Here is a 272,561-nt window from a genome sequence, read left to right as displayed (position 1 = left end):
CTTCTCAACACCTTGATGATGAGATGTCCAGAAGACACAACAGCCTGAAAGGCAGAACAGTGGTATGTGGTAATCACTGTTCACATCATCTGTGTGATGCTCCAGATGGTTTGGAGGCTAAGGGATGTAAAAGCTTGGAGTGGGATAAGGCAGCAAGAGAAAATAGCACATGAAGAAAACCAGGGAAACCTGAGTCAGGCCTGAGATGGCTCACAGGGGTGCATCACACTCAGGGTCACAACACAGAATCTGTCCCCATGTTGATACAGAGGACCCTTGCATATGTTTGTTCCTTTTATCACTTTTTCCTTAATAAACTGAAAACCAAAGCCTGTCACAAACCAAACCAAGAAGCACTGCAAAATTTCTGTTCCTCAATGTAAATACTGTCTCTTGTATTGTGAGGGCTGCCTCTCCATCCTTTCATTTCAACCTTGAGCCCTGTCAGAGCAGAGCCTGTTACAAGTTATACAGAGTAGGTAGAATCTCTTCGGTTTTCACCAGTGCAAATCACTGTTTCTGCTGGCTAGAACAGCTCCAGCTAATTTGAAAGCAAGAGCTAATTTTCAGCAAAAATGTGTGAAATCTACAGGCATCTGATAAAACTAGAACAGATTTCCACAAAACACTGAAAATAACCTTACTATGAATATTGTAAGAAGCCTGGGAGTGGAGTCTGGACAGGCCCTGGGTTCAGTCCAGGGCTTGCTGGGGAGCAGCTGGGGCTGAACCTGTAGGCAGTTCACCCCTGCACTGCACTGTGCCTAGGGATATATTCCTCCTGGCCAGTGTGCACCCACAGGAGGTGGCCAACCCCACATCTGCCTTTTCCAGCCCATGAATGCAGTGCAGGACACATCAGACAAATAGCACAGAAAGACACTGCCAATTACAATTGTAATTCTTGTTCTCATTTAATATATATTGGTGTCTCATCTGAATAACATCCAAGACAAAATAATTTTCTTTTAAAGGACTACACTGCCCTGCTCCCATTATATCCATCTGTCTTCAGACTACTCCTGTGCTTATTACCATGAAGCTGGGCTGTGGTTTCCCTTTGTTGTCAGCCCCAAGCTGGCACAATGGTCTGTAACCTGAGTCATTAATATCAATTACTATAAGGGCAGCTGCCTTGTTCTCCTTGTCAGAACTTCAGTATGGAGGGTAATAGATGATTTCAGACTGGCTTCCTGCCAAGAAGGCTCCATTGTTTTCATCTGTGATATGCAAGAAAGAAAATAATGGGGTTAAATGAATTTGATTAGAGGAAGCTCAGCCTAGCATAATATTTAGGCTCTAATTTTGCTCTTCCATAGTATGATTTTACGTCCCTGAAATTGCTTTAACCATGGATTTAAGGCTTATTTAGAAAGTCAGTGACTCCTTTTGAGCTTTCTGACCTCCACCTAGACTCTCTCCATGCTGGACACGTTGAGTTTGTTTATATTATATATATTTTATAAATTTTTAAAGAAAAAATGGAGATCTATTGTTTCCAGACACTAACATTTTCGCAGCTTGGCAAAGTAGTGAGTATTTAATACAGAAATTCTTCCTTCTAAAAATGTCACGTGCTTCTTTTTTCCTTCTCATCTGCATCTGTAGCCTCTTCTGCCAGTTCTGCATTTGTACCAGTCACGTAAGGCAAACACACCATCATAGCAAAATGCTATAAAAGAATCAAACAAAGAGGAGTGGAAAATGTCTTACACAGCTCTTCATCATGTACAAGAGATCCACAGTGTGCACCAAGGAAGAAAAAAAATTGCTGAGAGGAAAGGAAAAAGAATTTGACAGTATAATATATATACTAGTGAAGTCAGTGGAAAAAATCCAAATTACTTTAATCAGTACCAAGAGATGGGTTGCTGTCTTTTATTACAGAGATTTTGGGTTCTAAGACTGACTTAGAAGTGTGGTTGACAGAGTCCCCTGGGAGGCAGTCCTGAAGGGCAAAGGAGTCCAGGAAGGTTGCAAATTCTCCAAGAAGGAAATCTTCAAGGTACAGGAGCACCCATGTGCTGAAAGGTGGGTGGGGAAGAAGACCAGCCTGGCTGAACAGAGAGCTTTGGCTGGAACCTGGGCAGCAGAAGAGCTTATCACCTTTGGAGGGAAACTCAGAAGGACTTCAAGGATGACATGAAGGTATGCAGGGAGAAAATTGGAAGGACCAAAGCCCAAACAGAACTTAGTCTGGCCACAGCAGTAAAAGACAATAAAAAATGTTTCTATAAACACATCAGCCACAAAAGGCAGTCTAAGAACAATCTCCATCCTTTATTGGATGTGGGAGGTAACAGAGTGACAAAGGATGAGGAAAGGCTGAAGTATTTAATGCCTTTTTTTCCTTAGTCTTTAATAGTAAGACTAGTTGTTATTCCAGCCCCCTGAGCTTGAAGACAGGGATGGGGAGCAGAATGAAGCCCTCACAATCCAAGAGGGAACAGTCTGCAATCTGCTGTGCCACTGAGAACCACACAAGTCTTTGGAACCCAATGGGATCCAGCCACAGGATGCACCCGAGCGTACTGAGAGAGCTGGCCAAAGTGTCCACCGAGCCACTTTCCATCATTTATCAGCAGCCCTAATGGGGGGATGTCCCTGTTGATGGCAGGCTAGGAAATATAATGCAAGAAAGGCTGAAAGAAGGATTAAGGGAATTACGGGCCTGACAATCTGTCCTTGGTACTGGGCAAAGTCATGAAGCAGATCACCTTCTGTGTCAGTATGTGGAATGTACAGGACAGCTGGGGAACAAGGCCCAGCCACCACTGGTGTATGAAGGGCAGGTCCTGCTCAACCAGCGTGGTCTCCTATGAAAGGGGGATCAACTTAAAGGACGAGGGAAAGGCTGTAGAATGTCTTCCTGGGCTTTCATAAAGCTTTTGACACCATTTCCCACAGCATTCTTCTGGGGAAACTGCCTGCTCATGGCTTGGACAGGTGCACTCTTCACTGGGTAAAAACCTGTCTGGATGGCCAGGCCCAGAGAATTGTGGTGAATGGAGTTACTTCCAGCTGGCAGCTGGTCACTAGGGGTGATCCCAGGGAACTGAACTGAGGCCAGTTCTGTTTTAGTGTTTTTACCAGCAATCTGGACAAGGGGGTTGAGTGCATCCTCAGTCAGTTTGCAGTTGGGCAGGAATGTTGATCAGCAGAACAGTCTTTGTCTGTTATCTCTCCTGATCTGCTGTTGTCTATAGAACCCTCCACAGGGAAAGTTCTACAGAGGGATCTGGACAGGCTGGATCAATAAGCCAGGGCCAATTTTATGAGGTTCAACAAGGCAAATGACAGGAACTGCACTTGGATCACAGCAACTCTGTGCAACACTACAGCCAGTAAGTGCCTGGAAAGCTGCTCAGAAGAAAAGGGTGCTGGCTGACACAGCTGAACATGAGTCAGACTGTGCCCAGGTGGCCAGGAAGGGCAATGGCATCTTGGCCTGGATCAGCCACAGTGTGGCCAGCAGGACCAGGGCAGGGATTGTGCCCCTGTAGTCAGCACTAGACTCAAATCCTGCATCCAGTTCTGGGCCCTTCCCTGCAAGAAGGACATTGAGGGGCTGGAGCATGTCCAGAGAAGGGAAACAGAGCAGGAGAAGGGTCTGGAGCACAAGTCTGATGAGGAGTAGCTGAGAGAGTTGGGGGTGTTTTGCATGGGAAAAAAGGCTCAGTAAAGATCTTACTGCTCTCTACAATCATCTGGAAGGAGTTTGTAGTGACATGTGGGGTCGATTTATTCTCCCAGGTAATTTGTGAGAGGACAAGAAAAAATGGCGCAAGTTGCACCAGGGGAGGTTCAGATTAGATATTAAGAATATTTTCTTCACCTAAAGAGTTATCAGGCATTGGAACATGCTGCCCAGGGAACCAGCAGATTTGCCCTCCCTGAAGGAATTTAAAAGACATGAGTATGTGGCACTTGGAAACATGGTTTCATGGTGGATTTCATGGTGTTAGGACAATGGTCGGACTGGATAATCCTAGAGTTCTTTTCCAACCTAACTGATCCTTTGATTCTATCCTTGCCTGGTGTCACTTGGCAAAATTCCATCTGTCTACACTTCTGAATGTGTAGCCCATGTGAAATGCTAGTTTTATTTCAACGTCACATTAACTTAGTAAAGAAGAAATTTACTATATGAAATGCTCAAAGGGAATATGAGGTTGAATCTGGCTCTGTTGCAAATGCAGAAACTCCACAGCAGTATTGTAAAAGAGCTATTCATGTCTAAATGTGCTGGCAGAAAAAGAGAGGTTGTGGCATACAAAATAAAAACTATTTTAAGCATTTACAGAACTCCAATGAGGCCAGCTTGGGGAAGTTTACATTTTCAGTTATAAATATTCCTATTTTCTTATTCACATAATTAGTATAGCAAAATGTATATAATTCTGCAATGACTGACATCACTGCTTTGACTTAATGAAATTGCTATTGTATACTATTGCTAGAAATCTATCAGGGTAAAATTTTGGGTAACAAGGATTTCTTGTGCCACCGGATTTGAAGAAGGCTGTATGGACTTTCTTACTGGAAAGGCCAATATCAAAGATGTTGAGGTACAAAAGTGATTCGATCTAAATCAGTATACTGTTAGATTAAGTAATTAATTAGGAAAACCACTGGGAAGATCTGCTTCATGGAGAATTACCCCATAGGACTTTGTTCTTGTGGTCAAGCATATGGAGCCAGGATGGTCTGCTCAATGACAGCTCTCCAGGTTTGCTGGTTTTTTGTTGTTATTTCCTATTGTTGTTTGGTTGTTTGTTCTTTTAGAAGCAAATGTGTGCAAGAGAGATTCTTTTTTGATTCAGTACTTAGAGACATGCTCATCCTATTATCTTAAGCAAGCTACTACTCATGACAGTAAAAGAAACTCCATATACAGATTTCTGTAGGTTTCACCTCCTAGCTGTGCATTTCTTGTATCAAGAACTATTTTTTGTTATGTGTGTGGAGTCAATCTGCCACAATGAGCTTCAGCAAAACCTTATCAAAAGTTTTAGGGCAAGCAGAAATAAGTGAGTGTGCTTTTCTACCCATTAGGACCTCTAGGACTGTCTATTCACAGCAACACTGAACTGGTTCAACTGGCCACATTTCAGACTGTACAAAGAGGAAAAAAAAAAGAGGAGAGTTTTTCCTACCACTGAGAAAATTGAGAGGTCTGACATGAATCCAAAGTTTCCTGACATCTTCCTTCCTGCTATCCAGACTGTCGAAATAACAAATACTTTTCTACATTAAATTAGAAGAGTAGGTTTTTTATATCTTCCAGTGGGTGCTGTGGATGGATTTGTAACCACCTCAAGTAGCTGAAGGACATTTAAGAACAGATGTTTAGGTATAAATTTCTCAGTAATGCAAGACCTCACCCAGCTGTAAAACCTCTTCGTGCTGTAAAAAACCACTGTGAGATATCTGAGGATCTTCTGGAATTATGGTTACTATAAATTCAGAGTAGGAAAGATCCTTGGCTGGGTTTGAATAAGGGGAATGGCTCTTGGTCTTCTTAGACGTAATGGAATTTGTAATCAGAGACATTCTGCCATCACCATTTCATCCTGTAAATGTAGAGGCACTTTTACACAAACAAGTGTAAAAATAGTGGAGCTGAAGGACATAAGGCAGCAAGATGATTTGTGGCTGTCCCTATAGCTTCCTGTTCATGTAGCATGAAAGAAGATAAAATGTCAGAACAGAACCAAGAAAAGAAAAAGTCATGAGAAGGGCCATCCTTTCTGTCTCGAGAGCAGATTTACCCTCCCCAGAGCAGAGATCAGCCCTGTGCTCTCTGTGTGTTTTGTGGAGAAGCTTGAGGCAAAAAAAAACCCTCATGAAACTGCAAATGTGGCAAAGCCTTGTGGAAAGTAAACACCGCACAGATAAAAACAGGTCCATTGAGTATTTCAAGAGGAAGAAAAATATCAGTTATCTGAAGGAAAGCAATTTATTTCTGTTTCTGAAAACAAAATGAGGGTTTCTCACTAAGCAGCTCAGCAAGCTGCAAAACATCAGCTGCTTCAAAGAATCAGAGGCTGCCTTTGTTTTGCTGTGTTCAGTAGGAGTGCTTGGTCTGCTCCAAGGAACTGTTCCTGTGACAAGAGCCCACCCACCCCATCAAACCTGCATCATTTCTAACTCCCCTCTCATATCTCCAGGGTTCTTTGAAGCCACAGCAGCAGAAAGAGAGGGCTGCTGGGAAGCACCTGCATCTCCTGGGTAACTCATCCTGTTTGAGCAAGTGACTTCATAGTCCCTGCAGAGACATGCTGACCTCTGCCAGCTGCCTGTGGCACCAAGCTGCTCTTTGCCATCTCTTGTGTTCTTTGCTGTGTGATGGAAGGTCCCTGCTGGGGAGTTCCCCATGTCCCTGGTGCAATGCAGACATCGAATTGCAGGTGTCACCAGTTCCCCCCACAGATGCCAGGGAGGGAAGTGGAAGCACACAGGTCTCTGTAACCAATCCCATGAGGATTTCCACGTGACAAGAAGTTACAGCAATGTACCCCTGGTGGCAGCTGTGGTAAAGGCCTGGAGAAGCTGGGAAATGCAGCTCCAGCAGAGGGTGAGGTTGCTGGGCAGTTGTCTTTCTCACTGAGGTGAGAGGTAGCAGAGGAGGAGAACAGCTGGTGCTGCAGGGCTGACTGCTCACCCTACCTGAGAAGATGCTCCAAGCAGTGTTTCCACACAGACTAATAGAATGGTTTGGGTTGAAAGGGACCTCTGAAGGCCATCTAATCCAACTCCCCTGCAGTGAGCAGAGACATCTTCAACTGGATAAGGTTAATGTTTCCACCAACATGGATCTGAGCAACCTGGGCTAGTGGATGGTGTCCCTGCCCACGGCAGTGGGTTGAATCCAGATGATCTTTAAGGTCCCTTCCAACCCAAACCCTCCTGTGATTCTATGTCCTTCAGTCATGCACTGAAAGCACATGCTGAGTGCTCAGGCTGTTACACATCCTGAAATACATTTGTTTAAAGGTTCAACCTGTTTGCTGTGGTTTGACACAAAAATTATTTCAATCTTCCATCCCAGCATGAAATTTCTTTCTACTGCAGCCTGCCCTTGCAGGGGCAGTGCAGCAGCAATGAGTGCATTGTGTTCACAGTGAATAACCTGGGATGGAAAATGTGGGCCCTGAGGGGGTCACATCAGAGGACACAGGCATGGGACTGCTTGGCATGTAGCTTTAGGCCTCACTTTGCAACCTCATGCTACATGATCCACCGCCCTGGGACTAGAGAGCTGCAAGGAGGCTCTGGAACACACCAGCACTTCACCTGTGTGCTGCTGGTGCCACCCTGGAAAAGCTTTTTAGGAGAAACCACTTGCAGTCCTGACTTGGGTTTTTGGAAGCTATTCAACATTATGTCCACATTGCCAGGAAAACACATGGCCCAAACTTACAAGCTTAATAATCACTTTAGCCCTCAACAGCAACTGAGAGTGGCTTATCTTCTCAGCCTCATCTACACTGCCTACTAAATGATAATCCTAATAACAGCCCTAATTACATTTCTGCCCAGAATATTTACAGATAACCTTAACTCTTGATCTGTTTGATCTAGTTTTCCAGGTGGCAACAGATTTAAAAACAGGTTTTTTTAAAAAGATATGACTATTACATTTCTAATAATAGGAGAGTGTGATCTCAACATTGCCTGTTATTTAGTGACACATGGTACAATCAGTTGACAGTGGTGGTTGTGAACACAAACTCATAAATACAAATTCATTTTTAAGTTATTATCCATCTGTGTTGCCTGATTTAACTCTTTGCATTTAATATTGAATTTAATATTTAATATTGAATTTAATATCTCTTTTTTTTTTCTTTGCTGAAATATCAGTATTTAAGATATTTTTGCTATTTCAAATTCCTTACTTTGAAGCTCTTCCCCCAAGGAACCACTCAGCATTCCTGGGGAATATGTATCTTCTCATCCCAGATCTTTAATCTCTTACAAGAGTATCTGAAGCAGAGCCACAATCTCATGGGTTCAGCCCTCACTCTCCAGAGGTTCCCTGAAGCACAGTATTTGTATCCAAGGTCATAACATGAGTCATGAAAATGTTTTGAGGTCTGCGGAAAATGCTGTATAAGGAGATCTAGGTCTTTTTATCCAAACCAAGGCTTACCTGCAATCTGGTTTTTGAAGAATGACCGTAATAGGTACTGTTGTCCCTTGGAAAGGCAAAACTTCTTATGGAAAGGGCTTTCAGTTTGGTTGAGAACTCAGGCCAATGTATAGATGTCGAAGTCAGAGACCTTCAGTTCAGAAAGGCCAAGTTATCAGGAGACAAATAGAGTTAACCAGTGGAACTAATATGGAAAGAAGTGACGGTTTTGCCATCTCTACATATCGTTCTGAAAAATAAGCACTTAACCAGACCCAAGCTTTGAGCCATCTAAGGGTGAGAAGGTGTATTACCATAGGCTATTTCAAAAAAAGTGTCAGGTTTTTCTCATTTTTAGAATCTCAGGATGTCTTAACTAGATGCATCATTCTGATATGGTACTAAAACTGAATAAACTCCATTTCCATGAGTGTTTCCATCCTTTGAGCTGTACACTTCTTTGTATGATTTAGAGTAACATGGTAATGAATATAAATGGTATTTTTCTTTCTCTAAAAGGCACAGTACACATTACTGTACCACTCTTTCTCCCTGCCCTGTCCCCAAATTCCTTCCATAAAACACTCCAATGTTGTACAAAACTGACCAGCCCAGGTTAGCTGCTGGAAAGGGCAAAAACAAGTTTCATTTCTACAACTTTTCTGTCCCTAAGAACTACTCTGAACTTTCCTGTTATCCTGTGTTAACAAACTTTTTTGAGGTCTCTTCTAAACACATCAGTCTTGTGGGATCTGGGTTAATTTCCTTTAGGAGTGGCATGTGCAGATCTGTGCTACGGGCTACCTCTGCTCAGTCCTTCAGGCTGAGGAAGGTTTTGAATGAATTATTGGAAATGAAATTCCCTTCATGCATCTCTCTCGAACATGGAAAAATAAATGCTGCTGTATTTGCTGTACTTCAGTGTCAATATGTACATCTTGTTACATTACATGCCTAAAAAGGAAATTTCATTTCATGTGAAGTTTGTTACCTGTCCTCAGCCTGATGTTCAATTCATTAAACAGCCCTCCCAGAAAAAAAATCTCAGGAATCCTGTTCTAAGGCCTTTTAGTGTGAAACACTTCAGCATCAGTACAGATGCTGAAGGAAGTGCTTTCATCTACTTCTGCTACCTGTGCCTTAGGGAGCCTGTAGTTTTTCCAACTTGTCCCAACACTAGTGACTCAGGCAGGCTAAGGCAGAGCTCTTAATTGTTTATGCCTCTCTCAACCTACTGACTTACTATGTGTTATTTGGGGTTATGAAGCAGGATTTGTCAAGGCACTTGAAATTTTCCTGACAGATTTTGAGGGGCAACTTAATCATAACGTGTCATCATCTGGAGGCTATTACTACAACACACTGGTCCTTAAAGCCACAGAAGTCTTGGTGGCTTCAGTAGAAGGTTTCGGTGCTCAGAAGCTGATTAGCAGATCAAATGAAAGGTTTGAGCATCTGAGCAATAGGGGTGTCACAAGGTCTCAGACCTCTTAGGGACTCTGCTGGTTACTGAGTGAGAGCTGGCCTTCGCACCACAGACCACAGCATCTCAAAACTGAGCAGCTCCTTCAGAAGTGAAAGTTTTTATGTCTGGAGCAGTTGTGGGCAGAGCTGAGACAACCTCCTCTCAAGTCTCATGCTGTGCACCTAGGCCATATATATTTTCCTACAAAGCTGGAAGTCACAAGTTCTTGGCTATTATCAATCAGAATAGGTGGCTGGGGTGATGATAAAGAGGTACAGATGACTCTGGACCTCCCAGTCCTCCCAGCAGAAGGTTTATCCCAGTAAATTCCATTACCTTAGATTGGCCTGGACATTAAAAGCCCCTCTGAGTTAATTAGAAAAAAAATCTCTACTCTCTCTTTTAGGGAAGAAAAGAAGTAACAGTGTTTCAAATATGCCTTTCATTGCAGAGCTGCACGCTCTGTTTCTGTGCCTTTTGTTTTGTTTCCAATGCTTGGTATCGCCATTAACACACTAAGTGCAGGTCTGATAGACAGCTGCTATTCTTGGTCTCGTTGACACATTTCACTGTCGTAAAATGACAGTCACAGCTGTGACTTCTTACAAGAAAATGGCCTAAATATAAAATAAGGGCTAGGCCGGTAAAACCACAACAGTTAAAAAGTGGCTGTGACTGATAGCTTGACTGGAAACAAGTCTAGGCTTGGTGTAGCAAATGAGAAAGGCTGCTGCTGCTTTCCCTGTCTTCCAAATAAGCATAGAGTCAGATTTTCCAAGAAAGGGTGTCCCCTCAAGGAGTGAGTCTGTCAGCCCTCCCCAGGTGCCTTCAGGCAGCTGTGGACTCGGTTCCTGAGTGTGCCTGTGCACAGAGCAGAAACGGACTGAGTTATGGCAGGAAGATAACAAAGTGACTATGTGCACCCACAGTTTTGCTCTCTTTTTATAGGAAGTTAGTCACAGTTTACAGTAGAGTGCATTCATTAATAGATTAAGAAATGATTCTTACACCTTTTAATAAATGACTAATTTTGTAGAGTCCAACAGGTTCTGAGTCACTTACCAGAAGAACTTGCAACCAGCTTTAACACTCTGTCTGCAAAACTGTCTTGAAGTCTTACATTCTATACTCGTGTCTGCAGCACTGTTTATGAACCATTCTATACTCATGTCTAAAAGAGAGGCCAAAAAATTTGATAACCTAGTGGCAACAAGTGATTTTTATGCAGGCTTCAACATCATGGATCCTTGAATTCTGTGTCCACCCCTGCTAATGACTCACTGAATAGTGCTGTCTGAGGAGTCATTTAATTTTCTTTACCCATGGGCCCCCAACATCAGTGATCTGGGGATTCATTACAAGGTGTCTAAAATTCTTTCATTATAAATAAAGGCTCAGATTTGGGGCTGTGGTGAAAATTCCGGGGTTTTTTGAGGACATTGCAGAGCTACTTTACAAAGTGAATCTACTAGTCTAACACTCTTCAGCTCTAACTCAAACCTAAACAGTAAAGCTGTTCTCCCATTCACCACATGCCACAGAAATTTTGGATACTGTGAGCAGTTTGCTGTGATTATGGCACAGTAAAAAAAAACTGGATGCAGGATTCTCCTTCTACTCTGATCCTTCTGCCTAAATATTAGACATTTGGAAAGACTGTAGGTTCTCCACATGTCTTTTGCCAGTATCAGAGATGAATATGCTGTGGAGGAGGAGAAAAAAGGGCAAGGGATTTCAAGGTAAAGCTGAAGAGAAGCGCCACAGGGAACAGAGCCTGGAGAAGCCATGAAGTTGCTCCCACACCACCACCACACCAGAATGGAAATCTCTGTCTTTCCTCGCAAATGCTTGCCTAAGCCATCCCCCAAAACCTTTCAGCCAAGTGTGAGACAGTACACGTGTGGGAACAGGCTGCCCCATGCAACCTCTTTATTTAAAAAAGGGGAGCCAGGTAAAATTTCAGCAGGTGCAAGGCACTGGCTAGATCAGGTCCTTGAGGGGTAGTGTGTAACACCACAGGGCTTGCTGGGTCTCCATCTTCAAAGTCGAACTGGAGGAAGGGTGCACCAAATGAGCAGCCAAACCTGTTGTGAGCAGGGTGAAAGCTGGAGCTTTACTTGTCACAGTAGCTTGCTCCTGAGCTGTATTAGCAGCAGGCCCTCAAAATGGCCAAGGTCAAACCTTTCTCCAACAGTTCAGCTCTTACAGTACCAAACTTACAATAATGAGGGATGCCTTCATCAGTGTGGGAACTGCTCTGCCTTATCCTATCTCTGCTGTATATCTTCTTTTTGCAGCAGAGGAGTATTAATTAGCAGAATAGCTAAGACTTCTTCCATTTTTCTAAAAAAGTAAAAATTGCTTGAGAGGAGTTTTTACCCCATTAGCTAGGGTAACAACCTATATCTTAGTGCCTGTGTGACATATCATGTTCTGCTCAACCTTCCTGCAGCCACTCAGGCCGGTGCTAGTAAAGTGACATTGCAAACACGTTGCAAGAAAAATGCAGGGATTGTCCTGTGGAAAGTGTGGACTCACATGGAGCCTGCTTTGCATATTAAGCTGCTCTCATCTGCCTTACTTTGAGCACAGGGATTAGCCTAGAGGATCTCCAGGGGACCCTTACATATTCAAAGATTCTGTGATGATTCTGTGATCAGGAAAAGTCTGCCAAACACTAGGAAAATCAGTAAAATGGACAATTTATCCCATGGTGGTTTTGTGACTTTAGATGCTGGTGTTCTGCTGGTGTGTGTTTTAGGGTTTTGGGGGGTTGGTTTTGTTTTGTTTCATTTCTTTTACTAAAAATAAAACAAAGTGAAACATTTGGTTTCTGATTGAGCTCAATGCTCTTTTCAAAAAGAAAATGAAATATTTCAGTTTTTTATTTTGGCAAGAAAGAAATATTTGGTTTGGCTTTAGCTGTGTTCTGCCATTGGACTCCAAAATCAATTATTTGCATAGCCCTAAGTGTAAGGTAAACCTCATCAATCTCCATAAAGTGAAGGAACTTAACAACCAAATCTTTTCAATGAAAGAACACATTTAATGTCAGAGGCACAATACATTAAGACTGTTTTCCAGCATTTAAGAATCCTCACATTCTGCAAAGCATGTGAAAACCAATAGTGGAAGGCAAAGGAGCTCCTGTGCTGTAATCTCATAACATAAACTACAAATATAACCTCTGGAACTAAATATCACGCTTTGGATGTTTTCTTCTTTGATGTCTTTATTAATAGCATGTATGATGGAACAGAGTGAACCCACAGCAAGTACACCCATGACACCGAAGTGGGGAGAGGAAACAGAAAGCAGGGCTCCTGTTCAATGATGTGTCAGCAAAGCTGATGAAAGAAGCTGGCAGAAGCCTCATGAAGTTTAACAAAGATGAGTGCAAATCTGTAGTAATCCCAACTAGCACTATGGGTTATGGACAAACTGCCTGGAAAGCAGCTCTACAGACAGCAACCTGGGGGTCCAGGAGGATGAGTTCGGGTGAAGGAGGTCAGGAGGGTACTGAGCTGCATCAGCAGATGCCAGCTGGTTCAGGGAAGTGATTTTCCTCTACATTTTGTGCTTGTGAAACCGCTTCTGTAGAATTGGATCAGAATTGTAGAGTTGTCCAAAGAGGCTGGGGAAGTCTACCTCCTTGGATATAATCAGATCTTGGCTTTCAGGACCCCCCACCCTCAAATCTAGCCTAGAAGCTGGCTTTCCTTTCAGTTCAGGGCTGGATGAGGTGACTGCAGTGGTCTCTATCACCTATTTTTTTTCTGCTAATTTCTACTTAGCTTTTCAGCCAGGTGTTGCTATTTGAGGTCCCAGCTACAGTATTGTTTCAAATGGCTGGTGCTTTTTGAGGATTAAGTGCTCACAGATGCAAAGGGTAAGCAATGGATACAGCCCTCTCTTCATTGTGTACGTTTACTCTTGCCTAGAAGAGCACTGAATGCCTAAGTACATCCTTGAGCTGCCTTAAAGACTAAGAAAAGTGCACCAAAGGTGGTGAAAGGCATTCCTGACCAGCTTGGGGAGGTTCAGATCATCACTTCCCACTGCCTGGGAAAGAGCTCTATTCAGCAGGTTATCTGCTCCTCTTGGTTGAGGCACTGGGAGCAAAACCAAGAGGTCTCTAGGAAACTGAGGCATTTCCAGCCCACATGATTGTTGGATCAGGACTTTAGTGCCATCTGAATGACACATATCTAAAGTGCTTAAATGAGTAGCAAATGAAGCATATTTTAGCACAGTACTGCAAAAATGTCACTGACACTTGATAAGCTCATCTGTCAAGCAAAAAGAAAAATCAGCAATAGCTCTTGAGAAAAAAATGCTCTTTTACATCTAAAAGAGCATTTTTTTTACAAAAAACCCAAATGCCTGTGCTTTATATCACCAAAACCAATTTTCCTTGGTTTTAAAGTGTTAAAAAGAATTCTAAGACTTTAGCTCACAAAGAAATTAATAATTTTCCTTTTAATAAGCAGTTATGGCATTAGTCATCTCTTCTGATTCACAATGAAAGCTACAGGGCACAGTGGGATGTATTTACCCAGAGAGGTGTTGAATTTTGTTAGACATGTAGACTTTTTGAAGTATTATTACTTTAAGTTTTATATGTGAAGGAAGAAAGGCACAAAGGCTTCAAAACTGGAAATGGCTGAGTACAGCTAAACAAACGGTGTGTCAGAAAGAAAATTCTTCAGAAAGTCCTGGCCCTTCTTACATCGAAGGTCTTTCGTGGGTTTTTCTGCACACTTGTACCTCCCTTAAAACTTCCATGAATGACAGCTCTGGCCCTCCTTCTCTTGGCAGGAGCCTCTTAGAGGATGTCTGACAAGCATGGCTCATCAGGATGATTGTCCTTGTTTTCCTGTGCTTTCTCTGCTAGCTGCTGCAGGTTGCTCTGCCTTCACTTTCCTGGCTGTGCAGGAGTTCAGTGCTGGCAGTGGATGAGGCTATCTTATTTAAACAACTCCCAGTGGGGTATATAACTTCTGGGAACCAGGTTTAAAGACTCTATGAAAGCACACCTTCCCACCTTCTTTCAGGAGTGCTGTAACCCCCAGCTTCAGTACCTCCATCGGGATATTTGAAAAGGGCCAGGGTGCTGGTCCACTTGCAGGAGGTCTGGATCATGTTGTGATGAGGATCTGTAGCAGTCTCTGTCTCTATGAGCTTTCTGTTTTCTTCCTGATGCATTATGAGGAGTTTCTAAAATTTAGCCCAAACAACACTAACTTTTACACATTATGTGTAAGTTGGTGTGTATCACTATCATCCTTTAACTTGACATGTACCTCTGAAGCTAAACTGGCTTTTTCTATGTATGTGTGGTTTTGAAGAGGAATAAAAAATTGCTTCTAGCTGCAAATAGTATGGAAAACCAGCTAAATAAAAACTACTCATAAGACTTAATTGTCTGAACGAAAAGAAACCTCTGGAAATGAAGTAAATTCTAAAGCATAGTTTGTATTGCAATGAGTTGGAAAAAAAAATACTGAAACATGAAAACAGACACTGGCTTTTGTGCTTCTCCTCAGCTTCTTCACAGTCAAAGGAGTCAGAATAATTACTTTCACCATAGTGAGAAGGTGATTTGAACACTAGGCTTTGGTCTCACCCTCAAGCTGTCACTCGTCTCCTCAGAGCTGTGGGGTTAAATGATGTGTCCCACCTCTCTGCTTGTTCCCGTGCTTCAGTCAATGTCTTAAGGGGCATTTGTTTGGGAACTTTTGATTGTTTGCTTTAAAGGAAAGAGTGGTACCCTCTGAATTAATATACTTTAAACTCTACAGATCAAAGCTCAAAGTAAGAAAGAGACTGGACTGGATTTCAGCTAAGAAGTAAATCTGATTAAGTCAAATTAGCAAATCACCTTTAAAGAGTGTACATCTGTATAATGCCTCAAACATTCAAGGTTTAGCCCTTCAATTTTACTCTTGTACTGTTACTCATAAATGTACCTCTTTTTCTTTTTCTTTTTCTTTTTCTTTTTCTTTTTCTTTTTCTTTTTCTTTTTCTTTTTCTTTTTCTTTTTCTTTTTCTTTTTCTTTTTCTTTTTCTTTTTCTTTTTCTTTTTCTTTTTCTTTTTCTTTTTCTTTTTCTTTTTCTTTTTCTTTTTCTTTTTCTTTTTCTTTTTCTTTTCCTTTTCCTTTTCCTTTTCCTTTTTCTTTTTCTTTTCCTTTTCCTTTTTCTTTTCCTTTTTCTTTTCCTTATTTTTCCTTCTCTCTTACCTGTGTTAAATTTTTTAAAATCTTATCTCTATTACCATTCAGACATTTTAGCTGATTAGTCAGTTGAAAAACTATACCTGAAATTTTGGAGTAGTTCAAAAGCTTGCAACGAAGTTTAATGCTTATAAAAGTGAAAGAGCAACAGCGCTGACCTGACTCATACCCTGTAGGAGTAGGTGCTAGCATAAACCTCCCTACATATATCTATCTGCTGGTTCATCTCTGGCCTTTTAACAAGCTGAGCCTGTATTAACTCATTGCGGTGCAGTAATTGCAAGCTTTGGTAAGAGAGTCTTTCTTTTCCTGGTTGAAATCAGCTTTCTCAGCAACTACTGAACTGAATTTTTACCGTCAGCAGTTTTTATTATTGTGTACCATTAGAGTACTTGAGCCAAAATATGACAGTTTTTCTGTTAAAGATTACAGCATGTGTTAGTAAATGTATAGCTCACTAATCCCTTGCTAGATTTGGGGTGGATGTGGTATTTGCATGCTGCATGTTCCCTTGCATGCAGTCTGTTCCCTATCCCTCTAGTCTCTGATGTGCCCTAGAGATGCAGCCTGACTTGTGACAGGCACTCTGTCTCTAGAATCTGATCAAAAGGAGCATTTCTGCCCAAACACGTCGGAGGTGAGGACACACACTCGTACAGGAACTCTGCTGTGCCCCTGCTCTGCGTGGTGCTGCAGCAGTGCACAGGTAGACGACTCTTGGCTGAGCCTCTCCCCATGCAGAGGGCTCTGGGTGTCAGGGCACGCCAGGTCACTCATGATGTTTGGCTTGAACCTATATTCTTCCTCTTGCTGGCACTGACCAGCGAGGAATATTTACTGTGGACACCGCTGTGCTGCTCTGGTCTGTGTCCAAGAGACAAAAGCAGGAGGAGGACCAGAAATCCTGTGCTTTGCTTTGAGAGTTCCTCCATGGTTGCGTTTCCTCTCCAACAGGGCCCTAGAGGAGATGAGATGAGCACATGTTTATGTTTCCCAGTTATTTTCTGAAATGGTTTGCACTGGAATGTTCATTCCAGCTTCATTAATGAATTTTTATTTTGCTACTCAATGTGTTCAAAGTTGGTTTCCCTCCTCCCCCTTCCTGTTTTCTTTTTTTTTTTTTTTTTTAATTTCTTTTGTGGTGCAAACACAAGTTTTTGTAATTACTGCGACAATTCAAAAGTTTTTGTCTTTCCACTTCCTAAGTCCCTGTAGGACTGGTCCAGAGTGGGGAAATCCACAGTTTTGGGAAACAGGTGTATCAAAGGATGCTTGTTTAGGGCAATTTGGGGTTCAGGAAGATCAAGGGCCCGGATCACTAACAGGAGTGAAATAACTAAATGGTTTTAACAACCTTGTCTAGGCAGAGTATGGCATCTGAAGCTGTGCAGTACCACAGTATATAATGGGAGACAAAGTGGCAGAATCTTCTCCAAAGTCACCTGAGATACTGCTGAGTTTGTGAACCATTCATGCACTTAAAAAAACCCAAACAAACAAACATGCAAAGGCCTGGAATGGTTCTTAGCAGATCTGTGAACAGTTTGCTCCAGCATTACCTTGTTTTTCTCATACTGATAACATCTACAAGAACAGGCTGTTGGAAATGAGAGCAGATCATTTGTCAAAAAGAAAAAAAAATACATTCATTAATTTGCAAGTGATATAACTTTTGCTTGTACTTTCCCTTCAAATTAAAAACACTTGTCAGGCATATTTCCAGCATGGCATGAGGTGAATTAGTAGCAAGATTATGATGAACATAAAGAAAACACTGTCAGGTTCAATTCCGCTCTATATTTGGGGTTTGGAAAAAAAAGCCGACGAAACAAGGCACCAAAACCGATGGAAAGATTTATGGCTGGTTTGTTTTTCAGCTTTAACAAAAATGGTTAAGGAAAAGGAGAATGCAAACATTCCTGGAGGGGTGACCAGAACTCCTACTGCAGCTCTGTGTTGGTGGAGAGGCTCCCCAGCCATGGGATGAGATCCTCCTGGAATGCAGACCACTGCTAAGTCTACGTGACCCAGCACAGGTTCAGCAGCTTCCTCCGGCGTTACCTCTCCTTCCCTCCCCAAAACATAGGTCTACAGGCACCTGTCTGAAAAACATGTCTTAAAAAAGCTGCTTGGCTAGCAGCCACCTTCTCCTCTGGGAGAAACGAGGGAAAAGGAGGGGGGAGCTTCTACAGTGAAATTTAAGCATAAGATTTGAGTGCTTGTTAATAACAGCCAAACCATTTGTAGCCCGGCCGGTGTGAGTGCACGGTGCAGGCAGCTCTGCCCGCACAGTGTGACCTCTGAGCGAGCCCCCAGAAAGCAGCAGGGTCTGCTGGGACAGCCACAGGTGACAACAGCCCAGGCTTTGCAGCAGCAGATACCAGTATGTTAAACCTGACACTCCCGGTGTTTATGAGAGGCAGAGGAGAAACTGCTGAGGAGAATAACCCTCCAGTGCTTTGGAGAGACCACACTCAGCCTCCTGAAACCTTTTCCTCTGTAAAAATAGTGACTGATCACTTGGGTTGTGTAAGTGGGTCAAGCTATATTATTCAAGTCCAATTTTAATGAGCTGAGCCCTCGAAGTCAGTCGAGGCCATGGCCATCCTGTAATCAGGCATGGTTATTTTAAAAGCTGACAGCTCTGGTGGGGCAGAGGCAGACAAATTCAGCCACTGTACCTTTCCCAGTCCCTGCCAAGCTTCCCACGGTGGGCCAGGGATGCACTAATTAAAAAAAATATACAGCAACCTCCAAACCCAGGATGCTACAAAAAAGACGTTAAAGAATCCACTGCATAACCATAAGTGAGCAATTTGAAAGACAAATTCAGAGTCCTAGGGTGGAGAGAGCCAAATGTTCCTTTTCCTGTCATCAAATGTTATTTACTCTAATGTGCAAACAATGAACAGAAGCTTTTTTCCCCCTCCCGAACTGTGTAAATTACTGTTTGGAGGAGTTTTCCAGGGCTGCAGATCAAGTCCATGCACAGAGTTAAAATACAGCCCACCACACTGCGGCATTTATGCCTCTTAATACCTGAAGCCCTTCTTCGGTGAAATCCACAAACTAGACTTGTTATTTGGCAAAGAGAGCCTTTTGTCTTCTCAGCACGCACCATCAATCTGATCCTTCAAAGATTGCATGCACTAGTCAATTCACCACCCTGAAAGTGTATTCAGAAGAGCTCAGCAATAGCAGTAAATAAGATGTTTTGCTCAAGCTGTTAATTATATCCAGGACAGGCTAGGAAATTCTTCATGATAATCGTCAATATTGAGTGCTTGAAAAATAGCTGCTCAGGATACTCTCCTGCAATTATCACCAATGTATGTGAATGAGAATCATGTATGCCAACAGACACCCCATTACTTGACAAATCAAGACATTAAAAATCAGCTCAGTGAGATGCAATTTTGCTTGTCTGGCTCATACTTCACATATTATGGTGAACAGCCTCAAAATAATAATAATGAAGAATATGATCTGTTGTGTTACCACTCTGAAGGTCACTTGAAAGCGGTTATTTCGTGTAATGTTGCCAATAGAATGTGTTTATACTCTGTTGCAGACTCAACAATATCAAGGCTATCATATTTTGGACAGTGTTTTAATGGCAGCAAAGAGAGTTTTATTTTATGGCAGAAGCATTTTAAAAACGTGTCAAAAACTCAGTGACCTCTGATTTTCTTCTTGAACATTCTGCATTTTTTAAGGTTACATGCTGATTTCTTTTAAGCCAACAGGAAAGCTCTCTGACTTTCATAGGTGACCTCTTTCCACTTTTTTAGGATACCCTGGAGCACCCTAGGTATTTGTACTACATCATGCTTCTCTGAAATATTAATTATATCCTTATATATCCAGTCTTGCATCTGATTCCGTGCATTAACATGTGAATAAACTAGTGCCTATCTCAGGATGGAGTTATTGGGAAGATCATGAAATAATGTGAAACTAGCATGATAATTCTGATTTTTCTATATACTGCAGTTCAGGACAACTTATTTGGCTGCTGTTCAGAGCATTCAGAAACTGGTTTTGTGATTGTTCTGATCACAACAATTCACACCCCACCACTTAATCATCCACCGGCTCCTACACAAATTTGGAAGGAGCTTGCTGAAACTTTTCTGTAAGTTTGCTCAACTCATGTAGTGCTCAAAACTGACACCGCAGCAGAGCTGAACTGCCATGGCAGCTTTCTTGGCCTGGCTGCAGACATGCTGCTTTAGAGGCACAAAGGATGAGGGGTGGAAAGGTGGAAGAGGGGCCCAGCAGGAGCAGGTGATGGCTGTGACAAGGCTGTGGGAAATGCTGAGGGTGACCAAGGTAACTGAAAGTGCGCAACCCCTCCGGAGACAAATGTGCTGAATGTTCCCAGCAAGGAAAGCCACTTACTAAAGAGAAGAAAATAGTCTGCTGTGGTTGGGTTGAGGGCCTCCTGTGGAAAAACCCAAGGGGGGATTCAGTCTGCCTGTCAAGGGTAAAGAATTTTGACACTACTCACCATGGTTTAGGCTGCCACGAGCAAGTCTAGGTTGCAGTGGACAGAAGCCACTATGATATCTGTGATAACCACTGGAAGGTCTAGTAAGTAGCCTATTTAAATCTTGTACCCGCTAATTTTGTGTCCATTCAAAAATAATTCATTTTGTAACAGACCTAATGGGTCATTATTAAGAACTTGCAAGCAAGAGCAATCTGGGGCACAGGCCACCCCAAACAGAGGTACTGCCAGAAATCTGAGTCAAAGGCAGGACCTGTCTAAGCTCTCGTCTCCTTTTGTAACAAATGACCACAGGAACTTTCTACAGAACTGGAGGCAGTTCAGGGATTGTTCTCTTGTAACCCAGCTGCTTTCCTGGTGCACCCTAAAATGAATCTTATGGATCCTAAGTCCTTTACTTGAGCCACTAACCAGTAATCCCATTATAATGATGAAAAAGGCTTAGGAAGAGGAGAAAACTCAAACTATGAAAAAAAGATTTCCCCACAGGCTTAATTTCAGCTTGATCTCCTTCATTACAAAAATTTTTCTTGGTAATATATCTTAGTTGGAGAATTATCTTCTATATAGCTCTTAAGTTAATTCATTGTCTCTGAGATTTGCTGAATAGTCTACTCCATTTAATATTTTTTAAGATTTACAAACAGAATACCCTACTGAATTTTATTTGGCGGCAGAGTTCATGCACATGGTATGAATTTCCCTTTCTTTAAACTATATCTGAAGCAAGACAGTAGTTGAGGAAGTGTAGGAAAATAAGATTTAGGTGTAATCTACATGGGTAATTGCGTGATTCCATGATAGCTCCCTAGGTACATATTATGTTCTGAAATAGAAGGGAATTTATGCTGGAATCATTACTCCACTCTGATTCTAAAATTTATTAGAAGAGGTCAAATATTCAGGGCTAGATACTCTTTATTGTTCTTGTATTTCTTATGCCCTCTAAGGATTTAGATAGGGGGAATTTCTTCCTATTACAATTATAAGGAATTATCTTGTATAAATAGCAGCTAATTCATTAGGGCTCTGCAAGCCAAAGAAAGGTTAAGCTCTCTTCCATAAAAACATCAGCAAGATACAGAAGGAATGAATGTGCATTCCCTGGTGACTGCCTGCTGCTGTCTGCTTGCTTCCTAAATGTAGTCATATGGTTACCTGGAAGATCCTCCCAGAATGTTCAGAAATATTTTGCTCAGGGGAATAGGAGGACAGAAGATTTTTTAGTGACTCCCACAGGAAAGAGTGGGGTGGGCTGTGTGTGGCTACAGCTTTCTGCTCCAGAATAAATTGGCCCAATGTACACAACACATTCTTATCTGATGAAGAATTGCTAGCAAGATTGCATGTTATGATGTTGGAAGGACTGATGGATTTTGGCTTTGCTCTTCACAGGATACTCAAAGGGCTTTTAGCTCTAGTTGTATTGGCTTCTCCAAATTAGAAGACCCTCTTTTCCTATTTTAGCAACTCTTTTAAAGATGGAAGGTGCATGGAGGGGCTGTTCCCTATGGTGTGACATGGTGTGTTCCGATGGAAGAGCAGGCTTTGTGTGAAGTAGCCTGGCCTTATCCTGGCACCCAGAGTGGGACCACCTCGACAGACAGAGGCTGCAAGCAGATATGTCTGTGTTTGGGGCCCTGAATCTTATTCCAGGGCCTACAACATGGTATTGGCACAAAAATGGTGTTCTGCACTCCTCCTGTTTTCTCATGGTCTGCTTGATGATGTCTGTCCCTGAGAATAATAATTGTACAGTAGAGCTGCAATAAAAGGCAAGGTAGAGTCTGCAGGTAGAGATACTTTCTCTTATTGGACAAACAAGATAGTTTGAAAATGCAGACAGGCTTTCAGGTTGGCAAGAGGTTTTTCAGGCTTGATAGAGAAGCAGCAAATTTCAAAGCTGAATAGGGATTGTGGACAAATGCCCTGAGTGTAATCAGATATTTTTCAGGGGATTGGAAAGGAGGTTTTTGGGACACGTGAAGTAGACTTAATTTCAGTGGGAAAAGAGAGACACTCTCCATATTTATGCCTATGGGACAGGGAGGCTTTATTAAGGAGGGAAAGCTTATGAAATGTTGTAAAAGCAGTATCTCCACCAAATCCATGGTATTCGATACCCAGAGAAGTTATGAATCTCTATTCCCAGACTTAGTAGGAAGTGGGATTTGACGTCAGAATGAGTCTGCTATGAATGAAGAACAGAGATCTAGAAACAATAGTGAGCACCAGCAGCAGCTTATGCAGAAAAGGAAATTTAAATTAAATTACTTTTAAACCAGTTTTGTCTGGAAGCTCTTTATGGTAGGAACATTCACTGAAATATATTCCCTCTGTGAGAACCAACTTTTTACTTTTTTTGAATTGAAGATGAAAAAATCACAAAAAATTAAACCATTTAGAAGACAATGTTGAAAAGAGAAAAATAATGCTTCTGGTCAGAATAAGTTTTGGGAAAAAAATTAAAATAGCATGTTTTTCTGGGACTTACAACATCTGAGAAGTTCTTAATACAAAATAGAAAAGTTGCTTTGAAACAGAAAATAAAATTTCATCTCAAAAAGGCTGAATAAGAATGTTTTTGACTGATGGCATCTGACCAATTTTTTTTAAAATAACTTGCGTGGAAAAAACCAAACTTTTCCGAAAAAAAAAAAAGCTTGTCTTAATGCAAGCAGCGTTTTCGAACTGAGAGCCATTTCACTGTAGAAGCAGATTAGTTCATGAAGTTTAAATCTCAGCACCCTGATTGACAGTGGCTGGTCGGAGAGCAGGCACGAGGGTCCTGGGCTGGATGCGGCTGACGGCTGCTGCCAGCTGCCTCAGGTGGCGGGGCACAGCGCAGTGATAAATGCACACAGAGAGGCCTGCAGCCCACCCCACCACCAGGCAGTACAGCTGCCAGCGCCCAGAAGCGCAGACAAGTGTGACCAGAGCTCCGTGGACAAATCACATTATCTCCACAGCTGGAAAAGCCGTGTGTAGTGCCCGGGTGGGTTACATCCTGCCATGGCCCTGGGCTGCTCCCAGCACACTGCGTGGCTCCGAGGAACACACAGCCCTGGGACAAACAGCTCTTGTGCCCAGAGCAGCCAGAGGCAAAACTGCAGCAGAGGCTCCAGATGAGCGAGTTGGGGTGACGGCGATAACCACCCAGAGACCTCTGCTCCAGCTGTCCCGGTGAAACACGGCGCCCGGCTTGCCGCCGTCATATTTTGTAAAGGGCCTTTTTATATTTAGCCTTTCTAAATGTACCTGTTAATTAATGGCCAATAAAAACAAGCAACAACTACCGCTGGGCCAAGCAATTCAGCAGCTAAGTGGTTTTCAAGTTTCACTCCATGTATTTTTGCTGATTAGAGTAAGTGAATCATCTGTTCTGGCTTAATTATTCAATCAGTATAGCCTTCCAATCATTCCCTAATTTCTGGGAATTTGTTGATGGTTTTAAGGATTACAGAAATGTTCTTTCCTGTAGGTTGCTCCTGCCCTGGATTTTTAGATATATAATTGTTGCTCTTAATGAAGTGTCATCAGTTGCTCAAGTCACGCAGTATTTGTCCTATCTCTTCTTTAGTCTCAGCTATGAAATACATAGATATATGTTTAATGGAAATATGTTTCTCTGAAACAACAATATTTGAAAATATAATCTTTGAAACTCTTAAAATTTGCAAGGAGCTGAATCTGATATAGCCATGCCTTAAAAATATCATGATATTACAGAGCCAACTACTTTGATTTCCTTACTTTTTCACCCTTCTCCCAGAATTCCTGCTTCTGTGTGAGGCCACAGCCATGAGCACCTCATTGTGTCTGGAAATTTGTGGTTTGAACTTCAGTTTGAGCTATGAGAGGAAATGGAGGGGAGCATCAGTAAGCAATTTTCACCACTCCATACAAGAAGAGCTCATGGACGACCTGAATAGGGACAGCTTCTGTTCCCTGAGCCATAGACAGCTGGAATTTTGAAGACTTCATCTGAGAAAGAGCCTTCATCTTTTCCATTTGCTGAGGAACTGTGGGTTACACTAGCAGGGATGGGGTGCTGAGGAACAGAGAGCTTTGGTCAGGGCATGTATAGCTCAAACCTGCCTTACATGTTACAATTACTGGATGATTTACTGAATGAAAACATCACCAAACCATTTGCTATTAGTTTGGCACACTTCTCACCATCATCACAACTGAGTAAAACCTTCTGGAATATCGCAGCTGGCTGGTCCCCTTTTCCCCTGATAAATCAAGACAAACAAGTGCCAAAATGAAATGATAACTAGACCTTGAAATTTTGGAAAATGCCCCTGATAAGGCTACTTCACTGCTGTTTCTCAGTAAATGTAGTGTATTGCCTACTCCTACTTTTTCCATAATGTACATTGTGGGGGAGGCAGGGAGGAGATGTAAACCAAAATTGCAGAAAATGCAGCTTTTCCCTGGTGACAGCTGGAGCAGTAGTGGACCTACACTAGAGGAGGCCAGCATTGGGAGAATCTCTCTGAGCTACCAATAATCCATTTCTCAGTTTTAGCATTGCCTGGCCTCTGCTGCTACTTATTTAGAACTGGGGAGGTGCTTAAGTAAACAGAAGAATAACTATCAGGCTTTAGGGGGCATGACTGCTGTGAGTGTCCTTCTGCATTCAGAGGTCAGAGAAGTTATTGTCTTGAAAAATCCTAGAAACCCTTTTATTGCTGCCTGTCCCAAGGAGAAAATTCCCAGTCTATATCCATCACAGCCTTCTCAGTCCCAGATGCCTTTGTGCTCAGTCAGACATGCTGCAGCCTAGTCGGCGTTCTCACACACACTCGTTGCACTGGTATTTTACACAGCTGATAAAAAAAAAATTACACTCTGAAGACTTTGGGGAAGGCCATATCCAATCTCCTTGCTGGTCACAGTGAATCTTTCACAACTCACTGCCTGGCAGCAACTTGTAAAATGATACTTTCATTGCCAAGCTCCTTGACATCAGAGTAGTGCATTTAACATTTTTAGACCTTTTTATAGGATCATTATGGTGATCATTAAGTGGCAGGGTAAAATTCTGATTGAAAAAAGATGAAACACATAGGGGATACTGCAACTGATCAGCAGAATTTTGCAAAATATCTCACAAAAGTGTTCAAATTGTGCTTATAAAACACAAAACCCAGCATCGTGGTATCAAAGAATATTTGAAAGCATCATGGCACTCAGCTAATGCAGTATGTGCTTTCCCACTGCATAGTTCTCATTGTTAGCCTTGGCTTTGTTATCCATCTAATGTAGCATCTGATTCTGTGTGGTCCTGAACTCTCTTAACCCCAGTCTCTCAGGCCCGCAGAGACTGGAGTGATAAGACGCGGCTGAGCTCGCATGCCTTTGGAGAGTGAGGCAGGAGGAAATGTGAGCTCCCTTCCAAACTGGCCTGCTTGTCCTCCTGTGCTGGGGGGAAAAGTGAGAGGCAGTATTCAGTCACTCACTTGGACAGAGTTCAAGTATCTCTGCTGGGAAATAAACCCACAGTATTGTTGAAAGGTGCAAAACTGCCTGTTACCTCAACAGCTGGGCCAGGCCAGCTGAACTGGAGCTCTTGCAGTACAGTGTAGCTGGTGATCTCTCTAGCTAAACAAAATTTCACTGCTCGTCCTTGATTTCAGATGTCTTGCCTTTCTTAATCCCAGTTTAAAATACGCCTTTCTACCCAGCCCTGGAAGAAAGCACAATACAAACCAAGACACAAGGGAAGCTTCCTAAGGTGTGGTTGCCAAAGAAGAGGACAAGTTAAGTTCATTTCTTACAGGAACCTTGTCAGTACAATTTAGGAGAGTGTGCTTGTTTCTAAATCTTTGAGATGGATCTCTATAGCCATTATACTGTCTTTGGCTGCTGAAGAGTGGAATGGACTGTTTTTCTTTCTCAGAAATTTTGGCCATGACCTACCTGCACTGTAGGGATCAAATATGTAGAAGGGTCCTCCTACTTTCTGGGTGTGGCACAAGTGAAGTCCCTGAGGATCTGAGTCTTTGCTACAGAAGTCTCCAAGGTTGTTTTAGCATCCTGCAGGAATTTTTGTGGCTTCTGGTATGAGGAAGCGGGAACAGATATCCTTGTCATTGATTCAGGTCCAAGTGGCTTACCACAGCTGCTGGCAGCAGCATGAAGTGGCCAGAGCATCCCTCTAAGCTCTACATTTGTCACTGATTTCTAGAAATGACAAGAATGAATGGTCAAGTCATTTTTAGACAACAGATATTTGCAATAAAATCTGCCTAGCACTTGATGGGTGATGGAAGAGGGAGAGAAAGGACTTCTGGGGAGGCTGAATGGTTTTGCCATGTTCACACCTGGGTTTGGTGTAGCAGTCCTTCAGGGTAAACCCCAATGTGAGAGCAATACAGTGCCAAACTGGGAGCTGGGTTATCTCCAGGAGAGGTAAGGGGTGAGAAATGAGGGTCTCACTTGCCTTCAGCCTACTGCCATCCAGCTGACTTTCACAACACCTGCTTCACCCTTCTCTGCACCGGAGAATCGTCTGGCACAGGTTGTGTAATCCCTGCTCACACAGCCCCAGCACACACAGGCCAGGAACACCCCTGGGGCTGTCCCAGACACAGATTGCTCAAGTGGCAGTGGCTCTATGTGCAGATGCTTCAACCAGCTTGAGAAAGACACAAGATGCATAAATATAGCAAAACAGCTGGATGCTTTTCTCTTCTTGACTTCTTTCACAAGTCACAGCAGGAGTTTAGACCAGAGGTAGAAAGTGACATGTCCATCCCTCCCACCCAGACCCCCTTCATCACACGGCTGAGATGGAAAAATCTAGTTTGAGAGGGTGCCATCATTTTGCTTATTTGTTTGTACATGACATTTGTGAAGGCAATTTTCACTTCTATAGGTGATGCAAGAATTTTCTCTTCTTATGGCTCCAGGAGTTCATATGTAAGATCAAAGAGAATGAAAAGAGAACACGCACATCCCCACAAACACAGAAGCAAAAAACCCATGAGTGTTAAAGTCTTACAAAGATACATACAGACAAACTTGATCTTCAGAACTAAGCTCAGAAGATGGACACAGGCAGATTTCGCAAGCTGTCAGAGTACTAAAGGATCAGATTATTAGGTGTCAACACACGTGGTACAGAGGGTGGTGCCAATTCTTCTGAAGATGGACAAGGTTGCATGACAGGCCCATCTTTGGGTTTGGGATGCAGGTCTCCTCTGCATGCACAGGGCTGTGCACTATCCCTTCACGGACTTCTCACTTTCTCTAGGACAACTTGTACAGAATGTGTTTGTTCATCTTTGAATGCTGGGATTTCTCGGGCAACTGATTAACAAGGGAAAGTAAGGTGAAATCTGTAGTTCATATGCTGAATTGCCTATGAAGGCTGGAAGTCTTCATCATATGGAGCCCAGCTCCTCTGGGTGCAAGTCACATCAGAAGTATTTCAAAGGTGGAGGGTCTTCCACTGTTGGAAAAAAAAAGAAAGCAGGGGTGGAAATGAAGACACAACAAGCACATGAACATAACAAAAAAACCCCAAAAATACCCCAACCAACCAAACAAAAAACACCACCAAACCCAAACAAAAACCCTAACAATGACAACAACAGCAAAATAAAGTTTAACCAACCAAACAAAAAAACCTCCCCATATCTGTTTGGGCTGTACATGTCATCAGAAAGGCTATGTAAATGTTAAGTAATTCAGGGAAATTTAAATTTAAATTTCCCCAGATTTGCTACTAATAATTGGTCATGGTCATTGGTGGAACACATCAAACCTGGATGTGCAGTGCTGTGGACCTTATAGCTCCCATGGTTTTTTGCTGTTGAAAAACAATCTCATGACTCTGACCCTCAGTGCCTATGGAGGCACCCTCTGGCCCTGAGAGGCATTGCAGGTCCTTTTGCATTTTTTGCCCTTCCATCAGTCATAGAGTATCAAGGAGCTGGATGAGTCCATGGGCTTCTCTGAGAAGAGACAAATTCCCAACAGGATGGAGGGGAGAGTAGGGGTGAGACTTAACATAACACTGCATCTTTACCATGAGGAGGAGTGTGATGCAAGGCTGAGGAGGCAGGGATGCAGTTTGCCCCATGTACAGCCCAAATAGCTTTGGGGATCTGAACTGCATGAAGTCGGCATTTCAAGACACTGGAGAGGCTTCTCAGATGGGGCTGTGTTTTATGAGGTTCATGTGTGATCTGAGGTGTGTTGGTGTTAAAAATTCCAGTTAGCTGATAGAAATTTAGGTCCAGATGCATCTGGCAGGTGCCTAGTTTGGACTGGCACATGCACGTTGTCACTGCTGTTCATGGCAGCTAGCGTTAGCCCACAGATGTCTTCAGCTTCTGTGAGGTCTGGCTTGACAGCATCAGAGGGTTTTGCGGGCTGGTACAAGTCCTGTGGTGAATCAGGCAGTCTGAACTTGCAGACTGAAGAGGCTGTGCTGTCATGAGAGTGGGCCGGGATGGGGAGGTAGCACCTAACCCAAAAACGTGCTCCCTCCTGATGCGTGTCTGTCATCAGCAGTGGGAGGGCTGTGTGGGTGCCATCGCCCCGTCATCCCAGCAGCCCCGTCACTCTCAGTTACTTCGGGCCACAGCTGCATGGAGCCTGGGGTGGGGAGGTGGTGGGGAGAGGAGGGAGGGAGCCCAGCCTGCAGCCCCAGTGCAGTCAGAGCCCAGCATCACCTGTGTGCCCTGTCCCTGCTCAGCCACAGTCGGAGCTCGTCCCCAGGGCGCCGTCTGCAGTGTGTGCTGGAAAATGGTCACTGCTGCCGATCTCCGAGATGTGTCTTACTCTTCCTGTTAGCGTTTGCTGCTGGCACAGTCATATTTGAACCAGAAAAGCCCCACAAGCAGATCATAAAGCTCTTTTTTTTCCAGCCCAGAAGCTGATTTGCCTTTGCTGAATGAACTGCTGTAACCTCAGTATTACCCTGGAGAGAATTCCTCTGTATTTTGCCTTGCAAATAATTCACATGAGTTGACACAAAGTTCTAATCTGAGTACAGTATGCAGCAGTATGTATGGTACAGTATGTGGTTCCTTGCAAAGCACTATTGCATGTACGTGTCTGGGATCAATTATTTTCATTGAAACAAGAGAAGCTGCATGATGAGTAAACCCCTAAGGATGACATTTTATTCCCCCACTTAGCAGATACACACAACAAAATATACTGCAAAAGAATACTTTAAAAGCATCCTTTAATGTCAAACCTACTAACCTCTTATTTTGTCTTTGGAAAAAGAACTATGGTTGATAATGATGCCTTCCCTCAACTCACAATACCTAAACTTTAGAGGTAAAAAGAGATCTCTCTCCAAAACAAACTCCAGTTCCAAAGAGCGACTTTGTTGCTGTCATTTCTCTTTCTCCATATTCCAGTAAAGCTACAGGCTCTAGCCAGCATGGGGTCTCTGTCATGCCTTGCAGGGTGAGCACACAGACTGGAAAATGAACCCTATCCTCCCGCAATCACTATTCTAACACGCTGGTGACACGGATCTCTGGCACTGTGCCTGTTCCAAGATAAGGGGTGTCAGCACCAGGGGGACACTCACCTTCTCAGACAGCCCACTGCCATGCACAGGCTTTCATTTACAGCACCATGAACCCACTTCCATCTCCTTTCTCCCAGAAAGGCACGTGTTCCCGTGCCAGTGATGCCCAGTACCATCCCACTCCCCAGAGACAGGGGTCAGGGAGCCTCATCCTGCCCCTGGTCCCAGGGTAATCCTGCCTGGCCACTGAGGATTTTCTGAGGACTCTGAGCTAGGTGTGCAAGGCACAAGCCCCAGGTGCCATTGAAAGTACCAGCTTTTCCTCTCCTTGCAGTTTGTCAGGCTGAGTGATCCAGGGTGTATTTTTGAAGCCTTAAAGCCATAAGAGGCTTAAAGTGATAAAGGATTTGGATAGGATTTAAGTATGTTTAAGCCTTTGAATAGGATCAAGCTGTGTGCAAGGTACCAGCAGCTTGTGCAGGCACATGATCTTATCTCTGCTGCCCTCATTATTATAACCCTCTTCATGCTGATAGTGTTATAATAAGTGTAATGTGAATAAACAGAAAGCAATATCACTCCACCAGGAAACAAGTCCTCTGCTTTATTGTGTCCATGGCACCTATTAACACCTCTATCCCAGGAACTCACTGAGATGTGTGTTCATACACTAAAGCACAGTTTTCAGTTTTGACTTCACGCTCCTTACAAGAAATTCATTCTTTCCTAAACAGTTCCAAAAGCTGGGAACTCTCCTGTTTTTTACAGTTGAGACTCTGAGATACTATGGACCAGCACTTGAAAAAATATGACTAATCTGCTAATCTGCTCCCATGAATAAATTTAAGATGTAAAATCCCACTTAGCAGCTGGGTCTCTGTCTCTGGGTAGCACTAGAGCTGGCCATATTTTGTGTGTTGAACAACAAGTCAGATAAAACTGAGCTGGGAGCAAGAAACTCCATTTCTACCACATCTTGGTGGTGAGAAGTTGGCAAGGGGCTTTGGACTGATTTTACAGGCCAAAGAATGGGCAGATATCTTCTATTCCCTGCCTGCTGTGAGATGAAAACATCTTCTCCTGCAGTGCTACAACCACCTTGACCATGTTTTTGGCAGGGTTGTGCTCTTCTCAGCTGAAGCTGTCCCACTTTCCAGACACTGAAGGGGCAGAGGGCAGGTGAGGGTGGCTCCAAGCACATGGCTGAGGCACAGCTCAAAGGAAAACTATACCTGGATACTTGTGCTCAGGTACGAAAAACATATCCCTTAGAGAGTCAATTTAACTGCAATCTTGCTGGTCCTGACCAGATCTTCTCATGAGAACCATTTTTCTTCTGTCTCCCCCTTAGAGGAGAGACACGTCTTCCCTCCACGTGATTTACTAACCCATATATGAGATGTCTTGCTCTTTCCTCTTCTTGTTTTGTTCCACAGAACCTTGAGATGCTCAGCTGTCTCCAGAGATATGATCCTGTGCACCTTTCAGCAGGGTTACAAATACAGATGCAATAACATGCAATAACATAGTCAGGGCTGCTGTGTTTTGAAGCAGACACAAATAAATACAAATCCCAGCATAGTGAAAAAGCTAATGTTTATGGTGGCAAGGAAAGGTCAAGAAAGCTTCATAATCAGCTAGAGGAAAGATGAAATGGAGCTGCTCCTGATTTTATGCCTAGGAAGAGGACAGAAAAGCCACTGGTGTTGCCATAGCATCATAGATTCATTTAGGGTAGAAAAGATCTTCAAGATCGTTCAGTCCATTAACTCAGCATTGCCAAGCCCACCACTAAAACCTGTCCCCCAGTGTCACATCTGTACATCTTTAAAAATTGTCCAGGGACGGTGACCCCACCACTTCCCTGAGCAGCACGTGCCAATGCTTGACAACTCTAATATCCAATCTAAAATTCCTCTGGAACAACTTGAGGCTGTTTCCTCTTGTCAGGGAACAATTACAATAAGGCATGGCAAGATGCTCTCTCTCATTTACTGATAGGGCCTCTGTCCTTCAAGGAATTTGTATCTGATGCCTTGGGTGGATCCCAGAGATATTGCCTGAGAAATGAACACACAAATACCCTCACAGGCGTTGGCTGCCTAGAATGCTATAGTCCCATACCTTAATTCTAGAGTTCTGTGGCTGTTCATCCAAGGGGTAAGAGGCTCATGTCATATCCTCACTGTGATTTACATTTGGCTTCAAATCAACTTCTCTCTCTTTAATTCTCCTCCACCATGTCTCTTGTAAGAGCCCTCAGAAGCATGCTTCTCTCACTTAAATATTTATCAATGAAGAATAAGTATTCAATATTAAACATTAGCTGAGAGATGAGGACAGAAAATCCATAGGATCTGTAAACTGGCAGCTGGGGACCAGGGTCTGCTTCAGTGATTACTCCAGAAATAGACACCAGGATCAGTAACTGAAAGTATTCCCCGGCTGGTTGTTGCCACAGGAAACAGCCAAGGCATGTTCAAAATTTTCCAGGCAGACCAATGTAGTAAACCTGGAGAAGCCCAAAGCATCCTGGAGTATGAATAGAAAATAAAGTTTCTTGCAACTATTAGAAAAAATCCTAATTTCTTCATTTTGCTAAATGGTACCAAAACCAGCACTGCCTAAAGACTCTCTTGAACTGACAGAGTCAAATGGTTTGATCTGACCTTAGTTTGATTTACTGGGTCAGACCCAGTGGCCTGCAGCTGTGAAGAGCATTGGCTTTTTCAGTGACTACCAGTTCACAAAAATCCGTTTGTGCTGCTGTAATCACCTTGCAGATGTATCTACAAGGAGCTAACAAGAGTGTTTCTGGCTGCCTGCCTATGGACTGGTGTGTGAGGAGCTCTGTGAATGAGAGCTTCAGAGGCAGCAGGCAGCACCACCACACTGCAGCTGTAATTCCCACATGTGCAGGGCTTGCTCTAAAACCTCTTAAAATTAATGGAAAAGATTGCATCCTTATTAACTTGGCACAGAAATGAAGTTTGAGGCTGAGCAGTGAAGTGACTGCATACCAAGATGAGCTGAGGTGAAAATTGCAGGAAAGTAGCCAATTGCTTGCTGTCCTGTAGATACAAGGCATCATTATACTTTACATTTAGTTCTCTAGTTGCACTAAGCCTTACTTCATTTAAAGTAATTAGTTTCTTATTATAAAGCAGCATTCAGATATTACAGAGAAAATCCCCCTCACCGAGCTTGCAGCAAGGGAATGAATTCCTAATTCTCCCAGCATACCTCAAGCCTGACCTCAGCCATGCATGGAGCCTTCACAAAGGAGAGTCTGGGGCCTTCAAGAACATTTTCCTGACAGAGCATTAGACTTTCCCAGACCCAAGGATGGCTCCAGTAGTGCCCAGCTGAAGGAGGAGGAGTGGCCCAGGATATTTTGGTCCATCTGCATCCCTGTCTCTGCACAGCACACTGTAGCCATCCCCTGGGAATGGTGAATTTCAGATCCTTGCAAAACCACAGCCAAAGTTCCTGATGAAAGGAGCTTTTCCAGACTCTGAGCAACTTATGGCCCAGTGGATTTCTTGTTCCAGCCATATTGCTGGGGAAATGTCCCTGGTGCTTGCTGAGACAAATTTTCATTGGGCTAGTGGCACAAAAACAGGGGTCTGGTGAAAAGAGTGGAATTTTTAAAGGACGTTGCTGCCTGTCCAGCTCTTCAGTGCAGTGTCAGCACTGCAGGGCAGTGATGCCTTGCAATGATGGTGACCATGTCATGGACAAACACACGGGGCTCTCCAGGAGGTGGCTATTGTGTGTCCATGCTGCATGAAATGCATGGAGGGTTTAGACAGGGAGGTGTGTGTGGATTTAACCTACATTTGTTCACCGTGTTGATGACCTCCTTCTCTTACATTGTGTGGCTGGACAGGAGCTCACTATGCACCCAACTGCTCCACTCAAGCATGGGGGATTTTGTCTTTGGTCTCAGCAACACCATGAAGTGGGGAGCTGTGCATGTGTTTGTGCTCATCAGGGAGAGGAGCAGGCAAATCCTCTGCAGTTTATATGGGTGAAGATACACAGCAAAGATTCCTCTCACTCAGTGGAATACATGCTGCTAGGTTTTTCAGTAAGCACTGCTGATTTTAGGGATAGCTGCTGTACCATCTTCTACTCTAGCAGATAAATAGCTCTTGTTTCCTAAGGTTAATACATAATCTTAGAAAATTTACAGGCATGTGTGTGTCTCTCCTGTCTCCATAATGTGTGAATCCAGTGATTTAATTCTTCCCTTTTGATGAGAATTATCATGAAGGGAGGTGATGGCAGATAATTCTTGTCTGAACATTAGAGAATCCACACAGGCAAGCAGTGCTGGCAGGAAGGTTCCATACACCCCTGCTCATAGAGGTCTGGTTTAGTTTCTGCCCTGCCTGGTTGGTGTTGTAGATGTGTGAGATAGTTCAGGCTATCTTCTCCCTCTCTCTGGGCAGTCATTTTGAATTTGTGAAGATCATTTCAAATTCATAAATCTCTAAGTGATCCTAAGCCCTGACCGATGCTGGGGTGAGTCTTTTGCTCTGTGTTATGCTACATTACTGATGAAAACGCTACTGAAGACAACTTAGACATCCCATTTGGAAACAGAGATGTGTGCACTCAGACAAGCCCAATGCTCTTCTCTTCTTTTCTTTGTGTTAAAGCTGGGATGAACACACAGTAGTTACACTTCCATGTTTGGACTCAGTGTTTATTAATTCTTATCTATATTACAATCTCACAAGTCGTGAGCTCTAATGACCAAGTTAGAGAATGGATCTGTCTCTAACTCTTTCCAAGGTTATTTAAGTGCTAATGACCCAATAACGAGGTGACACCTATATTTATATTTTTCACCCAATAATTGACCACCCAAGGCCTGCAATATGGACCATTTTCACCAAATAAGGAAAACCACCCAAAACCAAGAAGAAGGTGAAGAAGGACCCAGACAATACCCCAAATCCTCCATCTTGCCCCATCTATATTACTGTATACTAAAATCTTAAATCGAAGTTTTTCAGCCTGTGAGATCACACAATACTGTTCAAACTACACACTCACGGGCCCAGTGTTATCACTCAGTTTCGGAAGCCTGTTCCATGGCTTCAGGTGAAAAGCAGTGCTTGCCTGAGGTCAGTACCTTTTAGAACAGAAACCTGAAATTTTCAGCCTCCAGAGTTCCAACAGCCCAACTCCCAAATATTCTCACTTTCCCCCTTACGGTTGTGAAACAAGAGCCTCAATGTCTTCTAAAGGTTGGCAAACAGCCCTTGTCCAAAGAGCACCACATCCCATATTTACCTGCCTCTCCTGGTGCACGTGGCAGGGAGCAGACCCAAGGGTCAGCCTGCCGAGGGACCCCATGACGTGGCAGTGCCCATGGGAGAGCCAGGCTGGGCTGCTCGCTCACCTCAGGTCACAGAACAGGGAGAGCTCACACGTTGGACATTCCCCCTTCATGGTGATTCATCTGGGCACTCTGTGAGCCATGAAAGAGACAGACAAACTGCTGACTTTGTGCCTGAGAAATGACACAACAGGTCTACTTCAGAGGCTCTGTAGGACAAATTATGTGTGTTAGGTCCTGGTACTGGCTTAGAAAGAAAGGACAAGATGGAGCTGAGGACCAGGCTCACCAGTGGTGTGAGAGCCAGTTCAATCAGCTTTTGCTGCTTGGCCAACAATGTGCTTTCTACATGGTAGCTCTGAAAAATAGACAAGGGCACATGAAGGTCTGACAAATTGGCTGGGCTCCAACAAGTTGAGGATATTGTCTGTTTACATCACTTGGGAGGGGGGACTGGCCATGAAAATATTGCTAATAACAGAAATCCAGAATACAGAAACCTCTACCCATCTGCCTTCTGTGGTCTAAAGGACAAGAAGAAATAAGGTTGTTTTCTTTCCCCGATCTCTGAACTAGTGTGTTTGCTCCATGTTATTCTTCTGGTCTCCTAAATTATCAGAATAAGCACTCTTAAAACCATAAAAAGCAAGTCCCCACTTTACCATGCTGTTGTCATCTCTAGCATTTGTTGCTATCTATTCATTAATGTACATCCTCTTAATAAAGACATCCAAGAAACCAGCCTTTGTTTGCTGATTACACATTCAGGGATTCCAGATTTATAGCGTTCATTTACCTTAATTGAAGCTTATGACGAGTACAAATTTTCTGCTGAAAGAAAAAGAGCAGAATGGTATAGGACAGTGTCCATGTAGAGATAAACCGATGATTGTGTCATTTGTTTTGGAGGGTATGCTTGCTATTAAGCTGAAGTCTAAAGTAAGGTACATTGATTTACAGGAAATGGCTCACTTACACACATATTAGACATTTACAAACTCTACTTCAGAAGCCCCTGAGTACCGATAAGCCTTTGTGATTTCAGCCAAGTATGTCATCAATAACATCAGTGTCTGTTTATAAACATTTTTTTTCCCTGATTCAGGTAGCCAAAGTTCAGGAAAATATTTGTCTTTGGTCTCTGCAAATGAATGGTTTGAAATTCAGTGACATTGTCCTCTTCAAAGGGAACCAAAGGAACCCAGTCCTGTTCCCTAGAAGAGCCTCAGAGGAGCAGGAGAGCCAATGTGATTTCCAGAGAAGTAGCACCCTTCTTTCTGTTTTTGCCATTTAATGGAAAAAATAATTATTTCCTCTTATTGTCTCTTTGCATCTTGGAAACTTTGCGAAATGTTTTTTTCTGACCTCCTGGATTACTTGTGGAAGTATATATATGTATGACTCAAAAGAATGCACTAGTAGATAAAATACCTTCCTATAATTAACACAAAATATTTGGACCTGGCTAGTCCCCATCTACTTGCTGGCACTGGGACTTTTTCCTGAAATGGCTTTTCCATTTAAAGGTCCTGATTTAGCAAACAATTTAAGCACATGCTGCTGTAAAGCAGATGCAGAAGAAAAAGAAAAGTAAGACTGCAGAAAAAAAAATCTGGCCTTTTTTCCATCTTGTGCACTGGGAGAATAAACTTCATCAAGCAGGTGGTGTCCCTGTTACATTTCAACACAGAGAATACAGGGTAATAGTACTTGGCACCAAGGCAAAACACAAGTAAATGTCATGTGGTGCATCTATTTGTTACTCTAAAGCAAACATTAGGAAATGAATAGTTTAAGTAATTATGCCCAAGAGGGCAGAGCAAGGGCCACCACGATAGGGACTTCCCCTGCTCAGAGGCAGCCGCTGGCACTGCAGGGTTTCCTTCTGAGCTGGCTCCCCTCCATCCCTCCCTGCACGGCGTGGTGGCCCAGAAATATCCATTTTCTCTGTTGGCCTTGTAAGCAGCATGAGAACACGTGTCCCACTGGGGACAGGATGCTAATTGATTGCTCTGCTGAGTTTCCACACCTGATTGCCACACTGCTGCTCTGTGCTCTTCTTCCAGCCTCTGGTGAAGCAAAGTCACTCTCCTCTACACCCATCCCTCTTGTGCCATCCTGAAGAGATCTGGCTGACACCAGCACGAAAACCAGCAGAACCAGTGGTAACCAGTAGCTCTTCTGCTTTGCCTTGGGACAGCTGTTATGACAGCTAATGCTCTAGAAAGGTGACTCCTCCTCATTGCTGTGGTTATGTTGGAGTTTCTCCTGACAGTGGGATCTCAACCTGACACAGAGAAAAATGTCAGACTAGGGTCAACACAGGCCCTCAGGAGCACCTGAACCATTTACTGAAAAATCCCACTGTTGCTCTGTGCACCCAGCATTGTTGGGTGGTATTTCTCTGAAGAAGTTATCCTGCTGTTTTTGTCACTACAAACTCTGAGATGGACATGGGCATAGATGCTGGATAGTTTCTCCAGACAGCCCTCCTGGTCATGGCCATGAAAGGGGCAGAGAGGTGCCAGGGGGTCTGGCAGCAATGCAGGGGGCACAGACCCCTGTGGGTCACGGCACAGCACCAGTCTGTGTCCTGCACAGCAACCCTTGCTTCATCTGCAAGTGAATGAAACCAGGCAGCATCAACTGCAGCCACTGAGGATCTCTTCTGAATGCCCATGAGCTATGAGCAAGGCTTTCCCCCTAAGCCTGAGCGCTTCTGTGCCTGAGCTTTTCATCTTATATCATAAAATTGTGTATATTTTCATCACCCGTTTTGGTGCCTTATCCCTGTTGACTGGCACAAGCTATTTCCCTCTTACTGCCCAAAAGAAGGGACAGGGGAAGGAGGGAAGAGAAAGGAGGGGAGAATTTGTTGTCTCTTAGTCTGCCCTCCTGTCAATAGATCAGCAGCAATTCCTTTTAGGTAATAACACACTGCTTGTCTGTGCAGCTCAGCTACTGCTCTGCCTCTGTGAGACTCTGCTGGGACCAAGCTTGAAATCAGTGAGTTAATGAGCTGTGAGAGCAAAGGAGAAGGGGGAGAGGAGAGGAGAGGAGAGGAGAGGAGAGGAGAGGAGAGGAGAGGAGAGGAGAGGAGAGGAGAGGAGAGGAGAGGAGAGGAGAGGAGAGGAGAGGAGAGGAGAGGAGAGGAGAGGAGAGGAGAGGAGAGGAGAGGAGAGGAGAGGAGAGGAGAGGAGAGGAGAGGAGAGGAGAGGAGAGGAGAGGAGAGGAGAGGAGAGGAGAGGAGAGGAGAGGAGAGGAGAGGAGAGGAGAGGAGAGGAGAGGAGAGGAGAGGAGAGGAGAGGAGAGGAGAGGAGAGGAGAGGAGAGGAGAGGAGAGAGGGAGGGGGCAGAGGCAGCGAGGGAGATAAGCCTGAAGATCCCGTTCGCTCCATCTCCGCTGGGTTAGGTGCTCACCCAAGCTGTATTTGCAGCGTCCCAGCTCTAGAGCTGTACACGGGAGGATCCGCGGTGGCAGCACGGCAGCTTGGTAAGAGCGAGCAGGGCTGAGAGAAGAGGCAAAGCACTCGCAGTACCTGCTGTAGCCACAGCCTGCCGAGGTCTGCCTTTGGTCTGCCTCTCCCCATAGCCTTTCCCTACCTCTTCAGACCATCACTCTGCGCTTAAGTGCCTCACTGAAGCTCCATTCCTAAGGCAGATGTGACTGTGCATATGTACATATAAATATATACATACACCCTTCATGACGAATGGGAATGGGAACGGAGAGTTGTGATGCAGCCTTTGATGTGCAGTTTTGTGCCCAGTCACACCTCTGTCATGAGCAGACCATTTTTGTGACATTAAAGGCTTGCAAGATGTTAGCACGGGGTCCCAGCAGTGATGGGCCCCGTAAAATGACGGCAGGAGATTTATCCCCAGGAGGAATCACCTGGGTGCCAGATCTGTTGTCTGTGGCTCACTTTTGTGTAAGGGACACCTGCTTTTGGAGATCATCTCCCCCATTTTGCAGGCAGCACAAAAGAAACACAGAGTTTGTTGCTTTCTCAGCTTCATAACAAAGCTATCCAGTTCTAAAATTATCAGAGTGAAATGGAGGCTTGCTTAATGTGTGTGTGGGTGTTAATGGAGACAGAACCGCTCTTTTAACTGCCTTAAAAGCTATTTCATAAAATAGTTTCATTGTCAGGGACTTTAAACATACAGGATTAATATCTTAACTGACTGTGCCTCATTTTGTATTAGCTCAAGGACAAATTTATAAGATGATACACACTATCTAGTCTTTATAATGCTTGCATCTGTAACTGCCATGCTTTGGGAAAATTTTGCCATCATTGCTACTTACAGAAACATATTAACTTGCCATAAACAACTAAAATTAAATTAATCACGTTCACAAATGTGTTAAGGAGTTAGCTACTATATATAAACTGCCAAAAGCAACCTGAAATCTATATGAAATGAGGCAAATATTGCTTAGAGATATTAAATAACACATGTATAAATCAGCTTAATTTAAAGCATCACTGAAACTACTAATGCTATTTTGACTTGTAACATAAGGTTGTGTGCTTTATTAAAATTCTTTTACTGAAAATGCTTAGATATAAAAAAAGTTACAATTATTTTATGGATTTTCTATTTCTTGAAATTTCATTTTAAGAATTTGAATTTTATTTTTAGGACATCTATCCATTTTAATAGGTAATCTCAATGTGTTAAGAAGGAAAAGTAACAAATGCTGATTATAGGGTGCCTTAAACCACAGTATTTTTCAGAATCATTTCATGCCTGGTAATTTACTATGCACATCATAGGAATTCCTTGGCTTCTCCAAGCAGAGTTCTCACAGTGTGGGATGCTTGAGAGAAAGGAGACCTTTTCTATGAATGGACAGAGAAAGCTGCCAGCTTGTTTAGTTTTGCAAATCAAAGACAGCGAGTAGATATGTTTGTTGCCTGTGAATATATTAGAGTAAAATTCCAAAAGCTCTTTCATCGAGTGGAAAATATTGGCATAGAAATAATTACAAGCATGTTAAGAAGATGAGAATCGACAGACCTGTGCAGCCCAAAGATCCTGTTTCTGACGTAGTGACACTTGCCTAAGGAAGAGTACAAAAATGTATCCATTCCAAGCTATCCCCAACACCCCGCAAACATTTTGAAATATTATGGAAATCAAGAAGGGTATCACATGGAGATTAAAGAAGGAATGTGATGTCCCAGTTTTTTCAGAAAGGAGAGGTGAGCTCTCCTTGTCTTCATAGCTCACCCCAGCACCAGACACATCTCTACCTTTTCTTGGCAACAGTTCTCCAGAGCCTCGAGGGGCAGAGCAGTCACTTTTCTGGTCTGAAAGGGGAGATGGTTATACAGGAAATGCATCAGCATTCCTGACAGCAGGAGGTGAACAAAGAGGGAGGAAGATGCAGCAGGAGTGATGCATACCCTGAGTTTTATTAGCTGTACAATATTTGGGGCCACTGGATCACCCTCTGAAGATACTCTCTGATCCACAGTGCCGGACCTAGGCACTGGCTTCACCTCCTAAGGAGAACAGGCACCAATTTATCTATCCTGCAATGTATATGCTGGGCAATTGAAATAAATAGCCTTTGGGGTTATGGATGAAACTGAAAGAACCTGTTGTGCAGATGGCATTCCTGTCACCAGTGTCCTCTGGAAGACACTTGGATACATTGCTGGGGAGGACTACATAAATTTTGAAAAAAACACGGGGGAGGAGATCTGTTGGTAAACATGGTGTAGAAGGCATGCCCTTGCTACAGACACAGCTCCTCATTTCTATGCCCTTTGGGACCCTTTTTTGCACAGATTCATCCCTGTGTGACACAGACCCTGCTCCATCACTGCTGCCTTCTGACTTTTTGCAGAATGGCTTCCAAACCAATTTTCTCAAGTTTGGACACCAAAAAGAGGTAGCTGACTCATGATTGTAGGTGCACACTCCATGAGAAGGAGACACACCTCCAGGAAGCTGGGGTTAATCTGGGAGTTTCATTCTTCTCTTTCTTGACTGTTGAGATTTAAGGCAATTACACCCCTAATTTACAAGCTGCTCTTGGTATGCTAATTGTAATGAGGATGACTCAGGCAGTGGAAGATGAAAGGTGTTATCAGCTATCAATCATATGTCAGTTTGGTGGCAACTTTCATAGCTGAAATGGCTTCAGCAACACAATGATTTGAGTTCCAGGCTGCTCTAAAGACTGGCTTGACAAGGGCCTGCTTAGACCTCATGCTGCCACACTGCCCCCTCTCCTCTCTCCACTTTGGACTTAGCTCCACTGAGCAAACTGTTTTGTCAGCTAGTTCTGTTTTGGTATCTAGTCCCATCCCTGTAAATGAACATCATTTCATTGCTGGAAATTATTGCCAAGTGCAAAATTGCTGCATTGCAGTTATCTCAGGTTTGAATTCCTTTTTCTTTTTCATAACATGATGGTTTTGTTGCACCAAGAGTGCTTTGCAAAGTAATTTTTTGGTGACCACAACCATTTGTGCCTCAAGCTCTCAACAATTTGAAGATAGTGACAGACTTAACTTGGCAAAGTTATAGATAAAACATCTCCTTGAAAAGGTCCACATTGTCTGAATTATACAAAAAGGGCAGAGAAGGAGAAGGAGAAGGAGAAAGAGAAGGAGGAGGAGGAGAAGGAGGAGAAGGAGAAGAAGGAGAAGAAGGAGAAGGAGAAGAAGGAGAATAAGGAGAAGGAGAAGAAGAAGAAGAAGAAGAAGAAGAAGAAGAAGAAGAAGAAGAAGAAGAAGAAGAAGAAGAAGAAGAAGAAGAAGAAGAAGAAGAAGAAGGAGGAGGAGGAGGAGGAGGAGGAGGAGGAGGGAGTTGTTCACCTTTTCAGAGCTATACCTTCTAAATGGTCTTCCAACTTTTTGTCCTTTACCTCTGGATTTGTACATGTTGGTGTTGTCTAAGCTTTGCTTTGCAGTCACAGACTTTCTTTACAGACTGCACCAACTAGTTGGGGGAAATCTGCTCATACACAGAAGTCTCAGAAATCTGAGCTACCGTAGAAGGCAAAGGCAAGACATCTGATAGGTAAGCAAGGAGCTGGCACACTAAGAGATAGTTGAGGTTAGACACTGATAGCAGCAATAGCCACCCTCATCTAAAAATACCTTGTAAGATTACACTGAGCCTGAGGCCCCTGTGTGAGAGCTACTGTCATGTGAAAACAATGCCTGTGGCTTTCAAGGCAAGTGTATTTGTTGTTTTGCAAAAACCTTTGTCTAAAGAACTTTTCTATCTTCTCCTGCTGCTTCATGCTCTCAACTCCCGTCATGTTTTTGTTCTTGCCACTGTTTAATGTTTATCCTCCTTTGCAAAAACAGAAGTCAGATGGGAAATCATCTTTTCTGGGTATTCCCACAGTACATATTTGCATTTTTGAGCAGTAGTATCTCAATAGCATGGTGTTCTTCAGATAACCTGAAATCACAGGGGTTATGCAGGTAGCAATCACAATACTATGCACAACTGTGGCTGGCTATTCTGAGCAAAAATCAACAGTGCAGATACAAAAGAGGCTGACTGAAAGTGCAAAGGTTAGGTAGCAACTTTACCCCAATAAATGTATGCAGTCCTGGCTCCTACAATCTGCAGGTTAAAGGATAGTCATAGAGTCACAGAATCATAGAATGAGCTGGGTTGAAAGTGACCTTGAAGATCATTTCATTCCAATCCGCCTGCCATGGGTTCCACCCAACCAGATCTTGAACATCTTCAGGGATGCAGGACCCAGAATTTCACTGAGCAAACTGTAGCAGTGCCTCACTGCCCTCACTGTAAAGAATTTTTTCCTAATATCTAAGCCTACCCTCTTTCAGTTTGAAACCATTCCCCCTTGTCTGTCACTAAATGCTCTTATGAAAAGTCCCCTTCCTTTCCTGTAAGGTCCCTCAAGGTACTGAAAGGTCACTAGTAGGTCACCCCAAAGTCTTCTTTTTTCCTGCAAATTTGCTGAGGGTGCATTCAAGAATCACATCCTGGGGTGGGGATCTCTTTCTGTGTTGTCCAACCACAGTGAATTTCAGCCTATATTTTACAGTCCTTGGGCAAAAGCAGAGTGACAGAAAGTCTTTAATCTGAAAATGTTTCAAAAGTTTCAGAAAACCTTCATGTAATCTGACAAATTGCAGCACCTCCAGAGGATTCACTCAACTTGAAACATTTCTTTTCATTTTCTACTTTTTTTTAAATTTATCCCCAGTCATGATGTGGAAAGGTGATAAAAGTGCCTCCCCTCCCCTTGCTGAAATGAAAGGAATACAGTTTGTCCTGTGCTGATGTTCTGACAGGTCGAATAGTAGGGAAAAAGGAATTGAGTTTTTGTTTGTTGGTTTGTTTGTTTGTTGAGTTTTCTTTTCCTGCCTGCGTGAGGGCTGGGGCTGCCTTTAAAAAGACACAATCAACTTTAGATGATAGAAATGCTCCAGAAGGAGTCAGTGGTGAAGGGACTTGTTCCTGGGGGCAGCCTGGCTCTTGGTGGGTCTTAACTAACACAGGCAGATGGAAGATTTCTGTAGGAGAGAAAGATGCTAACACAAGCATCTGCCACAAAACAGGAGTAAAGTGTCCTGTTTTTACAACCTCAGGCTTCTGTCCAGCCTTCAGCCTCCCAAATTCCTGCAGATTTGGTGTGTGGAGATCAGCAATGCCTGGCTCTGGCTGAGACTTGGGCAGCTTTTTTGGCCAACTTTGCTCAGCACCACTGATGCCTGCAGAAATCCCTGCCTCGAGGTTTTCAACTGGAACCACTCTTTCCTGGTGTCTCGTTTTTGATAAATTGGAGCTGAGCAAACAGCCACCAAAACAGATTTAAAGGAGCCCCAATATAAACAGGCACATTTTGCTGCTGTTTTCACTTGGCTGGACCAAACACAGCTGCCTATTGAACTGGATAAATAGGGAGCAGGGTAGTATTACACTTCAACTCTTTATCAGGGTTCAAGGAAAACCTTCCCCTCCTTTTTTTCTTTTCCTATGTTGTGCATATTTTGGAGTTCTTTTTATAAGTCAGTTTTATTTTAAGTTTCAGTTTGGGTTTCTGGAAAATGAATTTGATTGTGAAATTACTCCCTAGCAAAGGTAAACAAGAATCATGCAGAAATGCTGACAATGGGAAGAGGTTTGCACAAAAAAATCTGTTTTTTAAAAGATTATCCTTTGGTTACTGATTATGTGCTTGCATGTTTTAACATTCTTTGTGTTACAAATAAACTGGAGTTGCAAACCTGCCATCCTGGACCACATCTAAAATTGAGCTGACTCTACTCCTGCTTACAATTGTCTGGGAGAAGGGCCAAGCAGGGTGGTCAGGATTTCATGAAGGGGAGTGGTAAGAGATCATCCTTCACACAAGGTCCTCAGCTCCATTAGAGGCTGGAGATTTTCTAAACATGAAGTATGTTATGTCTTGCACAATGTTTATTCACCATGACAAACTTCTGATATTCACCTTGCACATGCCCAGTGGTGCTTTAAAACCTCTGTGTTTCTGATTCCCAGAGCTTGATTATACACAACAGGAAAACACTTCTCTTGCTCACTTATGATTTTCCCACCTTATAACATCAGTGGATGTATTTACTGGATTTCCATACTCTGACATTCCAGCACATCCATTCAAAGGAAAAAGTGCTTATAGAATAGCATTACATGCTGAATTAAATCATGTTTCTCGGGTGCTAGTCACAAAAAGATGGTCCCTAGCTGTAATTGCTCACAGTTTGGGTAGACAAGGCTAAAGACCAGGGAGCATAGATATTATTTTTAAAAATTACAGATTGAGTAGCTCTAATCAGCCTATACAGGAAGGCTGGATAAAACCAGAAACTGGCTTTAATCACAAAGTATCCTTTTGTGTGCAACAAATTTTCTCCTTAACACACATCAGGTCTATTTCTTAACAATTTGCAGGAACATCATCTATTTCCTTTCTGGATTATTTTCATTATCACTACACCCACAATGAGTTGCAGCAGGGCAAAACTACAAATCAGTTTTCCTCTCATGCAATTTTCATCCAGCAAGATAGTTTGGTGTAGAAGGAGATGGATTTGGTGTAGATGCAAATGGATTTGCATCACATCTTCCCTCTGCCTTCTGCTGCTGAGCATCCCTGTGTCTCAGTCCCCCCTGAGCCCTCTGAAATTCTGCTGACTCCTATCAACTCTGCCATCCTCTGCACATTCATCCACCCCAAAAGACCACACTCCTGCTCCTCTTCCTTCTCTCTGCATGGTGTTACTCCTGCTGTTCAATGATCTCTAGCAATAAATAGGAAAGGCAGGGGAGTGCAGGAAATGCCTTTCCAGACTGGATCAGATCAGATCAGAGCAGAGTCTGTGTGTCCTGGCTCTCTGGGCACAGCACACAAGCCTTAGTGCCACTCAAGGCCCACTGTCTATGTAATGCCCTACACAGCAATTACAGGATTAGGGAGGTTAGAGGGGATGTCCTGGCTTCTTTTCTTTAGGATCTGTTTATTGATCTGTTGCTCATGACTTTTTCCCTCCAGTCCCTTTGCATCCATCTCCACAACCTCCAGTGGCAACAAGTTCCCCAAATTTCTCTATTTGATGTATAAATTTTTTTGCTACTTTGTGTAACAAATTCATTCATATTTCATTTCTGCTATTGATGGATGAAGTGAACAATAGCTTTTTATTCCCCTTACTGTCTCCTTCATGTTTTGTAAGCTTCTGTCATATCCTTCCTCAGCCTTCTCTTCTCCACATAGAGGTGATCCAGCCTTTTCAGTTTCTCTTCATGTGCAGTTTGCTCCATTCCCCTCATCATTTTAATTGCCATTTCCTATAGCTTTTTTGATTCTACTGCATCCTCCTTCAGGTGTGGAAAACACACACTCATCTGCATGAGATCCAAGCGTGCACCAAGGTTTTACAGGATGGCTGTTTCCACCACTATGAGACATTGGGTCTATCTATTAAAAACAAAACAACCAACCCAAACAAAAAAAATCCCCACCAAAACAAGTCCAGGCAGCCTGAGGAGGTCCTCAGTACATTTAAAGTGGCTGTATGTAAAAGCAGTACTGAACAAGAAATAGAAAAGCCACTGAAAAGTGAATATGAAGCCTAATGAGCACAGGAAGAATGTGGTGCTTAGAGCAATTAGGGATTGATATTGAGGCTTGAAGGAAGGCACTACTTGGTGCACTGCCATGTGGTAAAGAAATCCCAGGCAGCTCCTGGGGGCAAGGTGCCAAGAGATAGAAAACAGGAGAAAGGGCTTGAGCAACTGCTGGATGCAGGAAGAGGGGGAAATTAAATCAAAACCTTCTCTTCTAGGTTTTGTGGCTGTTAAAAGAAGCAAACAAAAAATCAAACAAACAAATGAAAACAGAAAACAAAAACAAAACAAAGGAAAGGGCTAAAAAAGAAATCCCCTTTTCTAGAGATTACATCTTAATGGTCTTCAAAAAAAAAAAAAAAAAAAAAAAAAAAAAAAAAAAAAAGGAAATTTAGAGGAAAACCCACCCTGAACCTGATTTTTCACAGTGAAAAGTAACTGACTGAAACTACTAACAACTAAGAGTGGAGCTATTTAAATTCAGATTACCATAGGGTAAATTCCCAGTGCAAAAGCCTATTTTTATGAGAGCAATTCAATTAGTCACAAGTGAGTAGGACTAAGGATTAAAATCAACCACTATGGAAGAAGGCTGAAAGATACAATCTGCAGTTTGTGATAGATAATGATGCTCCTGGAAAAGGGCACAAAGGCAAGGACACTTCACAAGGGAAGTGAGGCAAAAGAGGGAAACTGCACTAGCAACAAAAGAAGGGAGTCAAAGTGACAAGACAAAGAGAGCCAGGTAATTCTGATATAGACAAGATAAGGGCAGAAGAAGAGAAGAACATAGGAAAAGTATGTAAAATGTAAAACAAACCTTCAATTATTAGATAAAAGAGCCTAAATATATTTAAGGACAACCTTGGCGAGGGTAAATATCTGTGCTAACTCTACTCCTGTGCCTCATCTCTACTCCCCATATACTTTAACAATGTCTTTGTGGGATGAGCCAGCAGTGCAAGGGGTTGGAGAAAGTCAGTTCTGCCTCTAATGTTCAAGAAACAATTATTTAGACAGTTTTGCAGTGAAAAATTTAATCTGGCTAGGTGGAAAATAAAAAAATAATCTCTTTCAATAAACATAAACAGCAGGAAAAAGAAAAGACAAAAAAAGAGAAGAAACCTTAAAGCTGCAATTACTTTGGGTGAATTCTTAGGCAGGGCCAGGACTTCGTCTGTAGGTGTTGTAACTCTGAAATTCTCCTCTGCAGGCATGTATCTATGCTTTAGACCAGAGCTATCTTATGAATATTTTGATGCTAGGCTGCTTGTTCCAGCTTTAGTATTAGTAAAATAACTCATTTAGTATTTAAGTATAGAACTTTACTACTTCATGATCTTTGCTAGATGGTGTTTCAGATGAGGGCAGAGACCTGGCATCCTCCTACAACACTGCTGCAGAGGCAGAGTAGGAAGTAAGTGAATTTAAGGTCCAGGTGCCAGCAGAGGCAAGGGCCCAGCAGAGCCTCCTCCTTGCCATTCTGCTGCACCTTATGGCCAGATAACAGGGCACAGAGAGAGAGAAAAGGTTCAGATTAGTCTGCCAGCATCAGGGTAATAACATATCTGCTCATTCAGAGCTGTGGTTTTGGATGAGAAAAGGCAGCAGAGAAGCTCTTTCCTCACCTGTGTGTGTCCAGGGTCCTCCCCCCCGCCAGGGCCGGTGCCTGTTCCTGACTCCAGCCCAGTGTTTACAGCATTCAGAGTCGGGGAACTGAAGCACAGAGATTAGGTGACTTCCCCAGCAGTGGTGACAACCACGAAAGAAACGCAGATTTCCTGCTTTGCTGTTCCAGGTTTCCTCTACAGGCTCTGCAAACCTGTCCCCTGTTTGTCCCCCTGCCCCAAGAGCAGCCCCACACCATTAGCACACAATGGCATCGGGGTTGCTGCGGCTCGGGCAGGGCAATTTCCATCTGTTCTGCCCACTTCCCTTTCTCTTCCCACAGAGCTCACCGCCTTCCAGTGCTGGTCAAAAGCAGAAAGGGTCCCACTGGCAGAGTGCATCCCTCCTGCCTCTCCAGAGTCCCTCCATCCTCTGCACAAGGATAGGGGACAGGCACAGCCCCATCACCTGCAGGCTGCTTCATACAGCCTGTGGCACTCAAACGGGAGCAAGGATAGTGCCAGCTGTGGCTTGGAGGCTTGTGGAAAGGTGGACGTGCCTCTGGTGTTTTCTAAATGAGGAGGGTGTTCTTTCTTTGTGCCTGGCATGTGAACATCTGCAACACACTGTATTGATGTTTCTGACATAGATGGGCCTGTATGAACTGTCATTACCTGAAACCTGAAAAGCCTTTATTCTTGCCTGCCGTTTCCAGCACTTGGCAGGATCCTTCACTCTGGAATGATCACTAGCTCCCCAGTAATTTCTCCTCTGTTTCATTGCTCAGCGAGTACCCTCTGATCTTGCCGCTCACTCCCCCTCCCCACCTCTCTGAAAGTGTGGAAGAAAGAGTGCCCTGCTACCCACAGTAACACCTTTCCCTCCTTCCCTCCATCCTGGCAGCCTGCTCCCCACCGTCCCTGTCCCTATCACCCAGGCTGCAACCTCCTCCTTTATCTGAGCTTGCCAGCCTTTTCCCTGTCTTGTCACTCTGCCATCAAGGCCTAGAGCAGCTTCCTGTCACATTTTCTGGGCCACTTGTATCTTAATTTCTGCCTGAAGTAATCTCTGCCTCTGGTGAGCATTTTCCATGTCATGTCTTTCTGCAAATCATATCTTTCCGTGCTCCTGCTCCTCACACTTCCCCTGATCCTACTGAATCTCTTCTTTACTGACTTGTGATTTGAGGGTTTCCTGTTCTCAGGAGCTGGGATCTATGGCAACATGCCAAACCAAATTGCTTTTCACCTTCTGATTAAAGTATTTAATCTAATTCTTTCTCTGTTGTATTCAAAGTGTACGTTGTGCACATTGCTTTCTCCTGCTTTCTTTCTCCATCCGGCTTTTTGGACCTAAACTTGCTTTTGATCATTGCTGCAGTTAAGACCTTCCACAAGGAATCAGTCACAGGCAACATATTTAACAGCTTGACTCTAAAATAACAATGTGTATATAGGAGAGTTGTAAAGAAGCTGTAAATGTTCTGCATTATGTCTTGAAACTAGAAGGAATAGGCATCACATAAAAACGTGGATCTAAATTCACAGGACTCCATGTATTTCCACTTGAAGAGCAGAAATCAAGACACACTGTAAAGATTAGCTTTAAATGGCTTTTTAAAATTTTTTTAAAATTTTTTTTTTAAATTAGCTTTTTTAATGGGCTATTGAAAAGTATGGTTTAAAAAACAGATAAATGGAAAGTAAGTGTACTGGGGGATTTCCATGTTCTGTGCTCCTTTAACACCAAGCAGCATCAATATCCAAGTTACACAGTTTATTATTAAATTTGTCTCTGTCCTTTTAGGAGGGGATAAAAAATGCAGTGAATAGATTAGTTTTAATCTATTACATCTGAGGTCAATGAGAGATTCTCTGTAAATGTAAACACTGCCCAATATACATGTATAAATTTTTGCTCATATTTTTAACACATGAAATTCAGAAAGGAACTTTTTTTTTCCCACTGGTTTGTTAAAATCTGTCAGTGGTCTTCTCCATGGAGAGAGCTGGATTGGGAGTTTTCCTCTAAGCACATTTGTTGGATTCAGCCCTTGACCAGAAGAATGTTATTTCTCTGTCTTCAGTTGCAGCCAGAAAAAAAACTCAGGTGTGATGGTAAAGGTTATTTCAAGATTGTACCTCTGCTGAGAGACCAAACTTCAAATGAGCTGCAGCCTCTCACGTGCCTGTGGGATGGAGGTCACGAGAACATACATGTGCACATGTCCCCTTCCTTTGAATTCACCTGCTGAATTCGAAACATATACATGCAGTAGGATTACTTGTGTGCTGAACTGTTTGTAGAAACTTCCACAGCTTTGGGAACTCAGTGGAAAAACAAACTATGAAAAAATCAGGCAGTCCCATGCTTCACTTTCTGCCACTGCACCCACTCCAGCCACCTGCAGCAGAGCTCTGAGCTGATTCTGCTTTGCACTTAGGCAACACCTGCAGCAACTTTTCTAGACGAAGAACATCATGGCTACAGACCAAAATGCATCCAGGGTAAGTGTATGCGTGAAGTGAAAAACCTTCTGCTTCTGTAAATGTCAGTACCCAAACTGCACTTTCTAAATCCACTGCATTTCTGCATCCAGAAAATCAGTAAAATCAATCTCAGAAATGCTGGTGCTGCTCAGAAGCACGTAATTGCTTATCTGGTGAGAAAATATGACATCAGGGGATGGGAGAAATTATGCCTGCTAAATAATGTAAAGTCATCTCTGCTCAGGAGCTTGGGGTTTGCATTGGCTGGTGAGATTTTCAGATGGAGGAGACAGGCAATTAGGGGGTCTCAGCCTCAATTTTGCTGCACAAACTCACGTTGCTGTGGCTGCAGAGTAAGCACCTGTTGAATGAGGAGTGTGGAGCAGCAGGCTCCTCATGAGCTGGACTGCAGACTGGCAGTTGTAGAGCTTAGGTCTCATGACATCGTGGACATGCTGAGAAGGATATTGCACAAAAATATCTGGGAGAAGTTGCAGCCTACACATTCTGTCCAGAAAAACACAGACAGGAGTGTGTGTATGTACCTGGCTGGGTAAGCGCCCATCAAATTATTTTGTTTCTGCTGGGATTGTGGCATTTAAGTGTATTCTAGGCCATGCTGGGATCTCTAGTTATTTAAAGCTATGCCAACCCAAACAAACTCAGTTGCCAGTTTCCAGCAGATAGCTGTCTCCAAACAAGTCACTACTGTGGTGTCTGTGGGGGGAGATAAGCAATTGCACAGCACAGTTAATCTCTTCTGAAGCAATTTTAGTGACCTGATCAGAAAAGCATCACTCTTAGCATCAGGTCCTGTGCTCCTCACATCAGTGTGAGCCATGCCCTCAACAAGAGGTGTCTTTGGGCCTCAAGCACCTGTTGGACTCAAAGTTAAGTACACGTTTACATTCCCATGAAGTCACTTGGTCTTAATCGTATCCTGAAGAGTTTTTCAGAGTTGATCCAAAGTTCAATCATGTAGCGGGTGTTTGGAGGTAACTGCAAAGACTTACAATAGAAAGTTAGAAAAAAATCTGTTGCTCTGCACATAACACCCTAATATTATTTATCCCCCTAATTAATTTACAAATCTACCTGACAGATGCAATTTTTATTTCCAGCTGTTTCACTTGTGATCTCTTTAGCTGTTTCCTTTCTTTTCCTATAGTTAGCCTGAGTAAATATTTGACTTTGTCCCCTAAGTCACTGCATACCATTGTGTAACCTAATAAAACCTTTTATTTCATTAGCACCAGTTTATCTAATGTTCCAAACTAATTGAGAGTGGATTTCCAAGAAGAAAAAAGAAGAACATGTTCACAATCACAGACACCTGCTCACCTGTTTATGAAAGAAAACACAGGCTATGCAGGACAGAAAAAATACCGGTAAAAAATACCACATCTCACCTTTCTGCAGTTTTCTCAGTCCATATCAATTCCCTGAAGTAAAAGCCACATCATTTAGTGTTTACATAAAAATGTAAGCTTCAAAGCAAGGTCTCTATTTTCCTCTTTCCAGTAGGGATTACTGGAACAGACTCTGCACTTCCCTGTGTGGAAATTGCCTCTCTCCTTGGGCTCTGCCTTAGCAATCAGAGGGGTGGGAAGTACGTGTTCCTTCCAAAAGTCTGTGTTCTTATGCTGGGGGCCCCAGAGCTGGACACAGTAATGCAGGTGGGATTTCACAAGAACAGAATCAACTCCCTCACCCTCCGGGCCACACTGCTTTTGATGCAGCTCTGGATATGGTTGGAAGTTTTCAGTCCTTTTATTATTCTGGATATAGAAACATAAAACTCAAAGAACTTTCTAAAATGATACTATTTAATTAGAAAGCTGACATATTTTTATCACAACTGTGATACTCCTGGCTGCTGCCAAGAAGGCCTGGGGAAGGGGACCGACAGAAATTCGTGTACTTTATAAAATAATCAAATGGTGCATGAGTGTGTTCAAGTAGAAATTATTACTGAAACCAAAGGGTGCACAGCAAGGATAGAGCATCCTCAGATTCATTGCCCTTTCCAGATCAAAGTGCTGACAAGCTGATCTTGTCATTTGCTTGGGTCACTGTCCTGGAAGCCCATGGGGTACCTCAGCTCTACCTTGCAGTGCTAGCAGGGCTGCTGTGAGAGGACTCCCAGTCTGTTCTGCTGGTGTGGACTGGAGCACCAGACCAGAGACACAGGTTGCTCTCTGAGGAGGGGATGGATCTTCACATGGATAAAGTTTTGTTGCTCCCACAGTATTTAGATATGAGGCAGCAGGGCCAGCAGATCCAAAGGTGGAAGGGCTGGACTTGCCACTCAGATTTCCCTCTGAATGGCTGCTGAAGGTTTTATTTCACCTACACAAACCAAGGAGCTTATCTGGTAATTTTCCTGTTCTGTCTTTTCAGCTGAGAAGGAGATGGACAGCCCTATCCCAAGCTGTGAGTTGCACTCAGGACAGAGGTAATGGAGGCAGCAAAGAACTGTCCTATGTGTACAGGGACAAGTCTCCTGCTGAAGTAGGCAGGTGTCCTTAGAGCAAGGTGGGAAAGGGCTGGAGAAGGCAGATCTGCTCAACTATCCCTCCAGTGGGGCCCTGGGAGCTGGAGATGTGACCAAGGCTTCTCGCCTCTGTGTCCAGGAAATCTGAGGTCCTTTGAAACCACTGGATGCAGTAATTCACAATTAGAAATGTTGCACTTGGACAGTTTCTACATCAGGGGTACAAGGAGAAGTGTGAAACTGGGTTGATCATGCAAAACTGCTACAGACAATCAGGAAAAGACCATTAGGGATTTCCCCATAACTTGGTCCTTCTGAGGAGCATTTTCTGAGACATTTCTAAGGGAGAAGACCTTAAAGATCTTAGCCAGGCTTTTTAAGAGTCATCCTCTGAGAACCATTCATAAATTCCTAATAAAAGTTCATGATGCTGCCAGGCTACAAACAAGGACACCAAAACACTAAGAAAAAAAAATGTATGTCCTCTTCTGACTCTTACCCACTTCTGACTTTCTGATCTTTCAAGGTCAACTGCAGATCCAAAGAATGATCTCATGTCCTGCCTCTACAGCCTGGCACTGCTGCTAGGACCCCTCTCAGAGCCAAGACTCAACAGAGTTTCAGCCCCATGCTCTGCCCCTGCAAAACTTGCCCTCACCCAGCAAAGGGTGTGTGGCTGGCCAGGGACTGGCACAGGATGCACCCAGACAGCTCAGTTTTCCTCCCTTTCCACTTTCTCTGTGACTCCTGGAATGTGTTTGCACATGGTGGAAAAAATGCAGAGAGTAGAGAGAAGCAGCCAGGAACATCACCCTCCCTGCTGGCGCTCAGCTCTGGGGTTGGTAGCTTGTGCCAGCATTGGTAGCCAAAAAAGTTGGAGGAGACCCTGATGCCTGGAGCAGGTGAAATACAGAGAGATCAGACGGATTTTTTGGGTTAATTCTTTATTTAATTAAACAATGTATAATCTGCACAAACTTGGTTAACACAGGCTTACCGTGAGAGGTGAAATCTGTTTTGATCAGAAAACTGGCTTGCAATGAGTACAAAATATTTCACAAACTTTCAAACCCATCTTTTCCTCCCTTTTTTCATTAATGGGCATCTTTTATCCTGTCCTAAGCAACAGCAGTAAGACTAATTAGTTTAACAAGTACAACAAATGGTTTTATTGACAAAAAAGAACCCTTTGAAATATACATTACACTCACAGAGGATTAAATTACACCCTATTATCCATTTTCCATACAAAATAAAGATTACTTTGATAAATCACAACTAATGTTATCTTTGGCTGATAAGAACTCGGTACTTATTTGTGTGGCTTCTATAAATAGTGTGTTCTGATTTTTTCCTCCCTAAAATAGTCAGTGATACAGTCTGCCAGGCATTTTCCTGCAATTTGACAATGCCACATCTGTAAACCAGGCAGCAAGGGAAAGCTTCGTTGTCTGAATATGAAACATGCGACAGTCTCTTTCTTTTCTATCAGCTCCTCTGCAGTAATCTATCAAACACCTTTCAGCCATACCTTGCTCCATCAAGGTTTCCTTACTGCTAAAGCAAGGCAGTCAAAACAAACTCCTTTTGTTAAGAGCAAAGCCTTTGTGGTTCACCTTGCCATTGAACGCAAAGTCAGTGTGACAGTTGCAGCATGAGGGGGTTGTACCCTCATTTAGGCCTTAATGCACATAAGGTATGTACAGTAAGGTACAAAAGTGTACATTTTTAGAAGGGCTCCTTTGTGCTTTGCCTTTCCTCAGCTTTGCACCAGAGCATTCTGCAGATTGCTGGAGATCTATCGCACCATCTCCAGGTGGATAAACAGTTGGTCGAGGACCAAGCCAGAAGCAATGTCTTGTGTTTACTTCAGACCTGCATTGGCTCTGCACAAAGTGGCTCTTTACTGAAGCATGGAGATAGTCAGGATACTGGAAAAAGATCTTTGTGGGCCAAGAGGCTCACCCACCTTTTGAGCATTTAGAAACAACATACACCAGGCACAAACATCTCCACTGGACCACAGCTCAGCTGCCTTGCAGGGCAGCCAACAGCTTAGCACAGCACAGCAGCACACAAGCACCTTTGAAAAACTTCCAGGAGTTTGATTCTGAAAAACTGAAGCTGATTTCCTACTGTGTAGCGAACCACCAGAGAGATCTGCCTTGCCACATGAATGGCATTGCCTCTCCTACCCCTCAGGACAAATATCCAAGTTCAAATTATATTCATTTCCCATTTTTTGAAATTCTTTCAAGAAACACATTTGTTCTGAGTTCAACTACTGCTTTGTATGCACTGGCTGACTCAAAGCATCTCATTTTACTCTAAATATTCACGGGTTCGAATTTGTGTAGCAGTTGCTAGATTGGCTTGAAATAAGGTTTGCAAAGTTCTTAAGACTGGTGGGGAAAAGATGTAGAGGTTCTGGAAATCTTTAACAAGTAAATTCAGTATGTCAACTGAGTTATATGATTTTTGAAACTTCTCTGAACTTCTCAAACATAAATCAACTTAACATCCATTTGCAGCATATAACCCTAGCTGGGCCATTTTGGACAGGTGCCCTCACCATAAGCAAGGGTTTCTTTTCCCACATTTTCCCTCAGAAGCAGGTGGCAGCAGATTTCAAATAAACCCACACCCATGTCTGTGTTCCTTTCTGGAGGGTGTGTTTTGCTCATGGAAATATGTCTAACCTCTTTGTTTAATTTTCAAAATTTTATAAGCGTCCCACCCCCTGGGTTGCCCACAAAGTGACTCAGCAAGCCAAGCAAAGGGATCAAAGAACAGATAGAGTTTTTTAAACGAATGGAAAAGTTTAGCAGTTCTGAAAGTATTTTCCCTCAACACATATTTCAAAACATTAATAAAAATAATTACAGCTGAGTCTAACAGACAAAATGCAGGGCTAGAGCAATAAATCTTAGAGAACAGGGAGGAGCACTCTGAAATGCTGCAAAACAAATAGATTATCACCTTTCCAAACCTCTGCAAGCTTCTCTCTTCCTGTAATAGAAAACAAAAAAATCACCATGGCTGGGCTGCTGCTTTCTTGCTGTAATTAAAACAATTTATATATTGCATTTCCTCAGTGGTGTGCACATTTATAAAGCAGGAAGGAGGAAACTGTACACAGGAGCGAACACATAGGAATTGCCAGCAGTGCAGATGAACCACCTTGGATCCAACTCAAGCTCAACTCCATTTCTTGCTGCTCCTTGAATACTCTGTGGGTGACAAAGTCCTGGGAACCCGATTCTGTTTCACGGACTCATGTATTGGAATCAAAAATAAGGTCCTGATGTAATAAATGGAGGAAGATCCAGACCTTAGAGGTCTCAGAGACCCCTTATGTATGTGCCACAGAGCCAAACTCCTCCTTGCTTATTCCATCTCCTGCCTCCCATATTTTGCACTGATTTATGCACAGCTGCTGAATTCAAAAGAGAAGAAACAGACCTGCCCCATCTCATACCATGCAACAGTCCGAGGGGGCTGGGTGCTTGCCAGGAAGATGGGGTATGTTGATTCCAAACTCCTCTGGCCCAGAACCCAGCTCTCCCACTTCCCAGGAAAGTGCTCTTTGTACCAGACAACACATCTGTTCTCAGAACAGGGCTGTCAGGGTGTCACACGCAGGGAGTGCTGCCTGCTATGGGCAGTGCTGCTATGGGCAGTGTACAAACCCCTCTCTTGTCCCACCTTGCCCAGTCGCAGCCCAGCACAGAGCAGGGAGTTGCCCTCTCCAGGAAAAGGGATAAGGACCAACAGCATGGCCTGACTGACTCAGCCCAGCCATGGGAGCATCTTTTCAGGCACGGTCAGAGCTGCAGTAACTGGTCTGAAAATGGGCCAGGTACCGACACCCAGAGTGACTTCATTTACTGCAATGCTGATGGATCCTCCAGCTCATCAGAGGACTGCAGCTTCAAGGTTCCCAGCCTGGAAATCCAGGGAACTTGTAGAATAAAAGGGTCAGAAATGCCAAGATGGAAAAGGCAGGTCATAATCTAATCCCATTTTCCCTCCTACTCATAGGAAGACAAGCAAGAGAAAGTAAAAACATGGAAGACAGAGTCAGTAAGTCAAATATTTTTATTGATGTCCTTTCTTATTTGTGACCATTATTATTTAGTCATTAATTGCACAGACCAAAATTAGCGATTGACTTTAATTTCTCTAAATTACAACTTCTATAGCTTTTGCATTTTTTACCAAGAGAAGACAAAATCATGAGTAAGTGTCTACATGGAATCAAAGATAGGAAGCAACTTCTTACTAATCCTCATGCAAGCTACTTATTATTGGAGACTGAGGTTGAGCGTTATTTCAGGAAAAAAGTTCACCCTTATGAGTCTGCTCATTTCAAGCTAATTTATAGTCCTTTCACATCTGATGTGATTTTCATCTATTAGATAATAATTACAGGCATATTAAGCAATATTAACATTATTAAACAACAATGAACAGCTGCCTGAATGTATACTACGGCAATGCAAAATCTGAGTAATACAAAGAGCCTTACCTGGTAATTTCCCATTAGAGCTTTTCTAAGCTTCTAGAATTTTTTTGTCTTACAAGTCTAGAGATTTTAAACAGAATAAATCTAACATTCATATTTACAGGAAGATTTATGCCTGGCCCAAGAACTCCAGGGACACTTACACTTTCTATACTGACAAATTACTCCCATTTGGAAAAGGAGCTATTGCTTTATTGTGGCATTACCACAGAAGCTGCTTTCTGAGCACACTGAATGCATTTTGTGCAATGAGTCTTCAAAGAGGCTAAAATGTATTGCTGCTGCTCTTTATGTCTTGCTCTTTTGCAAGCATACACTAAGCTGCAGACTTGGCTGCCACCAAGTATGTATTTTATATGTGAACTATTACTACTAATAAAAGTAAAATAAGTTATTCAATATGAATGACTGCTCCTCTCCCCCTTGATGTACATAAAATAAGCCACATATAATGGGAGAGTAAACTCAAGCGAATGTTTTAACTCTGTGGCACTCCTACAGCAACAAAAGAGAAGAAAAAAAATGCTTCCAACAAAACAGTTAGCTTAAATTATCCTTTAAAAACAAATGAACAAAAAATCTAGTCACAAATCCATTTTACTAACTTTTGTCTCCTGAAGGTTTCTCTTTATCAATACTTTCCTAAAAAATAACTACGTTTAAAGAATTTGCAGATAATTATCACAGACCCAACAGAGAAAAAGTACCCTACTTATTTATTTTCCTCGTTTCCTGGATGCAAAAGTCCCCTAAATCATAACCCTGTAATATCAGGGCTTCTACACAGGGAAGCTTCAGCTTGCACCAAAGGAGGAAAGAAACGAAAGCTTCACTTATATCTTTCTACACGTCAGACTGGGACATCTACACACCTCAGCTCTCCCACATAAATCCCAAGTCACACAAACCATGAAAAACCTCTTGGTCGATTATGAACCGAGCAGACTTGGACTAGAGCAGTGGACATTTTCTGTACATAAAAACAAACAAAAATCATGTACATGTGAGGGAGGAATGGCCATACTGCTGTGCAAACCACTTTCCTAACCTACATTGTTACTGGTCCCAGCCTTAGGAGATCAGCAAGTTTCAACTGATACAAGGATTCCTACTGAAAACAACTGCACTAAACCAAAATCCTTCCAGTAAAATAGAATTATAAAAATAATTTAAAGCATTAAGTTCCAGGTTATGTACATGCGTGTAGCTCAAACATTTCTTTTTCTGACAGAAAACACCAGATAATAGATTGCAAAAAAACCCACACAAATTTTGCCTCAAAGATTTAATCAACAGAATTGGCAAAAGAGCATCAAGTATTCTGAAATGATTTATTAGCTGCAAAAGTGATGCATGAGTCATTCAAAGTGTATCAGTTGTATTAAAATTTCAGTTATTGGTGTTTACTGATGGCAGGCTGAGAAAAAGAGTGAGAGAACAGACAATAGAGCAAATAAAAATATCGGTGAGGTCATAAGAGACATTGCTTAAACCTGTAGTTGAACGGATTATGTACAGCAAGGAAAAAAGCTTTTCTCCTTTTTCAAAGAGATTGCACATCGTCAAGGTCCACTTCCATCAGAGAAATACATTAAAATAATTTTCAATCTATATTCTGTTTTCTGGCCTATTGAAAGTATTCAAAGACACAGGAAAGACTAGACTTCTGCCAAGCAGATTAAAGAAAACTGCATTCCTACATATTTTAACTATACAGTTACACATCCAAATTCAAAGCAGAAAAATAATTCAATGCAAATACTCAATACAGAATTATGGATTCTGATAAATCTGGAGGATTCAAGACTATGAAAGGAGTGCCTGAACTTGATGAGGAGATCTGTGTAGGATGGTTTCTGGATCCTTGTATGCATTTGAAGGATCCATCACAGCTGCATATAACTCACTGTAAGCTCTGCAGACCAGTTCTGTTGACTGTTTTATTATCTGCTCTCTAAAAACCAAAACAAAACAACATAATTAGCAAATTATAGGGAATATAACTGTACTACGCATAAGGAATTAAAGATATACATTAAAAATAAACATTAACTTTTTTAAAAAAGGGCTTCTTTCTCTCATTGTATCTTGACAACCAAGACAGGAGCTTCATTATTTCTACAATCAAGCAGAAACTAATAGAAAGAGCTAATTTGCAGTTTCCCACCTGCGCTCACCTGTATCTTTTAAAGGACTGGTAAACTTAGTGATTTACCTTCTACCTCCAGTGGCTTCTCACTGTCCTTTGTAAACACACAATATTTTTCATCTACTAGCAAATATATTCTATTTGCTTTATCTTGATGGCAAGATTCCATTATGATTCCATAATCAGACAAAATTAGCGATAGTGGTCAGAGACTTAAAACACAACCTTTTACCAACAATGCTATGAAGTCTGTGTCTTGTTATTTTTCTGGAGTTAAATGAGTAACAATGCACACAGACCGAATGCTAAATTTAACTGAAAAATTTAATATTTTTTACAGACAACCTAATAATTTTATTTTACATTGCCCATTGTCTCAATTTACTTTAATCATCACGGTGATGGTGCTTACAGTAGCAGATGAATTTTTATCTATTAGGAACAGCAGTTACAACTATTTTATAGCCAAACCCATGCGACGGGAACTCCAGCAGAAGCTGAGGAAACCAAGGTAACCACAAACCCAGATTCAGCCCTTCTGTAATATGCAGCAGAGAAACAAAGGCAACAAAACTGCATCCACTAAAATCAGGGCTGAATTCACAGACTGCTGGGAATTGACAAGTTAAGGAAATTTCAAAGATGAAGTACAAAAATCTGTGTCTTTACAGGAAACATTAAGGAACAGAAGCTATGAGAAAGCAGATTAGAAGACCAAACCTGCATTTTATTCGGACAAACAGTATCTAGTTTTTTTATATACAGCATCAACTGTCAGTTTTACTAGGTTATTAGAATACCTAAAAAAAAAGACAGTCCTTTATAATAGCAAATCCAAACCCACTATTATAAGGGAAATATATTCAGCGTGTTCAGGTAAGACAACTGTCTCCGACCTCAGCCTGGGATCACTAAAGTACTGTAACATGACAATCTTTTATGAAAGCATTGCACACTGAATTTGTATAGAACTAGTACACCAAATTAATAAATAAATGAAGTTTGTTAAAATATTCAGAGGACTGAACAGAATCACATGTGTTGTTCAATCAAATAATGTCAGTGTCATTAATCAGTACATTAGGATTTCAGTTGCCATAACAACGTGATACATTTATTACTAACACAAATGGCAGCACTTGCTAAAAATAGTAATTCCAGCATTCAGTTTCTGTGATCCAACACGAATGAAAAGAGCTTTTCAATACCAACAACCATATGAATATATAGCTTAAGGCTTTTTAAATGAGTAAAGGAATTTGAAAGACAAGAGCATACACTGGTAGTGTTGGAAGGAAATGTTCTTCACAGTTGCAAAGCTTAAATGATATTGCCAATGAGTACATAATACACTGGTCCCTTATCAAAGCATGTGATCTGATTCTGAGAACCAAAGACCTCATAGGTTACAGCTCTCAATTATCTGATTTCAGGAAAAATGTCTTCAAAATTGGAAATTCCAACTACTATAGTCATGGATTCAAGTTACAGCACTGGTTAAATGTTTTGCCTGAATTTTGAGAAAATTCTGAATTTTCAAGGCTTATTTACTATCAAAAATATTGACTATCAAGACAGTGATTTTACAAGCATCTCTCTAAATGGGTATTTTAATTTCAGAAAGATTGCTTGTGTATAAAGCTAGTTGTTTGAAGGCTAATGGGCTAACTGATTTATTTTGTTCTCTTTCTGAGCAGAACCTGACCTATAGCACTGATTATAGCAGGTTAATAAACTTCTGCATGTTAGCTGAGTTGAAGCAGCAACAGCAATCAACCTCACACAAGGCTTCCTTCCTACTTCTCAACTGTCCACTGCTGCAAGATAATATGAACTCAGCTTAAAATGTGCTGAGAGGTTTAAAAAGCTTATCAATGGGATAAGGCTAAGAGTGCCTACATAACCAATTAATCTTAGTTCATCTGACAGAAGGATTCATTAAGTTCATGTAATTTCACTATGCCAGTCTCTTTATGGAAGCATAGAATCTACCTCTTAAAATTACCTCTGTGTTAGCAATGAAAAGTTGAGGCTTTCGAGATACATTTACTGTCATTATGATTTTTAAATAGACTTACATATAAGAAAATATATCAAGAGCTAAAATACAGTTTAATGTCCTAACCCTGAGAAGTAGAAGTTGTGATGTTTCAATGACATTATTGGTCAAGCTATCCTGCTTGATCTGTACAGAGAACAGAGCTCTCCCACAAACAGGGTCAGCTGTGGGAATGGTAAATCTGGCAGAGACACCCAATGCCAGCTGAAAACCACCAGCATTCCCTGTGCCCAGCCATGCTCCACCTGTGTGGTGTGACACTGGAAGTCTTTGGATGAGGAGAACCTGAGCACTGCAGCATGAGAACCTGGCAGCTGGACTAGCTGATCACTGTAGCTCCCTTCCAACCAAACTGTTCTGTTCAATTCCAAACAATAATTATTTTTCCCTTGACACTTCATTTTTTAATTGCAAGATGCTGTAATACAGCCCCACTGAGGACAAGCACTAGTCACGAAACTCCAAATACTGTTGCATTATGTAAAATGTGATGTACTTGTCTCAGTTTCTGGTATATTCAGTTACCTGCATTCTTCACAAGAGTGGTAAAAATAATGTCAAGGAAAAGTTTTTGATCAGTGCAACATATATTTCTCTGAGTTTAAGTACTGCAGAAAGTCTTCATGTGGTTCACATTTAATTGGAAAGAAATTTGTGGCACTTTCTCTAGCCTTAGGGTTCAGCTATATTCAAAAAACAAGGCAAAAGATAAATAATGAAGTTCTTACTTCCATACTTCAAAGAAGAAATCTCTAAAAAAATACATTAGGTGAAAAGTAAAATAATCTCAGCAAAATATTCAATGAGACAGAATGCCAATATTCTACAGCAGAAGACAACAAAGGTGAAAATTCTAGAACTGACAAAGCAGTGGGGATAAAAGAAATCCTGGAGAATTATATATTTCACCTGTCTTTAGAGAGCTTACAAAATAGTTCTAAAACAATTTACAACTAAGTTGACAAAAAACCCCTGCTGACACAGCAGAACATGTTCAAAATAGATTAATGTAATTCATTTTGATGGTGTCTCTTAAATCAAGAGTACCTACTTCAGAAAGTTACAGAATTAGATGCTCCTCACTACCTGTTCAAAAAGAGAGGAGAGTCAGAACAAAACTGAATTGTGACCTGAAGGACAATGCAAATATCATCACAGCTGATCACTTGAATTCTCATCATGATTCACTAAAACCTAATCAAATTCATCTTTGTGATCATTATTCAGGCACAACAGAAATTCAGAGGCAAGGTACTCACTTCACAGTGGCACTCAGAAGGAAATTCAGCTGGGACATTACCAGACTATCTGGGGCAGACAGATAACGATCAAACTGAGCCTGCGAGAAGAGAGTAGGAGATCAACATATTAACACCTTGCTAATACACAGAAACAGGTAAAACCACAATTTCTGAAAACATCTCTGATAACATTAAAAGACAGAACTAATTACCCAAAACAACTGATTGACTTCAGTACCTCGGCCACCAAAATTGTGTTTCTGACTCTGAGGAATATGAGTGGAGGGCAAATAATGAGAATTCAGCTTCTATAATTATCCATCTAAGCTTGCTATGCAGCTGGTGCAGGTACTTAAACATCACTGAAGATCACACCGAGTCTGTTCAATGCAGAGGGAATACGAGACAGCTTCAGAGCCATCTACTATCTACTCTGTCCAAATTAGACAAGTTGCTTGATTCTTTTTGCATGTTTCTTTTTACTTTTTGGCAGGGAGTCACTGCTTATGTTGGGAAAAACAAAGAGCAAATCACCCACTTCAGGCTTCTTCAACTGCTTCTAAGCCTACTTCTCTTTCTCACAGAATATAGCGATAAGAAGAGCAGTGCTTTGATTCTAAAAAAAACATTACTCCTGTCTTCAACAGTCAATCAGAAAAATTGTGGCTGCCCCATTCCTGGTGGTGTTCATGGCCAGGCTGGATGGGGTTTTGAGCAACCTGATCTAGTGGAAAGTACCCCTGGCCCATGGCAGGAAGGTTGGAAAAAGACGGTCCTTAAGGTCTGTTCCAACCCAAACCATTCTGTGACTGTGTGGTCAAAGGGGTGACTACTGAGAAGATGGAACCAGGTCTTCTCACAGGTAAAAACACAAGGAGTATTGAGCACATATTACACTAAGAAGCATTTTAATTAGATAGTGAGAGGAAAAATTCTTACCAGGAATGTCATCAAACAATGAACAGATTATCCAAAAAACCTGTATAATCTCCATCCTTGGAATTACTCACTAAGACAAGGCCCTAAGTAAGTTTATCTAATGATGGCAACCTTCCTGTTCATTCATTCACTGAATGAACATTTTTAAGTTGGTAAACCGTAAAATCCCCATTCATCCATCATTTAAAACATAGGCAAAAATGAGTAATGAAGTCACAGTTCTTACAAATTAATTTTTAGGGCTTTTCTGTCCTTGTTTGGAAAGCAAGAGAGTTTTTGCTGAGAGGGGTATGGACTTAACAAGTATCGCATTTGCAAGCATGTATGGAAAACTTAAAAGGCTGGCACCTGGAAAACTTTCCAGCATAAATGGGAGCCAGTTAATCTGCCTGCATGTACTTCCCCCTGGTTTAAATCCTGAGAAGCCAATAGATTAGGCTCATAGATGGGATTTGTGTGGGTTTGATTTCAGCATACGTGGTTCCATTCAAAATAACACAGCTGGATTCTTCTCTTAACTATTCAAGGGAAATTAGGATGTACCACTATAGATAACAGTGTCACATATGCATAACTTTAAGAGAAGGTCCCCAAGCTTCAGCCTTCAAATTCGTTCTTAGCCTACAAGACCACGATAAACAGAAGATATTTTAAATGCAAAATTCATAAGTTTTAATAAGAATACATGCTGATCTGAGTATACCACTGAGTGCTCTGTGCCAGAGCTCTGTTCATCCACCCAGTTTGGGAATTTCTGGTTTAAATCCCAACCAGAAAAAATGGGTTACACTATCATAACTGGGATGCATTCAACATAAAAGTTTTTTTAAAAATCTTTCTAAATCCCCCTTTTTTTTCCATGGGTGTGTATACAAACTGCTGTATGAGCAGGCCTTTACAGTTAAACTTTTAGAATAAAGCTAAACTTAGCTAAGTAAGAAGACTGAGAGATTATACAGTATTGCCTACTGAACTGTGATATTGCTATCTCTATGCAAAATAGCCTTCACACACTCTAAGAAAAAATATCAGCTGATAATTTGCTTTAAAATATATTGTAGCTTTCAACTTAAAAAACCCGTAACTGTGACATACACCCAGAATCTAACTTCTGAGTAAAGCTGAACTATTTGCATAAAATCAAAGCCTTAGGACTAAGATTATAAATGATAGCAGAGCCTGTATTTCAAAGCACAGAGGCAAAAAAAGAGAAACTTTGGTGATTAAAACTAATTAGAGCTAAGTATTTGCTTTTAGCAATTTAAGATGACTCGTGGGACAGCATCCTTGTAAGTAAAGATCTGCTTCTCAGGACTTAGAAAATAATATTCTATTACTACCCCTTCAGAAATAATTTATGTATTTATTACTTCAAGTAGTCAAATTACCACAAATGAAGAAAGTATTCCCAGACATGTAATTCAGCTATTCTTGAAAAGTAGGACTGATTAGATGAATATCTTCTACTACAGATGAATATCTTCTAATCACATAATTAACAGTATTCTTTACCACGTCACAGCATCACCACCACAATATGAAAGTTATAAATGCTTACCATTGCAACCTTCAGGGACACGGAATCCATACTTGACAAATTTGAAAGAGGACCCTAAGAATCAGTAATCAAACAGGGGGGTAAAAAAAGGTCATACTAGCATAAATAAAGTCTGCAATCGGTTCAGTAGTTAATTTTTTTTGGTCCTGCTACAGGATCTTAAATGTTTGGAAACTATCACCATTTCAGTACTGAAATCGTGTTAACAGCTCATTTGTATAATACCACTCCCTTAAATTAAAAGTTGAGAATATGGAATTCTTAATATGTCCTTTCAAATCATTTTCTTCCTTCTTCACCATTAAATAAAGCCAAAAATAGCCTTCCACAAGGTCTAGAATAAAAACTGAACTACAAATTGGCTACATCTCCTTGGTAGTCCAGACTTATAAGACAACAACTTTGCTCTATCTATCTGTTCCTGGACCGTGAAGAATTCAGACCTGCTTCCCAGTAAACCTGTGCTGGTATGGCAGTACAATGCACAAATGCTGCTTAGCCCCCTAGTAAATTCTGCGAGCACATCACCTCTGCAGCCAGGCAGCTGTACAGATGGAAATGAAAATTGCTACATCCCATTAACAACTTGCCCTAGTCAACTTGAAATTGGTTTTAAAACAGGAGATAGGCTCATGAATAGAAAATGAAATTGAGTTATTAATCAGATTATTTATACATTTATTTATTCATCTTTATACATAAAAATCTGTTGAGTTTGGGCACTTTATGCAAAATTATTAGCTGAAGAAACAACAAAAAGCTCTCCAACAGAGTTCTGCTTTCTCCAGAAAACACTTTTTCACTTCTACAAAAGATCACAAAAGGACATAGGCACAGCTGAAGGGAAGAAGGGCTGTATTAACACCTACCACACTGCAACTGTGCTTCACAAGAAAGGGAGAGCGTGAGCTCTGAATTCCAGTTTTCAGCTCCTCTAAGAAATCTCAAGTTTTCACTTTGAGAATCTCACTGTCTTGGGTACTAGAATAGCTACAGCAACAAATAAGGACGAAAGAAGAAACTGTTTCAAACTACTACTGAACTCATCTGCCAGTTTTCCACAGAAGAAAAAAAGCAGCAATTACCAAATGCATGGAGCTATCTACGGGCTCCATGCGTGGTGCTGTGGGAAGCAATGAAGAAGCCGAATGCTGCTTGCATACACAGCAGGTCTAGAATGTCCTAGGTGCTGTGGGAGTGCTGGTATTCAGACCCAGTGTGCACCAGACACGCAGTACAGGACTGCTGCACACCAACCCTGCTAGGCCTGCTGAACACACAGCACATGGAGGGGAAAGCTGTAGCTGCAAGGTGCCTGCATCTAATAATCCAGGTCCCATGTGAAAAACCAGCATTACTGAACCTTTGCTTTCAGAGGAAGCTTCATTTGTAAAAACATTAGTGCCAAAATTCTACTAGTTAGCAAGTGTATTGTACCCCCTTGACATGTAAATTCTGTAAGCTCACCTGTTCTGGTTTGTGTTGCTGCAGAGCGTTGTAAATGTAACTCAGACCAGCCCTCGTTAGCACATAGGACGCTTGCTCATTTATGAGTGTATCTAAATGAGCTTCAATCTAAAATGTTAAGCATAAGGTATTCATAAATGAGTGTGTGAGAATATTAAATGTAACAAATTCTGAGGTTAAAAGGTCTAGAAACACAAATAAGAGGGAAAAAAACACAAATAAGGAGACTGATCAACAAACAAGGAAATACTACAAATGCATACAACATAATTATTTTATCCATTTACCTCTTTCATACAGGAACCAATAATAAAAATGCAGAGAATTCTTTCATGTCTGACTAATAAAAGAATCTAATTTTTTGTGTATTTGGAAATACAACACCATCAAAAATGAAGATTATGGCCTTTATCTTAAAAATTCTTATATAATTCTATTTTCTTAAAATTCTTTGAAAATATGTGATAAAAATCATTCAACTCTTATTGAAAATACTGACAATAACATGCCAGTTTTACAATAAACAAGGGACAGTCTTTCATAAGGAAAATAAAACTGAAACTAAATAATACTCAGAATTTATTTTAAATTCAATACTGTATTTAAATTAACATGTATAAAATAAACATGTTAATGTTTACATGTATTAACATGTATTTGAAAAAAGTCAGCTGAAAAAACAACAATGAAATTACAGTTATCCATTTTAATTATCTTCATATGAAAAAAAACCTGAGAGAGTACTTTGCATTCTTAATATAATCTTTACTTTGCAGGAAAATCTAATCCTGAAATCCAGTCACAGCAGTAGCAATCATTTTTCAGTTTGAGCAGTCTCAGAAAGACATTTGGGTATATATGCATTATTACTTCATTTTTACAGATAACTACCCCACAATTTTTTTCTTCCAATCCTAAAGAAAAAAAAATATAATAAAGTCTAGTAAAATGTACGACTCTTTTGTCTGATACTTAAAGAGTTCACCTTTTTAGTTCCTAAAGTTGTTTAGAATAACACACTTTCCTTTATAAATCAGAAGGAAAATCTTAATATTTCAATTTGGAGTTTTAACTGTCTTAGTGAGCTCTTTTTCTGTGAAAAATGTTTCTTCTATTAAATATGCCATTCTAACTCCACTTGAATAACCTACTTATGTATAATCTTAAAGATTTTTTTCAGTCAGTTCCTGTATTTGTAAAATGTTTGAAAAAAGTAAATGGTATTAAATGTGTAAGCTTCAGCTCTACGGCTTTTCTGAAGAATAAATCAATTGCAACATTTACTGTGAAAGGAGCTCAGATAAAAGAAATTAAAAATACCCCAGATAGTTTGGTGAGGTTGTCTGTTTGTTTGTTTCAGTGCTAAAAGGTGCTAGAAATTCTGATTAGGAGTAGAAAGTGAAAAATGGCTCACAGCCAATCCTTGCTGATCCCTTCAGGTAAGAATTTGTGACTTTTTTCAAGTCCCCTGGCTCCAAGGGCTCTCTTGAGATATATTGCAGACATATTCATGTAGCAAAGTATAAATGGGCAGTGGCCAAGTTTTTTTAAGTCAACAGTTTCTAAATTTTCACATCCATTTCAAAATTGTATCACGTATGAACTACTAGAGAGGCAGAAAGCAGGACTGGAGCAGTAAGTTCAGCTACAACATATTCTAGTACAAAATAGATGATGCTCTAGTACTAACTGTATGATAGAATACAGTCAGCCATTTGAGATTTCAATTTCCATTTGCTTCGTCTCATACAGTTTGCAGATAAATGTTAGAATGACTAGGATAATGAAAATGTTCACTGGTCTGAGTTTATCTGCAACTAAACCAAACCAAACAAAATCTTTTAATCATTTTTTGTCTGTTTAAAATAAAGATGCCATTTACTCATGGTGTCTGATAAGAAGCCCTCTTACCCCATTTCCCTGATATTGATAATGTTGGCTTTGGGTTGATTTTAAGCTAAATATGTTCACATCACAACTTACAGTGTCAAAAAATCAGTAATAAGTTCATTTTCTTTTGGGGCTGCTAAAGCTTACCTGAAACTGCAACATTTCTAGACGTTTATCAGTGAATTCAAAGAGAGCCAGAGTAGTCCTCATCATGTAAAGTGAATTTACCATGTAGGTTGCCATATCAGCTGTGCCCAAATTACTAGCAGACATGGTACACATCTGTAACAATGGATCTAGCACACAAGACAGAACCTAAAATAGCAAACACACAGAAAAGAGGGAGGGGAGGGAGGAAATCATGTCACACAAGGCTTCTAACCTCATTCTGTCTCTATCAGATATTTATTCCCCAAAGCAGAATAAAGAGGAATGAGAGTTTCCAACTGTGAAAGCAGTTTTCTACTGGATTTGTCAGCAGGTGATCACCTACCACAGTGATGGGGAAAGTATAAAAACCTGAGAAGAACAGATTCCAGCCTAGCAGGAGGAAGAATAATGCAGATTAGATAATTGGTAATTGTGCAATCTTGAGGGTGTATTTACTTAATGGAGCAGTAATTGGATAACAGAATTTAGATACTGTGTAAAGTGTAGCACTCCATACTCAACTGTAATTATCCATTTTGTTAGTCACCCTGTTATGCACATTACAAACTCTGGCTTGACAGAGAGCTCCAAAATGGGACCAGACAAAAAGATTAATGTTCCATCTACCTTTTGTGCACTGAAGCTAACTTGCACATTCTGTTTTTGCCCCTCTCCCTCCTCTTCAGACACATAAAGCAGTCAAACATTCTTGTACCTGCACAAAGTCAGCCTGACGGGCATCCAGTGGAATAACAGATGAGTCATGAGATGCCAGAACCTCCCGCAGCAAGTTAAGTGTCTGATTTAGAGCAGAGCTTGGGCCAAGATCAGGAGGTGGGAGCTCAACCTGAAGAATAAGATTATCTGTTTGTGTGGGCTTTTATTAATCTCATTCACAGCAAATACCATCCAGTCTGTTAGCACAAATGCAATCAGCTAATAACAAAATTACATATAGGCACACAGAGAAGAACTTCAATTTGACACTGGACAAATCCAGCACATTTCAGACAATAACTGCCTGCAACTTTCAGCATAACCATCTCATTCAGTGCCAAACAAGCAACACTGAATTTCTCCTTTCATTCAGACTAGGTCTATTTTACCATTTGGAGAAACCCATACACTGGTTTTGGCAGTGAAAAAAAAAAACATTTACTAGATTAGGTGCCAAAGAGCAGCCACCTTGTTGGCACCACTGAGTCCTCTTTGAGCAGGACCTCCTGCAAACACTTCAGAATCTAGTGCAGGCAGAGCTCTGGAAGATGAGAGCCATGCTGCAGCTGTTCTTGGCAACACTGCACAGCTCCTGTGATGCTGAGTATGAGAGCTGAAGTCACATATGCAGCAGTTGCAATCCCCAGCAAGTTTGCAGCTTAAATTGCCAATACACAAATGAATTGCACACAAGCTAATTCAAGTACACCTACATGAACTACAACGAGACTGCACAAACTGAAATGCAGGCTTATGCCAAAGATAAGCAGGTAATGCAGATGTTTAAAAAACAAAGAAGGAAAGTTTGTGTATATTAGAGAAAAAAATATACTTATGAAAATTGGACTCCTGAAATGGACTGAAATTCTATGCTATTTTTAACCCAGGCTCACATACTTTAGCCCTTTCTTTGCAACAGGCAAATACTCATTAAACACTTAATAAAACATTCATAGAAAATCTAGCACCTCTTTTTCCCAACACACATTTCTTAGGTTCTACTCCAAAAACATCTGCATCTTTTTGTCTCCAGTGCTGCCTCAAACTGGCTTCCTGCTGCCTCCAAACACCTACAACCACATTTTCTTCTTCAACAATCCACTTCCCACCTTCCTGTGTTCTGCCCATGCATGGGCATAGGTTTGGCTGGATCATCTGTAAGTAAGAAGACCCTCAGCAATACACAGTAAGGCATGAACTCTCCAGAAGGAGGTAGGGAGAAGTAATTTTGGATGAGACTGGCCCATATGTCTCAGTCAGGGTTATCTGGCCACAGCAGAGCAATGCAGTGTGCACTTCTGCACTACTCTTAAGACTCCAGCTCTAAAGAAAAGGCAGCAGCTTTGGATGGCTCCAAGTTATAGGTAACATGTTCCATACCTTCCCAAATGAGAAATACTGATGATGGACACAGTAATATGGATGTCAGAATCTTCAAGTTAAAAAAAAAAAAAAATCCAGAGGCTGATGGCCAAAGAAACCAAGAAGGAAAGCATGGCAAACATCTTCAAAGCAGAACATTACAGAGCCTTCTGGAAATGAATCTATACCTATGCCAGCAAAGAAGGAAAAAACAAACTCTCTCTTTGAAACCAGGCCAAACTTTCACACTTGGTGCTTTGAAACATTTGAGATACCATACATGTCCCCACACTGTTACCAAGACAGATTTAACGAAAATTTTTTTCATCCTTCCGAATACAAAATGTTCCTCTATTCTCACTTTCCAAAAGAGAGTATACTGAACTCAAGGAATTAATGGAAAACTAAATCTAATAGATTCAGAGAACAGTTGTTCAGCTCAAGTGGTTTCGAAAGCATGAAACAAATATTTTAGCAATAAAGTAACAGTAATTCAAAAAGAAGCACTTAGTGCTGATCAGTGGTAAAGTTTACTGAAATTTACAGCACTGAATGACTTTCTTCTTGTTTCTTCTTATTATTATTAGGAATATTGATTGTGACTTGAACACACCATTCTCAAACTTGAACTGGACCATGTTCAGTGATATTTTGGCATTTGGCATTGAGACTAGAGTTTGATGGAGTTTTCACTTCCAACACACACATGGATCATGGCAATTATAATTTCAGGCTGCTTTGCACAGAATTTTTGTCTCCTGACGTAGCTAGTGCTCAGAAGCTCTTAAATTAGCTTCATCTTTCACTTGCCTGTTTCTCTGGAGTCCACTATCCTCTAAGTAAGAGCAAGGAACAACATAATGGAAGAAGAAAATGTGGCAAGGAAAAATTATTTAGGTCACTGGATTTTATTCGGGTTACCCTGAATTTCCTGACTACTGCAATAGAGACAAAATTACCAGCAAGTGGAAGGGGAACCAAAGCAGTGCTATATTAATTTTTGACACATGAATACAAAGTCAGGGATTTTTTTTTTCAAAATTTAAAAAGAAAATTTAAAACCAGACACTTCAAATTTATAGAGGAACCTATGGACTCCAACTCCTGAGTACTAATCACTATTCTAATAAAAAATAATGATGCCCTGAATGTTTTACATGCACTAAGAGATCATTACAATTGATCCTATTTCCAGAAAAAACAGGATTCAAATACATGCTGAGTTCTACTTTTGAAGTACCTCTTTCAGATGCAAGCTAGACAGCAGCTAAGTAAAACATGATTAGGGAAGTTCTGCTGCAGCGAGTTCAACTGCATTAAAACATACTCTAACACAGTATTAAGTCTCTAATCGGTTTTAACTACCAGTTCAGTCATACAGAAATGATGCCAAACAGCTCTTCAGCCTTTCAAAAAAACCAAGAAAATACCCATTTTTAAAATCCAATATACAAAACTGAAAGGAATTCTGAAATGGGTACTAAAAGCTGTACATGAGCTTTAGGACAAAAATTTGTATCTTCTTTTCTGCATTTGAATCAGTGGGAAACAGATACCAAGCCAGTAATCTTCCTCCAAACTTCCTCCAAATTCAGAGCAGGTTTCTCTGTCTATGAGAGCAAGTAGCTGAAAGGATGTCACAGAATTTTTCAAACAGCAAAGGAAAATACAGAAAAAAGGCAGCATCAACAGTCAAGAAGTGTACATGTATGTTAATTGTTTCCCTTTCTCATTTACTGAAAAGATTACATTTTATAAAAGGGCAAATTTTCCTCTGAAAATACTGCACAGTCAATCAGAACTTTATATACTATGGTACTTGAAGGTTAGAAAGTTAACAGTTACAATGTTCACGAAGAGAATGGAATACCTCCTACACAAGGAGAGGCTGTCTTCTACCTGCAGAAGAGGAAGCTCAGGGGAAATGTTATAAATGTGTATAAATACATGAAGTGAGGGATGAAAATGGAGACACTGGTGTTCAGTAACAGGCCAAGAGGCAATGGGCACAGATTAAGAGACAGGAATACAATTTTTTCCTGTGAGGTTAGTCAAGCACTGGAGACAGCTGCACAGTGAGGTTTTGGAGTCTATCCTTGTGATACTAGAACTTCAGCTAGAGCAAGTCCTGGGCAACCCGCTATGGCTGACACTGTGCCATGAGCAGGATCATTGGCCTAGACAGTTTCTCGTTTCCTGCTGTACTCATCCATTCTTTAATTCTGTGATATGACTACCAAATAAAGCACAATGCTGATTTAAAACAAGGAACTCCAAAGAAAGCCCTTACGAGTAACAAATGGAAGGTTAGTGGCTTTTATAAGAGCCTAATCAGCTTCAAATACAGCTTCTTAAAAACCCTCACTGGCAGGGGCTGGATCCAAAGTACTACAGAGTGGAACCTTGTAAAAATGTTATGAATTTTTCAAGATATCAGTTAACATTGAGCAGCATCAACTGCAGAGTCCATTCTCCTCAGCTGAGACAATATTTACCAGCACTCCAAGAAATATGATTGCATGTCTTATCAGAGAAGCTGTCTTAAGATTTTCTGGCCCTATTAGGATCCCACAGAGGTCAACAAAGTAGAATGCCTAATGGCATGCTTGTCTTTTCAGCAATCAAATTGGTCTTGGAAGAAAAGATAACTAATTTTGCTTTGTTCTCATGGATCCATTTAAAAGCACAATAGCATTCAGATCACAACATCAATAATGAGTCTTATTCAATCTGCCCCACATCTGATTTCCCAGAAACCTAATAGGTTTCATTCTGGCAGGAATCAAATTATGAAGGACAAGTTTACAATTATTCCCATGCAACATTTTAATCTCTCTCTCACTGACAAACTTAAAAGAGAATGCAATCACAGCATTTAATTAGCATACATCTACTCTAGAAAGAACAGCATTAAGGAATAATAATCTCAAAACCTAATTTCGGATACTCTACTAATAGTCTTCTAACAGCTCAGACAGCAGATGACTGGAGTTTGGCACAATCCTTCTCTAGTGCCCTTATGATAACTCTCATTCCATTTTATTAAATGTTTGATTCTTTCCTTTAATAATTGTTCTGGAACATTAGTGAAACCAGAGAAAGGATATGTGGTCATGGAAATTCCCACTCTCCTAATTGAACAGGTGGTGCAATAAAACACGCTGACATTGGTTGGTCTAACACACTTGCTAAAATGCCTCACCAGTGGATTCATTATAAGAAATAAGTCTGATATGGAGAGGACTGAAAGAATAGTCCATCCACTCCAGTCCATTAGATACTCTGAACTTTACTCCCAGTTTCATTGGAACAGTTTCTGCTGTTCTGACAATTATTTTCATTCACTATTTTCTCCTGGATTTACAATCATCTGTAAAATGGTCATCTAATAGGCTGTTCTTAGATCCAGACAATGAGTAACACAAGCAGAATCCTGAATTCCTACACATTTGATTCACAAGCACAGCATGAAAAGAAACGTGGAAAAGGATATGTAAGGATTTTAATCATAATTTTGATCCACTTCACTAGCACGGTTGGTAGACCCATGGCTGGGTCCAAAAAACCTAAAAAGCAACACATACAAACACTTTCTTCAACATAAGGACACCAATATCAGCCAAAAACCATTCTGGTTCAGCCAAGAACCAGAAAAAATCAACTGCTACCAGAGCTAGAAAGTCCTGTGAAGAATACCCAGACCTGGCTCTGAAGAGTAAGAGCGACTAAGGCAAAGGAGAGACGGTGTCTGCAGTAAGAGCTGATGCACCAAAGCTTCAGTGACACAGGAGGTGGCTGGTGATGCACAGCTTTGTACGATATCAACGCTGAGCTCTACAGCAGCCTGAGAATCTCAAAGTTGTGAATGGCATTTTAAACTCTAACAACAAAATGGCTTTGCAACAGCACTGTTACCAAGCTTCGTGACAGGTTTCAAGAAGTGCTGGAACCAAAGAGACTCTCTTGTGTACTGCATTTCTTTGATAACAATGGACTCGCTTTCCTGCAGTCTGCTGAATATTTCTGTCACATGGATTTCAGCTCAAACAGAGCTACCTGAGAAGCCTGAATGAGAACACCATAAAAAAAAGCTTTCTCAAAACAAAGAGTTTGAAGTTGAGAGCTGCTGAGTATTTTATTTTCAGATTCCGACCAGGATGCTTGAGATCATCTTATGTAATGAAAAAAGTTCATAGCAAAGTGCTTCTGGGCAAACCAGTAAGTATTCTGAAGTAACCAGGGATTTCCCTCTATCATTTACACTGATGGCTTGACAACCAAGAGGGAGAATCCTGATCTAAGACTGCCTAAAAGCTTCCATACACCTCCACACTAGTGACACTCCTTATGTAACGAGGGACTCTTCTCAAAAATAGATATGAAGAGGAAGCTATTTTCTTGTCCTAGAAAGAACAGCCTGAAGTCTCACTTTCCCACTGTGCTTTAGAAATTAAATCCCAGGCAGATTGAAGGCAATGCTCAATTCAGGATAATCAATAATCTAGGGAACTGTCTGTGGTGATAAGGACATCAAATTACCATCCTGTCAATTGTCTGCATCCTAAGGACTGGATCTTGAGGAGTTAGCACATTACATGAAACCTGCTTTGTCAAAAACACGTTCCAAATTAGCTATACTTAAGTGAAAGATTTGCTTAAATCATATTCTGGTCTATCAACTACTAGATATAATGTTAATATTAAAAAAGGCAAATTAACAGCAACAACAGATCATACTGAGGAAATACTATTGTTGAAACTGTCTACCTGACAGGCCATTCAAAACCTTCCAATAATCTAAACAGAAGAGGCACTTAAACCTACAGAAATAGAAGTATTTTTACTTCAGAACATCCCATTTGCATTTTAAGGTATTTCCAAAATTATTTAAATTGTCTAAAGAATCATATTTTAATCAAAGTATTGGACAATTGTTATTCTTTGAAGCAGGCTTATCAATGCCTTTAGATGCATAATCGAAATTGAAGTAAGAGAGCACAATTTCCAGATTGTTCAAGTGAAAAGTAATTTACTAATTTTCCCAGTGAATATTCTCTAGCAGCACAACAGGAATAGCAATGAAGCCTTTGCAATTGCCTGTGTAAGCACAAAAGGTCTATCTTCCAGGAGTTTAATCTTCTCTGAAAATAAAAAAAAAAAATCTGGAAACAATTGCAATGCACACATAGCTGGCAAAAAGCTGGAAAAAGGCTAGGATGTGAATTAAATCCTACTAATACATATACACAATTTTGGTCTGAACACGCATTTTAAAAAAGCATAGTAAAAAGCGACCTTCAGTTTCCTCAAAATGTAAAGACATTGTGACATTCACTACTAAATTTACAAAGACAAATGAAAAGGCATAAAACCTGCTTATCTGTACACTAACACAAAAAACTAAGTAACAAGAGAATTAAATTTATGATAAAAGAAAGGTCTTTATCACATAGAACTTAACATTTCTCTGAGTGTAGCCAGCCTATAAATTTTGTATTTTTTTATGAAGCAAAACTAATTTCAGTCATGAAGAGATAAGACATCATTCTATCAATTCAGTAATCCACTCACAAAGGGTAATAATATAAGGTGCTACAGAGGACTATCTAAAATTCAGTTAGCTCTAACACATTAGAACAGTAAGATTTCTTCTCAGACACAGAGTTGCCTCATTGTTAACTCCTGAAGCAGATTAATAAATAATTGTGGAAGCCTTTGTTACCCATATATCTAACAATCCTCTAAATCTCTTTAAGCTTTTGACCTCAATTATATTCAGAGGAAAGATCTTCATAGGGCACAGAGACAATGTAATATCATCAACATTTCAGACTTAATTTATAAATGTGTTGCTGAGAAAGAGCAATATTATGATCTTTTCCCATTACACGGTAAGCTCGGTATGCCATTCATTACTTGTAATAAAACACCATTGAAGGTGGCAGTGCAATCACTGCCCTCATTTAAGGCCAGTAAGAGCAAATTTGACTACTTTATAAAACAATGACAGCATCTAGAACCAGTTACATCCACACTGGGAGCTGAGGGAAGGGGAACTAAGAGGGTGAAGAAGGCTACACAACCTTCCCACAGTGACAATAGAAAGAACACACACTATGGACCAGGGGAATCATAATTCCTTTATCATTCTTCTTCTGAATTCTACACATTTCCAAACTGAAAACAATGTATCACCCAAAACAAAACCTCAAAGACTGTGAATTACATGAGTAGGAAAATCATGCTGGGTCCTAATTGAGTATAGATGTAATGCTCAACAGGATAAAGAAATAAAAAAGAGATGAATACAGAGATGTTTTCAAGCCAAGAAAATTTCTTTCCTTAAGCACTGTGTAAGTAAAGAGCAGTCATACATTTTTGCTAAGGTCCATCACTGACTTCTTTTCATATAAGGAAAATTTACACAGATATTTTAATTTAGCTTACATACTATGAAATAAAATGCTTTTGGTAAATTCATGTTGTCCTCGTCCATTGCATGTTTTAGGAACTCAGCTTTAGCAGATCCTTGAAGAAGCATTAACAGCAAAGGAACTATTATTGATATGATACCACATTCAAATGGAAATACCCACTAACAATACGTTAGGTGGACTTCAGCAGTGTGGACTGTGGGTGGTAGCAGCTAAGGAGTAACTCAATGAATGAATGAAACCACTGAAAGGAGTCACTGGCATATCTGAGAGAGGAGGAACAACTGCTGCTTTGAGAGAGTCATTCCCCAGCCCCTGCAGAAAGACAGGAAATTAGGAGCAGACAGACCGTGCTGAATGAGAAAACTCCTTTGGAACCACAGAATAATACTGACAAAACTCAAAAAACCTGACTGAGCTGTCAGCAAATTACAAGTCTGCACAAAGAATAGTTTCTGGAAAAAATGAAGTGTTTTTTCCATTTTTTTGTAGGTAAATAATTTAGAAATGTATTTACAAATGTTACAACAATGTTCATGTAGAAAAGCTATTTTTATAATAGACAGAAAAGCCCAAATTTTCTTAGCTTACCATTTTGGGATATACCTTGCAACTTCAAAAAAGGAATGATGCACAATTAACTACTGATCTGATGATGCATTAATACAAATTATACAGCTCAACTGCCTGACCTTGCTCTATTGCACTTAAAACAATTTCCTACTTTTGTTGTTTCTCATAGATTTTAAAAATATGTAAACTGTTTTGCAAAAGAATATTGCTAACCACAGGATTTTAGCCACATATCTACAGAACTTCCACTATTATTAGAATTAAAATATAAACAGCAAGTTTGTAATCTAGTTCTATAACTAAAACGTTGAAAATACAAAACCTCAACTTTAGGAAAAGCTGACATATAAAACAGTTATTTACCTAGTGATCTTACTGGACAAAAGGGAAATGCAAGCATGTTTTGAAACATAAAAGCTGTACAATTTTGAAACAAACCTTGTCCATTAGTTTACTTGCATGAAGACTCAGGCTATTAAAGAATATTTTCTTGCTCAACAAATGCATTTCTTCAATTGTTGTTAACAGTGTGGCTGCACTGTTTCCTACAATACCACTGAAAAAAAAATTAAGATTATTAACGTATTTAAAGGGAGGACAACATGACAGTCGGATACTTAAATTTTAGAAAAGATTGTTTTCAAAGTTGAAAATCTAGAACGAACAATTGCAGGGAACAGTTCTCCACAATGGCTGAGAGATAAGCTGACTGTAAGAACAAGCATCATCAAGTATGTCATTAAGCAAATATTAAATAAACGCTATCAAATTTGCACAAACTCTTCTGTGGAGTACTAAAATTTACTGGATTTTTGCTTTCTTATGCAATAAATCTACTTCTGTTATCAAAAACAAATTAGTTAACAAAAAGGGTCAACAATATTCTCTCATACTGCCTGTCAGAGATAGCACTACCTCTCTCCTTTCTTCACTGAGATGCTGGGCATCTCCAAAGATGTACGAATTGATGCCTTGCTATTCCCAGTCTTAAACTCTCAAACTTAACACAGGCACCACATAACCCTTAAACAGCAGTACAGGACTATGCTCCTCTCACAGATATTCCCTCCCTCTGGATACAGGAACTGCACTTTAAAGCTACAAACTGGCAGTGAAAATTCATCAGGTCATAATAGGACTAAACCTCTATCTTGATTTTCAGATTGTAATCTTGTGTTTAATTGATCATTTCCCAAACTCCTTTTTCCTTTCATTAGTGAGGTACCTTCCCTGTGCAGAGGAAATTATTCAGCTGACAGAAGGTACTTCAGTGGTCCTTAAACTCTGCTTTGTTAACAAGGCAGAAACCAAGACAGATAAGACTGCCTAAGACCTCCAATTTTAACATCACATTTTCAATTACACCAAACTTTACAACCATGAGGAAACACTAATTTGGACACAGAAAAATAACACCAAAATCTTCCAGGATTTTTGGACAATAAAATTAGGAATAGGTCTTATATGTGTTCTACAATAGACCTGCCATCCCAATTGAGGATTTTAAATAAGCTGGGAGGTGCCCAAGAACCACTTATCTCAGTCTGACAACATCTGAAGTATTTTCAGACAGAGAAGCTCTACTAGTAATATTACTGTTCCAAATTCTCAGAAGTTTAGTCCAGGGCTGCGGAGGAAGATTTTTCTCCTACTGCTGTTTCTAATCAACATGAACTACAGCATATGCCACAACATATAAATGACATATAAATTAGCAGCTCTGGCTTTTCTCCAGTTTCTGTATTCCTGGTGGCATCTGGAAGGTTGGAAGGTGATCAGTGTGTCTCCAACAGTGAGATATGGAAGTGCATAATTAGGGGAAAAAAATTATCAAAAAGTTATCAAACACAATTGTTTAGACAAAAAAAAAAAAAAAAGGAAAAACAAAAGAAAAATGGAAGAAATTTCATTTAATAACATTTTCTCAAAGGGGACTTGACTTTGTCATATTAAATGTTGTGTAGATTTTTTTGTATACTATTTGAATCTGCACAGAACAATAAAGAAATAGCTATTGTGGCAAATTGATGCTATATTCCAAAGCAGTTTTGATATGAACTGAGGAATGTCAACAGGTAAATGGTTTCTGCTTGATATTACATGCGCTTCTTCTTAATGTTATAGTGCAGGGCAACAATTAAGCAACAAAAATAAACTTCTAGCAGATTCATTTTTACATATACAATTAGGGAAAAAAGGTATTTTTAACATATTTTGTGATTTTGCATACCTGATTGTATGGTGGTAGAACTTGAGCAAATTAGAAATCTTGTACAGTAAAACTGCTCCTGGCTCAGCAACAATCACCTGCTCAATTCTAACCTGCAGCATGAACAAATACAAACATCCTTCAGGTCATAAATTCCAAAAGCCAGATTTCTGTGACTTTATATGGAATACATCTCTGATTTTTGAAAAATAAATTAAATCAGAAATAAATTTTAAAAGAGAATATCCAGTTAAATTTAATGTACAGCTTCAACTGAAGTGCTTCTGGGCTGCCAAGCATGTAGGCAGAAAATATAAAGGTATATGTATTCTTAAGAAAAGAAAAACCACAAACCCAAAAAGTCTTCCAAAAATCCTACAGACTTCTGCTGTCATTGGAAATTTAAAAATAATGAGATCATTTGATAGATTAATACCAGTATATACTGGAATCTTCCCCAGCTCTGAATAGTAAGAACAGCTGCAATGTTGCAGAATCACTAAACTACAGCAGTAGATTTCCAGCATCATGCAGAAATTCAGAACATCAAATTATTAGGTATTTTGACTAAGAAACAAATTTTACCTGGATGAATAAATTCTTCCCTTAAAGAAGAGCATATATATGTATCTCCTACCAGTATTTAGTTAGATATATTTGTAACTAATAACCAGCTATGGTGACTGTTTCTCTCAACTGGCTAAACAACAAAATGGTGCTGAGCGTCTTTACAGCTGCACAGCTGATGTCTTGTCTCCATGGTACACACAGTCTCAATCCAGCCACAAAAAGCTGCCCCAGGGTCAATCTTTGTGCACTTATGAAGCAGAATAGACAGTGACTTATCACTGCACTGCTCTCCCACCTGCCTGAGTGTGAAAGGGCTACACACAAATCAGCAGCCATCACCTCCTCTCCCAAGTTATTTGCTGCTCAATGGAACATGATGTGCTGCAGTCCCTTCTTCTCAGAGCCAGCTGAGAACTCAGATTATGTTCCCTCAATCCTTTCAGTTTGCATCTAATTCACAGACCAAAACCAAATAATACTTTTTAACTCTTATATGCAATACTTAATGCATGAAGTTTATTTCAGCACACAGGTGAACTTTGCTCTTTAATGTGTTTGTATATTCAAAGGTCTATACACAAATGTATGTATCCAGTGTTAACTAAAAGGTCCTGGGAGCTTGAATACTGTGTACATTCTAGTTGTACAGCAAAGAGAATAGGGCAGGCGGGGAAAAAATGACAAAAACAGGAATAATTAAAAGTAAAGAAAATAATTAAAAACTGAAAAAGACAGAACAGGCAGAAGGAGAAAAAATATTTTAGGGTCATGAGCAAAAAATACAAATTAAAAAGACAAAGTGGGAAAAGAAGAATGGCTGCTTCCAACACAGAAATTTTCACTGTATTGAAGAACCAGAATTTGCAAGCGATGCAATCTAAAGTGTTTGGGGAAGCTCTGGACTTTGAGCTCTTACTATTTTTTACTCCTGCATATCCTGTTGTTAGCTGAACATAAAAGACTACCTGCAGTCCACACAGGGTATCAAAGACATGTTGTTTTGAACTCATCTTAAATGTTACAGAAAAGATGAGGAGTTTAATTTAAATGATTTTTAGGATTCTCCTAGCTCCATCTCAAATGAGAGGCCTGTGGTAAGATCTACCACTAGGGAGTATTCAAGAGTCACTTAAATGCCTAAAACACAAACCAGCTCTCAGTAAAAAATGTGGGCAATTTAGACTGCATGTAAGCACAACCCTTCTACAATGTACTGTACAAAAGACTTCTCCAAACTGAATCTGTTACTGTTGTTCCTCTGAACATGGTGGCTTGCAATTATCTAATTACTTATCCTGCATTGTATGAAGGCACCCTGCTTGGGAGTTTCTCAGGGGGGATTTTTTTCTACCTTTTTTTTTCTTTCCCCTGGGGAAAACAACTGCTTCATACTTTTTACTGGAAAGTACAGACTGGCAGTGAATTAATATAAGTTGGATTTTATTAAAATACAGAATACAATGGGAAGTCTTTAATTATTCTTTTAAGATTTTTTTTAAAATTTTCACTAGCACAGTACTAACAACAATATCTCAGGGGAAATTTCTAAATAGACTAGCAGCATGTAAGTGTAAAGAGTTTGGCAATCAAAATGAAGGATATTCTGTACTTAATTATAAAAATCACAAGCACTCAGATCAAGACCAAAACTTCCTCTGACTTACACAGGAGTTTGATTTTATTCCTAATCACTTTGTTGGAATGCACAGAACTCTGAACTCAAACATCAGCATTCAGTACTAACAGAACTGATTCAATTGTACAGAAAGTTTCGAAATATCTCTAAAAACAAAAGCCTGTGGTGATTGTGTGTCTATTAGGATCGGTGTCTTCCAACAGATCAAAAACTAAAAGGTTGTGTGGGATGATTGTAATTCTGTGGCAACAGGCACAAAACTGAAATACAAGAGATTCTGTCTGAACATCAGAGAACACTTTTTTTTTTTACTGTGCAGGTGGCTGAGCACTGGTATACATTGCCCAGAGAGGCTGTGAAGCCTCCATCCTTCAAAGTATTTAAAAGTCATTGTGGGCAGCCAGCTCTAGGTGGCCCAGCCTGAGTTGGAAGTTTGGACCAAGCGACCTCTAGATGCCCTTGCTAACCTCAATTCTTCTGTAATTCTGTGACTTTCTAAATGGCACTTTTTGAATTTTACCTGTCTCCAGACCATATCTTTTTCTTATCAGAAACTTATGTACAGTATCCAGAAACTAGCTGTTCACATCTGAGACTAAGTATTTGTCAACTGGATATGATTGTTATAGCTACAGAATCCTAAGACAAATTTATTATAATCATATTTAGGCACAGCAGATTTTACTTTAAAAACACCTGGATTAATACACTGCACGGTCAGGCAATAATTGGTATTCAGCTTCATCACCTTGATTACTTCAGTACTTATGTGCAGCACATCCAATAGACAAGTCAGTCATTTGATGGATCATCATTAAAGATTTCTATCAAATGCATCCCTTAAACTTACTAAGGCTGAAAAAAAGCCTTGTAGCATGAAAACAAGACAAGTATAGAAAGATGTGACAAATGAAAAAAACTGAAGAAGCATAAAGATGGTAATCAACAAACAATTTTTCATGCTGTCTTTAAATACAAGAGCTGGAGTTATTAAACAAAACAAACCCAAAAAACCCAAAACACCAAAACAAACAAACAAAAAACCCCACAAACCACAAAAGAAACTGGCTTTTCACACAACAGAGTTGAAATGTTCGTTTCTCTCTTGAAGAATATGTTGTGAATATCAACATTTTACATCAATTTGACATGTTCATGCAAGAAGACATCTACTGAGATCTGTTATATACGAAGAAGTTATGGCTCAGTAAGTTCTTAGTATAGTCACAAACAAGTAAAGAAACTGTCCTGTGGAAGTATGACACAACTGCATAACCTGTACACTCTTCCCTAAGCATAATGATTGCTATGAAAAACAGGTTAGTAGCTTACACTGACTTTTCATTTGACACAATACAGCTATTCCCATACACTAATCACGAAGCTGTATTTTTGTACATCAGCACTCCTCAACATAGGAAAAATAAACCAAAATCAAGGCTCAAATTTAGCATCCTAGTACCTCCCACTATATGACTATTATAAACCACACATCTATGAACAAAGGAATCTTTAATTTGAGAAAAAAAACCCTTCAGAAGTTGAAAATCCTAATGCTTAACCAAGGGCAATGAAAATACACTGAAAAGATGGGAGCACAAGTTCGGGAAAAACACGACAGAACAGTTTTTGTATTTAGAGTGCTAATGAAAACAAAATACTTCACCTTCAGAGGCCTGCAGACACCTTCTGTGATGTGCCCAACTACTTCTTGAATATTTTCTTCCACACCTATAGGTAATGAAAACACATGCTAAGATTATGCAAATGTAATTCTCTTTCCTTCAAGACTATAAAACAAATAAACAAATGTAGGAGGTACTCCTCCATAAAAAGCAGTATGAACTGTGTGTTCTTTTCTCCACATGAGTAGTTCACACCTCCACTGCACTTCCTATCTAGCCATTAAGAAATAGCTGCATGGCAAAACAGTCCCAGAGTCGTCACCTTTTGCTAGGCAATTGCTTCCTAGAGCAACACAGTGCGTGGGGATTTGAGGCAGAAGCAGCAAGGGGGAGAATAAATGATTTAGCAAGAAGCTGTCTCAGTAAAGCTCAATATTAGCACTTCCTGAAATTGAACAGAAAAACACCCCAAAACCACCCAGGCCAGTGAGACACTCAAGGAGCAGCAGTACACCCCACTTTGAAAGGCCTGACTGGCAAACACACGTGTCTGTCAGCGCTGGTTACTGACGAGCTGGTGGCATTGTTACAAATGAAGTGACATGTGTACCTCCACGCTACTGCGTGCTGCAGCGCTGGCAAATGCTTCCTCCCCAGCAGCAATTGAAACTCATCCTTCACAGAACGATGTACAAAAGAGAATATTGCCCTATCTTATCACGAAACACAAATGAATTGTTGCATGGCAACCAGTGCTGTCATAAATCAATCAAACTGAAAGCAACAGATCTTCAAGCTCTCACTTCAGTAACAACTCGGAACAGATTTATGGAGAAAGCAATACTTTAATTCTAATTTAAAACTTGTCAACAGGAGTTCATCTTCAGATGGGACCCATGCAATGAAAGTAAACAAACTGACTGTGACATGTGACAGAAATCAGGTGACCTGAAGCTATATTTTGCTTATTTCAGACTAAGACAGATTACCTCAGAGAGTAAAAATAATAAAAGATCAGAGATCTGTGCCAATGCCTTTTTACACCTAGTTACATGAAAAGCCATATAAGCAGTAACAACTGAATTCAGTGTGGTGGCTGTAAGAATTTCAACATACTGAATTGGTAAGGTAATAAAATTATGCTTATATACTTGAGTATTGATATCAAGGCAAAAAGCAAGATTTCAAACCACAGCATGCATGCTCTCTTACGTAAGGGCTAGCTCCCAGATAGACCTCAGCAATTAACACATTTTTTAGTATGAACAGTCACACTTGTACTGTTCATCAATGTAACAAGTACCTAGCACATATTTGCAATAGTGTATCTAGACCAGATTGACTTAAAAACAAGTTGTTTGGTATGAAAATTTTAGCTCAAAAATATAGAAGTTTGAATACGAAAGGATATGGAATAAAAATTTTGCAATACCACATGCTTGTGCCTTCGCATGTATTTTCATGTCCAATTAGAATATCTGGATTCCAAAAGCAGTGAAACCTTCCAGCAGAATGGGTTATGTAAGAGGTGCAAGTTTGACATAAAAGAATTACAGAATAAACAATTCTCAGAGGTCCAAAATAACTTTTAGATACAGTTCATAACTGAAGATACGCTTCCAACTCCTTGCCACACCATATATAACTTTTCTCTGTGTATCCTTCTTTTAAAGGAGAGATCTTTTCTTGGACTTTGTTTAGCTTCTGTTCTCCATCTGGGTTCCTGTAACTCCACAAAAAATGGGTTTCTACTGCATCTCTTAAAATGCCTGCAATTCTCCATTCCTTTCAATAGAAGATTTCTGTATGACTGGGAGGGTCCTGCTAGAAGAATACTTAAACTCTGAAGAGGAAAATCAGACCCTTTATGCTTGTCCAGAAAAAGAATTAAACTCTTCTGAATGTGTTTCCAGCACTTAAAATTTTAACAGCATTTTTGGTCGGAGTAACTTGAAACAGTTAATTTTTACAAGCTTAACATTTAAAAACTTTTAAAAGCCATCCTTGCATGCTCTGCTTATGGGGTACATAATTTGGTCACTTTAAACTAAAAACTGGGGCAGAAACAATTCTCAAAAAAGAAAAGTGTTACACATACAATTTTTCATCCAGTGGGACCAAATCCACCTGTATTGCACCAACGGGTATTCATGTGGCTTTTTCTTTTGCTGTTGTTTTTTGAGAAGGGACATTTTTGTATAGCTGTGATTTACCACACTCACCACAGTCCTGAAATTACATAAAGCTTATAGCAGAATGAAACAGAAATCTGAACTCAGTACAGAGACACCTGAATGAAAATAATAGAAGTGGTTCCATCTGCAAAAAACTGCTCAAGTTGAAATTGAAGTGAAAACATCTGACTGACCTAACTTCAGACCACCAGGTAGGTGTTTTATCTGCAGCAGTTGCTTGGGCTCCCTCTATGGGAGAATGGGAAAAAAAAAAAAAAATCCAAGTCTCTGATGAAAGTCTCCAGAAATGCTTACACTAGATCTCAAATTTTGTTAGGAAGAACTACACTTTGAAGGTGCAAATCTCTGTCCTTATCTCTAACTGCAAATAAACAAGATGTCCGCTTGTAAAATGGCTGCATGAAATTAACTCAATTTTTACTGTAGCCTGCACGACCAGACACCTAAAGATTGCACAACAGTACAGAAAATTCAGCTTGAGTTTTTCAGTACCATAGATGCTGTCCTCACTACCAGTTCAGGACCTGTATTTAAAAAGAACATAATCTCAGGGTACTTTGGGGTTGCACTGCCTGTAAGTGTTTCTTTTTAAATCCAGTGGTATCCTATTAAGTACGGTTTTGTCTTACAGACCTTATCATCAAAAAAATCTCCCCAAAGACACAGAGGAATAGTTACAGACAGCACCTTCCAAGCTCCCAGTTTGTTGCCCCCAGTATGAAAGTAAGACATCCTCTTTACATTTCTTGAAAACTGTACAACAGCAACAGCAGACCCACTCCTAGAGAGCTTAGAAAAACATATTTTTCCTTCAGACTGAAATACTGAATCTCTTGTTTATACCAGTCTCTCCTGAAAAAGCTTTTGGCCTGGTAATTTTTTGTTGAAAATTTCTCCCCCAAATATTTATATTCTCTATATTATCAAGTGTCTTGCTCTGTGGCCGAAATGCTCTAAATACATCTCGTTTCATGGTCATATAATCTCAGCCCAACATCCTGTCAGAAGGCCAAAGAACTTCATAGTTAAGCAAAGCACTACACAAAGAAGTGGGAGAATTCCAGAACAAAGTGCAGCAGCAGAAGTCCAGCCCACAGCAGAACCAGACACATTTACATGCTCCATGGGCCCAGCTTTTTCTGAAGGGCTCCCCAGCTATAGCAGAAGCATCAGTCAGTCATCTCCAAAGAAATGCTGTGTCTTTTTTTCTATCATAAAACCATCATGAGGCCTGCTTTCCTGTCTCCCTGAAATACTGTCAGCAAACAGTGTTAAATTCACTGCTATAGTACACTGTACTTAAAAAACAGCATTCCTCCAGTTTGACTTACAACAGTTCCTAAACAGCCTCCTTTACACGTATCATTAATTAAGAACGCCAATTAATACTTACAGCAGTAAGGAAAATCAGAATACATATACACTTTAAAACCCAGAGTAGGACTGAGACATACAATCTAAAGAACTCACCAGATACAGATCAAATGTAAGTTCTTACAATGACTATGTTACAACTGAGTACTCATGCTCAATTTATAAAAAGTATCTTTCTCTGAAACTACAGAGGCAAATCATACTAAAGGTTCTACAGGACAAGTCTTTAAAGTATAGGTTCAATCTACTGAAAACAACACAAAGGTGCTGAAGACTAAGCATGAGAATCTGCAGTTCTAAAATGAAGGGGAATTTTGATATTAAAAAGCTTCACGTATCTGTGAGTGGCCTACTTCAATCTCTATCAACCTGGAATGATGTTAAATGACAGATGAAAACTCCATTTTCCTTGTAGCACAGAATGAAGAGACTTACAGAAAAAATGAATTACATTTTTAAAAATTTACTAAACAAAAGAGCAAAGGCATAATCAAAATCCTCAACATAATATGCAATATTTTCAAGAAGATGTATTCATATACATCACAAACAACTTCTGAACTCTCAACTACGCTCTAAAATGTCCCTTTGTAAATATAATATAAACCTCAGTACAGTAAAATAAAATGAGTGCATTTGGAAATACTCTTCTTCTGTTATGGACCACCGTCTTTTGGCAGAGTGCAACCACCAGCCATTCCGAGATTATTTTTAGGAAAATTTAAACTCAGACTTCTAACTGAAGCCCAGCCTAAGAAATTAACCACATTTTCTTACTTATCATATACTTATGATCACTTCACAATTTATGTTTTAAAACCAGTACTACCTTGAATAGTCACAAGCTTTAACATAGCTTCTAAGTGTTCTTTTTCAGAAGCTGTAGCTTGATGCAACCAGGCCAGCATGTCTCCTACATACCTACACAAAGAGAAATTCCTATGTAAATTAGTGGTTTATGGTGTCAGAAGTCCAAATTTCAACAACAACAAAAAGATTATTTCATAAACATTCTTGTTAGTACTGTACCTCAGAGGATCATGAGAGTGCATTTCAATAGGGCGGGGAGTACCTCCCAGACCTCCTCTAGTAAGGGCATCTATAAAGCCACGGACCACAGCACTCCTCCGAGCTGTTCCAAACTCATCCAACGTGTATCTGTTATTGAAACATGAAAACAGGGTAAAAAAACCCAGTCAGCCTGATCACAGTTGATTAGCTCAGCCTCACAGCTAATACAAACAAACATTTTTATAGTTCTAGAAATCTTGTATCAATGCTTCAACTGTAAAGCATTCAAAACCACCTGAAGGTGTCAGAATTTCTATCATCTTGCTCTGCCTATGGTACACCTGACAAATAGGAGAAAAGAAGAATTTGCCCTCATTTCATGTTGTCACCAGCCTGCCTGCTCTACTGCTCTAGAGCAAATATATAGGATAAGACTTCTGATATTGCAGACAGGTGCTGCAATATATAGTCTTATATATATATATATACACACACACATTGTCCTTCTCTTCTTTCTTGGTTGGATAGCTCTTCGTTTCCAGGCTAAATTAATTACCAAATTACCTGTCAGAGTACTATTTGTTGGGTTTTTCTACTGAATTTGAACAGTTTTTCTAGTGTGCCTCCTCTGACACCATTGCAAAATAGACTGAAAGAAGTACTTGGCACTGTGTCTCCTACACAGGAGCATTGGCTGTAGTCTTGCCAGGATCAGGCTACTGCTACAGAAAAAAGAAAAGGGGGCAAGGAAAGAAAATGAAGTGACTGCTTCTGTAGTTTCCTGGAGGACATCAGGCACAGCATGGCCAGCTGGGCAAGGGAGGGGATTCTCCCACTCTGCTCTGCACTGGGGTGGCCTCACCTCGAGTGCTGGGGGCAGTTCTGGGTGCCACAATATAAACAAGACATTGAGCTGTTAGAGATTGTCCAAAGGAGGACCACAAGGATGGTGAAGGGCTTTGAGGAGAAGCCACATGAGGAGTGGCTGAGGTCACTTGGTCTGTTCAGCCTGGAGAAGGGGAGACTGAGGGGAGACCTCACTGCAGTTACAGCTTGCTCATGATGGGGAGAGAAGCAGCAGACACTGATCTCTTCTCTTTGGTGACCAGTGACAGGACCTGAGGGAATGGCCTGAAGTTGTGTCAGGGGAGGTTTAGGTTGGATATTAAAAATAAGTTCTTCACCCAGAGTGTGGGTGAGCAGTGGAAGAGGCTGCCCAGGGCAGTGGTCACAGCACCAGCCTGACAGAGTTGAGGAAGAATTTGGACCTTGCTCTCAGGCACTATGGTGTAACTCATAGGGATGGTGCTTTGTAGGGCCAGGAGCTGGACTTCATGACCCCTGTGGGTCTCTTCCAACTCAGCATATTCTGTGATTTTCTTGACTCCTTTGAACAGATACTAAACAGAACTTCTCCTTGACTCTCCCATTCCCTTACCTCACAGAAATAAATGAAAACCGAGCTTTTCAATTTTTGTACGCATAAGCATCTTTGACAGGTTTGGGACTCCTGTTTGCATATGGTCCAGCTGAATGACAGAAGCAGCAATTTATTGCACTGCAACACAGGGCTTCTTCCTTCTAGGCTACCACATGACTAGTAGGAACAGACTTATATCTGATAGCTGTTCACTGATTTTAATCAAAGCAATCTTAGCTAGATATTTAATGGATTTAATGGAACAATTACAGCCCAGAATGCATTATCTCAAATGGCTTGCTGGTGGTAGAGGAGGTGCCAGTAACTTACAGGTGGCTTATTTCTAGAGCAGGCTACCTTTCTTTCTGAAGCATGAAAGCAAGTGAAGGATGGGAAATGAGCACTGGTAACATCCCAGTTATTTTTGCAAGCCACAGAACACTTCCATTTTTTTTTTAACCAAATTAAGCATTTTGAACAACACACAAACTACAAAGGAAAGAAATACACATTACAGTTTCTATTTCACATGTAACTGAAAATTGCAAATGAGTGAGCATGGTGTCACCAATAACACCAAGCAGAAGCGTATATATAAAATTACATTAATAAAAAGAGTGTTCTTCACTGACTTCCTTAAGTCTGCATTTAGTAAGTACTGGATTCACATTTAATAGAGGTGGAGAACAAAATTTAAAAGAAAATACTATATGGTTTCAGAAATTCTTGGCATTGAGTTCAATTAGATTTCTACTCTGCTATAAAAAGTCAGAGGGAACCTTCAGTTTTGTTCATTTTAATCCTAATTATTATTTGAAAGAGGTGGGGAAGAGCACCCTGAAGAATCTGGAAATTTCTGTTGAAGTGTTTTTCTTTATACACTGTACTTGTTAAGTCGGAGAGTAAATATCTGTAATAGATAAAAGTCTAACAAAAAAATTCTAATAAATTACTCTTGACAAAAACAATGCTATTAAAAGTGGAAGAGATCTAGGATCTGACAACTGCCCACTGTCTAAAAGGTGCAGTATTGGAGTGAAAAATCCCAAGTGTCTATAGAAACCAGTTAGCTTTTTTTTTTCCTCTCCAATAAACAGCTACACAATAGATCATTAAATAAACAGCAGTGAAACAGATCTTGTGATCATTATTAGTTTTGAGAACAGCATTAAATAATGATAATTTTGTTTTAAAAAGGAAACTACAGATTTTCCTTTTGCTCTCAGTAGTACAGGGTATAACCATTACAAAATCCCGCATCTTAGAAATTCAGCAATAACTACTATTTACACTAGAACACAGTATTTACTACTATGTTATTACACATACTCATGTCTGGAGAAGAAAACAACATTTGGATTTTTTTCAACGCAGCTTGAATGTTTAAAATATACAGTAATGATCACTGGGGAAAGAGGAAGAAAAAAAACCTGTAAACCTGAGTGGATGATAGAAGAGGAACACTGCTTTCAGCTATGTCTCCATGCATTTTCTAGGAAACAGTTCTCAATTTTTCTGTTAGAGCCAGGAAGTAAAAACCAATCTGAAATGTTTATTTTACTTCCTTACTGACTGTAGTTCTAAAAAGGCCATCCATAGTGCAATCCTTCTGACACTTGTAGTTAACAAGACATGAGTCAAATAAGGAAACAAGAATTTGTAGATTTGTTTCTAAACTCCTGCCCTTCTCCATCTTATTCACTTTCACCCAATTGAATCACAATCCTTATCAGATGCAAGGGCAGTGATTTGGAGGGAAAGTGTTTAGTGCACACAGCAGTGATAATATACATAAAACAATTTAAAATTATTTTATTCTGTGACTTAACTTCCACACTATGAGCTCAGCAATTTGTTACTTAAAGGTATAAAAAAAATTTTGGAAGTGAATAAATTAAATCTTGAGATTTAAAATGTAAAGACTCAGTACTGCAATTTTGATAATATGCTGCAGCAAGTAATTAAGCTTGATAATCTATGATGAGAGACACGTGGCTGCATCATTCACAGTAACGTTTATTTTTGCCCTTTTGGCAGAGGAAAGGTCTTACCTATCAATTTCTATCTTTGTTAATACTATTACTGTTGTTTGTGACAGAAGTGTCAGAAAAAAAAAATTCTGTTTTGCAGATTCATTTTAAACTGGCCAGAAGTGGATTTATATACAAGATAGGGTTTTCTTTCCTTGAACCAAGAAAGCAAAATGATGATTTTATGAAGTTTCAAAGTATCATAATTCAACAAAGTATTTATTACAGAAAATAAAACTGTATCTAAAAAGAATCCTATAAAATGTTGTGAACAGTGTAGTGAGTGATCTTTTGCAGCTGTAAAAGAGGGTGTAGAGGAGAGAAGGACTGCATTTCCCAGCTATGGTCCGAAGGACTGCAACAACACCACATCCAACAGCCAGGGAGGTCAAGTGACACCACCTCTCCCTCACATTAACCAGCAGAGCTGACTGAACATGTCCTGACCTGAGCTTTCTCTCACACTGAGAGCATTTTTCAGGTCCACATGCCCTATGCATTTTTCCTGTGGAGGGCTCCATGGAGCTTTACAGCATCATGTACCTACACCTTCGCACTGTCACTCTCAAAAGACAAGGGCAGCCTTTGAAAGGCTGCCAGATACTCTGCTGTCCTGGATACCTATGGCTGAAATTAATTTTCAATGGTTGTAAAATGTGAGCAATGCATTAAGAAAAAAAGAAGCCCAATGAAAACCCAAATACCAAAGAAGTGTAAATAACCTCTTCAAGGATAGTCACCCCAATAAACAGTTCTTACAGTGCCACCTGGTGGTTCACTCTCCTAAGTACCATTTCATTTACTTCAACACTGGCAAATTTGGAATGAGAACAGCAGTGTTTTACACAGATATAGATACATAAACACCTCTACACTTTAGAGGTCTATATGTAGAATTTGTTAATAGATTACTGTATAACTCATAATGGAAGACATTCTTACTACCACAGGCACTTCAGTAAAAGCTAATTAGCCTTTACCAATTTTTTATTTCGGGGATTTAAATGATACAATCACATGTTCTGAACATGACTTTTTTACTTCAGAAAAATCCTAGAATGAGAGCACAGAAATTCACAATTCATTTAAATTAAAACAGTCTGACATTTTAATTAGAAACTTTTAAGTTAGAAAAAGTCCAATGACATTTCCTGTATCATAATTACATCAAAAAGACTTCTGAAATTTAAAGCAGTTGAAATATGATTTTTTATAACTTAAGTTTCTGGGTTGTTTTGAATTTGGCACAGGACCAAAGTGCCACCAGCCTTGGCACTGTAATTCATGCCCATCTTGAAGTTTTATAAGCTCAAAATACTAGCTTCTGCTAGAGATAATAGCAAACATTTACTTACTTGTACAGGACAGGTCTGTCTTGTAAGGCTTCCATGGCTTGAGCGAGAACTGGAGAAATGTCACATGATTCTTGTGTCAATGTCCTGCATTCATCTATAAAATACCAACACAAAGCACACTCTTTACACTGTAATTCATTTTATACAAGCTGTCAAACAAGAAAAAGAGTTAACAACTCAAAGGCTTTTAATTTTGAAGACTTCAGATTATGCTGGGCTAGTTAGTATTAATACAATTAAATTCCCCTGCAAGCAGTACTGTAAAATACATGTCCATCACAAATTTCAATAAGATAAATGATTAAAGGAAGCTTACTATTTGTTCATGCCCACATACATATGTTGACTCATTCAACCTCCAGAATTTTATTGGGCTCCTTTGTAATTGTTTACCAAATTTCAGGCAAACTATTAAGACAAAATGGAGCAAGTAGCTAAGAAGCTGTTTGTTTTGTCATTTGATTCCATTATTTTTTTTCTTTCATCAAAATAACTATATAATCTTGTATATTCCAGGCAGGAATGTGGAAATCATATAAACTAAATCAAACATTGGCAGAAAAATTATGACTTTTCGTAAGGATGAAACCACAACTATTATCTGAGGTTTCAGCATCCAGTAAAGAACAGCTAATGAATATAAAAATCACATTGCACCATTTTTCCCCCCATGAATCTTACTGTCAGTGAGAGTCTCTTGCTTCAGAGAAGAGGCAAGTAATAAAAAAGCCACTATGGTTGACTCTATCAAGGTGTTACATTTAACATGGATGGCTACAACCAGAGTATATATTACAAAAAAACCCTTACTATCATTCAGAAGAATATCCTGACAAAAGGAGGTGTCTTTTTTTTTTTTCTTTTCTAAAAGTAATCTACCACTTTTTCCACTAAACTAGATCTTACTACCAAATCATTAAAACCAACAGCTTCTCTCTAACTTCCAAGGAAATAAAATTCAATACAATTAAAAATTTCTTTGGACTACCAAACTGTAGTAGTTGCTCTTTGTGGAAAACCGTCTACTAAAAACACAAATGAATAATCCGCTTTTATAATAATGAAATTGGCCCAAAAACCGAGAGAATTGCCAATTAACTGTTTGCTTCAAAACACATCCTTCCCTAAGAAGGAAACCAAAATGTTAATACATGTTGGAAAAGGTTTGTGCTAAGTTCAATCCACATGAAGGAATTAAAGGGATCATCATAATAATATTCATAAAAACATTCATAGTCCTACTTTGAGTCCATCTGTAAAGTCGTTCATAAGATGTCTCTTGCAGTAAAGCCATCTGTTCCATAATTTCCAAGCTACAAGACAAATAAAAAGTTTATTTGAAAATACTATTTTAGGCAGTACTAGCAAAAGCATGTGCAAGTCAAATTAAACATTCCAAATATTTTTTTTGTGTGTGAAATATTCTATATATTTCTGTATATATTCTGTCATATGAAGCAAAGAATGAGACCTTGCTTTAACTTCTGCCTTTAACTGTAAATGGTTCTCTTGCACTCATTTAAGTAGGACTCACCCTGCCCTTTGCTGATTTGTTCGGAGGAGAATCTTGACATCATCATGGATTTGTTTTACTCGTCCCAAAGCCTTAAAAAAATCCTAAATCAATTTAAAAACAAAATACAAACAGTACGTAAAAGCAGGAATTTCTATTCAAATCTCTAGCACTCTATACTTCCTCTTTCAATTCCTTTTCTAAGTTACTTGCAGGTCTGTGTTCCAAATGCTGCTTTTAAAATTCACCCTGCCTCTGCCATTTACCTTTCATTCCATCTCAAGAGCCTTAGGATTTTTTAGTTTCCCATTGCATCGAACTTTTCTTCCACAAAACAAAACAAAACAAACAAAACAAACCAAAACAAACCAAAACAAACCAAAACAAACCAAAACAAACCAAAACAAACCAAAACAAACCAAAACAAACCAAAACAAACCAAAACAAACCAAAACAAACCAAAACAAACCAAACCAAAACAAACCAAAACAAACCAAACCAAACCAAAACAAACCAAACCAAACCAAAACAAACCAAAACAAACCAAAACAAGCCAAAACAAGCCAAAACAAACCAAAACAAACCAAAACAAACCAAAACAAACCAAAACAAACCAAAACAAACCAAAACAAACCAAAACAAACCAACACAAAACAACACAAAACAACACAAAACAACACAACAACCCACCACCACCCAAAACAAAAAACCAACAACAAAAAAGCCCTACAGATGTGTTTTTAACCTGTCTTGTGAAGTATGTGTTTCACATCCATTAGGTAACTCTATGGAGATTTTAAGGACACTGCTATGCATTACATTACTGTCTCCATTGCCCTTAGCATCTAAGGAGCAAAATGACACATTGTAAAGGACAATGATTACAGGTTGATATTTTTTGTATTCATAAAATGGGGTAACTATTTATTTTAAAAAAATTTTAAAACCCATTTGCAATAGACTAGACTAAGGTTTTCCAGAATAAGCTTTCTCTGTGGAGTAACTCAACCACAGCAATGGAAAAAAAAAAAAAACCAACAACCCTCAAACCCTTCAAGACAAGGACATATGGCTGAAAAGGTTACTTTGTTAGTTTCAGAATGTAAATGGAAAGCCAGTAACACTTTCAAACCTGCCTTCCTATGGAGACATATTTCAAATGCCTTGGAGGAGACCAGCTGTTTCAGATACAACTGTTTGTTGTATCTTTGTGATTTGAACACAGTTTGCTCAGAAAAGTAGAGCTCCATTCTGGTTCAAGTCTCATAAAAATAGACATATTCTAAGTAAAACAGGCCAGCAATTCAACCTACTGTCTTGCATCAGTTGTGTTAAAGACCACGTCTATAAAAACCCAAAGCACTCTCCCTTCAGGAAAAAAGAAAACTTCCATACCAGAAGTCTGACTAAAAAGTGCTTTAAGCACACTGGTTGACCCTGTCACAAGGCAAACACACACACATGAGGCTACTGAAGTCTGCCAACTAAAGCAGAACAGCTGTTCTATCTCAGTTACTTCTGCACATTTTTTAGACTAAATATCAAAAAGACCAGCCCTCGCTGGCTGCAAACCAATCATGCAGTAACTGGCACAGCGTTGCTGTCATTGTTCCCTGCAATAGGCACTTTCCAGAAACCTGAATGTTCTTTCATGGCAATAGTGGCACAAAAGCATACAGCAATTACTCAACTGCACAATTATTTAGCACATTCCATTCATGCTTTCATTAGCACTATTTATGGTTATTAGTTCCATGTTTTTAATAGTGCTTTAACTGCGAACAGGATGCCTGTGAAAATGATATAAATCTGGATTACCTGCTGAGACACTATGTGAAGCTTTCCATGCAACTACAATAATAAAAAAGCGTGTTCAGTATACTCCATGCTTCCATTATTCAGTTTGCTTTTACTGTAGAACAAATTTCCTTTTACTGTGTCTTCTTATTCAAACCATAACATATTCCAAAATTTGTTTTGGAAGGTGGTTGAAGTGAATCAGCACCCAGTATCTTTAGCAACCAAATAACACTGAGGGGAAGCCTCAGCTTACACTGTCTCAAGCCACTGAATACCTATATACATGAATATGCAAAATGTACACACACATGCACAGTGGCAGTACTAGAGAACTGCAATCTTCTCATTTGCTTTGAGTGTCATGAAGTTTTAAAATGTTTTCACTGAAATTTCAGACTTCGTAAAGGTCTTTTTGAAGTGTAGAACCATATGAGAACTCCTTTGCCTCAAGCTGAATACGTGAGAGCTCATTTGCCTCAAACTCGTTACATCATTACACAAACTAGAATTTAATGTTGATTTACTGTCTCTTTACTTGAATCTTTCATCACACATTTCAAACTCATCAGAAATGCACCATTCTGTTAAAAGGTACATTCCTCTGTAAAAAATTGCAAACTGAAAATAATATCTCGTGTACAATTCAGTTAAGGCATTGCTACATTTTCGTTCAGGAGATTTTAATGTTCATTGAGCTACCTCAGTAATTGGCTCATCTTTCGTGCCTCGAAGCAGATTCATTTCATCCGGTGTCAGCTGGAATTTTGCTATGAATGCGTCTGCAACTTGTGCTTTCATTTCTAATCTCTGACTGTAATAAAACAAAGTGAAGAGAATATGAGCTTTTTATGCTTATCTCAAAGATTCATTTCTCATATTCATACTTTTGGAAATACAACCAGCATCAGAAATAGGTATTATTAAATTATAATAGCAGATTCTTGTTATCTAATACTTGAGTTGTTTTTTCACATACAACTTTCTATTCTCTTACACAGATTATTCAGTAAAGACAATATAGAGGTATGTTATCACATTTGAAAATGACTAAGTTCTTTAAAATAATATTCCTCTAGCGTTTGTATCATAAGTTATCTAATCCAGATATTTTGTGCTTGCACAGTTGTAATGCTTGCAGTTATTTCTTTTCAAATTCACTAAGGAAAAGAAAAGCCTATAGCATCCAACATTACAAAATTAACCTTAGATTAATCTACTTTTCTGCAAACCAGATCCACTTCTTTGTAACACCATACAGTTGGGATATTGATTCACTAATGTCACAAGCAATCAAAATGCAATGGCTAACTCTCCTGTTCCTGAAATAAACCCAGCCAGGATGCAATGTGCAAACACCATTTCATGGGCAGCATTTTCCCACACCTTTTGTCACATGCCTTACAACCACAGAAGGACCCAAATGGAATGCACAGGGATTCCTGTAGCAACAGAAAATTTGCTTGAACTGTGGTTTGAGTAGTCCAGGAAATAACAACAACAAATAACAACTACTTTTTCAGGACATTGAGAAGGCACTAATTAGTTACTTGCACAAGAATAAATTCCTTTAAGGTCATTTAATCTTTCAGTGTGATATAATTACTACAAATAAATACACTGTTATTACAGGGTGGTAAGACAGGTAAGTGGACTTCTGTATACTGCATAATTACATTTGCTTGTAAGATCAAAGCTTGAAAAGTAAGCTTTCACTCATTTACCCCTTCTCTACCATCCAACTAGTGTCCGAACTTCATTCAGCTATGAAGTATGGAAAACTGGCTTCCCTGCTGTAGACATGGATGACTTTCCCATCCTGCAGTTCCACAAATTCTTTTAGAGATCAGATTAAATGTTTTGCAATTGTCACTGCTCTAGCACATTGAACAGTGAGAGGGGGAGTAATATAAAATCCCACAATACTTTGGTTTTCATAGATGTTACTTTAACAGTAACATCTATGAAAACCAAAGAGGAAAGCAAGCCAATACTTCTAAGTTACACAGAAGAGATCTAATCAAAAAGGAAAACCAAAAACTCATATGCTTTAATACCACATTTTGAATTGATAATTCAAGTTTCACTGGGGTCTTAGGCAAATATAATGATTTTATCTTTACACTGAGAGTTTTGTAATGCTTAAAATCAACCTACTTAATTTTCTCTAAGTAAACTCTACAATTACAAATTTTGGGTCTCCATGAAGCCAAATGTTTCTCAGGGAAGGAACAAGAGTGATGGAGGATGATTTTAGCAAACTATACAGGCAGATGCATCCATGAAAAATCCTGGCATTTTCCAACACAAGGAAGGGGAATGGAATAACACCACCTTGAACAAATTCAGTAAATTTTCAGCAGGAAGATTTACGTGGTGAAATCTGAAGAGAGCAAATCATGCTGTAAGAGGCAAAAGACAAGTGGTTTACAAAACATACCAGAAACAGACAAGAAGATACGAACAAAAGAGTACTTTTAAATCAATATTAGGCCTGGGAGAGATGTTCTGAGGATAACTGTAACATTCTCACAACCCAGATGAAAGATGGGGCAGGTCTGCTCTGCACTAACATACTCAATGCAGTGATGTGTAAGCCATGCAACTCAGACTGCCTCAGCCACCCCTGCTCATCCCTGCCCTGTACTGACCTTCCCACTGTGCCAGGACCATTGTTTACAGCATCATGTAGGGAATCAGATCAGAGAACAAATGTGGCAGGGAAAAATCCAGAAGTTCCTACCTCCTGAGGGTAGAGATTGCATGTATTTTCTAATTCAGTTCACCATAGCTTGTGCTAAGGGACTGGGGTGTGCCAGCACCAGGAATTGTCAGAGGCAAGAGGGCATTCACTTCACTGCTGCTATAAAACTCTCAGGAAAACTACACTTCAGAACTCCTCTGGGGTATAAGAAGAGCTCATTTCAATTGTCAGTTACAACTATTACTACTAATAATCAGAAGTTTAAGTATTACGACTCAAGAAAACCATCCAGAGGCATCAAAATGCCTACTCAAATTGAAAATCAGCCAAGAACACTTAGAATTTAACACAATGATGCTGCCTTCAACAAAGCATTCCTATTTGCTCAAGTCTAATGCCTCAACATCACCATCACTGTATTTGGTTGAAACAACAGAAAACATAAATTAGTGAATTAACTTCAATAGCTGCTCCAAGTCTCTCCTCTTGGAATGGAAATCTCAATTTAATATAAATCCACAAAGATGAAAACAGACTGGATTACACATACCTATGGGTAAGGGAATGAAGGTAGTAAAGAGATGAGAGGAGGCAAATGCAAGACCTTCTTTGGGTTCAACCGAAACAAATCTCCCACAAAGAGAGGAGCAGATGGGATGCTGAGAAACTTTTCTGCTCTTTAAGCCTGTGTATCTCCTGAGTGCACAAACTTTCAGTTGTTCTTATAGAAGATCTCCATTTATTATTATTATCTTTTGTTCTTCAGATTTTTTAAATGTATGCTTCCACCAAACTGGGGCTAGGAGGAAGTCTGATTTTAAGACGTGTATGCCTACTTTACTGGGCATAATGGTTTTCTCAGTTTTCAGGTGGAATTAGGGTTGTGGTAGAACAAGAAACACAGTCAGGAACTGTACAAATAGCATGCTCATGAGTCTGTCCTGGAACTCTCTGCCCTGTTTTATTCCTCCTTTATAAAAAAAGAATAATCTTGTTAATCAGTATCTCTCTTTCTACAAGTTCTCACTCTTCACAGTCCTCCCTCCATTTTTGCTGCTATGGAGAATAAGTTTTGATCAAACACTGTGCTTTAAAGCCATTTCCATCCCTGGCTCTGTCTCAGGCTAAGGCCTGACATAACTGCACACTGATGGACTCTGTGCACTCCCAATAATTAACTTTTATAGAATAGAGTCAATACATTAAACTCAAGCACACTGGGCAAGCTAAGCTTCACAAGGTACTCACAAAACAACAACCTCAAGGTGGCAGCAATGTTTCATTCACTTTTCTCAAGATCGTGATTGGGAAGTGGTGACAAACATCTCTCCTAAACAAAAGCATGTGTCCGAATTTTGATAAAGCTGTTTCTGTTGGGCTCTTTCGAAAGCACACAGGATTTCAAAGAGCTACTCAGATTCAGAACCCAGTTCTGCCAGTTCGGCTTGAGATGACTGTGAAAGTTGCCTTAGTTATCAATCTGCACAAGAAAGAGACCCTATATCCTAGATGATGGATCAGGAACAAAATGTTAATTGTGCACACCTTTGATTTATGCATGGCAGTGTACAGTATTACTGAGAACAATACACTCACATCTGTATTCAATTTTTTTCTCTCTGTATATTTATTTACATATTTATTTCCTCACACACAAGCTAACATATTTAACTAGAATTTAATCTACCTTATTAAGGCAGAGCAGTGGATTAAAATGTCACTCAAGGCTGTTATAATCGTTTCACTGCAATAAGTGCCTTACAAAACACAATGCAGGTAACAACAAAAGCCAGTGTAAGGCTGTCTTACATATAACACACAGCAGTCAGTACCTGAGCGCAGACAATTGGACATTTCAAGACCCATTGGCCTTTCTGTAGATATAATAATTTCTAAATTCTAAGCAGTGCAGTAAAGCTGAGGAAAGGCCAAACCATTTTGTTATTCCAATTTTTTTTTTTTCTTTTAACAAAGTTAGTCTTGTATAAAGGAACAAAACCAACAGCTTATGGGAACCCTGCACTGATGCAAAAGGGGAAGTGCCAAGTGCTGGTAGAATTTAGAATCTGGGCAAATGACAGGATTCCAACAAAGAGCAATTTCCCCAGTTTTAATTGTTACTAGGGAGACAGAATTCTTTTGCAAGAGAACTCAAAAGGCTGGGAGAACTATGCACTTCATGCACTTTTCCCTTGAACCAAATACAAACATGCAATGTTTGTTAGGATTATCACCCAGACAGCTCAAAAATGAGGCGGAGAAGAAGCAGACTTTTCCAAAGCTTAATTTTATCTTGCCACCACATACAGCATAAAAATCTGCTAGTTTCTTCTACCTAGGATGAATCAGAGCAGTCATTCTGAAATTACTTTCAATGTCTGGTACTGAGGATTCAACACATTTTTAAAGCCTAACTACAATGGAGTATTGATAACTCATAAATAAATAACAATCATCTTTAACAGACTTGTATAAAGCTGCAAAACTTTTTCTGTCATGTGAAAGGCAAATATACAAGATTATGTAACAAAACACACACAAGCATTAGAAAACCATTCTTAAGAGTAAGTACAAGTGCAAAAGTGCATTTGGAAATACTGAGAACAAATGTTTTGTTCTGCATTTTATCCATCAAACACATCTCTTACTGAAGTAGAACTGAAATACTGTGAAGAGGTATTCAATGACCTATTCCATCATAAAATATAATAATGAAATATTCTCCTTGATTAAAAAATAGGAAGACATTAAAAACCCAGTGAACTGTCTAATGTTTCCAGGATACAAGAAAATAGCAGTAATAGTAAAGAAGGCTTTAGTGAGACCTCATCTGGAAAACAGATCACAACCCTGATCCAGTGTGCAAGAACAATGGATTCCCATTAGACCACAGCTAGCAGGATAATCACGGGAATGGAAAAACTAATTTACCACAAGAGATGAAGGCAGCTTCTAAGACAGAGGACAAGATGAGAAAACAGTCAATTTATATCCAATAATTAGGTTGGAAATCAGGGAAAGGCTTTTACTAGAAAGAATGAGCTTTCGGGGTAAGTGTTCCACAAACAGCAACACACACAACATACAAAAATAATGCACTAGATATGTGTTGAAAAGTTGAGTTTACCAAAGTCATCATGCAAATAATAGGTGGCAGCAGGAGAGTGGACTTGAACTTAGAAGGTTTCTCCCATCTGTAACACCTATCTGAAGACACACAGTCTCCTATGCTGCAGCCCTGCCATCTCATACATTCTGTGATAAAAATAAATGGGAAAAATTGAAAAGGTAAATCAAAAGTTAAGCAACACATCTGTACTGAAATGATTAAAATCTTACCAAACAGATGACCAAACACTAGAATAAAAAAATCTTAAATGTTGCAAATTAATTTGAGTAATTCAATAATTTTCTGCTTTTATACTGATAAGGCTTCCTCTAAATATGATGGGTATGCATCTACTGAGTATTTTTGACAAAATCTTCATATGCAGAGCTTTGCAGCAATCATGTGATATATACAGATATGGATATACAAACACACACTGTAAATCAGCGTTTGGCAATGGTTAAGATCCATGATCCATGGTTCCATGGTTTCAAAGTTGTGCACAGAGATGAAGTTTAGTGAAAGGAGTGTATTTCCAATGAACACATTCTTTTCCATCTTGTAGAGATGAGCTGTGTGATATTACCATACCAAACAGACTGGTATCTTCAGTTTATCTTTTATAAAATGTGATATAAAGCCACTTGAAAAGGGCCTGCTTAGTATAGCTCCAAATTTGCCATCAAATTCAAAAATGTTGCCAAAGGCATGAAAATTACACACTGTTCTCTACATCCACCTGGAATAAGATCAAAACAACTGAGCTTAAGCTGCAGCAAAAGGAGAACTAAATTAGGTGGTAGGAAAACAATAAAATCAAAATTCATTTCCAGTGGAGACCACAGGCTCTCTGTTCCTTCTGTTCCTGAGCTTTTCTTCTCAGAGCAGATCAGACAAACATCAGTAAGACATGGTACCATGTAACTGATTCTGCCCTTCTGGTGAATGTTTCTCCACCGGTAAAACCACACCTCATTTCATACTGACCAAGAATGCTTCATGTTTCAACAGAGTTGCCAGGAAGAAAAGCTGGCAAGAAAATGAGGTTTTGCATGTTGTCTGCTGGACATGGCTAGAATGGGACAAGTTAGTTTTGTTTATTTTATTTCAGATCCATTTTAGCTGGTTTTATTCCTCTATTACACCTTGTCATCCATGCTTCACTTTGGTACAAATCAGGATAGAAAATGAGCCTCAGAATTTCAAGTCTTCACCCTCTCCAACATGGAATTATAATTCAGTTTGGGCAATCATTGCTTTTTCTTATGAAGTACATTCATGGGAATAAATGTAAGTACAAGTTTCAAAAGGTCAACATATGAAATATATCTCATCAATGCAAACCACCAGATCACCTCTTTTCTTAGCACAGGCTGATAAAACCAAACCTCTCTAACCTACTACAAATAGTGCTGAACTTCCTGCATCATCTCCAAATTGACTCTGGCAAAAAAGATACTTGTTAGAAAAGGAAAAAAGCACCACCGAGAGACAAGGATGAGAGATCAGTAGTGTAGCACTACTGAAGCAGATGTTCACTTCAAAACATTTTTCCTAGGACTTCTGAGCTTGTATTGAGCACAGAGGTGACAGCCAAATAAATTAACTAAATTCCAAGAAGGGTGTTTGTTGTTTTTTAAATAAAGATCAAGCCTGAATGTAATGTAATTCAATTAAAACAAACTGAAGTACACGCTTACATTCCTGTCTGGGAATCATATTTAATTGTATTTTAAAAGGTAAAAAAAATCCCAGGGCTATGTAAATGGCTTTTTTTGAATTGATATAACTAACAATGATTCTGACACCAAAACACGAATTTTGCTCTGTTTAAGAACACAATTAATAGAGGGTAGCAAAATAAGATAGTTTGTAAAGGAGTTCAAGTGCATAATCTCCACAAAAGCTCTGAACCAGTAGCCTGTCTCAAGAAGTATGTCTGAGCCATTTCCATTCTTTCATAACAGTTCTCAGAGTATTACGATTTTTATTTCTCAAACACTAGTTCTAGCTCTCAACAACTTTTGTATTTCTGCAGACTTATTTTCAGCGAAGCACCTGAGCATATCCATACAACGTCACTACTCTTACTTAATTTTATAAGAATTAATATTGCAAGTATTACCTTCTAGTCTCTCTTCTCATCTGTTACATTAATGACTGTAACTTGTGGCTAACCTCAAAAACACCACAACATCTTGCACAACATCTTTTTATTAAGTGGCTGGTAGGATTATTATGAAGCCAGTCGTCTGGCACTCTGCATAGAGTATTTGGAACTAAACAAGTTATTTCTCTGGTTTGGGAACTACTGAACTCTGGGACACTTGTTCCCTATGCGAGGTGAAGTAGTTCAGTGCAAGTAAATTTTTAGCCTCACACCAAAAAACAAAACAAACAAAAAAACCACACACACACACACACACAAAAAATCCCAACAAAAAACCAACCAACCAACCAGAACCTGGAGTCAAGTATAACAAGAGAACCAGAGAACCAACAAGTCAGAGGAAGCTATTATTAAAATCTCACTTCAAGGAGCAAGATCCTTTCTTTATCTGTCAGCCTACTAGAAATAGCAATTAAACAAACCCACATCTTCTAAAGCACAACAGATGTTCATTGCTTGAAAACAAAGTAATCTCCTCATTACTACACATAAAAAACTTAATGCAACCTGAAAGCAATACTAGTGTGCTCAAGTAGAAGTATACAAATCTACTGAACATAACTTAAATGAAAGCAGATTTTTAACAATTACCAGAAATTGTCTAAATCAACTAAGTCAGTTTTTCTTTATTACAGAAGTTTGCTATGAAATACATTAAAATGAACACTCTATTCAAGACCTTATTTACTGAGAAGAAATAACTTTTTGTTATGAAGAGATGGGCTGGATGTCTGGACTACTTTATTTCACACTACATGGTTGTATCAAGCTACAGTAAGTCTCAGTTTTAAAGATTAAGGAAAAAAATCCAAGTTCCTATGCTAAGCAGATACCATAATTTAAATAGTATGAAGGAAAACTGTTTCTAATATACAGTAGTTTTAGCTAGACTTCACAGAAGAAATAAATTCAGAATACGCAATCTAACTGATAAAAGAAATACACCAACTCTGACATATTCACAAATATAAAAATGCAATTGTATTAATTATTTTTAGAATTTGTTATCTATGTAACACATGTAGCTATCTACGTAAGAGCCTATATTTAGCATTTATGCCAAAGCAGGTCTAAGGCTCACAAACCAAGTAACAAGAAAAAAAGTGCTGCAAAGCAAAAACACAAGAATGCAGAATTTTTAACCTAAATCTGAGACAAACATGTTATTTTCTATCCCAAATAGTCACCCAGATGTCTTAAATTCACGCATTGCACCAATACAGGAAGTCCCGAAGTGCTTATCAGGACTAACTATAGGAAGCTCCAGGTGGGCAGCTCTATCTTCAAACCACGAATCTGAGAGACCAGGAAAACCAGCAAGAATTCAGGTAAGATGCTTTGGAAACTGAAAGCCATCTTGAACTACAACTAATTATATAGATGATAATACAATGCCAAAACTACTTAGTATAAAAAACCTACCACCCACACAGAGCCACTGAGACAGCCATTCCTTTCCAATTACTGCAAAAAAGGAAAATAATCTAAATCCCTAGTTACCATAAATGCATGAAATACTGACGTTTACAGTCTCCCTTCAGTTTCGGATCATTTAATAAAATCCTAACATTTTTCCAGCTACAAAAACATGGTCAGCTAAAGTAAATCACATAAATGCCTGCATTTCAACCAGATGGCATTTTAGGACAACCCTCAGAGGACAGAGAAGCCACATCCTTCCAGTTTCACCATTTACTCATTTGTTGGCTAAAAAATGTCACATTAAGTTGAAGGCATCAGCAATTTAAGACCTGTACTTTTTCAGAGGCAAGATTTCAGGTGTTTAAGAATCCCCCAACATCTGGCAGCAGATGTCTCTTCATGTGCCTGGTGTAAACCAAATGAATACAGCAGAACAAACAGTCCTTTAACATGTTAAAAGAACAAATGACTAAAATGTCCCAAATGGAACCAAACAGTCTTCACAATTTTTCATACATTTAGACATGGAAAAATTCAACTTAGCTAATAAATAGTATGCAATAGAATCTTCCCTAACTGTCAGACTGTAAAAGTCACAAGTTTTGTTAACATTTTGGCTTCTGCTCATGGGTACTTCACGGTGTACTTAAAAAATAAACTTCCAAACTTTTTCGTATATGTGCACTCCAAGGTCACACAAACCCTTAAAAGGACAGACTACATCCTAAACATCTTTTGTCTTCCACTAGGGAGATGTTCTGTCTTTTAATGGAATTCGCAGAAAGTCTTTTAAGTAAACTATAGCGCAAGTAAAGTCTATATTGCGGAGGTACTGATGTACAGGCTGCATCATCTCCTCTAATGGAATTTCAGGCCAACTAGACACACACCACTTGGAACTGGTCTTGGCATCTCCCACTCTGCTTCAGAACACAGAAGCAAACCAGCTTTCAGATTCTTGAGACTATAAAATATATGACCACTTCTCTGTCTTACTACTTCACATGCTCATATTGAAAAGGATATTATTTTCTAAGACTTCTGCTCACTTACTTTAAGTGTCTTTACCAAATCTTTCACTTTTTATGAACCAGCATTTCATTTTATGCAGTTATTCTACATTCAACGTTTAAAATATGTACAGATTAGACTCCAACTTCATGTTCAGACATAATCCATTTCCTACTGAAGCTCATATCATAAACCTACTGATTCTGAAAGCTCACCAAGAGCTATGCAAAACCATAATTTCTACTAGAAATTTACTACTGCAAAATAATTATTTCTAACCTCCAGTGAACTGTTTATAATTTTCCGAAGAAAGCTCATAAAGCAAGGAGATTCATTCTTCTACACTGAGAAAACCTGAAGCTATAAAACCTAGCCATAAAAACAATAAAGACTGCTTGAATCCATCATTGGCTATTATCCCCTTCTCAGGAATAAAAACACTGAAAAGAGGAAAATACAATTTTTTCCTTCCACAGGAGGCTGGAGAACCAATGGAAAAAGTGGTCTGTGCTAGGCTCATTAAACAGCACTCCTGTATTTTACAGTCAGCTTTAAACATGGCAGAGAAGGTTAGAATCCAACTTTGCATTCCCTCATACAGTCCCTGAAAAAGAGAGAGATTTCACTGGATACAGAGCACTAATAACAAGCAGCCTGTCAAACTGATGAGAAGTTGAGTTTGTCCATATCTGTTATGACACAATAGAACTTACATCATCAACAGACTTAAGGCAAAGCACATCCATATTCAGCATGTGCTACCGCTGTAACTGATTGTTTTCCCTAAGAAGCCAATTTTTATTGAAACAAACACTAACACACACTCTTACCTTTCTGGATCATTTAGCAATAAGCTAAGAGAGTAGTTGAGCTAAAAACACATACAGTATTGAAAAAACCCCAAAGTCATAAATCAAAATGTCAGAGTCACATCTAAATATTCTATCAAATAAATAAGGTGGTATACATACTTTTCTGCCTGGAGTTTTGTGGTTTTTACAATCAAGTCCTGGGTTTGTTCCTTTGCTGCCTAGAATACAATTAGAATTATTAAGCATGTGGAAAAGACAAACGTATCAACTGTATTAAACAATCTTTAAAATAGGTAATACTTTTGAAGCTTTCTGAATATAAGCGATTTAAAGAGTATACTCTTTGAAACAAAATGCCTTCTTAAAACAAGTTTTCAATAACTCTCCCTATGTCCAGGCAGAAAAAAAATATTTTTTTATCCTTATACATATATGTTTTATATATTTATACGTTTATAGACATTTATGGTCACACAGTTTATTTTTAATCTATATTCAATAGAGAAACACTATAAATACTAGAAATAGTTATGATTATTTTGTTTGCCCATCAATTGTAAATCGTTTGCTGTCACAAAATAAAAAAATGAAACAAATTCCTTGGCATGCTAAACTGCCCAGTAGCAGTGTCCACTCAGACTTTTTAAAAAAGATGTTGAACGCAGCTCTGCTAGTCTAAGCAAGCCCAGCTCTACAGGCCAACAGCTTAGAGAGCTGCATGGACCAAGGACAACTATTAGGAAAAAATTTTTCACTGAAAAGGTAGGTGGTCAGGCATTGCAACAGGCTGCCCAGGAAAGTGGCTGAGTCACCACCCCTGGAGGTGTTTAAAAGATGCGCAGGTGTAGCACTGAGGGACATGGGATGTCAAGTGGCAGACTTGGCAGTGCTAGGTTGGACTTGATGATCTCAGAAGTCGTTCCCAATGTAAATGATTCTACAGTTCTAAGAGCAATTCACTTAGGAAGGTCATCACAGCCCTAAATATTGAGTGATGCCAGTGCAAGGGAATCCATGCAGAAACAATTCTGCATCAGACAGCAACTGCCCAACTAATAGGATTGCTGCAACTGAAGTTAAGGAGCTCTGAAACTTATTGCTCTGTGAAAAGCTAAAAGACATCTGGAATTTTTGGCTTCACACTGGATGCTACCAGTGATCCCTTATGCGGAAAAACAAAGATGATTTAATAAAAAAAAATTCTAAAATCAAAATGCATTCAGTATAGAATAACACTGCAAATGAAGAGGTGGAAATGGCAATAAAGACATTCTGTGTGAATAATTTCAATACTGTATTGCAGCCAAATTACAGCTTGCCAAATTGAAGATGCCAGTATTGAGACCCCTGAGAGATTTAACAAAAGTGTCTATATACACTGACTCATTTCAGCCTTTCTATCTGCCACAACATTAGTTACAACAGAAAAGCAGTCAAGGAACAGGAATGCTTTGAAACTGAAAGTGGGACAACTCATGTAACAATTCATGTCCAACTTAATTGCAAATTTTAATAAACAAAAAAGAAGAAATTTGCTTCCTTTTCAGTAGTTTCTGAGCAGAAGTACTGATTACCATGAACAATGCTAACAGCAGGACAGCAGGAAAGAAGGAAAAGCATTTTTTATGAATCTGGCTAGATATACCAGGAAGCCAGTATTTACATAAGTGCATTCAAACACACACCAAATATTGTCGTATTTTATGTATGAAATGTAAGACCTTACCCTAACCAAACAAGGTGTCAGAAATGAGCCAGACATGCTAGAAAAATCAGAAAGTTGGTATCTGAAGTTTCTTGCATATACAAACCAGAAATATTTTTCTCTTCCTCCCCACCCCAGTATATTAGCTAACAATTTCATTATACTTGAACCCCACTGAATTCCATTTCAGCACTTGCTCCTTCTCTCCCTTTCAGCCACTGTATTTATCAAGTCACTGTCCTAAAATCAGATGTGACAATATATGGTTATTTGGATCAGGTGGTATTGCAAACTTACAAAATAACGGAGCTAAAAAGCTTTTTGGCTTATCCAAATATATTTCCTTTCATTATTATTTCAATATTTCCTGCATTTGTTCTGCTTTCTTAATATACTGCTCTCTTTGAACACTTTTCTGCGTTTTATGCCCCAAATCCTCCTCTTTGTATCTTCTATTTGCTCTACTTAGCTCATTTTTGTCTTCTTATGCAGCTTGAGCACATGCCTGCAAGTCCTCCTGTCCTCTTACAGATGAAGTACCAGAGTATTTCACAGCTGAGTGCTATTTCATGAGCTTATTAACTTTACATTCAAAGAAAATACAGATGGAATCAAGACAAGTTATGAGTTCTACAGGGCTCCAGAGGAAACCTCCTGTGGGGCACAGAACAAAACTGCCTACTGACTTTAACAAAAAAAGAAATCTCTGTGGGGTGGCTCTACTCTGGGAAAAGAAAAAAAAAATCACAGACGATAGTCACACTTCATGATCTAAAGACAGAAAAGAGCAAAAATCTGCATGGACACTTGACTCATTTCCACATCTAAGAGCTTAGTCTAACAGTTCCTGAACTGCACTAGGGAATATATCCACATTAACAATGTTCAAAGGCATCTGAGACCTCTGAGGCACACTACCCAATTCCTTCTAAAACTGAAAATTAAGCACTGCAGTTTGGCTACACTGTACTCGCACATTTTTTGGTACAAGTTCATCAAGCTACAAACATTTGTACAATGACTTGAAATCTATTTATCTAAGCAGGAGGACATCTAATATCCACACACATACACATGGAGAGGAAAACAACCATTTTCACAGGATCTTTTGGTGAAGGATTCTTATTCACCTGCTGTAACTTATGTGCTGTATTGGGAACAGGTTTGGTTTGGCAAAACATCTACACTTCAGCATCTATAAGCTGCTTATACTCATCACTGCATTGAATTTTGAACTCATACCCTAAAACCAAGCCAGATTTAGTAATGCACCATAAAACACAAATTTCCTACATGGCCCAGCTTCATCAGGAACATTATGGATTCAGGATTAGGGTAAAACAGAATTGGTTTTGTTGCATATCATATTAATAAACTGAAGATGCACACCAGATTGTCTCCCTCTTTGAATTACAGATACTTTCTAATGAATATACTTGAGGTATTTATATGAACACGTAATTCAACAGACACAATCAATGCAAAAGCCTTTTAAAATGGAAATACACAAATTAACCCTTAAGCCTCACACACATCCAATCTAATAAAATATTTTCTCTCCACTGACATACACACGGATATCACATTGCTATCTTCAAAACAAGTACATTGCTGCATTTTGAACTGCAATTTGGAAGAAACTAAAATTACTTCCTTGATACATTTTCTAAACAAGTAAAAAGATGCATATTAATATTCTAAAGTAACATGCATACCATGGAGACATCTTGGTGTTGCTGTTAACCCTCAAAAATAATTCTTAGTCCTTTTAGAATATCATAGTCACACTTCAAAAGGAAAAATATTCAAAGCACTTCCATTTATATATTACCTTCAAACGACTGGACATGTCTTCACAGCAGCTGCTCATTGCTTGCACATCTTCATTTATACTCTCAAGTTCCTAAATAAGTTCAAATAACAGTAACTGCATTTTTAATCAGAGATGCTGTGTCCAGACTCAACTTCCCATTACAATTAGACTCCCCAATTACAAGGAATATTGTTGCTCTAGGCTCCCTGTTAGTGCAGAGCAATGCACCTCTAAATATCAACATTCACCCCGGACTTGCATCTGTTTGAAACATCCAATGCAACACTTCCAACAAATGAAACAATTTTACTTGTAAAAGTGTGTCTGTCCTGGAAAGTTCAAATCTCTCTTAATCCATTTTTATTTTTTTAAACTTCAAATCACATAGCAGTACTCTTGCAAGATAGCTAGTCATGCTGCAAAAACATTACCTCTTTAACTTGCTTGAATATGTGCACGAACTCTTCATTTATGGCCAGGCTTCGTCGTTCGATGTCTCCGCGCAGGTTCCTGCGGGTGCGCAAACTGTTCTCCACGAAAAAGGTCGAGAGAGCCTTGAGTGCTTCCAGCATTTCCTAGAAAATAGAAAAGGATCTTCGGTTTGCATGCAGTTACAAAGAAGCAGGTTAAATAATCTGTACCCAGCCCAAGTTCCTGGTTTTGGTAAAAATAAAGCAAATCTAATAAATGGTTTTACAGGAAAAGCCACCTTAACACATTCCACATCAGCTAGCAAGCAACTAAAAATAATTACTGAGCCTTTCTTCTTCTTTTGTAACAGGAAACTTTGTCTACAATTTTACAGTAGCTTTAACCAATAAGACTATTTTCTATAAATGAATGACCTATCCACAGCAAGAAAACATTTAAATCACGAAAAGCTTGAGAAGTGCCCTCCGAGGCAAGTAACACAAACCTCCCTACGATCTGAAGGGATAAAACAGGAGCGTGGCATGTTGCTGGAGAAGCGAAAACTAATTTTGTTTGTAATTACTGCTGCAAAGGGCCGCCCGCAGCTCCGCAGCGGAACTGAGGGTCCGGCAGGCCTCGCCTCCCCGCCGCGAAGCCTGTCGGGGCGCGCGGCCCCTGACGGCTCATCCGGCCCCCGCCCCGTCCCTCCGCCGCCGCCAGACCCACCTTGTCATTGTCCAGGCGCGTCTCCAGGATCTTGTTGAGCTTGCGGGAGAGCGGGTTGGTGCCGGGGGCAGGCGGGAGCCCCGAGGCGGGGGCGGCGGGCGGCGGCGGCGCGGCGGTGTCGGCCATGGCTGCGGCCTGCCCCGGCCACAGCGCCGCACGGAGCGGCTCGGGCGGAAACGCGCTCCGAGCATTTGGTTCCGGGCTGCGGAGCCGGGCCTCACCTGGTGCAAGGTGGCACTCGGGGTTTTTCTGTTTATTTCTTTGTTTGTTTTTATTGATAAACTAAAATTGCATAAAATTTAAAATAATTATAATTATAAATCATTTACTCACTAAATAAAGGATTTTGAGTCGATGATAGAGGGTTCACTTCATGAGACTGAACAGCTGTATTTATTTCACAAAACAAATGCTTTAATTATGAGCACAGCTAGAAAGGAAAAAATAAATGAGATCACTGTTGTATGAGCTAACAGCAGTGGCTGTATATGTGTCAAAATGAGGAGGCTGTCTTGTTTCTGCTGTACGTTTACTGACACAGAGGTGAGCTCCCAAAGTCTCCTCACAGCCCCAGAGCACAGAATCACAGAATCAATTAAGTTGGAAAAGCCCTCTGAGATCATCGGGTCCAACCTCTGACCCAACATCCCGGTGTCAACCAGAGCACGGCCTTGAGCGCCACGTCCAGTCCTTCCCTGAACAGCTCCAGGGACGGTGACTCCACCACCTCCCAGGGCAGTCCATTCCAATGCCCAGTGACCCTCTCTGCAAAGAAATTCCTCCCAACATCCAACCTAAACCTCCCCTGGTGCAGCTTAAGACCGTAACCTCTTGTATTGTCACTTGTCCCATCTGAACTGCTGAGGTGCAGCAGAGGGATTTCTGTGGGCTTTCCCAAAGGACAGAAAGCAGGTACACAGATAAGGGTAAGATGCCATGGAACAAAGAGGACTAACAATGTACAGCTATTATGTAAGAAGACACTGGTTCCACCATAGTATCAGCTATGAAAACAACATCACTTTTCCATTTGTCTGATGGTATGTGGTCAAAACCCAAAGTTTCAAACAGTAGCTTAGCTCTTTGGGAGTTTGGGGATTTCACATTGCTCTTCTCAAGACCCCTCCTGAAAATAACTGCAAGCAAGTCAAGTAGACATTGCCTTTATGCCCAAGATGGAGCACTGAGCTTCTGAATGGTTTTGTTCATTAATTATTTGTTCTTTTCATTTGAGTCATTTACCTCAGAGAAAAACTGTATGACCAGAACCCTTGAAATCTTAGCATGACAGACAGAGTGATAAGATATTTTCTATTTCATTTTTGTTTTTTTTTGTTTGCTTCCTCACATGGATCCTCTACATAAAAGGCCAACTTTTCTGAACAGTCTGTGTAGTGTCTTGTGTCTACTCTTGGCTAGTCAGCAAAAAGGTTTTAAGTATTTTCAGACATCTTGTTTTCCTTAGTTTCTGTTTCTCATCCACCCTATTACACTGATGTTATCTCCTTCTAGATGTCCTTTATTTCTGACTAAGCTTCCAGGAGCCAGGATCCCCCTTCTCTGTGTCAGAAGAGATAAAACAGCCTGCAGTCATCACAGGTGTAAGCAATTAATATTTAAGCATGTCAAGAAAATCCTATTATTAGTAAGATCCCCTCCCACCTATAAGCTGGATGTTGTTAGTTGTTTGAACAACACTTCAAATGTTGTTAACCTGATGGGTGAGTTGACAGACTGAAGGCACACCTTAAAGTCAGAAAGGCTGCAACATCTGAAACACAAGTGTCAGATAAGTCACGACCATTGCGAAGTCTTGTCCAACAAGTTCTACCACAAACATACAAGGAGCCAGAAAGAATTCCCTCTATTAGTTGGTACATGCATTTTCTTTTGAAGCAACCAGTTCTGTTTTCAGATGCTTCTTAATGGGTGTGCATTTCTTCAAGAATGTATTTCGTGAGCCAGAATGCTTCCAGCTAATGTAAAACATTGGGCTGACAGGAACCAGTGACAGGAACCAATGGAGTTTTAAAACAGAATTTATTTATCTGTGCTGTGTTCTTTGAAAAAAATGAGAAGAAATAATCAAGGGTGCACTTTTTTACCTCTCACAAGTCTAAAAGGTGTTTGTATGAGGATATCTTGTTCATCTGTTAGGAATATTAGATGGAGCTATAAAAAGAAATCCTCTCTTTTTCTGATACGAAAAATATTTGCAGGGTAGATTTTTTCCTGAGAATGGATTAAAAAAAATGCAAACATGACTGCAATGAAGTTACCATCTAGAACTCAGCTGGTGTGCCATGCTTTGTATGCATCACAAAGGTGGGTTTCGCATGACTTTCTTACCAGTCTGCTTCCCCACCAGCAAACTTCCTGTTAAATCAATTGGATGTACACTGTGGGATAAAATGCATGGGATTTTGTGATCTGTAACTGCCAAGAAGGTACCTTCGTTTCAGTTAGTTTCTCTGTGTCAGTGGTAGACAGTTTGTGTAGTGTGTGTAATTTACTCCACTGCAAGTTCCCTTACTAAAGCTTGACACAGCAGCAGAACTACAGGTGTCAGTAAAGAAATGTCTGGCACAGGGTGTGTCCTGTTAATTTTGTTATCTTAGTTTCTTACTGTGGTGGTTTCTGGTTTTGTGGGCTTTCTCTCTCAGACAGCAAAACTGTTTGACAACTGTTACCGCTATGCAGCTGGTGAGAGGGTTCACAAAGCACTCGTTTGGTATACTGACAGGAGCATGGTTTAGCCTGCAGAACAAGGTGTGGTCAGGAATGCCACCTGCTGTCTATGTAGCCAAAGCTAGTAAGTGCTGCTGTACCTTCAAATGCTTGAGAGTACATGTGCTGTCCGAAGATAAAGACAAAAAAAGGTTTGTAGTAGTAACCTGAATTTGTTCCACAAAAGGCTAAGTAGTAATAAAACTTCAGTGGATGAATAGCTTGACTGGGGCCAAAGACATGGCTGAATGTATTTCCCTACTGTGTGGCAAAAGAGGAATGACAGAGCAGGACATAAAGAAAGTATTTTCTTAAACACAAAGAAGAAGGAATAGCCCTTGTTATGGGTGTTGTCATAGGCAAATGAGAGTGAGAAAGGAAGATTGCTGTGATGAAGGAAAAAGAAAATGTATGAATACATTAAAAGAATGGAGGGCGGGAGGGAAGGAAGGAAGGAAGGAAGGAAGGAAGGAAGGAAGGAAGGAAGGAAGGAAGGAAGGAAGGAAGGAAGGAAGGAAGGAAGGAAGGAAGGAAGGAAGGAAGGAAGGAAGGAAGGAAGGAAGGAAGGAAGGAAGGAAGGAAGGAAGGAAGGAAGGAAGGAAGGAAGGAAGGAAGGAAGGAAGGAAGGAAGGAAGGAAGGAAGGAAGGAAGGAAGGAAGGAAGGAAGGAAGGAAGGAAGGAAGGAAGGAAGGAAGGAAGGAAGGAAGGAAGGAAGGAAGGAAGGAAGGAAGGAAGGAAGGAAGGAAGGAAGGAAGGAAGGAAGGACTAATGCAGAGCTTGCCTCAATATGATGCACAGAGCACATAGGAATGGGAAGCATTACGAAGTCAGGGGTGTGAAAGATCATATAATAAATGCCCATAATTAGTTGTATTTTCTTACAGTATAATAAATACAAATAATTTGACAATGCTATTTTGCATACAATTTACAGGTCCTGCAGTGAAGAATAGTATCTGAAGGCAGCTGGCTATGATATATTGCTGCTCAGCTATGCCATCCCTGTGAAAATGTTTACAGCCCTTTATGCTGATGTCCCTGTAGATGAGCAGGTGAGTGGAACTTGGCTCTGCCAGGCTCTCCACTGCACACAGCATATCCCAAAAGAAATCCACCACTACTGGCGGTCTTCACTAGTTCTCTGCCATGAAATTATTCCTTGTCTTTCTCCAGTATTTTGATGTCTTGTTGTGCTAAGGTTGGACTATAAAATCCAACTGATAGGCAGGAGCACAGGAAAATGTTCTGTGTCTTTAAGTCAATTGGAGCTGGATTTTTTAATGATTTATTTTCTTAGAGGTTAATATTGTAGAATCTTTTCACCAGACCAAATCAATCCATTTCCAGAGCTAACAACTTTTTAACTCAGACAATGTTGACATCATCTGGAAATTGGAAAGAAGACTCTGTGGAATGATTTGGCCAAAGGTCATCCTGACAGCAACAGGTAGTCATGTAGTGAAACCTGTCTGTGTCCCTTGAAGATCCAGGAGAATATACAGTTCTGAAGTTTTAGGTTAGCTCATGCCATCTCACTTGAGGATTTATTGTCATGCCTCACAGTCAGCAGTAGTGGCTGCTGTGATGCTGATATATGTGATGCTGAATCAGCCACCTGGCTGAGGAGCTGTAAAACTTCTGTTTGTTATAACTCCCTGAAAAGATAACACTAGCAGTACAGTGTGCACTTTAATACATACCAAACCCATGAAATCTTCCTGTTCATCTCCTGCTAAAAAAACCCAGCCATTGATTTCAAGGGAAGTACTGTACTAGCAAAACTAATAGGGTTTAGTCTAAATGTATTTGATTCTAGAACACTACAGAATAAAGGACTTTTCTAAGTAAGTGGTTGTCTAACTATGTGGCCACATCCCTGGGAAGGTCAATTACATTGGTCATGGCATTGCCACTCACTTCAGTGAGGGCCCAAATTTCACCTAAGAAAAAACCCAGAAACAAATGGTTTAGATCATGGAGCTATGAGAACAAATATCTGCTTGTGGCTGACGAACTGCATCACCTTAGTGACACCAGGTCTCTGTGGCTCTGTGGTCTCTGTGTTATCTTCCTTTTCATATGCTCTCTAGTATGCTGATAAGATTCCTAATATAAATGGTCACTCTTACCATTATAATAACAATATAGCAACAAAGAAGAATATTTTTGAAAAAAAAAAAATTAAAAATAATAATAATAAAAAAAAATAGAAGCAGGACACAAAACACATGAAAATGATGTATGCCAGACCTGCTGATCTATCTCTTCAAGCAATGTCCTGCTGGCAAAATTTCTCTGGAATGTATTCTGTTTTATAGATGAAATAAAAATAACCCAAACAACTGAACAAAAATTACAACTATTCACCATCAGACAAAAAACCAGTACCCTTCATTATATCCTGATCTCAGCTGAAGTCAGCGTCTATCAAAGAAAATCTACAGAATGATATTTAAATTACTGGTCAGTGCCCTCAGATCAGCTGATCAACAAAAGGCCTTCTATGAGATCATGACAGGGCCATGACATGCCAAAGGTAGATCTAATAAAGTGCAAGAATGACAGCATTAGAAAAATACCTTTTCAGTCAGTATATCTGCAACACAAGTTTTAAGAAAGACCATAACTGCTGCAAACTTTGACTCTAACTACTGTATTATAATCCAGACCTGTGGGTCAAACATCCATGTCTTATGGATCTCTGCAAAATCTCGTAGGTTTTTCCTTCTTTGACTTTTCTGGTGTTTCTTGTGAACAGGCACTTCTTGTGATCCCTTATTGGAAACTCAGGCATTGCCTTAAGCCTCTCCAGCTAGTGACCAGCTATAGCTATTCTTCACTGAAGCATTTTTGTTATTCCCGACCACTATGGTACTTTGTTTTCACAGTTCAGGTTACTGAAGATATGTGATAACTGTAGCATATATTTCTGTCATTCAGGATTCATACAGGACTCCAAGATAGTATAACTCTACTTGGCAGGACAAGAGATGCATAAATATAGAATGATGGGCATTTTTGCAGCCTTTTCTTTTTTTCCTCTTTTTTTATTACATTGACTGGCTGGTCTGTGTTTGAAGCCTATATGAATTTTCCAAAGCTCCTTTTAAACACCTGTTATACAGCTTCTACCCTCCTGCCCTTTCTGTGTCTACACACACATGCTTCTGCCACGCAGGCAGGGTATGACAGGCTTATCTCAGCTCCAGGCAATTTCTTTACCACAGTCAGTATCCAAAGAACAGTCCTTAATGTTAGTCACTGCTCTGCTGGTTCTGGTAACTGTTCATTGGGATGTAGTTGCATAAGATGATAGAATTCTCACCTTACTAGCCCAGCAAATCCTGCACAAATATTTGTAATGGCACAGAACAGACCAGATGATATGGTCAGGGACGTCTGGCTAGTAGAAACTCCGTTTGAAATGGCAGCTAACAATTTTGTCAGGCAAAAGTGTATCTGGAACCATGAGAGCACAAGGAACTCTTGAGGGAAAAAACAGTAGTAGGGCATGAGGCAAAAAAAATGAGGCAAAAAAATGAGGCAAAAATTGAGGCAAAAACAGCTTTACCACAAAAGCCATTGTCTTGTGAAAGAGCACTTTAGGGATGTTGCTAATAAAAGTTGCAAAAAGCATGTTGATTATCATAGCAATTTTCATAGCAGTAATAAAACATCAGCCTAATTTTACAGGTATGGGTGTCATAAATGGCTTTTCCTAGTGCTCATAACAATTCTGTTTGGGTGAATTTAATGGAACTTTATTGCTACTTCAGGAGAAATAAAAGTTTCCAAAATGTCAGAAGTCGCACTCTCAGACATCTGTCAGAAGCGTGGCCAAGCAGCTTCTCAGCAACTCCAGTGTGGAGCTACCTGGTATATTTGGATTTGATTCTTTCTGTAAAGTGGACTCAGAAGTGTCAGCTGGGCTTGTCTCAACCATTCATCTTTGCGTGTCAGCTCATACAGCCCTTCCAAAGCCTTGGCGAGAGGCCATCATGCTCAGAGATGCTGGAGAGCTGCTGTGGATAAAAATACCTTATTACTTAATGGCTAACACTGGTTGTAGTCACCACAGCTGACTGCAAATTGCAAACAATTTCTGTGCAAAGATCTGCTCACCTCCAGATGAAATACATTTAAACCTTTTGTTTCTTGCTAAAATTACCTGGCATCTCTTTCTGGTGGTCATTTCTGCCTTCATGGCATTATTACAGAACTAGCATCCCCATGACTGATGCACTGGAAGCAAATAACTGTGCCCCAAGGGCAGGCAAGTGGTGCTTCTAAACTTTGGTATACGTGGCTCATATTTATCTATTTGCAATCTGAAATAGTGGGGATGGAGTGAGTCTCTGCCAAAAACTGGCAGCCTGATGGTGACCTAGTGTGGCCAGGGGTCACCAGTGGGCTGCAGGATATTGGGGGGAGCATGGTGGTGGGCTGGGAGGTACCAGTGTTGCTCAGTGGTTAATCTGGAAGGAAAAAGCATGGTGTGGTTTCTGCTCAGATTAGAATTTTGACAAAGCAGGAGTACTGTGTTGCCATCTACTGCAGCTGACTAGGTTGGTGAGGCTGGGTGTACGGAATGGTGTCAACAGCTTTGTGAAACACTCACATTCCCTGGCAGAAGCTCAAGGAGCATTTCCAGCAACCTCCAATTACAGTACTAATTACAAGAGATTATCAAGTTCCCCAGAATAGACCCCAAACTTCCTTTTGCATGCAAACTAGCCATGACTTTCTTGTCCATGGAGGTAAAGCTCTCTTCAGAGTATCATCAGTCTGAATATACATCACCCATCACTGTCAACTTTCTTTGAACAATGCCATCTTAAAATATTGTTGTGCATGCAGAGCACATGCCTGTCAAAAAACAAAAGTCATGTTGAGTGAACTGCCAGTCTAGAGGTTTTAAAAGGATATTTTTACATTAATTTTGATTATTAGAAGCTTCTTTCTGCTTCTGTCCCATACATGTCTTTTTATGTGATAAATTCTAGAGTACTAATAATATAGCCACAGTAATATCTCAAATAAAAACATCAGGTGCTTTCACCAGATTGCAGTGCTAACTGGCAAAATTAACACATTTGTGCCTCACTGAAGAAAGCTTATGACAAGAAATGTGCACGCTGGCCTGGAGCTAGACTTCCCTTTTACTGGTCAAAAAGCAGATTATTTTGCTGTGGTTTAATTGCAGATCCATTGCTGTCATAGGGAGCTCTTAGCATTAAGTGGCCTGAATCTATCCTTGCTCTCTTTGGCTTGAATATAGGAACACTTGAAGATACAATTAAGAGGGATACATCTCAACAATCTTCTAACACCTAAAAGTCAGAGGAAAAATCCATAGCTAACTGTCCTATCAGAGGATGGAAAGAAAGGTACTTTCAGAAGGCAATTCTTCCTCAGATTCCTACCCAGTCCTCTCTTCTGACTGCATAGAAAACTTGTGTGCTGGACTGTTGAGTAGAGAATTTTTTATCCCTATTTGCCAGACAGTGACTTTTGACTTCTCTGCAAATAATTCTAAGAGTATGTCCCAGCTTCAGTACTGTGGAAATGAAATACTGTGTTTGAATCCTGGTGTAACCCCAGGTTCTGCTTATACTCATGGGGAAAGGGGTAAAAAATCCAGGAGGTTTGATTTTACAATAAAAAAATAAAATGTTTTGTTTTCACAGCAAAATGATCTAGTTGGTGCCTGTAGGCACGTGACATATCATGCAGATAGATGTAGATCATTTTGGATGACATATCACAGACTTGCCAGTTAAAAAGGGAGAACTGCCCAAAGGCTAGTTTAATTTTTGCACCTGAATCAGAAAAAAATGTTTACATTTTCATTCATAAATCAGTGCTGCAAACTAGTATGTACCTGCTTCTTTTCCCTCTTCTTCTCTGCCTCTTCATCAATTTTGTCACCTTCTCTCCATCTTCCCATGCAAATCCCTCTCTCAGAAGTATGTGTTTCACTTTATCACAGACATGCCCACTTGGAATGCATTATTCACCTTCTCAGATACCAATATTTATCTGAATTTCTTTTAGTGTAATGGGATTTGGACACAATTTTTAGAGGAAATATGCCAGCATACTACTGCAGGGGTACTGGCTTATGTCTGATTCAGTGAGTTTTACAAGAGACTTGAGTGTGAGCAGGAATGCATATGTTGAGTTCCATTCTCCAAAGTGTCAGGCCCTGTCTTGAAGATACACCTAAGTTCTTGGTGATTCACGGACAGAATTTCTGAGTTTTACGAGGTTGAGCCAAAGTTCCTTTATTTTTTTCAGTCATCAAAATTAACAGAAGCCCTCATGGATGGGTATTGCAGTATAAATTACCTTCAGTTGAAGAAACAGGATGGTTGCAAAGAAAGAAGAAAGTAAATTCTTACTGCATCAATAAGAGAGGAAGGATTCATTGCCTTTGAGAATTTGAAGGAAGAGAATAAGAATTAATTCCCTTTTTGTCACTGCCTCAGCCCCATTCTGCCTCGTTTTTCTCCAAATGTCTAATGACTCAAGCAATGGGCAGTTCTTTAATATGCAGAGCTAGCACAGAGTCCTCTCTACTCAAACATGAAAACGGCTTAGCAAATATCTAGTTTCTCTAAGGCCAGCTTATGGTGTATACTTGAGTAAAGAAATTTTTCCTTAAAAAAAAATCCTTGTTTTAATGGGTAATTTCCCTTGAAAATGGTAAACTGCAAATTAAATGGCAAAAAGCAATTAATTATTGAAATTGTAATATCCTTGTAAAGGTTAAGAGGTAATATAAATGAAGTTCCTGTGAGCACATTAATGGAATTACTATCTTCCCCCTTATAAGTGGTAACTGTAACAACCTTGCTAATTAGCTTTTTCATTGGGAAAAGGAATATTGAATTATGTAGTTGTATTGCAAAAGTACAATCTATGAGTAGGTCATTTTATTACAATATAATATCGAGAGAACACTCTTGGTACTGAACCTTCCGAGAGGGGGTTAAGAGACCTTCCCAGAGCATGTATGAGAGATGAATGAAGCCCCCATAAACCAAGAGGAGATGATTAGTGACCTGCTATGGCAATTAGACATGCCCAAGTCCATGGGCCCTGATGGTCCACCCCAGAGTAGTGAGGGAACTCGTGAAAAGAAGTTGCCAAACCACTCTCAATCACCAGCAGTCCTGGTTAACTGTAGAAGTTCCAGCTGACTGAAAGTTAGCAAATATTACACCCATCTACAAGAAGGGTTGGAAGGACAATCTGGGGAGCTGCAGGCCTGACCTTGGCACCATGCAAGGTTATGGAAGAGATATCCTGGCCCATGCAGGACAACTAGGGGATCAAGCCCAGCCTACATGGATGTACAAATGTAGGTCCTGCTTGACCAGCCTGGTCTCCTGTATCTCTACCTATATATGTATTATAGAGGTACACATACAATCCATATATCTGTATTATAAATACACATATATCTAATAAATGCATACCCGTGCAGGTATATGAATACAGACTGGATTTACTAATGACAAACCTTTTGAAGAGCTGTTAAAAAAGGAGCTTCATTCTTCCCCCACTGAGAATGTTTCATTGATACACCTGAAAGTGAGTTCTGTTGGGATTTCAGCCAACAAGGGCTGCCATTACAATTCTTCTGTATATGAATCTCTGTGAGATTCCGGAAGTTCCAGCTTCGTGGAGTCCCTGAGACTCTCAGGGTGTAATGGGGAGGGGAGGAAATGAGCTTCCACTTGGAAAATGAATTGGTCATTGTCCCCAACTAGAGGATTTTCAGCTTTCCTTTCTAAAAACCCCATAAATCATTAGCCATATCCTTGGGAATGTGATCTAATAGAGTGACCTAGATGCAAGTGATTGCTGGAACTCACGGCGAGGGGCAGATCTGCTCCAGTTCAGTGGTTAAGGCTGGGGGAGGAACAGGACGCTGCCTTGAACCCCCTTCTCAGATACACCCAGTTTAAAATTTAGCGTGCCGCTAAATGTCACCTTTGGGTTCTGTAAAGGCACCTCAGAAGCCTCAGGACAGTGGCCCAGGGCAGTTAAAAATCCCAGAGGGTTTATGGAGAAGAGAAGCACGCTCTGCTCTCTGCCCCCGCTTTTCACACACACGCCCTTCCTCCTCTGCAGCCGCATCAAAGGCTCCGGAGAGGCCAGGGCAGAGCCCGCGGAGCCCCGCGGGGCCGTCCGGAGGTGCGGGGGGCGCCTGGCCCGGGCCGGCCCCGGCCGCCCCCAGCGCTGCTCCGGCCCCGCCGCCCACCGAGTGTCACTGTCGAGCAGCGCAGCGAGCGCCCGCCGCCCCGGGCACCGCACCGCCGGGGCACCCTGCCGAAACTGTGACCTCCTGCCGAAAGCTGGCCCCGGACTGAGGCTTTTCAGTGAAAAGAAAAATCTCCTTGCTGTTAAACAAACACGCGTCTTTAAACAAACCCGTGTCTCCGAACGCGCCCGCCGCTCAGTGCGAGAAAACACCGCGGCAAGACCTGCTCTTTGTGCGTTCCCTGCTTCTTTCTTAAACAGCATCTGGGGAAGACAGACACATGTCCCACTCGTAAATAAGATGACACTATTAAATTATTTGTATTGGGCCTACACGCACAGAAAACAGGCTGCCAGTAGATGAGCATTTCTTACTGGGAAATCACTTGTTCATCATCCAGATGTTCCTTATTTTAAAAAGTCCTATTAAGAATATATTTGGATTGAAACCACAAACATGTTTTTTCCTGGGTTTATGCAGGGCCAAGACAATTCCCTGGTAAAGGAGGAGGGGTCTGGAACCTGCAATCTCAGAGCTCAGTCACTTTGGCAGTGTTTGCAAGGGCAGAACAGGCATTCCTCCCTTCAGTCATGGGGCTGGTGCAGAATAAACCTCTTTGGCCTCTCCCACAGCCACCAGGTTTGTCAACAACAGGACACAAAAGATAAAATCAATAGCTGTAGCTACTATTTTGGAGCCTTGCAAAATGTATACCACCTGGTGGCTTTCACATAATAGATGATAAGTAATAACTTAATAAAGATGAAACAACATACGGAGGGTTTATGGCAAATAATAAAGATTGTTTTCCTCTTTTGTTTTACATTGACGTATTATTTTTATACACCAGAGATTAAAAAAAAATTGATGTTAGCAACAACATCATCGTGTCCAGTAAGACAACTGTCCTTCAGAAATAAGACAAGTTTTGTTCATAAATCGTTAGTAAGAGAATTCACAAAATTTACCACCGTGAGAACCACCAGAAAAATAAGTATTAATGATAGGATAGTATTAGAATAGAAATGGAGAGAGGATCTTTTGGTTAGAGCTAAGTTTATAGGCCAAGATTCAGGTCTGGATGTGACAGCTCAAAACCCCAGGTGTCCAGTTCCACACACAGTAGAAAACCTGCAACTTTTTTAACTTGGAAGGACACCATACAGATGGACAGGATGTGGCCACTTGCATTTGTTTTCTTACCTTTCTTTGAGAAATTTGAAGGGTTTAGTGTTGGAGTTCACTTTTTCTGTCCATTTAGTTGATTTTTTCCCTAGTTGTTGCAAAAGTGGACATAATTTCAGCCAAATATACTAATTATCAGGTTATTTCTCTAACAGGACTTGTCTGTTTGGTTTTTAGTGACTGTGTTTGAATGATTGGGTTGCTCTCAGTACATAGCTTCAAGTCTATTGTTGTATATATATTCCTTCCTTTTTGATTTAAAATCGAGTACAGACATGACTTGAAGATCCAGTTTTGTGAGATGCTCGGAACCATGTTGGTGTGATCACTTTCCTGCAGACCACACAACTGAAAACAGATGGTGGCCTGAAAGATAAAACTTTCTTGGTTCTTTTTCTGGTCAAAGACTGAAGACGTGAGATGGAGGTTTGGTAGCTGCGTCATTTTCCTTGGGGTTCAGGAACATACATACTTCCCTATGGCATTTTATATTGTCTTACAGATCATACTGTAATGAAAGAGTCTGTGGTCAAGCCTGTGATGTGTATATTAGCCAGGACTGATTTATGTACAGTGACAGGATTTTCTGTCTTTATTCTGCTGTGCTGATTAGCTCCATCGAGTCTGTAGTGCCACAGCTGTAACAGCAGCTTAGTCAATGGATTGAGGAGAAGCAAAATGGTAAAATCTATAAGCATATTTTTCCACCCCCCTGCTAGGGTAGTTTTCTGACAATGTATTCAAGGGTGTTTGATTCAGTCTGACTTCAGTGGTTGCAGCAGAGGGTAGTCCACGGCTCAGGTTCCCTTGAGCAACTGTGAAGATTTCTCACGAGTGTATTCTTGTAAAATTCAAAACACTAGGACCAATTTTAAAATCAGCTGCTATTTCAGTATAGATGAGACCCTTGGGACCATGTGTTTTGTTATTGCTATATTCTGAGGAGGTGGTCTGCTTTTGTGGTTGCAAGAAAGATTGTGAATCCTAAAGCACAATATAATAACTCCTCTTTTCTTTCAAACAGGTTAGACTGGGATAGAAATATTTCAGCTAACCTTCAAGTAAAATACTTCCAAGCACAATGATACTGAAAGGGGAATCAACTGTTGATACAGCTGAAGCATGATGAGTTTTAAACATTAGGAAAAAATGGAATGAGAATTTGGATGTTACCTTATATACACAATGTGTTTAACTTGTTCCTAATCAAAACAAAACTCCTTGGACAGAAAATGGATTGTGAAATCAAGCTTATTTCCCTGCAAGTGACTAAGTCATGCAGCCAGCTTGTGGGGACATTCAGAGATGGCTGGCAAAATGAGATGCATCAGGAGAGATGCAGAATTCAATGTACAGTTTCCATAAGGGAAAGCAGGATGGCAGCAGCTCAGGGAGTGAATGCACAGGCCATATAAGGCAAATAAATGAACTGCTGTAGAGATGCCATTAGCAAAGCAAACACTGACTTGGGGACCTTGGCATATACCATGGAAGAGATAAATTGCATGAATAAATGCATGCTTGTTTGCTTCTCCCTAGGCTTCCAATGCCAATTGTAACTGAGAAACAGTTTCCATGTGTGAAACAGAAGTTTTTCCACAGTCATTTTAATGCCAGGCAATTTCTACTCATATCTGATCCTAACACATGCCTAATTTAGACATATTTATCACAGTTTCATGATAACCCAGGCCTTTGGCTAAGAAAAGAATGACAGACTTCAGTCCTAAAACAATTAAACAACTATTTAATAACAATACTCACTTTTTCTCCTTCTTTGCACTGAGAGCAGAGTTCCAATGACACAATATTAGCTTAGCATCGCTGTCATTTAAGGCACTGGGGAAATGAATAGCAGGGGGTAAAACACCACACTGAGCCAAGTGAAGGCATGCGAGGGGTAAAAAAGGAGTGTCTGCACTCTCCAAAAATGCATAGCTCCTTGCAGAACTGGAGACCTGAGAGCTTGTGCATGCTTGGGGGTGGAGGCACAGCACCAGGCAGAAAGGTGATTTGAGGGGAGAATGCTGGAATGGTATGCTGTGGAGCAGGCTCCAGGTCTCAGCTTTGGGAAAGTCATACCAGCTCTCTGTCAGACACTCCATGGGCACATGCACTTTCATGTTTTGGTGAGGATCAAGGGCGTGTTTTGAAGTGATCTCCAGTTCATTCTCACTCAGCACGTTTTATTTTCCCCCTCAGAGATGAGTACACAGAGCGGATTCAGACAGCAATATAGCAGAAGATAGGTGCCAGGAGTGCATCAGATGTGCTCTACGTTCTCATGGGGCTTTCAGTTCACAGACCCGGCCTGGAGTGAAACTGAAAAAAACACTATTGAAAAGTGTGAACATCCTTTAGGCCCTCAACACCATGAGATCCAATGCCAGATTGATCCACATTACTTGGTAATATAGATGTATACTAGGTGGATGTAGCCTAGGGGTAGTCAGCTGTGGGTATGGCTGCTTTGGGGTTATGCCTTCATTGTCTTCTTTGTGGAATGTTTTATTGCATATATTCTAGCATTCAGCCTATATTTAACCCACTTCTTTGATTTTTTGGAGCATGCTTCCTTAAATACACTTGAAATGTTAGGGTGGAAAATTTGATCATGCTAGATACTTTCCAATCCATTTCTTGAGAAAATATGCATTTTCAGTAACGTTCTGATTTTAAGACTTTACATTACGGGGCCGGGGGGGGGGGGGGGGGGGGGCAGAAATGGAAGTCATTTTAAAAATACAATAAAGCACCTTTGTAATCTAATTCTGAAAATAGCTGCTGTTACTATTAAATGGTGTAAATACAGACTGAGTGCAATAAACCTCATTTCTATTTAGCATTAATAATATTAATGAATGGTGTTTAAATTACATGCCAGGACTGTACAATAAACATTACCAAAGAGATTTTGCATGTCTGGTGCTGACATAATGTAAACCTGTCATAAAATTGTCTTATATCTGAGAAATATATTCATGTTTCTGGGCGTAGGGGAAAAACCAGAATGGGAAATGTCTTTTTCTCCCAGAGGCACTCTGTGCAGGAGGCAATCCCTACTCAAAACTTTCCCACTTAAGATTCTCTGGGAAAGGACTGAAGCTTCCCGTCTCTCGCTTGACCTAACCCATCCGGGATGAGCTGCTTGGTACTGTGATCACATTTTCTCTCGCTGTAGACCAACTTGGGAACTGTTGCGATGAAAATGCTGGATCAGCAGCTCGCATGCAGAGACAGACACAGTTCTTATCACACGCACACCATCAGGAGATTAGCCCATGTTTTCCCATGTAAGGACTGCAGCCTTCTCCCTTTCCTTCAGATACTCCTTTGCTGTCTTTCCCCCCCAACCCCTCCTCTCCTGCCCTTTTCTCCTCTGTCCGCGGCTCCACCGCCCCTTGCACCCCGCACTGAGCCGCCGAGCCCGGCGACGCCGCAGCTCTCCCCGCCACCCCCGCACCGACCCGGCCCCGGGACCCGAGACCCCCCCGCCGCAGTCCAGGGCGGGCTCGGGAAGCCGGACCCACCCCCGCAGCGACCCTGCGGGGCCGGGACCACCGCCCCGCCCCGCCAGGGCTCGGGGACGCGCCCCCGTTCTCCCGTTCGCCGCTCCGCCGCCGCCGCCCGGCCCCGTCCGCGGCCCCGCAACTGCGCCGAGCGCGGCGGGTCCCGCCCGGGGAGGCGGTGGCGGGGAAGGGGGAGGAGAGGCGGCGGAGTGCGCTGCCTCCCGAGGAATCAAACGGGAGGAGAGAGGAACGCGCGGAGGAAAGGACGGGCCGGGCTGGGGAGGGTCCCGGTCCCGGTCTCGCCCGCCTCGGAGCACCCGCGTCGCCTCCGCGCCGGGACCGCGAGTAGAGTCGCTTGGAGCGGCCGCCGCCCGCCGGCTCCGTGCCCATGTGCTCCCGGCAGCCGCGGCGGGCAGCCCCCACCCCCGGCGTGCCCGTAAGTAGCCCTTCGCTCCCCGGCACCGCGCCTGCCCCCCTTCTGACACTCCTAGACCCCTCGCCGCTGCTGCTCCTTCCCGACACCGGCTGTCCCACACTCCCTGCGCGGCTGATTCCGCTGCCCCTCACTGAACCCCTGCACGCCCTTCCTTTCTCGAATCCCTGCCCTCCCTCCCGATACGTTGCATCCCCTGCATAACTCCGGTTCCCCGAGCCGTCAGAACGTCCTTTCCCTCTCTGACCCCTCCCCACCCTACACGGCCACATCCCCTGCATCCCCGGACCCTCTTTCCCTCCTGCGTTCCCTTTCCCCGCTCTGACACCCAGCCTGGCCGCATCCCTTGCCCGTTGCACCGGACCCTCTAGACTCCCTTCCCTGCTTGTATTCCCAGCCTTCTCATCCTCTTGCCTTCCCGAATCCTTCTTCTCCCGGGCTCTCCATCCTTTCCGTATCTCCCTGCCACCCTGGACTGCTCTCCGTCCCCTTGGCCACTCGGATTCCCCGCACTCTCGGCACCTCAGCCTTTCCAGCCCGTCCCCGCCCGCATTCTCCTTTCCCTCCCATTCCGCTCCTCTGTCCTCACAACCCCTTCTCCTCCCGCGTCTCCTGCCCCTTTCGGATCCCCTGCCCCTCCCAGCTCCCCTGCACCCCAGCCCGGCACCCTTCCAACCCTGCCGGCTCCGCGGGCGCTGCGCCCGCTCGCCCGCTGCTTTTCCCTGGCATCACCCCGGCGAGTTTTGGTTCCCGGCCGCCGCCTTCCCTCGGGGCAAGCTGTATCTCTCCGCCGCCCCCTCCTACCCCTGGAGGGCGGGGAGCGGGGTTTCGGGGCCGGAGGGGCGAGTCCGCCTCCCGGGAGAGCGCCCAGGATGTGAGCTGGCAGGCTCCGGGGAGCCAAAGCTGCTGCCCCGCTGCAGCAGCAGGATTTGCAGGGTCCTACCCCTGGGACCCTCCACGTTGTCCCCTGTTTCCAGCCGTACCTCGTCCTGCGATTCAGGGAATGATCTCCCCTAAGTGCTGTGACCCACTTTGGCTTAGACTTTTGGTGCCACGCCAAGATACAGAGATTCGTCTATAGATGATGCTTCTGAAGAAATAGTGCCCCCCTCCCCCCCATGCCTCTCTGGCAAGTTTTTATCCCCAGGGGTTTGGCGCTTTACAGGTTGAAAGACGTTTCTGTGGATAGGCTATGGGTGGATCGGTGTTCTCTTCTTCAGTAGCAACATAGGCCTTTTTAATAGTACAGAAGAGACTTCCTTTTTTTAGTGTTTTAAAAGTAAACAAAACTTTAGTGTAGTGCACATGGCTAATTTCACTTACAAACTTTCTCTACATTTTCCCTCCTTGTGCTGAAGTAGTACTCATTTTATTGCCTTTTCGTGAATTGGATTCACTGATTGACATCTAATCATGCTTAGAAGAAAAAGCCCCTGTAAATAGCTATCAGAATTAATTTGGCAGCAACTGTGAGAAATGATCATAAATTTACAAATGCAGTTAGAATAATGATCTGACATGAATTTAATGAGAAATGCACCCCCAGCCTCTGGGAACAGCATGTAGGTTTCTGTGACAGTCAAAGGCACTTGGGCTCACTGATACTGAGCTGAGAGGCTGGGAGTTGTCTGAGAAGGATACAAAGGGGTTATGGCTCCTGGGTTTGAGCTAGGAAGAGGCAAAGAAGAGCTGGGCTGAATGCAAGCAGGAATATTAAGAGAGACCTCTCTGTTTTAATTGTGTGCTCCTTGAGGTTGTGTAGGGGTGAATCCAAAAGATGTGGCAAAGTTTTCACTTACCAGAAGCCCACCTGGAGTTTGGGTTCCTGGCACTTTGGGATGTCAAGTGATAAAAGACTCCTTTTGCACAGGGATGCCAGCTTGGAGTGCTGGAAAAAATGTCAGCTCTTATCACTTCTTTTGGGAGTGTGTTAATAAGTTTTACTTGTGTCACAAGAGTCTGATCTTGAAATGCCTGAGCCACTGTGGGTGGTTTTGCACTGAAACTGCAGGAGTAAAGTACATTCTCCAGGCATTGCAGGAGGAAGGTCTAGATAACTAAGGATAAGCAAGAACTCATCTAGGTTTTTCTATCTGTACTGGAAAGATCAGGACTTACAGTGAACAAAAGTGAGGCAAGTACACAGGGAGCCCCTGAAGGTGGCTGCAGAGCATTCCTGGATGTGCAAAGCAGCCTGTTCCAGCTGAGCTGCTGGTCATCACCATCACACTGTCCACAGAAGCTGGTGCCACTGGGAGCAATTGTAGGGTCTGCTTGCAAGGGATGGGACAGAAAAGTGACATGTCTTATTCAGAAGTCTTCCAGGAAGGAAAAACATTGTAGCAGACAAATATTTTTTCTAATGTTGGCATTACTGAAATTGTATTTTTCTCCTTTTTTTGTGTTTTGTTATTTAATTAGGGACCTTTGACTTCATGATGGGAGGAAATATCCCCCTGGCTGTTAGGATCCGAGCTTCTCCCAGTGTGAGGATTTGTCAAGGCTGAGAGATTCCGGATTATCCATAAAGCTCCTCTAAAACACAGAGCTCCTTTTGTGTCTTCCCGTCGTGAGGGGTCTTGGAGCAGATACAAAGATGGCCTCCAGCCTCACCTGCGCCGGCGTCGTCTGGGCCTTCCTCTCCTTCCTCTGTGCTGCCACCTCCTGTGTTGGCTTCTTCATGCCCTACTGGCTCTTGGGGTCCCAGCTGGAGAAGTCTGTTTCCTTTGGCACCTTCCGGAGGTGTTCCTACCCGGTGCGGGATGAGAGCCGCCAGATGACCGTGATGGTGGAGCAGTGTGGCCGCTACGCCTCCTTCCAGGCCATCCCGAGTGCCGAGTGGAGGATCTGCACGGTGGTGACAGGCCTGGGCTGTGGGCTGCTGCTCTTGGTGGCCCTGACAGCGCTCATGGGCTGCTGTGTGTCCGAGCTCATCTCCAGGACTGTGGGCAGGGTGGCAGGAGGCATCCAGTTCCTGGGGGGTAAGTGCTCCTGTGGTGAGGGGATTGGAGATGTCCAGGCTATCTGTTTGCACATGTGGAGACTCTCCTGGTGCTGTGGGAAGAGGAGGGGGTGATTCATACTTTCTCTTAGTGAGGGACACCACTTGGCTCCTTCAGCAGCTGAGCTGCTTGTGTGCCTGCCTGAATGTGGCCCAAGGACACAGTGGCCTGTGCTCTCTTGTGCTCAAGTCCCTGTCTGGGCATTAGGTGACCTTTGAGAGCTGCGTGGCAAGTCGACTTCTGTGGGCCAGCATCTTCACAGCGGTTTTGTGGGTTGTAGTTTCCAGCACAGCATAGCTGATTTGGAGGTACCTGGAGAAGCATGTGGGCTACAGATCCACACGAAGCATTGTGGTTTGGCAGAGGAGAGGCTGTGTTGTGTGGGAACAACCTCTCTTTCTCCTTCTTACCCCTGTTATGGCAGAGCTCCCTCCAACTCTGCTCTCTGCAGCTGCACGGATCTGGCAACAAGCTTTTGGCCCAGGTTTGAAGTGTGCAGTGTTTATCCCTGGTGGAGGTGGCCCACCATCTCCTGGGAGGAGCCCTGCTGGGCTGGCTGACCCATGCTGCCTGCTGATGGGGCCATAGTTGGCAGTGTGTGGGAGAATTACCTCTGCTCCTTTTTCTAACTTGTAATTGTGTGGCGTCTTTGTAAGAGCATTTGAAGGCTATGAGACAATAAATAGGATCCACAAGCGTGCTTTTTACAGGGCAGTTTTCCCAGTAAATCATCACCCTCTTGTCATCGGTGACATGCGGATCAGTGGCACGCACTTTTGCCTGATGCAAGCGCTCCACTGCGCGCACGCACTTGCCCCCATAAGGCAACGTCTTTCTCTGAGCTTTGGGTGCTGAGGCAGTGCAGGTGCCAGCTTTTGGGTGCCCTGCAGTGTCTGGTCCCAGACAGGTGCCCTGGCTCATGCCCCAAAGAAGTGGAGTGTGGTGGAACCCTCGTTTCTCTCCCCTCCAAACAGGCACTTGCCCTGCAAGGGCAGTCTAGTTACGTGCCATGACTGCAGCTTCTAAGGAACCACAAGACAAAAACTCCACTAACTGTCCAGCTTGGTGAGGACAGCTGAGGCTGGGAAAGGGAGCTGTGCCAAGCCTTCAGCCAGACGATACCAGTGTAACTCCCTTCTGGCTGCAGGGAGTCCTGTCTCCAACTTTTTGAGTAGTTTCTGCACTTTAGAGCAAGCTGACCCCATCATTTCACCCTTCCCTCAGCTTTGCGACTCACAGGCATTCCTGTGTTTAATCTGTCTGACAATTTGAAAGTGCAGCAGCTGCGGGAGAGTTAACTCTGTTGGGAGCTGCGGTTTCTTGAAACCTACTTCATTATACAGTTCCAGCCAGGCAGTTGGGGGTGGAGGAGGTTCTCTGTTCGGTGACAATCTGCAAGCCTGCTTTGTCTGACTATTTTCACTTAGAGCCGTCACAGGCTTTAACCACCCCCTCTTTCCAACTGCTGTCTCGGCTCATCTGGTTTTAATTTGCACTCGGCCCCTTTCTCTTGACCACGCTCCCCCATGTGCCTGTGGAGTAGGGCTGGCAGAGGAGCTTTCAGCTGTTTGTTTACAGCCAGCTCAGCAAACAAGGCAGCTCCAGCAGCGGGCACATGGCTGGGGGACGCAGGAGGAACCCTGCACCCCCTGACACTGGTGTGGGCTGAAGGTGTGCACCCTTCTCTGAGGCAGGATGGTGGCTCCTGGGCAAGGAGGTGAGACGTTCCTTCACAGCACCATGGCAACCCCTGAAGCTTGTCCAAGCTGACCAGGCAGCATCCCATCCTGCCTGGAAGGGCATGAGCAGGTAGCACTTGTTCTCAGTGGGTGGCAATTCAAAGAAATGTGAACCTGTGTTATAAAATGAAAATTGCCAACAACTTTGCTTACAGTTGAGAAATTAGTTATGCAGCATGTCTAATTTTCCCCTCTACTGGCTTTTATGGTTGTCTCGCATTTCATTCAGCACTGCTGGAAGTGTGTAAGAAAAGACCAAAGTGAGGATGGTAATTTCTTAACCTGCTTACAACCTAACTGTGGGGCACAAGGGAGAGGCCAGGTGGTGAAAGCCAGTAATTTGGATAAACTGAAGGGATGTATTAGGGTAAAGAGGAGTTTCTTACATCCCTCATCAGATCCTAAGCTGCTATAAATCAGTGTAGGTTAATTGTTTAAATGACATGACTACATTTACTCAGATGTCTAACTCAGGCACTATAGTTATTATCTTGTTTTATGTCAAGATAGCTGTGAGCTTTTCACCTTATTTACAAACAGGGAATGCCAGCTCTTTGTTCCCTCTAATGCAGTTGTAGGTGTAGCTGGATACCATGATGTGGGCTTTGAATGTGGCTTGGTGGCAGTGCAGTCATTGTCATCTTACTTGGTTTCCACTTAGAGATCTAATCACATAAAACCCTTATAAATACTTTTTTTTTTTCAATTGTAAAGAACTCCCACGTAGCTTTATGGTAGGAAAAGCCTAGGAAAATAAGCAGCCACTGAGTGATGCTATTAATTCATCCTCTGCATTAGGACAGGGAGATGGCTAAACGGTTTCACTGTCTTTTTGTCCGAGGCATCTGCACCCATACTCTGCTGGGGCTCTTGCACCAGTGGCAGAGGAAGAGTGCTGGAATAAACCATATTTCTCTTGAAGTTAGAAACCAGCATAAAGACAGGTTCAGTGGAGCTAGTTTATGGCTTTACTTGTGTTTCTTTTGTTTAAGATCCAAGTAAGTTTCTCAGCATGATTTAAAAACATGGACTTGAGGAGGAAGCAAGCCAACGGATAATGGATTATTATGGGAGGCCCAAGAGCAGGGGAGATGTACAAGCCACTGAAGCTGTGGTGAGCCAAAGCTAAAACTTAGTCCAACACTAGAAGCATTTTTACTATGAAGATGTGGCAAAGAGGTTTTCCTACCAGAGGTGGAAAGCAAACAGCCTCATCCTTTTCTTCTAGCACTGTGAAGGAGGAATAACTCCAAGTAGGTCAGTGGAATAACACCTGTACAAAAGTAGTGTGGCTTGCGCTAGCTAAATGGTGCCAAGGTTTTATAGCTGGGATTTCCCCAAGTTGCATGTGGCAGCTCAAGGGAGTGAATTATTCATGAGTGCTTTTACCATAAATCTGCTCTTCTGATAAAAATTGAATGGCAAAACCTGCAAGAAATTGCAGATTCAGGCAGAGTCAGAAGGGCTCTGGATATTTCTTGATCCTATGTACTTAGTCTGTATTTGCTATTTCAAGATGGTCCTGGCTACAGAGTATATGTGTATTTTGAGGTGACTCTGGGATGAAACATGTTGAGTTTCTGTTCCTACTGGAAGGATTGCATCCTAGACTTTTCATCCCCTTTGCAACTGTGCGAGCCACCTCCTTTCCCATACGTGATAACATGGCAGCTCTGTAGCCATTACAGCAATTGCTTGCATGAAAAACAACGCTTTTAGCTTTTTCTAAGGCACTTGGTGGTGGGTGACAGGAAGTGTCTAACTCTCCAAGGCCAGCCTTTTCCACAGTGGACAACACTGGTGTGCAGCTGGCACACTGCTGCTGTGGTCTCTCAGACCATGCTTCCTGGACATCTCTCTTGGACTGCTTCAAAGAAATGACAGCTGAGATGAAAGTTATGCTGGCTGTAACCTCTTGAGGATTCAGTCATGTAGATGGATACAGTCTTCACTGGTAACATTAAGTGCAGTGTTTCCAGCTGGTTTCCTTTGTGTGTTTGGAAGACTGGCATATATAATGTAGCTAGAACAAATAGTGAGGATGTAGCTTTGACCGTAAGTCTTGAGGATATGACAGCAGGGAGTGAAGTTTGACAAATCTATGGCAAATTGGAGTCTGTAATTATTGATCTTCTTCTCATTGTGCTGTGGTATGTCAATTCCACTTAAATGTAGAAAGTAGAAATTTGAAGGTAGGTAGCTCAGATATGACATCCTAATTTGGTGAATAGTTTCACTCTTTAAATGCAGAGCAATGATTTTAAGAACATAGCAATATTTTTCAGAACATAATGAACTTAAAGGTTAGCTGGTTTTATGAGAGGCAGTGGATCAAAAGACACAAGTACTCCAAGGATGGTCAATTTAAAGAGTATTATGCTGGTAAGGAAGCTTTTCATTAAAGTGGTCAGCACGCAGGAATGAAATCTTCACTAGCTCAGAACTCCCTTTTGCTGTGTGAAACAGCTAAACCAAGCTCAGAGTATGGATCCAAGGGAACAGAATGTGGAACAATCTGCTGGCTGAGGCACCTCTCTGAACCTGAGACTATGGCCCTGATTCTAAGTGCCATGTAAGAACTGAACCCTTCCCATGATTATAGGGTAGCCTTGTGGCTGCCATGTTTCCTGTCATCTTTAGTATTCATTGACTGCACTCTAACAAAGCACAAGTTTTTCCACTCCCTTCATTTAATGACCAAAGTTTTCAGCAGCATCTGCTCTTCCTCTCCTTATTTCTCGTCTTGTTTCCTTTATGTCTCATGGAAATGCTGAAACTCCTGAAATATGGTCCTTGCAATTATTGGTTAGAAGATCTGGAGAGCTGTTGGAACAGGGGGTGGTGAAAGGAGCATTTGGTTATTTGAGAAAAAGGGACACAGTTCCTCCAACAACTTCTGATTTTGTCTCAGAAACTAAAATGTGACCATGTGAAAAATGCTCTCAACACTCCATAAAATTGCTGGAGAATCCTTCCTCAACTTTCCTATGCCAATGGAGGTGACGAGTTTCCATAACTTGTAAGGTGCGAAGGACAAGTATTTGCTGGGTGCAGAGAAAAATAAGGACTGAGCCCTCAAGATGAGGAGAATTTTGAGTGTGGGGTTATGTTTTGGTTCTGTGTTATCTTTGATGAAATCTCAGAGAAAGTCTTTGTGATTTTGAGCTAAAGATTTTAAGGAGACAGATCCAAATGAAATTTGCAAGTTGTTTGCATATTAATGGCTGAGTGTGACTTTGCAGGTGAGATGATACTCACCTGAAATGTAAGCGACAGAGGAGGAAAGAGCACTAGGTGGGCCTTGTGGGGTCATGTAGAAAAGCTCTCCCTCAAAGGATTTGCTTGGGGAAACAGTTAAAAAAGTAAGGAGTGGTTCTCGGGAGAGGTGCAGGTGCTGAAAGTTGTGTTTCAAGAAACTTGGATGGCAGTTAAAGACAGCTCTGGGGTTCAAGGGGAACAAAAGAGTCTTGGTTCTGAGACTGGCTGAGAAAGGGGCTTTGGGGAGAGTAGTTCCAGTTGACTACAAGAATTAGAAACTTCTGGGAAAGGTTTTTGTGCAGCTGGAGGAAAAGGCATTGACCAGTAACCATTATTTCATCTGACAGCTCAAGTGAGGCTTTCTGCTTTCTGCCTGGAAGACTAAGATCAGCATAATTTTCTGCCTGTAGGGAGAAAATGTAACTGAGAAAAGCCTTGAGGGAACAGGGAAGATCTGAGATGGCCAAGAGATTTCTATGAAGAAAACAGTGACCAAAACTCTTTTGTGATTCTCCCAAGAAATTTCATTCTTTCTCCCATATATACATATTCTTGCCATCCCTTCCTGCAATTTGTACCTGAAAAAAACCAGGCATAAAAAAAAAAGCAAAAATTGCCTTTTAGTTCTTTCATCCTCTTTAGCCTTAAAATATTTTGAAAGGCTAACTTTTGGGAAGAGACAAGGGAGGAGCATGCTTCTGTCAAACACCAAGGCCTCTTCTTCACCTGCAAGTTAGCTGTTAGGGCTGTTTTGTCGCACCTTCCTCTTGTTGGATGCAAAACTTCTGTGACTTGGCTGTGCTCCTGTAAACATATGACAGGGCAACCCTTATCCTAGACAAAGACAAGCTGCAGGCTGGGTACCAATCCAGCATATGTGTGTACATACAGACACTGCAGGAGGGGCAAATGAAAGCACAAGAAGTCTCACCAAGGTAACAGAAGAAGAGAAAACAATGAAAGCAACACTGTTAAAAGTTGCTAGTGAGTGATTGTGTGTCATGTTGTAGGCTTATTGATTCAGCAATAATAAAGTCAGTAGAGAACACTGTGACTGCTTAGTCTGAGGTCTGCAACAACATGGGTCATAGGACAGCCTTCATACAATTTTAGTTTGAACTAGAGTGCATCTCTGAGAAAAAAAACTTCTAGTCCAAATTTAATTAAGTTTGAGAAAAGCCTGATCTCCATAAGTTGTTCCAGTGGTAAATTACTCTGCTTTTCTTCCAGATCATTAATGCAAATGTTAAAAATGTAGCACCGAGAATATATCATTGCAAAATTATGCTTTCTCAGGGAATATTTTGTCTTTTTTTTTTCTTTTAAGATCCAACACTTAGGTTGCTTTTAATCCATTTAAGCTGTGCTTTGTTGTGGTTTCTTTACTAGAACAACCTGTATAGAAGCTGCTTTGTAGCTGGTGTGTTTCACACTAGGTTTTTCTCCAGTTTTCTCTAGCCATCCATCAAAGGATTAAATGCAGTGTATAGTTTTGAAGCTTCATCCCTTTTCAGCTAGACTTTGACTTGCTAAACTAAATCCTCTGACTGCTTGTGCCTGTGCTCAATCTTTGCCTCCCAGTGCTACAAGGTACCTTCACATACTGTGGTACAGCATGGAGTCAAATACTTGGATTTAGATTTGGAGTTCTGAATAAGTGAGACAGGGAAGTGTAAGTGCTTGGGAAGATGTTCAGGACAAGTTAATTTAGACAGTGAAATTATCTTAAAGATTCTGTAGCATATGTTTTATTGAAGATAAGTCACCTCTCTCTCTGCTGTATTCAGATAGGAGTTAAAATATGAGACAAATTCAAGATTGAAGCCTGAATGTCATGTATGAACCAATGCAATATATGCCCTCTGTCAGTTTAAAAAGGACATTACTTAGATTCCTACGCTCTTAATTAGATAGAGACTTGTATTACTTGACTCTTTCCTGAATGCATGGGCCATCAGGTCTGACTGACAGGGAATCCAAGCTAGCAGGTACTTACCTGAAAGAGGTAAAGAAAGGTGCAGATCCTGTATATTTTTGAGAGATGATACTATTTTGAATGGTTGCCTTCACTTTGGTTACAAAAGTTCCCACAGCAGCCGTGCTGAAGGCTGCTGTCCTGACAGATCTTAACAGCACAGGTTTTTGTGAGATTTTCCTTAGAGTCCAACTGAAGGAGACCTAGTTAGCAAAGTTTGCTATTTAGGAAACACCAACCACTTTAACCAAACAGGTTACCAAGGAAGGATCAGTTATAAACATTACTGATCCTAAGGTGCAGAATCAGTTGCTCTGAGGGAGCCATCTCTGCCACCAAGGTCACAAACAGCGCAGAGGAGGCAAGGGGTTGTAATGCTGCTGAAACAGAGATGTAACTTGAAGAAGACAAATGATGTGGAAAGTGGCCTTGATACTTAGCTGTCTTAGATTTTTAATTCTGTTCTCAACCACTTCAAATAACTCTTCTGGAGTTTCAAAATCTTCCTTAAAAAAGCATCAGGGCCCTTACAGGCTGCAAATTTCTGTGTGCCCTTTGAAGTCAGTGACACTTAGTACAAATTACATCACAATTTCTACTCTAGGATTATTGAACTTGACATTAGTCTAAACGGGTGTGGTCCTCATGATGACTTTCTTCTTGAAGAGCTACCCCAGTGAATTAACTTGTTTATACAGACTTGTTTTGAATACATATTCATTTTGGGTTTTTTTTTTGTAATTATATTTAATCCTAATATAAATTTTGACTAAATACAGAGGAAGAAAAAGCCCCATGCAGAGTTTCAGCCTGCAGCAAATTCTGCAAGTAAGATTTTAGGTGCTTAGGAAGCACATTTAAAATGGAAATGCTGATGTATTTAAAAAAAAAAAAAAAAAGAAGATGTTGCTAAAATACTGGGAAGAATCTCTTTACTTCTCTTGTTGTCCTATTAATGTTGAATATAAAAGTGATGTTTTGAATATTGCTGCAGCTATGTTGCATTTAAGCAGAATTTTGCATTAAGAATAGAATTTTTGATCTAAAGAAGTCCCAGAGTGCTGGGACTTATTTATCTGTAGAATGAAGTTCAGTCTTCCTGCTTTTTTTATACCTTTTTTTATTAGAAAGAAACAATGGTGCTCAGCACTTCTGTGACACTTTTCATTTCAAAAGGTTTTGCTTACATAACTGAATGAAACTTTAGGAAACATGAAGCAGGGGACCAGATAATCTGTTTTACTGGTGTGGAGGCAGAGTAAATTCAGAGGTACTTCATTTTAGATCCTTTATACTTGTGTTGATTACAAAAGAATCTGGGTTGGAGTTAGCAATTTTGTTTCTGCATTGAAAGATCTAGCTTGTTTTGCTTCCTGGGATATTTCAATGTATATTTGAATATTGCTGGGAACTGCATTTAGGCATCAAAATGTTTCAGTATTTTCAGTGCGAGTGAAGTCATATGCCCTACAGACAGGACAGAATTGTTCCCAGTGGTGTATTTTCCAGGATTTTGTCCAGTCTGGTGTTAAGTGTGTATGTAATTTTGTAATTTTTTCTCATTTCTCTTAGGAAACTGAACTTACTATGCATTCCACATGGTATTTTTTTTCACAGTGTTCAACAGTATTTTCCTTTCCTTGCTCACACCCTTTTACTTCTCCAATACACGTTTTTACCTTCTAAAGAGTTTAACTTTGGCTTCACAAAGTAAAATAAGGCAGTTTTCAAACTCCATCATTTCAAGGAAGTGAGGTGTTGAACTTGAGAGCAGCCAATGTATTGATTCCACGCAGTGAGCAGTTAGGAAGGAGTGTGAGTTAATTAATATTAACACAGGATATATTTGTACAACCAAAACTCCAACAACAGCTGCTAAGCTTGTGGTGACCATCATACTGGCTGGTTTCATGCTCAAGGATTTCCTTTGGCTCTGTGGAACACCTTTGTTGACTCCAGTGCTGTTAAGCTTTTTATGCTGCACAAGTGTGAAGTCTTAAGTGGCATTCAGATCATAAGAAGATGGCCTTAAGTCACAGAGAACCAAGAAAGGATCCTCTCCTTGTTTTTGGGATGGCTCTGCCATCACAAGTCATCAAGTCATCACAGGTCAGAGGGGCAGTATTGCATTTGACAGATCCCTTCTAGAAGCTGTCTTGTATCTTCTCAGGCATGAAAAATTGGGCATGGTCACTGCACCCTGACAATGCTGGTGATAAGGATGATACACTAGGCTTCATTAGATCTCCTTTACATTGTTTGTTCCACTGTCAGTCCCCCGGTGCCACAGGTACATCTGAGAACAGAGGCAGATGTGTTTTCCCCTCCAGACTGGCTTTTCCTTAGAGCCTGACCTGTTGAAATCAACAGCAGTGTTCTGCAATAAATCTCTGGGGAAGAGAGGATCTGGAGCTCAGCACCGTTGCTACTTATTGTGACTAGAGGGATTTGGAAGAGGTTGCTGCTATGTGCCAGTGCAGAGACCTTTTTGGGATACCAGGGTGTACCTAATACCCAGGTATGGAATATTAATTGCATCAGGACTAACACCTTAGAACAAAACTCTTTTTTGAGAAGATTGCTGTACCGTGGGCTGAGTCCACAGTTTCTTGTGAAAACCTGATAAGTCCCAATCTTTCATGAAGACTGATCACTTTGAACTGATTTACAGTACAGTTCTTTGCTAGAATAACAGACTTTTATATAAGCTTGGCAGTAGTTTGTAGGAATATGAAGAAAAATGATAATGAAAAAAACCCCAAACAATTACGTATTAGAAATCGTTGTTATTTTATGTTGTAGCAGAATCCAAAGAGCTTCAAAGAGAATTAAGCAGAAAATATAGAATTCTGATAAACACTGTATAGTTTCTATAGTAATGTAAAGATTTGACCTTTTCTTTTGCAATCTGAGAGTTCAGTTCTATTGCATTGTTTCCCAATAAAGATGCCTTTGTCAGATAAATTGGTATTGTTAATTTGAGAAGAACATTTTTCTAATAAATGCAAAGCAATGTGGAGTTGGTGAAAGTATTGCGATAAAGCCACTAATAGTCAATCTGGAGTTACAGAAGCTGCTTCTGAAATACAGCACCCTGTGAAGAGATATGAAACCTGCCAACATAGTGTTGTATAAAAAGTGGCCTTACAACTTCTGAGGAGTGCGCTGCCTGACTTCTTCACAAGTTCAGGTTTTTGTCCAACTCTGCAGCCAAACAAAAGCCTATTTATGAATAGTTTGGTTTTTTTTTTTTTTTTAACTGAGAATGAACTTGATATTCAAAGCATCACAAGTCATTCAGGTCAGGCATGATACAGCTGAATGCCAGTCACTGGGAATGGTTACTAGGATGTACTAAAAAGTGCTTTGTTTGGGGAATTTATAGAAACCAGGGTAGAGTGATGTTGAGGGATCTTTGTGAGTGTATCTGTGAGAGAAAATTTATTTGTTTCACAGTTTTCTCTGACTCAGCCCAGGTGCTGCTACGTGACTATGAGCTTTGAATGTCATTTGGAGATTAGTACAATCTATCTGGCAAATTTGTACAAACATTACCGGGTGTACCATGTTGCTTCTCTTAGCGTGGTTGTTATAATGTAAGAAACTTGAAATCCATTAGGATGGGGAAAAGACAGAGGCAGTTGCTGCTCCAAAGTCCTAACTGAAACAAAGCCAAATGGGGACATTGAGGGAGATTTGGGTAAATTTCATTTTTTAATATGGTAAGAACTGATGGTGACTCAATACTTGTGTGCTTTGTAGAGGAATAAGTAAAGGGAGACCTCTAAATGTTGGCTTAGTAACAAATGACAAATGTATTAATTTCAGGGGTAAAGTTCAGATGACCTTTATTGCCCTAAAAGCTCTTTTACTTCAACTGCATCCTCAGAAAGGTATGAGCAGGGGAGGGAGCAGTCAGAGGCAGGGGTATGTATGGGTGGGGAAGCAGGGGAAGTGGGAATGGAGAGGGCCGTGAGAGGAGAGGAGCTTCACCTCCTCACAAAGTTCCATTTGCCATACCTGCAGACGGGTGGATTCTTCAGTACTGCTGACTTACAGAGGGTATTTCAAATGTGGCATGGGTTATGCACAAGAAAATAGGAAACTGAAAGCTTCTGTGCTATACTGTGTTTTAGATTTCAAGGAATTCTGTTAGTTTTCAAGTTCTTTTTCTGGCACAGCAGTGAAAACATGATGGATGGCACTAAATACTGGCACAAAACTCTTTACAGCCAAGACAAGCTCTGAACCATTACAGGCACATTCTGAAAAATCAAGAGGTTGTGATAAAAGTCAGGTCATTTTTATGAGAAATCTTTTTATAAGAAACACAATGGCTGGCTTTGAAGAGCTTTGTTGAGTACTGGAAATCTCCTCTCTTGTTAGAAACTTTCTCTCCAGAAAGTATTCCAACTTCACCAGCAGACCATTAAAAGGAGAATCTGGCCATTTGGGCCAGGCTACAAGTTCAAGCAGGTTGCAATTTTGAAACTCATCAGTGAGGTAAAGGTGCAGACTCTGGGCCTCTCTGTGTGGCCCAGAGCTGACTACTGATAACTCCCTGAACAACTGAAATAATGAATGTACTGAAGCTGTTTCAAACAAAGATGGGCTGCACAGCTTTTTTGTCCCATGTCCTTAACCAGAGTTTGAGGTTTTACACCCCAAATGAATGCAAGCAGTTCTGTTTCAGAGATCAGGCTTTTCTTAGCACAATTTCAAAATAATGCTATTATAATAATTAAGGAGTAAAGTGATTCTTTAACAGGCTGCAGTGGAGTGATGCTTTGGCAACTGTTCTCTGTGTGAGCACTGTTGAACAGAGTCCTTCTCCTATGCTGGCATCATATTCTATTTCCTGTTTTCCTCTATTGACTTCAGTTCATTGCCCAGGCTGTGGAAGGGGACACCATGGCTGAAGATGGTTTATGCTGAGCCATTAACAACTCTGATTAGCTTGTTACTCTTTTCCATAACAATTTGCAATAAAAACTTGTCAGGAAAGAACTGTGTGAGGGCTGGGACAAGCCTTACACTGGAGATGGCAAATTCCATTTCATGCCACTAAGCCAGAGATCCGGTGCTAAGAACACAGGAAGCTGGGAAGATAAATACTGTAACTTTTCATCTCATGCATAAAAATTGCAGTCTGTTTTGATCTAGTGATAGAAAAAAGGCATTCTGCTTATCTCATCTAACATAGTGGCTAGTCTGATTACAAGCTTCTCTGCTTGGCACTTTTTAAAATTCAATTTGGCTGCCTGTGCCCTTGGCACACAGTGGGTTTCATTAAATTTCACAGCAGTTAGTTTTCATTCCCTCTGTGACACCTTTTTATCAACATTTGACTCTAGTGTAATTTCAAGCAATTGTGCTTTTTTTTCCGAAGTGCTTGTACCATAATAAGTTGGCAGAGCAGGTAGGGGAAGACAATTCAGACACTGTTGCAAATCTCTGTACAAAAGTAATATATGAGAAGCCAGGTCAGCTTGCAAGTGTTTTTCATATATGACAGCAAAAAGGAGCTCCTTCCCATTCTGTATCATTGAAGACTGTCAAAAGTGCAGTTAAAGAGCCTGCTGTAAGAGGCAAATTTTATTTCTTTCAAGCTAATCACAGCTTCATTTTAAAAGCAGACCTAGTGGACTGTTGCTGGATTGACAACCCAAGGTTGTTAGACAGGCCTGCAACCCAAATGGCTTAGCAAGTGTGTGTGAGATTCCTTATCAAAAACAGGTGAGGAGGTTGGTTTGGTAGGAAAGTGTGTGTGTATATGAGCACAGGAATACAGACAGCAAATGCAGCTGTTTTTGTTTTTGTGGTGGGTGCTCAGTCTTTGGTAGGTTTGGTGATGCAAGACAAGCAGCCCAGCACAGGCCTGGCATCTCTTGTCCCCAGTACAGGGCAACATTTTCTCCAGATGGATACTGGGCAAATCTGTACAACTATAAGTGGTTTTGCCAAAGTATAAGTGGTTTTCAGGTGTACTCTGAAAGGTCTTTATTTGCAGAGTGCTAGTTCTTCTGCAATGCTAGCCCTTTTTCATTCTGCCAAACTCGAACTTCCAAAAATAATGTGTTATGATTTCTCAATAAAATTTTAAAAAGTACCTAATTAAAAATTTATTCAAAGTGAAGCTTAAAAGTTCTTAGAAGTGAGCTCCGCATTCTGAGGTGACTCAGAGACCAGCAAATCTGTGCCTCACTACTGAGACAAGGGCAGCCAAGCTTGGGAGACCATAAATTATTTTCGGAATGAGACTTCCAATTGATGAAACTTTTCCTTATGCCCTTTAGAAGGTGTTGGTTCTTGTCCCTTCAGTTTTACTAATGGAATGTCTTGCTTTCCTCTACCCTAAGGTCTCCACAGTGCCCTTGTAAGTAGAGTTTCCAAATGTACACAGACTTGAGCATCCTGGAACAAGTCAGGCTTTTCTTAAACACCTCAGGAAAGCTGGAGATTATGGACAGTTCTCCACCTTCTTTGCAAGAGAGAACTTTGTGCTGTGTAGTTCCTGGTGGGAGAATATCTGCAAGGAATTTTCCTGAAGCCACTCCCCGTCTTTGGAGGTTCCTCATGTGATGGTACTGCTCAGTCCCATGCATGCACTGCCACAACATCTTTCTGGTGCACAGGCTGACTGTAATTTACATCTCAGTCAGCATCTTGAGTTTCCTGAGAAGAGGGGGAGGCTTAGCTGTGCCAAGAAAGCAACTCCAAGCATCCACAGTGTCTCTGAAGGGCAGTGGCTGCTGCAAGAGCTGTGTGCTCCAGCTGCCACTTCCGAACGTGAGCCGGGTACCCAGCCAGTGCAAATTGTCATGGTGCCATTGAAGTCAGCCCTGTCTTGGACCTGGCTGGAAAAGATGGCCTCACCCATTCTTCTGGGAATGGTCTTTCCAGAGCACAATTTCCAGTGCATGAACCTCTGGCTGCGGACTGAAAGCTCATTTTGTTTTTTCCAGGTTGGCTGAGTACATCAGTTGGCTGGTTTATGGATGAAGGCATAGCTCATAGTTTCTGTGAGCTTTTTTTTTCCTACTAAGCTGAATATAAAAATACAGATTATTCTCCATCTTAGCATGAGGGCTTGAAGTACAGAATCTTGGTGTTTCCAGCATGAAATGCTCCAGTGTAAGTAGCAGACCTAATACAGTGTAGCAGATTGTTCAGCAATAAAATTGCTCTGGGGGAAGTTTCTTCCTCTCCTACAAAATTAATGAGTATTTTATATCTTGAAGTCTGGAGATTCCTATAAATTTTATACCTAACATAATGGTAGATATTTAAACCACAGAAATCACATAATAATTATGACCTAATTATGCAGAGATCCAAGACACAGGATTTTTGATCCCCGTATGGGCCATTCACTTAAGAGGGGACTCAGTGATCCTTGTGGGTCCCTTCCAACGCAGGAAAGGGCTCTTATTCTCTGATTCTGTGGATTTTTTTTTTGGACATCAATATTTTGACAGATTTTTTTTTACCAATGTGGCCAGTGGCAGCTCTGAAAAAGTAAATAATCAAAATATTATTTGAGAATGCAAATTAATGTATATCTCAGAAGAGTTATATTTTCATTTTTTTTTATCTTAGAAGACTTTAATAGAAGGCCATGTCCTTTTGTTTCAAGATGATATATTTAATTATCAGTGCTGGTGATCACTTGACCCTGTGGGCCTAGAGGGAAACAAGACTGCCAATGCCATGTGGATCCTGACAGATGTCTGAGTATTTACAGGACTTGATATATATGCAATCTATGGATATTTCAAAACTGATTAACATTTCAGAACTTGAGTTAAAGTTACACTTGTCATTTCAATAGTGTCAAGGCAAAATTAATCGGAGCTCAAAAGATAATGCACTCTTACTGACATGTTAGTGACAGTGAAAATATAAACCACTGGGAAATATCCTGCTTTAAGACAGACTCTAAACTGGATTTTGGAGGAGGATCTGCAAAACTGGCTTACAGCCATGGACAGACTCTGAGGTAGTGTCTGATAGTGTAGCTGGCATTTAGTGACTAAGGTACCAGCTTAAATGACTCTGGGCTCTGCCAAGTTATATGTCCTGTAATAAGTCACTGCAAATCTTCTTACTTGTGAAACATTAACATATTAAATATGCAAACTAATCTCTTGAAATGGTTCAGATAAGCAGCATTTTTAAATGTACCCAGTCAAGAGTTTTTCCGCCAATGAAGCTCAGCATGCAAATGCTTTCATCTCACTGGCTCTCATGAGAATGGTCAAAATTTATACCTGGTTGTGATTTTAGGCTGTGTGACTGTCTGTCTTTGTAGTAAAAATAAGAGAGCAGAATGAATTTTTTCCCCATTAGTTTTGTTTGTCTTTGTTTTAAATAGGTCAGCGATAATCTTTACAAATTTCAAAAGATGTTAATTCAGCCTCAGTGAAAGCTGTTAGGATCCAGTTTGAAAAGCATCAGATCAAATAGCATGCCTTTTCAGAAATCATGCTTTTTATTTGTTCCATAAAATAGAACCCTAAATGAGGGATTAGCAGTAGTTTTGCATTAATAGCACCTAGTATCTGTAGGAAGATATGATGGATTCTGTGTCTGTAGATGGATGTCTCTCTTTCCCTAGAGAAGGATGGTGCAGCCCATCTGTCTGTGGGGAAGCTGGCCATCATTTTTAGGTGGAGAGGAAGCATGGGCTAATTGTTTAATTAGTTTTGCAACTACAAATCTTTTGCCATACTTTTGTTCTGGAAAAGAAAACACACAGTGAACAGGGCAAAAGTAAATAATAAAGAGAATCTACGCAGAATCAGCTGCCACTGCAAACACTAAAGCCAAAGCTAGAGAAGACCTGGGGTGGGTATGAAGGTTGGGGTAAAAAGGGGTTGGACTTTATTAGTTTCTTCCCCCTAACTTTTTGTATTTTTCTGCTTGCTCGTGAAAATTGTCTTAATTTAGACCTTGACAAGAGCATAACGTGCTCCACTACTTCCACTCACCTCTGAATTCAGTACACGGTGACCTGTGTACTGATCCATTGACACAGTGACCTGGATCTAACATCTGGAAACCATTCATGTCTCTTGCATGAAATCTCTTTGATTCCTCTTCACATGTCCCCCCTCTCTTCCGAGGACACTCTTTGAAATACTTTATGTCATATCCAGCAAGCATTCCTTAGCCATCATGGTAGTGGTTGTTCCATTTAAATCCAGACTACTTAGATTCTCTTTGAAATATCAGAGATTTTTCTTAACCTCTAAAGACATAAGGACACAAGGACAATGGAGAGTCTTCTGTCATTCAAAAGTGGTGAGAGGTGCTGTTTCCAGATTGGGAATGTATGTCCATTTTGAAAATAGACTGGTATTGTGGTTTTTAGAGATCTTGAACCATGGATAGATGAGAATGGGAAGCAACTGTTGTCACAGGACTGTGGTTTCTGCAGTTTTGAATGTGAATTCACAAGTTGCAATCGGATTTTTCATTGCAGCCTGTCATCAAGTGCTCACAAGTAAAACTGAGAAGACAGGTGCATCTCTAATGAAGCTAATCAGTCTGGGAGATGGATGAGATGGGCAAAACAGTATGGAAAAATAGGAAAATTTGAGGGGAATTAAGACTGCATAAGTTTTTTTTCTTTAACTATTTGAGTACACAGTTTGATGTCATCTCTGACAAAGCTGATTGACAGAATTCTATATTGTAAGTTATAAAAGTATCTTTCTGGAAAATCTTTATCTTCACAGTGCCTCAGCACAGATGCAAGGAATATTTTCCCCTTTTACAGTTAGGAGGCTACAAACTTATTGAAGGTTATATTTACAGAAGTGTTGAATAGAGGCCTTCCAAGTCTTAGGTTCAAGCGTAGCCACTGACCCAGCTGTCATGTGCTACTTCCTTACAGTAGTTTATAACTAAAGGATTATCTGCCTGGCTTTTTTGAGGCAGATGGGAATTTATACTGTGTGCAGCCCGAGCTGATGGTGATGGTGCAGTGTTGGCCACAAGCTAACACAGACTGTTTCTCAAGGCAATTTACCCTGTTGAGCTCCTTGCTGCCATAATTAATGGCTTTGTGTAGTCCAGCTGTGCAGGAGGCATTTCCTAACTGAAAGACATAGCTAATTTTCTTTCCTTTGTCAAGCTTTTCTTGCAATAATGAATACTATCCCATGGTTCAAAAGAGGTCATAGCTTCTTTTATGTACAAAGACTATATATGCTTGCTTAGATGACTGGTTTTCAACCTTTCCTGTCTGGTTGACTCCCTAGATTGCTGAAAAGCATGGCTGAGCTTGCTGTGCGTAGTTACCTTTTGAGGGTGGTGAAACAAGAGTCTGTGACACCTTCTGCGGTCTTGGGTCACACCTGCTGAGAGACCATTTTAGAAAATAAAAGGTTTTCCATTGGTATATTTGTAGGTTAGAGCTGCTTTGTTATGTGTGAGTTTTTTAAAGGACATTTTATTTTGCCTGTGTACGAAGAACAATAGTCTTGTAAACTTCTGACCAGAAAAGCAAGCAAACATGCAAGCAAGGAAGAGATCTGCCATAGAGATCAGAAAGGAGATTTTGGATCAAAGGTCTCATAGAGCCATTAAGGGGTCATCTTATGTATCTGTAAAATATACAATACCTGCACTTTTATTCTGTTATGCAGATATGTATTTAAAAGGTTAAGCCAATGTGGATTATATATTCTTTCAAAAGCTTTGTTCAGGTATTTTGTCCCACTTTCTAACTGGATCTTTCACAGGAGCAATTAATAGCTCTGCAGATTACTTGGCACTGAACAAACAATACTTTGCAGCAGGCTACACATCATATTTACTAAGAAAGAAACATTTAAGACCAGTGGTGGACTGAACATGCTTTTTAGGTTGGCACTGCACTTACTTCAAACCCTCATGTTCTCACTACTCTTTACACATAGCTGTGTTAGGGGAGCACAGCTGCAAAACATGGCACAAAAACTCCCCATATGCACACTGTCTTCCTGCATTTTAACCTTCAGGCTGCAGGAATGTGAGAAGTTTTTCTTTCTTTTTTATCTCCTGATTCCAGTAGGGATGCTCAGCTGGGCACCTCAGCCAAGAGTGAACACTCTTACTGATATACGCCCCTGTACCTCACTGCAAGTGCAAATAAACAGATTTTCAGTAAGATATTGTTTTGGGGGGCAGCAGGAAAGCACAGGTGCTCACAGGCAGCCTGGCAGCCCCTGCACCATGCACGAGTTTGTTGTGTGAAGAGCAGGGCAGTGCGATCGATTGTTGTGCCTCGGTGTCTGTGCCTGGGGCACCCGCTGGGAAATCAGTGCGTGGAAGTTGATGGGAAATTTACTGTAGGAGTGGGACCTTGATACACTGAGCAGCACAGTGACTTGGGGTCTACATCTGATAGCTGAAGAAGGACCAAGGCATTCACACATCACTGCAAAAACCTCAGGAAATCCTGTATAGCTGGGCCTGACAGGCAAGATCCAGCACAGCTAATGTGACCCTCTGGCATGTCCCAGTGACTGCACCTCTGTGGAGCTGTGGCTATAAAGAACAGGGGCAGCTCTTTTATGTTCTCTGAAATAAGAATAAGTGCCAAACAACACAGTTTTGTGATAATGTGATTGCAAGATTAATTGGCACATGCATTAGCAAAGGACACAGAGAAAATTTGCATTTGCCTGTGGGAAGAGTGAGTCAGAATGACTTTGTACCTGTTTCCTTTTATGTATGTGTCACACATATTTAATATTTTTAGTTTAATACTTCATTGTTTTCTTGATTATTTTAATTTTCTGAACTACCTCAGTGTGAAAACATATCACAGAAGATGCTGATACTTTTTATTTGTGTTAGATGCTTAAATTATACTTCTGAAGTTACTTTCCCAGCGTTTTATTTATCTTGCAGTCATAATTATTTAGTGCCTCCTCCATCTGCTTTTATTTAATTATGACTGTATAGACAGCAGCCACAAAGATAAGCCTCTTCAGGCTGATCTGTTGCACAGAGAGCTTTCTGTACACTGTAATGAGCCTGCTTGACACCTGGCAATTAAACAGAATAGACTTTTTTTTTTTTGCTATTCAGGAGAGTTGGCATGATATCAGGCATGCAGCGATGTGACTTGGTTCTCACATGTGGGGCAGACTCTCCCTGGCAGTATGAAAAGGACAGGTGAAATAAATTAGAGAGTTGCCAGCTGCTTTAAACAACCCTGTTCAGCTTCATAATCCGGTCTTGTCAGATTTCTGGAATTTGATGCATTTTTATTTGAATGTCTTCTTCAGCCTTTTCAACTGTTGCCAGAGAGAACCTCCTACTGAAGTTCTTGCTGCTTAAAATTCAAGAGTACTTTCAACTCCCCCTCTAAGGCAGGGTTTGTTACAGAATAAAGATATTCCTTATCACAATACTTATTTAATATATCCTTTTTGGTGCTGTAAACAGTGGTGGAGAGGCTGGAGTCTGTGTATACCTATTGGCTAAAATTACATTCTTACACACCTGTTTATTGCTAGCACAATAACATTGATTCCTGTGGGATTTCTCCAGGTTCACTCCTCATGTAACCAAAATCCAGATTTGCACCTGCCTGTTTCTGGGTGCGTAGGCACAACCCCAGTTCCCTTTACAAAGAAATGATTTTGACCAGTATGGGCTATTTTTCTTAAGCCATGAGTATATCTTAACTCTTCATGGATGTGACTTGGATGTACAGTTGCTAAGGTGAATGAAAATAAAATGTTAAATTAAAAGTTTATCAACAGTTTTATCACTAAAAATATATGTATTGTGTGTCCACAAAAGTAATAATTCACCTTTCCTTTTCATGATTATACCTTTTTTCTGTGAACAATGTCCTTTAAATTAGTGTTGTGACTTTGAGCCAATAACCATTTCCAAAAGTGTGTTTATCATTTAAGGAAGCAAACACTGTAATTAATTTAGCAGTAGGATAAAATCTGTTTATTTTGATGCAAACATTGGAAAAACTCCTTGAACTTAACCTTAAAACAATGATGAACCAGCCTTATTTCTCAGTGGTTTCTAATGTGACTTGGATCTGCTCTGCCTTAATCCCCATCATGCCACTCAGCTACCCACTGAGAAATAAAAAAGGCAGCTCCCAGAGGGAAAGACAGCAAAAATTGCTTTCAAAACTTGCTTTTTAAAAATAGTCTCTAAGAAATTATAACTTTTTTTGAAAAGCTTTTTTTAAGGCTTCTTTCTTCTTGGTCACATTTTTTGATGTTTTTACTAGCAAACCAGTGCTGCCTCACTCATCCCAGTAACAGGAGTATTTCAGCCCAGATTAACAGCCACAAATACACACTGGCCACTACTCATGGACCTTGTGCAACTACCTGGATGCATGAAGGGAGAGCAGTGGACATTGTCTGCTTTGATGTCAGCAAGGTTTTTGACACAGTCTCTCACAACATCTTCACAGGCAAACTCAGGAAGTTTGGATGATTGGACTGTGAGGTGGATTCTAAATGGCAGATCCCTGAGGCTCATAATCAGGGGCACAGAATCTAGTTGGAGGCCTGTGACTTGTGGTGTGCCCCAGGTTCAGTTCTGGGCCCAGTATTGATTCACTGCTCATCAGTAACTTGGGTGAATGTGTAGATGCCTTTTCAGAAAGTTTGCTGACACCAAGCCGGGAGGAGAGGCCCTTCAGAAGGACCTCCACAGATTGGAGGCATGGGCAGAGATGAGCTGTCTGGAGTTCAGCAAAGGCAAATGCAGGGTCCTGCTCCGGGGGAGGAATAACCCCATGCAGCAGGACAGGCTGGGGGCTGACCTGCTGTAGAGCAGCTCTGTGGAGAATGACAACAAGTCGTCCATGAGCAGCGTGTTCTTCTGTCCAAGAAGGTCCATTGGATCTTGGGGTACATCAGGAGGAGCATTGCCAGCAGGTCGAGGGAGGTGATCCTGCCGCTCTACTCAGCCCTGCTGAGGTCACATCTGGAGCGCTGTGTCCAGTTCTGGGCTCCTCAGCACAAGAGGGACGGGGAGCTCCTGGAGCAGGTCCAGTGGAGACCTACAGAGATGAACAAGGGCCTGGAGCACCTCTCCTATGAGGAAAGGCTGAGAGAGCTGGACCTGTTCAGCCTTGAGAAGACACGACTGAGAGATCTCATTGCTGTCTATGAGTAAGTGAAGGGAGGGTGCCAAGAGCAGGGAGCTTGGCTCTTCTCAGGGGTGCCGAGCAATGGGACAAGAGGCAACGGGCAGAAACCAGTGCACAAGAAGTTCAACCTGAATATAAGGAAGAATTTCTTTAGTTTGCTGGTGTCTGAGCACTGCAACAGATTCTCTGGAGAGGCTGTGGAGTCTCCCTCACTGGAGATATTCAAGAACTGCCTGGGCACGATTCATTACAATTTGTCCAAGGATGATCCTGATTGAGCATGGAGCTTACACCAGATGACCCACTGTGGTCCCTTCCAACCTTACCAATTCTGTGATTCTGTGAGATGAAAGGAGTTGTTGGAAAGTAATTGAAACCTGGATAGCCCAGTGATACCATTCTGGTCAGCCTGGAACTTGGAGTCTTCTGCTGTTTCTTCTCAGTCTTTCCAAAAGTGGTTAAAGACATTTTTTCTTTGACATAATTTCTATCCCTTTCGTTGCACTGATCAGCAATGTCACCTACTGGTTTTGTAGCTGTGTGCTTCAGATTATAATCTATGTTTTAGTATTTTCTATCTTCTTCAAGGGGTAGGCACCTTGGGCCATGCCTGTGCTTCCTAGTACACTTTGGAAAAATATTATGGACATCTAGTTCTCATGTTCTTTTTCAAGCCATTTATTGCTTGAAAGAGCAATGCAATAAATAGCAAGCTCAATAGTAAGACAGGAAATTCTTGAAAACTTGTACCTTATGTTCGGATCAGCTTGAGCCAGCGTAACCAGATGCCAGGGCGGCATCCTGCTCTCCCAGTTTCACATCCTGATCCTGCTGCCCACCAGTTTTCCACCACCCTGCCACATCAGGAACTGCTCTGCCTGAAAATCGACTTGGAAAAAAAAGTTATTTTTAGCTGGATCAATTCCCCTGTTTGATTCCCAGCATGGCTGCATAAATGTTTGTGCTGGCACAATTGAAAAGATGCAGTGGGAGTGGGAATGTGCAGTCCCAGATCTGAGGAGGAGGAAGCCAGGAACTGTATGCATCACCAAAATGGTGTCTGTGCACTTGGAACCTTGAGGCCTGACCCTTAGTAGGAGCATTTATGGAGTCCTAAAAGGGCTAATATGTAACACTATATGTAAGTGCAGGTGATGATGAATGTGGAAAGTGAATGTTTTCAGCCAAAACACTTGAGAAGCAGTGGTTGGAGTTACAGAGCAAGAAGTTTTAACAGAGCCTTGCTGAGCCTGGGGTGGGCTGTTGTTTTTTTTTTTTACATGATCATCAAAGAAACAGCAGGGTTGTCTCTCATAGCCAGATTTTCCTAAGTGTACACTGCAAGTGAGAAGTACATGCGATAAACAAGGTTAGGTGCTTAATTGCTTAGAAAGGAAATAACTTCTATTAGAATATATTTTTTCAGTGGCAGCTTTTAGGTTCCCTACCCTGTAGCCTCTGTGTCCAAATCCTTAGTCACAGCTCGAGGCTGCAGAACATTGTCATTATTCAGTGGTTAATGCAGAGATTTCAGTAATCCTCAGGGGGTAGGAAAAAAAATTAAGAAAGGAAGAAAGAAGCTTCCTGCTGATGAGATTTCCAAAGCCAGAGTTTATGCACTGTATATTTAATGAGCACAGGTGAAGCAATTTTATTGTTTCTTTTCAGGATTGTATGAACCTTGTATTCCGTCAGTTCTTGCCAGTGGGATTCCTGTACCCAACATTTAAAAAGTACCTTCTGGAGGGAAGAAAATAGATTTGAAATTTCAAGTCATGGATATTTCTAATGCAGTTTTTCAGGATTAATTTTGCATGTAATCATGATACAGTTTGTCTTCCCCAGCAAGGCCAAATGCCGTAATACATCACTGCGCTTTTCTCTGAGAGCTGATTGTTACTTAATGCCTGCAGCCAGGTTGTGAAAATTTGTGGCTTTTTCTCTGCAAAGTATACTCTCATGAAAAAGGCATTTTTCAGAGCCGCGTCAGCTGAAGTGTTTTTGTTATTATGCTTGAGTGCTTTATGATGCTGTTAGAATCCTCCTAACATACTACACCAAAATGATCCATTATACCATGTTAGTAGCTTCACTATTTAATCTGCCTTGCATTCATTTTCTTATATTTTAAACTCAAGACATGGTCTTCTAAATATAACCATCTTCTCTTTGTGGGTGTAAAACCCACAAAGAACATTTTCACTATGGATTGCAATATCTAACATTTTTTGTTTACAAAAGGGAGAATGGGTAAAGGTAGGGGTATCTATGTTCCCAAGGACTTTGATCCTCTGGAATCTTTCTGTTTGCAAATAATGGAGCAGGAGGTGTCAGCAGCTCCAGAAATTTTACCGAGCTACAAAGAACTGCATTGGTTTCCCAGAGTGAATGGAATCTATGCAGTATGTTATTAAGCACCTCCAATTAAGATGACTGTTCCAAGCATCCACAAACATAAGACCCCCTTCCAGAGACCCAGTGGATTTCAAATCTCTCCCTTAAAATGCCTTGCAGTTTTATTTCTTCACACATCTCTTCTTTAGTCTGCTGTCTATTTGCTTGCTTGAAGTCCGGTCTGATGTCTGGCAGGTAACTATATAATTTTCAGAAGAATAAAAATATCAAAGCCACAATACCAAAATGACAGCTGAAGATCAGTGTGCTCTATTTTAGCCTTCTCCTCCCATTTCTAATTTGCAATGGGCTGCTGAAGTTACCCTCTACCGCATGGCTGCCCATTGTGAAGCTGGTGCCCACAATCACTTGCTTTTTCTATGGAGCCAGTGGGGCACAAGGGGAATTTCATGATCTCAGTGACAGTGATAACAATGCAGAGTCAGATCCTGACATTCAGGAACGCTGGGGTTGAAACTTGGCAGTCAAACAAAAAGAGCCCAGTTTTAAACCTCTGTGATAAATTATCCTAACACTTAGAATTAAATGTAGAGTTGTTTTTGACACGTGCATGGTCTTTCACATTGGAGTGGGTCTTTCTGAAATATTCTATTTCAGAATAGTTATCTGATATTTGTGTATCCTGTACTTCAACCAGGGTTGCACAAGCAGTTTTAAACGCTTCATGATAATGTTTTAAAGCATACCATAAACACAGCAGAGCAGCTTCTTTACAGACAATAACATTCCAAAAATAGTATCTCACTACTCTGAAAGGCTGTTCCAGACCCTTGGTCCTTTGGTGGTTAGAAGTCTTCTCCTAATCTTCAGGATGAATTTATGTATTCTTGGTACATAGTTATTTGCTCTTGGGCCAATGCTGAACATTAGGTTAAATAACTGTTTTCCCCCTCAGCTCTAAGCTACTCTGATATATTTCTATAAACAGCAATTTCAGTCAGACTTAACTTCCATTGTTTAGTTCTGCCCTTTTTTGTTTAAAATAATTGGTAGTTTAACCTCCTCTTTTAAGACAGAGTTTGCAGTTGTCTGTCTCACTCTATTAGTCCCCGATACAATCTTGCACACTTCCCTCAGTTTTTCAGGTGAATGGTTTCAGCCAGTGGTTGGGGTGCTCTATGCAGTGGAGGGAGGTGGGCCTCTCCAGTAGAGCTTGGTCCCACCTGTGTCACATCCCATCTATTTTAAGAGAGAATACATAGTTTGAAGGTGCCTCTGGTCAGTGTGGAGAGAGCCTGGACAATTAGCTCATATAAGTTGCTTCAATTTAGCTGGCTAAATTTTGGTGAGATGAATCCTGCCGCCTCTGGGCAACCTTATTTGGTAGCGGTCAGTCTCTTGTAAGACCAGGGGATGATCTATGAGTACACCCATGTCACATATTGATAGGATTCTCCTCCTCCAAGCTGTCTTTGTAGGGCATGAAAGCACCTTGCAGTCTTTTTAAGAGCAAGTTCAATGACACCATGGCATAATGCTTTATCATCTGTTATGCTCCACCGCACTGAGTACGTCCCATAGGACAACTCCAGAAGATGGTGGTTGCCTGCTGTCCATGTGGAAGGTTTGTTCCCCTGATTGATTATCCTTCTGCATTTCACACTTCAGATCATCCTTGCATAAGGGAGCTCTGCCTGATGAATGCTAATACTGGCACTACAGGTTGTGCCTTATTTAACATCAGGCTCACATTACTAATTTTCTTACTTTGGTTTCAAGTTCTTCACTGGATGACCCCATGTCTGTTCATTTAAATGACAGGAGACTGTGAATTTGGTCTCATGGATAGTGAGAGCATTTTTGTTCACTAATAAGGCTTGGCACTTAATTGTGAAACTTGTGTATGCACAACAAATCATTCAGCACACAGTGGCTTGTATGTATTCTGGATTCAGTAGACCTTTCTTTGAGTCTCACTCCATAGGCATAAAATTATGCAGTGAATGAAAGAACATGCTTGAAAAAAGGACTCAAGTGTGATGCCTTGCCAATGTAGTTTGTTAATGCCTGAACAAGTGTAGTTGAGTTTCAATTATTTATGATAATATCTTCTAGCCTGCCAATAAAATAGTGTAATAGGTTTTTTAAAAGTAATGAATTCCTAGAAATATGAGATCTTGTTACTAACATAAATTAAAACTCTGCTGAGAAGTGGGATGAGTACCCTTAGGGGTAAAGGGTTGTTGAGTTCTTTAAATGTGTGGATTAGCAAAACGAGAATTAATGAGCTGTTATTATTTATAGAAGCAACATCTGATCAGTGTTTCCTCATAATTCATACCTTCCAAAACCTGTATTTACTTTGCTTTTTCTCAGCTAAGGGCTTTAGACTCAGTAATATTTCTTCTATATAACCAAGATTCAGCAGTATTTTAAACAGGTTCTCCATTTTATGCTAGAATAATTATTCCTGATTTATGTTCTGTCTGTTTTGCATACAATGGGTCAAGTCTCTACTTAAAATTCATGTAGCCCCATGCCTGAGACCAGGACTCAGACCAGAGTACTTTGTGATCCTGACCAAGACTCTCAGGTGCATTCATCCACCTGCAAGACAAGATAGCTGCATACCTGATCTGTTTCTACACTCAAAGGAGAGAACAGTTCATCAATCAGAGGTTATTCTTTATACCCTAAATTCTTGTCCTAGATGATGAAGGCTTTATCATTTGTCTATGCTCTGGTATTTGATGCTCCTGCTTCATGGTGCTCTTCAGAGACTTGCCTGAAGGCCCCCCTACTTTGGTGGTGATTCCTCACTGAGAATTATTTCTCAAGTAGCAGAGTTCTTTTTAGAAGCATTTTTTATGTAAGTATATTTGATTATATTTGTCTTATGGTAACTCTGAGCACAGCTGAAGTTGCATCTTATCTGTATTGCTCTATCTGTAGTGCTTATCTATACTGCTATTCCTATATAAAGGAGCAATGCAAGTGAGTTTGGCACAAGGAAGAAGTGAACGGTGGTACACCATGACATACATTTTCATATGCTATGTCTGTCTGCAACATCAGTGCTCATCCCAGCACCTCTGGCTACTGTCTGAGCCACTGAAGTATCTGAATCACGAAGATCCACCACTAAAAAGTCCTCCTTCAGTGCTGACTTGTGAGCATTAGCCTCTGTGATTATTTCTGGTCCATAATCTCATTACCTAAACACTCCTATATTGAACAGTCTGAGTCACTTATCATGCCATAAACTAATTTATTCCAGTCTCTTCTGAATGTGTTTGCTTTTGTCTTCTGATGGATGGAAATATCTCTGCTTTCTGCCTCTCGCTGCTGGCATCCCATCTATTTCTGCCACTTCCCAGGCAGGCTGGTATTCTCAGAAAGCTGCTGTTTCCTTTAGTGAAAACATTTCTCTGCTGCATTTGCTGGCTTGTTCCTAGTTCTACTTTTGCTCTCCTTTTAATTTTCTCTTTAGTCTTAAGTGTATTTTCTTTCTGTATCTTCAAAATGATATTTAGTGGTTTCCTCTATGGTTTAGTTCTCTGTTCGTATGCCATATTACAATAACCCTAACTCAGATATGTAGGTGTCTTTTCCTATTATTACCATTATTATGTCTGCCACATTCATTACCAACTGGCAGCCACAAGCTTTACATACTAAATAGTTTTCCCCTCAAATACCCTTTACTTCTCCTCTCTCAAGTTTATTTTCTTCTCAGTATATGGGACAAATTACGTGTATAACTACATTAATGACAATGGGAGCTATGGGTGTAAATCTCTCTTGTGCTGAAAGGAGAATGGGCCTCCAAGTTTCTTGTCATCTAAGATGTATCCTGTTGGGCTTTCTCAGTGCTTCCCCTTTGGGGTTTCCCCCTGCCCTCTCTCCTTGGCACAGAATACGCAGCTTGTCATGGGGAAAATGCAGCAAGTCATGGTAAATTAAAAAGACATCAAAATCCCTACTGAAGAAGTGGTGGAGAAGGTGGAGAAGTGCAGATAACAGACAGGCAATAAGGAGGATGAATGCAAGCTGTGCCTTGAATAATTAGATGAAACATAAATAAAACAGTGACATGATTTGTTTCCCCGCTTACCTTGTGAATAGGAGACACCAGTCCTGATTCTTCCTTACCGGAAGGGAAACATCAAGTTCAGTGATGTTACTCCTTATTGGCATTGATGAAAGTGAAAAAAAAAAACGGCTTTATTTTGAGAGCTGATATTGAAGGAGTTGTTGGAGAATAATGAAGCTACTGGAGTCACTAAAGTCTCCTGTTGCAGCAGAACTCATACTTTGCCTTTATGATAAATTAATATTTATTCTGGAGCAAATATATATATTATGGTACTAATATGTCTTATGAGTGAGATGGGAGACTGCACCATGACAGAAAGGAAACTCCAAGAGAGTTAATTTATTTGGCAAGGTAAAGGGGGCTATTCTGTGAGGTATAGCAGATTATAATATAAGAAATAGTGTAATGTGACAACTTTAGTAGAGTGCTTTAGCATATTTAACAAAGCAACCTAACTGAAACAAAAAACCTGGACACACTGAGAGATATCTTGAAGGGGTTTTGTATGTGTTTTTCTTCAGAGGTCATAAACAAAACACTGAATATTGCTTTTTGCACATAGTGGAAGCCACTAAGTATGTGCCATTGGTTTTGGTAGACTGAGATGGTTTTTTGTGCAGGCACCACTGTTATTATTCTTTATTAATTTGCTTGGCATCCAAAAAGGACTTTGCAGACAGACACAGTATTTTTTTTTTTACCCTTTTTAGGTAAAAACCTAAGGGTTATTACCCTTAGGAGCGTAAGAGAGTAATTAATCCTAGCAGTGATTTTAAAAGGACATTTCATGCACTGAAAATTGCATCTTGTTTTTAGAATCAGGTGTAGAGGAGAGGTATGGACCAGTTCTGCAAATCTGTGGTGTCTGTGAAGCCCAAACTTTTTCACTCCCCTGTCAGCATCTTTCTTACTCTATGGTCTGTTGGCCCTTTGCATTTGGGCATTGACATGCAGGAAGGGAGAAGTGCTGGAGCTGTACAGCTGCAGTCAGGCACTCCAGACGTCCCTCTAAGAAACACACAGGAGTCACCAGCTCATGGTGGAGCTGTTTGCTCCTGGTTCTTGGCCTGACTGAGATGTGCTGCTGTGTAGGTTGTGTACTCAAAGACAATCTCCACGCTAAGCAAAAAATTGGAGACAGCTGCCTAATGCCACATCTGAACAGCAGAACGCTCAAGTTCCTAAATATTTTCAATGTTTTTCAGTGAGACCTAGTGGACTACTTATGTCATGTAGGAGTTATTTTTAATAGTGCCATGGTTCTGATTTTTATTTATTCAAGACCAGTTCGGTCCTGGAATAAGCAAGTGCAGCTCCAAGGCAAACCTTAGGGTCAAATATGAAGTAAGGCTCTAAAGATATGCATTTGGCAAGGGGATGAGTACCAGTACGTGAGAAGAGGGCATGACAGAGCTTTTAAATCCTTTATCGGGTTTGTTATAATTCTCTTCGTACCTGTGCTTGTAGTTATATGTCTGTGTAAGGATTCACATCCATTTAAGTGGATAGATACTTGAGCCTAGAAGGTACAATTTATGAGTCAATGGCGGTTCACAGGTGATGCACCATTAATATTTTACTTGATTGAAGCAATTTTGAACACTGAATTAGAGAAATTAAGACTTTACTCAGTCTAAAACAGTTAACTAGCCAGTTAACAGCCTAGTTTAACTGGCTTTTTTCAGTTGAAATTTTTCTAATTGAAAATGTAACATTACAATCTGCATTAAAATTACAATAATCATAATAACAATACACAGATTTTATGTAACATTTGTATTTCTTATTATTGGTAGTTTCCAGCTATGATGATAATGTGTGAAATAACTTCCATGGGCTCGTGTGCTTGCTATAGAAATATAAGTTCAACCCATAGTCTTTAGTGAACACTTTGTTATGAAGAATCTTCATTAAAAAATGGCCACTTGGGAAGCAATTACTAATAATTACAGAATCCTTCATCACTGCTTTTGATCTTTTGCATGCGTGGATCTAAACCCCGAATATTCACATTGCTGACAGTACAGCACAGTTCAACAATAGCTTTGATGCCAATAGGAACAAAAGGGCTTTTTAAAAATATTCAATTCAGCAATTACTGTCACAGCTCTACTTCTTAAATGCAACTGTGTGTGTTCTTTGCAGTTAATGAATTCATATTACCTCTTAGAATTCACAATCCTTTTCCCAGCACTTTTAGTTTTAAGGGGTGAATTGTATCAATAGTGATATCCATCATCACTAGGTGTCTGCTCTGTGGGCGGATGGTGCTCTGTGTGCGATGTGTACAATTACTTTTGAACCGTAGACAAGATAATAGTCAGGCCACTTCATGCCTTAGGCAAGGGACATCTGCCAAGCATATATTGTACTCTATCAATAGGTCTTCAATCTTTTGCATCCCATGAAATTAATTTTTCCTGGGGCTATAGATAATTTGTCTTGTCTAATGAAAGTACAGCTATTTCATAAACAACAGGCAATAATTCTGGAAGCTTGTATTAGAGAAAATACTTGTCTTCTTTTTAAATGTGAAAAGCTAATTTGTTCAGTGAGAATAGTTTTAATTTTCTTGGGAAGTATGAAAATAAAACTTAGGATGTGACAAACACAGATTATTGTGCCGAGGCAAATGTATTCAGAATAGGTCTGGAATGCGAAGTGTATCCATAAAGTATATGGGATATATTTCTGTATGATGCATGTCACACATATCTCATATAAATCATGTAAGGTGAAACATAGCCAACATCATTCACTCATTTGTAAGCTACAACCCATTGTTTTTGTCACTTTAGACTGTGCAGTCTTTGGGACAAGGGACCATTTTGCCATTCAGCATCTCAGCAGCATCTCAGTGCACTCCAGTCTGTGTTAGGGGTTGCTGCTGCCTGGTGCCCCACTGCTGGCAGCTCTCCCGGCCTGTGGAGAAGGGCTGCACTGGGTCATGCTGCAGGGATGGGCCCTGGTCTCATAAGGCAGGAGGTGCTGTGTCCTGTGACCCAGGTCACCACAATCTGGGCTGTGACTGGTGTGTGTGCCTTCTAGCAAGGCTTCTCTGAACGTGGGGCTGGGTTTGACCTCTTCTCCTTTGTAGAAGTTTGGTGCTGAGGCATTCTTCCATCTTTAGGCTCACCTATACCTATCTGGCAGATGTCTGGCAAAATAACAACCAGTCTCTGCCTGGCTGTGGGACCAAGGAATAGGTGTGAATTTAGGACTATAACTGGAAAAACTCTACATAGTTAGGCTAGACTGAAGAGCTACAAAATCTTGGATTATGGAGGAGGTGAATAAGGGCTAAACATTCACTGTTTCATCCTGGGCAAGGATAAACGTCCCTCAGATGCATTGCTTGGGACAGGTTCAAAACTACCAGAAGAAGGTGGTTCTGTGTATAATAGGCAATGCGCCCATGGGTTTCCCTGCCAAAGGATGTTATGAATGCAAAAGTTCAAGGAGAGACTGAAAGAGAGTAGTTGAAAGAGAGATTTACAAAGGATCATTAAGCAGGTGAGGTTTAGAAAACCTGCTCAGTTGAATAGTGTAAGAAGCTGAGATAGTGTGTGTGGGGAAATGTTCTAAATGTTCACTGCTTTCTTAATTTGCAATGGATATGGCTTATGGCTGTGCTGGAGGCTGGAACTGGGCTAGGCAGACCCTTTGAACCAAATACATCCTCATGTAAGCCACAGCTCTGGGGTAGAAGGCAGCAATTGCAGTCAACCCGCTGAACAAAGGCATCTCTTAATGCCTGTCCTGGAAAGATGACAGTATTGGAAATCAGCTGAAGTCATGCATGTCTGGGGCCTTCAGGAACAGGCCCTGAGATCTGTCTGGCTTGGCAGTCCTTTCTTATCCTTTTAAAGCCTTTAAGTCATTTACTTCCAGAGGATTTTGAATGCCTGCTATGGCAGCTGGAAGTTTGCCACTGTTGTTCTGCATCTGTATCTCTGGGGATTTGCTGGATGTTTTGGTTGAGTCAATTTTACTTTAAATACACTTCAAATTTTACAAAGTGATGCCAGCAGCAGATTCAGGCAGCAACAACATAAACAAATAGCACTCCTTCATCTCTGTGTAGACTCTTGTGCCACAATTCCCAATATGCTTCAAGAGCATGAAGTGGCTGTGGAGTTTCAATGACCTCGCTTATCTCCTTCTGTCAACTTAAACATGAAAAACTCCTTAATAAATCATGTAATTACAAGTTACATAGAGATAGGAGTCTGAAACTTGCAGTATTAGGGTTCTAGCTGAAATTTGCTTCCCTTGAAGCCAAAAAGTTATGCTTTGTGTGCCCCCTAATCCCCCACCTTGTCTTTTATATTACTAACCCTTGTTGACTTTACAGAGGACTTGTGGGCTTCCTTCTGCTTTAATCAGTGTAAGTTTTCAGTCTCAAATGAATCAGCTTTTTATCATGCAGTGTTTCCACCACTGGGCTAACCACTTTGCTTCTCTTTAGAAATTTCTTGAAGAAAAGCTGGGTTACTAAAAAGCCTACCTATATTTACAACTGAATCAGTTGGTTTAAGAAAAGATACTGTATCTTCCTGAATACTTTGTCTTTTTGAGATCCTTCAGTGGTCTCTATTATAGCAGAACTATATTGAGAAATGGCCAGTGCAGCAGCAAAACTATCAGTGGTTTGTTAAAAAACACTTACATTAACTATTTTGATCAAAGAATGAGTTCCCATTTTTATGAAGTTTGCATCATTTGGAAATAAATTCAAGTGACCTTTACAGTAAAAGATAACTACGCTTTGCATTTCCCTTCTTGTACAGAATATTGATAGATAGTCTTCTGTAATAAAATAATTTGAGACAATAATATATCTATGAGCAGACATGTCTAGGAGCAAAGGTGTTTACCTTTGCTTACCAAAGTTAAGTTAATACTTCATATTTCTTGGTTTTTATTTAATATATATGTTTTAGACCTGAAACTCTGTGCTTTGCAGAAGAGAGCTCTAATTTTGCAGGGAGACAAGGCCACATCCTGACTTTGTGAGTAAGTATGGGACCTGCCACAGGACATGCAAGGCAACACGGAGTCAGTGCAGCCCTGAGTGAGACCCATGCTACAGAATACCCTGGTGAGAGGCATCTTGGACTGTGAAGATCTGAGACCTCCCTTGCCTTCTTCATCCTACTAATATGCTAGTATGTGATATCCAACTGCTTTTGCCGTGCTCATCACCATACTGAGTGCCTACAGGAATTATACTTGCCTTTATTCCCCTCACAAACTCAGCAAAGAGTAGATTAATGCACTTTCTGTTCCTCCTACTTTTCCTCCTACTCACTCATTTGCTTCGGGCAGCAATAAACTCAGCAATTATAGGAGCAGCAGCAGGAGCAGCAGCAGCCGCTGCCAGCTTCCAAACAACGGATCTGGCTAGGAAGAAAGGCAAACCTTTCTTCAAACCTGCACTCTGCTGCTCAGCCCACAGTCAGAACAAAGTCTGCACCTCCCAGCAGCAGGGAAGGCAAATGGGCTAAACAGAGGCTTGCAAACACTCTTCCCTTCCTCCCTTGCCAAAGGTAAATACTGAACTGGTTTTCAAACCCAGCTGAGGGTGAGGAACCGTTTTCTCCAATGTATTTAAAAAGGGAGCTTCTCCTTCCTTTGCATGAGATAGCACTGCCACCTGAATCATTTTGAAGCAAAAATCTCAGAAAAACTTCATAAGAAATGAAAATAGAGGGGTGGAGAGTCACTTGCTGGGAAACACTACCTGCCCATACAGGGGGCTCTGTATTTTACATTGTATTGAGGATTTTTCATCCCTAGCCTCAGATTTCAGACCATCACTCTTGGTAACATTTCATTAGCTACAGTGGGGGGAATGCTGCAAGAAGTGACACATTAGACTAAGCCAAAGCTTTTTAGTTTGCCTATGTGAATAAATTAGGGACTTCACTGGCTTACATTTTATTATGGGGTACAAACTCTTTGAATACTTATTACCTTTCTCAGGTGAGTCAGTGTCAGAAGACAGTGAAATTGAGGTCCATTGTTGCAGACCTCAACAAAGTCTGCTGGATCTCACCATCGGGGCAAAAGGCTCTGCAGTTGTCACCAGCCCTTATTCCTTTTTCAAAGCTGGGAAAAACTGGGTTTTCCTTTCGTAGTAAATTACATGCCAGCTTAAGAACCTACCAAGATTTATAAGGCCAGATTCTGGCCTCGGTTGACTTCAATGTGGCAGAACTTAACATACATCTAAGGACAGAGCATAGTTCACGTTTCAATGAGTCTTCTTCCCCTGTCTCTTGACAGCCAGTGTTTTGGATTTTAAGTGAAGTTACAAAGCCAGAGTGGAGACTGTAATGAACATCCCGTCTTTTTTTTGTGTTCCCTTTAATCAGAACCAACACCAATAAATGTCACTCACACTAAACATTTATATATTTCTGCCTCCTGGATGGGATCTTGTAGGACCCTTTGCTTTGCTAGTCACTCTGCATCTGAGTCATATTTTGAGCTTCTCAACCAGCAGGTCTGTTCATTTACTACAGCTTTGTTTGAAGGACTAGTTTGGGGTATCCCTGTTGGCTGCCCTGTGGATTGTGTTTCCTTTGAGTCTGCAAAAATGCCACAGGGCAGATGAGAGGTGTGTCTTCTGCAGTTTTAAAAAAAATTAAATAAAATAGTATTGCCACTTGAGAAAGTCAGTGAGGACTTTGACCTTTAGAATAAGCACTGCCAGAAATAAAATAAAGTGTTAGGGTGTTGTAAGATTTAAGTGTATTACTGAGTCCAGTGGGAAGGAATCCAGCATCTTAAATGGAGGGCACCAGAGTCTCTTGTTGATTGCAAATGACACTGCAATGCAAATCATGAGAGATGTTCCAGGCTATTCTCTTCCCCTCTTCCCACTCCAGCCATCTCTGTATGCTCACTTAATCAAAGGAGTTAAGTCTCCCAGAGATGCACAGCGATCCAAACAGCCAAGCCAAATGTGAGCCCACAGAATCCTGAATAGCTGAGATCTGCTGTTGAACAATAGGAGGAAAGGAAATCCCAGGAATCTAATATTTGATCAGTGTAAGGCACTGCTTGTCAAGGCTGTTGTCTGTGGGCTGGCAGGGGGAGGGAAGCAGAATAATAATTGGAAAAGGAGTATATGAGGACAGTTTTTCTGTCTTAATGTATCCCTTCTTCTGCCTCTCAGAAGACTTTGAAGGCGATGCAGTGCGTCTGCTCCATTCCTTGTATAGACAGGATGAAGGATTTGTTATTTTAAGAGTGTGGATTTGGTCAACGCCTGTCTAAGTCCATGTTATACAGGGTGAGGATCAGCTATCTCTCTCTGTGTTTATACCAGGCCATGAAATGCAACACTGGCTGATGTATGTTCCCTAGCCATCCTAAGGCTGATAGCTGATGTTCCAAGAATACACGAAGAACAAAATAGGATACAAATCCCTTCTTCTAAAACAAATGTAAGAGGTAATGTAACTTCCTGCAGGAAGGGAATTTTCATTTCACCCATGTGCGACAGAAGGTCTGTTAAGTAACCAACATGCTTAGAGCTTTGAAAAGGAGTGTAACATTGTCTCTGTGGACAATTATATTACACTTTAAACATGTGAATTACCAGCAGAATAGGAAAGAGAATATATCTGAGGCCAAATGTCTCCATAAACCATCGTAATAACAAGGAGGCTGATCCTCCCTGTCTCTCATTTGGAGTTTCTGCCACTGCCCATTCTGCATTGCAATGCTCATTATAAGCAGAAAAGTGGTTTTGAATTTTACTTTTAAACCACCAGCAGCCATTTTGCCATAAAGCTGAGCCATTTATATTTTCTCAGCCTGTCCTCACAGATATCAGAACAATACTCTGAAGAATAAAAAAAGCAATTGCCATGACTCTTCCTTGGGAGGGGTGAGTATTAACAACCCATTTGCCCCAGGGGCTCAGTCGCAATTGGAACTAAGGGCCTCAGTGGTTGAGTAGTCCTCTGATCTGCACAAGGCCGTGTAGCAAAGACAGAGGCAGAGGCAAGGGCTGAGATCAGGAATTTGTGCCTCTCCAGACAGAACTCCTTCCACCCTGACCTTGAAAATTGAGAATTCCAAATCCCTCTCCTCATATGCATTATTTAATAAAGAAGAACCTTTTCTTAAATATTCAAAAAGCCAGACACCTCACATTTCTTCCCTCTCTTCTTCTGTCTTTGTGATTCTCGCTCAAGAGCTAAGCCTATTTAAGTTTCCTATAATGATGCATATTGTAAAAGTTTATTACAACAGAATTTAATGGCTGGGAAGCAGAAGTCTGCAGGCTGAAACATTATATCAAAGGTAACCTTTTGATAGAAAATTTTGCAGACATGGTAAATTTAATCCCACTCAACTATTTAACTCTTCACAGTATATTTCTCGTATCTCTCTGAGGTGGAGAGAAAAGAGGTTTGATTTCCCTCCTGTCTTGCATGATTATTTATACTTCTTCAAAGTTCTTCAGAATCTCAGTGGCAGGATTTTCCATGCAATTTCTGGAGAAGCTGAGAAGTGCAGAAGGGATCAAGCAACAGAGAACTGGGGGGTAAAAATCTGCATTCTGTTGCCTTAACACAGGTGTTTGGCATCATTTGAGATGCCCTAAGGAACCTTACCTGGCCTACAGCTGCCACTCCAGAATTGTATGGCTTTCCCACAGAGATTATGTCACACATGCCAGGCCTGTGATCTGAGATACCCTAGGGAATTCTAGGTGGCATCAAATGCATATGTTTAGGTAGTTGATTCAGTTTCTAATTAACTGCCTGATTCTAGGTGAATTCACTGAAGTGAGAGAAATTTGAAGTTTGTTGTAGGCAGTCTGAGTATAGCCTTTAGTTCTTGCTCAGTGGAAAACCAACTGACTTCCATCACATAGGCTAACCCATTTAGTAGCACTTGGGGCATCTTTTGTATCTCGCTGAATTAGATGTGAGCACAGAGAAAGAGAAGAACACAAGCTCAAGTGGGATCTTTAGAAACCTACTGTAGACTTCCTTGCCTTGACTTTGCCAGTTGCATGGGATACAAGCCCAAGAGTTGGAGAAAGGATTACCTGGAAATCAGGATTTCTCTCTTTTCTAATCAGCTCCTGATGCTTGTGATTAAATCTTTTGACAGCTTTGTACCTCAGCATCCTTTCCCAGTAGCTGGGGGTCATGACACTGACATCCCTTCTCATGAGCTTTGAGGTTATGGAAAAGACTGTGATAAAATCTGATTTTGGGAAAAAAACCTGAAGAGACAGTTTGTTAACTGTACTGGGATATTTTGTGGAAAAACTAGATCCTGTGTGTACTTTCCCAGCTTCAGGATAGTGCTATGGATGGATGTACAATCTTCTCCTCTAGCAAGGAAATACTGCATTCTGTTACTCTAAACAACAAATTGTGGCATCTGACTTGAAGTAAAACCAGAAAAGAAGCACTGAAATTCTCTGAGGTGTGATTGTTACTGATCCCCATTACAGTTGTCATAAAGCTTGACCTAGCATATATAATAATCTGACATTGATCTACTGAAGTCCTTGCCTACGTTGAACAAGTGTTTAGTTTTCTCTCTTGCTTATACTGTGGTTCAGTCCTTTACATGTGTCTTCTCCTAATTACCTAGGAAACCTATTGTGTTTCTTCTGTTACTCAGAAATTCTTCCACTGAGAACATTCATGATCTATAGTGCACATCCTGAGCTCCAGGTGACAAATCACCTAGAGAGGGAGCCTAAGACTTCGCATGGCCAAGTCAGTGCAAATTATTTAGCCCTAGAGCAATCAGTTCTTCCATCTAAAAGGACATTGACCCCCACCACTGTCAGGAATACTCACTATATTTATGTAAAGCCAAGCTCAGTTTTCACTCCGTGTTCGACCTTGGCTCCTTATGGCAATGTTTATAATCTTCAATAGGTATGAAGTCAACGCTCTCTTAGGCTGACTAATATGATTCTACAAAAAATAATCTAAAATTGGGAAGTTGTTTTAAGAAATGGAAATACCCTCTTTGAAGGTAATTTGAACCATTTTTGCATCATGCCATGAGACTGACATCAATCTCAGTGCAGGGAGATTATTCAAAAATTCCCAGGAAAATACTGTTCTTTTCTATTACATTCTCTGATGTTTCTGGTTGTATATTTAGGGGGTTAATTGAAGCAACATGCTGTAGGTTTCGTTAGTCCAGCTCTCTAGTGGACTGACTTTAAGACTCAGAAAAAAAAAATCTGTTTCTGACTAAACAATTTCCCTGTTTAGTCTTTTAAAACCTTTTCAAGTGTAGTGTTCCCTGGACTCTTGTTTCTCTTGGTGTGTTGGTGGTAGATAGCTTTCATAGCTAATTCTCCTTTAAGTGGAAAGAAGGCCATTTCCAGGCGCAAGGGCAGCTCCTACTTACATGTTTAATTTGGTTGAATGACTTCAATTTCAATGTTAAATTTAATATACTTGTATGAATATTCTTAATTCCTTCACATGATTAGGAATCTTGTCCTCATGTGGACTCACCTACATTTGATTCCAGAAAAAGTCTGCACAAAGCCTTGTTCAGGCTTGGCAGCATGCCTGTTTGTAGCATGAAGGTGAAGGAGAGACTGGATAGGTTAAATAGCAGGAGGGAAAGGGAATGGCAGGAGGCATACACCAGTAAAACACCAGCATGTGCACCTTGTGCATGGACATGTTCTGGGTTTGCACAGCACCTCTCCTCGGTGCTGCTAGCATCAATAATTGATGATAGCATTGTGATGGGGGCTGTGAAGGATATCTGATGAAGCTTTCCTAGTGGATAACTCATTTTTCAAGAAAAGGGTATAAAAAGGTATTACTTTGTTACATGAAATTCATTATACAAGACGATAGGCAAGGGATTGATAGGCACCTCCTGCAGAGCAGTAATCCTTTGTCTTTAGGATGTATAGGCGTGCCATTATCATAGCCTCTTGTTAACAGGGGTGATAGTCAGCAAGTGAACAGGGCTCAACTGAGCTACTGGAAAGCTGCATTTGATGTGCAAATGAACGGTCCTGTTCAGTAGGGTACACATGTCCCAAGTGTGTGTACATGAAACTCCACTTAATGTCTGCCAGAGCCTGCAAATAACACAGTGTATCAGATAAGGACTGGGACCCCTTGAGGGACTGCTTATCTTAATGTCACTAGCAGGAGTAAATTGAGTTTTCAGTCTGGAAAAGCCTTTCATCCAAAGTGAACAGCTTTGACATGTGCTGTAGCCCTGATTAGGGAATAAACTCATGAACCAAAGGTTGGAAATTATCATACCTAACCAGAATGAGCAGGAAGAAGCCTTCAGTTTTTTTCCTAAACGCCTGTGTCACTGAAAACAAAGATTTTAGCAAAAAAAAATCCAAACAAAATATTCTCATGTAATCTTTTCCTCACAAAGGTACATTAAAAATATCTTTGCACTTGCCTAGCATTGTGGAGGAAAGAGAAAGAAGTGAGATCTCATCCCACTAAAATGTCCACAAATGTCCTGTATGTGTCTGTTTCTTGCCAAAATGTGAAACTCAGACAAGCTGTTACTGTTTCCAAAGAGGCCTTGTACCTGCCAAAGATCTACTCAGAACATCCTAAAATTAAGCCAGGGTGACAGATCACATCTATACAAAGAGCATAAAACTTTAGATGATATGCCTTGAGCTCCAGTACAACATAAACAGGCCTAAGTGAAGTGGCTTAGTACAATGGGGAAATCAGATGGTGTCATTAGGAGGAAAGCTGGAATTATTTTGGTTTGACAGCTGTACATCAAACCAAAATAATTCAGATTATGTAGTCTGCTTCTTCTTAAGACAGAGTAAAGACAAACAACCTTGATTTTAACAGAACTACTTAGAAAAAGAAAGGACTGCTCAGTCTGAATAGAAGTGAAGAAATCTGGTCCTACAACATGAAGCTAAATAAAACCAATCTTTCTCCCCTGAACACAGGAACTGAAAGAGTCTGTTCTTGAAAACATCTATTTTTCTGTACTCAGAGGCTGTGTCAAATCATTTCCTAGTGGTAGGCAGATTAAATTCCAGCTATGCTAAGGAGTACTTGAAAGAGTAGAAACATTTGAAGTGAAATATTTAGAGTTAGATCCAGGAGGGTCAGGACTAATTTGTGAATCATCAAAAGGCCCAAAGGCAACCTGCATATAAGTGCTCAATTTTGTGCTTTAGTTTGTCATCATCATAAAAATTGATTCTTCCGTGCTGCATGACTAATATTTATAGGCAAGGCTTACTGGTGGAATGGGGGTTATAATAAAAGCTTTTGTCTGCCCAGGTAAGATAAGGCTCATGCACAAATTTACCGTGCTCTCACTGCTCTGTGGTAGCTCTCCACAGAGTCTCTCTACTGGTGGGATGTATTGCACATATAAAAGTACATATCTTGCTTAAGCTTACTGGTGTAGACTCACTTGAGAATCAGTCTACATCCAAGAAAACTATTTCACATCAAAGCATTTTCAGACTTGCCCAGTCTAGGTGCTGTGCTTTGTTTATTGGTGGATTATTTTGGGTTTGCATAGAAGCGAAAGATTTTTGGCCTGTGATGGCCAAATGTTACCTATAATGAAAATAAAATTTCGTCAACCAGAGAATACAAAAGCTAAAGCCTGAAAATTAGAGAATTAGATGTATATAAAAGTTTCCAATTAAATAAAAGGTAAAATACAATGCAATTTACTATAATAGTGACAGAGAAAAATACAGAAGTCGTAAGCGGGAATAAAAGTGAGACATGCAGGAATTCTGGCAAAAAAAGGGCTTTTATTTTATGGATGCAATCACCTTACGTAAATAAGTGTGGCTTCCTAGACGGGGTCAGCCTTCATTCATGCCACCATCACAGAGGTGAGGAAATGATTTCCCTAGAGAAGGCACTGCAAATGATAGCAGAAAAAAACCTGTGAAAAATCATTATAAAATGTGCAAACACTGCACTATCTTGCACTATGATTTAACCCATTCCTGTACACCTGACAATAAGCCATGCTGCTTTGAAGTATTCTTGCTCTCTTTTGTCTTTATAGTACAAACCATACCAAAAGCCAGCAGATACAGTGGGCCGAAGGGATTTTCTTTGAACCGCATCTCACGACTTTGTGGTTAAATGTGATGGTTGTATAGAATCTTGATGCTGCAGGGCTGGCTGTCATTTATTGCACTAATTTCTTTTTCCTCTTCTTTTTTCTCTTCACCCCTGCTGTGAGCACTAGTGGAAGAGGCAGAAAGCAGGGCAGTGCAGAAAGGCCTCACTGTGCTCGTTCTTCTGGAGACGTGTGTTAGCTCTCCAGTGAGTATTCTGGAGCTTGCTGTTTCAAAGCCAGGCTTCTCTGTGGCATGCTGAGTGCTCTTATCCACTACCCAGGACATGCCTGAGTCAGCTGGAATGCAAAATATGCTTGTTGGGAGTTGCAAGAAGACTGTGTCAACATTGCAGGGTTTATAATTTAGCTCTCCAGTTAATGTTCTTTTGTAGAAATTCTTCAGTTCTCTACTACTGTGATTTGATGCTGGTTGCTGGGAAGATAATCATTTGAGTGCTGATGCTCTGTGCTAGGCTGATAGCACCTGTGACATGACACAGATTCAAAGCCTCTTAGATGTGACTCTTTTACTGGACTGCCTGAACCTCTGGAGGATGAAGGTGCTGTGATTTCACATTCAGGTTGGAAGACTTTTGCTTTCCTCCCTTATCATTCCTGTCTGCTTATTGCCTGTCCCCATAATTATATCTGGCACTTGATTGAGATGGAAGATGAGCAGCCAGATGTTGCAGTCTCTCTCATGCCTTGTGGGCTATTTAAAACCTCACTCACATTTTAAGCCTTCCTGCACTCATTTTACACAGCTAAAGTTCACCACAGATGGCGTGATGGGAATCTGGTCCCTGAGGTCTTTATGCTGGTGGGGTGATCCAGGAAAGTGCGAAGCCCCTGTGACAGCCTTTGCAGATGTTGCCCCTCTCAAGGGTGAGGTTGTCCCCACCAGTGGCCATGCATTTCCTTACCCTTTTCCCTGTGTCCAGGGATATGACCACCTACATAGTGGTGTGGGGCTTGGTGGGAAGATGGAGATGCAGATTTTAGGGGCACAGCTGGGAAGCAGGTCGGCAGAGCTACGCCTTTAGGGTTGTGTGGTGGCTGGACAGCTGAAAGCTCCACCTCAAAGGCTTCTGCCTTAAAAGTGCTGCGATTAACTAGCACTGACTTGTGCTAAGGTTATGTCTTTACTCCCATAAGCAGTATGGCCCCTGTACCCCAGATTTCAAAGGCTCTGAATGTGCTCAGGTAACGAATTCATTCTTACAAGTCATGGGACATGTTTTCTCACACTTTCCCAGCCTGTGTTTGCACCTGTCAGTAGATCTAAATTGTGATATGGCATTTGGGAAAATGCGTTTTGCAGAGCAGAAGCACTGGAATATTTTGCTTGACTGGGGCAGTCTTTGATCTTTTGTTCTGGGGCTTTAAGAGTCGTGCATCCAGTCTCCAGCAGAATGGTAGCCAGAGCCTTTTGTAGGTAATCTTTAAAAGCCAAGTCACTTTGGCTACCTCATGGTCTGAAGTTTTCTTGTTTATAAATTACATGATTTTCTGGGAAGTGGATTCACATTTTAATCAGCATTTTAGCATCTACCTTGCAAATCCATTTATGCAGCTTGAATTATTTGGCAAGGCAGTGGAACCCCAAAGTGTGAGTTAACTTTTCCAAGGAAGATTTTTCACTCATGCAAATTTGGGTTTCTGCAGCCAGCAGAAAAGCAGAACAAAGATGAAGGAACTGAACCACCTAAACAGGGATTTCTCATTACACCTGGTTGGTTTTGTTTTTCAAATTGTGAATGAACCACCGAATGAATGCACAGAAACACTTCCACACTTGTAGTCACCTATTGTATAATGAATATACCATAATTCATTTAGAAAAATGAAAATACTGGAGGGCCCCAGGCAGCCAATTAAAATTTTTTCCTAAGTTCAGATAATGCCTCAAGATCTATTTTTATACCTGCTGACAAATTAAGCCTATACTTTTTTTCTTTCTGAATATAATTCATGTGCAGCTAAGCACACAGTAACTTTCCATTGCTTTGTTCTGATGTTTTACTGTTTCATGAGTTAAAATACAGCAATTCACCAAGAAATGGACCAAAAAGACAGGTACCCAGGTAGGTGCATTTTTCTTCTGCAGTCAGATGCCTCGTGAATCACTACCCTTGTAACAATTTTAATTAACTTAATATATTTCCCATCAGGAATTTAAAACAAACAACCATTTCAGAGGGAGTTACTGACTTTGTGCCCCTCTCACAAACAACAATATGCATACAGGAGAAGGAAGAGTTTAGAGAAACTGCTTTAAGAGGTGTTGTGTCTCTAGAGCTGCCTCTTTCACAGCTCCCTTTCTACCGCCAGCTCCTGCTTATGCAGCATTACTAATTTACCTTGACAATTGACACTCATTGTTTTTCCAGCAACAAAATCTGTAGTGACACAATGACTTAGCGTTTCTGTGTTTGCTGGGAGAGCAAGGGGAATTGTGCCGTGTGCTGCTGACCCTCATTATGTATTGCATCTGTTCTGGCTGGGTGCTGCAAGAAGTGCTAATTCCTATCTTGCCATCTGACTGAAATTGTCATAGTTCTTCAAAGCCTCAGACGCATTTTGCGTTGTTCTGTACAATTTATGCATTTAGTTAGGATTCTGAGAATCTTTTGGGTCGTGTGTCCTGACTGCAAGGTAGAAGGTAATGCAGGAGGGTGTGCAGCCTCTCCTGTGCCCTGTGGGTAGCTGGGTGCCAAGTCCTTGTGATATCTCTTGGATGGGAGAGAGGCTCTGGGTCTGTGCTGTGCATGGCATGGGGTCCTGCTCATGAAGAGGCACAGAGGGACAGCATGTGCTGGAGTCCTGAAGCTATCCCATGTCACCTGGCAGCTCAGCAACACCACCAGTCCTGTCCTGCCACCTCTGCATTTTCTTTAATAAACTCAGGGAAAGGAATCTTTGCTCTGAGAACATTGTTCCAGAGGGCTTAGGCTTGAGGAAAGGGTGAGAGAAAGAGGAGGAGAAATCCCTCTGCTTCAAAATTCATTATTAATTACTGCCTGTCCCCTGCATGGCTTCCACCCCCATGGCCAGCACTGGCTTCAAACAACAGCTGTGGGTGAAGCCTCCAAAGTTAAATCTACATCACCAGTAAATGGGGAGCTCTGGTGAGAGCAGCTCCTACGCTGATGGCAGTGGAGGGGTGCATGAGCAAGCAGCCTGCCCATCTGTCTGTCCATCCATCCATCCTTGCTGTCACCATCACTGCCTTTGGGAACTCACTGCTTCTAGCCCAGCCTTTCAGTGTAGGCACCATGGAGAAACGGCCAGCAGCAGAGCGTATTTTTTATTTTATGTTGTCTCAGGAGAATCTCCTTCAGCACTGGAGGTTCCACTGAAGGGCCAAGTTGTCAGCAGCTCAGTGGGACACAGACGTGGCACAGGGAGGCTTGATCTGCCTTAGTCTGTTCTGGGAGAAACACCATTTATCTTCTGTCTAACCTGCTCTGGCACACAGGCTCTGACTTTACCTGGCACCTGCTTAGTTTGGCAGCTGTCACCAGCCTGGGAGTGCCCCGAGGCCACAGCACCTGGGCAAGGGGTGGGAAAAAGGAGATGCTGCAGAAAGTGACTGTAAAGCTTTATGTGGACACTCTCTGACTTGGGAAATCCCTGAGCTACAGACTTTTTTACAGGATAAAGCTATGTTTTCTGCACAAATATCTCAGTATGTTTCATCTAGACTCATATTAGTCTGCCAGCATTCTCCTTTGGCCCATGTTGTGGAGTCGTGGCCTGGATGATCTTCCCATCCTGACTTGGCCAGGGAGGGATAGCAATCTGCTCTGCACCTGGCATTTCCCAGCAAAGCAAATAATAGCTAATGAGCTCACTGCTGACATTAAATATTTCAGAAGGTATTTTTTTAAAAAATTATATTTGTTTATAATTATATATATATATAAAATTCTGTTTGTTTTGAAAGGAAAAAAAAAGCTATGAAAGCAACTGCATGGACTTTACATAGTGACCCCTGAGAGAATGAATTTGTGGGCTGCAAATTTGTAGATGGATTTTTATTGGTTTTATCAGTGAGGTTACAAATAAAAGCCTTGACATGGGTAAATGCAGTCATGCATGTGTAAAATTAGTGAGAAAATTCTCAAAAATCCAATAATTGACAAATGCACTAGGTCACACATGTTAGCTGAGTTACTACAGTACACATTATATTAAACATATTGAATCACCTAATTTTGAAAAGATCAACAGACACATGAGGTTGGTTGGGTTTTTCCTGATGGGGAATAAGTGGGAGCTGTCAGGATGTTCTCCTCTGAAGGATGCAAGGGTGAGAGGTGTCCTCCTTGGAGAGTGGCTCCCTGCCACCAGGACTGTGTTATCTGCTGTCACAGGGCGTGGAGGCAGGCATGGATACCCCTCTGTGGGACATGCTGGCATGGACACCCCCAGCACAGCCCAGCACAGCTGCTGCCCATGCCCCTGCCAAGTTGTCCAGCTGAACATCAGGAAGCTTTTCCCCCTTCCCTCTGGGAATAATTAAGATTTTTCCTAAAGCAGGCCTGGTGAGGAAGTGGGCTTGCCACAGGTCATTTGGAAACATTTGCTAATGACCTCCTTGGTTCCAGTGTGGAATGCTAATTTACATTATGAATTTCACTCGACGTCTGTGCTTTCTGCCAGAAATGCTGACTCAAGATGCCATAAGGTGAAGCCATTGGAGCTAGCAGAGATATATAGTAAATCTGCTAAAGGCTACACTAATCAGGAAAGAAAGGGATAAAATTTCTGATTAGAAGTGACATCATTTTACTTAATGTAATTTTTTAAATGCTTTTAAGGACAGCATCACACTGAAGCTTCATAGAGTATCTGCATCTTAAAGCTAAGCTGTTAAAAAAACCCTCACATACAATATCCAGATCTAATCTTGCCCTGCCAGCCAGCAAGTTTCCAGGAAAAGGAGTGAGGATCTGTAATTTAATAGCATTCAGTATAATGTACAACCAATGCCAAGAGAAGAAAATGTAGAATTAGCTGTACTAACTTTGAAGGGCCTGAAACAAAGGGGGAATATGCATGAATAGCTGGAGATTCCTCAGATAATAGTAATGTCATAAATTTAGAATATTATAACATACTTTCTAAAGCGAAGTAATTTCATATTCCAAGTAGAGAGCAAATATAAAGAGCTTTCCTAAAGCATGCTGTAGATTAATGAATTTCAAACAGAAACATCAAAGTAAATCTAACAATAACACTGCCACAAATAAAAAATATGATGGGAAGCAGTTAAAATATAAAGACAAAGGGCCAATTTTTTCTCTCATTATCCTGGTGTAAATCCAGCGTAACTTCATAAATCTCCTCTGCGACTCTGGGTCTAGAGATGGGAGTGACAAAGAACAGAATTTGATTCATGCTTACATTAAAAGAGTATAGAGTCATGAAAGAAAAAAGCCTGAGGGTTTTTAGGAGATGAGAGATCTTGAAAGCAGAGAGAGGAATGCTCTGGAGGAAATGCTTGGAAAGGCAGAGCTGTCTTTTGCTCCAGTGTGGTGTTATCCCAGTGTGTTGTAGGATCCCCATCCACATCCTGGAGAATACTGATCTGCAAAGCACAGGAGGGGTTGCTCCAGAAACCCAGCAAATCAAAAGGGACCTGAAGAGACAGACAACTTGTGTGGGGCTTGGAAACATGCAGAGCTGGGGGAGAATGTAAAGCACCCTTATGAACATGGGTTTGCTCCTAGGGAGAAGGAAGAGGAGAGACCTCCAGGAGAGCTGTCTCCTGGGTTATCTCTGTGCATGCTGCAGGTTCCAGTGTGCACAGCTGGAGGTGGAGGGGGCTGGGGCAGCCGTGGTGCACAGCCCCTCTGACTGGGGCAGCCCCACGGGTGACCGAACTGCAGCCACGTCAGGGGCGAGTGCAGAGACCTCCAGGCTGGGCCTTACACACCAAGGGAGGCAGACAGGGGAGGTTACTGACCCGTCCTGACCAAGGCACCTTCTGTGTCCAGTGTCAGCCACTTTGAACCAGCTGCAGCTTTGCCCTCAGGTGGCTCAGCAAATGGATGGTCTCCCTCTGCTGCTAGGCTGATCAGAGGGGAATCACTGGGTCATATTCCATCCCTGCTGCCTCCAGTGCTCTTACCTCTCCCCAGGCAGTGGAAGGGAAATGAAGGAAGTGACTTTTGCATCCCCAGAGTCATCAGTAATGCGTGAGACACCTGAACATTTCAGCTGAAATGAATAAATATGCACATGCATCCACTTACTGGGGTGACTTAGCAAACGCATTCAGACAGTAAGATACTGAAGCTTGCACACAATGAACATAACTAAATATTTTTGCTGGAAGCTGTTCAATTGTTACCATCAGGGAAAGCACGGTTAAGGCTGACATGTCCTCTCCCTTCTGTTAGCTTTATTCTCCCTTCTAGTGCCTCTGCCATAACAAGCACGTATACATGTACATAAAAAAGAAGGCTGGGTAATGATAGGACTTGGCAGAACATGTTATTTGGATTCTGCAGCAACCTACTGAAGTGCCACTTGCCAGGTTGCTATTCAGCCTAAAGAGATCAGGCAGTCAGTGTATCACATAGCAAAGGATTGCTAAAAAATAGAGAGGACTTGTGTCAAACTCGGAGGAAGTATTGATTGAAGCCAGAAGCGGAGTTAGTGCTTCCTTCAGTGTTTCTAATCTGTCTAAATGACCCGCACAAAGAAGCCAGCTGACTTCTTACGTTTGCTCTTACCTGCAAGTGAAGAGCAGACAGCAAAAAAAAATCAAAGGGATGTCAGATGTGCTGTGAAACTGGGTCACTGCACAGCAAATGGAATTTTATGTGAAAATATGAAGAAAATGGTGGGTAAAAACATGAAACACATGAAGCTAATGAGAACAGCTCACAAAGCAAAAGCCTTTGGAGCAGCAACTGCCTGGTTTACCGAAAGAGCTGAGCATTTGAGAAATCAGTTTCCAGGAAATAAATCAAAACCTGAGACGCTGCTAAGATATCTAGCTACTCTTGAGTGCAGGAGCATTGTTTTCATCATATGGGCTGTGGTCAGGGAGCAGATAAGCAGGATGTGGCACCTGCTCGGATTTTGTTGGATTTCCTCAGATTTCCGCATTTTCAGCTGTTGTAGCCAGTCTTCTGAAGCTGAAGAAAACTGAATTTAGTCCTTTTTCTGGGGAGAGCTGCAGAAGCTTGAGTCCATTAAGGCAAAGGGAGAGGACCCTGTGAGGCCTTGGGAGAAATCCCATTACAAAAGCAGTGGGGAATTTTAAAACTTCCGTTTTAAAAGTTCTGGTAATATCCAGTATAGCACTTGATAGAACAAAGAGGTCCTTGTTAAAAGCTGTCAGCTGCTCCAGGGGACTGGGAGGAGGAAATATGGCAGATCTGGAGCAGGCGGATTTCCCTGGTACACAGTGGGAGGTTTGGGGATGCTGCATGCACTCCTTGATATGAATAGGCAGTTGCAGGTCATGAAGTTCTTTGGGATTTGACTGAGGAGTGTCAGATGGAAAACTGGGGAAGTTAATTTTAAATGGAAAACTGCAAAAAATGATTTTATCTCTTCCTTCTTTCCAGATCATGGCATTTAAGTTCAGGAGTAACTCCAGGACATTTCTTCCAAGTGGGTGGGACTGCATGCCAAGTTTCAGCAATAATGGGGAGAGTGAGTCTGAAACACACCTGCACAATCCTCTTCTTTAGTCCAGTGCCAGAGGACTTCTGGGGTGGGATGTAGTGCTGGGCTAGAGGGTGGCGTGGGTGGTAAAAGTAAGAATCTGTATGACCTAAAGTAGTGGTAGTCCCCAGGAGGTAGGGAATGGAAGGAGAGGTGGTGTGTACTGGGTGTCTTCACCACAAAACTAGGTCTCTATGCACATACAAACAGAGTAAAATGTATTTTCAGTTGGCATTCCAAGCCAAAGCCATCGAGGTAGAAACACACTGGTGTTACTCAATAAATCGTAAGCAGCCTTCTTGGAGGAAATAGAGCGTTAAATAGAAAATCTAAGTGAACTCTGATGAACCAAATGGCCTAGGCTTGTTCCATCATTTTTTATTAATTGCACCAGGTGGCTCATTTTGTGTGTCTGAGAGTAGATCTGAATGCTCTGCTCTTTCTCTGAATTGTCCCTTGGGCTCTGATTACTGGAAGCCTAAAGCTATGGTGACAAACAATCCTCCCCTGGTGTTCTCTGGTAGAGAGGTTTAGGAGAAGGAGGACCACGACATGGACAGAGAATATGCAGAAGCCACCAGAATGATGTCCAAATAGAGGCCTGAGGGGACATGGAGTTTACTGCCCCACAGGAAGAGAGTGAGGCTGTTGGGGTGAAAACCAGCTCCTCTGATAAACCACCGTGCCAGAAATTGCTCTCCACTGCTGCCTTTTTCTGTATTGCTTCCTCCTGAGGGCAAGATAGAGTCTTATCCAGACATGGGGGTAAGTGGGTGGGGGACAGAAAGCAAATGCCCTTCTGCAGCAAGCCTGAACTCAGAATTCCCCTTGTCTTTATTTTAAAAGTGGCTTTTTGGCATCGGTTGTGGGTGAACAAGTTTTTCTTGAGCCTTCGGCGTCTTTTTTGCGCCCACCTCAGATGCCACTGAGCCACCACAGCGATGACAGTTCATCCTTTAGATGGAGGATGTCAGTTGCCAATGCAGAATATTGATTTCTGCTGATTGCTAATTAGTAGGTGGAACTGGAACTTTGCGTGGAGAAATTGAGCTGATTCAGAGAATTGGAAGTGTTATTCAGGCTGGTGGAAATTTCCTAGCTAGCATTTAGCTGTGAGCTTCTTTGGTACAGGTAATTCCCTAGGGAAAACGTCTCACCCTGTCTTTGCCTTGGTCTCTGAAGCAGGTGTGCATGAGACTGGTACCTCACCCTAGCCTAGGGCAGGGAATTCAAAGGAGGGATCAGCCCTCACATCAGAATATGAAACTACGTGACATATTCATATTTTTAAAGCAACTGCTTCTGATCTGTTGGAAGTTCATCTGCCTTCAGAATAGTATTTACATGGATAATGTAGTGCACCTCCAAGGGTAGGCAAGCAGCCACCTCCCATTCAAACTGATTTTCATGGATATTACATTTGCACCAACAGTTAGCTTTAAATCCCAACTCCTGATCTGTGTGGAGTAATTTCTGGCTGGTCTTGAAAAAAAAAGGGGAAAAAAGAAAAGACTGCTTAATGCAAGATGCAAGCAGGACAAGAAATCCCTATATATGAGTTCTAAGCAATGGATCTTCTGTCATCCCTTGAGATTTATTCAGCTAAATTTTGCTATTTTGATGTATCTCCTCTGTGCTTTGATATATTTTTCTCCCTGTCAGCAAGTCACATCTTAAGCAGTACAGATACTTTGCAATTAACCAGCATTTTGAGGAATCAGTTTTCCCCTCCTCTCTCTCTCCAGTCTTCATCTGGTATTATGCTTGCAAAGGCAGCAGCAACTGGAAAACTAATCCTGTTAACCTCACTGTAGGATTTCTGAAATTACTTTCTAGAGAGGAGAAGAATCTTACTTCTTATTGCATGTTGAGACTTCAGAATTACTCCTTTCCCTTGAGCCATACTGCTTTCATATCTCCAGAGTAGATGCTCTATAGAACATGAGGACAGGTATTCATGTTAACAACGTTAGTCAAAAATCACATTAGGATGTCAATATGGTCATGTGGGATAAGATTAGTGCTCCAGCTGATCAGGATCCACCTTCACCTGCTCTAAAGAAACTTTTAAATTGATTATCTGTGCAACCTGATCTAGGGGGAGGTGTCCCTGCCCATGACAGTGGGGGTTGAGACCAGATGATCTTTAAAGTCCAAATTCTTAACATTTTATGATAACCATCAAATTTTTCTCATCTTGGACTTGACAACAAAAATAAAGTGTGATCTAGCACCAAATTGATTTTCAAAATCTCTTCTGAAGGGGTGGACAGTTCAAAAAGGTGCCCTCTATTTAGTCTAGGGATTTTTCCACACAGCTATATTGTTCTGTGTCTTGTGGGGAAAAAAATGGAGTTATACAAGAAAGCTTGTTTGGATTAATTTAGAAATCAAATACATATTTATAAGGGACCTTTTTCAGCTCATTTTGTGGCTTGGTTTACTAAGTTTTAAAGAGGTAAGATGACTTTGCCAAGAGCACACAGGACCCTAATGTGTCAGCTTTGATGAGCTCCCTGGTCCTGGTGGGTGTAGAGGTGTTATGGATGCTTCAGGCTGTGAAAGAGCAGCTCAGCTGCCTCTCGGTGCTGAGAAGGCAGGGTTGCCTGTAGAAAAACTGTCTCAACATGCTGCAGCTTTCTCCTTTGTTTTATCCAAAGGTGAGAAATATTTATGAGTCACATGGCTCACAGCATGGCAGATGTATGGCCAAGGGATGCGTGCCCTCGTGCTGGAGAGGAGTGCTGGCAGCGAGCACGTTGATGCTTCTGTGTCTGCAGCCTGCTATCTGTGGCAGGAGCACAGGAATGCAAGGTGGCTTGTAAATAAATTACATCATTTGGATGGCATGAAAGCTGGCTGAAAATGTGTTGTAGTCCTTTCCTGGAGGCTCCTAGATGAGCAGGATAGCTGTGCAGGGGCCTAGTTGTTGTTGTAGTTGTTGCTGCAGGGCCTTAAGTTTGCTGATAACATATGTTAAGTTCAACTTACATTGAGATGCACCAAATGGGGTTGGCAGTGTGAAACTGTAATTAAGCCTCCACAGAATTTGGGCTTTTGGGGCATGTAAATTAACACAGGGAAAACTTGGTTTGGCTTTAATGGAAAAATACTTATGGTGAACAAAGAAAAACTTGTAATTGGTTCATCAGAAATCTCTGCATTGTGAAGCCTTAGGTTTATTTATGTGTTTTGAAATCAAAGGTTTGTCAGTTGAGATGGGCTTCTCAGTCAGTGACAGCATTCAGCATTCATGGAGAAGGTGACTTTGCTCTTGAACATCTTCCATACCTAAATACCATTAATCTCTTATATGAAGGACAAGGGACACTTGGTTCACACAATCCAGCCCTCTGACAGCCATGCCATGCCTCCAAGCAGCCATGTAATGTGATGGCATTGGGACCAGAGGAACCTGCTGTCTTACCATCCCTCCAGTATTCCTTGGCAGCACTGTTTCCTCAGCATGGCAAGGAGGGGAAAGCACCGAGCATGCAGAGGGCTTTCTGGGGCAGGACAGCTGCTCACTGGGACCCAGATGCCTCCCTGTTGCCCTCTCCAGCCCACTCACCCTGCCAGGTAGTGCAGGAGTCTGGGGCAGAGCCCTGGAGCATGGTAACTACCTACAGCTGGAGGAGGAAGAGTTTAAACTGCTGAATCACACCACATTCTCCAATTTCTGTTCAAGGGAGATGTGGGGAAAGAGCTTGCTCTTGCCATCTGATATGTCATCTGCCCTTAATAACCTGTGATCAACTCATTTTTTATCCTCTTCTGTATTTAGCATGCCACTGGGAAACCATCACGGATCTGATGTTAATACACAGCTAGTCAGCAAGCTAGTTAATCACAGCATTCAGATGGCTCTGGGCCTGCCTTGCTGTTCGGCAGAGATAAATTAGGGCATGCAAGTGATACAAAACAATATTTTAACATTATTAAAACCTGATCCCACATTTCAGAAGTTATTCTAACAATTACAATTCCAATAGAAGGTGGAAGTCTGTTTCCATTCTTTGTATAGAATACACATACATACGTGTATGAGTAATTGACATTGCTGGCAGTTCTTCTATTAATAAAGCTACTGTATATCAATAGAAGTGATTAATAGCTGCTTTGTCCCCAGATTACATTAGATCATTCACTGCAGGGCATATAGATCCTTCCCCTGTGTCTCCAGGAAAGCAAAACAGCCTGCTGTCTTTAAAAGCGGATGCAGCAGTTCAGGGAGGACGGAGCTTGTGGGGCTGCTGAGCACCTGAACCCACAGGAGAGGTTGCAGCAGATCTGCAGGTGTCTGCAGCTTTGCCATCGGTGTCTTTGCAAACTTCACTGCAACGTTTTCTGGGAAAGGCCTCTGTCTTTGTGGTCCCCAAATCTTGTGGTACAGTGGAGGAATGAGCTTGTAGATAAGCTTACTGGAGTTTGAGTTGTACTTTTTAAGGAAAACCACTGCTACACGACGAGTTCAGTCAAAGTCCCCTGCACAACCCTTTGCAAACTGCTTTGCCCAGAGGATTTTGTGACGAAGGTCACAGAAAGAAACCCTTTTCATGACCCTTTTATGCACTGATGATGTATGCATTAGTAAAGAAATCTTCTGGGAGATCTTTGGCTTCTTTCAATTGCAACCATGCTAAATGTTGATATTTTGGACATTCAGAAAGGGTTCCTCACTGCAAGTAATTCAGCATGCAAACCCAGTGTATCTTCAAAGTCCCACAACACACCTAAAATTCCAAACACATGGCCAAGACCCAGACAGACATCAGGTAAGAACCATTCAATGTCTTTATTACATTCAGGCTTGGAGCTGGCCTTCTTTGTGACAGGAGTTGCCTGAAGAGTGTATGGGAATGCAAAGGACGCAACTGCATATCTGTATTATATCATTTTCTTATCAGAGTGCCAGTACAAAAGCTACCATATCTCAACGTACTGAATTCTGTACTTTCCTGATTCTCAAAGCGTTTGCTCTGAAAAGGGCTTCATTGTTCCAGCAGAGTTGGTGGAAGGCATTGTGGTCTAATCCCACTGGATGAAGGGGCTTACTACTTCCTCGACTAAGAAGCAAGGGGCCCTTGTAGTGAAAGAGCTTTTATGAGCTTTTGGATGATGCTGGGATGAATTAGCTTTTGCCTTTAGTAGCATACATCTTGTCACACAGTTGTGAAGAGAATTGCATATCTGCAAGAGCCACTAGTTTGAAAGATAAAGCTCTTCTGAGCAGGAGCCAGAGGCACTGGCGGAGTCACTTTCACAACAGTTCTGTCCTGCCTTCTCATCTCCATGGCCCATCAGCCAGAAAAAAAAGCTGGTCCCAGCACGTGTTTACTTCTGTACCTGGCATTCAGGTATCATTTTTTGTTCCCTGAAGACCATGATATTTTGATGCACCCCAGGGCATTGCTATGGAGAGAAGAGCATGTGCAGAGCTGGCTAGAGTGGGAGAGGTGGCTTGGGAGCTACAGAACCTTGTTATTTAATTTACACCTCAGGTAACCAGTATAAACCCTGAGCTATGTTCTAAGTCTGGCAAGCATCAGGCCTTTTTTTACTGCAGCATTTAAAAATACCTAAGCATAAACTCATGACCTTTGAGAGGTTTTTTTTAAGCAGTGTGCTTACCACGTTGCAGTTTTGGGAGTTGGCCCAAAAATCTCTCTGAGGCAAGACCAGAATAGCATCCTTATAAACACATGTGAATTGGAAGGGATTATAAGGATTAGTGAATGTTCATAGCTCTCCTTAGGTAGACACTGAACCAAACCAGTTTTTAAAGTGAGTAATTCTGAAAACTTAATGTTACCCTCCAAACAGCATCCCCTCCAGTGCTGTTGTTCATTAGTTGATAATCTTCTGTAAAGCTTTATGCTTGGGAGCACTTCTCTGCGAGAGCCCAGACCACAGTCCTTCCTAGTTTTAATAGCAGCCGTGCCATTGATGTCAGCTGGCTTTGGGTCCAGCCCTAAATGCATATAATAGCGAATTATGTGGCAACTGTGCATTTTCCATTGAACTCAGCAACAACAAAGTGGTCTCCTGCTGCTTATTGGAGGAAGGTGGACTCCATAGAAAAGTAAGTGAGGAAAAGCCTCCCAACAGTATTTGTGTGGTTGTTGGCCACCACTGCTGCTACTTTCATTATAGGAAATGTTTCCTTAAAATTGCTATGCTGCTGATGTCGCCCATTCTCCGGTCACTGCCTGACAATATTAATAAGGCAGTGACAAAGTTGTGTCAGAAAGTTCCAGCTCTGACTTTATTTACCCTTGAGGGCAGATATAATCTCAGGAGGAGCGTTGAATCCTATTATTGCAAACCGTGGCTGCAGTGGCAGGCTGATGAGATAGAGAAACCCACACTTCCCTGTCTGGAAGCACTATTAATAATGTTTCTGAAGGTTGTTCAGTTACTTTCTAGTTTTTCCTCCAATGTAAGGTCACCTGCTGTTTGTATTTAAGGTAAATACTCTGCTTGGGATGTCCCTCAGAGTGTGTGAGAGAGATTACTGTAAATGATTAGAAGGGGTTGCTTAATTCTGTCTCTGGACCCAAACAAAGCCTGTGACTCCAAGGATCACAGGCCAGGAATGCAGCAGATTTGTTACCTATGGTCACCCCAACATGTGGCAGAGAATGCTGACTCTGCTCCACTTTTGATGTGAGTGGAAGCTGCTTGCATCAAACTGCAACAATGGATGCTGGGACCTTGCTGGGGCCACAGCAGCCCACTGCTGGACAATGATGCTTTTGACAAATCGGCAGCAAGGCAATTGTTTCCAGCAGCAGCAGCCCCCACAAAACTGGATAATGAGATTTTTTTCCATGCAGTCCCAACAACGGATTTGTTTGCTCAGGAAACAAAGATGCCTAGCAGGACTTTTAAGTCTATAAATAAGACCGTGTCTCCTGTCTTCATATTTACAACATGGCTAGCCCTGTCATCTTTGATACCAACATGAAGAGGACTGTTTGCTTAGAAAACAAGCCCTCATTGTTCGGGAAATTACCATTGAAATTTATTTTATTCAGGCTCCTCTTTTTGGCTGCCCATGGTGTGGGAGCACTGAAACATGTACAAAGCAGAAAGACTGCTGAAGTCTAAATCAGACTTTAATAAGGAAATGTCATGTTTCATTTAAAAGATTCTCCTCACCTTCCTTTTTGTGCCATCAAGTGAAAATAAAAGTAAGGCTACAAGTACATCACTGCCTCCACTCCATATTAACTGTGAGATCTCTCACATTTCTTTCCACACCTTTTCCACTTCTCCCTAGCTTAGCTGCTTGCTTAGCAGGCTGTCAAGATCCCAGCGCCCTCTCAAATCAGCAGATGACTAGCTGTGGTCCTTGTTCATTATGGGGTGACAAGCTCAAGGAATAAATACCTACAATATGGAAAGTTCTGTGCCTCTGGGTGTCAGCCTGATGTAGTTGGGTGGAAAATGAGGTGGCCTGAGCTTTCCCACTATCTCTGGAGCATGAAATTGGACAGAGACTGACTCTGACAGATGCTCACCCTCTTTGGGGTCTTATTGCTGCTCTCAGACCCATCCTGTCACATTGCTGCATTATGCTCTTACAAACTACTGTCAAGTCTTGCTTCTCCTTAAAGCGCTTGACAAACATTTTGGCCAAAATCCTTTTTTTTTTTAATTACCTCTAAGCATTTCCTCTTCTCCATTCTTGTATCCTGCGCCCTTTCTGTCTAACTCTTCATTTTTGCTTTAGGCAGTTTTTCCACATATGTTCTTTCCCATATGTCTTAATTCCTTTTTCCTTGATATCTTCCTTGGGATCAAGCTAGTTGATCCCCAAAGATTTATAGGACATTCATTTTCTTGTCCTTCCCCGAATTCTTAAATCCAGTTTTGGTCCAAACCAGACTTTATAGAACCCCCATAGGGCTCCCAGGACTTCAGAGAGGCTCCGTGCATCCACTGGCATGACTTTGGATAATGGGGACCCAAGACTAGAGTTTCTTCAGGCAAGGATTTTTTGTCTCTAAATTCTTGTGTCTGCCAAATCCTAAATGTGTTGCATGGTTGCATCGGTGACACTTAGGGTCCCTAGAGCAGGTCCTAGGGTTTTTTTTATGAAAGCTTATTTTTGGAGCTGTGAGAAATAGAGCAGTGGGGACAGCCAGTGGCTCAGAACTTCACTTCCATCCCTACCCCTTTCTCTTGAATGGATTGCAATTATATTTGCTCTTCAGGAGGCTGTTACAGTCATTACTAGAATTGAACACTGATCCTGAAGTTAGTAACAATGTACAATAAAATTGTGAAACTGAAATGAAACTCCTGTGTCACTGAGTGTAGTCTTCTCTTACCACAGGTCATCACATCATGCACAACTTTACCTAAAAGATAGATGTTTTAGTTTGAGATAGCAGTTTGCCTTCTTAAACTGGGGAACTACATCACTGAGAATGTTGCATTCATGACAGAACTTTGCCTTTTGAACATGAAACTGTGATTATAAAGGATCTCTCATCCCGGAGACATCACTGCTGCCTCTGGAAATGGTGGGCCCACCTTCTGCTTTGCCTCAGCGGGCTCATTCTTGGCACCTCTGCTGGGCAGCATAAGCTTTCATAGACTTGCATTGCAAGACATCCTAGGTACATCATGCAGCTGGAAGTTAACTTGGACAGGAAAAAAAAATAAACAACCAAAGAAAAAGAAGAACATTATCTGACTTGATGAGATGAGCCCCACCATGCAGCAATATGAATTCTAGAGCCAGAACCTTGACACAGCTGGAAAGAAGAGCCAGGACAGTTCCAGAATACCTCTTCTAAGCAGTCTGGATTTATGCCAGCTTAAAGTGACTGTTTGCTGCAGCCTTAAAATTGCCTTTTTTGCTTGCCTTCACAAGAGACAAGAAAGAACCAGCTGCACTTCACTATGCTTTATCTGATGAAGCCTTTTTCAAGCTTTTCATAAAAGCAGGCACCATTGTTCTAAGTAAAAGAGAAGCACAGTTTAAAGGGAAAAATAAAGGCTGAGCACTTGGTAGTTAAAGTGACAGCTATTGGTGTGGACAGGCACTCTATGGATGCTGCACATCTGCCTTTGGCCCAGGCAGCAGATAGGAGTGCAGAGGTTATGTGATACAACTGGTTGTTCTCTGAACTTCTCTGATTATAAAGATCTCTTCATCTGGAATAGCTGTGAATATATCACTGTAACAAGAAGTCATATTCTGCTTAAACTGCTTTAAGCTAGTACACTTAGCAACTTGCCATGCTCCAGCTTTTAATAAACACTTATCAGAAATGGTAATTCATGGTAATTTTTGATCAGATAGATGCAAACATTCAGTAACAGCATTCAATGGAAATTTCAGAAGCTTTACCACTAAAGCCTCTCAGTGGGTCTGAATTCATCTGTAGGCAGACTGATCAAAAGTAAACTGCTATTGGCATCTAAATGTAAAAGATTCAGTTTTTAACTGGTCACAGTCCTTTGTAAAGCCAGATGAATGGGAATTATTTTAAAGGCTTTAAACATCTTTTTATTTCTTATCTTGTTTATTAATATTATTTGTGGCAATATGCTCAAGCAAAGCACGGGATTAATCTGACCAATTTATCACTTTCTCCTATGATGTTAATTTATTGTATGTGGAAGTCCATGGATGTGCCAAACAACATATTATTTAGTGAATATAAACTCCATTATTAGTCTCCTGGTGTGCACAGCCAAAGGGTTGGTCTTCAGGAAACAGTATAAACCAACAAAAACCACTGCTTCATCAGCACAAAATATACAGCAGCTAATGCAGCTTCATAATAACAGACCACCACAACAATCTTTGAAATGGAATGATCCCAGTAAGGATTGACATCTCTTATGATTATTTGTACTTAAGTAAAAGCACATATTGGACCACCATACTTAAACGGATGTAATCAAAGTTCAGTCTAGAAGTTACTTGGCTATCCAAAGTTTCCTGGAATTAGCACAAATTATAAAATATGTTTGATCCTGCCTCAAAACAAGGTCTGGTCATTGCATCCTTGATACCCTCCAACCCAATATGTTTTTCTGTGGAGTCAGTGTAAAAATATAATGGAGCAGATGAGCATTTCACCTGGCAGATCAAAAGGGCAGAAAGATAAAGTGACACCAGGCAGTGCTATCAACAAAACACAAGATACAGGCCAAAAACACTTTCTGTTTCATTGTCCTTTATCTCCTGCTGGAAATTTTTCCTGCTTTGTAGTTCCCTCCTCTTCTGTATTTCACACATGCTGTACTGATTTGCTGATTTGTAGTCGTGGCACTTTTATTACCCTTAACATCACCCTTGAGTGTAGCTCACACAGGCATCGCTTTCCAAACAAACACAGTCATGGTAATGGAATAATGCAGTGCACAAGTGCTTATTCCCGACTTTGAAGAGCTATGGATGTTGTGTGTCACCTTCATGGTTTTGAGTTATTCTTTCTTGCCTTCTACTTGTGTTCCAAGCAATGTCTCCTGATTTTTTTTTTTTGAGGTAATTTCTGAGCTTTATGCTTCTTAATTGCAAAGCACAATGTATTTGTTGGTTTCTCACAGACAAGCAGATGGAAAGTCAAAACACATTCACCTGGTGGTGACAGGCACAGAACTCATCACTGCTGGATTTAAATGTAATGGTCTTTACAGAAAGAAAATGCTGCTACCAGTGAAGCTGATGCATGCAAGGAAAATCAGCTTGTAAACACAAAATTAAAAAACTTTGACACATTTCCCTTTCTTCCTTCTTCCCTCTATTAATATATACCTTTTGTATTTAATGTCTTTATCAATGTAATGAGTGTTTCTTGCCGTTTTTCGCCCTCATCACATCCTTGAATAACAAAAACAAGTTGTATTAATGTAAACCCTATTTGCTGGCTTTGTACAACAAGAGCTTTTCTCATACACTGTCCTTATGTTGACAGACCTCAGAATGTTAAAATTCTGTTCTTTCATTCCAAAGTTTTTTTCTGGCTGCCTTGTGTTGGTGTTGCAGCCCTGTGCCTGTGGCTGCAATAGGTGCTTTTGTGCCTGCTGGGGAGTTGTTAGTGCTGGTGCTTACTCTGCTGTCTGCTGTTTCTGGTGAAATCGATGGTTTCAGGTACTCTTTGATCTGCGTTAATTACAGAGAGGCATGAAAGCAATGTTAATTGTTTAGCTTCTGACTCCAGTTCTTGTCCTCAGATATACATTTCTCCTCCCATATTGACTCTGCAGATGCAAACATATGGGTTTTATCCACTGATGGACTGTACCCTTGCCAGTTCCCTGTGACTAGATTTGAGCTGCAGCTCATTCTGCTCAGTCATCTGCTGACAGGTGCAAAACTAGGCTCCTTATTTCAGAATTGCTTCCTGTTAGGTGTGAAACCTGAGCAAATAATTCTCCTTCAAAAGGAAAAGCCTATATTGTTTTCTGGATGTTTATACCCCACTGTGTAGGTATTCATCTCTCTGTTATAGGCAATATTAATAATTGACAGAGGCCAGGAAATGCAAACAGATTTAATCTTAGCATCATACATTTATTTAACAACGTATTCATTTTTAATGGCATTATGGATTTTTAAGCAGGGAAAAATGTGCATTCTCTCACTGGGGTGTGATTGAGGTCTTACATTCCTATGTGGGAGAAAAAGGTCAGACCTGACCTTGAGGCATTTAAACAATCTTAAATAGCCATGATAGTATTGAAACCTACTATTTCTTTTAAAAGTATCTTCAAAGGGAACTGTGATAGGGTGCAATCACTGGAATATATTTCTTGTAGGTCTCTGAATTGCTATCTAAACACATAACAAGCAAGATAGCACCTCAGACAATCTTTATTAAGTACCCTATTCTTTAAGGGGCAGATCATAGACGGTACTACCATTTACTAGATTTAATAGCTTTTGGGAAAGTACACTAGCAAAAACTTCCAAGCTAACTCCCAAAGCCAAACATGATGTGAGAGCCTACTCTACTGTAGACTCTACCCTGCTATTCAGAAATAATCAATCTCAAATCTCTAAGTGCCTCAAATACATTTGAAAACACAGGCCATAGAAAGTTTTTCTTATCAGGTTGGAACATGCCCTTCTTGAACTAAATGCTCTCCAGCCCAAACTGTTTCACATGAGTCTTTTTCACTGGATTCAAGGAGTCCCCATCCACAGCTCTTGGTGGCCCCAGCCTTGTGCTGGTGCTGCTGTTTGTGAAATGACATAGCAAACTGAGCCGGGGAACTGGCCTGGCTGAAAAAAACAAACAACAAAACAAAACCAGGGCAGGAAGACAAAGATAAAGGTCATGGGATTCCCTGCATTTGCTCTCTATGTGGCACACAAATCACTGGAGGTAGAGGAGAAGAACTGCCCTCTGGCTTAAATGACAATTGCTGCAAGCTGTCTAACCCCAGCCTCAGGGTGCAGCCCTTCAATAATGGCACAGTTTCACTGGTCATCTTAGAACATAAATTCCCTCATCTAGGCTTGCTAAAATGGCCTGGAGCAGAGCTTCTGCACTCATGGAGGCTGGTCAAACTGTGCTCAGTGGCAGGCCAGCTGGAGGTCACTATTGCAGTGCTCTCCAGCATCAATTGTCTCTAAAAGGGTCACAAAGTCATGTTTAACATCTTTCTAGCTGAGAAGACACCTTACCATTATCTTCAAGATGACCCTAGAGAAGTTCAGCCTTTTATCTTGCATTTTAGCTAATTTTTTCTTAAAACAGATGTAAAAACATTTCTCTGCCTCCAGTGTAACAGGCATAGCAAGCAATGGCAGCCGGGGGCTTTATGAGGAAAAAAATTCATTTTATCAGAATGAAATGTGAGGAACTTTGGTTCATCTTGTATCTGAATCACTTGACTTTGGTGCAACCTTCTAGAGAGAAGCTCTAACCACCCTGTCTGCTGCCTGCTATAGAGAAGGAATGCTTAGAGGTTTGGTGTCAGCATTTCATGATTTTTCAAGAGTCAGTACTGAGATAATTCTAAAGGAGAACAGGAAACAATTCTGAAATCCCAGGTATTTTTGAGGATGGGCAAACATGTTTCCAGATCATAATTCTGAGCAGCCAAAATCTTGGGGAGGAATAGGAATTTTAAGTGCTATGAGGGATTTAAGTGATCATAAGTGTTCACCCCCCCCCGCCCCCCCCGCCCCATGTTTTATCTTCACCCTCTCTGATTATCTTTGGCCAGGAGATATAACAAAAAACCCTACTGCATACTTTGGCATGGAAATATTTGTGTACATGTGGGCAGAAGCTGAAGGTGCCTGCAGCTGACTATGGGTGGTAGTTTGTGTTTATTTATGGTGATTGTCTTAGTCAAAGTCCTTTGTGGATCAGGGGCTTTCCCAGCTGGAGGTGGACTGTAAGGGCTAAGATGGGAGTTATTCCACAGTGGCATGCGATACAGATGCTTCCAGCTCAGCTTCACAAGGCCTGTTTCTGCCAAACTTTCCTCCCACGAATCACAAGCCCTCCTTGGATTAATTGTTGCATTAGGGTTTCAAGGAAGAACATTTTTATGCAGGTGAGAGCAGGCTGAGGTGAAGTCTTCTGCCTTCTCTCTGGTTTGGCCAGACACGGAATAGCATCATGGCTTCAGGACCTGTAAAACTGCTGTAGGGCCAGGTTATGTTTGAGTTTAACATCCCTTCTTTCATAGTGTACTAACTCCAAGGCCTGCAGTTGGACTGAGCTTAAGAACATTACTTCAATAGAGTGGCTGTAAGGGCTTCCAGATAGATCAGATTGTAGTCTGCTCAGCCCATACTACAAGTAGCAGAGCTCAGGGATATGCATACGAGTCTGTTAGATATACATTAAACATCTCTCTCTGTTCCAAGATGGGATAAAATTGCATCTAACATCATTGTATGGGATGATTTGTGCCCATGCAGTGACAAAATACTCTCACTCCGCCAGGTGAGATTCCACAGAGAATCCTCACAGAGCCCAAAACCAGAAATTCAACTCCCCTAAACTCCCAGCCACAACTAACCCTGCCTAAGCAGGATTGTCAGCATAATTTAAAAAACAAGATAAAGAAAAAACGGAGGCACCTTCTGAATTAGTGGAGAGCTGTCTAACAATAGAGAACTCTCTCTAAAGTCCTGTCATTGTTCCTGGGAAGAATGATTTTGTCCAGTCCCAGTTTTGCTTAAGGAGAGATATCAAAGGAAGGAGTGAAAGAAAGACAAGCTATTATAAGCATGAACACTTTCATTTCCCTTCATACAGAGCATGGAGATCTGTAGGATTCTTGTGTGTGTATCTGGCAGCAGAATTGTACCTCATCATTTGTGGCATCTCTGTTGTGTTATTTTTTTGCTCACTTTGAACTCCTCCAGATCTTTTAAGCTCTTGAATAAATGTGGTGACACAATGGCTTTCTGTGCCCCCTGCCACTGCAATGATCCTTCTGATAATTTTGTCTCCTGAACCCCCTCTGTACCTTCAGTCCAAAGTTTAAATCAGGTGTTGACTGCGACTCTTTCAGCTGTTTGGTGGAATTTTACAGCTTTGGAGTCATGTTAAATCTGATATATAGCTCAATCTACACTGCCCACAAAAGGTAATTGTTCAATTTTATTTTTATGGTGCTTCAATTTACAGCAGGTAGTTAGATTTTGTATAGGCTTATGCATTTCACATGGCAAAGCCCCATCATTTTAGTGCAGAAGTTTCATGTATCCACCTGCAGACTGTATTTTAAAAAGCCTGGCAATTTTTTGTTCTGGGTTCTGGGACAACTTTGTTATTTCCTGTGGTTTAATATGATGTAGGATTAATTATACCCTATGGGTAACTCTGAAGCTTTTGTCTTTGTGTCTGAAAATAATATTTTAGAGGTGTCCAACCACATGAAGCAGGGGAAAGACATTCTCTACATTATTACTTTGCCATTCTTCAGCAACAGACGGGCCTTTGCTATGTTGTGATTGTTCTGCAACTTCAGGGATTGGATGTGAATTTCTTGTGATGGGCTATTTTGTCTGTCAAAATTGTATTACTGGGGTCTCAGGTATATTATGAGCCTAAAGAGCAGCCCAGCCAATGAACACCACCACATGCCACACTTAATTCAAGCAGATGAACCTTAGGAGGCTCTAAAAGGAAAATAAGCTGCTAACCTTAGTGGGAGACTTGGATGACGATCACCTAAATTAGGTGGCAAAGCAGCAGAAGGTGAAGCATTTTGGCTTTCACAGGAGACTTCACAATGTTGTTTAATTTAATGGTATTCCATCAAGCAATAAATATGAGAGTCTGTGGGGTGTTTCTTGTCTTCTCCATGCCAAAGCCTTATGTCTTTGTCTAGTGGCCCACTTCAATATTATACAGGAGTGAAGAACTCTCTGTTCTGATACTGTAAGTGAATTTCATCTAATATCCTCTCACCGTAATGGTCAGTGCATCTGAAAATACTTCTGGATGCTTCATGTTGGTGCTTTCAAAACTTTATCAGTTGGAAACGTGTGCCATACAAAGTACCTCATGCTTTTTTTCCCCATACCTTGGATGTTGCTGAATGGTTAGCATAAATAATTTCTTCAATGCTATCTTTTGCTCTTGTCTCTGTATCATTAATAAATTCAATAATCAACATCTCTAGTGTGGAATTTGTGGCCATCCTGCTGTTAATCTTTTGCTGCAGTGAAAGCAAGCTGACTATCTTTGATCTCAATCTCTTAGCCACTTTCCAAAAATGACAAAATGTTACCTCTCATCCCATGACTACTCATTTTTTATAAGCCTCCAGAGAGGCTTTACTTGGTCAAAAGCTTTTGCAAGTTTAAATAAATGGTGGTTGCTAAGGGACAGGGTATTTCAGCTCTCATTGTGAAAAGTGCGAAATGCAAGAGTATTTGCAGACCAAGCTTTCTTAGTCGCCCAGCTGCAGGAGGAGGATTTATCTCAGCTGCCTTTAACTGTCTACATGCTAGCTGCCCAAGCTGAGTTAGTTACCTAGGCTATGTCTTTAGTCACTGTAGAGAGAAAAAAAAGAACCTCCATAGGCAATTAATTTCATCCTAAAGAGGTGGGTTTAGAAGTTTCATTTGCCAAGATGCTGACTTCAGTGACAGACCTGGTTAAATAGTTTCTGCTGCTGAATTTGTAATTCCCATCCATTTGGATGTGCTGGTACAGCTGTTCCTGGGACCATTCTAGAAGAGGGAAATGGAATTGTATCTTTTTCATTTTTATCCTCATGACAGACTCTTGTGGAAATTAAGGATATGGTTTTGCAAGCCTACTGAGCTGATTTAATGGCTGATTGACACTGAAAGGAGAAGATCTGTGTCATCTTCCCTTTGCCTCTCTGACAGAATGCTCTGGTCCTCCCTTACATGTCCAGCTGTGTGTTTCCATCCTCTCTCTGTGTCAGCACAAAGCTGCTGAAGTGGCCTGATGAACTTGCCAGGGAAACTATCAAGCGGAATATGGGCACTAACAAGCATAATTATTTCTTTAGATACGCTATGACCTTGATTTTGTTTTTGTTGCACCCACCAGAATGATAGCACTGGTGGTCACAAAAGAGACCCTGGAGGAGGTTGAGCCAGACCACTTGGAAGTAGTGTGTGTTTTCATGGATACAAAATGACTCACAGATCTGGATCCTTCACAGTCACTGGATGAGAGTTAAGGTTATGTCATGCTTTGAAGCAGGTTGCCCAAGACTGTACCCAGATATTCAAAACCTGAATGGACACTGTCCTGGACAACTTGGTCAGATCATTGGGGCTAAATAATTTCAAGAGGTGCTTTCCAACATCAACGGTACAATTATTCCTTGATTAGGGACTGCTCCACAAAAAGGCTCTTTCTACACTTGTCACATCAGTTGTTTTAAATCAGGATAAAATGCATGGTCACATAAATAGTTGTAATGGAAGGACTAAGAAATGGCAAACTGGACCACAAAAGTTGAAAAATGGACTTTAGGGTGGTAGGAAATTGAAATCTTATAAACAATTTTTGCTGTTGCAGTCAGCATCTAGCTGAGCAACCTTTATAATAGTCGAGACAAATTTTGTTCACTCCAGGCACCTATTTCACTTCACTGATTGAAGGGGGAGGCCTGATGAGTGGCTTAGATTAAGTGGCTAACTTTCAGATGACTAAAGTTTGTCAAGATGAGTGTTACTATAAGCTGCTACTTGTCAGTGCTACTCGAGACCCAGAATGCAGCAGTTAAAAAGGATTGACTAGAATAGCCTCAGAGGGCTCAGGAAAAGCCTTTCATAATATGGTAAAATCATTTCACTCCTGGGCTTGTTTTTTTTAATGTTTTTTTAAATGTTTTTTTTAATGTTAATGTAATGGTTGGAAAACTTGTCTGATCACTACACTTTCCTGATTTCCTATCTCAAACTGATTTAAGTGGGGACTCCATTAGGACATCAGAAATGATGCAGTAATTTGGTGTGCTCAGAGCCTCTTTACTTATTTAAAGAGATTAAGGCAATGAGTGAGCCATCCATTATTTATTGGTAGCTCTTAAGAAAGCACTATGGTAGATGCTGTTGCAAACAGACATACCATGTGATTGAAAAATTAAAGTCTGTGGGTGACAGTTTCTGAAAATTGTTTCAGTCTTTCTAAACAAAACCTTTCCAAGCTTTGACAGCTTTAAAAAGATTGCTTTGGAAACTCTTTCTGAATTGTATGAAATGATATTTTGAGATGGCACCAAAAAGCCACATAAATTCCTCTGCATCCTAAAATGCCCTGGTGCTGTAAATCCTTCTGGAATGAGGAAGACCAGAAGGAAGGTAACCCCCCGGTACATAACCTAGCTTTCATGGAGTCTTCAGGGATGAACTGTATCCCTGATTCAGTGACTAGGAGAGAGCAGGAGCTATAGCCTTACCTTCTCCCACCTTTGTGACTTGCTGATTGCCAGGTACTTCCTAAAAGCAGAACCTCCTCAGAGAGGCTGCAGATGTGAAGAGGGGATCCTAGAAGAGGTGCCCTTTCCTTATCTATATACAGAAGTCTCAATCCCAACTTTTCTTGCCTTCTTGCCAAACTAGAGGCTTATTAGAATCTGACCCATGTGTTGCTGTCTAATGACAAAAACCTACTAACCCATTACCTTTCTTATAATATCAGAGGGAGATAGAATGTATCATGTATTTATGATATGGAGTCAAACTGATAACCAATGGCCCTAGAAGCAGTATAAGTAAGTTCCAAAAATACATAGGCTAAAATATTAGGTTGGGGACTCATTATTCTGGCTTTGAATGGTTGCAGCATTATGATTGTGTCTGAAATAGATCTGCGTGTATATTCTAGAAGAAGAAAGTGCTTCTGGGCTCTAATTCATCTGGCTGGTTTTAATCATCTTGCTTTGGTGCAGAAACTCCAGTTTATGCACCAAAAAGTTTCTGTCAGTTGACTGCAAAGGAGGACTGGGCAAGCACATCCACATGGAACTGAGTCCTCTCCCAGTGTACAGCAACTACAGCATACATGTATGTGTAGTCTGCCTTTCTGTGTGTGTGTGAAACTCTTCTGTAAAAATCAGATTGTTGCAGCACAGCACAAGTAATAAAAACTTGAATTCAGCTGGACTTCAGGAAATGAGAAAATCAGTGTGTGGCTAGGGGAAAAACATAAAGGAGGCTTTACTGGTTTAATAGTCCCAAGACTAAATATAACTGCTGGCCTGTTCTTTAGACTCCTGGAAAAAGGTCCAGTCTGTTGTTCCTATGAGTATTTCACTAAAAAATGCAAATCCCTTGCCAGGTGAGATATTTGCTTTTATGTTTCTGCACAATATGGAGCCATTCAAGCTCATATCCTAGCTTGCTATTTGTATATGTTGCAATACTTCCCACTTTCTCTAAGTGTCTTACCAACGTGCAGAAGGGTCAGTACGTGCAGTCTTGAGCCAACTGAAGATTCTCCATCTGTATTTGGAGATTGCAAAACTGCTGTGTCTCTACATAATTAGTTCAAGTGCTGTGCCAGACTAATAGGAGGACTACATAGCTTCCAGATTGCATCTGACTGGCTTGGAGAGATGGAGACAGCAGAAATTTAAGCATGTACACTGTTGGACTGAGGAATGTCTGAGTGATATCAAACACTTTTTTTTTTGGGTGTTGTTGAGTGTTGTGCAAAAGAACTAAATGGAAACAGTCACTAGAGGGATGAGGTCTACTTTGTCTGTAACTAGTTGTGGCCCAGCACTGAAGTCCTAATGAAGAACTGAAATCCTTAGAGGAAATTAGAAGTTTGCTACTTTGTTCTTTCCTGCTGTAAATATCACTAACTCTAATTTGTGTAGGCAGTCTTCACTGTTATGCAGTGTTGGTATCTGACTAAAACTGAAAACTTGTAACAAACAGGAAATCAAAGGACATAAACCTGAGGTACCATTTTAGTTTCTGTGTGATTTTGAAAGACCAGTTGTTCTGCACCATCACCGGAAATGCTTCAGTTTATCTTAATGCATATCAATACAAAAACCAATCAATCTCAGAAAGTATTTGGTTTCCATTGGAGAAAAAAATGAAATGAACTGTTGTGTGATTTTTTAACACTACTTTTGGTTTTTTCCTACTTTCACACAACCTGGATATTTTTCACCCATAACAAACGAATATGTTTAGCGTTTCTCCATATACTTTTACTGTTTTTAGTGGAAGCCCAAGAAGGTGCTGATTTCCTAATTTTTTCTATGAAAGAAGAGCTGATGACCAACCTCCCCCTCCCCCTCGCCCATCTTCCCCTCCATTCTGAGACTCCTGTTAAGAGTGCCTTGGACCTTCCTGAAGTTTTGCCTGTAGGAAACATTTTAAAATGATGAATTTGCAAATTCTGCAGGAAAAGAACAGTTAGTGAGCAGTCAGGAGGTCTCATGGCGTGATGCCTCTCTCTTTTTGACCCTTTGTATGGACATAATCTGTAGTCATATGAGCATGCATCCATGGCCTTCAGCAGCATCCCCCAGAAAGAGTAATTATTATATTTAGGCACCTGGAAAGCTATTTGCTGCTGCCCTGAATGAGCAGTAAAGAATCTCGTGTTGCTGGCCAGTGGGTTTGAAGGCTTCTTCACCTGTTCCCATTCTTGACCATCTACAAGATCTGTAAAGGAGGGGACATCTTTTATTCTGCATCTTCATAACCTACAGGAGAAAAATAAGGAGGAGAGGAGTTTCTTAATCCATTGCAAGAGCTTCTGTCCAAGCTGTAGTCTCAGCCAGTGCACATATATTTTAATTCATTTGTAAAAGGTCATTTCTACTAATGAACTTCCTCAGAAATTTCCCTCTTACTTTACAGTGTGGGTCCATGAGATTAAAATCCTTGTGCATGGCATGAAAGATGGGACCTGCTTTAATTGTAATGTGTTGTTTGCTGACCATTAAATAAAGATGAAATAAATTGTCCATTTCCTGTCTCCAAGGCTGACTGTTTGAGCATATTACTCATCTGGGGAGAGTGTGCTGTATTGCCAAGGCTGAGAGCACACACATTTATCATTAGTAACAGCACAGGGATGAGTTGTTTTCCCGTAGCCTTGTCTTTTGTTTGTGAGATTAACTTGTTTTCAACATTGCGAATTCAATGTTACGGAACAATTCCATACTCAGTCGTTTAAGAGCTGAATATGGTTTTCCCTCATGTAGAATGCAAGTTCCTGTCCTAATCAGTATACTTTTGAGATTTTAGAGTTTTTATTTACTACTGAAGTGGTGTATCAAGCCTAAATATAGGGGAAGGCAAGATCTTTTCACTATGGAAGTAGATGCATGCTCTCTTTGCTCTCTTCCACTGGCTCTATTTTGTTTGCTAGTTAGAATATTTCCTCTGCAGAGTTTATATACTCAAGCACCTTTAATCCAAAATCTGACATTGCCATAAACCCTAAATCAAATGCCTTTGGTATTTGGAGGTGTGGAGTCTTTTTAATCTCCTCTGATCCTTGCCCCTACTGTGAAGTGAAATCCCTTCATTTGAGTGTCAAATATGGATTGAAATGCATGACATTGTTAACCCTTTGGCTTTTACTGGTGATGGGTTTGTTACCTGCAATGACAGGATGAAGAGATGAGACAAAGGAGTGATGCAAATGAAAGTGATCAAATATTCTGCCTTCTCTGGTATGGAGGCATGATGTAGGCTTTGCTTTGTTCAGTGCCTAAGGAGATTCCATGGAGACTTCTTAGAAGTGAGGTATGGGCAGGTGCAGGAGAAAAGGAGTGAGGAGAGCTTCACTACAGTCTTTAGGCATTGGGTCAGTACTCGCCATCTGACTTCCAGCTGGAGCTCCTGCAGAAGCCAGGTTCCAAAGACATTGGTGGTTTTGATCTGTGTGCCCCTACCAGCCATGCTGCTGTGAATCCATGGCAGCCAGAGGTCATTTTTAGCCTCCTGTCTCCAAAGAGGCTCTTGGGGAGCATGTTGCCTTTCTCTCAGCTACTGCAAAGAAGAAGACTTGTGTCTTCTAGGTGCTTGTGCCCATGTTGCTATGGGTTCCATACTTCCCAGCACCTCCTGGATTCTCTGTGGCAGAGGAAAGACCAGTCCCTTGGAGGCACTGATCCTTATATTCCCAGTCTCACAGAGGACAGCACAAAATACTGGAGACACAGGAGAAGAAACCCATCTTCAAAGTGAGGAGGAAATGAAGAGGCTGCCTTGAGTCCGAATGACCTCACATCACTGGACGATGAATATTACATTTATTTCTGTGTAACAAAGGATCCAAATTCTTACTGCTTATGGGGAAAAGGTTGAAGGCAGCTGCAGGGCACTATGTGAAAGGAAATAAAAAATCAGTCGTAAATTATTACAACCCAGTGGAAAAAAAGGAAAAAAAAACCCAACCCAGACCATGGTCTTTTATTACAGTACTAAATCAACGAGAAAGAACATAGGTGATTTGTCAAGGCGGAATCCACATTCCTTACAACATCCAAATTTTCTTTGATTAGAATGTCAGTATTCTGATCAAATGTTTTTGCTTTTATTAATAAGGCTTTATGCAAATGAACCTCCCAAAGCGCTAGTTCCTGCTCACAAGAAATCCTATCTGTATGGAAGTGGAGTAGTTGTGTAACTCTCTTTCTCAAGGTGAACACAATTAAATGTAAAAATCCTAACAGAACCAGGCCCTCAAATCTCTTTATATAGCCACAGTGACAACTGATAATGCTTAATGCTCTGACAGACTTTCATCCTTGTTGCTGAAAGACAGCACTAAGGCAAACACAAGCATACACAGTTCATCACAAACAGCAAAAAAAAAAAAATTGAACTAAGATATCCAACAAAAACTTTGTCCAAAATCAGCTGATGGGCAATTCCAAGCATAGAAAAAACATAGTTTTAAGTATTTTAATGTCTGCTGCATCATCAATATTTTTCATATATTGTCTATACTATTTTATTGAACTTTATATTTTTGTTAATTCCCCACTCTCCATAATTCTTTGGAACACCTTCAGCAGATACTCACTCATTTGTAAGGAAGGTTGCCTCAGCAATTGTACCTGAATGGAAAGAAGAGGAGAGGGGGGCATGGTGTGGGCAGCAGTGGGAATCTCTTGGTAGCTGGGCAGATTTTTTGGGAAGAGAAAGAAAAGACTTCATGGAAGCTTTTGTGTTGCTTGATTATGGAGCATGTTGAAATGTAATATAGGTATAACACAGTATAACACTGGATGGGTGGTAGGCAAGGGTGGAGAGGGCATGATCTGTGTGGCACATGTCTGGAGGAGAGACAGACCAACTCTACCATAGAGGTAACCCAAAGGTGCTGAGCCCGAAGAAGTATTAAGGCTCCTGGGGGTCCCTTCAGAGCTTTACTGAGAATACCACAGACACTGGAAGAACCAAAGGCCTGTGGGGAAAGAGTGCCCGAAATTTCCTTGGAGCTAAGAGGGAGATGGGTTGACCTCTTCAAGAACTGGTATATTGTTTTTTTTTGTTAAAAATAGTTGATTGTTGGGGTCCTGGAAGCATAATTACAATGCAGGGGCTGGGGTGGCTCAATTCAGATTCTGTGTGGGAGAAGGACTGCAGAGCATACCAGACCCTCATTTAGATTGTGGTTTCCACAGGTTGTGGATATTGTGTTCCATACTGGTTCTCTTTCTCCCCCTTCCCTAAAAACATGGACTAGAATGTGAAAAAAAAAAAAAAAAAGGGAGAGTTTAATAGAAGTTGTAATATGTGCTAAAATTTACTGAATAGCTTCTTCATAAGGGCTAAGTAAGTAGGATTTTTCAGCCTGGAAAGAGGTTACTGAAAAGGTTATGTGAAAAACTTTAAAAAAAAAAAAGTGAAAGAAAGAAAAGTGAATAAAAGACTCTTCTATTCATTAGAAAAACTGAAGGGAATCAAAAAGTATTAGCAGGCAGTGAGTTCAAAACAAACAAAAGAAGGTGTTTCTTTACCCAGGTAGTGAGAAACGTGCATAGCATTGCTTAAAATGCTGAACTGTCTCTTTTATGAGAGCAATTCATGGCAGGAAAATTCCGCAAGGGCTGTTGAGTATAAGGGCATTGCCTCTGGCTTGGAAAGCCCTTGAGCTGCGGAGCCTGCAAGCCTGGAGGAATGATCTGGAGAAGGGTCTGTAACAGACTTGCTCTGCTCCTCTTCACATGGCCAGATGGGAAACTCGGAGGGCCTTTGATGTGACCCAACAGACCCCTAATTTTGTTCTTACAGTTCAGGAAGAGCTTCTATCCTGTTGCATCTGTTTCAAAGACCCATCTGTAGGAGGATCATCTCGAAACCTTTCCAAATATCTTCCTGTTCTTCCACATGCACATTGCTGCTTGCTGGTTTAACCATATAGATTGCATACTGCTGTGGCTGTGACCTGGGAGACTGGTGAGTACAAAGGAACAAAATCCAGGACTTCAGCTTTTAAAATATGTTTGGAGTGCATTTTAAAGCACCTTGTCTTCTTTATTGTCTCTTTTTCTTCCCTAGTCACAAACCCCCAGCCATACACTGGTGAGCGCTGGTTTAATTGTCTGTGCTAGGGGAAGCCATGGAAAGGTGAGGATAGCATAAGCTGCCATGGGAAATTCTTGGGTCCAGTGTTTTCCAGAGAGGATTGCAAGGACTGTCAGCCCCTGATATGAAGATAGCCACTTCAGAGCTGCTCTGATTTATGCTTATCTTTCTACAGGCTTTGGAAAACAAGTAACAGGAGAGCAGCACACTCCAATTATACACGCCCTTGATACACTCCTTATCCTGAGGACCATAAGCATGACAGCCTTTATTCTCTTTGCTTCTTGTATCTGCTCCTTAAGAAGGCACAGCAAAAGGGAGAGAGGGAGGAAGGGAGGGGAGCCCTACATAGGTAGCAGAAGAGTGATTTCTCCTGGTTTTAAATACCTTTGGGATTTTTTTCTTTCTTCCGGGATTTTCATATTTCTTAAAATGCAGCATCTTACCGGTTAGCAAAGCTCAGTTAGTTTGTCAGAGTAGGATGAAATTTTTAGCATAATGGAGAATCAAGCCTGCTAGACTGCTGCAGGCAAATTGGTCAAGGAGATTTCCAGAGCTGCTTTGTCTTGTCATTTGGAATTCCTCCATTCTCGCCATCATCAGTTCATCCTCTACATCCCACATACTCTTTTCTATTCCACATCAGTAAAATGAACAAGACATGCCATTCTTACAAAAATAAGATATCAACTGGGGACTGACTGATATGTGATTTCCCTCCTCACCACCTTCTCTCTTACTCTCGGAAATGTTTATGCTTTTATTCCTCCCCAGCCTGCCAGGAGCAGCCACTAAGACATTTGACTTTAAATGATGAGTCCGTAGCTGGGGAGGGCAAGAGGGTGGTCTCCTAAGCATGGCTGGGAATTATTAGTACAGTTTAATTACTAGGGGAATTTATGTGGTGAGCATCAATCAAGGCTTAGACACATCAGATTCTGGTGTATAAACTGGCCTATGCCCAAACTGCATAAGATGGCTTTTGTCCTAACATTATTGCTGTGAATGTATAGCCCAAACATATTCTGAAAATGGGAAACTCTGGCAAAAACCATCAAACATCCCAGGACTGTGAATATCAGTCTGCATATCAAATGGAATAAACTTGGACTGCCTGGGGTGAGTGATGAATTATAACAATTTGGCACAGACAGGGTAAGGTCCAGCAATGGATTATAACATGTTGCCTTTTCCTAGGGTTACTGAATCATGTCAAGGAATTATGGGGAGAAAGGTAATATGCATGAGCCAGTATTGCTAGTGGGACTGAGATACTGTTCTAGACAAAAACAGGCTTGTGAAACTGGTATTTCCTTTATCAAACTGGAAGCTCTTTTAAATACTTGCAAACAACTGAGTATTACTCTCTGCTGGGTCTGACTTCTTGAGAAGGCCATATTTGTCTAATAAAAGTGATCAGGTGGTTCACGGTAAGAAATAGTGGTTTTATCTTTTCCATACAGGATACAAAAGAACCAGAGGCAAAGAACACTGCAAAAAATAAAATGTGTAGAAAAAAATTAGTGCCCAGGCTAAAAATGCAACCTGATCTCAACATCCCCTGCCATTTCCCTTGTATCCCTGTCACCACAAGAAGCAGCTTCCAGCTTCCTCTTGGGCTCCGTGGAAAACATCTTAGCTCAAGCTTAGGGGGAGGTAAGAGACAGTGGGTTGGCTCTCAACCCATCCTAGACAGACAAGGGAGTGTGGGATGTGGGCTGGACTTCCTTCCTTTAAGCACCTGCCTGGGTGCAGTGGCATTGAATGCTTGTCCCCACTGAGGCCACCACAGCCAGGACTCTGAGCCAGGTGGGATTGCAGGTGGGTTTCAGCCCTCAGGTCATGTGCTTATTGAACTGGGTGCCAACTTTGGCTGCAGGAATGCCTCCAGAATTTGAAATTAGGTAAAATTATTTAATGACAACCAAAATCTCCTCATGAAACTCACTAACCTGCAGCTTAACAGTTATAGTGACCAAATGTATTTTAAGAAAAAGTCTGAAGAAAATCAGACTACTAAATGATACACAAACTCACCCTTTACTGGTAAAACCACACTGTTTAACTTGTCACAGCACTTCCTGCGGCCTCAGGAGGACCAGCGAAAAGGGCCAAAGGCTTTTGGAAGAGCCCCATAAGGGCATCACAGGATGCATGGGAGGCACATGCACAGGGCTCTCCTCCCTGAGCTGTGGCAGGAACAACATGTGATGAACTGACCATCCCCAATCTCCTTCTCCTTGTGCTGCTGGGGTAGGAGGTAGAGCTGGGATGGAGTAGGAGTAGGGGAAAGGTCTTCTAAGATTTGTTTTACTTCTCATTATCCTGCTCTGATTTTGTTAGTAATAAATTCAGTTAATATCCCCATTTTGAGTCTGTTTTACCTGTGATGATATTTGGTGAGGGATCTCTCACAAACCTTATATCAACCCATAATACTTTGTTATAGTTTCTTTCCCCGTCCACTTGTGGAGGGGAGTGATGGAGTGGCTTTGTTGGGTACCTGACATCCAGCCATGGTCAAACCACTACAGCCTCCTATGCAGAAGGAAAAGGAAGTGGATATTTGTGGTGGTTATCAGGGAAAACCTCATTCCCCCAGTGACAGCAGCCCTCCTGTGGATGGAGATGAGGTTTATAGCATATGAATACTATGGAGCAAGGTCGAAGGTTGTAGATATGTTGATAGCTATAAATTTTATGGGTGAATTCTTCCCAGCACCCTCCAGTTTTATGGTGGAAGGATCAGTGCTTCTGCTCTTGCTGGAGCAATGCAGAGTGAGCTCTGTGCATCAAGACTGACATTCCCAAGTGGGCTATAATCTGTTCTCACATAAATAAATAGCATGCAGCTGTCACAAAAGCTTTCATGGACTCAGGGCAGAAAAGAGAGGATAAAGATATGTGACTATCAAAATACTTAATATTCAAATGAGCCTGATGTCCTGTGGAGCTGACCCAGAGTGTTTTCTTGTTAGGAAGACCAAAGCCAGCCAACTGGATGCTTTCCCTTCAACAAACTGACTTCTGTAGCTGAATTGATGCTCTCTGGTGCCCTGTGCCTGCATACTGAAGGTGAATCAGGCACTGTCTAGAGCATCATTGTAATACAAAGCTTCAAGTGTCATCCTCAAACCATGAATCTTTTCAAGTTCCTTCCACCAGTGAATTGACTGATTCCCTCTTGTCCTGATTTGTTCTGTGATGCCCATCAAATATGACTTTTTCTATACTCTTTGCGAAATCTGTAAAAACCCCATGGTAGGTAAGATCACACCTATAATTAATTGATCAGCTTTTAAAATACTTGAAACCCAATAACAAATAAATAAGATTAAGGAACTGGTCTAAAGACAAATGATCAAGAATGCATTTGTCTCAAGGTTTTTGCCAGTTTGCAGCTGGCAATTTTGGTGGCTGTGGTTTTAGGCAGAACAAATGTGGATTCTACCTTGGTTAGCATACAATACAAAAATAATGTAATACCAATTACAGATAAACATCTTAATTAAAAACTGAGGAAAGCATGCTTCGATATTTTCTAGAAAGTAGGATTGGAATGTAATCTGAGTCTTTACAAATGCAATAGGGAATAACAGCTAATCTTGATGTTCTGACAAATTCCTCATAGAAACAGCATTTATTTTGAAACAGCAAAGCCCTTCTGCACAGGAGTAGACCATCTTGACAAAAGAAATCAGTGTTTGCACTCAAACACAAGACATATGACTGTTTAGTATGTCTTGAAATGAAGAGCATGTTTTCCAAAAAAAGGCTAATAGGCTCGTCTATATAATTACTGAAATTTGGCAAATGCTTTACACAATAAGGCTGTTGTGGTCACACAGTCAGTTTATTTTTGCTTGCTTCTCACAGATGCCTGTTATTCAGTGATAGCTGAATTCAGACACAATACAGGCAGAGTTTCTGAGTTTCTTGCTGCTCTGTGAGTTGGGTGGGTAAAAGCAGGAGGATCCTGATGAAGTCCTACTGCAGACAGTGGAGGTCAAACAGCAGTCAGGTGTAACATTTGGCCAGGAGGTTTCCTGAGTATCACTGGCCACCTTCTCAGGTGCTGCAGATAGGGCAAATCACTGAGCTCAGTGGCCTGTGTTGGTTTCTCCTGGGATGTTCAGGTGCTGCTTTACTGCCACTTTCTATAGTGGCTTTTTATGCATCAAAATGCTCTGAATCAAACCTCTAAGTAGTATGTAGAATGAAAAGTACAATGAATTTAGGAGCAGCTATCCAGGAAGCTAACTTAGCAATTATCGAGATTTCTCCCGATAACTCCGAGGGTCCAGCCAGCGGAGAAATGGCTTAATAAAATAGCGAGACGGCTTCCCAGGATATGCTTTGTAAAATAAAGTTTTAATAACAGGAAAAATAATAAACGTTACAAAATGAAAAGAGATAAGCCGAGCACCGTGTACCAAACAAAGTTACACAGGCTAAGGCACTCCCAAAAAGCCTCGTGTACCCTTATGCAGGCCCTTTAGTACTCGATGGTCTAGGTGGGCTTTTTTGGCTCTTGGCCCAATGAGATGGACACTAGACTTTGAGGTGCACTTCTAAAGTCCTATCACTGTGTCTGTGCTGGGACTGAGCCAATTACAGCGAGCAGGCTATAGAAAATTCTAGCTTCACTTCCTTATATGGAAACACCTGCTCGGGTACAGAAATGCACGACTACAAGCAATAAGAACTTGTAATGAAGTGCTTGATGGGAAAGGGAACTGAAATTTGAGAGTAGTAACATGCCAACAATGGAGCTCAAAGGAAATGTTTCAGGCTCTCAGATGTCCCTGCTGATTTTTGATGGTGAAAAGATACCAGGTACTCGGAGCTAGCTGCACACTGGAGACTGGTGTGAAACATGCTGCAAAGTCTGTCTTCCAGCTGAAAAAACAGCCAAGCTATTACAGGGCAATCTGGCTAGCATTATATCTTTTAATATATTTCCAGAATAGGTTCTGAAATCTCCAGAGGATCATGAGCCTCCAAGGTCATCAGGATTTTGACCTTTCTTTTATTGTCATAGCAACCAAAGCTGTCTTTAGTGTTTAAATTAGTTAATCAATTGCAGTCCTTGATTTATGCTCAGTGGCAGCAGTCATCCTTGAAAGTTTTTTCTGGACTAATGTGTGCTTTTATCACAGGAGGGTAGACCCACACCCCGGTTTAATAAGACCCTTTGATAGAGGAATTCACTTCATCATCTGAATTCAGTACTTCATCTAAAGCCAACTAGTATGAATTACTATTTCTGCCTAGAATCATTGTAATTCTGGTTTACATTCCCTTAGAAGGACATAGGTGTCACTTAGTTGGAAAAAAGCACTAATTGCTTCCATTTTATAGAATGCTCCGCCTTTACACTGTATATGAGTGAAATTACAATGCACAAATAAGTTAATTGCTTCAAACAACTCTTTTGAACGAGGTCAAAATGTGAACTGTTGCCTGTTAACTGTCATGTTCTGGTAATCCCTGATTCTTCTGATATAGTATGGAATAAAGGACTAAGGGCAAGGTCATCAACAGAAATGCCCTGAGATTCAGGACTATACATTGTTTTTATTGTATGAGTTTGGGTATATTCCATCAGCCCTTTGCAACCTGCTTCCATGAATTGTAACATGCAGCTAACGCTTACACTGTGCTCATATGGAATCAGGACGTTTAAGTGGTTTTCCTGTTTGAAATGGCACCTTCTCTATTTCTTCTGCTGTTAAACAGATATTTCTGCAGAGGTGCAGGTGCTCAGTTCTGCCTGGCTTAAGAGAGGCACAGGCTCACAGGGATGGGAAGGGACCTCTGGAGGTCTCTAGCCCAAGCCCCTGCTCGAAAAAAATTCCTGCAGGTTGTTCAGGCTTTATCTAGGTGAGTTTTGAATACCTTGAAGCATGGAGATCCCACAACTGCTGGGCAGCCTGTAGCATGACACTGCCTCACCTCTGCAGAGATGTATTTCTGAGGACTGCACTCTCCCAGCAGTACTTCTTTGTACAGTAATATATTTTAACAGTTTTGCACTTAAACCTGCTTTGTCTTGTCGGACAATTGGTGAAGTCAGGCTTTGGCTGTATTGTGCCTGTGCACATCCTAAGAAATGAACAATGCATGCTATCTGTGGAAGCTCTGTATTAAAAGTAGTTTCCAAATACTGGTCAAATTCTGATCTGTGAGTAGGGTTTTCTTTCTCCTCTACTCATTGGTAGCAGCTTTAATAACGACAAGCATGGAGAAAGCTGGGAATTTCATGATGAACTACTGAAAAACAAAGATACTGTCTTCTCTGTTTTGGCATGTGCCCACAGCTAGAGTCCTGGGTGTCAAAGACAATCATATTTGGTTGAAACACTGAGCACATGCTTCTTGTAATGCCTATCAACAACTATTATTCATTGGTGTTTTGAGAAAGTCATAGAGTTTGTAGTGCCAAAGCCCACGTGTTGCTGAATGGTGAAAAAGTTTTCACTGATGCAGAGTGGAGCGTGCTGTTTGCAGAACAAAAAATAATCCCTGCAGTCCAGCATGGTGATTCTTTCTGTTGCCTTAAACCGGTGGCCCCTGGGGACACGTTTGTCTGGGCTGGCTTCTGACAACATGACCTCATCATTATGCTAAACCCATGTTCTTCCTGTCTTTACACAAATAGTCTTGCAATCCAAATGAGCACACTCTTTGTTATTTTAAAGAGTGGCTGGTACCAAAGTGAATCATTTTTCTTTTGATTAGCATTTTCAAAGGATAACCTTCGTGAATTTTCCACAGAGGCTGCGGCTTCTGCTGCACAATGCATCTGGTTGAGTTTTAATCATTTAGCAATTCTTGGCCTCAAAATGCTGTTGTTCCTGGGACTTGAAAGCTGTGACATAACGGTCGGTGGGGACAATGCCTTTTTTTCTGATGTGTGCTCATTGCAGGATAGGATTCATGTTTTACATCCTCTGTTTACTGCCGAGGCAGCTGCTGTTGAGGGAAAGGCAAAACCAAACAAGAGGCATGTTTGTAATATACAATGGCAGCACATCTCTGAAAGGCATGGGACTAAGTACCAGCTCAGGGAATCAATAAAATTGAAATAATTTTTATATGCTTGCTTATGGCCTTGGACATATTTCCCCTGTAACTCCAAGAGGACTTTAATTTGTCTAAGTGTTGATGCAACTTTGACCAAGAAGTTGAGGTTTTGCCATATATATCAGGCACTATCAAATGAACTGACAAGCACCATATTTGCACTTTCTGTGGACTAACACTATCCATTTGCAGAGGGATTAATTAGTTACAGTGCTCAGAGAAAGGATTTCTGTAGTAACTTAAGGAATGTATTGTTTCATGTAAAATAAATGAAGTGGGAGAGGGTATGTAGATATAGGATGCAGCTTGCTGGTTTATAATATTGAAGCTGATTGCAGGGATTCAGAATAGTTTGAGTATCATTTTGGCACCAGTCCTGAGCCTTTTAATATGATCCTATTTTCTGCTGTGACCCTGTGACCAAGGGACCCAGGTCCTTTGTGAAGGTAGCAGAACAAGGCAAATGGTGCTGGCCCAGAGCCAGACACTGCATGGTCAGCTCCTGCTCCAGTCTGAGCACTGAAGGCACAGTTTTGGTTGGAGCTGGGATTTCTCAGGGCCACTGGACACTGTTTAAAAAGTAACTATGAAAACAAGAGGCTGTGGTGGTCTCTCCATAAAGAAGAGGTTAAAGAAGAAGGTTTAGGAAGACAAGGTCTTCTTGTCACAAAGGAGGTTTGTGTTGGACTTTTGAACTCCTTCTTGGTACTTTGGTCTGACGTGGACTGCATCTCCTTCAGTGGCAACACCAGGGCACCACGAGTGTGTGTGGGATAATGTATTCAGACCTTGGCTGAATAAGAAACCTTTTAAATTACTGGGCAGCAGCACTCCTTGTGAAAGTTTTGTGTGCAAACTGCCTAACCAGGAAAGCAGGGCTAGAGGAACCTTACAAGTTAAAAATAGGATTTAGTGGTTTCTCATTTCCAACAACTGGCAGAAAAGCACTAGGATGTTATCTGAAGAGTCAGACTGCGGAAAAGTTACTGAATGAAGAGATCTGTGTTAACAAGCATATGCAAACTACAAAAAGCAGAGTTTGCCTTCGATGTCCATATTATCTCCTAATTGTGTGCAGATAAGGAGTGATTGTCTCACATTGATTTCACGTTGCGTTTCCTTTCATTATCCACCAAACTTTGCTACTTCGTTCTCTATTCTTTTTTTTTTCTTTTTCTCTGCACTTTGCTTTTTCTTAGCTTTCTCTGCTTTCCCCCTAGTTGTTCTTTATTTAAAGAAATTGCAGAGACTTCCTATTTCTGTCTTGCCATCTGGTCTAACTCCACAGTGGCTTTCCTGCTAGATCATTGCCACTGGAACAGCATAGCAGGTATATACCATTTCAGGCACATAAATTTTCCAGAACCAGCTGTTACAAGAGTGGGCTTTGCTTGAAAATGGAATTGCAAAGTCAATTAGGATGATAGTTACTTGGACCCAGGATATTTAAAAGTAAGGCACAATTAGACCAATATCCTTTTTGGATTTGGGGGGGTTTTATTTAAAAGAGAGGAATCTAATCCTTACACCTATTATTCTCTCTTCTTTTTAAGTACCAGAATTTAATCATATCATTTTCTCCTTTCCTTTTTTACATAGAAGCTCTGCTTTTCCTTATAGACTGCCTTTCCTTGCTGACACAGTATTCATCTTTATCCAAGTGTCTTCCTTCATGTGACTAATCATTGCCATGTGTTTTCCTTTTCATCTTCTCCCTAAGAGCAGTGGGATGTTCAATGACATCATTGTTAAAGTAGTAGGAAGAGGTTCTGTTTGGTTGTGGTTCTTTTTTTTCTAATCCTATTTTTATGTTGTTTATTTCTGCTCTTCGAGTAAGTGCACAGGGACTTCCATTTTTCTCCTTCTTTTTCAATTTGCTTTAATACCCTTCAATATTCTCAGTCATTCTCAGTATACCTCCACCTCCCAAATAAGCCAGGATCTGAGATGATTAATCATGGCATAGCAGTTTATTTTCTCCAAGGTATACATAGCTGAGTAAGATTTAATGGGCTTCAAAGGACGAACTCAGAGAAACAGCAGGACATTTCAATTATCTCTTTGGAGAAACAGAGGAATTGTCAGGAAAGCAATAACAGTGAAACAGATAGATATTGCAGTGAGGGGAGAGGATTTGCTTGTAAAAGGCATTAGCAGGGGACTCCCCTGCTGTCTGACACCTGACAACAGGGGTTGCTGCTGAAAGCCTCTTTTTAAGACTCTCTCTAGCCATGCTGTTCTCTTCATCCAGGATTGTTTCTAAACAAGTGAAAGCTCATAACAGATTGGCTTTTCCAAATTAGCCGAGCATGGTGTTTCCTGTTGATTAATGAAAGGCCAGCAGCCAGACAATGACAAAATTAGACCTATAAAGCACTCAGTCCGGTTTGTGCAAGCCTCTGCACCAAGCAGCATCCCTCCTACCCCTTTCCCCCTGCCAAGTAGTTGCTGTGTTGAAAAGCATGACTTTTAGTCATCCTTAAAGTATTTGGGAGCTTGCCCTGAGATTGCTGAAGACATTTTCAGGATGAGGGTCACCAAGGGGGGGATACTGAGAGCCCAAACCAGGTGTTGCCCTCAATGCCAAGGAGGTGCAAGCTTCTGTTCCCTGGGAAAGCTAAACTGTTCCCTGGGGGCCTGGTTTCTGTCCTGCTTGTGGAAACTTTTATTAAATATGAAGTGCTTTAATAGTTATTGCACTAGATGGAAAAGCAGGAGTTTCCCCTCCCAAGCAGTCTCTCTCACTCTTTATTTCAGTGAATAGTTATTTCTTCCATGCAAGCCCAAGCCCTGGGACTCACAAGGGCTGACCCCAACACCGAGCAGAGGAGGCCAGGAGGGAACAAAATCTGCTGCTGAGGTGCCCTGGTTGAATGTGTGAACTGATGGGCTATTGGCCCTACTCTTGTGTGAATCTGCCAAAATAAGAGCTTTTTGTGGCCATTGTTGTTACTCAGAGTGTTGACACAGAAATAAATTTGTTTGGGATTTTTTGTTTTATTAACAAATATTTTTAAAAATCAACAAACAATATTTTTTACTTCACCTGATTTATTATAGTTTTTTAACAAGTCAGTGCTGTTTTCATTTTTCATTCAGGGGCAAATTATCACATAACCCTGCTAGAAATAATTACTCAATAATTGTTTCTCTCTCTCTGCACTTTTTTTGCAAAACTGTTCCATTTTCAATTCTGGTACTTACTTACTTGACAAACAGCCTTCATTTTTTAGCGTAATGCTGTTAGACAACACTATCATCTGCTTTTTCATTTTGTAACACTGTTTAGCACTAATGATTCATGTAGATAATGTATACAGTGTGTAACAGAAAATAAATATCATGGGGTTAGCTGGAAGAAAGGTAATACAATATTTGAGAGCCTTGTTCCCCAGAGAAAGGGAACTGTAATTGTTTCCAGAATGTGTTTGCCTGATGACTTTTGAGCTTTACAGGCTGTAGGACTGAGCTCCCACTCTCCACTGCCTTCCCACAGCAGGCTGAGTTCAGCCCCAGGGAAGCTGGGCTTGCAGCACAACCCCCTGTCTCCAGCTGGGGAAGAGGAGTGCAGCTCAGCCCTGGAGCTGCTGGCTGGGGAAGGCTGTGAGTTTACAAGTGGGTGGTGGCAGTGCCCCAGTTTTTGGGGCAGCAGCATTGCCTTGTATGCCTGCAGCAGTTCATGCAGAGCTGTGCACGTTGGGGGTTTGGGATTCGCTTCCCTCCACTCTGGCCTCATGCCTGTAGCCTCTTCTCTGCTACGACCAGTATTAGCAGCTGCTGGAGTTGGGTGGATGTGAGCTAAAAACACATTGTAGCCACAGGAATACACTCCATCCATCAAACACCTCGAGGGCGAACTGCTGAGTTCGTGAGGCATGCTGCTCTAATCTCCAATGGTTTTGGTAAAGGACACTTGCCACAAATCAAAGTCACAGGTGTTTTTTCCTGAAATCCAGAGGTCATAACCCATGGCCAATGATTTCAAAAGTAAGCAGTGATTATGGTGCCTCACAGCCAGTGGGATCTTCTCAGGAAATGCTGTATTTCAGAGTCTGAGCACTTAATGCCAGGCTAGGCTCAGCTGAAGTGTGTTAAGCCCCCCTCATTTCATTAGTGATGCCTGATGCAGCATGCATGTTCAGACAGGATCTGGGGGAACAGCTCTGCTCCTCACCAATTAGTTACCAGAACAGAAATCCAGCCACCATTCCATGTTCATTAATTCTGGGTCTTTGCACTGCAGAATCACCTGGCTGTACCAGCGGGATCCAGGACAGGCACTGAGCAATGGTCATATTCCTGCTGAATTTGCCAGGGTGCATGCTGAGCTTTGTGCTGGCTGTTGGGTGACAGATGACGTGTGCTCCAGCCTGAAGTTGCTTTAGGTCCTTCGAAACAAAGTCTTCAAGTAAAAAGTAATGCTTTTTTAGTCCACTTTGAATAAATGTAGTGAATTTTTACTTGTTACTTTATACTGTGTGCCTGTTGCAATTCTTGCTCTGATACGAGGCACCTTATAACTGGATAAGGAGTCCTGAGGACCCATGCCCACATGTAATCCCACACAGTACCTCAAATCCCGAATACACAAGCACCACCCTGTAACCACAATTCACGCTCTTTGTAGAAGATTTCCTTCTGCTCTCCTTTTCCCAGCTTCATGTTTTTGTCATTTGCTAAACAGATTGAGGCTTCAGACAAATAGCTTTCCAACAATAACTAGAGGTGGTAGCAGCCATGTCAAGGATATTATAAAATCCTGCTGTCTGTGCTGTTTTGCTTAATCTTGATGACATAGCTAAGGGAACCAAGCTCCGAACAGAAGGGATGTAAAATCTCCTAAGTCAGTAGAATGACAGATAGCAGGCTTTGTCCTTTTGCAGACCTTTATGAATACTTAAAATTATGGCTAGGCTTGGATTAAACAGCATTTCAACCAAAATATTGCATTTGGGTCTTTCAGACACTGAGTCATTTGAAAGATGGGAGAACATTTAATCTTACACCCACACAGACATCTTCATTTCCAAGACAGGATCTCTCCTGACGTTTAATGACTCTCCAGTCTGTGTTGAAACTGAATGCTGAAAGGAAAATACATCAGTCAGCAAGGGAATGCTAAAACTTACTCTGTATTTGTTCAAACGTCACTGTCAGCATCTCTGGCTTTTGAGGGTTTTTACATGCTAAGTATTCTGGACAATATTCTTTATAGCCTCCAAAATATTTCCTATGCATTATTTCTTTTTTCAACTCTTTTTTTTTTTTTTTCCTGAATTCCACATCAATATTTCACTAGCCAGTTCTTTACTGACCAGAGCAATACTGATTCTCCACAAGCTATTCTCAGCCTGTTCTAGACTACTGATTTCCTTCATGTCTGATCCCTTTTCATAAGTCATTTGTGCCTCTTGAACTTGATTCAGACAGGCTGGAAAATAGAATAAAAAAACTGAAGTTCTGGAAACTGTGTACTGTGTTGCCTATCAGTTTTCCTTCATGGATGCAGTTCATTTCTGTTGTACTTGACATATCAGGTGGTTTTAACTGCTTTCCTGTTTCAATGGCAATTTTTTCTCAAGTAGGTTTTTCATAATCTATGGAGATTTGGTGTGAATGTTACAGTATCACTTAGTCACTGTTAAGGCAGACAGTTGTCAGCAGAGTAAAGGGATGCTTTTGGATGAACTCTAATTATAAATTGTTTTAAAGCCTGGTTAATTATGTCACTTCTTTAACAGACTTGGCAGTGTCTGAAGCTGTCAATAGCCCTCATGAATGTCAGAGTATCCTCTGCGGCATTTGGCAATGCTGGGACTGAGCTCTCCTGAAACTGTCCCCAAATAATTATCTCACTTTCACATGGCAGCAGACAAGAAGCCAAGAGCTACAGAGAGTCACACAAGACCTAGTTTAAACAAGCAGCCATCAGCTGGGAAGTTCACAAGATGGTATTTTACCTTCTGAGTGATGCTGTGTATGTGCCTAAGAGAATGGCAACCTTCAGAGAAAAAAAAAATGAGGCCCAAGCTTAGAGGTGGCAGCTGCCTGGGTTTGAGGTGTGTGCTCTGGAGACCTACTTGAATATCTGCCAGCAGAATGAACCACCTTACAAGGTTTTTAAATGTGTATTTGCCTACTCTGGCAAGCCTGATATCAAAATGGTATTTGTGGATTTGAGAGCCCCTGGGGTGAGTGAAGTTGCAGAGGCTGTAACCCAATCCTGAGGAATTACCATTAAACCCACCCCCTCTGTAAGGCTAAAACCCTATTCATACAGCTGCAGGCCAGCTCAGCTGAGGCAGTACTGCTGCTGCAAGCCTCCCTCCATCCAGGTGCCTTACTGTCACTGGGGAGGGTCACACAACTGTTTCTGCCAAATGAAACAACACAGTGAGTATCCGCCTTCCTAACTATTATTTGTGTCTCACTGAGTCCTGGTGGAATGAGTGTAACTTTTCCTGTGGGGAGACATAAGACCCAGCAGCAGATGTTTTTTCCCCTGCAAGTTTGATCCCTGCTTTTTTTTCTGATAAAGGAAGTTTTCTCTTTATTTTCTTTACATTAGTTTTCATCACCTGTGTTTTCCTTTTGTTAGTGAAAAGAGAAGAAGAGCTGATAGGAATTTAGAGCAGAGGGTGAAGTGGCAGATGTGGTATTTTCACTAGCAGCAAGTCACTTTGAAATATGGTTTGTAACATTAACAGCATCCGTGTGTACAGAAGAACAGTGAATGATTTTGTCCTTTGTGTTCTCTGACACTGACCCACTGTAGCTCCATTCAAACCCAGTTTTTAAAGCCAGAAGGCTGCCTTGGAGAATGGTCTTTGATGCACAGGCATAGACACCTGTGCTGTGCTGGGAGGTGCTGGTTTGTTATGACCCTGGTAAGAAAGATACTCAGGTTCTGCAAAGAATCACTTCAGATGCCGTTTGGTGGGTCCAACAGTATAAAGGCAGTAGCATAAATAATCTTGTCTGCTGTGAGATGCCAGGGATGCTGAGCTGTGTGTGCAGTGTGGAGCTCCAGCCCAGGTGCAGCACTCCAGGCTGACCCTGTCTCTGCAGTGCTCACCCCATTTTAGTCATTTCAGCTCTTGCAGGGTGTTCTTACAAAAGAACAGCTCCATTCATCATTTCCAATGCCAAACAGAGAGAGGATGTTCATGTGAGAGCTTGTTGCTGCACGGTGAGATAAAGGCAAGGCCACAGAGGTGTGTAGTCACTGGTGCAGAGTGAGAGCTGCCTGTGGGATCCCCCATTGTCATTCCTCGCTGAGGCTGCCTGCACCAAGGGAGAAATGCAGCACAACACAGGCATGAAATAAGTCTGCACTCCTCATGCATGGCTTTGTCAAATGGTTCTCATTCGAAAGAGATGTCTTTAATTGTATTTCAGCAAAAGCATTGTTCTCTGCACTATCACGTGTTGACTAATACCTCGTTAAGCTCTGTAGTGGGTTCTTGTGGTGGATTAGCTGAAGTTTCATCTGTTCCTTTAGGAAGAGTATATCATTGTCAATATGTTTAGTTTTTCTGCAAAATCAAACTGTTTAATATGCAAAAGATAGTATTTATCATTTATATCTTGAAACAAAACCAGGGATGAAAAATACTGACATAAAACAATCCAGAATTTTAGATTTTTTAATCCTATAACATTTCAATGCATTGAAACTCACAGATTTTTAATAGATTCAAATTCTTCTGAATAAGTGACAAAAACTATTGAACTTGTTATTGATATAATTTGACATGATAGTTCTTTTGTTCAGTTGCTCTTTTTGTACAATTTCTTAAAATGAGATTTTTGAGAGGGGGAGAGAACAAAAGAGGATGAGGGAGGAAGGTGGAGGAGAAAGAGAGGAAGGTGGGGGAGGAAGAGAGAAAGAAAAGAAAGGAAGAGAAAAAAAAAAGAAAAGAAAAGAAGAAAAGAAAATATTTAACTGTACTATTCCAGTTTCCTCTGCTGGCCTACAATGCCTACTTTAATTTTCTTCAAATAAAAAAATGGTAGAAAAAATGCTGAAGCTGAAGACACATCTTTTTGACTTTAATCATCTTCAGCACATTATGTCCGTAACTGCTTGTACCTGCTGCTCAGTAATTGAATTATTCAAGTCTGAACTTTACATCTGACTTTCCTTCTAAAGTTTGTCAGAAACTATCAAATTCAGAATTTCAAGTATATATATATATTTTACATTTTAAAATGTCAGTTAAAAAGAATGGCCCAATTTCGAAATTAAAATATGAAAAGTGTTCACTTTTTTGCTCTGTATAGAGCCATTACAAGAGGAATGAACTTAGAAGGATTTACAAGAGTGATTGGCCTCATTTATTAATTCGTTCCACTCATTTGTCCCCACCTCTTTCCCCACCTATCAGCAGTGTTTCCTTCACTTCTTGCACCCATGGAATTTTCTAAACAGCCCACAAGCTTTTGTCTCCTCTAGCTTTTCCTAAATGCTCACTTGTTTCCCAGTGCTCCTGGGGCCATAGTTCAGCAATAGTGACATTCAGGTGGAGATTATTTCTATCTGAGTAAGGGTAAGACAACTTTATTTTCTTACCTCTCGCTTGGCTTGCTCATAGGTGTGTGACTTTTGGTTCAGTTGCTTAAATAGTTCAAGGCAGGATAAATGAAAGTCAACAAACTAAAGATTTATTTCAGTCAGTGTATGAATATCAGTGATACCAGAGCCCAAATTATGGTTGGTTTAAAGCACAAAATGTTAAATGTTCAGGAATCAAGGTTAAGTTGTCCTTCATACATTTTTTTATAAGCCCATGTAATCTCTTGACTTCTCTTCCTTTTTTGGGATAAGATTAATTTTGATTTCTGAGCAAAGAAGTAAAATGATCTGTCATTGGTGTTTCTTGTGCCTGGCATATCCATCATGGCATACCAGCAAAAATGGTTTGTCTCTTCCGAAAACTACTGGCTACAACAGAAACCTCAGTATGTCAGGTTCATAGCAGGAGCTCTGTAAAGCTCTGTGTAATTTGTGGAGGCTTAAAAAAGTTAAAACTAGATGGTCTAACAGTGTTTGAAGCAAGATTAATTCTTTCCTAAAGCTGTTCTTTCTTGTCCTTTCATATTTTTGAATTGCAGAAATTGTGGGGATGGGGAGGCAGGGCATCTGAAAGCCTTCTTCCCTTCTGAAAGATTAAAGAATCCTCCACCTGAACTGCTCCTTGTGATGCCAGTAGAATTCTTATATCTGGGGCAAAGATAGAGCTATGGCCCAAAGGCTTGGAAGTTTTAGAAAAATATAGACTCCTTACTTGCTCATTAAGCATTTTCTTTTCTTATCTACAAATATATGCAGATAAGCTGCTAATTATGTGGACCCATCTGTTGTATTTAAAGTGTGATAAATGTAGATCCCAAGTTTAAAACTTCATAGAAGCTTATTATATTTCAAGACCTTCTTTTTAGAGTATGAATTTTAGAGTACTGTATGCATCTGGAACAAACTTTAAGAGTCTATGAAGGTCTGCAGATTGCATGTCAGATCATTGTGAACTATATTCTCCCTCTCTTTTGGGAATGTCCATGACAAATAATTTTTGTTCACTCTGGCCACAGCTCTTACTGTTTTTGAGGCATCTGCTCCCAGAACATCTGCTTAACACTGTGGAGTAGAAATGCTTTCCTTCTTTCTTCAGCAGAGACCTGCTAACCTGCTAGAGAAGATCTTCTGGCTGAGCATTACTGCAAATTTATTTGCCATGTCTCATTTGTGTCTTTTGTGACATTTTCTGGCACAAGCCTTGGAAAGGGGAGGGAAATGGGAAGCTTCTTAGAACTGAAGTGCCTGATGGTCCAGTGGTAGAATTGTGATCCCCTTTGAAGCAGCTGGATTGTCAGAAAATCACTGTAACATTTCTTTCAGATTTTGCTGAAATTAAAATACAATGGGTTAGCGGGAGATCCAGGTGATGCATTGCTTCATGAATGGGAAAGTCCCAGGTGTCTAGTACCCTATTTTTCTCTTCCAGTTCAAAGCAAACCCATGTGACACATGGTTTACTTAAGGAACACAACTAAGCATTCCCATTTTTCTTTTGAATGTGCATTCAGAATTAGGGGTTGCTTGTATGATATCTCTGGTGAGGAGCACCCTGAGAAAGCACAGTGGGTTTTCTTTGCTCCTTGCTCTGTCTCCCAGCACAATCCAGACTCTGTCAGGCTTCTTGTCTCTCAGAGTCATCCTTGGAGAGTGGAATGACAAGAAGACAGGGATATTTACAGCCTTGCAGGTTCCTCTTGTGACCCAGCAAGGTGTGCTGCTTTATGGAGATGCCAAATACATTACAGCCATTGATAGGAATGTCCGTTTGCCAATGTTAGAAAACACCAGACATCTTTCAAAGATGGGAAGTGGCCATTCTTCAAGCAAGATGAACCAACAATAAATAAGGATGGGAGAAATGAATCTGTGTTCCAGTCAGAATGGGTGGCTTCAGCCGTGAATGGCAGGATAGAACTCCAGGAGCATTGCAGCAAAGTGAAATGGTGCCTTCCTGTTCCATTGCTCTGTGTTAGAGACACCCGACTGAGGGGCTGCAGACCAGCAGGGAGTTGGCTGACGTGTAATCACTCAGCCTGTGACAAGGCCCTTCAATGAGGATGTTGAAGCAGTCATTGCATGGCTCTGTCCTCAGTTCTACTGCAGATCAATGACTCTGCAGGTCAATTGACTTGACCTGTGTCAAGTAAGGACCCAGACTGAGATGAGTGAGTGTGACTTGATGTCTGCTACTTCAGAGAATAGTTTTGTTAACGTCACCATGAACTCTACCTTTGCTTTTTGAGGAAAAAGTGTTAAGGGCAAGGTATCTCATACTGCATACTTGCTTGTACATGATAATATCTATGAGTATTAGACAGAAGCTTGCTGAGTGTGTTTTAGAGATGTTTATGTACTGAAAAGTAGGAATTGGTATGATCTGGTTGTGAAATCACTGTAACCTTCCTTTTATTTTTCTCTGTCCATTTGTAGTAATGGAAACTACTGTTTTCTTTGATTTTTATTAGCTCACCATCTTTTTCCTGAAAATATTGGAGTGCTGAAGCAACACCCAGCACATCACATGCCTCAAAGAAAATGTGGCTGAATTAAAGCTTAGTTCAGATTCAGGATGTGAAGCCCTTGTTTGGCATGCACAGGCTTCAAAAAATGCAAACCTCACTGAACAGTGAATTGTCAGACATCAGAGATTCTGGGAATATCTTATAGTCCTCAGTTGTTAACATTGGTTACTACATAACTGTTTGGTCATAGAGAAATATTTCTCCATGAGATTTAGCCTGCAGCAAGGTAGTGCCCCTTCACATTCTCGTAGTTGCTGGAAGTGAAGCTTGACAGACAGGTTATAAGATTTGACAGGAGGAAGATTTGATAGAAGATAGGTAATGTCTATTGAAAGCAAGTCCTACTATATCATCCAAGTGCTATCAGGGATGTGTAACCAAGTCTGAACAGCTTCAGTCTGGCAGACAACAGCTATTAAAGCTACAAAGAAGTGTAATCGATTGATATTTTGCATATTGACTGCTGCACTTTCCAGGATACACCTTCCTATACTGATGCTGTCACAGTCCATATGCCAACAGCAGTGACACCCTCAGCTTCCCTTCTCGTGGATGGAGCAACAGAAGGGTAGCTAATACAATTTGACATCCAGGCTGAGAAACTCCAGGATCTGCTGCAAAAACTGGCTCACACATTTTGAAAAGGTTCAGCAGAGGTTCTCCCCCCTCTCCCTGTCTGAGGGGGTTATATAAAAGACTTTTTAATATTAAAATATTTCCTTTTTTCTATGTGGTCTTTAAAATAAAGCCTCTGGGGCTGTTAATATCTCTGATGTTACAGCTTTGAAGACTGCATAAAATGATTTTAAAGGGGAAGCTTTTAAAGGACTCATCCATTTCTAACATTGGCAATCAATCTAGTTTGTAGCTCTAGATATAAGTGGAAACTTTGATATAACACAAGTTAAAGGCAGAAGATTTTACATGACAGTTTGAAAAGACACGTATTTCTAAGTGCTGAACTTTCATTTGTTAGGATTTTATTTAGCGAAGGATGCTCTCTAAAACTGCAGCTATCTCACTGCATTTGGCTGCAGATTATAGAGTGTAAAAGATCTTATTTCTTTTATGCAGCTAATTCAGTACAAAGAAAAAAAATTAGCTCATTCTACCTAGCAAGGAGTCCACAAGAATTTTAGCACATTAGCCCCTGTGTCAGCCTAGAAGGAGAAACTAGGCACATTAAGCAATATTTTGTTTTGAAAACTTAGAAAGAAATGCCTGATAAAAATGCAAAAGGTGTTTAAATTTACTTTAGTCTGTGGGGACTTACTTACGTGTTGCTCTGTGGAAGATTTTAGGGGAGGAAGCATCCTGTTTTGCAACATGGTTTCCTCATTTTCATTTCTTTGAATTCAAAATATTGTCATATTTTGAATGACAACGTTTTGTCTCAATATTTGCAAAAAAAAAAAAAAAAAAAAAAAAAAAAGACAAGGGTTAAATGAAAGGTGAGCGTTTGGTGGTGGTTGTGACATTTTTATGTCGTACATGAGAGAGATCAATTGACACTCAAAAGAGAGGAATCAGTCAGGTAAGAGGTGCAATTCTGACTGAGGGGACACTTACCCCTGGGAAAGAAAATTTAAACTTTTGTTATGAGATCCTGGAATTTGCACGTCCTGTAAATTTGCTTGAGGAACAGCCTTGCAGAGGGGGAACTTTCACCCTCATTTTAGGGCAGTAGTTTGATCTTTAAACCAAGGAGCATTTTAGAATGAAAGGGGGAAAAGTTTGTTCTTTGACAAATGACAGATTCCAGTATAAAATTATTTAATGCAATCTATTTTATTCCACCATCTATAATTGCATTCCACATTTCAGTTGCTATATAAGGTTATTATAGCAGCATGAGTACCATCACCACAGAAGGATCAGATGATGATTTTCTTATTTCCAGATCAATATGAATCTTCTGGTATTGTTGAACTAAACAGGTTGCTCTTCCAGCATCTTTTCTGTCCTTCCCCACCACTTCTGTAACTTTTTCCTTATTTACTTTTCATCATGGATGATAGGATTTAAGTGCTTCTTTTCCTTAAAGACGCATTTTTAGGGGTTTCAATTGCATTATTCTAAATAAAGAAATATGATTTAAGTTGACCACAACTTTCTGGGTGGAAAGGATATTATAATATGAATTCCGTATCTCTACATCTTTATATAGACACAGCTGTACAACTATCACTTGTCTCTTATGTCTCATATTCTCTAAGGTGTGAAATTGTATTTTGTGTTTGTGATACTACATCTGTTTAAATTACTTATTTCCTTCAATGTTTTTCTATCTTTTCTACCATTTACATAGTTCCTTAGGCTCTTTCCTTTTTTTAACATTATGAGACACTGGTTTTTTTATGCCTTTGTAACATCATGTACAAGGAAGGCTATATACCTATGAAATGTGACAACTAATGCATTATAAATATCCACACTGACTAAACAAGTTTTCTGGTTTCACACCAGAAGGATATGGTACATTCAAGGTTGAGTGGAATAGGGCTCTGATGAACCTGATCTAGTTGAAGATGTCTCTGCTTATTGCTTGGAGGGTTGGACCAGGTTGGACTTTTAAAGGTTGCTTTCAACCCAAACTGTTCTATGATTCTGTAATTCTGATTCTATACCATTTAGCTGTGTTTTGAGACATTATTCAATTCTTTCAAGGAAGAAATATTAATATGGATGATATTGTAATTACCCCTTTTGAAAGACAAGAAGTCAAAGTACAGTCTATTGCCATTATTACCTCAGTTTATATTTGATCTGCTTATACTTCACTGATTTATAATTGTGTAATATGAAATTATAAAACTCTACTTTGCAAGCATTGCAAAAGAAGTAGTATCCAGCAAGCCAGATAAGGTATAGTGAGAGCACCTGAAAAACATGTATTTCTTAGCTGAGCTTGTAATCCTATGTCCAAGTTTACACCTGGTCTAACCTTGTGATTTAAAACAACATTTATTTTGAAGGGCGTACTGCATGTAAAACAAAATCCTTACCTTTGAGACAAGAGCGGAGTCTTTGCCCTTCCCCAAATGCAAGCCTGGGTGCATTTGTGAAGGTGGTTGGGAAGAATGGAGAGAACAATAAAGGCCAGTGAAACAATAAAAATCTCCCCTTCCTGTCTTCCAGTTCTTTGGATTAGCCTTTCTGATGAACAGACCAGGAATGTTTGCAATTCCTTGTGGGTCCTGATCGAAACCCTCCCCTCACATGTCCTGGCTTAAGCCAGAGAATGGTCACATCCATCCTTGTCCCAGCATATCACAAAAGGAGACAGCAAAAGCACACAGAGAAGGTGAAAGCTGGAAGGCCTCACAGTCTTGTGATGTCCATCAAAACATGGATCTGCAGACAGCCATGGATGGCGTTGTTGAGTGTGTTCAGCTGGTGATGGACACGTGTCCCAGGACAAAAGGCAGGCACCCTGGCAGGTTTAATTACCCAAAATGCCCAGTACTGATAGAGTACTGGGCATCTCTCAGAGTAAGGAAAACCAAAGAAGAGAGCTGAGACAAATTAGCAGGGCAGAGTAGTAAAGAACACTGTCACACATAAGAGGCATTGAAATAATGTTTTTATGGTGGTGATTAGCTCAATGGCCTTGTAGCTCTTGTGCAGAATGAGCACATCAAAGCAGGGAAGGGGCGTTCCTCTGGCTCTTCTCTCCCCTTGCCTTCAGGAGCCAGCTGCTCTCTGGTGCAGCCCTGGGAGTGTTGATTTGATTCATGGCATCCAGCTTGTCACCCAGGATTTATGCTGTGTCAAGGGGACCGTAATCCTCTGTTTAAAGTGCTTGTGAAGAAAGGCTTCATGTAAGTCAGGCACTCTGTTGCATTAGGGAATGTTTATTGCTACTCTGATGGAGTACTTTCAGGTATCATAACTTTTGTCAGACCTGAGCTCTGAGCAGGGAGGCATAAAATATCCAGGAGAAGGCTGTTCCTGCTGAACAGGCTGTTCCTGCTGAATCCTCTTCAGCGGGATTTGGCAGCACATGTGCATAGCCACGTGTGCATGGCATTGGTGGGCATCCTCTCCCCCAGGACTTCTGGGGTGGTATGAGGATACAGAGAGATTTGCCAACATGAGTGCTCATCTCAGCACACCATTTGGAAAGATGCAGAAAGAAAAAGGAGGGAAATGGGGAAGACTTGCCCAACTGTGGAAGTTTTAGGAGGATGAAGATGCTAATCTAACCTTGTGTTGTCATTCCTGGCCGTCATTTCATCAGACCCAGACTCTGACCATTCACCTAGAAAAACCCAATTTACAGTCAATACCGAGGAAGCCATACTTCAGGGATTAAGGCCTTTTTTTTCTCACCTCTGCCTGTATTAAAGTCATGTGAGGCTGAGCAAAGAAAGAAATAGAAAATATAACCTGTCTCTCAACACTGAATAATTCACATGATTTATTTAGCATCTTCTTTGCCAAGTCAGAAAACAACACATAATTACTCTTTTTTTAATCTGAAATAGTGGTGCTTGCCTTGCTATCTCAGAGCAGCCATGCAGTGTACACCAAATATAACAAGACCTATTTTTCCAGATGTTTTCAGCTTAACATGAAACAGAGACTGGCTCTTTGTTTTCCTAATGTGCTGGTGTACGCTTTGCTTTCCAAGGGGAATGGACTTTGAGCCAGGCTAGTTACTCACCCGTAGATGGAGCAGGGTTAATGTTCAGATGAAAACGAAAATAATTATGATTTGAGTAGATCAAATTTCTCAGGGTATGAAATAATATACTGGGCAAAAGCTATAATTCACATAGCACAGTCACCCACTAATGACATTTCTAGGTTGTTTCTGAGTGATTTCAAGACGCTGTGCCATAAAATCTTAATGCATTTTATGAGAATAAGCGTGTGTTTTATATGTAATGATCAGCAAGCTCCAGGGCATGAATGGAGCAGTAAGGGGCTTTCTTACAGCATTTTTGTTGTATGATTTAATGTGCCTTAGATTTATTTTTCTCAGCTGACATTTGTGAATGATAAGTATTTTTTTCTGCTTGGTAGTGTGGCTGGAAACAAAACCATGTTGAAAATAATATAATTCTGCACTGTAAAAATGCAGTTAATACTCTATTACAAGAAAAAATATTCTCAGAATTTTTTGTGTGCGACAATATGCAACTGCTCAATACACCAGGAGATCTTGCACAAAGGGAGTCCTGTGATAAAGGTTTTGATTGTTCCTGGTTAAAAAGCAGCCCTATAGATTTCATAATGACTCATAACAGAGCAATTCATAGCAACTAAGCTGTTGGGGTCTTTGAAGAAGTTCAGGATTTGAATTTTTATGTGCAGTAGATACCTTTTCCTTCATTTTGATGGAGTTAAAGAGCAATGAGTTAGGCATAATGGGTCTTCTGTTATCAGTTTAAAGTACTCCTGAATTAACAGAGTTGTAAGGAGTTGTTGAGCAGGTTTCTGGACAGCTGGTTCCACCAGGACCATGCAGCGTTGGTGCTAGAGGGAGCAACACGGCCCACGTGGGAAGTTTCAAACTTCAGAAGGGTGGATGGTGTGGACATCCAAAATGCAGTACTCCTGCATCCTGATGTGGGGTTTATTTAACAGCATGATTAATTCTGTGAGTACTCCTATGGGATAACTGTGTTTTTCTTAACTTTCAGAGAAAAAAAAATCACCATAATTTCCTTTTAGTTTCTTGTCTCTGCATTAATCTGCTAAATAGACACTTTTGTTTGTGCTCGTCTCTTTTTCCCATGTACCCACTGGAAATTCCCACATGAACTCTCCATCACATCATGTCTTCATTAGCTCACACCAGTTATCTCACATCCCACAGAATCGTGGAAGAAGCTGAGCTGGAAAGGATCCATAAGGATCATCGAGTCCAACTCATGGCCTTGCACAGCACCGTTCCCAAAGAGCCACACCATGTGCCTGAGAGTATTGTCCAAATGCTTCTGTCAGGGTTGCTATTCAGCTCACAAAACCTACATTTCCTAGTTTACAAACGTTCCTATTTACAAGCATCTTTCTGGCTCTTGTCCCTATCACCCCTCCTCAATCTGTACCTGTTTTTTGTGAATTTTCATGTTTGGTAAAGGCTGTTCTGAAGAACAACTTTCTTCTTAAAATTGCCCAGCAAGCCCACCTAGCTTGTGAGCTGGCCTGATTGGCCAGCAGCCTGTAACACAGGAAATGGAAAAAATAAGATGAAGCTCATTGTCCCTCAGCCACTGATCGCGACCCCAGCTGTGATAACTAAAGATGACTTAGGCCCAGGCCCTGTTCAAACAGATCTGATTTAGGACTGCATTGCTCTGGTTTGCTCTGGTGAAGTTCAGATGTGTTTCTCCTTCTTCACTGTCTCAAAACACTAGCTCTTACTTTAGCTAAATTATTTTACTCAGTGCTTTTGAGTGCTGAAAAAGTAAAACATGGGTGCTTCCCTGTATAAGGTGGTCATACTGAATCCAGTCCATATAATAATAATAAGTAGTAGTAGTAGTTTTATTACTCTCTGAACTTGATATTAAATGGGAATATCAGCTCTCTACTAAAATAAGCATATCCAGGACTTTATTAAAGCTGGATTTCCATAATCCATGTGCTGGTCATTGTGGAATATAATGATCTAATTAAGCTGTGCTTTGCACCTTTCTACTCTTTTGTGTCAATCTCTCACCAAGCTCTGGATTAATTTGACTGTTTACATGCTATAAATCCCACAGGGGGTTTTGCTTTTGTGGAACTTTGATGTTAATGCAAACGAGCCAGTGAGTCTTGAAAAGTCAAGGCTGTTTAATTTTTTTAAGATACCACAACATGGTATCTTAAACCACCATGATCATGGTGGTTTTGGTGGTTAAGCCAGTTATTTTATTTGAAAAACTTAGGAAAATTTGCATTTATGACATGGTAGCTAAAACCCTCCTGCTTTAATGAGAAGCATGCAGATGTCTGTTATTCAAAGCATGAGATAGTCATCAGTGTCTGAACAAATTCAAACCGGTATCGGCTTTTACTCATTTTATTATGCAATTTCCTCTTCCTCCATCTGTCATTCATAGCATAAAAAGGAGATGTGTTGATAAAAGAGAGGATTTACATGCTTCCTGGAAATAAAACCTCAATAACCAGACACTGGCATCTGGTTTCCACAACCATTGATAAGAACCATTGTGATCTCTTTTTTAATGCAGGCGTGATCCAAAGGACATTAAAATGTCCTTGTAGTCCAGCTTACTCCCACAAACCCTCGAAGCCACTGCAATGTAAATACTGGCCCCGCAGTATTTCCCCTTATAGCTCTTACAAACTGCATTTTGATCCTTCTGCCTTGTATCCAAAAATGTGCCTGTAAATTAGCTTCAGAGGTGCATGAATAGTGTAATTGAGTTGCATAGCAGGAACCCCTCATAGCATTTTTCACGTCTAGAAAAGGAAATTATGGTACAATGCAATTTTTAATGTCCTGAAGAAGTTCAAAGGGAAAAAAACCAAGATCCATTAATGAAACACTTTGGTGTTACCAAGGCTTCTTCTGCTTCTTCCCATGTCATTTTTGTCCGCATATTATTTAGTGTGGGCTGCATATGATGGAGAGAGAGCCTAGAAATGAAGAGACGTCCATTAAACCTGTTCTTCCCCTGTAATGCTTTAAATCCTTTCATACCATCTCAGTGGCTGCAAATGTCCAGCCCATTTCTGTGCTGAAGAACCCTGAAACACATCCAGACCCAGGCACAGGACACCCCTGGGTCCTGATCCTGCTGGCAGGGTGGACGGGGGATGTTTTCACCCATCTCTGGACTGGAAAATGCTCCATGGGGCAGGATGAGGCTGCTGCAAGGGGTTAAAGTTCACCAACGGCCTGAGTGATAACAAAGACTCGATTCTCTGCTGGAAGTTCAAGTCAGAAAAGGGGGAGGGCAGGGAAGAAAAAGAAAGCGGGTTGTTAGGAGCAGTTCACTCATTAATAAACTTCTGGGGGAGGACAAGTGGGACCTGGCTGTGCTTTGGTGTTCTGCTTTGGGACCAAGCAAGCGTCTTCCTCTTCCATTACAAAGATCTAAGGTTTATTGTTTAATACAGTACTAAATATTGCATTAAAATAATTGGCAAAGTAATGCCAATAAATAATGCATTTCCCCCAAGAGTTTAGTTGAAAATCTAACGCAGCCCCTGCACACATCACAACATTTGCTATAATTGGTCACACAACTATTGTTCCTCATCGGCACTGTTTCTTCTGGCCTGGCTTTAATGCAGCGATTTGACCTCATTTTTCTCTGAGTGTCAAATGGCTACCCTTGCTTTCACAAGGCAGAGAGCAGGGCTGCCCACCAACCATGTCCCATCCTGGCACAGCCTGCAGACTGTGCTGCTATGCTCCACATCCGTAAGTGGATCATGATAATCTCCTTGACTATAAAGTTGATGCCATGGAGCAGCATTAACTCCTTTTTTTCTGTAACCATTAACTCCTTTAATTCTGTAATTAACAATAAGTTATAGTACAATAGAAGCTGTGTACGTGTGTTATATTTTTTTGCTCCAGAAGAAAAATTCCTCAGCACAGAGATAACATTCACCGAGGCCCCTAAACCTTACAGAGGCCCCTAAACCTTCTAGTGAAGAAGAATTTATGGCCTCTTATCCACAGAACCTAACTTTCTCAAGGACGTATGCTCTCATGCGTTCTTTTAATTAACAGAAAGCTTTTGTGACAAGAAACAGCTGAAAATTACTTGTTTTACGTAAGATATAAATAGTCATAAACTGAAAGCTTAAAAAAGAAGACTTCTCTTTGTTCTGGGCCCTTCTGCCTCTAGCCTTTGTCTGGAAAGGGGGGGGTCTTGGGTGGCCCGGGCTACCTTCTTTGCTTTTATTGTCTCATTATTTGTCCTGTCTCTAAAAACTTTTTAAACTTTTATTATTGTATTAATTTTTTTGTAACCAATTTTTATTTTTTATTAAATTTTCATAAATTTCAAAAAGTGAGTGATTAGCGTTTATCACAGAGACCCACGAATAAACTTTTTGAATCTTTCTCTCCTGACATAAGTATTTCATTTGCTCCCTGATAAATGCAATATTCTCCTCAGGAGCTGAAATAAATTCTACTGTGTAATGATGTCATACTTTTGCTACTCTTTGCCTCTAGCTTCTTCCACCTGTATTAAATCTGTCGCACTGGCTGACCTGTAATGGGTCACCTAAGATCTTCCTGCACAGAAATTGAGGCAAAATATCTTTATTAAAACAAAAAAGAAAGGTTGAGGCAAACAACCTTCTAATGATTTTCTTTTACTGAAGGGAAAAGAGTTTTTCATGACTCTGCTAAGGAAATCGGTTAAGCATTTAATTTCTTGCTGATGAGCAGCAGCACCTGGGGCTGATACCACCTCCCCATTCAAGGACTGAGTCCGCCTGCCTCTGGACACCTCCACGTTGGAATGTCATAGCCATCCAGTTTCCCAAGTCCCCTGTAACAACTGGGAAAGATGAGCGAAAACTGAGTGAGTACAAGGGGACATCCCTCTTGTCTTACACAGGACACATCTACATATAGTCAGCCCCTCTCCAATGTCCTTGGAAAATATTAATGAAATATCCGGAAATATCCATGCAGGAAATATCCATGAAATGCAGGAATAATACTGTCTGTTAAATATAAGGGCTTTATTTGGCCCATGAAAACTGAGCTGTGGTAACCCCATGGCAGGTACTTTGCCTGTCAGAAATGCAAAACATTTTGACTTGCCCTGACCTTCTCTTGTCCTCTCTCCTATTGCTATGAGGCAGATTGTTCTGTAGGCAGCTCGCTCCTACCTTCTGACTTAAAGTGGTCTTTTAGTAAAACATGATGCCACCTTCCTCTCCTTCCACTCCCATCAAAAGGCATCAGTATTATAGCTCTACCTGTGAAGGCACCATCTGTCTGAGGAAAGAGGTGTGGCTGCGGGATCTGTCCTAGGAGGTGGTAACAGATAAAGGAGTGCCCCTGATTTCAAGTGCTGGAGGAAAAAAAAAATCATGCATAGTGTTCACCAAAGCAAAATGGCTTCTTAAAACTAGGAAGCTGCCAACTGAGGCAATTCCAGCCCAGAGCACCCTTCAGAAGAGAATACGAATACAAATTTCTCTGTCCTCACTTTTCATGAGCCCTGCTGGAAGGAGAATTCCATTGATGTTCATTTGCAGCATTCAGCTTCTGCATTTGAGAGTCATTTTGACTGACAAAGAAAAGCAAAAAGAGACAGATGTACTCACTGGGGAAGGCTTATATATAATTGAACATGTAAACATTTGCAAACCACTGTTATTTTTTACAATTGTATGAATAACATTGCCTTGACTTGTGCTCATAGGCCTGTGAGGAGTTATGTAAAGCTGGGTACAAAGCAGCTGCCCCTGATTCACTGCACCACAGGCTCTAGGCATGCCGTGTGTCACTGGTGGTGTTTTGTGCACCCCTGCTTCGAGGTACTGCATCAAAATAAACACTACAAGGGGGGATGTCAGAGGCACCCTTTGCCATGGCTCTGCAGAGCAAAAGAAGCTGCACCTACTGCAAAGACTTTCTGTTGCAAACTGTCCACCCAACTCCTTTTTATTATGTGAAGAGTCAATAAAGTAAGTTGTGTATGTTTTTACACCATTCTGCCATTGGGAAATAGCCAAAACCAGCTGAATTAGTGTCAGCTGGGTGGCAGGTAATGATACAGACTCCTCAGAAGGCCTGTCTTGGGACAGCTTGTAAGGAATTAGAAAACATTGCCCTTGCCCAAATTTGCAGAGCACCTTTTTAATGCCTGATGCAGTAGTATTTGATGGTTTTCAGCAGCGTATTTCCAGTACTACTGCTTTCTGGAAGGAGTTTCCACAAAAATGAGATTTGAAGGAATTGTCTCCCCCCAGTCAGAGTAATGAGTTCTGAGTTTTGATAATGCTCTTTGTGAGTACAGTGGCTATGCTCAAAAGGAATATTGTAAGGAGAACACCCTTCTTAGCCTGGGAGTTAAGCTCTCTTCAGTGGCATACATCGCTCACCATGGCAATGGGAATTGAATTTTCCGCTCTCTGAGCTCTCCTGGATACTTAAAGCAGCCTCATGTAATACTATTGTGGCCGGTGTCATTGCACCACTGAAAACTAAATGAATGAATAAATTAGAGCCTGGCGTTTGGGATTGCTGAATTGCATCCAAGCTTTTTATTGCAGCCATGAACTGCTTTGGCGATGACAGACGGAATGATGCTTATTAGGCAGTTAGGCAGATCGTTGTAACGAACAAACGTGAGAAATACGGTAGCAGGGCTGTACATCAGAGAACTGAGACAGGATTATCTCTTAAGAAACCCCTTTCCAACACCAATTGCCTTTTGACAGCAGGGCCCCTTCGTATAACACAACAGTTTATTCTTCCTTATTGATGCAAGTAATCTAAGTTTATGGCTCCTGTCACAATCTTTTCCTCCTTGGCCTTTTAACTGCCTTGAATATAGAAGCTATTCCCATCTTCTAGAAAGTTTGTGCTCCTTCAGCTTTCAGCTTTCATCCTGCTCCTATTTTGTTTGTCTCTGAATATCCGTCAATGAAAAATTTTCAGCACTCAGTTCTCTCTTTTGTCTCATTTTTGCATAATTGTCTCCAAGGCTTTTTCTCAGCTCCATTCACCATGTTTCTCCACAGCCACTCTCAGCTGTGGGCAGCACTGCAGATCCCCTCAGCTCTGCCCACCTCTCCAGACTTGGTCAGGTGCCAGAGCTCTGCTTGTTCCCCTGATGTGTCCATATCAGACTCCCAACCTGTTTGTGTGGTTGCATGGAGGGTTCCAAACAAACTGACCTGGACTAGGGTCAGATGATTTGCTTATGCACTTATGTTATCCGTCAGTATGCCAGCTTGGAGACTTAACACCAGCAGAATGATAACCCTGTAAAAAGCTGTGATTTCTTTTGGCCGGTGTGGCTCCCTGAACTGGTTGATGTTAGCTTGAAATTGCATGAGGGAAAGGGGGTAAGAAGATGTAGCTGGGAATGTGTAAGAGTACCATTTTGAGCCCCATTGCTCAGCTCTCCACATGGCCACAGTAAGTGGCACTGAACACTTCCCAAAGGCAGAGGTGGGCTGTCATGCTCCACAGGAGGCTGCTGTGCCTCAGGATGCCATTGGTGTTTGTTGTGCTGCTTGTTCTCACACTGTGTTTTTTGTGTGGTGGGGAATGAGAGGCAAGCTGAGTCTTTTTCTACTCAATGGAAATGAAAGATCAATGTGATGGGACAGAAGTTTGTCAGGTAGTATTGGGAAGCAACCTTGCTTTAGTGTGTATACACACAAAAAAGAATTCTTCTAGAAGAGCTCTTAAGTGCAGATGTATTTTCCTGGTGAGACAGAGATGCAAACCTCCATTTAACTGTGCCCCTGAAATCACACCAGAGCAAGCCATTTGGCTGTGGAACAGTTGCCCCAGGAAAGCCATAAACCTTTATTGCTTGGAGACCTTTGAAATTGGGCTGGACACACCGTGACGTTCAGCACAGATTAAAGCAATGTGCTTCAGGGAGCAAAGCACAGCAGACTACCTCAGGGAATGCACCACCCCTTGGGAGCAGGAAACTGGATGCAAATTGTACATTTCCATCTCCAGTTTCTGCAGCTCTTCTGCATGTTAGACTGAGAGACCTAGAACACAGCTATTTGCTGCAGAGTACAGTGGCACAGTCTTTATTTTTTGTTATCTTAAGTTGGATTAAGTATCACTTCCAAGGTCTCCTTTCTGACTCTATGTTGTTTCTTGTCTTCAGGAAGTAAAAAATGCTTATTTTCTACAAAGCAGCCATGTAAATACTTGTAGCAATATCCTGTTGGGGCAGGTGAGGAAGAAGTGATGATGGGAGTGTTTTGAGCAGAAGGGTGCAGACAGGGAGGAGGAAGACTTTCAAACCATCCCTCAGTGACATCTTCCCTTCCCAGGTGGGAAGATGGCCTTATTCTGGTTCTGGTTGTTGATCCTGTTGAGGTCACCCTGACACTGCCAACAGGTTTTTCAGGTGGGGATATCCAGACTGTGGACATCTCAGCCTTGTCTTGATCAGGTTTTATGTAAAGGCTGTTTTCACAATCATCTTAATCTAAAGTAGCAGGTATTTACACTTTAAAGTTTTGTTGTTGTTTCTGCCTGCAAACTGCAAAAAGTTTCTCGTCATTAATTTATGCTCATTTCATTTTTTAAAAGCAAACAAAACATGCATTTATAATTAATGAGTTAGAGTATCAAATCTTCAAGTGACACTTTTGCATGGTTTCCAAGGGGCATGTTGTTCCCAAATGAAGTATGTAGGTGCTGAGATTATCATAAGTGGAGGGGTGCACAAAATGGAAAAGATACTGCGGATTTTTCTCATTCCTGGAAACACAGGATTTGTCAGCCAGTTGGATTATACCTGCTTATCACACCCTCTGGCCATTCCCTATGGCTCCTGTGAGAGAAACACTTAGCAGTATCTCAGCCTCTTCAGATCACAGCTGGATCTGCTGGGTTAAATGGCTAATTGAAGGTGAGTGCTTCAGTGTGCATTAGTCAAACCCTGCAGTTAAAATGGCAGATAATTTCCTTGTAGCTGCATGCAAAGGCAAATGTCTCCGTTTCTCTCGTTTGTTGCCATCCCCACAGCCAGCTATGAGGGATTGCTGATTTAATTGCATAATCTAGCAGGGCTCAGTGGCAGGACTCTACTTTAACATAGCTAAGGTATTCGTACACAGACTTTTATTCAGTGCACTCATTCCACTTTTGTGTTGAGCCACATGGGGATATCGAAGATACTGTAGACCTGGAAGTCTGCTGGAATCTCAGACTGTGTAATTTGCTGTGGCCATCAAGACACGAGCTGAGGAGAAATGTCACATGGTGCATGTTGCTTAGTTTTGGTGCCAGGAGTTGAACCTTCAGGCTTCTACAGCCCGTACGTATCACAGTCTGTGAAAGCAGCTGTGCCCACTCCTCCGGGAGCAAGGGCTGTGGTGAGCTATGCCCTTGGAAAAGTTGGGTTTGTTTATTTGCTTGCTGTTTCGATTTTTAAATCTCATGTTAACACCTTCTACCAAGGTCTCAAAGCACCACACAGAGGCAAGAAATCCCTGTGCCTTTTGTACCTATTATCCCGTCTTCCTTATGTAGGGTAAAGAAGGCTTCAAGAGGCAATATGAGTGACACAGTGGCTGCACAGAAGTCCCTGGTGGGCTCAGAGGCTGGCTGTAACCTCTGGGACCCCCCAGGTCTCTGTAGTGTTCTTGGTAATATTTCTCAGTCATTATAGTTGCGACTTTTGCTTTTAAAAAGTAGTACCATGTCAATTAAAGGCAAAAATAAAGTAGTCCACCGGGATCTTATCTATGTATATTCAACCCCCTGTCTCTGCTGAGTTACTCACACTGCTCTTTAAATCCTAACAGCTGAGGGATGGTCAGAGCTATTTTGCTCTCCTCTAGAGCCTTGACCTGAGCACTAGCAGTGTCTGGAAGCTGCACCAGAAAAGCAGCACAGACAGGGTGAGATGTGCTCCTCGAGCCTTGACCCTTTCTGCTTCATTACTGTGAAAAGCTTACAAGCAAATATTCATTCATTTGTATTCAACCTGGCTGTTCTGCTTTCAGACCTCCTTTCTTGTCTGCAGCTGACAGGATGTCACAAGGAAGTGACATGGCAGTGACACTCTGTATGTCATGGTCCACTTCTATTCGAACTTGATTTTTATCTAGTAATGAATCAAGCCACAGGAGTCCAGTCTGGGAAAAAAAGTGTCCCAAGGAGGCAAGCTGAAGCTAGAAAGTTTTTCAGTCCATTTGGAAATAAGAATGCATTACAATGCGCTTTTTCCCTCCATAGCAGACCCCGGTATTCTCTCAAGGTAGACTGGGTACAAAAGGGGTTTTGCATTATTTATTAGTGTGCCTCTGTCAGACATAATGAGGGCTATAAAGTATGTAAGGGTTTATAATTGGCTATCTGCAAGAAGTAATCCTAAGGGGGCTGTGTAAGGATCAAATAAATTATGCTTCATTATAGAAGTTATGCCAAGGATATTAGAAATTTGGTTTTGGTTGGAGGAAGAAAAGTAAGGAGAAGCAGAAAAACTCTTCGTTACTTCCCAGACCCACTTCTGTCAAAGATTTTACAGACTGAGGGAAGATTTCAGCATATATCTTTAAAATTCCTGATGTGTTCAAGATGCTAAATAAGTGGTTGCCAAGATACTAGTACAAATAATGCACAAATGGAGTTTATCTAAATTGTTTTATTAATAAACTTCACTGAACTCTCCCATGCAGTTAAGCGGGAATCGCAATTCCCCATTATCCGCCATTGGCACATCAGCTTTCAGAAATGAAACTTTTATCTCTTTCTCTCAGGGGGACAAGAATGCTTGCCCCCCCTTCCTCCTTCCTGGAATCTAATTATTGTTCTGATAATTCAAAACAAGGATTCTGTGACAGTAAAAGAGACATGAGAAAAAAGAAAAATGAACAGCTGATCCTGGAAGCTGTGATGGTATAATTTTAAAATGAATATTTACATTTTAGAAAAGCCAGGACTAAAGGGATCTCCACACTTCTGACTTAGTTATAGGGCTCTTCTAATACTTTTTGATGCAATTTTTGTTATAATGGAGGTGCCCCTGGAGTACTTAAGTTAGACAAGGAAAAATCTTGTCAGATCCAGGATGGAGGGAATACCCCTTCCCTTAAAGCAGTTGCTGGGTATTATTCTAGTTTTAAATAGAAAGTCGAAGGAGGATAGGGTTTCCCTCATGATAAAATATACTTGGTTTTCAACAATTTCCAGCAGTGAAAATTACTTGTGCTTTTGCATATTAAGTGTACTACTTTCAAAAGTCTAAAAATACATCTTATAACCCTTATGAGACCATGGTTGCACCAGTCCCTGTCCAAGCTGTAAAGGCAGCTCGTGTTTTGGAATGCTTTAGCAGACCAGTGTTCTGTATGGACAGCACTGTGGGAAAGCTGTGGAAAGCAGGAGGCAGCTGCTGGGACGTGGAGCAGTAGAGGGATTGCAGCCTCTGTGAGTAGCTCAGCTCAGCCTGCACACCAAAAGCTGCACTCCAGGTCAGTCGGGGCTGGTTGCTGAATACATAACTGTCGAACAGCTTTGGCTTGGGATCACTTGCAGGTGGTTTTATTTGCATCACAGAAATCGCAGGATGCTCATTTGATATCTGAGATATAAAATGCGGGGACTCAAGCAGGAGCCAGCAGCACAAGTGGCCATTGAGGAGCTGGACGGGTCACAGGAGTCAGCTGGCTCTGATAGAAGAATGCAAACAATATTTAGTGTATGAGAGTTGAAAATAAGGGACGTTTCCTCCTCGAAGACTTTATAAATGATCCAAGTACCATCGTTAGTGGCTCCTGCAGCCATCTAACATTTACCTCATAGCTTGTTCATTTTCTGCTTCAATTTTGCTTAAATTCTCTCTCAATCCTTGTAGGAGGTCCAGCCAATGCTAATGTTGCTCTTTTGCATTCCCTAGTCCTAGGTCCAAATAAAAATTCATGTCTTGTATTTAGGAATTGCATGCTCCATTCACTAAGTATTAATCCATTAAGCCAATGATCTTGTAAATTGGAGCAGAACTACTGAGTGCTGGGGATGGTATCAAAGCACTGATATGTTTTTACATAAAGGATAGCCTTTATAGTGAAGACTTTCTAGAAGAGTCTTCCACTGCTCATAAAGCATTATTTCTGAAAAGTTTTTAGGAAGAAGGGACGAAGATGAGCTCCAAGAGTCACACAGTTCATTTTAGGGTTTTGCTAGTTGGTGTTATAATCACCTTCAAGGTCTTCATTTCATTTAATTCTCCTTTTGGGTTCTCTCCATTGAAAGCAACAAGTTTGATTCATTTTTCAGCTGCTGTCATAGTATTCTGGCATGGCTTTTTTGTTTTATGAAGGGAAAATTCCAACAGACCCTGGAAGCCAGCAGCCACAGAAATCCTCTGGGAAGGAGGAGGAGGCTGTATGGGATGGCCCATTCTAGTGAGAAAAAAAAAAAAGAAAAAGAAAGAAATTTGGCCTACTTAATTTGTTATAGAGAAAGGTGGTGCAAAGAGGGAAGAAAATGAAATGGTTTCTCAGAGCCCCAGGAGGGGTTTAGCAGAGTCCATGGTTTAAGGGGTGAACTGAAATTGCCACAGGAAGATTCTGGTTAGACAATATGAAAAGCTTCTGTAGCAGACATAGAGCCACAAGAACAGAATATCTTAAAAGGTGGTGGCATCTCCATTGTGAGTGGCCTTTTAAAAACAGATTCAACAAACAGTTCTTTTGGAAGGTACAAGAAGAGCTTATCCTGACTTTGAGGCTGAAGGATGATTTAAATAACTTGTTCATTTCCCTTCCAGCCCTAGTTTGTAAAGTAAACTTTACTGAACTAATTTCAAAATTATTTCAAAGGTGAGCTCAGGAGAAGGGAGAAGCGCACCCTGCTACTCAGTTCTTCCCTCTCCACAATGGTTTTCATTAACAGAAAGAGTCAAGCATGTTTGAGATGTTGGTGAGGTTGTCCATATGGATTCTCTCTGAAGAGGGTAAGTGACAGCGCCAAATTTTTCTGAGCTGCAGATGTGCAATATATTTGTAACAAACTGCAGCCCCTATCAAAAGTTATATTTATCACATTTTGTGGCAAACTGAAAAATTGGATCTGTTTGAGGAAAATTGACTCAATAGAGTACTTCTTCCCTCTGCAAATTGGGTCAGTTATTGAGTTTGAATGCATTTGGATAGGAAGCACAGAAAAATCTGTATTTTTATTTGTTTTTAAAAATAAAAATGTCTTTTTTCCTTGGGTGTGTCTCATGATGCAAGCTTTTCGGCATGTGAAAATCATGCAGAACAAGAGACAGTCTAACAGTATGAAACAGTATTTTGAGTGTCACACAGTTCTAATTGGAGCTGTGTTGAATCTTACCAGCCCTCTTACAGAAAACAAAGTAGCTGAGAACAGGGTAATAGTTGGTTTTAGTTTAATTGAAGGAGCCATACAAACAATCAATTTCACATGGAGTCTATTATTGCTTAGATTTAACTCCATTTCTTTTGATTTCCCACTGTAATTCAGCACAAAGGCAAACAGCACTGAATGCACCTTTGTTCATGCATAGATTAATTCATGTGCTTAGCTGCTTGCTCTGCAAGTAGCCTTGTGAATGCAAAGGGTATTTAAGAAGCTGCTAAAAGATGCTGCAGCTACAGCAGCAAACAGTAAATGCAACTGACCTCTTCTCCACCAGCTCCCATGTATTTTACAGCACTTTTCTGTCTGAGCATCATGCATTAGCAGTGGATACACTGTACAGCTAGAGATGCAGTTGATGGCTGTAGACCTGTGTATCAACTACGCTGCTGGTGTGAACATTTTTGCAGAGTAGAAGACAAACCTGTGAAACACCACTGAGAAAAGCATAAAGTGAAAAGTGATTCTCAGCTGTGCTTGATGACTGCCACTGACTTTTAGAGCATTATTTCTCTTACTGTATTTCCTATCTAGGGAAGTGATTTCCAAACTCATTTGATTTGAGGGGTCTTAGAGACTCGCCAGTAAAAATGTGGAGCCATTCAGTCTTTATTTCAGATACAGATTTCCCAGTAGCATGTGTGAACTTCCTTGGAAAGTCCTCTGTGGCTTGCCAGAGTGTCTGCAGAGTGTGTACTGAAAGTATGACTTTAAAGTCTTGAGTATAGCTGAAGTTTTACTGAGATGTGCAGTGGTTAATCTATTAATCCACAGGCAGCTCAAGTGAAATAAAACCAACTGAAAAAAAATTAAAAGGAAATTGCCTGGTATGCAATTCTCCCCACTGGATACAGGCTTTGCCTCCATTCCAGTTTCCCAGTGACTTTGGGGATATGCCACCAAAGTTAAGGAATTGGCTGGATATCTTTTGTAGCTTTATTGATCTACAAACAATTGGTTTTTTAATAAATTAGTGAACTAATAGACATGGAAAAGCAATTGCTTGGTTTAATCCATGACTGAATATTTTCAAAACCAGCAGAATCACTGCAGTAGTGCTCAAGAGTCAGGGTGCTGCAGACTTAGTCCTTAGTCTGAACAGATTGTGTTGAAAAGATATGGGGATGCATGTCCATTTATCCATTTTTCTGCTTAAACATTTTCACTGTTGGATACATTTCCTTCATTCCCTCCTTTCAGTCTTTCATGAGATCAGTTCATGTACTGGGAAAACCTTTGACCATGGAGCTTCTGAAAAGTTCTGTCTAGTTTTGACCAGTCTCCATTTGCAATTGAAATTCATATTAATGAAAAGGAATATGCCTTATCTACTATGACTACATGGAGAGTTATGCATTTTGGGAAGTTAGTTATTAAACTACCTTTTATTAATTACAGTAGGCACCCTTGTGTTTCTAATGGAATGATTTCTATTTAAATACATTATGCCATATGCCATATGCTGCTCTAGACTCTTTGAACTGTCAAGCATTTCATTCTGAGTCACAAAACGACAGGGTGAGCACACAGATGGGTTGTCACATAAAGAAGTCTGATGGCATGTGATAACGCTCAGGCTTTTTTTTTCTTTTTTTCCCCCCGTAAAGCTTATAATGTACAAGCATTGATCATGGCTTGCCAAACAAAAATGAGCTGACAGTTAAACTCCAGAGTGTTTTCTGGAGCTCTTCAAGCGTTTCAGTTCCACTCTGCAGACTCACTCTGCCTTTAACTGGACCATGTCACATCCTTTTCAGAACAATTGGTGTCAATCATTTTATTGTGCGACAAACTCTGGGACAAATGACACAGAGACTTGCCAAAGCTAGTTCTGAGTGGTAGCAACTGAGGCAAACCAAGACCATTTTGAAGCAGCAACTTTTTTCCATACAAATTGTTTTCTTTTAAAGTCACAGGTTTGTGCTTAGGAGAAACAGTTTTTCCTTCAATCTTTTTCTTCTTCCTTAAAATTCAAATAATTTCCCATAAAGGAAGAGAACTGATGACAGGAATTGAGATATTTGCATCTTAAGAACAGAATGAGGGCAAAAGGATAGAAGATAAGGGATAAAGAAAAGTGCAAGTAACTTTGTGCCGGGTTCATACACTTTATAAACGTGTTTACAATACAGCTATTTTCCCTTGAGGTAGGTTTCTAAGCTCGCATTCAGATCAATAGATATCTAGGGTGGAACTCATTAGGATAAATCTAGATGCCTTGCACTGTTCGAGATACCCTAGGGTCTGCAAAATCTTTGTGTGGGCTGGCAGGTATGACAGAGGACTTAGGGGAACCTTACACTGCTCTGGAGAGGCAGCTAAAGGAGCAAGATACTGAACAGCAATTAAACTGGCAGAAGGTGACATATTTGGGTGGCTAAATGCCATTTTGGGGTTGTACTGCCAGTGGAGCACAATTCAGGTCATTGACCTATAAGTGCCTAGTGCCATTTGAGATGCCGTTGGCTATTCCACCTCCAGCTGCACATCCGGATGCATTGGCTTTCCTGCTGCCTCAGTGTCATGTCTGCCAGTCCCATGAGGATGTCTTTGCTGTCTGAATAGTTATGTGAACTTCGATGCGTCCTAGTCGCAGACCTACATGTATGCATTCTTTAGGATGAGAAAAAATGTCTTCTAGACTCCCCTGATTGTACTGACAAAGATCTCAGCTCAACTGCCACTGCAGAGGCATCTGCACATGTTTGATATGCCCTGTGTCACCTGAGGCACTTAGAAAGGAAACATCTCTGGGTGGGGAAATTTCCCTCTCTGAGCCTGAAGCACCTCTGTAGTAATGAGCACACCACCTTTGATCAAACAAAAAACAAAGCAAAGTGATGTTTCATCTGTCAGAAAACTCCCATCTGCACCCTCCATTGCCCCATGCTCTCTCACAGTAAAAGCGAGGGCTGTGGCTCTCTCATGACACAGAATTTTGCTGGCTGGATGCTGACACATATTTGTAATACTTTTTTTAGGTTTCCTCTGCCACTGGCCCCACTTTCCAAGAGCTCTGATAGGCAGGAGCCATTCCTTCACTGTGCCTGTTTGCTGAGGTTGGGACCCAAGCAGGTGCCAGGCAGTGCATGCTCATGGTGTGGAGTAACCGAAAGCAACACAAAAAGTCTCACTAAAGGTATGGGACCTGACAGTCAGAAAAGAGGGGCTAAGTAAAGTCAGATGGTGTGAATTAAAGCCTGGAGCCCAGAACCAGAAGAGAAAGGGTGGTGGTGTTTTGCCCTTGTCTGAACACCCTATTTCCATCACTTTCAAGATTAGGCATTGTTAATGGAAGCAAGATCTGCAAGCTGAAGGTTGTAGCATTTTATTCCTTCTTGTTTGTGTTGTTCGTATGTTTCACTTTGCTTTGCATGTAAGAGTCCCTCTAATGTCCTGCTGTAGCAAGACTGTGGTAGAAACACCTTGGTCTTGGCTGAAACCCTGAACTAACTTGCTGTCTGCCATGTCATGACCCTTGTAGGACGAATGGGAGGAAACTTGATGCAGCATAGATTTCTGCTGCCTGGATACTGGGATGAAGGAGTCCCTTGCTGAATTCATTCACGTTTGTGAATTCACAGGATTGTTCCATCTCTCAAATGAAGCACATTAAGCTCAGGCTCGATAAAGAACCAGTAAAGTGTCCCATATTCAGTGACTACTAATTAAAGATAGAACTTTTGCCCCAAGTGTTGATCCTGTGTTCAATCCTAATAAAAGCCCATTTCAGCTCCATGTCTGGGTTTCCTGAGAGACAGATACTAACAGCAATGGAAGGGATTGGTGTGATAACATTTCTCTAACAGAACAACAGAGAGACCAAAGAACAAAGCGATGGTGCTGACAGCAGGTAGAAGTGTAACCCTAAAGAAGGGGTGTTCTGGGTGAAGTGCTGGGAGCTGTCACTATAAAGACAGGGTCCCTCACTGACTGAATCGAGGCTGGACTCCCACGGGCATGGGAGCCACGCTGCCTGCAGCTGGCACGACCCTGCTCTCCTCTTTCTTCTCCTGGGTCCTGCTGTTCTGCCCAGGCTCTGGAGTTTGTTTTAATATGTTCTGACCCTCTTCTATCACTGCATTGCTGCTTGCTATCAGCTCCCGGAGGGTTCTTTGAACAGGGACTTCAGAAACTGTGTCCACTGAAGTATTTCGCATTCCAGTTTTTAACAAATTCTTTTTTAACCACTTTGTTCGCTAAGGTATGTCTGAAAGCAGCAGACAACTTCAGGTGCCAGCTCCATTTTACTTTCATACTCTGGAGTCACTTTTATAGGAGGCAAATGCTTTAAAATCATTACAGTGAGGTTTTTAAATCACGAGAAACAGAGAGTCAAAGTCCTTGCTGCATCTAAAAAGTAGTTTTGTTTTGCTTGTCAAGATTACTGTACCTTCAAGTGACAGATGGGAATGTGAAAACTTTCTATCATCCTTGAACATTCAGGCTGGCTAATAGAGAAAAAATGTGAAAGGAAAAATCATCATTAAAATGGTCTTGAAAGCAATGACTTCCAAATTATTGTCTGTCAGCTTCTCCATATGGCCTGAATATCTGTCAGATGAACAGTATACATTAGAAATTCCTTACAAAACAAACAAACAACAAAAAAATCGGCAAGTTTTCTTTTTGGACAGGTCTGAAAATAAAAGGGGAAAAAATAGATAATGGGGGAGAGAAAGGAGGAAGATAATTTGAAGTAGATATTTCTCACTAAAAAATGATTGTACAAAAAGAAACCTTCAGTTCTGGTTTTATTTTCTTTCTGCAGTACATATTTCAAGTCTGGCCCAGTCCTTTTATTTTTCTAAGTGAAAATACAAATTGGGTTTTTACAATGACAAAGCCCAGTGAAGGGCTCCTTCCTTGCTCAGAGGCTTCCCAGGGTCCCTGTTACAGCAGTGCAGACTCCTCTAACTGCTGGGCAAGGAGGCTCAGCAGTCCCTTTCCCTGCATTCATAGGGTATAACTGGAGGAACTGAGGATATACAAAAAATGAATGCATGTAGAAAAAGCTGTTAACAAGCCCATAATCAAGGCAATCCACCACGGGTTTAGTTAGCATTTTAAAATGCGTTTTGTAGCAGCAAGACTCTGAGGCTGAGGCCAAAGCTAAGTGCATCATTCACTGCCATCACCACGTCTCTTTATTCATCAAATTGATGGCTTTCATCATGAAACTTAGCTGAATCATGTGCTTAGAGTCACCCTAGGCAAGCGAGAAGGAAGGAGACTGTGGAAGGTTTGGCTTTATTTAACAGGCTTTTGGGGGATGGAATCATCAAATGGACTGGCAAAATAACCAAGAATGAGCCATTTAGCAATCAGAGAATGCTGTGCCCTCAACAAGTGAGAGGAAGAGCTGTAAAACAGGAGTTTCAGCTATGAATGGTCAGGACAGGTGCAATTAATGTATGATGTGATGTCTGCATGGGTTGTTTAAGGCACATCAGGTCCTTGAGTTGAGGCTCCCACTGAAGCCACAGCAGCACTCTGAAGACAGCCCAGCACAGGAATTTGCCAATAGGTCTTGGTGTTTATGAGTGCATTCATTTTTCCTACAGCAAAATCTGGTTAATGTCTCTTGGTTTGTTAATCCCTCTGTATTTATTGTTCAAGACTTGCTCATATCCAGGCGATTCTTGAAGATATTAATAGTTTTTAATATTTCACCTCTTGGAGTAAGTTGTTTGCTGCATGCCACAAATCATTTCTTTATCACTTCAAAGATGAGACCTAGATCTGTGCCAAGCCACTAATGTAATTACTATCCCTTCCCTGCCACAACCACCATATGCAGAACCTGTTATATGTAATTATTTTCAATCACAAGCACCACTCCAGACAGACAAAATCATCTTTCAAGTGCTAAGTGTTACTAAAATATGATCATGTATTGTACTCACAGCAAGAGTGACAGGGCAGGCAGTCTGGGAGGGACAAGGATTACTCTGGATGGTCTAATATTAAGGCATACACTGTCTGACCCCCTGCTTTGTAGTTTTACAATCTCTAGGTCTGGGCAGCTCCTCTCTTAGCCACATAGGCTGGTTTTAGATCACTTTTTGAAGATCCATCATTCTGCATGGACCATTCAAAGAGACTAGGGCTGTTGGGGAGCCTCTTAAATTCTGAAGCCAAGGTCTTAATTCCAGCTTTGGATTGCCAAGGCTGGTTGTGCTCAGTCAGCCCTGCATGTCTCTCCCCATGCCTTGCCAGCACATTCAGCCAGATGCAGCATTCGTAACAGCAATGTTTCACAGACCAGGGCAAAGAGCCTGTTTCATTCCCAAATACGGAACCTCTCCAGAAAAGCTGGCCTGTGACAGTGCCAACACCTCCACTGGTACATGGCATGGCATCTGAAACAGCTGCCAAGTGCCACCAGCACCTCCACCTGCTGACTCGCCCCATCCCACCAAATGGGTCCCTCACACCTCGAGGCTGCAGCCCCTTTTGTGAAGGTGCCATTTATGGATCTGCACACTTCCTTCCCCTTTCAATTGCTTTTCACGGCTGTAGTGGATAATGGAAGATGACAGAGGACAGTAATTACAGCACATTGTTGGGTTTGGTTTTCTTCCTTTTTAAAAAAATATTATAGGCATCCTAAGCATTTTAAGCAGCCTGTAAAGGTGGGTGTGGTGTCCTGGGTAGCATAGCTGGCTAAATGCAATAACTGTAGAGCAGGCCAGAATATGACTCTTGAGCTAAACTAGTAACTGCTCTTTACTGAAGCTGCAAAATTACCTTAATCATTTCCACTGGGTTTGCAGCCCTTGTATTCAACTTGGATCTTTCACTGGAGGTTGCAGCTGTTCAGCAGGATCTACATCCTCTGTGATTAAATAAATTGGCTGTGAGCATGTATGAATTATTAGTGGTAATAGTATGCAGCCTTTTTGCTTTTTCAGGATCTGATCCACACAGTTGCTTACAAACAGGGTTGGATTGATTAGAAGGGAAAGAAAGGTCTGAGGGGCTTTTGTCCAAGTCCTATTAAAACCACAGGATTTGAGGCACGTTCCACACTTGCAGTGCATAAAATGAGGGAGCTGAAATGCCAGATCTGAACTTCAGTGCCCATGCAGACCAAGACAGCATCAGCCCTGTTAAGTCATGTGGAATCCTGCTGAAAGCAATGGGACATGACACACATATGCTCATACATCTAAATATACCTCAGGGCATAAAGCAAAGCTTTTGAAACTTCTTCTTGCTGACTAGTGGGCTCTAAATTTTTGTGGAAGTCTTATGCCGAAGGCAAATCCCTGAGTCTGACCTGAACCTTGCCTGCAAGAAGTACTGGAGGACACAAGTGCTTTGTCAAGACACAAATCCACAGCAGGTGTATATGCACCACAAAAGGGAACTGTCTGAAGGTCAGTCAAAACTAGCTGAAAACCAATGATATCAAAGGACATTTCAGGGCAACAGCTGTAAGTCTTGTGGCCAGTGGGTACCCGTGACAAAACAAATATTTATATAAGCCTTTTTGCCAGATGGGAACACAAACCCATGCTCCTGGCACACTGTTGGTCTCTGAAAGGTGTTGTGTTCACTTGAAGAAGTGAGAGCTTGCCTGTGGCTTTATGCCTTGTCTTTTGCAGATGAGCATGCTGCCACTCGTGCTTTGGGGTCATGTGGCAGCACCAGCAACAGGCAGCATTTTCTTATTTGATCTCACCATCCCAGTCAGCACAGGCTGCAAGAGGAAAAGAAGCACTGCCCAGTGACTGGTGCTCCATAAGTGAAACTCAGCCTTGATAAAGCCGCTTCCCAGCTGGAGAGCCAGCTGTCACTGGGATAAGGAGGCTTTCTGACATAGTTTTCCCTTATTTAGTTTATCTCTTAATGGTGAGGCTCAGCAGTGGGTGCTGTGGGCTGGTTGTTAGACATTGTTGGAATGGCTTTTAGGGCAAGAGCCCATGTGTGAGGTCCTTTGCAGCAATTCAACATTATATTGCATGGCTGAGGATTTTTTAACTGAACCCCAGAATTTATTTTGACTGAAGCTGGGCTTTGAACTTACAGACATGGGTGTACAGTAATGGGAAAAGAGGTGTGACAGGAGCCTGAAGGAGTCTGAATAAGGAAGGAGATAAATTGCCAAGGTTTGTAATTACTGATCCACTGTAGCATCAGAGGCAGAACGAGTGAACAAGTACTCATGTTTGGAAATGGATGAGCTGTGTTTGGAGAGTGGCTGTGGAAAGTGCTGTGAGCAATACTCGTGGGAAAAAACCCAAACAACAACCTGTTGCTGCAACAAAACCTACGGAGAGCTGAAAACAAACAGGCTGTGAATGCAGTGGGCACTAGACACTCTTGCCACCTGAGGAGAGGAATTGGCAAGGGCTGAGTAAGAGCTTGTTCCGGGTTTGGAGGAGCAGCAGCATTGTTATGCTAATAGTCCTTTCACTTGGCTGCAGTGCTGCTGTTGTGCCGTCCTGGAAGAGCTGGGTAGAAGGCTTTCCCAGGACCTGTTTGTGAGGAAGGGCTGGCCGCCCTTTAATCTGGTCCGAGGCAGGCGGGTGCAAGCCTGCCTTCCCTCCTATGCCCTGCATACATCTCCCTGCCCCTCGCAGCAGAGCCCTTGGGGCGCTTGCGAGGTCTCAGGCAGTCTGTTCGAGCACACAGGCTGATTGCAAGCAGGGTGGTTCACCATGGGCCAGAGCAGCTCCTGAGCTGTGCCTGCCTGGGCTGGCACCGGGCACGTCGCGGGCACCACGGGCAGCGTGGGAAGGGCTCAGAACCATGGCAGGACTGGCTGGGGCTGCTGCAGTCAGCTGCTCTGGGAAGCTGACTGGCAGCTAGGTGCTCTTCCTCCCTTCCCCAGCCATTCTCATCATCAGTGGTGATGTTCCTCCTTGCCCTATGGGGTCCTGCCCCTTCCTAGCACACCACCCATGCTGTCAGGGCTTCACAACACCTTTCTTGCTTTAACACTTCAAGAGAGAATCAGCAGGGGCTTTTTTGAGAGTCTTAGGCTTTCTTTAACAAATGTAGACCCAGTTTTGGCCTAAATTCTCTTGTCTGAGAAACATCCTTTCTGAGAATTTAATTAGAAGTGATTCTCATTTACATGGATTCTACCAGCTGCCCTTAGCTCTGTGGCCCTAGGGGAAAAAGATTAAATGATGCTGTGAAAGATATTAGTGAGGACATTAGAAGCAACCCTACCCAGATCAGGCAAAGTTCTGAAATACCTAGCATTCACATATCCTTAATTGCTTTTCTCCTGTCACAGCTGTTGGGTGAATGCTCCATCTGAGAGAGGGCTGCCTCAGGGATTTCTTCTTCATTATGTGATGTAGATATGGAGACAGGAGCAGGCGATGACTGCTCAACAAGGCAAGGAAGAAGTAGGCTTCTTCCTTGCAAGAGGAAATTTGAACTTAGTGGAGGAAGATCCAGGAGCTAATATTGGGCTTAAGCAGGTGTGCTTGGAGGAGCAGCAGAGAAACTGCTGAGCTACCTTGCTAGCAGCCAAGATGTGAAGAGCATTAAACATCTTTTGAAAAAAGATGAGATACCTCTTCTGGAGTTCAGTGCCTTGTTCAGGTGTGTCTTTGAGCAAGACAAGAACACAGGAAGATGATTTCCATATCTTACAGGAACATCAGCAATATGAGAAGCCTAGTTATCTTGAGAATGGAGACAGTAGACAGGTCTGGCAAGCTCCAGGCCCTGAGCTATAATCCCTCTCAGGGCTCCTGTTAGACTGGTGTGATATCCACGGTGACTCTGTCACAACACCCAGGGCTTTTCTGCACTGGGAGCATGGCAGCAGAAGTGCTTTGCCACAGAGCACTGCTCCTTATTGTCAGGAGAGGAGGAGCAAGATTCTGTGAGCTCGATAGGTATTCTCAAAGGCAGCAAATGACAACTGTAGGGCTTGAAACCTTGTCCTCTGCCTAGAAGGTAAAAGGCACCCCTGCAAACCTTGGGAGAGCTTGCTTGGCTTTACAGCCTGTGAAGTGTCAGGTGCTCCTAGCTCATTATCTCCACAGTGATTTGTTTCCAATCTCATTAATAAGATCTGACACAAAGGAGACAACATTCAAATGTTGTAACATACATTGAAATGTTGTCTCTAGGCTGTCTGTGTAAAATGCTTTGCCAGCTACATTGGCCTTTTGGCAGCTGCTGCAGTGACAGCTGAGAATGCAATATGATAAAAATGCCACTTCTGCAAAATAGTCATGGTGCATTGCTGATTCCCTACGAGGTCTTGTGAAGGGACAGGATTTGCCTAAACACATCTGTTTGGGACAGCATGAGGGCTGGAGAAAGCAGAGCATCTTGTGAATGTTGAACCAAGTATGATAAAAGGTAAATGACTCAAGACCTCAGTTGTTTCAGCTGAATGAATTAAGAAAACTTTGTGGAATGTGTATGTGTGGTATGCATTAATTAAGTGGTGTGAAACCATTATTCTCTTGCTTTTCAAAGAGTGAAAAACAAAGCAAAATGGCAACAGATTAACACAACTGTCAGTTTTCCTGGTGGAACCTTGATGGACCCTGGTTGATTGTTGTTTTAATGAATCAGAAGCAATCAGCTTGTAAATGCTTTCATTAACATGCTTCTATTTAACCACAGGTTATGTATTCCAAATTGCATATTTAGCCATTCTGGAGAGCAGAAGAGGAGTCTACAGGCTCTCAGATAAAAGCTTCAGAAGCTGAGCATGGTTTCTGGTGCTGAACCACTCAGATGGGCTCCAGCCCACAGACCAGCTCTAAAACTGCAGCAGAAAGCAGCAGTCCTAATGGTTTTCATCTGTTCTTAGGAGAAGAAGAGACTTTTTTTTCTCTGGGATTCCCAAATTACAGTTTGACACCTTGATTCCCAAGTGGCAGCCTGTGTTTAAGGTAAAGATAATTGCTTGTATAAACTTTTATTTCCTTTTCTCTCCATAGGTTTGTTGATCGGCTCCGGGTGTGCCCTATATCCTCTTGGCTGGGACAGTGAAGAAGTCAGACAAACCTGTGGAAACCTTTCCAACCAGTTTGAATTGGGTGAGTCATCACCGAAGGATCTCAGCCACATTAGGCTCTTCTATGTTTTGGCCATAAAAGCAAACTAGGACATAAGCACAGGCTTGGGGAAGCAACCTACCTGTGTGTGGTAGGCTAATCATGTTGCATAATTCTGGAATGGTGCAGAGACAGGGGATTTCTGATGGATCTCAGGAAATATTTTCCAGAAGAGCATTATAAAAGAAAATGTATGTATATACGTAATTATGTATGCATATTTTAAAAAATAAATCTCATGTAATAGTCTTGCAGTATGGGAACTAACACTCCTAGAGGTCTTGACGGGGTAGACAAAGGCATCCTATCACAGTACAGATCACAGTAATTCTCCATGAGTGCAGTTGGCTGCCTTTGAATTCTGGGATGTTTATGGCCTTCTACCAAAAGCCTAGAGTGTATTTGTATGTTACTCACATACTTGGGAAGCTGGCAAATAACACTTTCACCCTGTGTTTGCCTTCTCCCAAACAAGCTACGTGTCTTACTGCTGCTGACTGCACTGCGCCTGGAATGAGAGCCAGGGCTGCAGCCAAACCAGGCTCCCACCTGTGCTTTTCTCTGGAGGGGCTCTAGGAAACAAGGAAACAGCAGCCACCTAAGGATTAAGCAGTGTGAATGATCAGGATCTATGTTTGAATGCACATCAGAGTCCTTGTTCAGCTGGAAGGATCAATGCAGCTGCTGATACCCTTTTCTATAGGTACTCTCTGATTCTGTGTCGCTTGAGGAAGAGGCAGATCTGCAGTGCTCCTGAAGGAGCAGGAGGGACTGAGCACCTTGACTCCCCACTGACTTGACAGCTTCTGCTCCTAAGCATACAGAGCTCCCCATTTCCAGCCCTTGCAAGCTAAACCTTAGTTAATCATAGAAATTCTTTCCATAGGTGTGTGCATACAGGACTTGTGCAGGGCCTGACAGTAATCCCAGTGCAAGGAATAGTAGACAAAAATGGTCTCCTAGGGTTAAAGACAAACCTGCTGCATCATCTCTTGATTTTACACTGACGTTTCTGTCAGATTTCAGGAGTAAGGAGATTTGTTTCTGTCTCAGAGGTGTTTCTTGTCAAGATGTGCAAAAGAGTTGAGGTTGAAAGATAAAAAAATACTGCTTCGGGAGACATGCTCCAGGCCACTCTCCCCTACAGAATTCCTGTGGTGTTTTGAATGCATTTGATCTGATAGGGGACCAGAAAGTCTCATAACCAATATCAGCACCCATTCCTACAGTGCCACTGATGTCTTATCAGCAAGCACCTGTGTTACTCAGGGGATGTGTAATGTGCTCAAGAAGCTTTACCTTATTATTCTGAACTCTAATATCCTTCTGTGCTGTTGGTATTAAATTTGCTCTTCAGCAAAGTATAAAAAGTTCCTGCAAATATTTTTAGTCACTTAATAGCAGAAAAATTTAAACACAGAGGAGAAAGAACAATAACATCAGAAATGTATAGTTAACTAGCAGAAAAAAAAAAGTTCGAGAACTTAGATTCCCAGCTCCATGGAGAGGTGTGTCAAAGGATGCAGTAGAAAGACCAGGCAAAACTCTGTGGTAACTGTTGCAGGGAAGACTCAGGTTCACTGCTGGCCATGGCCAATCCTGTGTAGAAGCCTAAAGTAGCTCCTGGCCAGCCCACTGAGCAGCACCCCCTTTGAAAGGCCAGCTAGAACATCACTGGTGCACACTGTTTCCTGCTTTTCCATGCCAAACATGTGAGCAGCTCTGTTTCTGGGGTTCCAGCTTGTGTCCCATGTTCATTCCCAGGTGTAGAAGAGTATTACCTTCCAGGTTATTTCTTGCAGTCACAGAAGGTGGGTGTTGGGACAGTGTGATCATTTCAAAGCACTTGGGCAGTTACAAACTGTTACCTTTGAACACTGTCTTGTCCACAATCAGAGCAGAGTCTCCAAGACCACCTTCACTGTCTCAATCTTGACTCATGAGTCAGATATTTGCATAAATTGAGTCATTTTGCCTTAAAAGTCAGTGAAGAAACCTATGTGAAAAATGTCACCTGGCAGCTTTCCTTCCAGGTATGCATAAGGACCATGAGAAGCCTGGCATTAACTGTGAAGGCTCTGACTGTGTTTTCTGGAGCTGGAGCACACAGCCCATGTGTGACACGTGCCTAGACTTGATAGCAGTGCTGGTCTCACTGATCTGCTGCAATCATATGTCAACACATTAATTAACAGATCATAATGAGAGCTGAAATTTGCTGCAGTGATTTCTGCTAGGCAGCCCTGCCACTTAACATCTCCTTTCCATGCACATTGGCAGTGAACTTAAAAGCTTGGCTATGATTTTTTTTTACTTAATGTCAGTGTCTGCTTGATGGTGTGTTATCAAAACCATCTGTAAAGAAGAGGTACTGTCCGAGAGCCATTTAATAACCACGCTGCTCATCTTTCATAAATACCTCTTGGTTGCTGATAACCCCAACCCTTTAGGTCTCTTCTGCATCATTAGAGACTGGCATACTCATTATAGCCTAGAGGGCAAAAATGATGTTTCAAAGACTTAATCTTACTAAGTCTCAAGACAAATTTAAGCAATTATTGCTTTCATTTGAATATTTAATTTGATTAAGCCGGAATGATATGCTTTCTGTTCCTGAGCCTGTGAAATGAGTTGTCTGAAGAACCATGCTGCATTCAAAATCCACTCTCAGAAAATCTAAGCTTCTGTGAGCCCTGCACAGGTTTGCTGATGGGAGAAAAGGTGATGATGGGAGTGCTAGTCCTGCACCCCCTGCTGCTGTGGGTGCCATTGAGGGTGACTCAGAGAGGATAATTCAGCTCGTGGTTACTCCCAGAGGAGAGGCTGTTCACAGGAACACTGATCAGCAGACAGCGTTCAGCCTCCTTTTCCAGGATGGCAGAGCAAGTGCTGCAGCCTGGCCCACAGGGAACACGTGTGTGCAATGGGAGAGGGCCAAAGGTTTGATCACAGAGCCAGCAAAGGTGGGAGTTCAGCACTGATATTTGTTCTGGACTTACAAAAAGCAAGGGGAAAAAATGAGGTTGAAGGTGGAAAATAAGAGCCAGGAGCTGCAATCTACATTATAGGAGGATGAAGAAGAACAAGAGGGATGTACAGGTGAGGGACTGCAAGAACTCTCTTGAGAAGCAGCTGAGTTGTGCACTGTTATATGTAATATCAACCAGAAATATACTTGAATTAGTAATTAAATGAAAATTTTTGCGTAATGAAAACGTGACAAACCCCTGCCCCCATAACATGCTCATAACTAGAGAGAATAAATAAATAGCAATGGTGAGAACCCAGAAAAAAAGCCTAATCTTTAGCGGGTGTGCTAGATAAGAAATGCTTCTTCATGTCTGCAGGCACTCTGAAAAGGCATTGGACTAATAGGCACTCCAAAAGTGCTGAGATGGCCCATATTGTGAAGAGGGGACCCCTCCCTCCACCCCTGCCAATTACACACATTTCTGCATAGATTCCAAAATAGTACTTAAAAAGGCTGCAGGAAAAATAACTATGCCTTTAAATTAAGTGGATTTGAGTATTCTTTTCTAGAAATCCTGAGCTGACATTGTTAAATACCCAGCAGTTTACTGCTCCCTTTAAAAATTGATATTTATTTGGTTTCTATAAGGTGAACTATGTCCAAAGGATTAACTTAAACATTTATGTATTTAATTGGGCTAATTTTTTTCAATCAAGTAGAAGTGGTTATATAGCTCCATCCCTGACAAAGAGGAGTTATTCTTCTAATGAAGATACCCTGCCAAGAACAACTCCATTTGTTGATTAAATTACATTCAAAAGATGAGCTGTTTTGCAAAGAGGGAGGGGAATAACCTCCATAAACAGACAGACAGGGACTGGTGCATCTGTAGAGAGGCTTGCTCTCTGCTCTTCTCTAGAAATATGGTTTTGCCATCATAAAAAGAAGCCCACAGATAGATTAGGCCTTTGACAAATGACCTCTTGCAAATCTAGTTGAGTGATCAATGCCGTGATAGGTCTGTGCTGTGTTGCTCTGCTTGTAGTTCCCAGTTTTCTAGCAGTCAGCATGACCTATATGAAGATCTTGGAGCCCTGCTCCCTATTGCAGCATCCCATCTGGATCACAGGTCACACATGGAGCAGAGTTCCCAATGAAACACTAGATTATGAACAGAAGAAATCTTCTACCACTCTTTAGGGTGTTAACTCCTAGAAATAGGGCAATATAAATAAATGGGGGCAAGAAAAAAAGAGATGTTTATGTTTTCAGGCAGCACAATTGCTTGCTTATTGACTGACTCAAAGTCCGTACTCTAACTTGACAACAACCTAATAGTGCCTGAGGTGGAGACTGGAATAGGAAATGAGCAGTGCTCAAAGAGACTCCCTTTCACTGAGGATGGATCAAAATCATCCTCATCTCTTGTCACCATGCACACTGTTACTGCTGTGTCGCAATATTCACACCCAGGACTTGCCTGTGGGCCCATTCAGGCAGCAGTGAGGTGGCACAGCAGGACGGAGCTGCTGACTGATGGGTGTGAAAGTGAGTCAAAATCTGCAAAAGGAATTAGTAAGCAATTTCCCAAAAGTAGCCATCATTGTGGCATGTCATGTAGAACACATTCAATTTTGCTGAGCTAGAGGCACTAATACCATTTTTTTTTCATTTCTAAATGTGACACAAGAAAAACAGATGAAAAATGACTGTTTTATCAGGAAATTCATTGAAGTGAGGGACTCTGCATTAAGGTGAGACAGTGCACTAAAGTGAAGACTGCACTAGACATTTGCAAAAGCTTCCACACTTTGCATATTTAAGATGCATGAAGAAATCTTCTGAACTTGCATGCCTGTTTTAAAGGGACAATGTGAGTGTACATGTGTAAACACATTTGTATTGATTTTAAATGCCTAAAATCAGTGTGAGGCTTCATTTTAGGCCATTGATTTCCCTGGATGTGCATGTGGAAACTGCTCAGTTTTATATGCTGGTTTCCGTTGTGATTGGTGCAGAGGCAGCCAAGTTCCACAGAAGGTCCCAGAGAGGTCAGGGCATGCTCAATTTAACTCACAAAACTGAGCCTCAGTTGGCATCTGGTGAAACAGCACTATGAGACCAATACCTAAGAGCCCAAACACTGAAGTGTTTATCTAGAGTAAGATTTACTTATTGAAACATAGATGATTCATGTCATCACGAGCTACCAGCTGCCACTTCCCAACCACCAGATACATGAAGTGATATTGGTAATTATTAACCAGAAAGAATGAAGACACGAAATTTAAGGATAAGCTCCATTTTTAATGGAACCTTTTTTTAACTACTTAGAAAGTATTTTTCTTTCTTTGGTGAAATATGGTCAGTCAGACTCAGAGACATCCTTGACCTGGGGACCCAGCTGCAGGAACAACCAAAGCAGATGTCTCCAAACACACACCTTTGCTTGCCGTCTGTGGCAGCCCATGTGTCTGTGGACTGCTGTGAAAGGGCTCACCTGGCCAAAGTCACTGTCTAGAGATAAACTTAAAAGCCTGGCTCCCATCCTGAACTAAACAAGCAGCTGGATTTGCCTCAAAAACTCTCAGAAACTTCTCTCTTGATGAATCCAAAAATTATTATTATTAAGGTTCCCCTTTGCCACTTTTAGAGGGCTTGAAATACCTTAAAGAAAACTGTTGACTTGATAATTACTTTTGCTGTGGAAATGTTAAATTGTCTTTAAAGCACTTTCAAAGCAAACAGTGCAGTTACAAAAACAGCATGAAAACCCCACAGAAAGCAGAGTGGATGTAAAAAAAGCTTTGTCAACTATTTAATTTGTCTTAGGTGTCATCATTTCAGCATCTGGCTGAGTGTTGACATGAAATGCCAAAGAATCAAGAAAAGGATTTAGAAGGTAGGACGACTTGTTAGAATCCTATTGAAGGCAAAATATTCAAAGGTGTTTTTCTATGAGCAATCTATCTGAAAAAGGCGTTTTTTTGTTTGCAGATCCTCTGCAAACAGCAGATTTCACACATTCATTTTTTGACTGGGGCTGAGCACAACCTTTACAAGCATACTTGAGCTGCAGCTGCTGAGTTCTTAGATAAATGACTGAGTAAACTACATGCTAGTAAAGGAAGTATTCCATCAAGAAACATTTCCTCTTTAGTGCTACCCTAACAGCTTCCATTCTTAAATCTTTGCAAGCTTTTGGTGACTATATCAAGGTCCACATATATTCTGTCTACCATGAGGAGAAACCATTTACAGGAGCATGTAGTGACAGGAGAAGGGGGAATCGCTTCAAGCTGAAAGAGCAGGTTTAGATATTAGGAAGAAATTCTTTACTGTGAGGGTGGTGAGCCACAGGAACAGGTTTTCCAGAGAAGCTCTGGATGCCCCATCCCTGGCAGTGTTCCAAGGCCAGGCTGGATGATCTGAGCAACCTGGTTTAGTGGGAGGTGTCCCTGCCCACGGCGGGGGGAGTGGAACTAGATAATCTTTAACCCTGTCCAACCCTTCCAGCTGTGTCCATTCTATCATTCTATGATAAGACACATACCTTTGTTGCCAGAATTAGACATGGGAATGCAAGAACCTTCTGCAGTCGGTAGTCATAAGCAGGAGCATCCAGAAAGGGACTCAGACCACCTGGAGCAAGTATTTGGTGCTCTTCATTATTCAAGAAGGGCAGCTGAACTGGTTGTTTGGAATCCCTTCCCAGTTAAAAGGGAGAAAAATAGGAACTACCAGGGCAGGGTTCACCGGCTGTGCTTTACATGTTTACTTTAGGAGGAAATACAACACACTTTTGTAAATGACTTCTCCTCTTCATCGTCTCTGAAGGGAGTCTGGGATTCTAGTCTAGTGTGAATTTTGGCATTGTGGATGTTCAAAGAGAGGTGAAATTGATTTCACTTTGCAATAGGTGAGCTTTCTGCTGACTTCTTGCAGGAGGCTGAGAGAGTTCCTCATTAACAGCACATAAGCTATTTGCTCCTGGGAATTTGAGCATTGTAATTGACACTGGTTGGTTTCTCCTTCATTGCTCCATGATAAATGCACACCTACAGCAAATTTGATTGAACAAAATTATGTGATCCTCCAAAGAAAGGAGGATTTGATCATATATATGAGTGAGTGTCTGCATACAGCAAGGCTAAAGAATTTCAAGTTGGCTTTTTTCCCCCCATGTTTTTACCCTTTAGAAGTGTATGAAATTTTATGCATTTAGTTCCAGACCAGTTCTAAGTAACCAAAATAGCTTGAAAAATATACATGCATTTAAAAAGTGTATTTTTTTTAAAGATAAACCCATTGAGAAAGTCATATCTGTGCAACTGAAAAAGTAACCAGCTCCACTGAATTCATTATTTTGTATCAGACTGTTTGCTGGGCTGCAGTTTTACCTTATATAGTGTTCTTTCTTTGTTTCACATAACTACTTTAATTCTCTCTGGATGCATTCCAAGTTTCAACTTCTTTTCCTGCTTTTGCAGCTGATTTCACATGACAGTTTTTCATTGTTGCTGTGTCAAGAAAAAGATATTCAGCTATTTAATTTATCTTGGCTTTGTTTCAAAATAATTTTGCCTTATTAATTAGCTGATTATCTTTTACATTCATTTATGTCTTTCATATTTCAAAATCCCAGTATATCCCTTAGCACTACACTCTGTTTTTTTCTTACTATTTTTCCAACACCCTGCTTGATTATATGAATTCACATTCTCTATAATACTGTACTCTCATGTGAATCTCTTAATTAGAATTCCTGCACAACTTCTTGGAAGGAGGAATTGTAGGTTTTATTTTTGAAGGTATATAATTTGTTCTCTACAGTCTTGCTAATTCTGAAACCTTTTCTCCTTCAACTTGGAAAATAGGCTGTACTTAAGGTTAATTGATTAGAGTTTGCCAAATACTCCAGACTGTAAGTCCAGGATAGTCTTAAAATTAAGAGCAAAAAAGGTACAAATATTTAAGATACTAAGTCTTGCAATTAACAGGTTTGCATCCAAGACACTTTCATATTCAGGATATTTTTTCATAAGTGGCAATTATTAGTTATTTTACATGAAACCATATGTTATTTCCAAGACCTTGATAACTATATGTGATAATTATTTATAAGACATCATGAATAGAAATCCTGGTAAAATTATGTTTTGGCAACTGGATCCTGGCACAGCTCCATGGTAGATCAAGTATCTGCATATTTTCTGTTGCCAAATTTTACTGACTTCCAAACTTGTCTTGGTCTTTATTTGCCTATATATTTAAGAGGAGGAGGGGAGCAAGAGGATGCATATCCTGGCCTTGAGGATCACATTAGAAATCAGGAAAAGGCATGGAAGCACTTTTTAGTAAGCCCATTCATCACTGCAAAACTACCTTTCCACATTTACTGATTTCTTTTGGTTTAGTAAATATTGTCTTATGTTCCATGGGACTCTTTTCTGTAAATCTTCTTTTGATAGTGTCCTCTCTCACCATAATTTTTTGTCTTCTGTCCTCAAGGACCATGATTTTTCTCAATCCTCTTAAAAAAGAGTGCAATGTTTCCAGTCTTTCATTCCTTTATTTGCTTGGAAAATGTCTATCCATGCCTATAGCTTCAAGCTCCATTATTCTGTTATTTCAGTGTTCATCCTGACACTCTTTTGCTGCCAGTCCCAGTAAAACAAAGTTCTTAATGGCTGGCTGCAAACTTATCTGAGACAACTTGGACAGTCCTGCTTCACTGAACAACGAAGAGCTCCAAAAACAAACAAACACAAACAAACAAACAAACAAAACACCAAAAAAACCCCCAAAACAAACAAACAAAACCATCTAGAATTAACAAAGTGCTGAAGTGCTGAAGCCACAGCTTCTCCCTCAGTACTGATCTGTCAGGTGAAGACTGATTTGTTAAAAGCAACACCAGTTCTGTGCAGAGAAGCAAGCTGCTGTGATGCATGTCATCTCTATCAGCCAGAAGAGCATTTTAGCTGCTGGGAATTTAGTCTGGCACAAACTCAGATCTAGCCCATCTTAGGAGCAAGAACATGTACACATTCTTCCTTGCAGCTCCACACCCTCAAACTCTTCTACCATGTATATATATGTGGATTCCAATGCATCTTTCAGGAAAACAACGAAGCTTCTCTGCCTTTTAGTGTGTGAAAATTGACATGGTTTCAACAGCTGCTTTAATTGTATCAGGTGTTTAGGTAGTGTTGCTTTTCATTTTAGAACTTTGATGATTAAAAAAAAAAAAAAAAGGGAAACCACAATACTGGATTTCTAATCTTTTATATGACAGGCTCCATGAATGCAAACTGCTCTAGTTGATGGTTGAACTTAAGCCCTAGTTCTGCAAATCTCTTCAACATTTGCTTACCACTGAAACATGACTAGTCCTGCTGGTGTCAGTGCAGTCATAGCTTCTCAATTCTGCTTTTATAAAGCTTCCTGATCCTTTTAAAATGAGCCTTTTATATCAGTGTAAAGCAGAAATCATTTTGCAATTCAAACTGCAACTAAATTACCCAATTATTGATAACCAACAATCTTTCTTTAGGATGCATTAGACTAAAATAGGCCATACATGTGGTAAAATGAGAGCACCAAAGCAGAAACAATAACTCCAAAATGTTTTCCTCCTTGTGCAATGTAGGCTTATAAAAGGCCTGTAATTGTTTCATTTTGATACATGGCTATGCAATGTAGGCATTCATTTCAATGGGTACCTTTGAGATGGATTATCTTTGGTCTTATTTCTGTCTTTAACTATACTTGCAATAAAAAGTATAGCTAAGTCCTATACCCTCAGATACCTGCCCTGCTGCAGGCTCTTCTTCAGCACAACAGCTTGAAATTCTCTTCTGCTCAGCATCATCCAAGTACAGATCAAGCTATTCTTTCCAAGGCCTCCCATTGCTCTTGACACGGGCTGGAAATGATGGCCAGGTTTTATTGCTGCGCATTATTGCTCTGAGGTCAAGCTCACGGCTCTTTCATCTGTTCCCCTGCTCTCCCATTCTTTCATTTGTTCGTCTTGACCCAACTCACACTTGTGAACTACATTGCATTTGTTAGATCCTGAGGCTGCCTGCCTGCTGTGCCTCAGAGCGTTACGTAGGGCAATGGTCCTTTGGGTAAATGGAGCATGGTATGGAGAAATAAATGTTGTTCTCATCAGCCAGGAGTGAATGTTCGTGTTGTATCCATTGAACACATATCTGACACTGATTTAACAGCTCTTTCTTCTTAATATGTGTTGCACATACTCTCTCCCATTGCCAAGGTACAAAAGTTGAAATCAAACCATGCAAAAGTTCAAATTTACTTAATTCTGTCCTGCTTAGGTTACAGCTTTGGGCAGTGCCACCAGGTGAATTTTTAAACTCTTTTTAAAGTAGTATTTTGATATTTTCTCTGTCTGGAAACATCATGATGAGAAAAATTTACTTTTTCAAGCTGCAACTACAATTCTCTATTAGTTTTTGGAATATTTCACAAGTTAAAAAGACCTATCAGATGGAGTCCATCTCATCACAAGAAATGCTTAGCACACCCTTGTATAAATGCAATAATTTTCAAAGCGATCCAGGGAGTTTAAACATCTGGTGTAGGCTTAAGTCTGTTTTTGAAATTCCAAACAGAAGCTAAGGACAGGGTATATACATGGGCAAAGCAATAGGTAGCCCTGAGACAGGTCTCTCTATGGAGTGCTGAGTGACTGGGCAAGTGTCAGCATCAGGGACATTGCCAGGCACATGACAGCTCTCCAGGGTTTCTGATGGCCTTCTCTTCAGGAAGTCAGACTCTCTGTGTGGTCTTCTGTAAGGAAGGCAAGAATGGTGTTATCTACAGAGCACAGCTAGATGACAAAACCAAGTAAATCTCTCTCTGCTCTGGCACATTAAGGAGAGTGGCTAGTGAGCTCAAGCCCAGGCCACAAGTCTTCAAGTCCTCTTGGTCACATCAGGATCTTTGTTTCACTGGACGTCTTTTAAATAAAAAATTGTGAGGGTTATGAAGAAAAAAAATCTAACTATTATGCTTCCTGCTGTGGTGTCAGCCTGAGATCTTCAAAGTGACCAGGAGTGTAAGTGTTGCCTCCCACTAACGTCTCCTTACAAAGCCTGCCAGACAACATCCTGCAGACAGTCGGTGGCAGTGCTGTCTGCCTTGAGGCATGTGAATGCCTTGGACATGTTAAAATGAACAGACATTTTGTGTTTCTTGTGCCTAAGGCAGGATTAGCTGAGTTGATAATTGCCTGAACCTCAAGCCCTCGGGGATGCCATTGGGACAGAATACCAACATGACACCTATTTCTAGATGGAAACTCTGTTGATACCTTCTGTTCTCTAAAGGGAAGAAAGGTTTCTGCTGCTTTTGGGAAGGCTAGGAAAGAAGCGTTGCATTGCTACTTGTGCCTTACTGAGAGCGCTCACTGCTCAAAGCAGGTTGATATCACCCGAGGTGTCAACAACACAGGAAGAACCTCAGTGGTAACAAGTCCCAAGCACTCAAAAAAGACAAAGATGATGCAGCCCAAGTGAAAATTGCTTTTGAGATGAGTTAAAATCATGAGGAGCAGGAGCAGCCATCTCCTTGCTTTTGGAGCTCTCCAGAGAGGCTTCCTCCCTGCTACAGCTGGTGTTTTCCTGATCTCCTCCTCTCCTGCAGGCACAGTGCCTGAAAGGGAGCTAATAATTTTGTGTTCTGCTATGGGATTCCCCAGCACCATTTAGTGGTGATGAGTTTGACTGTATAAAGATGCTGAGGCCTTTAAATGGATTCTACGCCATATTGTGACACTCGTTAGACAGAAGATCAGTGAAGTTTTTAACAATGGGTTGTGACCTCAGGTGGGGATAGGGAAATCTGGCTGTTTTTTTGTTTCTGGGCTCTGTGCTTCTGTTGGAGTCTAGAACATCCCTCTGGCCACCCTGGAGGGTTTGGAGACCGGACAGGGGGGTCTGGGATCTGTACAGGGGCGTCAGTTAGATCCACACAGATCCCAGGAGGACACTGACTCTGATTCCTGTCCATGGGAGTGAACACGCACATGCAGGAAGAATCACGAATCCTAAGAATTTAAAATAAGTAGTGGATGGTTTATTATAGAATATAAATATAGAAATTAGGATTCTTAGCATATGGGGCTGAAGAGACAAGATGGAGGAATTGGGAAGTGGCCCCTGTCCTCCTTGTTCTTGCTCTCGTCCCCCATCTTGTGCTGAGTTGGGTTTTAGAGATTGGCTTAGAGTAGAACTGACATGTTAGTATAGGTAGTAGGTATTGGTAAAATTTTGTAAATAAAAAATACGTGTCGGACAGTGGTTGGGTCAGGGGTACTGTACATAAGGTATGGGGCTCTCTGATCCGCCCAGTCTGCCGCGTGTCCTGCTCTGCGGAGATGCCTTGCAGAACTGAGAAAGAACTAAGATAAAGTAGCCTGCCAGGGAGGCCTGGCAGAGCTGAAAAAGGACTGAGATAATGAAGAATAAACAACCTTGGAAATGTTCACCGGTGGACTCAGCTTGTTGTCTCTACCTCTGGTGTGTAACACTTAGGGCAAAGAGAAGACTGAAAACCTTATTACCTCTGAGAACAGCAACCCAGAGGAAACCCTCAGGGAACAGCAACCCTGGGGGAAAACCTTATTACCTTGGGGAACACCAACCCCAAGGAGAATCTCAGGGAATCAATAACCCTGAGAGCTTCCACTCCCACCGCGGTGATCCGTGCAGGTGATCCCCTGATGCCAGGGGATGGTCAGGGTTGATGCCTGTGTGAGGGAGATGTGAGCAGGTCCCCATGCCCTGGGTTGTGGTCACCCAGCAGTTCTCAGCCACATCCAGCTTCAAACTCCCCCGTTGCCGAGGCAGAGCCTGAATTACGCCCTGCATTCCATGTCTGAGGTGGGCAGGCAAGTGGGCCGAAATCTCAGAGAAGTGTTTTCCCGGGCGGGCCTCAGGGGAGGGTGGCCGCGGTACTTCCCCCCTGTCTAACGCCGTGTCCCTGTGTTTGCCTTGCAGGGACCTGCCACATCGGCTGGGCCTACTACTGCACGGGCGGGGGCGCGGCGGCCGCCATGCTGGTGTGCACCTGGCTGGCCTGCTTCTCGGGCAAGAAGCAGAAGCAGTACCCCTACTGAGCCAGGCCCGGGCACGGGCCCGGCCAGGCCGCCCGGCTCTGCTGGACAACAACGACGGACAAGGAACTTTCAAGTGCTTTCTCTCAGGAGCGGGACGGCGGGCGGCCCCAGGGTGGCAGGGAGGTGGAAGGCGGTGCAAAGCCACCCATCCGGGCTGGGCAGTGACAGGCTCTCTCACCCGAGCCTGCGCGGGGTCTGCTCCACAAAAATATAAGTAAGGAACACTCTGCTTTGGCAAATGGTGGAATTCTGCATGCACCAATTACTGGATGGGCTCTGGTGAGGGGCGGCAGCGCCCACGTGCTGGGGTAGCGCCTGGCAGCCCCTCAGTGCGGCGCTCCTGAAAGCACACACGCACACACAGATGTTGACCATGGCACAAAATAAGTAGAGAGGAAACTTTTTTTTCGGTGCGATTCTTCTTTCCTTCTTTCTTTTTTTTTTTTTTTTTTTTTTTTTTTTACTTCTCTCTGGTGGTTTAAGACTCGGTGTTGCAACACTTTTTAATCTCTATACATTATACTTAATAAAAGGACCAATAAGCCACTTTATCAGTATTTTGTATAACCTCTACACATTTTTCTTCCCAAACATTTATCCACTGCTTATTCAGCCCTATATAACTTTTATTAAGACTGTGTTTTCAGCATTATTACAAAATGCAACATAATTACTTGGCATATGTACCCTTACTATAGTACTTTTTATGAAATGCAGTAAATGGACGTTTTCCTGTCCATTGGAAATTCCACTCACGGTACTGTAGAGCTCTGTTGGTTACGTACGATTAACAGCAAACTTCTTCCAGACATAGATTTCTGTTGCTGTTATGTTTAGCTCATTGATGTTGTATTGTGCTGTACCATGTTAATTATTTCAATATTCATTTTTGTAAAATATATATATAATATGTGCTATTTTATGTTTGTATTTGAAAAATCTCTGTAAATAAATTTTTCCTTGATCAATACTTGCAATACATAGTTGTGCCAGTAGATGAAAGAGTTCCTTCCCAAATCCCCACTGGAAAAATTCTCAGCAATACTCATGCCTTTTATAACCATGCTGTATACCTTGCTGTGTCCTTTTACCCTGTAAAACAGAGACACATTTAGGGTTCAGTTACACTGCCTGAGGATAGACATCTACTGCCACTGGAGACATTTTGGTATATTCCACGTTTTTGCCTGCTGCTGTCAGGTGTCCTGAAGGATTTCAGCAAGACCTTCCCTATTTTGTCCTGGCTGCTGTGGACTCAGAATTTTACACAAAACTGTATATCCCAGTTTAGCCAACTGAAAAAAGCCTTTGCTTCCTTAATAACTGTAATTCGGATCAAATATGTACCAGGCAGCATTCTCTGCACAGGACACTGGCATTGTACATAAAAAACTTAAAAAATCAGTATTTTATGTTCTTTATTTAAAGCAATGTGAACTTAATTAATGGGAACATGTAAGGGGTTTTCAATCATAACTAATTTATTTATTCATAACTAAACTAATGTCATTCCCTTTCAAATTTGTTTTTTTGATCCCGTTTCCCCAGTATTATATTTCTGGTGTGTATATTTAGGTTACCAGCTATGTTTCAGTCACAGTTCTGGTGGTTAATAACACTTAGAGCTGAACAAATCTGGCATCATGCCAATACTTTGTACATTGCACTGGGCAGATTTTCGGAGGAATGTGGCAATAGCAATGTCAGCTTACAGTGATCACTCCTGATATCACTCAATGGAATTTTATCGAGCTTCGTTATAGGCTGAGCACTATTTATTTGCTTTAGGGTGCTTGTGTGAAAAGAAGATTGTACCTTATTGCTCCCAGATTAGCCCATAATAGTCCCATCTCATCTGAGTGCTCTTCTGCTGAGGAGCACATCAACCATGCTGTGGGGATTTGCCTCCCTGCACGCTCTTCCAGTAGCACCAGCAGAAGCAGGAGCTCCTCCCTCCATATTCCAGGTTTAAAGGCTCATCCCTTTTTGTGAGCACTCAGGACCATACCCAGACCTGCTGCGGGAGGTGAGCAGCACCCCGTATATCCTCACAGTAAGTATGAAATGTGCCTGTTAGGGTTGTGGATTACAGCTTTATTAAAACTGAAGGAGATATAAACACAGTTTTGACTGTGGCTCCCCTGACTGCAGTCAGATCTTTGGCAGGTGTATCTCAATTGAAAAATGCTTCATTTGTACAGTGCATTACTGTGGAAACATGCCTTTCCTTCCACTGAAACTGTGGTTGGCTATAAAAAGTTGGTGACCTGGGTATAAATAGGTGTGTTACTATTCCACATTTGACTCTTGAAAGGTTATATCCTAGAACATGCATCATGAAGAGCACTTTGACTTTTTTTAGATCTTCCTGTGCTTGGGCTCAGGCTTGATTTATCATGACAAACTGGAACTATGCAATTACTTCATGAAGAAAATTAGGGTTTTGTTGCAGTGCAATACCATTATAGCATGACTGAATTTGTATACAATCTCCTTTTTTAAATGTGGGCTGGAATAAAATGTCAATTTTTAATAATCAAGCCAATGACATATGCTGCACCTTCTTTGAAGCTGTTTATCATATAGCCTTCAGCTGCTGTGATATGAATAAACCAATCACAGCTTAATTAGGTTTGTCCATATTTGTACATTTTGGTTCTGATACCCATTTTGCACTAGAATATAAATACCATTTATTATCATGGTTATCCAGCCTCACAGCTCCAAACACTAATAACTTTGAACTGGCAAAAGATTGTTTTCGATTTCACAGCCCGAAGCGTCAATGAAATATTTACAAAATTTACCATGTTTAATTTTCCATTTATTTATTCTTGAAGATGAGGAGCTTGGCCTTGCATGTGTCTAAACAAAAGAGGTAAGCTTGCACACAGTCCTAGGTCACTGAATTCTTTCCCTACCATTGCTGGCAATCATATCCCATAATCCCATTCATAAATTTATCAAGCCCTATTTTAGAACTGTTTAAGCAGTTTTCCCCCAACAAATACATTCGGAAATTTATTGCAAAATCTCATTCTTTGGGTGATTATACACTTCCTGTGTTCCAGACCACCCCGTGTTCTGGAGTTCACTGTCAACGCACATGTCAGAGGTCTTAGTCCACTTCCAGAAAACACTCTGGAAGCTGCAAGTTTCATCTGCCACTCCCAACCAATACAGGAGCTATATATATGTAGAAAAAAGTCTGTAATCACTGACTACTGTTCATCATCAGAAGCTCTTTTAGGACCACAGGATAATTCCTGTGGGAAAAAACTCCTAGGATGGAAATGCACATCATCTCTGAGGAGCCTGTGCCACTGCCTGACCATCCCAGGAGGGAATGACTTTTCCTTATGATTGATCTCTTTTTTCAATTAATGATGACTGTCTTTGATCCTCCCACAAAGAATAACAGAGAAGAGCTCATCTCCACCTCCTGCCACCTCCCCGTGGGTGCTGGGTGGCTTGTCTTGGGTTACTGTGTGCCCCCACAGCCATCTTTTCACAAGGCTCAGTAAATCCTACATCACTGCAGGGCCCTCCTCCTTCAGTGATATGCAAGATTTGGCATTTGTCCTGGTTGAATTTCATAAGTTTCCCGTTGTGCCATTCCTCCAGACTGTCTCAGTCTCCATGCCTGGCAGCCCTACACCTCAAATGTATTGCCTGATCCCCTCAGCTTGGTATTATCTGAAAACTTGGTGAGAGCACTCTTCTCCATTGGTAAAGCCATTGGACAGAACAGGTTCCAGAGCAGACATGAGGATACCCCATTCACTGCAGGCATCCAGGTCCAACCAGGAGACATGGCCCTCTGAGCCTCATCACCTAACCAGGTTTTAACCTCCCCATCCAGACCATATTGACCCAAACTTAGTGCAAAAAAACCTGGGAGCCTGTGTCAAAAGCCTTGCTAAAATCCATGCAAACATCCACTGCTCTTCCCTCAGTGACAAATTCAGTCGTTACACCATGGTGAGTCAGAAGAGCTTGTTCAGAGTAAATATAATCTGACTGGAAAGGTACTTCATATATAACCTGGAGTGGGGCAAGTGGAGGTAGAAGAACTTGATGCAACTTTATTTATGTAAGTTTAGTCTTTGGGAATGACTGTGCGAGAACACGTTCCCCCACCCAAATCCCAGAGAGCTGGGGACTTTCCCCGTGCAGCTTAATGTGCACTTGCAAGACTCCAGTCCCAAGCACTAACACAGTATTTCCTGAGAGGAAAAAATGCAAATTGTGTCATTCAAGCATTAAGTCGGTCATATCTGCATAAATATGAGGCATGTGAAGGCTTGTCTGGAGTTTGAGAGAGCATTAAGCTATTTCTATCAAAAAAGTCATTGCTTTTCAAGACTTTTATATTAAATTTTCACTATGTGCCTTGGAGTTTGCTCTCTCCCCAAAACACAAATATATGTGTATGACAAAAATCCTCAGCCCTTAAAAATGTTTTGAAATTATAACTCCTGAGGCAGTTTAACTCCTCTGTTTCCTTTTTGTTGAGGGAAAATCCAGAAATCAGTTGTAACTGCAATTTATCTGTCATTCATTGAAATAGTCTGTGAAAAATATCAAACTGAATGACAAGACAGATAATCTGTACATCAACATAAGCATTAATTTTTCTCTACATGCTTAACCTTTCAGAGACACAATGGTGAAATTAGATATGTCTTTTTTTAGAAGTGACATTTAAGTGTAATCCCTTAAGCAGACAGGATTTAAAATATATGCTTTTGAGTATTAGGTGTTTTTATTATTATTCTTTAAATAATGATGGATCAGAGAAAAAAAGGAAAATTTTGAAGCAGTCTCAAGCTCACTTATCTTAGTGACAGAAAGATAGCTATTAGGCTAAAATATAAATAGATGGCCCTTTTTCATGTTCCTCGCCAAGAAACAGAATGTTCATTGAAATTTATACGGATATTTTAGCTGAGTAAAGATAGGCTCTGACTCCTTCTGTGGACAATTTTGAGACCTTTTAGTCTGCTAGAAGTATCTGCTGTGAATGTCAGTATGTTGGGTATATATTCTGTTATGCCAAGCATATTAAATTAGGTAAATGGAAAACGACAGGAATTCTGAAAGGAACATATGGCTCAGCTTCATTATATATATCTATATTAGTAGGACCCAGCACATTGCTGCCTGATTTCCTGGCGGTCTAAGAGCAAATGAACTATAAGTAACTCTGCTTTAAGCATCTTCCATCACACAAGGCCATCTCATGACCCTTGAATAGCCCCTCAGCAGATGCTGTGGCCCATACTGACCATCACCAGATGCACGATCATCTCCAAACATGCACCAAGGCTGATCGTCTCCCCAGTGGTAATAAAGCAGTTTGGCTTGCAGTGGCAATGGTGAGGCAATGCTAGAACACAGAAGAGCCCTCACCTGAAGCCTAAACCAAATGCAGGTCTATGTTAGCAGGCAGAAAGCTGCTCATGCCTTGAGGATGGGAGGAAAGTTTGTTGTCACCATGGAATGCTCCTGTCTGCAGTGAGACTTGGCAGCCCAAGGAGTGAGTCTGTGAGTCTGTGGCCACTCAGGCAACTTTAGAGACATTTTTCTCACAGGACACACATGGAGGCCAGTGCCTGGGTTCCCAAGAGAACACATGAAGGACAAAGAGTGCTCCCATCTAGCTTGTCCCTCTCAGAGGCAGTCCCACTTGGGGCAGAGGGCAATGTCTGTGCACAACTCCTGCAGCAGCCCTTGTGTGAGACCTCTACACCAGCCCCAGCTCCAGGACAGGAGCCAAGGTGTTTCATGTGCTCCATGTGCATTTGCCAACTGCTTGGAGCCCTGCTCTGCATGCATGAATACCTTCATCCTCTTTTCATTCTCCAGGAGCTATAGGTGGATTTGGTTATCCTCATACCAGCCAGCCAAATCAATATTTAAGTACATTTAATAAAGAAATAAAGTACATTTGTTTGGCTTGTAGACAGAGTCATGCTGTGAAGCACTTCTGCTCCAGCTCATCACCAAAGAACTGAGTATTTCACCAAGTAATGGGCAGCCAATTTCTACACCGGAGTGGGTAATTTTCTGCAAATTACTCTGCCTCTAAGACCAAGAATTTTATCTTGTTTCCTAAACCTCTGCCAGATGTGACCACTTTTCAAAACCTTGGGCTTTTGAAAGTATGGTGGCTGCTAAAGGGAAAACAAACTCTTCATGTGAATATTTGTTCCCTTTTAAGGATTTCATTCATTCCAATAGGCTTGGACCAAACCTCATGACCCTGCTCCAAAAATTATAGGAGCCTGTGGCAAATAGTCCACTCACTTAACTCAGGCATGGATTCAATGGGAAAAATGCAGTAGCTATTCTTTATCTGGCTTTATATTGCATTTTGGTAAAGTGTCCGTCTTTTTCCCAATGGAAAACATGCAAACATACACAGACACACATTCTATACGCAAGAAAATCCCTATATCTTCTTGCTTTTGTACTTATCTAAATGTTTCTTGTGATCTGAGAATTAACTAAAACAAGATTCTACAAAAGCAAAATCCATGTGACGTAATATTGGCAATTAGTATTTATTTAGGAGTTATGTCTTCAAAGATCAAAAGTTCTTTATAAAATAATGTTTTGCGTTTATTTTTAAGATAAACACACTGCTGGATTTGGATAATAACACACCTTTTTTTGCAGTGAAAGCCAGCTGTGCATCCTTATCTTGCCTGTTCCAGAACAAGAAAAAGCAAAACGGATTAACAAACATAATGAACTTTTCAAAAGATATAAAGCAAAATCTGCTGTTGATGTCAGGCTGCAGTTCTTTGCTGATATTACCAGGCTGGGTGGGTCTAAAGGGACTCTTTCTACTGCCAAATGGAAATGATAACGAATAGAAAGTAGAAACATGGCCTTGTACTGGGGGGTTTACTGATGACTGCACTACAGGTAGTAGATGTTCCACACCTGTGACTCCCTGTAGCTCAGTAACTCTCCATATAAACCCTTTGGATTATTATCTTCCATATTATAGCAACAACAGTGTCAGTGAGCTTTTTATGTGACCAGCACCTAGGAAAAATATTTCCCAATTTTTCAGTGGGCTCCAAGTCCTACCCTAAAGTAAGATAACTCCACTTTACAGCAAGAGTAGAGGACTTCTTTCACTCAGTGGTGTTATCTTTTGGTAGGGAAATGGTGAAAAGAAATCTTAGTTAAAACACAAGCTATAATTAGGATAGTACATTTGAAATGATGAAGTGCTTCTTGCCTGGAGCTCTGGGGCTATATTAAGAATTGCAGTGTGAGATATTTGTTTTCAAGTAGCTGTCAACATATCATTTGTTTTCTACACCTCTGGGATTAATACCTAATTATGGGGCACACAGAAATTAAAAAGACATTAGAGTGCCTTACTACACCTAGCCCTCTCTCTGGCTAAAATCAGAGCTTGCAGAAACTGCTCCACCCTGCTCCTGCATGTTGGCTTCAGCAGGTCCGTGTGCCTGACAGCCACTGCAGGAAGTGTCTCTGCTCAAAGGCATGCTTGTGAGCAGGGTATCTGCTGTTCTCCACATCACACTCCCCAGACCTCTGCTACAGCTTGCTGCTGCACAGCACGGCTGGCACTTCTGGAAGGTTTCAAGCTGTTCTCACTAAACTGATCAGAGTATCTGGTTTTGGCATAATCCATTAGCAAAAGTTTAAGTGTTTCATTTCCAGAGTATTTCTTACACTCCACTCTCTTGAAGACCACTGAACAACACTGACCTAATAGTTGTCATCACTAATACCTATTCTATTTTAATACTGGGGCAACAGTACCAGAAGAAGTCACACCGCGGACAACAGACCCATCTATGGTAAGAAGGAAGGAGTTAACTTTTTAGAAATAGCACATAGAAAGTAAAGGCACCCATGCCCAGATGAGCAGTGACATTTCAAAGAGGAATAACATTAAATGCTTAGCTCTGCAATGAAATATTAATCAATCTGCAGTTGCTGTCAACATGTAGCAGTGGTGCTCACCTCTCTCAGAAGAGTTTCTCTGGTTTGTCATGTACTGGTGAGCATTTTTTCATCTCCTCAGTCTGTAGGTTGTTATTCCTGCTCATACTGTGAATATCAAGGAATGTGAATTATAGGGCAGCTTTCTGGGCCAGC

The 272,561-nt window shown here is 41.2% G+C and overlaps 2 protein-coding genes and 1 long non-coding RNA gene across 6 annotated transcripts; 2 read left to right on the top strand and 1 right to left on the bottom strand.

Moving 5' to 3' along the window:
• Positions 1 to 52,113: 52,113 nt before the first annotated feature.
• Positions 52,114 to 57,949, top strand: LOC134547884 (uncharacterized). The gene is made up of 2 exons (XR_010079643.1): positions 52,114 to 52,848; positions 53,414 to 57,949. It is a non-coding gene; the product is annotated as an uncharacterized LOC134547884 (long non-coding RNA).
• Positions 57,950 to 58,729: 780 nt separating this feature from the next.
• Positions 58,730 to 112,735, bottom strand: COG6 (component of oligomeric golgi complex 6). Of its 3 annotated transcripts, none has more exons than XM_063392001.1 (19): positions 112,570 to 112,734; positions 111,864 to 112,007; positions 111,451 to 111,522; positions 108,074 to 108,132; positions 97,389 to 97,500; positions 94,911 to 94,993; positions 94,619 to 94,689; positions 93,377 to 93,470; positions 88,590 to 88,718; positions 88,390 to 88,481; positions 84,033 to 84,097; positions 80,182 to 80,273; positions 78,390 to 78,507; positions 69,581 to 69,712; positions 68,863 to 69,030; positions 66,826 to 66,933; positions 65,359 to 65,412; positions 62,880 to 62,959; positions 58,730 to 59,366 (listed from the first exon to the last, which is right to left on the bottom strand). In XM_063392001.1, exons 1-19 carry the CDS (start codon positions 112,693 to 112,695, stop codon positions 59,219 to 59,221), a joined length of 1,947 nt encoding a protein of 648 aa, XP_063248071.1. In that variant the 5' UTR covers positions 112,696 to 112,734; the 3' UTR covers positions 58,730 to 59,218. The 3 variants fall into 3 exon arrangements, with proteins under 3 accessions (XP_063248071.1, XP_063248073.1, XP_063248072.1); XM_063392003.1 differs by lacking the exon at positions 112,570 to 112,734 and adding an exon at positions 112,349 to 112,487; XM_063392002.1 differs by lacking the exon at positions 65,359 to 65,412 and having other exon boundaries at positions 112,570 to 112,735.
• Positions 112,736 to 128,016: 15,281 nt separating this feature from the next.
• Positions 128,017 to 265,392, top strand: LHFPL6 (LHFPL tetraspan subfamily member 6). Of its 2 annotated transcripts, XM_063391998.1 has the most exons (4): positions 128,212 to 128,695; positions 131,114 to 131,673; positions 251,179 to 251,277; positions 264,295 to 265,392. In XM_063391998.1, exons 2-4 carry the CDS (start codon positions 131,289 to 131,291, stop codon positions 264,411 to 264,413), a joined length of 603 nt encoding a protein of 200 aa, XP_063248068.1. In that variant the 5' UTR covers positions 128,212 to 128,695; positions 131,114 to 131,288; the 3' UTR covers positions 264,414 to 265,392. The 2 variants fall into 2 exon arrangements, with proteins under 2 accessions (XP_063248067.1, XP_063248068.1); XM_063391997.1 differs by lacking the exons at positions 251,179 to 251,277; positions 264,295 to 265,392 and having other exon boundaries at positions 128,017 to 128,695; positions 131,114 to 131,293.
• The last annotated feature ends 7,169 nt before the right edge of the window (positions 265,393 to 272,561 follow it).

This window comes from Prinia subflava, chromosome 3 (genome assembly GCF_021018805.1).
Source record: "Prinia subflava isolate CZ2003 ecotype Zambia chromosome 3, Cam_Psub_1.2, whole genome shotgun sequence".
In the NCBI taxonomy this organism is placed as follows: domain Eukaryota; kingdom Metazoa; phylum Chordata; class Aves; order Passeriformes; family Cisticolidae; genus Prinia; species Prinia subflava.
Note: the sequence above shows the minus strand (reverse complement) of the source record. Positions and strands in the feature narration are given on the sequence as shown.

Bases quoted from the DNA above. Each gene is read 5' to 3' on its own strand.
- COG6 (XM_063392001.1), bottom strand. From the start codon at position 112,695: ATGGCCGACACCGCCGCGCCGCCGCCGCCCGCCGCCCCCGCCTCGGGG. The intron at 112,008-112,569 runs GTGGGTCTGGCG...TCTATTTTCTAG, and splicing joins CGCGCCTGGACAATGACAAG to GAAATGCTGGAAGCACTCAA. The intron at 94,994-97,388 runs GTAGCTCAATGA...AAATTGATTTAG, and splicing joins AAGATGAGCCAATTACTGAG to GATTTTTTTAAGGCTTTGGG.
- LHFPL6 (XM_063391997.1), top strand. From the start codon at position 128,032: ATGTTTTCCCATGTAAGGACTGCAGCCTTCTCCCTTTCCTTCAGATAC. The intron at 128,696-131,113 runs GTAAGTAGCCCT...TTATTTAATTAG, and splicing joins CCCCCACCCCCGGCGTGCCC to GGACCTTTGACTTCATGATG.